The sequence below is a fragment of the Labrus mixtus genome, chromosome 13 (genome assembly GCF_963584025.1).
Source record: "Labrus mixtus chromosome 13, fLabMix1.1, whole genome shotgun sequence".
NCBI lineage: Eukaryota > Metazoa > Chordata > Actinopteri > Labriformes > Labridae > Labrus > Labrus mixtus.
This window is the reverse complement of record NC_083624.1, coordinates 13,795,382-14,083,739: the sequence shown is the minus strand read 5'-3', so window position 1 is coordinate 14,083,739 and position 288,358 is coordinate 13,795,382. Positions and strand designations below refer to the sequence as shown.

General features: G+C 39.6%; 13 protein-coding genes and 2 long non-coding RNA genes across 21 annotated transcripts; 5 read left to right on the top strand and 10 right to left on the bottom strand.

The window, feature by feature from the left end:
* Positions 1 to 16,789: 16,789 nt before the first annotated feature.
* asb1 (ankyrin repeat and SOCS box containing 1) lies at positions 16,790 to 23,368 on the bottom strand. The gene is made up of 5 exons (XM_061053811.1): positions 23,116 to 23,368; positions 22,238 to 22,376; positions 20,196 to 20,498; positions 18,706 to 19,088; positions 16,790 to 17,988 (listed from the first exon to the last, which is right to left on the bottom strand). Exons 1-5 carry the CDS (start codon positions 23,210 to 23,212, stop codon positions 17,858 to 17,860), a joined length of 1,053 nt encoding a protein of 350 aa, XP_060909794.1. The 5' UTR covers positions 23,213 to 23,368; the 3' UTR covers positions 16,790 to 17,857.
* Positions 23,369 to 25,250: 1,882 nt separating this feature from the next.
* On the bottom strand, positions 25,251 to 45,372 carry traf3ip1 (TNF receptor-associated factor 3 interacting protein 1). 3 transcript variants are annotated; one of them, XM_061053806.1, is made up of 19 exons: positions 45,115 to 45,372; positions 42,963 to 43,031; positions 40,352 to 40,513; positions 39,539 to 39,667; positions 38,924 to 39,370; positions 38,766 to 38,837; positions 38,528 to 38,548; positions 38,291 to 38,314; positions 37,239 to 37,314; positions 36,843 to 36,863; positions 35,916 to 35,997; positions 34,753 to 34,839; positions 34,405 to 34,540; positions 34,284 to 34,320; positions 34,075 to 34,151; positions 28,216 to 28,433; positions 27,777 to 27,943; positions 25,753 to 26,922; positions 25,251 to 25,713 (listed from the first exon to the last, which is right to left on the bottom strand). In XM_061053806.1, the coding sequence occupies exons 1-17, from the start codon at positions 45,235 to 45,237 to the stop codon at positions 27,778 to 27,780; spliced, it is 1,947 nt and encodes a 648-aa protein (XP_060909789.1). In that variant the 5' UTR covers positions 45,238 to 45,372; the 3' UTR covers positions 25,251 to 25,713; positions 25,753 to 26,922; position 27,777. The 3 variants fall into 3 exon arrangements, with proteins under 3 accessions (XP_060909789.1, XP_060909790.1, XP_060909791.1); XM_061053807.1 differs by lacking the exon at positions 38,528 to 38,548 and having other exon boundaries at positions 25,753 to 27,943; XM_061053808.1 differs by lacking the exons at positions 38,291 to 38,314; positions 38,528 to 38,548 and having other exon boundaries at positions 25,753 to 27,943.
* Positions 45,373 to 45,974: 602 nt separating this feature from the next.
* On the top strand, positions 45,975 to 51,076 carry agr1 (anterior gradient 1). Its single transcript, XM_061053805.1, has 8 exons — positions 45,975 to 46,073; positions 46,696 to 46,814; positions 46,970 to 47,033; positions 47,383 to 47,435; positions 48,105 to 48,181; positions 48,470 to 48,533; positions 49,114 to 49,197; positions 50,899 to 51,076. Exons 1-8 carry the CDS (start codon positions 46,063 to 46,065, stop codon positions 50,946 to 50,948), a joined length of 522 nt encoding a protein of 173 aa, XP_060909788.1. The 5' UTR covers positions 45,975 to 46,062; the 3' UTR covers positions 50,949 to 51,076.
* A 9,212-nt stretch (positions 51,077 to 60,288) lies between these two features.
* On the bottom strand, positions 60,289 to 186,742 carry adarb1b (adenosine deaminase RNA specific B1b). 5 transcript variants are annotated; one of them, XM_061053803.1, is made up of 13 exons: positions 157,547 to 157,673; positions 144,434 to 144,499; positions 135,871 to 135,953; positions 104,871 to 104,906; positions 81,023 to 81,097; positions 76,037 to 77,765; positions 73,314 to 73,428; positions 71,956 to 72,124; positions 71,648 to 71,799; positions 70,740 to 70,908; positions 66,281 to 66,462; positions 63,861 to 64,039; positions 60,289 to 63,679 (listed from the first exon to the last, which is right to left on the bottom strand). In XM_061053803.1, the coding sequence occupies exons 6-13, from the start codon at positions 76,898 to 76,900 to the stop codon at positions 63,503 to 63,505; spliced, it is 2,007 nt and encodes a 668-aa protein (XP_060909786.1). In that variant the 5' UTR covers positions 76,901 to 77,765; positions 81,023 to 81,097; positions 104,871 to 104,906; positions 135,871 to 135,953; positions 144,434 to 144,499; positions 157,547 to 157,673; the 3' UTR covers positions 60,289 to 63,502. The 5 variants fall into 5 exon arrangements, with proteins under 5 accessions (XP_060909786.1, XP_060909783.1, XP_060909785.1 ...); XM_061053800.1 differs by having other exon boundaries at positions 76,037 to 76,962; XM_061053802.1 differs by lacking the exons at positions 144,434 to 144,499; positions 157,547 to 157,673 and adding an exon at positions 186,610 to 186,742 and having other exon boundaries at positions 76,037 to 76,962; positions 135,871 to 135,947.
* On the top strand, positions 75,336 to 76,063 carry LOC132987034 (uncharacterized). The gene is made up of 3 exons (XR_009675574.1): positions 75,336 to 75,424; positions 75,459 to 75,572; positions 75,933 to 76,063. It is a non-coding gene; the product is annotated as an uncharacterized LOC132987034 (long non-coding RNA).
* Positions 181,363 to 193,821, bottom strand: LOC132987033 (olfactory receptor 52D1-like). The gene is made up of 3 exons (XM_061053804.1): positions 192,930 to 193,821; positions 184,301 to 184,322; positions 181,363 to 183,676 (listed from the first exon to the last, which is right to left on the bottom strand). Exons 1-3 carry the CDS (start codon positions 193,819 to 193,821, stop codon positions 183,613 to 183,615), a joined length of 978 nt encoding a protein of 325 aa, XP_060909787.1. The 3' UTR covers positions 181,363 to 183,612.
* Positions 193,822 to 194,755: 934 nt separating this feature from the next.
* LOC132986528 (olfactory receptor 52D1-like) lies at positions 194,756 to 196,599 on the bottom strand. Its single transcript, XM_061052984.1, has one exon. It carries the CDS (start codon positions 196,597 to 196,599, stop codon positions 195,676 to 195,678), a length of 924 nt encoding a protein of 307 aa, XP_060908967.1. The 3' UTR covers positions 194,756 to 195,675.
* Positions 196,600 to 198,418: 1,819 nt separating this feature from the next.
* LOC132986527 (olfactory receptor 52D1-like) lies at positions 198,419 to 199,417 on the bottom strand. The gene has a single exon (XM_061052983.1). The coding sequence runs from the start codon at positions 199,374 to 199,376 to the stop codon at positions 198,453 to 198,455; it is 924 nt and encodes a 307-aa protein (XP_060908966.1). The 5' UTR covers positions 199,377 to 199,417; the 3' UTR covers positions 198,419 to 198,452.
* Positions 199,418 to 204,452: 5,035 nt separating this feature from the next.
* Positions 204,453 to 205,428, bottom strand: LOC132986526 (olfactory receptor 52D1-like). Its single transcript, XM_061052982.1, has one exon. It carries the CDS (start codon positions 205,402 to 205,404, stop codon positions 204,481 to 204,483), a length of 924 nt encoding a protein of 307 aa, XP_060908965.1. The 5' UTR covers positions 205,405 to 205,428; the 3' UTR covers positions 204,453 to 204,480.
* Positions 205,429 to 207,038: 1,610 nt separating this feature from the next.
* LOC132986525 (olfactory receptor 52D1-like) lies at positions 207,039 to 208,180 on the bottom strand. Its single transcript, XM_061052981.1, has one exon. The coding sequence runs from the start codon at positions 208,178 to 208,180 to the stop codon at positions 207,257 to 207,259; it is 924 nt and encodes a 307-aa protein (XP_060908964.1). The 3' UTR covers positions 207,039 to 207,256.
* A 3,292-nt stretch (positions 208,181 to 211,472) lies between these two features.
* Positions 211,473 to 212,598, bottom strand: LOC132986524 (olfactory receptor 6N2-like). The gene has a single exon (XM_061052980.1). The coding sequence runs from the start codon at positions 212,534 to 212,536 to the stop codon at positions 211,613 to 211,615; it is 924 nt and encodes a 307-aa protein (XP_060908963.1). The 5' UTR covers positions 212,537 to 212,598; the 3' UTR covers positions 211,473 to 211,612.
* Positions 212,599 to 217,345: 4,747 nt separating this feature from the next.
* Positions 217,346 to 222,903, top strand: zgc:162396 (uncharacterized protein LOC555292 homolog). Its single transcript, XM_061053798.1, is given in 7 exon segments — positions 217,346 to 217,921; positions 218,052 to 218,212; positions 218,313 to 218,529; positions 220,158 to 220,258; positions 221,399 to 221,536; positions 221,643 to 221,686; positions 221,689 to 222,903. Coding segments are annotated over 7 exon segments (810 nt in total). The 5' UTR covers positions 217,346 to 217,810; the 3' UTR covers positions 221,727 to 222,903.
* Positions 219,473 to 220,162, bottom strand: LOC132987031 (uncharacterized). The gene is made up of 2 exons (XR_009675573.1): positions 219,619 to 220,162; positions 219,473 to 219,538 (listed from the first exon to the last, which is right to left on the bottom strand). It is a non-coding gene; the product is annotated as an uncharacterized LOC132987031 (long non-coding RNA).
* An 841-nt stretch (positions 222,904 to 223,744) lies between the features above and the next one.
* On the top strand, positions 223,745 to 229,490 carry LOC132987029 (putative methyltransferase DDB_G0268948). The gene is made up of 6 exons (XM_061053797.1): positions 223,745 to 223,962; positions 224,089 to 224,249; positions 225,542 to 225,758; positions 227,879 to 227,982; positions 228,099 to 228,236; positions 229,135 to 229,490. Exons 1-6 carry the CDS (start codon positions 223,852 to 223,854, stop codon positions 229,229 to 229,231), a joined length of 828 nt encoding a protein of 275 aa, XP_060909780.1. The 5' UTR covers positions 223,745 to 223,851; the 3' UTR covers positions 229,232 to 229,490.
* A 7,666-nt stretch (positions 229,491 to 237,156) lies between these two features.
* On the top strand, positions 237,157 to 285,021 carry ube2f (ubiquitin-conjugating enzyme E2F (putative)). Its single transcript, XM_061053796.1, has 10 exons — positions 237,157 to 237,370; positions 240,386 to 240,567; positions 241,517 to 241,546; positions 244,704 to 244,769; positions 256,724 to 256,791; positions 260,151 to 260,221; positions 260,455 to 260,512; positions 267,620 to 267,652; positions 269,089 to 269,151; positions 280,806 to 285,021. The coding sequence occupies exons 2-10, from the start codon at positions 240,453 to 240,455 to the stop codon at positions 280,854 to 280,856; spliced, it is 555 nt and encodes a 184-aa protein (XP_060909779.1). The 5' UTR covers positions 237,157 to 237,370; positions 240,386 to 240,452; the 3' UTR covers positions 280,857 to 285,021.
* Positions 285,022 to 288,358: the final 3,337 nt, after the last annotated feature.

The following is a 288,358-nucleotide window of genomic DNA, read 5'->3' as shown; positions in this document are numbered from 1 at the left end:
TCCTTCTCTCTCACTGAAGTCAGCTCACAAGATGCTTTGAATTAAACTGGAGGACGGGATGGTAAGAGAGGAGAGGGAGGAAGTAGGGGGGTAAGGGGTAAGTGATGCTCACATTTAATCCTAGGGATGAGACCTGATGGTCCTTGTATGACCTGGAATGGAGATGAGGTGAGTTGACCTTAAGCAGTCCAAATAATGTTCTGCCTCTTCTTGTTAGCCGTCATTGTTTCATCAAGTTTAACCACATTTTCTATTCAGTTCATATCAATTTAATTTCCCTAAAACTCAAGGCAGTACTTTAAGTAAGTTCTGATCCATAAGATTACATTTAATGATGTTTCTTGTACAACTCCTTTGAGGAATTTAATTGGTTCAACAGCATGAAATGAACACTGATCAAACCACACCATAAACAAGAAGAGTGACTATTTCTTCATCATAACTTCTTCAGTATTTCCTGTTGCAGCTGCTACCGGGTGGATGTCAGACAAAGTGGTTTATATTTAGTCAGGAAATTTCATCGTCCAGATGATTCACAGTAAGTGATATGTTTGACTCTTTGGGTACAAAAAATAATTTAAGCGTGAATAAGATATGATCAGCAAAAGATGGGCACCAGCACTTTGTCCACAGGAGTCGCCAAGACTGACAGAAAAATAGAAACTTCATCACAGTAGCTTCAACTTCATAAAAAAAAATTGTTAATTCAGTGATACAGTCGTATTACTGTTGAACTGAATTAAATGTAAATAATATTTAAACTCAAAGATAAATAAAATGGCTTCTGACAAGAACAACATTTGGGATAACAATAAGCGTTTCCAGACAGAGGGAACTTTTTCATAGTTGTTGTTGAGCACAAATGGGACTTTACCTGCATGGTGACTGGTCCATAAGTCAGTGTAAGATGATTGGTCAAGCACAAGAGCCAATCCAGTACCACCAACAGCCATTTTTAAATCCCAATGCAAACATTAACAAATAACAGTAAAAATAAGTCGGTAAAAGCTCTTAGAATCTTTTTTTTTTTTTAAACATGGCGGTGCGAACGCAGACAGAAAAAAAGTCCCTATAATGTGTACTTCTCAGGGAACTGTGGATAGTTCCTCTTCAAAATATCCCCAGAACTGTTTGGTCCGAAAACAATATTGTGTTGGGGTGGGGGTGGGGGGATTGGGATGCAGGTTTGGACCCAGGGGTGTCTCAAAGCTATCCCAAAAGGATAACCACAAAATGGAAAGTGATAGATTGGACAGATAGAATAAAATAGCAAAACTGTATAGAGCCACAACAAGCTTCCTAAACTAAATAATGCACCGAAAATGATTAACTAAACCTCGAAGACTCAAAACCAAAACTGTACAGGAGACCCAGAAAACACAAAACAGAAGGCAAAGGCTGCCAGGGAGACCTATGATAACACAAAAGGCTGAAGTCGCAACAAAAATATCCAGCACCCCAAGTTATACTCTGGGAGACTGGCAATGGAAAACTAATACACACAAAGTTCTGAGTTAGTGTTTATATTTACACACAGAGAACTCGAGAAACCACAGGGAGAACCTCTCACTACCTCTGACGGTGAGATAATGAGTCAGTACAGAGCTTTGCAGACCCAGAGTTTATATAAACTCCACACACCTGACTGCAGTGAGTTGATTCTGTCACCACTCTCACCGAGCAGAAAGAGTGAGTGCCTTCACACTTTCATCAGGATAACATAGAAACCTGATAATTACTCATCTTTAGGATGATGAAGAAAAAGTAGGTCACCCAGTATACACCTTATAACCTTGAATCCATCATAGAGGAATGATAGGGGGGGGGGGGGGGTCTGTTGAAAGAGAAGATACATTAGTCATGAAGAATTTAAGAAGGCTTAGAAATCAACAGTAACAGCACAATAAAAAGACATTTGTTTTAACTTCAAACAACAGAGTATAACATTGAGATATCATCCATTAGTATCGTTATTTTCAATACTAAATGTTTGAATATGCTCTCACAAGCCTTCCTATGCAATCAAGATAAAAAAAATGCATAAAAAAGAACAAATTTAATTGTCTAATTAGCATATCAATTCCATGGAACTTCTTTTTATTTTATATTAGGTTTTTGAAATAAGAAGTCAAACCAAAAGAGTGTATCAACAGTACATCCAGAAATGTTTTGCAAATGACCCTGCTGTGGGACAAATAAAGGATCATGTTTTGTACCATGTCGTATCTTGTTGTATCATATTTATTGTATCATATCTAATCCAATCGTTTTTTTTGTCTTATCTTGTCCTGTCTTGTAATTTTTAACCTATTGTGTTGAGTTTTGTCGTATTATCATATGGTATTTAATTATATCTTGTTTTATACACATATGAAAAAAATAATATAAAAAAGTAATTACTGCAAACACACTTTCACTTGGGTGTGGTTGTCACATTATATGGAAAAAAAAAAGAATATTGTGACGTATCGTATCGCGTGCACCTGTGAATTCCAAAAATCTGAAAATGAATATGGGAAACATTAGTTCACACAAGTGATGTTGTTGCAGGGATTATTGCAGGAAAAGAGAAGTGTATATGGATTTAAACCTGCAACCACATGTGGGACATATTAAACAGATTAAACACACCCAAGTACACATAAACACACATACACACACACACATGCTTGGCAGGGCTACTGTCCATCAAACACTGTCAGGGAAAGAAGTCACTGCATTGCATCCCACACACAGACAAAGACACACATTACACTACTGATGTAGGCGTACTGCACTCACACTCCAACTGAACCACTTCAAATTTACGTTTGTATATATGGGCTACATACACATATTCAGCCTATCAGCAACTTCCTGGCACATGCAAACACATCATACCCTTTCATCCCAGAAATGTGGCGACCATTACCATAGGATGTGGAAGTGAGCTGTGATAAATAAAACAGGATCACAATCTGAAATGTTTATGTGGGGTGTTATAAAGAGAAACCAGAGCAGGCCTGTTTCCTACCTCCCTCTTCCAACAAAGACCAAATTAAATACACAAAAATAAGCAGCAACTTGTGAGGCTGATTATTGGACATGCACGCACTCAGACCCACACACATAAACAGACATCTGAACACCTGCAGCAGACCCATAAATGAGAAAAAAATCTCAATGTTCTGAGCAAATAAATCCCTTAAAAAAGTGTTTCATACATTCGTCTAAACTAAATCAGTTAAGCTGTAAACTAGGTATTGTTCTTGTTTTCTACACTTCCTTCTAGTAAAGATGAAGAGCACCTTTTAAAAAAATCATAGGTTGGAGAGTTGGAATTGAACCGTGCCCGACGACCACTGCGATTTAAACGCATCCCCTGTAGTTAGCAGGTCACCTCACTTTGTTTTCTTTTTGACATAGCTTAGTTGTGGACTATTTTTGGACAACTTAATTTCCATTTGTAGGTCTATTGCCTGTACTGCAATCTTTTTAACTCAGCTTTGTTTTTAAAAAGGCATCACTGTTGTCTTTCAGTGGAACTTAAGTTAATCATGGTTTCAAACATTTTTTAAGTATCAAGTCTAGTAATGGAACCAAGCGTCAACATCCACTGTTGAAAAATGAAGCCATCACTGATGTGTTAAAACCTTCAGTACCTTGAATTTGAGGGTGGCGCCAAGAGCCCCAGAAGTCACTTGCACATCCATTCAAAAATGCCCAATTTTACAGCAGACATAAACAAGTTTATAGCCTGGATCAAGAAATACATTTGGCCCGAAAAGCTAATGTCTTTATCGTAACACACTGAAGGGAATTGTCCGTTTTCACCTTATGAATTATACACATTTTTTCCTTTAAAAGGCTCGTAGATGACCTGAGTGATGGCCAGGCATGGTGGACCTGTTTGTCAGGAGGCTTAAAACCCACCTCAGCTCCAACTTTATGCCTGGAGGTGTAAGGTTGACTTAAAGTTAGACTGGGACAGCAAATTCCAAAGGAGAACCGCCAACGACAGGCTTCCAAGACCCTGTCACGGGTGTGGGAAAACAAGGAGGTGGACCCAGATGCAGCTCTAACAAAAAAATATTTATTTAAACAAAAAGGCAAAAACTAAAACGCTCTATCAAAATGTCCAAACTGAGAAAACCCCAAAATTGACAAGCACTGAGAAGCACTAGGAAACACTGACACGCCAACATACAACAAACAACACTGGCAACTTACAACAAACTGACACAGAAGGGAAGAAACACAGAGACTAAATAGACACAGGGGTAATCAAACACAGGTGAGACTAAGGACACAGGTGAAGACAATGAGGGCAATCACACTGGAGGGAAACACACAGAGGAAGGAATAAACACAAGACAAGAAACACTGAGGACAACTACAAAACTAAATCATGAAACACTAAAGACACACAGAACTCAAAATGAAACAAAACACACTAGAACATAAAGAAACACTAGGATATGAAGTTACACAAATAACACATGAAACACTAACCTAGAAAACACACAAGGGAAACAACACCATCAGGGAAGAATGAGAACTAAAAACAACAAGAAAACCTAAACTCTGAAAATAAGAAACCAAATCATGACAGACCCGTTCAATAACTAATGGGTGACATCACAGAGACCAGGGCCTGTATATGAATACGGCCCCATGAGTCCATGTTCATGTAAAGACAATGTATGGAACTCAAGCTTTGTCTTTGCTGACATGCTGCAGTCAGGATGGATTTCACGTCCTTCGGTTCTAGCTAAACATATTCTCAGATGAGATGAAATTGCCCGTTGAGACCAGGTACATGACATTTACTTGAATTTATTCCAAAAGTGTCAAATTGACAAAACAGTCTATACCAAAAAAAAAAACACCAATCAGACTAGAATAGTAATCTCCATGTACATCATGTCTCCTACTAAAACATCAAGTTAATGCAGTGACATGTTGGAGTATATGTTGGTGCATTAAATGTCTTATCAAAGGGTCGTCATTATAACCTCAGTGTTCTCCTGTTTTTGTTTGTCCAAGAAAAGAGCTACAACAGAGGAAAGTCTGTTTTGTTTTTTACTACTTTGCAAATACTTTTCCTCATCTAAACATGTGCTAACATATGATTAGAAGAAGTATCTTCTGAGACAGACCTTTGTCTCTAATTTAAGGCTGCAGGGTAGTTTGGAGAAACAATGAAAACATCTCCAACATTATGTGGGGACACAGGGTAATTATGGAAAGGTTGTGATGCTGTGCATTTTTCTTTCTTGTGTTTTTGTCAGATTTGTTGTTGTTTCCGTAGAGCATCATATTTTAGTCTGTAACAAGAGTAAATAATCTGAAAAAGAAATAGACACCAGGAATATGAAAAAAGAAAGAGTAAATACTGTTGAAAGAAAATGGTTGCACGGTTTGGATCATGTTTGCAAGTGTTGTTTAGTCCCATGGTTGCAGCACGTTTACATTTCTATCCTTGGAGTGTTAGCTTTAATACATGCTTTTTAGTTTGCTGTATGGGGGTGGCTCCTCATATTTTTAGTTGCACAGCCCCCATGAGGCCCAGAGGCTCTGTCTTGTGCTCTTGAACGGCCACCTGTCCACCTGTCACTGACTCACTGAGGCTTCAACTAACCTCAGGACTCACCCACAGAGCGGGCGTGCCGGTGGGTGAGAAAATAAGAGAGGAGGCATACTGCGGTCAACAGAGCGTCCTTCGGTGCCTCCTACAGTGGCCTGATTAAAGAGATGGATTGTGCTAATCACTGCCTGGCTTCAGACCGCAGGAGAGGACACAGAACAGATAAGACAGCCCGCAGCGGAGCAGAGCGGGAGACGTATTTTAAGTCTACTGAGACCAGATATGGATTCCTGTTCAGTCAATAAAAAACAAAAAAATATTCTATTAAACATTAAGCCTTAATTACAATGTGCATTTAATTATAAATGCAACCATGAGAAAACCCCTTCTTCCACTGAAGAAGTAAGATCAGCTCAGCTTCCACATGATCACTTAATGACCCACTGGCCACTGCTATCCACTCTCCTGCTTTGTGTGCTGAGGCCCTTTGATTGCAAGTTGGTATATTTTTACAGTCTATGGTTGGTATCAGGGGAGCTCAATCGTCAACTGTAGTAGGGAGAGCACCAACCTGCAGAACAACAGGAGTGATAGAGAGAGAAAACACACACACACACACTAGGGCACATAACAACAATTGTAATAAAATAAGGAATATATTTCTTGTCTAAATAATTATGAACTAGTAAAATAGTAGTCCCAAAACAGAGGCAAACACTGAAAAAACGTGCCAAGCTAAATTCATCCTAGTCACGGTGTAATTTCCTTTCTGATTATTTTGGATCAATAAAAACTAACAAAAGCAAAAGTAGTCTGAGTGCACATAAGCCTGCCGTTGACAGTGGTATTTAGGACAAAGATGTCCCCTCCTTCTGCCATCTGTGCTCCCCTCAGAGCTAAAAACCTAAAAACCGACTGAATCAAAACTTTACACAAGGCGGGCATGCTTGGTTCTTTCGGATTAATGACTATAAAGTATGCAATGAATCAGACTTTTTAATTTCAGGGCAGGCCTCCCAACCTGCGAATGCATCCATATATTTTCTATACCACCATACCCGTTCAGGGTTGTGGGGCCTGGAGCCGATCCCAGCTGTCATTGGGCACGAAGCAGGGTACACCCTGAACTGCACGTCAATCCCAGGACTAACATAAGCCGTTTTCACATACGCACTCCGGATAATATCTAGATAATTACAGGAGGACCGCTCCGGAGATTCTCCCGACCTAGCCGTTCACATATGCTCCTCACAGCGGGGGACTATCCCTGTCAGAGGGGAGGGGGGCGCGGGGGATTTCCTGAGGTCAGACGTGACGTAAATAAACAACGTGGAAGAAGCGGCCAAAGCAACAGAGTCCTCTACACGACGTTATAATGAGAATATTCACCTTTATATCAATGCTATGTGAAATCCAGTGGAATGAAAACATCCACAAAAGAGTGGAGAACAACATACTGACGAACAGAAAACACAATGCAGCCGTTTAACTTTAGGCAGTCACTGTATATAAACATCATTCTCTTTCTATTGGCTCGAGTTGAAATCTCCGGAGTATATGCGACCGCGTTCAGACATCAGCTCACTCGGACTTTCTGTGGAGAAAAGGGGTCTGGCCGGATAAACTCCGGGTAAAGTCTGCGCGAAAAATGCGGCTGTTTGCGTACACACAAGTCCCTCTGGGTAACCAAATCTTTTTTCAGGAGATTTCTGTATGTGTGAAAAGGGTTATATAGAGACAAAAAAAAAAAACATACCGTCACACTCACATTCACATCTTGCGCGAAACAGCGGGTTCACTGCGCTGGCATAACACTCTTCATTTCCCGGCTCGCTGTCTCTTCGCTGCACCGGGGAATGGACACTTTAACCCCGTCTGAGTCCGTTTGTTCGTGATCCGTGGCTCCGGAAGCCTGAGTTGATTTCTCCGCTCCCTGGCTCAGGGTCTCCACGCTGGTCCGTCGGGAAAGGGGCGCACCTCGTCTACACAGATCGGGCTGCTCAATCACACACACAAGCGTTTGTTTATATCCGAAGTCACTGTTCGTAGCTCCTCACTGATATTTGTCTGTGCACACATGGCCTGTTTCATGGCAGATATCTCGGTGCTTAGCCGCTCGATTTCAATGCTGTTAAAAGTAACCCTTATGTCTTTCTGTTGACCTTTATGTGCTACGAATCGTTGAGTGGAGCTGGGGCAGAGTTCAAACAGCACTTTTTTGGAACTCTCAATCCACTTGGATCCAAAGTGGTTCACAGCCAGTAAAACAATATCATCCTGGCTTAGAGTCTTAAGTTTAACAACGAGGAAGTTTAAGAGTTCATCTTCCACTATAAGTTTACCATCAGTAGCCGTGTATATCTCTGGTTTAATCCGAGATTTACTTAGTGCTGCTGCACCTCCACCGTCACCCGCCGCCATTTTCCTTCCTGATTAATGTTTATGGTTGGCAGTATTGTACTTTTCATGTGATGGTAAGTTGAATGTTTCTGTGAAAATAACCCTGAAACTGCAGCAGGTAAATGGAAGTGAGCCTTTCATACTTTGTTACTTACACCTGCACTTTTTCACTAGGGAAACATTTAGAAATATCTGATGTGATACAGGTTTTTTTTTCCTCTGGCAGATTTCAACACTGCTATATGTTAACAATCAGACATCAATGGAGACAAATCCTGGTTGAAATGCAGCGAGGAGTCTTTTATCTGTTTATCAATAAAAAAAAGCTGCCTATGCCTTCTCTTTAACATATCCTCTCACTTTAGTCTCAGTGGAATGTCACAGTGCAAAAGATGACTTTTAGAAACGTAAATCAAGTCACTCTCCTCTCTACACACACACACACACACACACACACACACACACACACACACACACACACACACATTCCCCCCGTTTACTGGGACTCTAGAAAAAAGCATCGGAAACCAAAGGAGCTGCACACTCCTCCATGGAATTCAGTGAGGACAGGATGTTGGCTTCACGGTCACGCAATGCTGCTGCTCTCACCCCAGCCTATACACGCTTTATTCCCACTACACATTATATCAGCATGTAGATGTATCAAGTGCCACAAAGGATCAAGACCTTATTACTGCACTCTGCATCATAAGAAAGGACGAGATCGGTAGATTTGCAGAATTGTAGTCCGGTCGAAACAATTTCACATCTTATTGTATTTTGTAAATGCAATGAGATGTCCTATATTATTCTGCAATATTAAGAGAGAGATTTGGGGAAAATGTTAGTAAAAATATGCAAAATACACCCGTTAATGAATGTTTCTAGAGGGTTGTATGATGCTGAATAAATGTCTGTGTGTTTGGACCTGTGTTCTACTCTTTGTTTTGCAGATTGCAATTTACACACACACACACACACACACACACACACACACACACACACACACACACACACACACACACACACAAAGCAGATATACACCATACGGCTCTTTCAGTTAATTCACAAAGAAACAAACCCCCTTAAAGTCATTTACATTGTTGTTGAAGGTGCTCTGAGATGTCAGTTCTATTTCTTGACAGTCTTTCAGTTGCCTGAGGACAGTTTGCAAAACACTGATGCATGTGCTGGAAACAAGTCAGTATGTCTCACACCATATGAAGAATGTTTCACTCGTTTGAGTAAAACCAGATTTCATGTTTCAGCAACAGAACAAAGTTTTTTTTTTTTTCTGCAGTGTGTAGAGCACAGCTTTTCTGTTGCCAAAACCATTTCCCTGAATGTCTTTTTTAACTCCTCTTGCTCGCTCTGGCAGATCTGGGAAGCTGCTTATCTGTGGAGGAAATGGTCGATTTGATTTGGTGTTCCACCGCGGCCTAGCAGCTGAACCTGTGCAGAACAGTCAACAAGCATGAACATATTTTGATTTAAGAAGGCTTCTCTCCAGGCATCAACATGTCAAATATTATTTTCAGATCATAAAAATTGAACTCTTCCTTTTTTTAAATGGGGTTTAACAATTCATTTCCAGACCTACATACAGCTCCTGTGAGTACTAATTGATTCCACCAGGGGCAGTGAAATTCATTGAATCAAATAAAGTGACAGGAGTTCATCTAAAGGGTGAGTTGTGTTTAACAAAACTGTGGTTTCTCGCTTCATGTCAGCTAATTATTTGGCTTAATCAGTAGAAAATTATTTTGAGTTTGTGGTTGAAGAAAAACTGGTGACAGCAGATCTTAAAGACGTGAGAGATAGAGAGAGAGAGAGAGAGAGAAGAGAGATGTGACAGCATGTGTGCTAAGAAGGTTCTCGCTGGGATTTGATCCTGTCGATGTTTCAAAGTAAAAGCCAGATTCGTAGGCTATTATAACAGTATCTGGAACCTGACTGACTCAAACACAACAAGTAATGAAAATTTATGAAAAAATATACAGAAACTGACCAGGCCTGAAGGTGTAACAGCCTCTCTTATAGATACTGTCTTGTTCCTGTCAGAGACCAAAGAAAGAGAGAAAAGCTGTCCAACAGCCCTAAATCCCACAGGGACCCCTCACAGTCAATTTGGAGTATTTATGAGCAAAGACATAACTGTGAATGTGTCCAAAATTAAGGACTGAAATCTCTCTAACAAAATCATACTATCCAGTGAAACATTTTGTGTATATATCTTTGAATAATAATAATAATGCATATTTTGCAGTTTATTAAACTTTGGCCACTGTTGTTCCATGACCTATAGGGGCCTTTAGGCTTCACACAACTACTTTTGTCTCTTTTAACGTGCACAACCACATGAAACATGAATACTTTTGAGGAAAGACTGCCTGAGAGTGCTTGCCATTATCATCAGTGTATGATTCATCACCTTGAGATCACAAAGATCCACTGAGAACAAACCGTTCTAGGAAGGAGGTTGAGTAGGCGGTGGGAATGAGCCACAAAGTGGCTGTGAAACAAGGCTTTCCAATTTTTTTAATTTGGGGTGAAAACACAAAACTTTGTATGACTAGTAAGAATTTAATTTCATGTTCAATGCCAACATTACAACTATATTAAAACCTCTGAAAAACCCAGTAGGCCTACATGCAGTTAGAAAAAGTCTATTTAATATATTTGTCCGACTAAAACTGGACTTTTAAAATGCACATAAACATGTAAGTGGCTGAAACGGTACCAATTTGAACTTCTTGAAGTTGAATTGACATTGAATGCAGATTTACTCTTGAATGTATTCACCTTAATCAGACCCAAACTGTACTAAGAGTTCTGCGAACGCTCCACAGTCCACACACCAGGTGTTGAAATGAAGTCGCGTCATCTTCTTTCAGTTATCAACCTCTAAGCTAGAGTGATAGTCTATCGCATTTGAACCAAGAGTACAAAGAGTATGTTGCAATGAACAGGGCTGTAAAGTTGTTTCACCATTCAGTACACAACCACCACTTTGCTGTTTGTTAGCTTGCTAACTCGATAGCAAGGTCAAGAAGAAGGTCCAGTAGTAACTAGCTGAGAGGAGGCATATCACCATCTACTGTAGCTGAGTTGGACATTTTTCTGTCAATAAAATGATTCTCCTTTTATTCTTTGAAAAGGACAGTATTCCAATGAAATGGTTTATCGAGATTTAACTGATTTAAAAAACGACATCCTCTGTTCCAGGTGTAAAGTGCAGCAGTATTTCACCTCTGTAGCTCATGCAACAAACCTCTGCTGTGTAATATGTGGATATTTTTCAAACTACTGGCCCCCTGTTGCAAAGAAGAGAAAGTGCGTCACTGCCAGCTCCCCCCACACCAAGTGATCAAGTGATGTTGTTCTGCATCTGACATCTCGTCTCTTGGGGGCGGCAGGCCAGGCCCGTTTTCCATGCCCGCAGGTTCCAGCTCTGGTGTGGGATTCCCAAGGCCTCAAGAAAGCACAGTTTACAACATTCCCACAGTGGTGGCCACTGAATGGCTCTTTTCCTCTTCTCCCCTCTTCTCTTTGACTGGGGTTTCTTTTCTACCCATGTTGTTTGTCAGGCAGCGGTTTGGGAAGCTGCCCGATGGTTCCTGGTCCGTTCTGTGAGGGGTATGAGAAGGAGAAAGAGAAGGGGGGGGGGGGGGGGGGACCCGCAATCCCTCCAACCCCAACGTCCACGACAGCTCCACAGCTTTGTTCCCCATCCAAGACACCCCCTCCCTCTCCTAACCACGGGATCCTCTCTGTGGCGGAAAATCCTTCCCATGAGCAGTTCAGCTCTAAGGAAGTAATTAAACATGGGTAGTTTGGTGTAATGGACATTGTCATGCTGCCATTTACTGATCCCCAGGCTCACAAACTCAGATACACAACAAAAAGTCAGTACTGATGAGGAAAAGGAGACTGCTTGTTAATAAATGTCTGTTTTTGACCAGCAGTTGAGCAAAAAACAGTCAGACTAATGTGTTAATTTAACCCAATCACAGAGCTTGTTTAACAGTTTAACTACATCTGTGTATTTTTCTTGTGGAGGATCACGGTGTTCTTGTTGTCAGTTTTAAGACTGTAGGTTAAATAGTAAAGACTAGCATACACTAACGTACTGCCTGTTTTATTTTGACAATCTAGGCCCAAATATGTGGTGCAAAGTGATTTGGGGCGTGTCCAACCACATTTTGTTGTAGCTAAGCAGCACACAATCTGGGCGTTAAGCTAGGTGCAGGTGCAGAGAGGTTGGATCAAGTCCCTTTTTCATACATAGGTGTGCTTTGGGTGTAATAATCAAACCACTTCCTGTGTCACATCTTATTCCAGGTCATTCAAGAACCAGGTGCATCCCGCACAGGGAGAGAATTCAGAGTCCTGATTGCTTTACACGTTTACACCAGGTGAAGATGACAACTGGGTCAGGTGGGATAAAGAAAAGACACCTGCACTGACACTTTGCACAAGGTGTATGACAGGGCCCTTTAGCAGGTCTGTGAGGCTGTACCTAACATTTTGATGGTAATTAGCAAATGTCTAACAGGTGAAGGTTTTTTTAAACGTTGACCCTTTTAGTTTGATCTCTTGTTACTAATTAGCATTAAATCCAGTATTGCAGTATTGATGATAAGAATGTAATTACTTTTGCAGGTTTTTTTTATGTCAAAGCAAAGTTTTAAAAAGAGGGATATTTTTAAGAAAGCTTCATGAAAAGTCAGGGATCACTTAAATGATATGTTATTCCAAGGTAACAAGGATAGCTGCTTATATTTTCATGGCACTCAAGCCAACAGCTGTCAGTCTGCACCTTCATCGTAGCAGATGACTGATTACCAGACCAACTTTGCCTTCCCCTGAGCCATACAGCTATATGCTTAACTATAGAAGCGCAGAGTCTTTTCAAACAGCAAATATTTTAGCGTCATGTTACAAATATACAAGTGTCATGATAAGGTGCTGAACAACTACATTTTTCATCCATTTCTTATTACAGGGAATATTTCTCAGCTGATGATGCTTCAGAACGCCTAGTTAGCACCTTCAGTCAATCATTGGAACAGGGCAGAGAGAAAATCATAGTAGGGCTGATCTCTATTTGCCATCATCATGCTTATGGGTGAAGTGTTTTTTCTGACTACAAATTCTCCTCCTGGTTTCAACAGGCCTCTTTGTTCTGGAAAGTCAGACCTTGCAGCAAAAGTTGAGCACACGCAATAGCAAAACATATCTCAAATGAGAGGGAACTAATTAAGCGTGATGTGGGAGCCAAGTTACAGACTGTGACAGTAATTACAGAAGCAATCACTTCACATCCTTCCTGCTCCTTGGCCACATTTCACAACTACCGGCTCTTTTGGAAAACAGCCAAATTAAGACTCATTAAGCCCATCTGAGGTTTTTAATTAAGACACACGTTTATAAGTGGAATTCTTCAAATATTTCCAACCGTATACCACCTAAGTATATCAATAAAGCTGAAGGAAGTCCCTTCATGGGTGTTGCACTGAATTCAGTGGTTTATAGAGAAAGACGACCTTAAAGGAGGCAAAGTGCTTCCGGACGTGCAGTTGTGATCCACATGTGCGGCTAAGAGTGTGACACAAAGATAAAAAATGATCAGTATTCTTTAAACACCTTCTTCTACACCCATGGATTTCCTGTTCAACTGATCTGACATGAGCTCCAATGGGAAAGGCTGCTTTTCTTGGGAACTCAAAGTTTCATGTAATTTCTGTGAGTCATATAAAACTTAATTCTGTTTAAAAAGAATCCTTTGCTCGTGCTGTGTGGTAGAAAAAAAAGGAGTTTAGGCGTGATTAATGTGGAGTTGCACTTGGTTAGAATACCTGATTCTGTGTGTGTGTGTGTGTGTGTGTGTGTGTGTGTGTGTGTGTGTGTGTGTGTGTGTGTGTGTGTGTGTGTGTGTGTGGCGGCAGTAAACACACTGTGATGTGGTCATTGGAGAAAACGAAGAGTTCCGGAACGCCTGAGGAGTGAGATCATTCAAATTAAAGTGCGTGGCAATTACCAAATGGTGCAAGTGCAGGAGAGCAGGCCGCCTGATAAAGAGTCAGACACAAAGTGAACTACTTAACAACTTACAGGTGACTCTTCACATAAACAAACATAAATTTGACTCTCTTTTACACAAACAGGGTCTACTAACGTATTCGTAAGCACGCACACTCCCCGCAGTGTTTTATAGAAGAAGAAAAAAAAAACACCAAATCCATGGAAACAACCTTTAAATCCTCGCCTGAAAGCTGCGGTTGCCTCATGAAGAGAGCTGCACTGCATTTTACATCCCTTTGCACGCTTGTCCCCGATTGAAGCGGAACACTGCGGTAATATTAGCAAAGGCTGCTGAGATTTGATTGCAGTTTGTGGTGCAAATAAAACTCTGGAATGAACAACACCATTCAGCTTTTCCAGACTCTCAGTGAAGAAATAAACCTTTAACCATCTCTGTTTCTCTTTTGTTGCGGAGGAAAAAACACATTTAAATTCTGCTAATGCTGATCATGACTTGAAGTTTAATGGACAAAGCTTTGACCATTAAAATAGAATTTCCTGTTGAGCATTCAAAAGAGGAGTGCGTGTATGTGTGTCCTCATTATCATGATTCCTCTCAGCAGTGGTATCTCATTGATGAATAAAACTTGTTCAATGCGATATTTATTATAACCCTTTAATGGATCTGCCCATGGAGAACATAGTGGGGTTACTTCTTGAATAAATTGTCAAATAAAATAAGTTTGACTTGAAAGAGCAAGGAAATGGAAACTCCCCACAGGAAGATAGTGGTTTACCGAGCTGTCCAAGCCCTGCTTCACTCTGCACTGATGCAAACGGGCCCGTTCGGCGACTGTGTGTGAGTTCTGTTAATGAAAGACTCTTTAATGAGTTCTGAAAGGATGAGGCTCCCGAGGACACATGCTGAGGCCTACAGCTGAAACCTCGGTGGTAAACTTAGAAGAGGCCGACCGAGGAGAAATGTAGCGACATGGAGAGAGGAAAAAAAAAGGAAATGTAAAGGAAAAGGATGAATGAGAGACAAAGGCAGAGATTGTGGAGAAGAAGAGAAAAAGAGAGGAAGGAAAGGAGAGATATTGGAAGACATTGAGGTGTCTGCTATGCTTGAAAGGAAGACAGTGCCATCTAGGGACCTGGTGTGACAGCTGTGCATTGCTGTACTCAAGCATGCACACAAACTAGTCACTGTCATGCACAGGTTGCTATTAAGTGGTAACACATTTTAAATAAACGAATAATAAGGTTTCAGTAAATTAGAATAAAACTGCCCCATGAGAGCCTAAATCATGTTCAAAGGCTTTTCTATTCCTAAAAGAGAATTCTTTGAAATACAGTATGTTTGCATTAAATCTGGAAACACACCCAATACTTTTACCATGAACAACATAGTCCATTTTATGGAGTTTTTGCACAGACCTTCTTGGAGTCAGAGCCCTCCTCCTCCCTGCTGCTTCCACTCGGGTTCCCATGCCCTCCTTTATCCACGGGGGCCAGTTGGGTTTTTACCAAATTGTGGCTTTTCTTCAATCTCATGACATCTTGGCTCATTTATCAACATCCTAACATTATTAAATGACCCTATAGAAAGGCTATATCCCTATTGTATTAAACAGTAATGTTTTCTCTTCTAGGATATCACGTTTACAAGACAACAAGGAGAGCTAGAAATCAAGAAAAGTAATAAAGTGAAGCATCAAGAGAGAGAGAAATGAGTAAATTCAGAGATCAGTTATTATGACTGTGCACAAGCTGTGTATCAACTGGTTTTAAAAAAACATACTGGACAATCATGCCTCTTCAGTTTACACATTATTATTTTTTTCTGTCATTGAGCAGACAGTAGTCCTCTTTAAACAATGTTCTGATCAGCTGATTATTCTAAGTAATAATCCAACCAGATTCTGCCACAACCTCGCTCAACCAATTATCCTGCTGAAGTCAAATTTTAAAATCTGTTCTCTCTCTTCCGCAGTCAGTTTGTCATTTCAGTGGGATCGCTGCGACCTCCCTCCGCCCCAGTTACCTCCACTCCAGCTCAGCAGAGTTCAGATCCAGCCTCAGAAACCCACTCCTCATCACATCCTCCATACCTCCATCACCACCACCACCAGGGTCTAGACTCCAGAGGGGGGGTATCCTATCCTATCCTACCCCTCGTCATGACGGAGTCTAATCGCCAAAGACATTTCATATTTATTTTTTTTCTAAACTGTCAAATAAATCCTGGTAAACTCTTACTTAAGTCCCTCCTGATTGAAGCCTGCTCCTCTTCACTGTTTAATTAAGATATTTAAAAACCCATTTTGGAAACAGAAAAGAAGCTATGGTGGGATTTAATCCATAACCCAGTGCTCCATAACCTGTAGGGGAAGAAAATCCGTTAACTGTCCCAGACTTGGAACTTGTACGATGGATACATATTAAACTAGAATGTCCCTCGAGGTTTTCTAGAAATAATGAGCTGACACTTTGTATGATCAACATCCCCACATCTTATGTAGGTCCCATGGCCTGGATATTGAAGTGTGTTGATTTTCTTTCATGAAATTGAACCAAACCTAAACTACAGAGACTCTGTCAGATATTGGCTCAGATGATCTGGACTAGAATCTTGGAAGAGGATGCAAGCAGAGGAAAATATATCATCCTCTTGTGGTCACTCACAGAACAGGAAGTGTGGACAGGGATCTCACTTTTGAAGAGTCACTGCGCTTTCTGGTGGTGTGGAAGCTTTCCCGCGTAGTGTGAGAAGATTTTTAAAAAAGGCAGCAGAGTATGTAGAGTTATTGCACATTTACTGTTTGCAAAGGAAGAGGAGATATATAAGGCCAAACACACTGACATGTCATGTTGACCTATAAAATGTAGGCACAGTAGCAAAGCTCTGCAACAGACATGCACAGAAGACTTTGGTGCAATATACTCTAAATAGATCATAAATACATCATGTAGCATTATCATTTTAAATATGTTTCAATAACAGGAAGTTGTCTTAAATACAAGTAGGCGGTACATGTTTTCTACAAAGTCTCTTTCATAGGTCGACGTGCATTAGTACAACCATGTAAACTTCTCTCAAACTGGAAGCGTTTCAGTTTGTATCGATGACATGAAAACTTTTCCATTTTTTCTGCTTCAATACATTCAGACCTTTAGCAATAATTTCAGGTTTGACCAATCTATGAGGCCATTTTCCTAATCTCACTGTTAAGGCATACGGCTAAAAAAAAAGATCTACAACCACCTTGGACAACTGTGAACACAGACCGCCAGTGTTTGCTAACCCACGTTTCAGCATTTTTTCTTCCTGTTAATTGAAAGTGCTTGATGCATCAGAAGAAGCAAAATTACATTACAGATTAAATTAAATCTATAGGAGACTCTTTTTTTTCTGGGAACTTGAGAACATTTGGCAAAAAGGTGGAAATGAGTTTCCCCGTTGGGGATGAATAAAGTTTTCTTCTAATCTAACATGCTGCACATTTAGTCCCATTAACTTGGGAGATGGTAAAAGGCCTAAAATCAGATTTGAGTCAGATTTGACTTGTTGTTTCTCTGCTTTCGAAGAGGATATTTTATACATGACCTGTTTAAGTTTTGCTTCAAAATGAATGTTGTTCACGATATGGCTTTTTAGCTGAAAAGTGCTACGAGCAGAACACATCTTGGCGATTTAGGAAGTTACAAGGCAAACATTTAGAAGACTTTCTAAGGCTTCTCCTATTGGTTCAAACTTCAAACTCTTCAAAATAATCATCAACTTGCAGAAAATAATAAAAATGCTCTAGCCTCGGGTGTTTTCGAAGGTTTGGGTTGGAGAGCTTTGTAGAAGGAGGCGGATGGTTTTCAGTTCTGGTGAAGAAGGAAGTTCTTGATGGGCTGTGGTAGTGGTAATGAGGTTATCTGGTTAAAACGACTTTTGCCCAGCGTTCTGCGGATCCTGATGCGACACAGGTGTGTGAGCCTACGCGGGCTTTCTGAGAAGGGAAAAAGCAAAAGTTGATCCTATTAGAAGAAGAAGTTTATTAGAGTGTCAGGTTTCCCATGATAATAACATGGTACAGTCCAAGCACCTTTGTTCCCTGAGAGTTTTTAATTAGTTGTGTTGGTCCCTCACTTTTATGGTCTAAACAAAGAAATGATGTAGAAGCATGAACAGACCTTTAACATGTATATTATTGTAATGATGTAAATTCAGGTATGTTTCAACCTAAGAAAAAATAATTCAGTATGAAGTGTTCTGAGGGGAAATCCAAGATGGCAGAAGAAGACGAATTGAGATGTTACTTTTTGGAAGAAAACAGGAATTAGTCTGTTGCAATCATGAGAAAATAACAACAAACCAAAACTATATGAAGCCAGTGAAGTAAATAAATACATTGATCTAATATCCCTGTTAAAAATATTATTTTTAAAGATTTATTTTGGGGCTTTTTATGCCTTTGTTTAAGGGACAGGAAAGTGGGTAGAGTCAGATTACGGGGGAGAGAGAGTCGGAAAGGAGCCACAGATTGGATTTAAACCTGGGCCGTCCGTTTTGAGGACTATAGCCTCCGACATGAAGTGTGCGCTAACCACTAGGCTACCGGTGTCCACCTACTTAAATTTCTACTTTAAACATACTTTTTACTCTAGAGACCCTTTTTTAAAAGATGATTTTCATCAATGCCTCTATATTCAAAGATTGTACTCACTCCTTGCCTCCAAGAAGACCTTAAGTGCCTCTTGATCCACCTTCCTCCGATTAGGAGCCTCCAGTTCCACCTCGTCCCAGGGCACGAAGGCCGGGTTGGCCCCGTGGTCCAGCAGCAGGTGGATGAAGGCCTCCTCACATCCGTGTCTCAGCACAGCATCGAGCAGGCAGGAAGCCAGGCCGCGAGTCAGAGCCTCATGGCAGACGGGCCCTGTGTAGTTGAAATCAGGCTGAGCTCCAGCCTGCAACAGCAGCCGGAAACAGGAGAGGTGGTGGTAGGCAGCACTGATGTAAAGTGGACACACCACCAGGGTGTTGAGTGTGCGGGCGCTTAAGAGGAGTCGGGGTCCCAGCTGGTGGTCCATGTCTACATCAGCACGGAACCTGGACAGAAGGAAACATAGGTACAGCTGAGTTTTTATTAAACCTTAAAAATACATAAATTGTTGTTTTAATTTCACAGAAAAAGAAGTATACAAACATGATATGTGTCTCGGTCAGAAACTTTGACTTTCCTGTTTTTTTTGACTGTTTTTTTTTTTCTTGCAAAATCCTCATGATCATCATGTGTTGCTGATATAATGGAATCATTTGTTCTTGTGTTTTCTGTGAGCAACTTAGGAGAGACTAATGCTGTTACACTGTATCACACAGCTATCAGTAGTTTAAAATGCTAACCTGGAGACAACACACTGTATAAACAAACAATACAACAAAAATTGTAAAAACCAAAAAAACAAGGTGTAGACTGGTTTAAACGACAGACGACATGACCCAAAAGCAAAGCCACAACCTTTGGAGCTCCCCCTACTGACTGACTGCAGTATATGACATAAAACCCGGCTCCTTGATGTTTACAGATGCAACATGAGTCAGACTATAAAATGAAAATACAGGTCAAACACGGTTGCTGTTATTATAATTTGTTCTCATGATGCTGATGTATGTCTGAGTGTTCATTTTATTGAGATGTCTACTTGTAACTATTTATTTGATGCTATTAAAAGGGGTGTAATGCATTGATTGACAGCTCTGTTGACGAATGCGGTTCCTTTGGTTCAGTGTCTACTGGATCAGCAGAGTAGAGGAGGAACAGCCAGAGGAAAGGAAGGAAGGAAGGAAGGAAGGAAATAGTCATTAAACTTTCCTTAACTGTGAGTGTCTGCTTCAAACCAACACAGGAATCTGTTCTGCTATGGACTGTGCTGACCTGAGGCATATGGGCCATTTTACGGTAGGTTAAATGTGTGATAAGTGGAAGGAGCAGCTCCAACAACCAATCCCTACTATGCAAACTCTGGGTCTAAATGTTGCCTTCTGTTGTGGGGGTATTTTGGCTTCACTTTTGCATAACAGAGAGCACTGGTGACTTTAAACATTCACCTTGAAATAATGAAAACCCATATACAAGACATTCTGTTTCTGTGCTCCTATCACAGATGAACATTCCAGTACCACAGGGTTTGAGAGTGACCCTCTCCTGACCCTAACCTGATGAGCTCCTGCAGTATGTCCAGCCGTCCCACCCGTGCTGCATGATACAGTGGGGTGCTGCGGTGGTGGCGACTTCCATTTGGATCAGCTCCAGCTTCGAGGAGGATCCTGACACAGTCCAGGTGACCATTAACCACAGCTACATAGAGGGCCGTTTGACCTTTCACATCAACCAGGTCCACTTCGGCTCCCTGTGCGATCAGATAGGCCACAGAGGCGGCGTGTCCCGCTGTGGCGGCGATCCGCAGAGGGGTACAGGGCAGACAGCCACAACACCACACAGACTTCTCATTGATACGCCTGGAAGGGAGAGAAGGGAGTGGTTGTTAGTTGTTACCTAAAATACAAGATGTGGGATTGTCTTGGTTGAATTTTATAACGTTTTTTTAAGAAGTGTTGTTGTATAAAAGCAGGTAAATGACCACAAATACACATGGACAGCATTACAATTAGCTTTAAGTGTTAAAGATATCACATAACTGTGCGGTCATTGCAAATGAAATATTTACACAGATACCTGCTAAAATATATTGCTCTAAACACAAGTGACCAAGCCCAGTTGGAATACACAGGGCAGGGCAAACTCATTGAAGTAGTAGTTTATATGAATAACTATAATAACAGTAATAATGGTTTGGCTGGATGTAGAGATTGTGAGGTGCATACTGAACAACCACTGAGGGATGGGAGTTACAGAGTGCTGACTTCTCTTCCATGCTCCTGTCAGGCTCTGACACATGGGTTCATTATCAGTAGGGCTGGGAATCTTTCTTTGGGATTCGATTCTGATTCTTGGGGTCACGATTCGATTCAGAATCTATTTTCGATTCAAAGCGATTCTGGATTCATTGATTCATGGATTCAAAGTCTATTTTTGAATTAGTACATCCTTCAGGATCTACTCCAGTCATCCGTGAGGCTGGCTGAATTTCTTGTTGCTCTATTTGGCATTCTACTGAGTTAAAGAGCTAGCATTAGCACTTAGCAGGGAGTGACTGATGAAAAAAAAAATTGGAAGTTATGAATCTACTTCAAATCTCAGAAGATAAGAATCTCGATTTTCACATAAAACTATTTTCCCCACCTCTAATGATCAGTACCTGTATTGACAGTATGCAAACAACCAGATGTCAGTGCACATCGGTCTCAATTAACAATGAACCAGGGCCCCCAGCGGCATAGGAGTATGGTGGTTATAGCACTGTACGTTCATGAGGATAAAGTACCCAGCATGTGGAGTGTGTTACGTTGTACAACACTGTTAAGTGGTAGAGAAGTGGAAGGACACATTCTCTACAGCATGTCTCTCTCTCAGGCTGTCACTCAGCAAACCCACCACACAAACCCACTCGACACTGAAACCACAGACCACTTACTGCCACACAAGAGCACTGTGGACACAAGCCTCTGGTTCTGCAGTAAGATGATGTATGAAGTGACCAACAAAGTACAAAGAATATGCTATAATTCTACAACAACAAAACAAATAGTTGCATGAAATGCATTACAATACCTCATTTTATAACCCCCTATTGTCTGACACACACTCTTTGTTAATATACCAGACTGAATTGGGATTTTTGACACCAATACAGAAGTCAGTGAACTGCCGATTACAGATATGAAAGCTAGTGAATTGTTGCACTGGAATGAAAATAGACCTTTTTGACTTGGTGCAGATTTACAACCATATAACTATGCAGAGATACTCAAAAGGCTGTTTTAAACAAATAACTTAAATTAAGAATATTTCAATCTGCTCAGCTGTAATGCTGTTAATGTAAGGGGTTCAGACAGTATAAGGATATTGAAAACCATGCTGCTCCTTTCATATTGGGGCATAACAACGCCACAATTTCCCAGTTTGGGATCAATAAAGTAACTCTATTCTATTCTAACAAACCGAAACAGATCCATAAAGGCAGATAATGTGGGCCAGGCTATATATACATATATATATATCTGGAAGGCTTCATTTATTATAAAAGTGTGACACAAATAAAACCTTATCATAAAGATCATCATTTACTCCCTCCCACCGTCTGAAGCTGTCTTCCTGCAGCAGGTTCCTCAGGGTGTCCAGATCTCCGACGTAGGCTGCGTTGTGGAGCCGCATGTCGTCCTGCTCCAGAGGTTTGTCGCAAAACTGCTCCTGGAGCCATTCTTTCAGATTACGACCTAATAAGGACACACAGATACTTAACTGTCAGACCACGGCTTGCTGCGCTACTGAGAGATGATTATTACAGTTTATCTGTAAAGAGCTGATGCGTACTATAAACTAGTTTATGCATATTTGTTTTTTTCAGCTCCCCCAGCACTGATGCCAGAGTGTTTTCATAATCTAATATGAAATATGAGAATCCTGCACTCGAGAGATGCTTCACTCACTTCATATCCTCACATTAGGCTACAGGTCTACAAGGGTGACTGATTGTGGAAGGAAACTGTATATATAATATATAACAACTTCTTCTGTTTCTGGTGAGCTTATGAAACCCACAAATGAGTTATCTGAGACCCTCTGACATAGGCATTTAACACACCAAACCAAAATGTAATGAATGCCAGGCTGTGGTGTCGTTGAATGTTATTGATCAGGAGTTGATGTTATTTAGAAGCTCTAATTATCAATCTATTATACCTACATCATTAATAGGCTATAATAATATTACAGATGCAGTGTGGGCCACTGCTTCGTATGCATACCTCTGTAAGTCCAGACATATTTTAACACACTCACATTAACCATAATGAGCCACACCTTATTACATGAATCAGCCTCAATAACACAACATCTATTATTGTTGCCATGCTCATGAACTCAGCGTGTTTTTGTACCCACTGTCCTCTGATCTGACACTCTCCACATGGAGGCTACATGCTCCCCTTTACAGCTTTGATGAATCATTGTTACCTGCAGCAGTGGCATTTGGCAGATCAGACACAGTGATGAGCGGTGGGAAATTGATACTGGGCGGGTCGTCGACATCAGCCTCTTGACCGTCCGCCATAGTCTTGAAATGTCACGACGTCCAACTGAAAACAGTGCTTTCAAATTAGATTGACACTGGTTTCTTCGTACAACCTAACTCAGGGCAGAGACATAAACATCAACAAACGTGACTGTGTTGATGACGGCCACCGCACAGTCCTCTGCGTTACTTCCTGTCTGCGCTCAGCTGGACGGATTTAAAGGGGAAATGTCCCTTTAAACAAAGCACCGTGTATTGTGACTAATAATAAATGACCTTACAGATATTTTAAATAAAATGAAAACATGACCAAATTTAAAAAAACAACAACTGTTCTCTTATATTAAAACAGACATTTTCATAATATAGACAAAGTCCTACTGAAGTCAGAGTCAAAATAAAGTTCTGGAGAAACTTTAACTAAAACTGTTAGATTCGATATTATTTGTTTTGCAGCTTTGCAATAAATTACTTTTTTTTCCCAATTTGTCGATTTTTAACTTCCTTATAAGTATTTGTATGTTTTTAATGATTTTTAAATAGTATACTTATGTGGTATTTGATTAGTAAAGATAAAGATACAGGAGGATGGAGGCCAATAAAATGTCAAAACTGATCAGAAACAGAAAGGAACATGTACTCAAGATAAGTCAGTTATATCTAAATCTGAGGTTTATCATGATGTCTGATGTGCATTCTTGCTCATAATCTAAGTGAGAGACTGAACTTCAGAAATGATAAGCTCCAACAGACTGTTAGGCTATCTCCATGTAATCTATACAAGTAGGCCTATTATGGATTCTGTTCAGCTGCTGGTTGCATGTGTGTTGTACTGAATATATCTATATATATGTTACTGAAGTTGATCTTTGTACTAAAAGTGTTGCTGGATCTTTTTGACCTCTTCAAGCCTTTCACTCTTCATGCACATTGGTAGTTGGCAAAGTTGTTCCAGATAATCCTCTGCTTCTTCAGTACTGAATATATCTCTCATATTTTGTGAACCCTCTTTCTGACTTTTAAATCATGGTGAGTCATTTTTGTTTCAGTAACGAAGACCAGAGAGGCTTGCAGCCAATGGTCTGTACTGTCTAATGACAGATAAACCTTTGACACTGAAGCCCTGGTGGTGATCGAAAAAAATATCAGCTGGTCCACACTGCCTTAAGGAGACTGTTCTGAAAAGATATGATTGTACCAGGTTATCTAGCAGTAGTTTTGAGTTATACAGTGTCTCTTGTAGCCTAATAATGTAACCAGGTTCAAATTCAATTTTTTAAATCGACCTGGAAACATGGTAGGAAGCTCATCCAACTAATGACAACACTCAGTAACCATTACAAAGGTTCTCTATTAGAGCTGATTGTAAACGAGTGAGATTATAGAGGGATTTTTGACCAATCAAAAGTCAGCCCATGTGTAGTTAATGCTCAATATTAAAGTCATTGGCCCTCTCATTTGGCCTAACATGAGGAAAAGTTGAGTCTCTCATTAGCAGCATGATCAATTGTTAAAATCAAAAGGAAAAAATCAACATAGGCTTTTTTAAAGAGGCAATCATGGCTTAAGTCACTTTCACTTTGAAGTACCTCTGAGTTTGAAGAGAAAAGAGGGGTCAATGGAGCCGTCCTTTCCATGGACCATGCTGATTTTTAATCCACCTGTTGAGTCTGGGGCCAGTTCTTTGCTGAAGCAGGTGTCCGTGCCGTCTGCAAGGAGCCCTCGGCTAAATCTCTAACCTGCATGACAAATGTTGATGCTGCTTCCTAATACACTTTGTGTGGCTTTCAGCTGCTTGCCAGAGAAAAGGTTTCTGCTAATATGACTTGAGGGTCTAAAGAATACAGTTAAATGTTTCACTTCTGTCATGTCACATTGGCTTCAAAAGAAGTGAAACTCTTTGGGAGTGTGACTTCACCATGCCAGATGTCACAGGGAGTTTGAATAAAAACCTAAAAAAAAAAAAGAATCTCAAAAGGAACAATCGTCATCCTGCAAATATTGTGAAGGCAGCAACACAGACCTCTTGTTAAGTTTTCATTATGAGGCTTTAGACTGTAGGAAGAAAAGAGACAGATGATTATTGAAATGTAACCATTTATTTCACTCCACTACAAAATTATAGAATCATTTAGCTATGATACAGTCTTCACATATACATTATGTACACTTTAAAGACAAACAGAGGATATGATACAAATTGTTTACAGTGTAAATAGTGCTTTTATATCAGACACATTAAACATACAAGTTCTCACCTTTCCAGGAGTTTTCTTTTAAGATTCTCAAAATTGAACATATAGGGTTGGAAACTGTTCACGTTTATATTTGATGGACTAAATATAATACTGACGTGAAAATGGAGTAAAGTCAGACTAAAGAAGAGTACAGTTTGACTGTTGAACTGAGATAGTAAATATCTAACAAAACTGAGAGCATTTTATTTAACAAGTCTATAACAGAGTTCCTCTTAATAAAAAGTCAGACCCTACAAAAGTCTGCCTACTGGTAACCACTGGTTGTCTTTGATTACATTAACTCTTTCTAAATATATTCATGCCAATGTGGTTTTTCATAACCAGTTGTTCTTAAAATGTAGTGTAAGTGTTTACACTTAGTGTCATTTTGGGGTGCAGAACTTTTCCTCGTTCTACATTTTGTTCATGAAATTCACCAGCCATGCAGCTTCCTCACATATTGTAACCTGTGTTATCTAACGCTCCTGCCTATGGTTTTAAATAAATCATCCAATAAATGTATCAAAAGGAGAAAAACACAGTGCCATGTAAGTGGAAAACCATATTTGTGTACAAAATGTGTGACTTTGAATATCACATTCAGAGAATTTTAACTACTTTAGTCACAACTTTCCATTACATTTAAAAATAAAAACATTTTGGAAAGTCCTGGATTACATTCATCAATCCAACCTGGATGTCATGGCAAGTGTTTGTGAATAATTCCCTGTAAACAACGGCAGTCATCATCTCATGGGACACAAATCTGCAGAGGAACTGAAAGAGGTAGCAACTGCAGTTTTAAAGTACTCACAGACTTTAAAGTAGATTTTAGACTAACAACTAAACAACGGGGACTGCATTTTCAAGAAGGTGAGAAGGGCCTCAATGACACTGACAAGTTTCGCTTGTGTTCTTTAGAATTCATTCACAACAGTATGATGGAGTTATTGGGATTGTGAAGAAAACTGTGACTTTCAGACTCACTTTTCCATCTCCAATCATTCACTGAAGTTATCCGTCAAGTATTGCTTCAAATTTTCATACAAGCTACATCTGTTAAGCAAATTCTTATAATCCAAAAATAAGCTAATATAATAATGTTCTTTTTTGTCTAAATCTATAAAGAGTTGGGGTTACTCACAAAGAGTCATCTTCCGACAGAAAGTTTCCTTAATCCCCCCCAACCCAAATGAACAAACAAAAACAAAAACAAAAACAGAGTGGCATATCCTGCAGAACAAACATTGTGTGGAGATCGTCATAATGGTGGCTGTTCTGTAAGTGAGGGGACATACACTTACTTCTCCTTAAAAGTACCATACCATATGATATATGTGTGTTTTATTTAATAAGATAGGAGGTTTAAGACAAAAACATATAATCTGTTACTATCACTAGTGCTTTACCACATCAAGCACAACCATCTACCTGGGTGTCACTAGTATCCCCAAAGGAAAATTACTCAACAGCAAGCACCGAGCTGTTTGACTGCTGATCATGTGTAAGCGCCTTTGGAAGAAAAAGAAAAGATGACATGAAAAAGGTTTCAGGAAGAATGCAAGCCCCAATTATAAAGTTTACATTTCCATCCATGAAGCCACTTTCCTGCTCTAATCAACCAGCTAAATGTCACATTGTTAGCATGTGCGAGAGTTGAATAATGGTGTTGTAGCTAGTCCAATAGCATTAAAGCACATGCATTGATCACCACAACAGTAAAGCCTGCTTTGTACCCTTTTGTTCAGTAACGACTTATTCCATAGTCTTTACTACCTGGCAACATAAGAAGTGAGGCAATTAAAAGAAGTGCCACACATTAGATAACCTTTTCCCACAATGGTCATTAATAAAACAAACATTTAGGTTTAAAATTGTGTCCAGTGATCGCTGTGTGTACAGCAAAACAGACTGTCATGTTATTACTGTATATATTTGGATGATATGAACTTTATGAAGTGACCCAGTATTAAATAGTTCTATCTAGTCTAGTCTAACATTCAAGTCGCAGGCTGTGCACCAGCTCCTTCCACAAAGGCACTGTTACAGTAAGAGGGAGAAAGACGGGGTAAGGTAAGTGTGCGGAGAAGGAAGGTTTTTTTTTTTTTTAACCTTCAGTCATGGCAGACGTTAGATTGGGAAAAGCAAAAGCTTTTACTTACTCACTTTACCTGACTGATTATGTTTGATATGCATTTGGGTCCATCTTTTACAAAACCCCTAAAAGTGCAGTGTTTTGGTCCCACTAGCTCCAAGAAGAAAATGGAAAGTCTTTCCATCCTTATGAACAAGAAATTGTTCACCCCTAAACCTCCAGTGCATTTAAACCAAAACAAAAATCTAATATCAGAGACCTTGTTCCTCACTTCAGGATTTGGAGGCGAAGTTGATTCCAGTCACCATTTTCTGAATCTTGTCTTCATTCTTTAGTATGTTGGATCTTAAAGCACAAATCTTGTCCTGCTGGTCCTTGATCAACTGCTCCAGCTCTGTTAGTTCTACCTTAAGAGGCTCCACTGCCCTGTCTGTGGCTCTGCAGCAGAAACACACGTACAAAGCACACACTTACAAAACCACAGAAGGGATGATCAATTCCATACAACAGCATAATAAAAGAAAACATGAGAAAATGTCCACAGGGACCTGCAATACAAATACCTTTATAGATATTTAAATGAAACATTCACATAGTCACATCGCAGTTGAACAGGAATATCAAACGTATATGGATATGAACTAGTGCCTTCAATAAAAAATATTAAACAACATATAACTTAAAACATTTTGTTTATGTTCCAAACCCACCTCTGCTCCTGCAGCAAGGCCTGTGCGTGTTCTTTGTTCTCCTTCCGCCAGGTGTTCAGCTCAGCCTGCATGGCGTCCATGTCCTCCTGTATGTAGTCCATGATCTTACCTAAAGGCAGGGTGCTGCGACACACCGTCTGGATGGATGAGCGGAGCCGCTCTATCTCTCGCGTCACCATGTCCCGCTCCTTCTTCTGTGCTGCTTCGGACACCACGTTCTGAAGAAAACAATAGGGGAGATTTGGGGGTTAAAAAAGCTCTAGCCATCACTTTATAAAGAATACAAATAAATATTTAGAAATATATTTGGAGAATTTGGCACAGAAATAGACTTGCATCTTTTCATATAATTTGCTTGATTCAAACTACACATGGTGTCAAACAGCTGTATGAACACACACAACAATCACTTGTGTGTCCCAAGATCAAACCATAATAAACCCTCCTTAGGAATTCTACCTTTGCCAGCAAAGTCTCAAATGGCCAGAACCAGAGCAAGGCTGCATTTAGTGGTTTAGGATTTCAAGGCTAAAAATGTTAGGCAGGAATTCTACCGACCTAGCTGTATATATAAAGATCAAACATGCGGCTGAATTGTGTTGGCCAAAGTAGGGGGACTGGTTGATGAAGGCTCCAGTGTGTGGTTAGAGGGGGGTTAGCATATCCACATTACACTCAGACCCGTGATGGTGAAAAGGAGGGGAAGGTATCAGGGAAGGACCTCCCTTGGCAGGGAGCAAACCCAAGGATGTTTGCTCAGCTGGGCCACGCAAGGCCCCTGAGTGTGTGTAATGCAAAGCACCACACACACACACACACACACACACACACACACAGACACACACACACACACACACACACACACACACACACACACACACACACACACACACACACACACACACACACAGGCACAAGAGCTAAGCAGAGGTTCAGAGAAGCATACAGTTGACACACACAACCCCCACCCGCCTTCTTGCTCTTGTTTATTTTAGTAACAGGCTGTGGCAGTGGGGTTATTTTACTACAGTATTGAGTAACAACTACTACACTTATTCCTCCTTTCAAGTTCAACTCTTAGCCCAATTTATTCTGTTTGGCTGCACAGATGGGAGCACCTGCCTTCACGAGGCAGCGGGGATCATATTTGTGACGGTGTGTAAACCAAATGACAGCTTCCTCTTCAAAACACACAATCTGTCAGAAAGCCTGCTTGTGTAGCCGGCCACATATGCTTGGCACAGCTGGTGCATATAACATTTGCCTTATCGAGACATCTCTGAAAACAAACCAAACAGTGAAGTAATTAGAATTTGAAAAAAGGAAGCTTGACAAGACAAGACCCCACAGCAGAAATGACAACACACATCATTATCCGCCATCATTTCTTTACAGGAAGCAAGTACACATTTTTGACAACTTCCCTTTTTGTTACTTATTTGTGGTGATTTAGGAGTGTGAGGGCAGGAGATGCCTTGGAGCAGCGGTCCCCTGACAAGGTGGGTGGCTTTCCACTGGGCGCTGTGAACCCTGCAGCTAGACAAACACTCTACGGCTCATTCGGCCTGCCTGGCTGTGGTTTGGTCTGCACAGCCCAGACAGGACCCATGGCTTCAGTCTATTTGCCGTCTACTTTGCTACCTCAGCACCCCCCCCCCCCCCCCCCCCTCCTTCTCTGTTGGAAAATAAAAAACCTTGGCGTGAAAACATGACCCTTGGTTCGTGTGCACTCTGTCCGGGAGGATATAAATCACAGCTTTATGGAGGTCTCTGTCGTGGTCTACGAGACCCGTGTGCTCCTAGTTTTCCTTTTTCTCACCCAGATCACAGAGCAATATTTAGACGTGGTGACCAAAGAGGAGGAGGAGGGGAGAGGGGAGAAAGAAAGGGAGGTTTTCCTATTATCTCAAACAATAATGAAAGACTGGGGCGATGGGGAAGACACAGCCTCAGGCTAGTGATCGAAGGGCAGGTGGACTAAAAGACCTACAGTTCCCTGCTGTACTGAGAAGTCTTGATCTGGTAGAATTACATTAATAAAGACCATAATCTTATTTGCACCAGCTTTTTATTTTTGTTGGATAGCAACTACAGTAGAGTTGAAATCTTTCATTTTGACTACAAATTTTCTGCCAGTTCCTTCAATGGGGAGACAACAGGATGAAGTTCTCATTTACTTTTTTCAGACACTGCAGGGCACACCACAATGTTTTATTCATCCAGTCATCTCCTGCCTAATCAACTTAATTAGGAAATGTGTGCAAAATGTGATTTATGGACTGTTTATTAGGATTTTCTGAGGCAAGAGGAAAACATTCTTCAAAGTATCCTCTGACATGAAAAATGGGGTGCATGCAGAGAACCTGTCAGCTGCAGACAAACCTCCAGAGTATCATTAGCTGGGAAAATATTAATTTAGAAACTAGTTCACTAGTTGATGGCAAGAAATTTGCTTCAGCTTCATTCATTACTGTGCAATAATTAGATTTCCTTTGGTCAAAATAGAAGGATTAGAGACAAATACACAAAACTTTGTTAAAACTGCTTCACCCAGAATCAAGATGAATCCAAGTTTAAGCTAAAGTGGTTACCGCAGGTTGTTGCACAGCAAGCCAAACCTTCCGCAACTACAGACCTTTAGTCTGTATGAGCTTCAGTGGTTTCATCATAAAAATGCAAAAACAAAGAAATAGGATTTGGTAGAGGCTGTGTAGATCACTGAAGAACTGTTATAAGATTTCTGACAAGCCTTTCTACTGGCTACTGGTGTCCATTTGAGAACACTGGTGCACTTCCTGATGGTTTTAACAATGTGTCCCTTTCAGAAGATCTGAGAGGTGAGCCAGGAAGTGGAGCATAGGATGAGAATTGGCTCTGAACTTCTATTGCCATTTTTCATAAAAGGCCATTTTAAAGTAAAGTTAGATCATAAAAATAACTCGGAGTCAGTGAGGTGGAGAGAAAAGCCTACGGCCGATGAGGTTACAGGATGTTGTTGTAAGGTCTCTGTTGCCCCTTTGGGAGACAAGTGAGATCACGACCTTGTACTACAGGGGGAACTGGGAGGAAACTTCATAAAAGACCACTGGCTTTGCTTTAGTAGCTGAAAGGAAAAAGCATCTAAAAAATTGGTATTATCCAAAAGTTCTCATAGAGAGGCAAATCTGAAGGGTTTGTTGATATGACTTAAAGTCAAACTGTTGAAAAAAAAGGTTGGGGTGGGGTTTGATAACACATTGTGGGTGCTTTGGGTGGGCACTCTTTGTAAACCTGACCAAATTCCTCCAACAAGTCAATATGACCTCCACAAAAGTGATATGACTAATGGAATGCCACAGGGCCACTTCCTTGTGTTTCTACAAAAAGCGCTGGATGTTTATGAAGACACAGAGGTCTGCAGAGAGGAGTATTTATTTTCTTGACAATTCTGCAGAGAGTATTCTGGCCCTTCTCCTCCGTGACTCTCACTCAACAGCCATCCATTTGTATGCCACGGGGTTTATTTATACATTACAAGCCTTCATCAAGGCTAATTTGATGGGGGTAAAGAAAAGGGGGGAAAAGAGTACACAAAAAATCTTATGAAAACGCAGCTGCTGCAAGGGGCAGATCCTGTCTAAATAAAAAGAGAAGTATCTTGGAATAATATACAATACAGCCGAGGGGTCATGAGGAAGGTCATCCCCATAAATATACGGCAAATTCTTCAGACACACACACTGTGGAGGGACATGGCAAAATACAATCATTGAACAGTTTGAGAATTGCTCTTATTTATATCAGTGCAGCAGAGGGGAAGCTGAGCACTGGTATTAACAATAGCTCAAATGTATTTAGAAATGCTAAAGAACATAAATTAAAATCATGGATAACAGTATTTTAATAAAAACAAACAAAGTTGTACAAAGGCCAGTGTTTTAGAACTGAACATGATTTTGTGTCTTATATCAGGGACGTGTGTGACGCATTCAGACACAATGTTTTGATAAACTTTAGTGTTTTAGAAAATTAATCGCGGCAGCTGAAATTTCAAACCTGTCATACCACATAGAATAAGGAAGCTCAATATTTACATTTTTGACCCTGCGTGTTTTGCCGTGATTACAAGGAGAAAAAAACGAGTCCATTAAGCTGACCTCTCCACCCTTTCATGTCTGGAAGGAAGTCATTATAGTTCTTTATACAGCTGACGAGGCAAGGCCAATAATGATGGGGGGCTGGACTGAACAGGTCCTATGTGCAGGCATACCTGCATTTGAGTTTCCTGTGAAGACCATACAGGATACCCTGAAATGAAGGTTTGAACCCCTTGATAACTGAGAAGGCTGGGTTAAGATAATTACCATTAACTCCACAAGGCTGTGCTCACATTACTGAAAGAGCTCAACTCTTTTGGATGTTTTGCCTGGTGTGTATTTCTATGGAAGGGTTAATGAGTAGACTTTAGGGTTGTTACTATACTAGATTAAACTTTGTTAAGATTCTAGTAAAATTCACATGATATTGATACCCTTTTCGATAACATTAAAAAAAAAACACACAAGTCCTAGGCACCCACTATTTGGTCATTCTTGTTTTAAATTACAAACCGAAAAGTTGCCAATGAGACATTTACACAGTACTCTCTCTCTCTCTCTCTTTCATTCACGGTATCAATCAGTTATTAAGCAACTGAAGTTTATTATAAAGCTTTGGTGCTTTAAATACTATCTATCAGAAAAATAATCGTTTGAAAACATGTTGTATTGAATAGGATCTAAGTTTGTTAAGTTTTGACAACATAAGTAGAGGTAAGTAAAAATGACTTTATACACACACTTCGTTGAATCCCTGTCAAGCAAAATCCTTTTTTTTTTGGTGGCTACACTGACTGAACTTCAGGTGTGAGTTACGAGGGATGATGTCTGAGGCTGCAGTATAGGAGGGGATGGATCAGGGGCCTTTCTGCACGAGTGACAGCCCAAAACAGTTCATCCATCAGAGTCAGGGTGGTCAGCGAGGAAGGGATGCTGGGAGAGCATGCTTCAGTGCAGAGGACCACCCAAAGCAGACAGTGTGCTACCTCACACCATGGAGTACAGACCAAACTGTAAGTTTCACACTGATTCACACTGCAACAAATGATGAAAGACGGCTCTCTCGCTCTCTGTCTGGCCGATAAATAAGCTGACCAAAGGGAATAGATGAGCAATGAGTCACCTTGAAAAAGAAGCCTTATTGTGGCTTAAATAAAGCTTAAATCTTGAAAAAATGTACGCCTGCGTATGTTGTAGTGCTAATAAGGGATTGTTATCAACAAAATAAAACAAGGTTTAAAACCCCTATGAATGACAAGTGGTTTTGCATTTTCTCTTCTCTGTAAGTCCACACAATGAGAAGGAGCAACTAGAACACAACTGAGAAGAGCTAGTACCCGAGATGGCTGAGAACCTTGCACAACTGGTTACAAAAACTGTACACAAAACAGAGACGTGTGTTTTAAAGATAATATAAGCATATCTGAGATAATTGAGTAACCCCAGAAAAACAAGCTCATTTGCTCCAGACATCTTGATGTGCATATCAGTAGTGTGTGGTCTGGTAGAGGCCATACTTTCTTGTCTGGTTATTAGCCTTTTGGCTTCACTGAAGGGGAACATTTTTGTGGTCACAAGGCGGTGCAATTACACCTTTTCCCTCCATTTGTTTATATCTTTCTGTTGATAAGAACCAGCATTGCATTTGGCATTTCACTGTGGTTAACACACTTGAGTTGGGGAGCAGATTTGAAAAAGATATCTGATAGTGGAAGGACTATGGAGAGAAATATGCTGATACTGCCCTCTAGTGGAGATGGAGGAGAACTACTAATATACATACCTGTTCTTTAGATTTTGGGGAGGATGGGGATGATTCATAGTCTTTTTTGGTCTCCAGGATCTTTTTCACAAGGCCACCTACAGGGAGGGAAACAATGAACGGAAATGTGAGGGATTGTTTACTCAAAAATTTAAGGATTAGAAGTATGTGGCTCATCTAAAGGTAAAAAAAAAAAAAAAAAACTGTCACAAATAAATTTGTCATTGTACCGTGTTTGTCTTCACCGTTGATTTCTTGTGCAGGCTCCTGTCACCAAAAAACAGAATATTACAAAACAAGGCTTGTGTTTTCCCAATGGTAATCCTGTAACGGACTGTTACAGCCACTTACCACCTCCATCTCAGGAGCATCTGAAAGTAAAGGAGCTGCCTCCTCCACGACAAATTGCTCATCTTCATCCTCATCATCATCAGACAGCCTCTTTCCGTCTATGATGACTGGTGCGGAGGGCTTGGCACTTGACAGCCTGAAATAAAAGACAATTATCACACAGTTAGCCCAGTGTGTCAGTTATACCTGGTTGAAAAATCTCAGAAGTGATGCATCTCTCCTGCTGGAAGGGGAAATGCTTGTTTTCAGAAAAAAAGAAAACTGTATTCACAAATAAGAAGCTCTCATTCTTTTCAGTGTTAATAACATCAGACTTGTGACGCCAGAAAATATGTGTGATGGAGTCACCTCTCAGCTGGGGTAACATCAGTGGAACTTTCTTGTCTCTTCACTCGAGGAGGGGCTGGGCGAGCACTGCTAGGCCGTGGTATTCTCCTGTTGCAATAGAATTAGGGGATAATGAATATGACTGAAGCAGGCTTGTAAACTAAAATTTTTTTAAAAGCTACATTTTGCATGCATTTTCACATGCTAAGTATTTATTTCTAAACATCTTTCACAAGTCATATGCTTACTCTAAAGCTTTCTGGTTTGGAAATATTTTCTACAGCATAAATAACACTAAAACTGCTGCATAGCCTATCAATTGAACAGAACACTCACGATATTTAAAATGACTTTGACTAAATTGTATGTTCTACATTTACCCAACCGGCTCAGGCCCAGAAGTGAACAATCTTTTCAGAAGCAAAACTAGAATACATGTTAAGTTGTTGAAGTAATGAATGGGAGCTGTGCTTTTCATAGGTTAAAGGAGCAATATGAAACCTCAACACGTAGCATTTAAAATTTGTACTGCAGTCCAAATTCAGAGTCAATGCACACAAGGGTTGCCAAGTCACAGGTACGGAAAGCTTCAGTGTTTAGCCAGGTCTGCATCGGTCTTGAAACCTTTCTGCATTCTGCCAAGGCATTTTAGGTCGGGTAGACTCAAGTATCTGAACCAGTTCAGGGATATCCAATATGGCAATGTGGGGGTTCCTTAAAACCGCTTACCTTCTCTGGTCAAAACAAACACAGACCATACCAAACCGGAATCTAAACTTAGAAGGACATACTGTCTGCGGCATTGTTGTCACAGAATCCAGCCCTTCAATTTAGCATGTTTCCTTAATGCGTGATGATATAGTAAGGTCACTTTATAACCCTTTTCACACATACAGAAATCTCCTGAAAAACTCCGGAGATTTGGCTACCCGGAGGTTCTTTAGGCTATGTGTGAACGCAAACAGCCGCATTTTTCGCGCGGTCTTTACCCGGAGTTTCTCCGGCAAGACCCCTAGTATTTTTTCCGCAGAACATCTGAGTGAGCTGATGTCTGAACGCGCCAGCATATACTCCGGAGATTTCAACTTGAGCCAATAGAAAGAGAATAAAATTGGATTAGTATCCTGTACAGCACCTCAAGCAAGGTGCTTCACAAGTGAAGGTTAAATGTAGCTTGTACAGACCTGGAGGAGATTTCAGAAGAGGGGACTGCGGTGTCTCCATTTTCCAGTGGAACAGGTCTCTGAGCTAACTGGGCATCTCCTTCTGTAAAAGGAAAATAATGGCTTGTTCATAGCTTTGCATATAATTGCAAACAATTATACCAGCCCTTTTTATTGTGGACACTGACAGACTGTTTTAACGAGAACATACCAAAGTATCTTTTTTCATGTTTTCACATCTGTAACAAAGCTACGGCTAGTTCACGACAGTGTTGGGCATATTTGAACAAGGGCACATAAAGTGAGCTATTACCCTGGCCTCCTTTTGATAGCCAATCAATCCAATTTTTGACTTGAGTTTTAAACTGCTGAACTATTAGAACGAACAATCTCTGCTCCTTTCATGTTACACACCTGACCTGATGGGCGGAGTCAGGAGCAGTTGCCATTGTAGGCCTGTAAAGCCCATCACGCCCTGTATGTGATGTAATTCTTGATGAATAAACTTGACAGACTTGCTTTGATGCTCCAACAAAGAATACATTTCCCCTATACATTCCCATATTCATACAGTCGGTTACCCAATTACTCAAAGCTTAACATGTAAAGCTTGAACCAAAAGGAACTCTGACAGTTTGCTGAAGACAAATGTTAATGACAGCATGGACGACGATGATTTGTTTTCTGCATTTCTTTTCAATATTAAGATAGTACTGTGCTTTCTCAGATATCACAACTAAATATGATTTAATTGGTTTATTTGGTTGAGTGCTCAATTTCAACACTTTGCTTATATATTATAGAAGAGAATCAAAACTTTTGTAATTGTATTTTAGAATAAGAAAAATAACTAACTCTCCACATGAAAACTTCTTGTGTGTAAGTTGCAATTCTTTTTAATCGTTTACCCATGTTCTGTAAAAGAAAGATAAGGTAGAGACCACTTGCCTCCTTCACTGTCAGATTCATCTGTTCAGGGCAGACAAAGACAAAGGCATTGTTAGGTTCCCTTCTAAGTGAAATGTGAGTAAGCTAAATGTAACAGATGAACAATTAAACTTGAAGCTTTAAAATAATCAAATATCGGACACATGTCTCCATGTCAGTTCTAGTTATATTTACTTTTTTTGCAATAGTCATTGTGCTGAGTCACAACCCCTAAATTCAACAGTTAGTAATTTTGTTAAACAAGTGAGTGTAAATAGAAAGCCTAAATCTGGACATACTTAAAATCCATTCTGGCTTTAATAAAAGCTCAGCTAGGAACTCAGTAAGTAACGCTTCATATATACTGATGTTTAAAACAGGGTATGAAAGGGAAATCAAGTTGAAGGAAGGATTTACCTTGACTTCCTATTTTGGGTCTCCTTCGCTGCCCTTTGGCTGATGATGGCCGAGGTATTCTAGCTGGACTATCAGACTGTGAGAGGAAGAAAAGACAACAAGATAAGAGATACAAGGTATACTCATTTCCAAACACCAGTGTGCAACCATTCATCCTCATCTATTATATGTATTTGGTAAGCTACAGGCACACTGAGGTATTCTATAGTTCTATTAAGTACTAATAAACAGAGAAAAGTTGAAACACATTGAGGGAAAAATGTAGGTTTACAGTAGGTTAAATAAACTACTACTACTTTTTAATATGTGTGTGAGTGCAATGACTAACTGCATGATGCTATCTTAATTAGCAACAAACATTTGGATTTGGTAACTCAGTCATTTCCAAGGTTAAAAATAGAGTACATCACTTTTTGACATCTGAACACCAAAATTGGTGAACTTCGTTGTTTCACAGCTGACTTAGGGGTCTAATACGTATACTGTTTGCACTCTGTCATCAGTAATTCTTGATACCCGTTGATGTTCAGTATGTATGGGGGCCATTAGGGGCCATTCAGTAGGATAGGTAGAATTGATGTTGTCTATACCAGGAAGTAAGCCTGGGTCTGTGAAAGGTGGCAATGCTATTTAGGTTGGCCACTAAGGGGCCTGGGGTGGGTTACGTAACTTATCAATAAGGTCTTAATAGTGTGAGAAGGGTATAGTGAGATGGGTTTCCTCACTGAGCACTTATCCTTATCAATAGGGCACAAATAACTTGTCTTTTTGTTGTTTTTTTAAAACACAGATTTAGGTCTGCAAAAGTGATGCACACTAAACAGTGAAGCTCCTCATACATACAGGGAAATAAACCATTTCAGCAGTAGTGAACTTATAGAATATATGACCAGTAACCTTCAAGTTACAAATTAATGGCAACATCTTTGAAGAATTTCAAAACAAAGCATTGTTTGCATTGTCCTTTCATTGATAAAGAATCAATGCGGGTGTGTCTTATTTTGAAAAGAAGAGGTGTTAAAGACCAGATCTTTAGACACTGGGTAACTTACCTGGTTCTCAGCTGATTCTACTGGCTGCAGAGGCAAAGAGCACAACATACACACCAGACTTAATGGTCACATCCAAAAGAGATAATCAAAACAAACAAGGCCTCACATGTCTGTTGCACGCTACAGCCCAAATAAGCACTATACTAAGCAGGCAACTATCACTAAGCTGTGGCAGTAGATGCTAAATTCTAACACTAACATGTCTGTCGTAAACATGTAAAATTCTTGACTGAATACCTCTTCAGCTGGTTTAGGTTCCTTTTCAAGAGACGTACAAAATCAGAAGATAAATTACAATTACCGGTACATTCAAAAAATCTTTATTCTTGTTAAATCTTTGTCAAACTTCATGCTCTTTTTTTTTTGGCTGACTTGTAGTTCATGAAACTCTGCCACAATGACTGCAGATAAGATCAAATGGTCCCAATGATACTTAGTATAATGTGAAAATATTCTGCTTAAAGATCACACTCACTGCAGGCACAGGTTTGGCTGTTTTGCTCGGTTCTTCATGGTTGCCTTGATGAGGCTCCTCTGACACTCTCACCTAACCACAAAGACAAAAAACAAAGACGTGTAAATAATGACATCCGTTGCTAACATTGATGATTTGAGTGGGATTAAGTGACAAACCTTGCTATTGCCACTGTCTCCATTTTTGTTTCTCTCTTCCCCATGTTTGTGTTGCTCTCTGTCCTTGCCCTGGTCCTTGTCTCTGTCTCTTCGTTTTTCCTTGTCTCTTTCCCGGTCTCTGTGAGAATCTCTGTCTCTCGTCTTTTCTCTGTCTCTGTCCCTCTCCTTGTCTTTTTCTCTGTCTCGATCCCTCTCTCTGTCTTTCTCCTTTTCCCTGTCTTTGACTCGCCCTTTGTCTTTCTCCTTGTCTCGATCCCTGTCACGGCTCTTCTCTTTGTGCCGATCTTTGGCATGGTGGTCCTGTTCACTGCGGTGGTGCTTGTCAGAGCGTTCTCTGTCTCGATGGCGTTCTTTCTCTCCATCTCTGCGATGGCCCTCCTGTTCTTTGGGCGGGTCTGGGTCCTTTTGGTCCCGACTCCCACTGCGCTCTGTTATCCTTTTTTTATCCTGGAATAGAAAAAAAAACAAAACTTAATTATTCATATTTTTTAACCCAAGCCTGTATCATGTTAGGCTAAATGCCAACACAAACAGAACATTTCACATACTATGAAGGATAATGTGGTCAGTGACACATTTTAAAATCCACATTTCGAGCAGGCTAAGGTCTCTCACCTCTCTATCAAGATGCTGTTCACTTCCCTCTCTATTTTCTTTGTCCTGGGACCTGGAGGTGCTGGCCTTGGTCTTGATGTCCACTTTTTCTCCTGAAAGCACTCGCTTTACTGCATCGTCACTGGATAACTGCAGATCAGATACAGTGGAATCATTCTTCCGACAACTATATCATTATATCATGATGAGATATTTACCCTTGTAGGTGTATTCAACAAGGAGGGTAACACATTGTGCAGAGGCGTTTCCTTTTAACGGATGTCTAAGTTTAAATATGAAGGAAAGCATCTGCTCTTATACATTTTTCTCCAGAATTTCAGCTGCTTAATTGTAGCTGAAATTCCTTTCTTGTGGAGGGGACAACAATTAAAAAAGTCATATTTGCCACTGCTGATAGTTTAGTTTTCTACTGTAGAGACATTATCAGATATATTAAAAGCAGACAGCAAATCATGCATAAAATCTGAGGTTAATTAATTTAAATCCTACATCTTCATAACATGAAATCAAAATACAGTTTAAAGAACAACTATCCCCCAAGCAAAAGCTCATCTGTTTACATTCCTCCTCCAGGGCTCAATTCAAGTATTGCAAAGATCTCCCTGAGGTGATGAGAGTATTTCCTCAAGAGTACAGTATTTGATGTGGAAAAATAACACACTCTTTACTAAAACACTGACAACATGAGGAATAAATTGTCTAGAGACCACTAGAGAACTGCAGTCTTGTTTTTTTTCCAGCTAACCATTACGCCCTTCTTTGTGTTTGTGTGTGTGTGTGTGTGTGCATCATGACATGTTCTAGAGTACAGACCTTGTTGAGACAGCACTTGGCCATGGCCTGCAGCAGCTCGTTGGTTTTCTCAGGCTCATGGCCGGCTACAATGCGGGCTGGCTTTGCTGCTAGAGGCTCGCCACTCACCAGCATCACCACATCTATTGCTTTCTGGAGGAAGACTATCTTTGAATCCTTATCCTAGACCAAAAAAAGAAAATGCTGTTATGACCAGGAGAATTCAGTGGAGAAATAGAACACAGAAGGAAAGGAACCTCAATGGAAGGAAGTTTCTTAAACAATTTAGAATGATTCATTAATAATTCATAATAATTTCAATGAAGAAATCTTTGAAGAAAGCACGTATTACGCAATGCTCTACCAGGCATATTTCTCTCCAACGTGCACTCACTGTGCAACAAACTGGATGAACTTCAACTACTGATGGGAAGAAATCTAGACTTTTCTACACCTGTGTTTTGTGTTTTACAGAGATGTGGCTGTGTGGACTGATGCCGGACTCTGTGCTTCAGCTGACAGGATTCCAACTCTACAGAGCGGATCGAGGCGGACAACTTTACGATAAAGCAAAGGGTGGAAGAATTTGTTTTTATGTCAACAGTGACTGATGTACAGATGTAAACGTGATCCAAAAGCATTGTTCCCCTGAGCTGGAATTTTTTACATCCATCGCAAACCATTTTATTCCCCCCGTGAGTTCGCTTCATTCATTCTGGTCGGTGTTTACATTCCACCGCAGGCCAACGTGCAGGAGGCACAACCTGAGTGACCTGCGCTTAGCCAACAACCTGAATGAGTTCTACTGTCACTTTGAAAGACAATGTGACAGCCCAGAAACATCCTTTATAACGACTCGACTCAACTCCACAACTCACCAACCCCACCACAGCAGGGGCTCAGGACTCTCAACGACTGTCCATCCCAACAGCCCTCTCCCCCCACATCCCAGCGACACCTCTTTCTGTCACTGAAAGAGATGTTAATAAGATCTTCAAGAGACAGAACCCAGCAAAGCTGTCTGAGACATGCTTCCCCAGCTTCACCTGCTGTCTCCTGTCAGCCACAGCAAAGGAAAAAGGCATGCTGCAGCATATCATCCACTCTGCAGAGAGGTTGATTGGCTGCCAACCTGCCATCTCTCCACGACCTGTACACCTCCAGGACCCTGAGGCGTGCAGGTAAGACTATGGCCGACCCCTTTCATCCCGGACACGGACTTTCTGAGACCAGGACAAAAACCTCACGCCACAAAAACAGATTCTTCCCCTCCAAAACACCAAGTCAAATTCCTTGTATGTGCAAATGTACTTGGCAATAAAACCGATTCTGATTGAAAAGAATTTGCTTCAAATAATAAACATGATACAAATCGACCTGATGTTGGCTTTCTGAACATGAAATCTTACAAAACAAGGTTATCTCCTGAACATATAAGGGCCAATAAGTAACATGTTGACTTTACTCGAGTATGAGTGAAGATACAGAAAACCTGGAATTATAACAATGGTTGCCTTTCAAAAATAAATACTAGTTGTTCTTAGATTTTATTTCAGCATGCATGTAAATAAAACAGGCCCTGTTCCAGACACATGATCTGGATAAGGAGTGCTTTTAGTCTATCAGCCAGCTACATCTGAAAAGTCTGCCAACTGTGTTACATAAGCACTTCAAGCTTGTGCAACCAACTGGCCCTTCTGTATAACATCTGATAACAGACTGGCCTTTCTATCGAGTAACATGCCCTTGCACAGGTAGACAATAAAGTACAATAATGAAATACAAAGGGTTTAGCAATATTAAACACAATTATGATTTGGTCACATAAGTATGACAGGGATTGTAGTTTCCATCAGGAGCTTTCATTTGATTGGTTATAGTATTGTTTTTCTTGCTTTCGTTCTGTCTGCCTGTGTCAGTTTAACATAATAAATACATCTTTACTTTAAAGGCGGGACATTCAATTTAAAATACCTCACATTAAAGAATCAAGAAAACTCATTCACAGAATAAAATGTCAGCTTTTCAAAGTAAGTCCATATCATCTAAACGATAGTGTTTGTGTGTTTTAAAAAGCATAGCATTTAATGTAAACAATACACACAATTATTTGGGGGTTGTCCTTTCTACCCAATATGTACCTGCCATTATCAATCAACTTGTCAACCACTCTTACAAGGCCTAGGGCACATGAAGAGACAATATCAATTTCTAAATACAACAAAAATAAATGTCATCTTACGACAGCTTTCATTGTACGGCCTTTATCAGAAGCCTTCCATTTTCTTAACCAGCATTAAATTAGGCTAAGCTCTAAAACAGCAGACTTGAGTTCTGACACCTTGGCAGCCTCTCTGAATCGTGTCCTGCCAGATCCTCTCGCTCAGTGTGTCACACACAGTGTGCGATTACCTCCCCATATATAGACATCCTCAGACCGACCCATGTAACACACAGAGGACCTCACACATAACAAAGGACATAAATTCATATTCTGTAATTAAACAAGCAAGCATATTAGCAAAAGATCCCCACTAATCTAAGGATGGTCTTATCAGTTGTATAGTTGATTTCTGAAGTAACTATATAACAACCTAGCAGTTTAACCTGGTTCACAGTGATGTAGTCTTACCTTAACGTTATCAGACTTCATTTCATTTTCTCCATACAGGCCTTTCATAAAACCAGTGGTCCTGATAACCTGAAAGTGGTAGAAATAAAGGTGTCACACTCATTTGTCTGATTCATTTGCTGTTATATTATATACTGTAAACCACATGTAGGGTGGCTGACCCCAACATTGGCTTTAAATTTGATAACATCCATATCTTAAATCTATCCATGTGGTTTTCTAGAATGCAGCACTGGTGTCTTTTATAATGTACGCTTTAGCAATTGTGTTGATATTTTGGAATCAATTACAGCTGTTGCAGAGCGGCTTTTGAGTCCACATGGAAATCACTGTAATACAGTAATTCACAGTTTAGGTTTGAAACCACTATTGCAGGAAAACAGAAAAAGAAACAGAAAAAAACAGTATTTTAAAAAGATGACTTATAATATAGATGCATAGTTTACGTCTAAGGAAAATGCAGTTTTCTTCTTACTTGTGCAGACAAACACATTGCTATCAAGATAAAAGAGGGAGCGACATGCCAACACGCTTTATCAAATATACATGAACATACAGTGAAATACTAGACTCCTCAACGGGTGGGGAGTGAGAATGAGATCTCACCTCAGTTCAGATAAGTGAAACAGATTTTAATCGTGCTTGACACCTCATGTAAAGGGTTCTGTTGTGTGTAAAAGTTACATGACAAAGAAAGACAATGTAGCTAACAAAAATCTACATGAAGTAGGTTTGAAATGGGTGTAAGTAAGTGTTGTATATTCCCCAATCAATTGGAGATCAACACATTCTATCACACTGTCTAAATCAGGGGTCTCCAACAGGTAACTTGGGAGCTACCGGTAGCTCGCGGGCAGGTTTTCAGTTGCTCGCCTATAGGTTGACTGTCTGTGTTAAAAATAAAAATAAATCTGACTGCAGTAAATGCACCTCTTCCCACTACTCATGTATTTGGCCCAAAAAAATAAGTGTAAAGTACTAATGTTTTATTGGACATTGATGTGAATTTTCAGTAACATAGCTTACTATGTGGCCACAATAAGAAGCGTAAAATATTCACTTTTTTTTTTATTGGACCTTGATGTGAATTTAAGTTATTGATAAGCACTGGCTTATTGCAATTTCACACATGAACAAACAGTAGCTTAATTCAGCTGATGTGTAATATGTAAATAAATGCAAGCGATTTGATGCAAGTAGCCCTTGGCCACTTCCATTTTTTCAAAGTAGCTCTCAGATGAAGAAAGGTTGGAGACCCCTGGTCTAAATAATACTGTGACCAAATGGTACAGATTATCCCTTCTTTTTTTTGTAAAAGAATAAGAAGGAAAACAAAAGTGCTTATAATTAAGAGTAGTTGAAGACATGACCTATAAGAGAGACAGCTGCTTTGGCTAAGCTGTAAAACAACAGACTTGAGTTCTGATACCATTTCACTAGTTTCCCCAAAGATCAACCCTGGACATACCCATTCAAGCAGCTTTGAACATTACAAACAGAATCAACTGGAAGGATGATTTACATGCTACTGATAGAGATTAAGTATGACGCAACGTGATCCTTATTATGATTATCAAACAGACATGCTGTGATTAACTGGTTTAATCCTTTTTGACTGCTCATTTGGCCCGCACAGGACTCAAAGTCAACTCATCATGGTTAATGTTATCTAAAACTTGACAACATCGGTTTGTTGATTCCGGTGTGGGCTCAGCTCGTGCCTAGCAACCAGACGACGCCGTAGATACGGCTTGTTAACTGGCGGTGATTAGGTTAGCCCAGCTTGTTAATTTAAGGTTTATTTAACTTTTAATTACCAAGCACCGTCAGCAACTTAGTCTATATCTGACAGTTGATATTTACTGGTTTGCTGCTTGACCAACCCTGTAAATATTCACACCAACGAAAGATAATTTTAGTGGTTCGTGAAAATCTAAATTACTGCGAAGTTAACGTGAGCTAGCTAATTTAGCGTAACTTCCTTAGTCCGTGCTAACGCCTGGCTGTTAGCCTGCTAACTAGCTCCCGTGGCTATTTGTCAAGTAACATCGGTCCAGTTGACGTCAACCTTTCATGTATAAGAACCAAAGATGCTCGTAGTGATAAAGGTCAGTTTGCAAACGGTATCCTAACATTAGCACAGCAGTCTCACCTCACTGAAGATGTCGTGTAGGTATCGAAACGGTGGCTTGGTTAGCAGTTTCTCTGTGAGAGGCGGTTTCTTTATCACCTTGCCCAATGTGTCATGGGTCTTTTTTACAACTGCCCCATTCATGGCAGCACTCGACACAGTGCGGTTAACGAGTTCAAACGCAGAAGAGACTGCAAAATCTAACACAGGCAGAGAAAACTCCGCGGCTATGTCGCCTGGTTGCTATGTCAATATTCTGCAATCCCACAGTGCATCATGACTAACGACTGCGCCTGCGCCGAGGGCTTACGGTTGCCAAGCGCTGCTTATGACCATAGCAACAACTAACAATGTGCAAAAAAAAAAGTTGGAGGTCGACAGACAGAGAGACAGACAGACAGACAGACAGGCAGGCAGACATACAGACAGAGAGACAGGCAGGCAGGCAGGCAGACAGACAGACAGGCAGGCAGACAGACATACAGACAGAGAGAGACAGACAGACAGACACAGAGAGAGACAGACAGACAGACAGACAGAGAGACAGACAGACAGACAGAGAGACAGACATACAGACAGAGAGAGACAGACAGACAGACAGACAGACATACAGAGAGAGAGAGACAGACAGACAGACAGACTCAACACAAAGACTACTCTTTCTACACAAATGAATTTGTGTCTGTGAACTTTTCACATTACCCCCCATAGGTGGATTAAATTATTTTTAAAGCCACGCTCTTCTTTAGACCATGTGTGAAACATTGGAGTTCAATAATAACCAGTTTTGCATCAACCAACTAAAAACTAAACAATCTGGATCTCAGTTTTGCTGTGTGTGTCTGTGAGTTATTAGTCTTCTTTATTTATAGCACACCATTTGATATACCTGTTTAGTGAGCTCAGGTGAAGGTAAACCCAAGAGCCAGTAGCCTATAAAAAGGAGTGAGCACATGTGCTTGTAGCTTAATGCTTCCAAGGTAAGACATCTAGCCGTCTCTTCAGTAGGTAGAAATATCCAACCTTAGTTGTTTTTAAAAACATGTAGGCCTAGATGATTAATATGAACATCATGGCTTGATTGAATGGAAATTTTGCATCTAAAGTAACATTTAAGATTACATGTGATCATTTAATCTTCATTATTCACACTTTTGTTTTTTGAAGTTGGATTGAAGGTAAGGCAATGCTTAGTAGTTTATAGGCTATATTTGTGTTCAAATAATATAACTCTGACACATTGCAGCCTTTAGGCTAGTCTACTGTATTTTCATAACAATAATAGGCCTATACTACAGAAGTAGCCTATAGCTTACAAACACATATTTAATATGAATGAAGCCAAATATATGTTAAGATTTGATCTGAGGATGACATTTAAGAATTCTTTCTTAAGTCCTTATTTGACATTTATGTACAGTCATTTCAACCGGCCTTGTCGAGCTTGTGTGGTGAGTCAGACTTGCAGAAAGTAGAAAACGGCAGACATCTGTGATGTGGGCTGTAAGAATACTCTGTGATTGCAGAAGGTTGAAAACATAATTGTTGTTCAAATTAACCTCTCAATGAATTTCCCTCCAACTCCCAACACTGTCATTGCAGGTCTCCCACAGGACAGGACATGATGCTTCGCTGGGTCTTGTTCGCTCTGTTCTTTGGTATCTGTGCCAGTGCCGGAGAACAGAAGAGAAAGACACCAACGCCTCAGTCCTTGTCGAGAGGTGGGTGATCCTGCTTTTGTCAGACATGCATAGCTGAGTTTATACGTCCCAAGAATTCAAAGTCAATTGAATTCACGACTGAGAGATTGAATCTGTGTTACAAAACAAAAAATAAGTCAAGAAAGTTCAGTATTCTTATCTGTCTTGTTCTGCAGGCTGGGGGGATGGTATTACTTGGATAAAAAGTTATGAAGATGGACTGGCAAAGATGGCCAAAAGGTAAGACTGTACACCTTGATAACAGAGTCTTTTATGGCATACCTTATTATTATTTGCAGTCAGTCTGAGAGAGGGATGTATTTCATAATGAAAAGACTTTAAGGATGATGAGGGGAGCTGGAGTGAAAATCAAGAGCCACATCTGTTCTGTTACTTATGGAATACAGCACCATAAATGTCCTATAAAAGCCAAAACATGTATTTTGTCCTTCATTCATCATTTAAAAGCATGCATATCAACCTCAATTTCTCTTGGATAATATTGCACAAGACTCCATTCACACCCATCATTGTGCTTATTGTGTTGAGGAATGTGTTGACTTGTTTCTCTGTGGTTTTACTCTCACAGTCAGAAGCCCCTGATGGTCATCCATCATAAGAAAGGCTGCCCGCACAGTGAAGGTACAGCAGTAACTTCATTTTTCACAGCTGAATAATATTAAATGTAAAACCATAGGCGAGCAAAAACGGCATTGTCCTTTTCACCCAGACTTGGGCTTGGCTTCATAAGGAACACAATGGGTGCATTCCTTGATACCTGCCAAACAGGCTCTGACAAAAAGGTTGGAATTATATTCATAAATCACACAGCTGGTGTCCTGACAGTAAGCTCTATAGAGGTCTCTACTGTGGTTTTCTTAATACATAAACCTTACAGACCACCTACAGGGCAAAATCTGCCTCTCATGTTTGACATTTGTTGTTTTTGAGGAAAACAAACTGAGTATTTTAGAGCTTACCTTGAATGCCAACAAGTGGATCCTGTGATTGTCAAGACAATTCTTGACTCTGATCAAATTCTAATATTTAAGGACAACTTCAATAAGTTTAGTTTTATTGATTTATAACTGATTACTACACTGCGTAATCGCAGCTAAGAACACAACACATGGATTTTCTGTTGGTCCAACCTACAAAACTTGTTCCTAACCTGTACATCAAGTCAAATGCATGGGCCATCATTTTGGATACAACCTTACTACTTGTTTAGGGTTATCTGGAGTAATACTTCATTATTACTTTAACGTTTTCTTTTCCTCTAATTTAAACTAAACATACACATTTCCACAGCTCTGAGGAAGTCTTTTAGCAGCGATAAGTCCATCCAGAAAATGGCCAAACAGGATTTCCTTATGCTCAACGTGGTGGTAAGTACATCCATGTCTACTCAATGTAGAAATGAAGAAGTGCAGAAATGACATATGCTTCAAGGAGGACTTATGTAAACATGTAACCCACTGCATTGAGAAGTTACTGGCTAAAGAGTTCTCACAGTGCAATTAAAATAAACCAAAAATCATTTGGTCAATTAATCCCAATAATGTGACAATTACCAAAGAGGATTGGCATGAAAAAGAAACCATCTGAAAAATACTTTATACATACTCTCATTGTACTAATAATTGAACAATTTCCTCGGTTTTCCTCTTTTACAGGAAGAGACTACGGACACAAATATGGCCCCTGATGGCTATTATGTCCCCAGAATCCTCTTTGTTGGTAAGTTAGATGAAAGTGTTGGAAAAAAAGGACAGAAGACTGTCTATTAGGATTCAACTAAATTTCTCAAAGGGGGACATTTCATGTCTCTGACTTTCTTTTAGCCTTCAGCATCATTCATAAGGAAGACTCCTTATGATCCCAACACTCAGTACGAGCCGGCTGAATATACTCTTTGATCCAGGGACTGATTTTTGCATTCATTCAGAAATACTGTAGTAGCTCTTATTCCTTTTTAGCAGAATATGTTTTCCAGAATCGATCGATTTAATGCTGGTACATACAGTAACATGATCTTAATGAATGTGTAGGAGGTGTTAGTAAGAAAAAGAAACGGTGACTTTGTTTTTCACTCAGTCCTAAATAAGGTCCTAGCTATGTGATTTCTCCCTCACACCTGTTATCTGTTGACAGATCTTCACTTTCTCTCTTTTATTTAGACGTTGAGTTCTTTCTATTCCTGTTTTCTAATTGAATTATACCAATGAGTTGATAATTGCAACAAACTTAATTAAATGCACAAATAATCAGATGCTAATGATCCCTCTCCTCAGCTGATCATGTAACATGTTCTCTGCAGATCCATCAAAAGCTGTGCGTAACGACATTACTGGAAAGTACAGCGAACGCCTCTTCACCTATGACCCAAAAGACATGGGACTTTGTAAGTGACTTTCCTCCCTCTCTTATGACAGTTTGGGGGAGCTAGGAAGTTGGTAGCACCCGTCAGCAGTGTATGGACTGCGTGAATCTTCACTGTTTAACTACTAACTTCCTTGCTCACTATTTTGACAGAGATAGCGAACTGTTTTGTGAAAGTAGTCTGCCAGAGAGTCTAATGGGATTTATGTGGATGTTAGTGGACTTGCGCTGAGGAGGAGGAGGAGGAGGAGGAGGAGGAGGGAGAACTGTGGAGGTGTACACAATGTTTTATTCTCCCCACATCCTTTTGTCTAATTTTGAGACTTAAGTTTTTGTTGTTGGGGCACTTTAAGGAACTGAGGAAAACAATGTTATAACATCTTTGGAAATGATTTGAGCCAAGTGGTAAAAAATTAATCCAATGTGCAAGTGCCAAAAACTAGACATTCCTTGAGTGTCCACTTAAGGCAAGCTCCAAAAGGGGATGTCTTGTACACACCCAATCTTGAAATGTCAATTTTGACAGCATAAATGTACATGTTAACAGACTGGTATAGGACACCATCTGTTCAGGGAGTGATTTCCTTTAGTCACTAATCTGTTTTAATTATATTAGGGACAAGAGTTAATAATAAGGGGTAGGACTGACAGACAGCTTGTTGTACCCGTTCGTCAGGAGGCTTAAAGCCCATCTCAGCTCCAGCTCTGTACCTGTCACTAGGTTGACTGAAAGTTAGTTTGAGACAGCATTTCCAATATGACACCCACCACTGATGGGCTTCAAAAGTTTGCTTCAGAAACCAATGCGTGTGACATCACTGAGACTATGTCCATGTATAAACAGTCTATGATTGTAGAATAACAGATAATATGTCTACATACTAGTGTGGCTGTTTGGCACTGCTAGTGAGTAAAAAAATGTCAGCTTCGACAATTTTTCTTGAGGCCAAAATCTTTGCAAAAATAAACTGGTGGATTTCTCAAAGTTCCCATGAAACGGACCTTCAAAAGCATTTTAATTGGTTGAAAAATTAGTAAACGTCCCTGAGTGCAGGATGAGTCATTAGACATTTGAAAAACACAACAAGAAGAGAAAATATGATTATTTTGATGTACAAATACTCAGATAATTTATTGGAATATAATACACAGATAATGGCAGATATATAAACATTTAACTCAGGAACGCTGGATTAACACCAGGAAAATTTATCTTTCATTCAAGGGAACTTTAACAAAAAAATGCACAAAAGAGAAACATACAAGGCTCCCAGCCAGGTAAATAAGTATAAAGCAAATAAACTCAAAATTAACTTTAAAGAAATACAGCCTCAGCGGAAGCTGCTGCAAGCAAGACGAGGTCTTATCAAACTTGTCAAACGAGGATGTGATTTCAATAAAGAAAACTCTCCTAAAAGGAAAGGAGAGGTGAAGCAACTTCACAACCTTTATCTAAGTTCAGTTGTCTTTTATATCAAGCCCTGAATCTCTTAAAAAGTAGCAGAAGAGGAGCAGGGTTTAGCCAGCATATATAGACTTATCAAGCAGTGTTTGCTTACTGCTCCTTCAGATACTTTTCGCTAGATTTAAGCAGAAGAATACTAAATTGATTTCACATAAGTTTGAAAGGGCATTTTTGCATTTCACAGTGAACCTTTTTGTTGGTAAAGAAAACAGAAAACAGTTCTTCTGATTATCTTATTTTTCTTCCCTCTTTCCACAGTGGCCAAAAACATGAAAAAAGCCAAACTCCTGATGCACAATGAACTCTAAACGGGCTCCACCTGGCAACTGGATTCTATCTATCCTTCAGCAATGCTGGGCTCCATGCTCATTGATCAGCACAGGAATGGAAACATCTTGTTGAGAGCTCAATAAAATAGTTATTAATTAAAAAAAAAGATTAGTGTCCAATTTTTTTTTTACACCATAAAAATCCTGCTGATGGAAACCTTGGGGTATTGGAGATTTTGTGAGCAGGGTGCTAAACTTCATGATTTGTCGTTTTTCAGTGACATTAAGAATACAATACTTTTATGATTTATATATTTAAGAAGCTGACACTGAATTCATTCCTACATTTTTGTTCATAATAAAGGCAATTGGTACCAATATAGTATTAAGAGCTTTTTCTAAATATTTAGCAACCTTTTATAAATAACAGATTTATTTTGAGATGAGAAAAGCTGTTTTTTTCTGCTGTCAGTTTTATTTTTATTATATTTAAGACTGGACTTTTAAAAATGAATAATAATTGATAAAAGTTCAAATTGATGGAGTTGTACTTTGAGAACATTTCTCAGAGTAAATGGTAAATTGACTCACACACTGATGGCAGAGGCTGCTATGTAAAGTTTCCACCAGTATTAACTAATCCATTCATACACATTTCCAAGTTGCTGATGCAGCAGCGAGAGCAACTCGGGGTTCAGTGTCTTGCACAAAGACATTTCAAACATGTGACTGCAGGAGCTGTGGTCCTTGGTCGAGAGACTCTGCGACTGAGCCTCGGCTGCCCTTCATTTCTTCCTCAGAGAATCTGGATGAAGGGGTTCAAAAACAAATAATTGATCCTCACTGACGATGGCTTTGTAGAAGCAAAGTTCTGTTTTGTACATGTCGTAGCAGGAAAGTGAAGTCTTAAAACTTATGAACAAGAAAATGAAACAAAACCATCCCAAAATGATATGTTTCAACCACTAGAGGGCAGCATAGTATTGATGTCTTAAGATGCTCTGGCTCTTTCCACTAATCATTTTGATAATAATCATGTCGATTAGGATATACTTTTGGTTTAATTACTTACATTGTATGAAGATGGTTAAGTTTGAAGCATAAGCAATTGTACTCATGTCCCATAGAAACGACACTGTAATCTTGCATTGTATGGATTTTTGAAAAACTGTTTAGTGAAAAATTGAACGGTTTGTTTATAATTATTTGTAGCACGATGAGATTCTCTCTTGAAGCCTGACAGTCTTTATGTTCTTGCATTTGATCTAAAGTCCCTGAACAGTTGTCCAAAGACGTACATTTGTCCTCAGGTTGAATCTAGGTTTCTCTTGCTGTTCTTCAGTTCATCCGTGATTACTGTGAAACATAAACATCTCTAAATAACTCAGTCCTCCACAGAATGGGCCAACGCTGAACTGCCACAAATAGCCCTCATGCAGTTTACTGCTGTCATAGCTACGATTAATGAGCTCCTTTTAATTGTTGTTATCCCACTGTGGTGAGCATGTTGTGCCTTCACCTCTTGAAGTAAAAAGTCCGCTGACTGGGCGCTGGTACACACATAATATATCAGAACGATTCTGCAAACTTGCAACTGCAGTCTTAGCTCTCAACCAAAAGCCTTATTAGAGCTAATCAGATGCATCCTCCAACCTAATTATTTTACATTTCTTTGAAACAAAAACATTTGAAATAGGTCAGTAATCTAAATTTCCTTGGTGTTATATCTCTTAACATCTACTGAGAAATGATTGAATTATTCAAACATCTCCTGCATTTGCTTCTTTTTCCCTGTCAGTGCAGATATCTGAAGCTATTGTGTTCCTGCTCTCCTCTCATGTTTTTCAGATTTCTTTCTTTCAGATGGACCCAAGATGATTCTGCAGAAACTTCTGCAGAGATTTTCCCAACTTTTTCCCAAACTACTTTTCTCCAGAAATAGGTTTCATGGGCTTACACTCCTGGGTTATTTCAGATGTGTGTGTTTTTTTTTTTTATACACAGACTTTCCTGAATCCTTGGTCTAATAATTCCCTGTCCAACTCACCGCAGAGCTGTTTTAGAGCTCTGTGAAAGGAATTTGCAGCAAGACGCATTTCATAAACTCATTCCTCCACAAGTTGTCAGATCACTTGGCAATTTTAAAGCACAGTATGCCTACCATTAAAAGCAAACAAATTATAGCTTTATTCAATCATGACATAACTGTCAGGTTTCTCTTGAATGTGAGGTTGTTGTTCCACCTGCTGCAAATCTGAAGGTGTCTTTTTTTAAATCAAACCGGATCCCAGAATGCCAATCTCCTGTTTCCGGTCCTAACCTTGAACAGAAGTCTGGAGGGGACTGTTTGGGACTTCAGTATCACATTTCGGAGGTGTTTCGTTTGAGTCACACACCCACTGAAGGGCAGAATGATGGTGTACTATCTCACAAAGTCAGATAAATATGCAGATAAAGCCATCACAGTGTAAAGGAGGTGATGCTGTCTTATAAACTGCATGGTCATTTAAAACAGAAAAACACACAACAAAGGTTCATCTTGCAAGTTGTTGTTTTTTAATCTTATTTACTATACTTTTTCTTTAAAAAGGTAGGTATAGTTCAATGAGAATATCTTCAGTGTCACAGTGTCTGGGTCTGACCTCTAAATATAAAGCTACAGGCAGGAGACTGTTAGCATAGGTTAGCATAAAAAGTGTAAGTAATGGGAAACAGTTAGCCTCTGTCCAAAGGTAACATTATCCACCTGTCAGAAACTCTTTAGGTTACTAATAAATACACATCATTTTGTATATTCTACTCAACAAAAACTTAAAAGAAAAAAATGCTGTCATAGTTTTTTAAAGTGTGCTGGACTATTTCCTGTCTGGAAGAAGTGACTTCCTGGAATATAACTTATTAGAGGTAGAGACAATCTTCATAATAATCTCATCAAACTCTCCTATTCCTTTTGAAGAAGAAAAAAAAAGAAAAGGATATACTTTAATATTCCCAAGAGAAATTACTTTTTTTTTTTTTAAACTTTGTTCAGGAACATGACACACACACACACACACACACACACACACACACACACACACACGCACACACACACACACACACACACAGGCCACATACATTCACGCACATACAGGATCCAATGGACATTCACTAATGGATGGATGTGAGGAGGCTGCACAGGGATCGGCGCCTCGGGCAATTGAGGGTCCGATGCCTTAATCAAAGGCACCTCATGCAGGGTGCTCAGAAAGACACCTCTCCAGCAACCACTTGTAAATTCCATCGTCTGATGGTGACTGTAGGAAAGTGATGTATTTGTCTCTGTTTTTCCTTTATGTTCATCACACAGTCCTCTGATCAAATTCAACTTTGCCTGACTGGGAGTGGGGGCTGCCTGAACCCTTGGGGCAGATGTTAGTGCTGTTGCCATGCAAAAAAAAAGGTTCCTAGTTTGAATCCTTGGCCGGGCAGGGACCTCCCAGCATAGATGATCTAACTGCTCCAGAGACACGCTCTCTAGGTTGATTGGTGACTCAAACTTCCCCCAGAGTGTGAATGTGACTGGTTGTTCACTCTCCATATGTCAGCCCTGTGATCAACTAGCGACCTGTCCAGGTTGTACCTCGCCTCTCTCCCAATGTCAGCTGGAATTGGCTCCATCCCCTGTGACCCTGATCTGGATAAGTAGTATGGTTAATGGATGGATGGACGGATTGGTATTGTATTGAAAATAGCTCAATTTGTCTTTTAGACACCTGACACTTGAGTTAATGCTAAACTAGTTTCTCACAAATCAACCTGTCCCTAGATATAAGAATACCAAATCATTTCATTTCTCTTATTAAAGGCAGGAAAAGTTGGGTTTCCGTGTCATTTACTTCTCCGAAAACAAGTACAAAGAGTAAAGATGCCTTTTACATACCGCTGACTCTCACTGAAGGAAAATGGAAGTAACACTGAAAAATTCACAAGCTATCACTGGGCAAGGATAAGCGTGGACGGCTGTTACGTTCAAAAATTGTCCTCTGACAACTTTCCAAGAAAAAATTAACGGCAAATTGGACATTGCATTTCAAATACAAATGAGGAACACAGACATTTAGGACAACACTATTATGGAGCATGCTATCAGACACACACACACACACACACACACACACACACACACACACACACACACACACACACACACACACACACACACACACACACACACAATCTCAGGTCCAAGATTCTTCAGTTTGACTTTGGCGGTGGAGCCGTCTGTGACAAGGGCACTGAGCTATTAGTCGTCGTTTGCACACGGCTCGGACAATTTAGCTATTCAAATAGAGGCGCTTACAGGAAAACAGCTCCTTAATGAAGAGGTGGCTGGGTAATATGGCATAAATCTATTCTTTTATTCTTCCCACACATTTATAAATACACACTGCCTGTATGCTTATAGAACCATTATGTACCTACGCATATGAAATCTTAAGCACATAGTTTTACACACACACACACACACACACACACACACACACACACACACACACACACACACACACACACACACCCACAACACACATATATATAAAAGGGCAGGCTTATATTATAATGTGCTCTGGAGGAAACTAGTGGCAATTTTCGCCAGGTAAATCAAAAAAAGGTCAAAATGCAAATGTCAGCTTTTCCCTGTCATGCCTTTTTAATTATTCTGTCAGGTTCAAAGAGTCTTCATCAGGAAGGAGCGTCTGTGACAAAGGAAGGCCTGAGCTCACAGATAAGCTCAATCTGCGTCTCCTCTTGACACTTTTCTTCTCTATACTTAGCCTATCTGCACTCCTCTCACACACACAGCCGCACTTAGCATTACCTCAAAGTGAATTACAATGTATCAGTGTGAACACGGCGCCCAAGACATGCTTTAGTAATTACCAGCTGACTGTGGATATAAAGTCAATTCATGAACACCTTAGGGTGTCTTCTTGGTAGCTCGTTTTGAACACTCAGGTGATGTGAGATTAAAGTCTAGTAGAATTGGATTAGATTATAAAAAATAAAGTCAATTTACAGATCAGTTTTACGTCTGTAAAGACCGATTCCTACATGACAAACTGTGAGACATTTTCAGTACATTTCTTTTTTTTGCAGGCATTTCAATTCAATAGCTCCAAATGAAGGCCACAGCACAGCCAAAATGCACTGCACTCTTTTGAACTACACCTTTGTGAACTCAACAGCTTTGCAGATCAACTACCTTAGATTTCCTTTTTTTAAAATTCTTTCTCTGACTTTCTTCATTCCCTGAGTCTTTTCCAACAGAATCAAAAATGAAATCCAAGGCAAAACCCGGTTCTCAAAGCAAAAAGCAACACTCAACAAACCATAACACAATGTAGGAAGAAGCAACAGCATAATCAAAAACATCCATGGAGAAAAAATGTCATTAACACAAAAGGTAAGAAGAAGAGAAAAAAAAGATTTACATCTTTGAAAATGATAATAACATTTTGCAATACAACTTGTGTCAAAGCTCCTGGGGCCCGAGTGTACTGGTTGTCTTTTCCTCCATGAATGACCTTAGCTTGTATCCTAAAAAAAAAAAAAAGAAGAAATCTCAGGCCTTAAAGTGTAACTGCCTGTGGACTAAATGAATTAAAGAGCCATGCTTTTCACAGTGGAAATGCTGTTTCATGGTGTTGTGATCAGCGGGACCTCAGGCCTGCTGCTGACTGTCCCACTGCAGCTCATTACTGCATGTTCCTCCTCTGTTGCTTCATCTGTGTTTCAACTATTTTGGCACTCACTGCACTTCCATTTTTTAATATACTTTTGAACTTTTTTTTTTTGTTCTCCTTGTGGTTTCTAGTTGCAGCTTTAACCTTTTCTACAAGGTTCTCCATCACTGTACCTTTCATCACAGGTTTGTTAAAAGACCTGTATTTACATTAAATGGACATCAGGGGTCACTTTGTTGATTTAAAATGATTTATTATTCACTCCTGCAATATAACTTATTTTTCCAGAAGACAGCTTCCTCTTTACTTTCTGTCTAACTAACATGTTTCCTCACAATGGAATCAATTTAAATTTTACATTTTGATAAACACACTTCTGCCCAGAGACTCCCTTCACACTCGTTTGTTTACATTGCGCTCAGGGACAATGGCCTGGATGCTACCACTGTCACAAACACACACACACACACACACACACACACACACACACACACACACACACACACACGCACGCACACAAGGTCATAGAGGTACTCTAGCCAGTGAATAAGAGGACACTGCGGTGGGCCGAGCTGAAGAGTGGTCCCGCCATGTGATTCGCCACATACATCAACTCTGCTGAGCAGAAAATTGAAATGGAAATGTGGGCCTTGAAAGAGTGTGGCTCCCATTTAGCCCTGGACCAGAGCTAATGATATGTCATTTCTCTCAGGGGCACGAGCTGCTGCCTTCGCTCTAACACTCTCATCCTGCACTGGAGGGGGGGGGGGGCAGCTGCACCGTCCTCCACTGTAAACTCTGTCCATTTACATGTGTGAGCTGACGTCCTGCACAAGGTTTCTGTTTCACTTTAAGTCTAGCAGGAGGTTTTTGTTAACAAGGAAGCGTATGTGGAGCTGCAGAAATCTGTCAGGAGGCTTCTCGTGAAGATGTGTGAATGCTTTAAATATTTATTGGTAGATGCTCATTAAAAGATGTTTCACAGCTTTCAACATGACAGATTGTCAACATGACGGCATAGCTGACTGCATTCATCCTCAAGCCTTCAAAACAGGGCTTATATGATTGTTTAAAGTATGTTTACTGTATGTCAAGAATCATTCAGATTCAAGGGAAACGTTTGACGTGTCTAAAAAAAAAGGTGCTCAAATTGCTGTCAAATTCCACCAGCGCAGAGTTACAAGCCAATTGAATTTGTAACTCTTAAACTCCCCCCCATGAGTATTTGATGTGCATGGCTGCAGTCCACTGTAAACAGCACATGGTGTTAAACGCAGGACTTGCACCCTGACAGATATGGTGATATGAATGTTTATGTAAACAGCAGGGCGGCGGTTAACACTCAGCAGATGGATCCTGAATTATTGAAGAGCAGAGAGTTTCTAACATGTTTTGGTCTTCTCCTTTTATTACAGTTCCAATCTGCCTTTTTCATGAGCTTTCATCATGTCTATAGAGTTTGGTAGCGCAGGGGGGCTGAGTGTTTCAAGCAAAGTGTGATGTGTGATTTATTATTGATCTGATGGCAGGATCAGCTGGTATACTTACACAGACACAAACACACATGTTACACTTGGGGAAATATTCTCTATCTGCAGAATGCCCTCTGCTGTTCAGTTTGCTGTATGATGATAGAGGGCTACAATTCACTTAGCAGACGCTTTTATCCAAAGCGACTTACATCAGAGAGTAAGAACAACACAAGCAAGGATAGAAAGGAGGAAACAACAAGAGCAAACGAACAGCTTTAAGTCCGATTAGACCCAGGTGCTGCCAGGCAGTGAGCAGAGGCGAAGCACAACATCCACAGCTGTTCCTGAGAGTTCTAATCAGCATCAAAACCATCCTGAAATCACCGTTATCAAGTAAATGTTATTATTCAGCAAAGTCTTCGTTCAAAAGACCAATTTTCTCTCAGATAAGAATTGAATATAACAAATTCCCGTTTCTCAAGTGTTTGCAGCCAGTTCTAATAGTAAAGCAAACACACACAGACGCACGCACACACACTGAGAGAAAACTTGATGACCTGACTCGACTCCCCGTGCGAGGTTCAAGATTAAAACCAGCAGAAAAATGCATGAGACGCTCCCGTCTGACTAATCCAACCTCACCTTGAGTCTGATTGACACTAAACACATTTGCAATTTGAGTCTGCATAAATGTTCCTCTCAGAGAGCAAAAGTAACTACTCTGCTGAATATGGAGTATGACAGCTACAAGGAACACATTCACAGGATGTATTTTGAACTCTCTTATGGAGTTACTGAATCATAAACAAATATTTTACTCAAAATATGCAGGATCCTGAGTGATTTTCAAGATGTGAAATACGCAGGGGTGAATCGATAAAGATGAAGATCACTGATAAAACATACAGCTCTCCAGACGTTACTTTGCTGTTTTGATATCCTTTAATAGTGTTTGTTAAAATACTGCTGAACATGGCTTCTACAGTATCTGTGTGAAATGCTCTGCTAGGAGCAGCAGTCAAGGATTACTCTTGTTTCTCCAAGGCTGCTTTATTCACTGCCTCTTACCTTTTTTTCCGTTTTGTCTTTTTCTCTGTCCTTTTAATGCCTTGCTGCATAACCAATCGCCCTTCTGGGACAAATAGGGTTGAAGTAGAGTTGAAATCTTTAGAGTATGTACACTGTAGAAGATATGCTCAGTTATAGTTAGTATGAGGTTTAGTTTAAAAGCCATGCTGCTTTTCTTACCTCACCATCAGCTGGGTTGCTGACAAGTGTGTTCTGGTTCATCTGTTTTAAAAGGACATTTAGTGGTCGAAAGTCAGGTACAGTTTATCTTTACACTACAGTACATCTACCTTTTTGTACTTTGACACTAAATGTGCCTTACTGTCTAGTTCTTAGTAGATTTGAGAATCAGATTATTTAAACAAAATATTGAAACTGTAGGAAACAGAACAGCTTTTGTCTCCCTTCGTTAACAATGTATTGTCATATATGACCTGTCTATGGAGGGCTAGCAGCAGTACCACTAATTAAATGTCCACTCTTCCACTCAAGTTCAAAAGGGAAGACTAAATAGTTAGTCAGAGAAAGGGTTGATTATATAAATACAAAGTTGGTTTGAGTTTGGACATTTTGTTTTGAAATGGTTGGATGAAGCCGCTCAACTATAAACGAACCAGTTCAAACGAGCTCCACAAGCTACAAGAGTAAAATGCTGCTCATCCGCTATAGCATAAGTATTTAAAATTGAATGACATGGGGTGTCGGTAGCCTGGTGTTTAATACGTGAATAACGTTTTCATAGTTGAAGTATTTTTAACCTGAGTTAAGGATCTTTGTCCTTTTTCCACCACTGAGGAATCTGACACTGATAACATCACTCTCCCTGCTATAATCGAAGCAGCAGCTACTTCAGCAAAGCAGAGAAAGACATCAATCCATGATTCTCATTGACTTGTCTTCCTGTAAAAAAAAAAAAACACAGGCTAACAGCATCAAGATGATGATGCAATTAATCTCACTGTCGTTCATTGAGGACACATCAAATACAGTTTATCTATGTAGACAGATGCTATCCAGAAATGTGATTTTAAGTATTGATATGATCCACTCAGTGATCAAATTCTTATTCAGACACACAAAGACATCCACACAAAGAATCCAAACGGTGTGCGAAAGTAAACTAAGAACTCTTTTATTCTTTTTTGTTCATTTTATATATCTATCTTTAGATGTTTATTTTCTTTTTTTTTATCTACTCGAGTCCTTTAAAAGTTTTGTCATCATGCGAGGTGCAGCTTCAGTGTTGGTAGTACATGCAAGGTTGTGGATTTTTGTCGGTGGTTTTTTCACACATCGGACAGCTGGAGAGAGAGAGAGAGAGAGAGAGAGAGAGAGAGAGAGAGAGAGAGAGAGAACGGGCATCTGAAACCCTGAGCGGACACACATCGACCACTCTGGAGTCACCATAAAAAAAAAAAAAAAGGAAAGAAAAGAAAGATCCACTACAGACGCAGCTGCATGAAGGGATACTGACCATCATCGAGGATTCACAAAGGGTTAAGCAGAAGCAATTCAGTTCTTGCTGTGATAGTTGCCATCCAATCCAGAGACAGGGACGGTTTTATATCATGACATCATCAGTTGACATCGTTAGTGCAGTCAAAGGAGAAAGAAAAAAAATCTACAAGCAGACAGTCTTAAGGGGCGAAATATACAAAATAAAACCTCAGACAGCTTTGTAGAGAGAGAAAAACACAGAGGAAGAACAGCGAGTGGAGGAGCGGGGGGGGGGGGGGGGGGAACTTCATTCAGACTCCTGTTTGTGACAGCTGACATTAAAGGAGACATCAGGAGTATTGCTTGTGACTTTGGTCTGGGTCTATTTGTCAGGGGTGGGGGGGGCTTTGGATCCTGACATTTTCTGTGATTATTTTTGGAACCAAATTTCAAAGTTTCCACCTTCAAGTCGACACCGGTAGATTCCACTTCCTGCTGTTCTAATGCTGACTTATAAAACAACCAAATATATACGTAAAAAATAAAAACAATGTACATTTATGACATCACACGTGCCAGCTGGTGGATGCCACTTTTAGCTGAGACACCATACAGTGCATATTTTTCTTTTTGTATAACATAGGTGGCTACAATGGGGACGAAGCCTGTTAACCCCGGCAGTGTTAGTGCCATGCTTTACGGTGCCTGGCGTGTCACAGAGAACCACAAATTAACATCTTCACAATCCCAGCAAACAGTTTCCAGATGGGATGAACTGATTGTACAGGTAACAGATTTTGTCATTTTTTTTTTTAGTTGTTGTTGTTGTTGTTCCTTATATACACAGAAATACTTCACGGCAGCAGTAATGATTGCAGGTCACAATATACACGTTGGCCACCGACGGCTACAGATGCACTAAAGAAGCCTGACAATTCATTTACCCCCCCCTCCCCTCTCCCTCCCTACCACCCCACATACTGGTAGAATATACAGATTTTGTACAAATCAAAATACAGTGTTTAGAGGATATACAAAAAGCAAACAGTAAAGGGTTGATTTTTTTTAACAGGAAAAAGGGCGAGATATTAATAAAAGAGAGAGGGGAAACACAGATGGACATCATCATCTTTGGTGAAGATTCCACAGAGTACGCTTTGACACACACACACACGCGCACTAGCATACGTGTTTCATACAGCTGGGAATATGGATTCACTCAAGTCATTTTGGAAAAACACGTCCTCGTTTACAGATTTCAAAGAAGAGGACATTCAGCATGTAAAGATGGCAGGTTGGAGTCACAAAGGTGTTCTTTAAACTAACATGTCTGCAGATGGAGGAGAGAGGAGAAAGGAAGTGACATCACACTGAAACATTTGGTTATAACCTACTGGTTTATCAGATATTTGCATAAAGGGAATGCATGTTATTGTATTGGACCTCTGTTGTTGTTGTTTTTTTTTTTTAAATCATATGGAGGGATTACAACATGTTAGCATTCCAGGCTATCACTACAGACTGTGTTGCATCTAGTGAATGTAACGTCATATACTGTGTGAGTCTCTACAGCACATAGACCATGCTTTCTATTAATAGTTCAACTGACAGCTACCATGAATCCCTGCCACAAAGTTTACGTAGTTACAAGATCTGAGAGAGAGGTCTGTTTATGTGGTATTCACTGCAGTATTATCCCCGATTCTTCAAATGCCCCCAAAAACAAGAAAACAACAACAATGAAACAAACAAACAAACAAACAAAAAAAAGACGGCCCATTCCCTCCCTCCCCCCTGAAACAAACAATCCCGAGAAATCTAGAAAATAGAGACAAAGATTCAAAGCTGCCTGTGGAGGAAGATGCTGGCATTCATTCAAAAAAAATCATTCACTGATGGACGCTCTCCACCACGTGTTTTTCTTCGACTCTGTACGCCTCCCAGTTCAGTTCCCATGCAAAGCCATGGCTTGGATTGAGGAAAAAAAAATACAACGTGCAGCCACTCCAAAAAAGCTTGTCCCAAGACCCAGGCGAGGAGGAGGAGGAGGAGGAGGAGGAGGAGGAGGAGGAGGAGTCCCCTCCCACGGTTCAAGTATGGAATGAGAGTGACATGAAAACGTATGAAGAAATGGAAAAACATAAAGAACAACAAAGTACTAATCTGCTCTTTCCAGTCAGTGAATCACACAGGACCACGATCTTTTGTCACATTTTTGTCTTTAATAAGAGGGGCTAAGAACAGTCTCACCTAAGGACCGGACCAAATACCACATATTAACTGTTCTCTTTCTTTTTAATGCTAGATTTACATCCTGAAGATTTAGTCATATTTAAATTAAATGTCATGGTTCATTTTAGCTAGTAGATATATATATATATAATTTAGGTCCATACACATGATTCTAGTGAACAAAGATCCCGTGTTTCTAGGCTACATTTAACCCTCATCGATCAAGAAAAATAGACACAACTCAATCATTTCAATTTTTACATCTACGGCATAAAAACAGAATTGCTCTGGGAAACATAAACAACTCAGCCATGTAAAAACCATGGTTCCAGTTTTAAAACAGAAAACAAGCAGATGAAAAAGCATCATGGGTCGAACTCATAATAAAAGGAAAAAAAATCAACATGATGGTTAAAGACAACGTGAGGCAGACGTCCTCTGAGGAATGACAACGATGAGCTATGGATGGTTTGTGAAACGACGCACTTATTTCCACAAGTACAAAGTGCACGTGCGTGTCGACACACGGGACGGAGGTAAGTCTCTCTGTGGGCTGGTTGTTAATAAGGGGGAGGGAGGTGGGGGCTTCTTGCTTTCAGGCCTGGGTCAGGAGAGGAGGAGTGGAGAGAGGGTTTAGGGTTCCCTTGGTCCCTGGACTCCCTCAGGAGCTGTTGGAGAACTGGTCTTGCTCGATGGGCTTTTTGACCCAGGCCCCCAGGCCGGCCTTGTGGAAGGCTTTGATGAGCGCCTGCTTGGCAGAGTGGTACTCTGTGGCGGCCTGCTTGGCTTCATGGTAGGAGCTGGGCTTCAGCATCTTGATCCACAAGATGGACGACAACTAACAGGGTCAGAAAAAAAGACAAAAAGTGAGTCATATGATGAAAAAATGAATGAGTAATCATCTAAAAGTAAAGGGTGGTTGTATATGGTGATACTATAACACTGAGTGGATTTTGAATGAGTGAAACATCAAGAGGAAACATAGCAACACAGGCCAAAACTAATATTTATTAAACTACCTTGGAGTGTAGGCGCACCCAGCGGCTGTAGAGGGCGTGCTTGCAGAGACGAGAGGCGCGGCCCATGTCGTCCTTGCCTGTAGTTGCATTAATTACCTCCAGCGCCTGGTCACCCACCGTCCAGTTCACGCTGAAGTTGGGGGCCTTCCCCGGCTGCCTGGCTTCTGCGTTACTTATACCTGGAATTAAAAAAAAAAACCCAATGTGTTACAGACTTAACAGCACAACACAGAAAACGTTCCATTCCAATACCCCTACCTGTTTCCATGGCAACAAAGAAAAAATAGTTGAAGGTACAGAATATTGGGGAATTTCTTCTTATGAATGAATAAATACAGCAAGCCAACTCATCCACACTGACGTGACGGCACAAATACGTTGGCAACATTTCAGTATTGAAAAGTACTCAGTCAACCGAGTCTGAAATCTCTTTTAAATCCTTCTCAAGACATACTTTTATCTGCAAGCCTTTCATGATTTTTTTTTTCCTGATTATAACTGAATTGAAATGGAGAAAAAAAATCATTTAAAGCTTAACGCAGCAACACAAGCCATTCTACTCCAAGGCCTTGATAAAACAATGGAAAACAAAAAGAACCAAGCAACTTTTTCCCGTTCATTTTCTAGTTGTCATGCTGGGTAGAAACAAAATATCATCCACCGAGGGGGAATCTGAGGTCAAAGCCTGCTCTCTCCCAGCAAACCACAGGGCACAGGCCTCCACAGTACCTGAAGCATAACTGTGAGATATATGGACGCCATAAATTCAGGTTTCTTGCACTGTGTGTATATCAGTGTGTGTGTGTGTGTGTGTGTGTGTGTGTGTGTGTGTGTGTGTGTGTATTAAGCTTCTTGGTTCCATTTGGCAGCACTTGTGGCAGCAGATGATTTAAAGGGGATGAAATCCTTAGTGCTCTAACACCACAGTGCTTCACCGCTAAAAACTCTCTAAAGCGGAAAAGGTTAATAACCTCCTACCATTATCTCCCTTACCCGCCATTTAGAGAGCAACCAGAGGGGAGGAGCAGGGGGAGCTGATAGCTGCTTGTCATCCATAAGATATAAACCAATGACCACAATGTCCCTTCACCAGGTTAATGCAGAGTGTTGGAGTAGCCATTGCTGTAATCAGCTGTCAAGCTTTAGACTTCTGCATTTAAAGACTGAGAACTTTGTGACTTTTAGCCTTTCATAAACCAGTACCAAAGCTAACCATTAGCTTAACTACCTACACCAGTCATAAGTTATTACATCATTAACAGCTGAAACTACCACAAATCATTTCCCCGCAGTGTTGAAGTTGATCTTGGAAGATTTCAGAGTTTAGGCTAAAATTAGCCATTAGCTATCGATTTGGCTTGAGTATATTTAGACTTAATAAAACCAAGTAAAAATTACATATCATAGTTAGCATCATGCTAAAAGCCCTCTCTTTGGTTAAAATCATTCTAATTACAAACAGTATTAATATATATATTATCTGATTCTGTTTTTGAAAGGAGGTTGTAACACTGTAAAGTCAGTTAGCTAATCATAGCCAATTGCAGCTGACAGTTCGCCATTCAGTCAGAGAAAATAACACTCCTGAAATTATGATTTAATTTACTGCTGGTTAACCTGTTGTTTAATAAATAACCAGGACTTTCAGTTTCATTGGTAAATCTGCGGCTTTGTGTGTGTTTCATTCGAGAGACGGGATTAGCAAAAGCTAGCTATAGGTAGAAAGGTCTAGGCATTCAAAAGTCATACTTGCCCTGTAGGTTGTAGGCTTAGAAAAAGGTTTGAGAAATCTAAAACTTCTTAGAGTCACATATTAATCCATTTATCTAAATGTATAAATTAAAAATGTGGAATTCCCACGTGTTTTTCTGATGTATTCGTATTTCTTCATATATATTGTGTTGAATATTTAACTGTATTTAAAATGTGACTTCTATTTATTTCCTATTTTCTCCATATTTCTATTCTGTAGAGGAACAACTAGAACGCCTCCATTTCCTCCTGGGATTAATGAAGTGTTTCTGATTCTGATACTGATACATGCTAATGTTTAACAAATAGAGCAACCAGAGGACAAAGACTGAGTGCGACGTAAATATGGCCTTTATACAAAAAGGTCAAAACATTTACAAAGAAAATGATAAAGCTATTCAAATTCCACACGAAGAAGGTAAATGTCAGCTCAGACCAAACAGAGGAGAGAAGCAATAACTGTCTCCCTGCTGTGGACTGACTAGTGAGGATGGATAGATGTGTTTACTGATCAGCATAAGCATCTTCCTCTTTGATATTTACACAGCTTGAGTTTGACTGGCAGAGATAAACATGGAGATTCCCTCAAAATAGAATCATGCAATTACATCTGAGAGCTCTTAGCCGAAATTGTACCAGAGGGAGCAGTTATTTATTTATTTGCTCACCGCTGAGTAGAGGCCTGTTGAGAGTGAACTGCTGTGGCAGGTCCTCGATATCTGCGATGCGCTGGTACATGGCCCTTGAGAGGTGGTCAGCGTGGTAGAGACTGCCGAGGATGATGCTGGAGAAGTAGATTGGTTCTGAGAAGTAACTCATCAAAGAGCCCTGAATGCCCACCACATTCCACCTGTGAAAAATGAAAAACACACTGGTTAGATAAACTGCAGTTAGGGGAGGGGGAGGGGGGGGGGGGGGGGACTGTTGCCAATATGCTTTTATATCTATGTGACAGTTAAATGAAAAACACCTGCTGCATTAACTGCCAATCATTAGTCAAGAAATCTTGGGAACAACAGTCAAACAATTCACATTCCTGAGCTCCTGAGAATTTCTGACACTATAATGACAGGTTTGCTTTCATTTCAATGTTTACTGTTATCTGACGTATCCACAGTATCAACAAAAGAGTGGAAAAGAACTCAACTTAACACTGAAATCATTATAAAAACAGTTTAATTGTATGGAAGAAGATTGCACCTGTCATGTACCTGTTGCATGATATAAACATCAATACCCCTGCAGGCTCGCTTTGCGGTTCATTTTCCTGCTGTTTTCTCATAGCTGCTGTCCCCAACTTAACACTGAAATCATACTAGGGGGCTAACAGGAAAAAGTCAAGGTAAAGTGGGGTGAAAAATGTGACCCTTAGCGTTGAAAGAGCAACAGGAAACACCATCTTTCTTCCATCATTTTCTCCTTTACTTTGTAGTTGTTACAACAAACTGTGATCTCCTGGTTGTTCTAACCATGAAGGTATACTTCCAAAAAACTGGATAACTTTCAACAGTTGCCACTTCAGCTCCCGCTTCCACCAAGCGGTCCAGTTTGGTTCAGTAGAGATTGGTACCCTGATCTTGCCTGCGTTTCCACAGCCAAACCGTACCCTTACTTTGTAAGCAGAGTGTAAGCCAGAAAGCGACAGCAGCGTCCGCTACTAAGAGCGAGACATCTTTGCAGTGTAACACAGTGGAGGTGGAGGACGTCCAGCAGAGACCTCTAGGGTCGTCCACCGGGCAGTGCCAGGTGCTGATATTAGTCGTGATAAACAAACACAACCATGGAAAGAATCTCTCGAAATCCACAGGATATTTAAACATGCTGTGTTTTGTGTTTGTCCTTTATTACCGCTGTTGCATGGGAAGTGATGATCATTTGGACAAATCAACGAACTGCAATGTGTCTTGATCCAGTCTTTAGGGTCAGATCGGTACGCTAGGCACCCCAATAAAAGGGTATAAAAAATGAGGACGGTATGGATCGGTTATTTTGGTACCATTCCCAACATTTGACAGTGGAAACGCCAATAAATGCTACCATACTGAAATGAACTGAACAGGACCGCTTGGTAGAAACAGAGCTTTATAATTCAATATAACTGAACTGAAAAGGGCTGAGAGTCTGAGCTTTGAGTTGAGGAATTGTGTTGTGAAAGATAAAAAGGGGGGAAAGTTTTTTAAGCATTGAAAAGTTAAGAAGCAGAATATACAAAGATATAAAAAAATGTTGTATGCGCATGAGTTGAAACAAACATACAAGCGCACAAGCAGAATATATCAGTACATCAGCAGTCAATGCAACCCACTACACACAATCGCACACAACCCTACAGCTGTGTTCACTCCGAGGTATCCAATTTCATTTTCTACAAACTTCTGTGTATTTCTACGTTGTGTTATTAACCATCTCTCCCCAGTCATTTTCCCATTGACATGCTCTGTGAAGCCTGCCCACCACCAGCGAGGGGGAGAGAGAGAGAGAGAGAGAGAGAGAGAGAGAGAGAGAGAGAGAGAGAGAGAGAGAGAGAGAGAGAGAGAGAGAGAGAGAGAGAGAGGGGGAAGGAAGCAAAACAGAAAGCAGGGAGGGAGATGAAGACAGTGTGGGGGAGCATGAGGAGTGAGAAAAAGGAGAAACAGTATGTCTGTAAGGGACTATTTTCAGATGAGAGTACAAGTTAAATTAAGTTAACAGAAACTACAGTACCTATGTGTAAGAAAGTAGAAAAGGATCAATTCATCCAATGTAAAAGAAAGGCTCGATCACATGTTGAGCCACAGAGCTCAACTGGGCAAGCTTAATAATGATTTTATAAAGACTGAATGATTGAACAACTTTAGCTTGAAGGACTAGCCAAATTAATAATGACACAAAGTGACACTGAGCTTTTCTCGTTCCTTCGTTCCCTTTAGGCAGACTGTTAAGAGACCGTGTGAAATTACCAACATGGAACAAGAACTATATGCAATATTCTCTCTCTCTCTGTATGTGTGTGTGTTTGTGTGTAAGAGAGGGAGAGAGTGCGTGATATTGTGTGCAAAACTGAGGCAAGGCGAAATTAAATGTGTGATTTCATAGCTTAGAGCAGTGGAGGACAAGTTCAATACAGTCGAATAGCTACAATATATTCTGTGCCGTCCACAAAGTGTAGAAGCAAAACAACATCAGGATTAAAAAAAAAAAACACTCAAAGTATATACAAAGAACCACAAATATGCAAGGGCACACATATTGAGTTCTGTTTTCTAAGGCAGTCGATTTCCTTCTCGTCAAACTTGACTGTAACACTTTGTGGTTATCTTATTCAGCATCGTTGTGCACAATGAGTCTGAGAGCAGGTGAACAAGTCTGATTGCCAATGCAATCAAAAGAACATAAAGACGGGAGGAAACAGGACAAACAGAGAGAAATAACCCATGAGTGCTTTGCCTGTCTGCTAATGAGCTCAATCAAATATAAGGGAAACGATGAACGCCGAGGCAGAGCACTGCTCGTTCTGTCGAGGCCTCGGGGGCCGGGCATGTAATCAAAGCAAAATGAGAGGGGGGAAAACAATGTGTAAGGAGGGGACATTACAGGCACGGTCAAAGTATGCCAGTCAGTTTGCTGCTGTGTTAAATAGCAGCCCTGCAGCGTACAATCACTCACATGCGGACTGGAGCAGGTGGACAGCAGATCACTCACCTGGCAAAATGACTCTTTGGCAAACTGGGAAGCCTTAAATAGTTTTTCCTTACAACGGAATGGATGCAGTTACAATACTAATCACCTAAAGTACCTGTAAAGGTGTAATTTTGTGATGCTCTGATTCTGAATTGCAACTATAGCTGAAATCCATGTTTCATTTTCTTTTGTAATCTACAACTTGGCATGAACAAACCCTCATGACAAACTTATGTTGCCCTCTGCTGACTTGGATCGCTCCACTTTTGGACATCAACACAAAGTCTGAATCGGTAGTATCAGTGCTGTCTGCCTGAAAGTGCAACATCTCTTTTTTTTTACACAACAAACAACATTTGCTACACAGTCTACATCACCCTCATCAAATAAACGCTTAGTAGTCAATCACTCAGTTCATTTGGTGGAAGGTGTTATGATCCTGAACGAAGAAGGAAAGAGAGGAGGAGGAGGGGGGGGCTGCTTCTGTGAAGAGTTATGGAGAAGCGTCATGGTTCATCAAAAGAGAAGCACAGAGTTGCCTTGAACATGGACAGAGACTAAAGATGCTTTGATCTGTCTGCAAAAAAAAAATGATCTAAGGACAAGAGGATCCATCAATTCAGCTGTCCCTGACACACCCAAAACAAAATGATAGACTGGAAATGACTCATTGCAGCGTGGGTAAATAAAACACACACACACACACACACACAGAAAAAAAGAAGAGTATCATGAAACATGAAATATGGATTTATTGCAGATTTCTAAGCACGAAAGGAAAGTGAAATTAACATACTTGTAGTTTATTCAGCTACAGCAGTGTATTAACAAACAGTGGAGTAAGGATTGGGATTAAAAGTGAAGTGAAGCCAATGTAGAAGTACCATTAACCTGCATTCTTTCTCATAACTAAGAAACTCAGCTGCTTATATTCAGCCAATCAGAACAAAGCAACAGCATATGCTTAAGCTTAAAGCTCCTCTCACTTCACTTTTAAATGTCAGTAATAATAATACACCTCAGTTTCTAGAATTCCCAGAATTCTTTTTTCTCTTGGGTCCCAGACCTCAGAGAAACACACGGCTACTAAGGGTTTAGGATTCCCAGAATTCAATGGGTGATCTCTCAGTAAAATGTACTTTGTAAAAAGGAATTGTTTAACATTTAAATTAATTGTAATTGTGGCTGAGAGTTACTGCTTTTTGTACATTTCAAGCAAACAACATGCCTGTTAATGAATGTGTCAGAACTAGAGAAATGGACCGACTTAGGCTGTACAGTAACTTCATATTAAGCATAAAGACAGCAAAGTGGTACCAATATTCTTATCTGGCTCTTGGCATGAACATCATTATGCACATATTAGAAAGAAAACAAAGCTGAAAGTCATTAATGAACATTAAAACACAGCCTACATCTGTAGTAAAACTTTCTTTGAATTAGTGAACTCAATTTGTACCAACTTACCTTGCGATCTTGTCACTACAAGACATGGTGAGTAACCTCTCCCCCTGCAGCACCCCGTCCCAGGTCTGGATGGTGTTGCTGGACCTTACAGGGATGGTGCCCTCCCCCGACTCAATTTTGGTCCTTAACTGGCCCCGTGCTTTCCGGTTGGGATGTCTGTCACCCTGGTCTGAATCATACATGACAACAACAAAGGTATTAATGCAGAAAACAGTAGAAGGAATCACAAACTGACTCCCTGTGTCATTGCTTATATGTCTATTTTAGTACTATAATATAGATATATATCATTTCAGTATGTAAATAAACTACACAGGATACCTGTGCAAGAAATGTAGGTCCCTATTATGATGCAAATATATACATACATCTTTACGACATAAAAAAAAAGATTCAGAGAAAAGAAAGAAAAATCTTAGCTTCAACAAAGCATGACCCGTTATTTATGATTATGTTATCAATGTTTTCTGCTGTTCCACCAGCAGGCGCCATCTATTCAGTGACTAATTGAATGTGGCTGTTTTCTATTCAGTCTGCCATGTGCAACCGAAAACACTTTGACAAGAGTAAGAGGGAGGTTAATCAGACAGACAGTGTGGGTGTGCTGGGCGGGAGGAGGACTGATAGAGACAGACAGCGAATGACAAAAAGCTCTAATTACTCGAGCCTTGTTTAAATGTGTCTGTAATGCGTGTTTGCACGTCGCAGTCAAATTCTAATTAAATGAAACCAAGCATGAGGACGAGGAAAACCTAGCGATGTAATTCAATAACAAACACACACACTGTTGTTTAGCCTGGATTGTGAGCAAAGATGAGACCAAATTTAAAACATGTTGTCAGAGCTACACAGCACAGACATGGCTGCTCTGAGGCAGGAAGTGGACGCTCCACTCTGTCACTCTGTACCTTCAACGCCGGCCTCGTGAGGGGAGAAGATCCGGGCGTCTCCGCAGGGCGAGGTGCTGATGTAGAGGTGGAACTGAACGTTGTCCTTTAACCTGTAGCCTCCCTTTTCACACGGCACGAATATCGATCTCTGATGGTCTTCCTTGTTGTTGCTATGACAACCAGACAAATGACACCGTAAATATGTGGCTAAGAAACTGGACTTGAAAGAACGTTATTAGATACGGCAAAGATTACGACATGAGATTACCTACGCTAACAAATAATAAACTTCACTTCAAGAAAACACATTCACACCGTCCACTGACCTGAGGAAGAACTCCAGCTGGGAGTAGAGGTACCTGATGAGCGAGCGTCGGGCGATTATCTCAGCGTGACAGTCGTTGAGAGCCAGGCCGCGGTCGCTCATGTACTCACCGTTGATGCATTTGGTTCCTGTGGAGACACAAATGACCTGTGCCTCCTTTACATCTGTACCTGTGGGAGGTAAAGGGAACAAAGACATATCAGTGAATGGACACGCCCCCTAAAATATAATTTTACATCAGCTGTTGCTTTTTAGTGTGTTTCAATGGTAACTTCTTGATAAGACAGAGTGCAATATTTAGCACATTTTAAAAAATCTAAGTTTCAGCTCTTGTCCTTGAGTTACCCTGCAGAAAGCCATATTAACTGGTCAGCTGTCACCAAACACAGTTTATAAAAGGTACTTCTGTAGCTTATGGAGGCAGCAGCAGACACATACTATTATTCATGTAAAGTGACAGCTTAAAGGAGTCATTGCTTTTTTAAATAGTAGTGAGGAAAGAACCATGCTGTCAAAATAAAAACTGCACTTTAAGTTTTAAAAGTAATAATGATAGTTTAATACTTATGTATTGATGTTTTAGTATTATTATCCTTTGGGGTTGCCTGTGTGGAACTAATTGTTTAGTCTGCCTTCAACTCAAACTACGTTCTACACACTGTTAATTGACGTACGTCTGACCTTCAGTGAGCAGAATTTGAGACTAGAAGGCGGATCTCACTTGAATCTGCTGACGGGGGATCTTTTCTTATGTCTCAGTTTGAGTTTGTATGTATGAAGGAAGATGTTTTACATCAGATGCCAGGATGTAACAAACACAGGTGGGATTTGGAAACTTCGAAAACCTTAGAGCAACCCCACTGGAAAAAAATGTATTCTTAATATAAAAAAAGCAGAATGAAACATCTCCTGGGGTTTATAAACTGTCTTTTATGTTGCTGAATTGTTTGATTCTTTAGAATGTGTTTTTGTTTTATAAACTCAACATATTTATTAACATGTATATGTTAAGGTATTGATTGAAGTCAAGTTAAAAAAGGTAAAAAAGCTCAGTGAAATAAATGACCAGATTCAAGAACAGTGCTAAAGTTATTTTTTTTATTGCTTATCAGGACTGAACATAAAACTGTGTTTAACTCATTAGTGTTATGCATAAGCTGCTAAATAGATCATTGATTTCTCAGGAGACATTTAAAGAAGAGACCTGAGCATGTTGCTACTTAACTGTGAATAATAGTATTAACTTGTTTCTGTGAACCATGCAACCTTAATTGTCCTACGGTTAATATTGAAAAGTGGCAATCAGTGCCATGTTTGGTGAGGATAAAAAGAACCAACCATCTCTCCTTCCAAATGTACCTGTTGTCATGACAACCCCTGCTAGGACTTTCCGACGTGCATGGGGGGAGGTGAAGTTGTCTGTCAGCTCACTGAACTTATCCACCACCAGACGAGAGACGGCGTCAGCCAGAACCTAGAATCACACACATGCGCACACACACACACACACGCACACACACGCACACACACGCACACGCACGCACACACACAGATACAGAAGAAAAACACATCCACACAAACATGAGCTTGTGTCAGATGTGTCAGCTTACAAAGCGCGTCTGATGTTATCCTCCCCTGGAGCACCATGTACCTGTCACAGCGTTCACATTCAGCTCCAAAACAAGAGTCAGAGCGTTGAAACGGCAACAAGTGAAACTGGGTTGACCCCCTGAGGGATACCTAACAGTCTTTCAAGCAGCGCTGTCTGAGTTTGGCGTGACAGTTCTAATTTATCATCTCCCATCTGACGGTGAATCACAAAAAGCAACAACCAAAGAAGGGTAGCTGAGCAGCACATGTAAGCAAAGTGTTCATGTTCATTGCACAAGGTTTCAAACTCCCACCTAAACTCTGTAAGAGCCTCGAGTGAACTTCACACATCTTTTGTTCTTGGACAGCCTCATCCTCTTGCTGGCTCTTTATCCACTGCTAATGTGATGGAAAACGACGAGAACCAAGAGAGAGAAGACGGCTGGATGACCACAAATTAAAGAGATTAGTCCAATATTACTTCCCTGCCACTTCGAAGTCACCCACTCGTAGCCAGATCATTTGACTTTCGCAATTCAAGGTCGCATATGGTATAAAAATGACTTTGAATCCATAGTGGTTGAAAAAAGTTAAAGTCCTAATCCCTCTAGAAAAAAAGGGAGATCTTGAAAGTAACATTTCCCTTCAAGCAAGAATAAAAGGTCTGTTATTTTCCCCACTGCGTGATTCAATATTTCTAAGCTTTAATGGTTGAAGTGTCAACAAAAACAAGTTAAACAAAAAAATACAAACGCAAAGTTCAAATATTCTTTTGAAAAAGTGGATTCTAACCATTTCCCCCCCATTAGCTCCTTGCCAGATGGAAACAGGCAGCAGGAATTAAATACCAAGCGACAGAGAATTAATCGAGCAATTAGTGGGGTCGTTGTCGTTAAAATGGGGGTGCTTGTTGAATAAATCAGTTGTGAGAAAGTGGAAAGAGGGAGTTAAGGAGGAAAAAGAAGGCTCTGGGGAGTGGACTGTTGACAGTGTGTGGTGCTGATTAGCTTAGTTGACTGTTTTATTCCTCTTCACACACTGGCATGGCTCTTGTAGTGACTTCTTCAGAGGCGTATAAAGCAACAACCAGCCTCAGCGTACCTGATGTGAATGAGGTTTAGGAGATAACCTACCCGGACAGCAGAGTATAACCGGTCGGGATGTCAAAACAAGTGAAAAAAACTTGGGAATCCAAAAGTTTAACGCAGGAAACAACCAAAAAGACCTCACTCAACATTTAAAAATAATGCTTTCAATTTTTGTAGTCTGGTCACCTCTCTGAGGAGTGGTTGATCAATTTTATTATGGTGATATAAACAGCATTTCATTCTGAAATACACTCAACAGAGAGGGGGGGCTATACTTTATCTGAAAATTTCAACCAAGATAAAAAAATGACATAACTCAGGGAGAAAAATGTAACAACCAGCATAAGATTCCTGACTACCTCTTTGACAGTGTATTAAAAATATACTGTATAATGTTTTAAAAAACATATTAAAAAAAATTATACAGTCCCTTGCCTTTCATTAACCATCACTTGGTTATTTCCAACCCTTCTTAAATTCTCATGATGGTTTTAAGCCAACTGATGACTGATGATTGGCCAGGTCAGATTAAGAAAGCTCTACTTGAAACATAATACTACCGTCACTGAAATGCCATTACTTTTTTAATACAAAAAAAGAATATAAATAAAAATGATATCTGAGATCCAGAGTAACTTCCCCAAACTATCCCTGAGAGTTCTTCTCTATTAATATTTTCTGTAAACACGTCTTAAAAAAAATAAAGGAGTATTATATTGTGTCCGATGTTGACTATTGATGAGTTTATTCAAATCAACAGCCTCTCACAGTATCATTGTCCAACAGTTCTCTGTGTATGTACCATATAACAGTCTGTCTTTCTAAGTACCTTGCGTTAAGGGCCTAAAATATGGATGAGCCAAGACAGGATTTAAGTATGATTATATGTTTTTTTATTTCAATCAAAGCGGTGTTGGGGCTAAACCTTTTTCTATATGCAGTTTGCAGTTGTCCACAGTTGAACTGTATTATGAAAATCTTATGGTGCTTTCACACATTCACAAAACTCCTGAAATTTTCAGGTTGAGCTGTATGTGTGTAAGCGAACAGCCACACGCAGCGCTGATATAATGCAATATATAGTGTCAGACTCTGTTGCTTCATCTGCCCCTTTTAGTTCTTTATATGTCATGCACTGCCTCCTGAGAGCCCCCTCCCCCTCATCTCTTCCCGATGTGAGGTGCACGTGTAAAAATGCCAAGAAGAAAAGATTTCAGGAGCAGCCTGTCTAAAACTTTCTAGAAATTTGAACGCGTAAAAACAACTTTACATGCATGAGGTGTTCCAGACACCAACTCAGTGACTTGCATTTTGATGATGCCCAATTTAGTCCCCAAAAGTTTCTGATCTGATCTGGTAAGTATCTGTACCAATTTCCAATTAAAAAGAAAATACATTTCTTACCTGGGGTAGATGAAGCTGTAATCCCTCTCTTGGAATGGGTTGTCGGGATGGTGTCTGGTCTAGCTGCATGTTGAAGAGAGCTGAGAGGGCTGCCTGCGCTGCCCGGGCTTTAGCCAGCTTCTTGTTGCGCCCTGAACCTTCAAACGTCTGTGAATCCACTGTTACTGACATCACAAAATTCTTGGCGTGACTTTCCCCACTCTCTGACACAAAGTCATATTTGAGGCCTGGCCTGAGCTCATTGAGGATCATGACTGGGTTTTTGCCACTGGAAGGTGAGCTGAATGCTGATGGAGGGGGCAAGGGGGCCTGAACAAGGTTGCTGCCAGGTGGCGTGGGCAGTGGGTACTCCCCTATTGAGTTTAAGGAGCTGCTACCATTGGAGCCTACATAGAAGGATTCTTCAGGTGCGGCTGGTGTCTCAAAGCCATTGAAGAGCATGTCTGGGAAGTCAGCCTGGTCAGAAGTAAAGTCTGTGTTCACTGTCAGTGTTCGACCCATGGCCAGGTGTGCCTCAGATGCATTGGGGAACTGGACAAAGGAACGCAGCGCTTTCTCAGCTGCATTCAGTTTAGCTTTCTTCTTAGTTGGGCCCATGCCCTCAAACATCTGTCCATTGACCTCAACAGTCATGACAAACACTGGTGCATGGACTGGTCCTGTCTGAGACAGCAGTTTGTACTGTAGACCAGGTTTGATTTCATTCAACTGCATCAGAGCGTTTTTGGGCAGGACTGGCCCCGGTGTTTTCTTGCGCTTTTTGGCACGAAACTTTGAGTGTGTATGTCCATTGTTCCCCTCTTCTAGGGGCCGCTTTCGACTGCCCAGGCCGCTGCCATTTGGGAGCTGCTCAGCCACTCCCATCCCGTCTTTGCAGGACACGTTGTCCAGGTTGCGGTTTTCCTTAACATCGGTGCTGCTCGAACCTGCGGTGCCCAGAAAGAGTAACTTACAACGCCTTCGTTGCAGGATCTTGTAAATGCAAAATTTATAGATTCCTTTATCACTCTTTGGAACTGAACCAATGATTTGTGTTCCATCATAGAATCAAGTGAAGCTGACATTTATTTTAATTGAACATATTAGCCTTTAGTCTATCGATATCACTACAACTGAAGAACACCAACAGTATATGTACTTCTCTAAGTGGCATGCAGATTTCTTAGAGGTGAACCTTGGCCAATAAGTAAAATCATGTAGAAAATTTCAGAATTTACTTTGTTATATGGAATTTCATTAGTTCAATGGATATTAATTAACTTCATACCTAAAGTTGAACTTATGACAGTTTGTTATTTTAAAGGTTAGGGTAAAGTGGGAGAAGAATATTAAACTTCAGGTTGCAAAGTGTTATGATTCTACAACAAAAATGCACACAAATACAAGCACAAATTTCATAACTAAACAGAGACACACACACACAGAGCTGCTTCTCATCCACTCTATCAATTTTTAATGGCTTGAGTGCCTACACAGAAATTGGGTACATTTTAAGAGTTCAGTTTTTAACTGCAGGCTCTGAAATACACCATACTGGGGAACACATATCACTGAATCCAGTTAGCAAAGTGGATGGAATATTGGCAAAAATTTTCATTTATAACATCCTTCAGCAAAGGCTTGATAGGTTACTCCTTGCGGTACTCAGGAGAAAGAGAGGCCGCAGTGTGCATGAGTGGGATTGTAGGTCGGGTTGAGGGAGTGCAAGGGAGAAGTGCAGGGAGAGGAGCTGAGGACCAGGCAAAGAGGAGAATACATCAAAGAGGCAGAAGGAGAAGTCTCCACCTACTGCAGGATCCTAAAGGCTTGACTGGTGACACGCTGGGATGTTAAAATGTTGTTTACCCGTTTCACAAAATATTTGGAAAAGAATGACTGTCATATTTGAAATGAGGGAAATCTGAATTTGAAAGCGGTTTCTAATGAGGTGCCATTCATAAGACCCTTCGCCTCTGAGATCCCCCCCCCCCCCCCCCCCCATGGAGTTTGTCAAAGAACAGTGTTTCAGGTTGCAAAATGTACTGACATGCTGGTACCATCTGCATACAACAATATACTAAAGGCAAGGAAAGAAAGACATTTAATTCTAGGAGCAAGAAAACAAATTGCATATCTTTCAATTTAAGAGACAATGCATCCAAAACATGCAATATATATATTTTTTGGTGTGTGCATGTATTCTACATATTGTTAGCATAATGTAAATTAATAGGGGAAAGGAGGAATGCTGTGGACAGTAGAAAAGTCACCTAAGAAATTGGTGCTCAATCTCGCCAAAGTTACAAATTACATAAAGACTTGGATTATAAATCTCAAATAAATATTTCCACATGTACAGTATTAAGTATAGCTACAAAAACCACCAGCAATGAGTCAAATACATAGAAAAAGACTTCAGTATTTAACCAGTTCCTTGAATTCTGGATGACAGCCAGAGGTAGATTTGAACTGTCCCGCACATATGCAGGTCAAGTATCTGAGTGCTTGACTGCCGCCATAGTTAGTTTCGAATTCTCGTCCTTATTATTCTTCCTGACAGCCAAAGGCGGTGCTTCAGCACTGGATGACTATCACCAGCATAGTTAAGAGGAAGCCCATCTCATTGGTAATGGCTGAAAGGTTAATAAAGGACTATTAAAATTGACCTGTACGTTTGCTCAATTACCTTACCATTTCAATAGGCTATTGGGACCTTTGTCTTGGCCATTGTTGGTGTGCCAATGAAAGTATGGCACGAGTGTAAACCCAACACACCATAAAAAAAGTTTTCAAAACTTGAATCCCAAATAAACTCCTCCAGTACCAAGCACAATTAAAAACTTAGAACCTCAAACTCACATAATAACACTTTACCAAGTGAAAGCACTCGCCAGGGTGTGCAATGATACAAAGAAACTAAGAAGCTGGTAACCGAAATTAGGTGGGCATGCCAAATAAGCTTAGTTAAAAAAAAAAAAAAAAAAAAATTCAAATCACTCAATTTACAAGCTAGAGCACTTCCCAGGAAGCAGCCTCTTCCATTTAACAGGGATCTTCTGTTGCATGCTTTAAAAAGCAAAAACACTCACCAGGGAGCAATTACATTACTGAGGAGCTTTTGGCTGCTGTAGAGCAAGCTTCCTGGTTGCAGCAGTCAAAAACCCTTTGAATCACGGACTTTGAAAGAGGACTCCAAAACAAGCTCCATTTACGTACTTTTTACATTCTTCTTCAAACCTTATCTGAGGAACTCAAGTTGCATGACTTTGTTGATGAAGATACTCGACCTGCACACCCTTGAGATAATCAAATCCAATATTAAGGCACAGTCTCTAGCAGTCAAGAAGAATATACTTTCATTTGATTGAGGATAATCAGTGATTTCTCATGGAACGAGATTAAACACTTTTTCTGATTTAAAAAATATACTCCAATTGTTGAACAGAATTCATAAACCTGAAAACATTCAAACAGAATTCATAGGGCCCTTTAAATAAACATATTTGATTGCCCATTAGTAATTCTATTCAGACTGTTATATATGTGGGAATAGGGACCCATCAAAAATGTAATCACATTCTGAAAAACTCTAGCATGCTGCACAGACAGATACATTGAATATCATGGCACACAGAAAAAAAACTACTGGAGTTCTCTTTCATTATTCTAACATTTATCATTCAACAAATTTCAAACTAATAATGGTCATTTTGAAGTATAAACACTTCTTGCAGGATGATAGATATCCAGTAATAGTCCACAGCCTAAGACCAGATCAGATGACGAAAGCCATACAGAAACAGCCATCACATCATGCATTGAATTATGACACACACATGCAGTTGGGGTAATTTTCATGCCAGTATCTGTGTAATCAGCACCAATTAGTTATAAAATGACAAAAGATCCCATATGCTTGGATCTTTCAGATCTTGAAATCCCTGTGGGGGTTGCATGAACCAACCAAACAGACAAAAAGTATTTCATCAGAATTCCATTTCAAGTGTTTGTTGGGTGTTTCACTTGGGAAAATTCATGTGATTAAAGAATTTCAAGAAGCGCTAAGGTTGTCACATAAAAGTTAGAAATGATTTCATGTTTTCCTCTGGTGTTCCCTCGGTATATTCTAAAACGGGGGTTGTGTGAGCTTGGACTGCGTTTTATCTTCAAATATATCCTTTGACTGGAAATGAAAGAAAAAGGCTTCAGAGCCTTGAATAAGATTGCTTTAAAACTCTGCATATCTGACTTAATACTAAACAACATGCATCTCCTCAGAACAAAAACACTGAGTATGACACTAGAAGAGGAACTTTTCATTTGTCTTGAAGGTTGAGGAACTGCTGGGGCGACAGCTCTCTTTGAATGTGAGTTAAAAATTGTTAAGGTGATGGGAAACACATTTAATTATGTCTTTCCGTGTCGCCTGAGCGTCAGATATCAAGTTCACACCCAAAAGTCTCATTGAAGTTCAATGAGATGGAGTGGAGAGGAATTTCTGAAGAGAGGAATGATGTAAAAGGAATCTGTAATATGACCTGAAGCCTCTTGGATGTGATGATTAGCTCTTCCCCCAAAAAGGTTTAATGAAATCAGTGGTACATGTGTGTGTATTCACTGGTCTGCCTGGTGGTTCCGGTTAGGACAAATGCTAATCCAGTGTGTGCTTATGGAGCGGTTACTCAATGCGAATGGAAATTGAGTAGATGTAAAAAGTAATATTGTTTAACAAAACATGTTTGGTTGTTTTGTTCAGCATTGTATTGCATGTTACAGGATTCCAGAAAAATTAAGGCTAGGGACAATGCTAATTCTTGTGATGGCAAGTCAAATTGTTTACACTGATTACACATTAGATAAGGACAGAAGAACATACAAGGGAAGACATGCAGGCAGACAAAAAGAAGGAGAATAAAATACAGGCAGACATTTAAAAGTAGAGACCAGCTATCGCTTAGACAGGAGGACAGACAGACTGAAAAATGACGAAAATCAGAGTCGACTCACTCATATTCTCCTCCTCATCCACATCCATGGTGACGGGTTTGCTCTGACCTGAGAGCAGCCTTGCCCCCACTGCACCTGGGGATCAGAGGACATAAAGGTTGATTGCATAAGCACGGTCAAAGGGATCCAAAATGCATATAAACACATTCAAAGACCTCGAGAGGCTGAGGTGATTGATACATTTCTGGATACTCAAGCACGCACACACAATAAAATAATGCACATAGGGTACTGTGTGAGTAGCCGTTGATGTGGGCGTATAAATATTCAGAGACTGAGAGATACCAAGGTGAGAGAGGAGGCCGGGGCTGACAGGCCTTAATAGCAGGAGCAGTCTATTGTGACTTTAATATCCCTCCGATTAGACCTCATTTCCCACTGCCTGCTGAGAGATATACAGCTGTGACATGGCCAAGTTACTGCATCGCCACACACACACACACAACTTATCCCAAGGTGGAGAGTGCGATTAAAGCTCCATTAAGCAATATTTTCACACTAACACAGAATCAAATTATTTCATGGAATCTGAAATGTTCGCTCACACTGCCAATTACACTGAAAATGAACACCACCTCTGATTTCCTTTTTTCTGTCACTGGCTCTGTTTACTTCTTTATATATTTCAGTTAAATGACTTTATATAGTTTGGTTAATGAGCATATTACGAAAGCCAAACACTCAATAACAAGCCTTTTATTCCATCCTTTTTATAGCTGTTGGTCATTGTTGGTCATTGTATACAACAACAATGAATCGGGAATGAGAAAGTCAACTTGGAATGTGAAATGCCAAGGGGTCAGAAACAACTGTGTCAAGGCTGAACTTTAAAACAGTCATTTCACTGAGGCCCTTTGGGGCAAGAGAACAATCTATGCAACACTGACATACTGTCACTTTATAAAGTGCTTTTGGAAACATTTGCACATGTCCACATTCTGCAGGTGTGGAGCAACAGAAGCATTCACTCTGACTCTTATTTCAGACCACCTGATACATTTAAGACCGATACTCGTTCTACTTTAAGCTCTGATTCTCGTCTCCACCGAATTCTGATGAAAATACTTCCTCTTTGACAAATTAAGTATTTTTTATGTGTATAAGACCGTACGTCTGTCTAACCTTCAGAAAGCGTTTAGTTGGAGCATTTTTTTTTTTAAACCATAAAAGTAAAGTTGTTCAACTGTAGAAAATCAATCAAGATTTAGGTGATAATTCTGGTAGGGACCCCATTTCCCATAACACCTAGTCATTTGATTTATTGTTTATATAGAAATGTTGGTCAGTCAAGCTTTAATAACTTTTTTTCCATAAAAAGCTTTATACTTACTTTCTGTATTTCAAAAGTGCTAAAAAACTGCTTCAAAGAGTAAAGCTTACATTCAGTTTGAATCATACATTTTCTTGATGTTTTGTCAATGTCAAAGGTCACACCTATACATTAACACCCTGATGGTAGATGTAATGTACCTACCAACCTAAATGGACCATCAGAAGTAATTGATCCCATTCATACACACTCATAAGGCGCTGACGAGCAACTTGGGGTTAAGTGTCTTCACCAAGGACACATCGGACATGTTGCTGCAGGAGCTGGGGATCGATCCCCCGGTTAAGAGACCACCGACTCTACCAACTGAGCCACAGCCGCCCCTGGCAAGTGTCAAACATAAGGTTAGCTTTTTAAAATCAGTGAGGTTGTTGATCAAATTAATGATTTCCAAAATGACTCCAACAGAAAAGGGGATACATATGAAGAGTTGCATCGTGGGTTCCCACTATTCTGCTAATTGAAGAAGTGATAGTTGTAGGAAAGTTTCTTGAAACTCCCTACTCAAGCCACAGCGCGACTAAAAAAAAAAAAGATTGCTGAGAGCAGGGGCGGAAGAGTGCAGAGTGATGAAACAGACTAACAGAGTAAGTAAGATGAGAGAAAGAGAAAAGTTAAGGGAAAAGGCAGAGAGGCGAACGACACGAAGAGACAGAGAGAAGCAGGAGAAAGATGGCATTATGATACAGAACAGATTGTGCTGATTCTACTCTCTCTCCACCCGTCTTCCATCAGTGCCCCCATTCCTCAGCCAGACACTTTCTTAAGCTAAAGTAAATGGGCTAATTAATCTGGGCTAATGGTGGGTGACAGCAAATATGCTAGCACAATTATCACCCTATTAAAGATTCATATTCTAACCCATAATTGAAAATGAAAAGGTGGGGTGAAGGGAGGATGGGTGGGAGTAGGTCCAATGGAGTGGGAGATGAGAGTCGTTTTTCTCAGGTAGCAGGGTCCGGGTGCCCGTGGCCCCTACACAACCATCCAAAAACTCACAACCACATCACACTGCAGCGTTTTTGACTTCTAGATTTTAAATTATTGAGTCTAACTTGTAGAGGTTAGAAAAGTTTTAACATCTTTCATTGGTGGTTCACTTTCATAAGAAGAGTATCGACCCTTCATGTTGATGGTGTGGTCAGATCTTAAATTGAGCAAATAGAGATAAAAGTACAAAAGTCAATATATCTAGGTTTAAAACTAAATATTTTACAAGGCTGTGGTGTTATTCAAGCTTCCTCCAACACACTCTGCTGTGCAGTTTAATCAGCACGCAATGCAAATTTGCCTGTCAGTTTTGATTTTCAAATGAAATCAGGTGCAATCAGCGGGGAGCTTTCATAAAACGAATGTGTGAGTGTGCCTATTTGTGTCTTCAGCAGTTACCTGTAATGTGGAGGTATATGGCTGTGCAGTCTATAAATGGAACAACATCTCAGAAAAAAACCTGGTCACAGCGTTCTGTAACCTCGAGTGAAATCTGCTGTTTATGTGTTGAGTGAGATTAATGATCCCTCTTGAAATTCTATTATTATTAAAATTACAGCAGTGACAATTAAGAAACCTGCGTAGTCTCAGTTTCAGAAAATGGAAGCTGATGGTTAGTTGAGAAAAAAAAACAGTGCTGCGTTACATGTATAGTGTGCTGTGTGAGTATCTGTGCATGTATCTATATCTTCTCTTTGAAAAGATCATACACCTCAAGCTCAACCGCAAAGCAATGGTCAATGGGCCTGCTCTCCCCACTCTACTTCCTGGATGTAAACAAGCACAGTTACATCTAAAGGATAGCATCATGTAGGAGTACTTTGATCTAGGAAACTGAGATAAAAATGTATGTAGGTTGGCATATGGACTGGAGCAATGTATAACAACATAGCACAGGCCTTATGGATGTTAACCTGCAGGGAGGATTGAAGGCTGGGGATGCTAGCACTGCTAAGGTAAACCACACTCAGCAAACTTTTTTACATCTATTACCTGCAGATAATTATTTAAATAAATTCATTGGCCTCAGTTTGGACTGTTTTCTTTCTTTAGACTAGTCTGTTAGTCAGAATTTAAAATTTCCATTTAAGCGACAAGGCAATTGGTCGCCAAGGAACATCAATGATAATCATTTTCTGAAACACTTCAACATTTTGCTTTAAAGATTAACCATGTTTTGACATTAAAGCCAGCAAAACTAATTTGGAGACTGTTAAAATCAGGGAGGAATACTTGATAGATTTGGGTACTTATCATTTTTGAACACACAACTAAAAAAAGTGGATTTAAAGTGAGTCCAAAGAATCAACAGTGAGGGCTGCCGACTATCTCCCTCCATATGCATAAATGATACTGCGTCATGGAGTTGTGAGATGGCTTAGATCCAGGTAATTCGCAGTGGACGCCAAGGGAGGCAGGGAAAAAAGAAAGATGAAAAAGAAGATGAAAAACCTCAAATTCAATCTGGCATGGTGAGGGGGACTGAGGGGAAATAAGGTGGTTTTGATTTGTCTCTCATCCCTCGCTCGCTCTGTGACAGAGCGATAGAGCATTGCCGCCATGGAGCAGCAGTGGCCAACTGTCGGGAGGGGGATAGGGTAAAGGGGGGTGGAGCGGGAGAGACGGAAAGGTAAAGGTGAGGAGGGAAGAAAGAGAGAAAATGCAATCCTATTCCAAATAAAAGAGAATCATTATCTGCTCTAAAACAGAAGGCGATGGAAAGGTCTGCCCTTGGCAGGTTAAAAAAAATAAACCTATGAGGAGGCTCGTGGAAGCTGTCAGATCTTTCATCAAAATAGTGTTGGACCAAATTCAAAGCTTGAAATAACTCCATTCATACGGACTAATTATTAAATTAATATTCTAACTTACAAGATTTACCGAAATATTCCTTAATGCACCACATTAAAATCGTCTGCATGGTTAGATTTGAGTTCTAAGCAAGAACTTAATGGTAATGTATCACATCGGATACACAAAATCAAAAAATACATTCAAACAATGAAAGGTGCAAAGACACAAAATAGCAATGCATCATCAAAGAGGGTAGAATTGTCTCTTAGCCCAAAACACTGGATCTATGGTTGTGCTGAATTCACACAGTTAATATTATTTTTGCAACTTTGAGTGCATGGTCAAGCTCAACACCATGAACATCACAAGAAAGTTATGACTTCAGCTGATGCCAAAACAAAGTTGTGACCATCTTGTCTTCATTATATATATTTTAATTTAAGTGTTTGTTAAGTGCATTTGAGGTATCAATGAAATGAATGTGTACATCTATATATATCACTGCAGATCACATAGATCCAAGAAAGATATCTGCTGATATGTCGATATCTTATTCTCTTTTCTCTCCAATATTGATATCGCTATCGGCTCAAAAAATCCCATATCGGTTGGTCCCTGGCCCATATTATGCCCTTTTTGGGGTTTGTATATTTAATCTATGTACCTACTTTTGTATGTTCACAATATCTAAAGTCTGAAAAAGTGTCTGTTTTCATGTACTGCTCCTCCTTGCTCCCGCTACACTCTGAGTCCGTCAGCTGCACTCTGCTGAGCCCCCACTGTTAGACCCCAACTGCAACTCTCCTACCACCAATATGTGTTTTATATCGATGTCTTCATAAAGAATTAAGCCCATATTTTAACTTCCTTTATGTGCAAACCCACTGTTCAACAGTCAACTTTCTGCATACACAAAAGCAGTGTTTCATGTTAACCTTCAGCACACATGTATAACATACCACACAGTTAAAACCAAGGCACAAGGGACACAAAGTGACACGGTTGTAATTTGTACCAATGGCAACATGGCAATTGGGCCACTGATCGAATGATGGCCCCTAATTGGTCCCTTGACAAGATGATGGCTTCTGATTGGTTGGACTTTTTATCGTGTCACCTCATGTAAAAGGTTTGCTATTTGGTGTCATTAAGAAAGTGACATCAAATAGCCAACAGAGATTTGAAAACACTTATTTTCTTTCCTTTACTCTTTCACCGTTCTCAAACTACAGAGTCCGCTCTGATAGAAGACAAAGTTGTTTTACAAAAAGACCACAAATACACTGAAAATTCCTACCACTAATATGCAAACAGACCTATTTATTTGAACTTTAATGAAAATTAATCACTTCATCATTTTCTGCCGGAGTCTTTTTGTAAAAAAATGACTGGTGTGCAATGCATTCAGCACTTCTTTCCTCTTGTTAATTTATCTATATGTAGTGTTAGCAGAGTCAAGTATCAGTGACATTTCCTAATTTACTGTCAACACTCAACAGACTACATTAACAGCTTATTAGAATACAAAAGCTTTCTTCAAAATTTCAGAAGCCTGTCATGCTGCTTTGCTGAGGGGTCATAAGAACAGCCGGTGCTCATCTCCTGTCAACACACCAAGAGAAGCAGCAGCAGAGAATCCCCCAATTCCCAGGAATCACATTGTAGTGTGAAGACGTGTTTGACTTCATGGTATGATAATTGGTTTCTTTGAGGTTTATTTTCTGTTGCTCTATGTCAACTTTCATATTTGTCGAAGTATTTTTAAGATGATTATCTAATATTCATTCTGTTTTTATTACATGGTCTATTGCTATCTGATAAGTTGGTCCTTTGTCACTGTAATATATTTGGATAAAAAACTACATGACTAAATAAAATATCTTTACAGCATTTATTTCCTAGTTTTTTCCCCCCATTAATAATAGTTTGTCCTTTAATTTTATACCGCTGAATGTTTTGTCTCAAGGACTTGCAGCAATACATACGTTCATTCTTTAATTTGTAAGACAAGTTTGTCATAATATCGTGTGCAACACTTAAAAAAATAATATATATATATTTTTAAATTACTTCAAATTCAAAACAATAAACCCAAAAATATCAAAATGTTCCAGCGCAGAATGGTTGGTTTTTGTTTTGACCAGAAAAGGAGGCAGCACCCCCACATAGACATTTTGCCCATTGGTTTGCCTGGTAAACAGCAAACCAACAGGTGTTGCAGCGATGGAACCAACTGGTTCAGATATAACTGATTCTAACCAACCTTAAAAGCCTCGGCATTTTTCTAATAAGCTCCACGAGCAGAAATGTGGTGAAATTAGGACAAATATTCAAGATGCTTTTGAAAAATGGAGAGAGGTTAAAACGCAGAAAGGTTTCAAGATGCAGAGCTGGCTAAACACTGAAGCTTCAGTGGCAACCTGCAACTCTAGGGAGGCTTGGGAAGGGGGAGACAGCTCTCTCAAATATTTTGAATTTGGACTGCAGTACCAATTTAAAACGCTAGGTTTCAGATTTACATACTGGTCCTTTAAAAAAACTGTTAACTAGGATCAATTAATACTTTTCACAGTCCTCCAGCTGGAAACTTAATTGTGCTCCCCTGTTCAACATTAGAAGCACATAAGCATGTTATACATTCATTTAAACAAACTATACAGCAACTATAAGACAACTAAGTTACTTCAAATGTCATAATATTCAAGGTGAAGACACATTACTGACAGATACAGAGTGTCATTCATTATGAGATCCACAGCACAAAGTCCTTGGACTTCTGCATCAGACGACCTGCTTGCCTAACTGACCGGCTCTCTGACAGGCTCTACGGGCCGGTGCTGTGGCTCGCGGTAGAACACCAGGGCTTGCTGGGTAATGGAGCAGTACAGAGGCTCAGCTGGGAGTTAAGAGGGAGAAATGGGCAATGCCATTTTACACACATCATGATTTGAGCTCCTGCAGCACAGCTAATTCAGAGGTAAGACACTCAAGTTTACTTTTTGTGTTTGATATTACAAACAAAAAATACATACAACGATGATACATGACTCCAACATGGAACAACTTCTATTTCCATGAATATAATAAAAATGTTAAGTTGGGTAGAACACACTCTGTGGGGTCTCATCATCTATGTGGGGCTTAACGTTTAGACAAGTGTTTTTTCCTTCTCACCAGGCTACATGATAAATATAAAGTAATGAACATCCAGCGTTTCCCACACAAAGACTTTGCCTGGGTTTCACACCCTATCGACGCTCGCGTCAGCATATGTGACAAGCCATTTGAGTGTTAAAGGTCCTGTGAGGAACTTTTACTTTGTGTTAATTTTGGCGCCCCCTTAGACAAAGTTGTATAACTTATCTCTTTGCTGATACATGTGTCAGTAGTGATTTTTCTTTCTTAACAAAAAGTCTCATTTTGCACTTCTGTTAAGAATCAAATGTATCACTCATCAAGAGTCCTTGCAGTAAAGAATGTAAATAATGGCTGTTTCTGCAGCACACTGTTATCAATTTATCCGACACCTACCCCCTGGCAGCGGTTTCAAACAATAGAAAAAAAACAACAAAAAAAAACAATCTTGTCTCTGGTGGTCTCATTTGCTTTTGTAGGTCATAAAGAGACATCAATATTAATTTCAGTCCATTTCATAACCAATTAAAAAATTCTTCACAGGAGCTTCACAAATATCTATTTATTTTCTGAGAGATGATGCGGTGTGCAATCAACTGTTCCCTCCTCTGAATGCACTGATGGTGTAGAGACCTCCTCTGTTAAACTTAAGTTGATCAGTAAGTGAAGCTGTTTGTACACCATGTAATGTTATCCTGATGTTGGGTTGATATGGGGCAGAAAAAAACAGAAGAAGAAGAAACAGATTGGGTGTGAATAGGAATTCAAACTCAGGTTTGTTTTGAAGGTGATTTTAAGTCGATTTAAGGGGGGAAGGGCCTAAAAAAAATCTGTTTTGGACCTCAGATTGGCAAGGGGCAGCCCTCTTAATGCACTGAAAAAACACATCGGCTGGAGTAATGTGTTAAAACAATTAGCACAGACACGTGGGTGTGAACCTGCAGGGGGATTGATGGATGGCGGTGCTAGCACTGCTAATTTTAGCCACACATGGTAAACCAAGTTACATTGTTGACTCCACTGACAGTTTGTATAAATTGTCGTCAATTTTGGTTGTTTTCTTACCTTAAGACTAGTCATTTAGTCTGAATTTAAATTTCCGTGTAACTGACATCGGCAAAGAAAATTCTTATTATATCATTTATTTATGTAAAAAGATGAAAAAGAATGTGTAAAAAGCAATATCAGAGATGTTTTTGAATCGAGTTTAATTGAATCAACTGATTAAGTTTTCATCTCTCATCAAGAACTACATAATGACTTAAACATGAAAGCTGTTGGTTTACCTGATTATTAATCGTTTGACTGCTTCCATCCTACCAACAGAGCAACATACTTCAAAAAAGTAATGGAAGTTACCATCTTCGCTCGCAGGATTTACACCTTCTAACCGTCCCTAAAGCCCGTACCGAATTAGGAAAAAGGGCGTTCAAGTATGCTGCTCCCTCTTCTTGGAATCGGTTGCAAGATACTTTAAATCTTCGGGAACTGGTTTCCTTGAATGTTTTTAAAGGTCGTCTTTATGATCTGGAGGCAGAAATATCTGACTGTAGATGTTTTAGCTAACTCATATTGTCCTTTTTGATCGCTTTGTTGCTCATGACTTATGACAGATTCTGATGAACTGGTTCTTTTTGTGATTCCTGTATTTATGTTCATTGTTGTTAAGTGTTTTATGTCTGAAACCCTGTAATTGTGCTGCTGCCTGTCTTGGCCAGGACGCTCTTGTAAAAGAGATTTTTAATCTCAACGAGACTTTTTCCTGGTTAAATAAAGGTTAAATAAAAATAAAAAAACCCTCACTGTTGATACAAAGCTCAGCTGAATGCCAGAAGTATTGGACGACCCAAAGCATGAAAATGTGTCAAAAGCAACAAGCAGACAGCACTGCAGGGCCAAGAGATGTTGAAAAGAGGAGAGAATCAGCCTATTATTGTGTTCCAGACTTTAATATGTGACAGTCGGTCATTTATCATCATGGAGTGCTGATGGTGAGAGAAGGTGGAGAAAGCAGAGGCACAGAGTATCAATATGAATTTTTTATTTGATGTGTTTTATGAGGGATTGCATTTCAGTAAGGCTGGCGGTGTCAAGGTTCATGGAGGAAGGAGAGAAGCGAGAGAGAGAGTGAGGGGCCGAGTCATAAAGGCCAGGAGAGTTATAATGGGATCCTTGCACATGAAGCACACACACAGATGCTTGTGTTTGCAACATACGATATACAATATTCCTCACTATGTATGCATCAAAAGACCAAAACACAGCACTGCACAACTGGATCATTCTGCTTGATGCTAAAAAAAACCTCCCTCATGCATTTTCTATATGGTTTCTTTAAACCACCACACACCTTTTTAGCAACACACATATTTTACTCTCACACACACACACACACACACACACACACACACACACACACACACACACACACACACACACACACACACACACACACACACACACACACACACACACACACACACACACACACACACACACACACACACACACACACACACACACACACACACACACACACACACACACACACACACACACACACACACACACACACACACACACACACACACACACACTATACACTATTTTGTTACTTGTGTTTTGTTTTTTTTCTCGTCGCAAGCAAACTTCTAATGCTGGCTTTAGGTGTGGCCATAAATCATCAGAGTGAGTGGCTATGATTCTCCCAGCACCAGCAGAGCCAGGATGAGGGCGGGGGTAGACGGATGGAGGATATGGTGTGGGGCAGAAAAGGAGACTGCAGCTAAATGGCCGCGCTCGCTTCCCTTGTCCATCAATGCCAGAGCGACTGACTGCTCAGCCTCTGGGTGCGACACAACGTGGACGGCTGACACCAGTGAACGAAAAACACAAAACGGTGTGAATACACACCTAAACATGGACACAAAAACCATCAAGAATTGCATACACAGTTACAAAGTTTGAAATATTTGATGCTGCAGGAGCAACAGGTCTGTCAAAGAAGAAATGTGCAACCATCTCTTTTTCTCTCAGTGTTTGATATAGTTTTATTGTAGTTTATTTTTATTTTTTTGGTAGTTTTTGTTACCCTTTGTTGTGTAGGACCTGGGGGGGGGAGGGGACTGTTTCTAGAGCTTTAGTTTGCACACTCTTTAATATGGACTGTATAAAACAGGTATGTATCTAAAATGGTAAATGGTAAATGGACTTGAGCTTGTATAGCGCTTTTCTAGTCTTCTGACTACTCAAAGCCTTTAGGTCACACCCAAAGTACCCATTCACACACTGATGGTAGAGGCTGCTGTGCTAAGTGACCATCAGTATTAGCTAATCCCATTCAATACAAGTTTGACTATTGTAAAGTTCTGGGATCATCATGTTCATACTTTACTTTTGCTCGAGGTTAGTGGCAGAAGGCTTTAGAAATACTTGCAGCAGACACCTACAGTATGTATTACTGAGGCAGATAAGGGCAAATGATTAGCAACGACCTAAATGGTTTAAATTAAGAAAAATGTGCAGCAACTTTAGAAACAATGCAAATTGAAAATACATGAAGAAGTCCTAAACTAATGACAATAACAACTAATAATAACAGAAAGGCCCTGCCAATGAAAAAATGTGTGCTGCAAAAAGCCTAAACAACTGCATTAAGAGCAAACACTGGAAATTCATACACAATGCATATTTAATGATACACTCTTCCTCAGAGCGCCCCTACAGGCGTGGAGCACCCCTGCTGAAAACTGGATTTGCAGCATTTTACTTTTGCAGCGTGTTCTGAATGTCTGTGTTTTTCACTTTTTATTAGTCATAAATTTGAAGTGTGTTTTTCATTTGAATTGCATTTACAAAGTTGCATTAACTTTGAACTTCAGAATCAGAATCGGGTTTTTATTGCCAAGTACATTTACACATACAAGGAATTTGACTTGGTGCTAAACAAGTGTTTTCAAGTTTACAATTTTTTTTATATTTTTAATGTAAATGTTTTTTTCGGTTGCTAATATTGCCTCTGTTTGCCACCAAACCTGTAAAATAAAAAAGTGATCGTATCTGTACTGCTAAGATCTCCTTCTTTTTAACTGTCCATTGTGGATCTGAAAATGTTACACAGTAGGAGTGCAATTCTTAATCTTTGGGGAACTTCCTAAACAGATAGCCGACATGCTATATCTCAGATAAATGGTGACAGAGACATTGCAAATGAAAATGCACAGTTTAGACTGACTCAGCTATACAGGTTTGCTGTAAGACAAATTACAAAAAAATATCAACTCTTGCATCAACATTCTTCTTGGACTGTTGTGAAAAATGTTTAGCTAACTGTTCCCATCTAGTGCTTTTGCTTACTGCAGGTATTTTAATCTTTTTTTCTGTGATTATTTACGACTAAACAAATGACAGCGATAAAAAATGACTTCCCCCAGCTTTGTGGCGCTCCACAATGCACCAAAAAAGTTAAGAATCGTTATAAAGAGACTTTCCCTTGCAATGGAAATCCTAAAAATCATTAAGAATTTACTTAAAAAGCTTAACAGACATTAATAGATGTTATTTTCCCCGTGAAAGAAATCCTTGTTTTCCAGGAGGAATAACTGGAAAAGGCAGAAAATGGGGGCGGTATGATGTTGATCATAAAGCACAAGAAAAGAGAGGAGAAACAGATCGAAGAAGAATGAGAGTCCAAGATGAGGAATCGAAGATGAGGGGGAGGAGGAGATGGAAGGAAGAAAGAGGAAAGGGAAAGAAAGTGGACAAAGACAAATGGCCAGGGGAAATGGCCAGTGCATGAGAGGCCGCCTTTGAGACAGCCCTCTCAGCAGCCCTAACACAGACTGATAGGCCCACCGGGCTGCGCTACCACTCCAATCCATCCCATTCCTGTCTGATTCTTCACATAAAATCACATTTCAAGCCATATCAGAACCACCTAAATCACCACAATGTCGTATTTTCATGTTTGTTTCAGGTTGGGATTCTTTTTTTACATAACCATTATCGAGGAAGATTTATTTGAAAGATTTAAAGACTCATTTCAAAATCTGTCTTGCCCTTGTGTTCATGTATTATGATATCAGTGTGAAACAGAACAGTAAGAATCTGTCACTGTTGAAATAATCAAGCAAAAAAAAACCCAGGTTTTATTCCATTCTGAATGTGCAGTTTTATGACTTAGACCAGGGGCCACATGCGGCTCCCATCAACCCTCAACGTGGCCCTCAGGTCAATTTTTACATGAATTGGAAACAAGAAGAAAAACATGACAAAATCTGCTATGAAATCATGAAAACCAGAAATATGTCCATAATAATATTTGATCACTGGTATAGGTTGAGTTAAATTTGAGACATAATTGACTGTAATTATTTTTGTATCCTACAATTTGGCCCCCTGGCAGTGAGAAATAAATGAATGTGGCTCCTTGCTGTGACCAAAGTACACAGAAAAACATTTCTCTGTTCGTCTTCTGCAACTTGTCATTTAACACTATCGACTCTTATCACTGTTTTTATTTATCAAGACATATTCGGACCTTATTTTTTTATCAAACATGGAAGCTGTCTGTATTGGCAGTAAGGGATAAGATCTTCAAAACATCCAAAGCTCTTAAACGTTTACATTTTCATCTGCTTCAAATGCGGAACTAGTCCTTTTCAGACTGCTATTTCCCCCCCTGAAAAAGTGCAGGAACTAAGCTCAGCCGTCATCATGTATTTGTACATTCAAATTGATCCCGCTATGGTGTAATATTGGTGTCCCACTGTGTGAATTCACGATGCGTTTCAGCATTGCAAAAGCAAGGCACAGCGGAAGCTCCACATTAACACACAGTAAAATGCACACACACAGCGCTGTATATTCATCCTTTAAGCCTCCGCAACATTCAGATCGAAGGCGAAACTTCACAGGGGCGTAAATATCGCAGCTTGAAGCGCCAGTCTGAATTGGGCTACTAACTCACTAACTGTAAAAGTTGAACAACAGAGAGATGATACAGCAAATGCAACATTAAGACTTAAAATTTGAGGAGGACAAAGTGGAATAGAAGGAGGAACTGTAAGAGGGAATACTTGGATCATTGTTAACTGTCCATGTATGTGCTGAGATAAGTGAGTGTTTCCGTCGCTGTCCCAAAATCCCATTACTTTCCCCAATAAAGCTCCGACAGTCCACTGATTACCTCAAGGAAGAGAGGAAGAGTGGACGAATCTTAATAGAAATGGGATCAGGGCTTTTTGTGTGTAGTCAGAGTCAGAACTTTCCCCATTCCTCTCAGGTGATGTCTCCAGGCACTGACCAGGTAATGCACCGTAATGGAGAACACGTGCGGCTGCCGGTGGCCTAATGGAGAGGGGTCGTGGCTGAAAGGGGGAGTGCCTGTCGTGCTGCTTGATTGAAACTGATGGGCCAAGGTAAGGGTGCCACAGAGTACAGCCACCCAACATGGCCCACCCTGTCACACTGAACAGACACACACACATGGAAACACACACACGCCTAACTCGGAGTCCATTATTCAATTTGGCTCTTCTAATGACCAGTGAATTAGGCTGCCAGGAGCGATTTGGCTTCTGAGCCCTGCTGCTGGACGTACATGATTTTCCCATTTTGCATATTAAGAGGCAGCAATTCAGTCTCTGACATCCAATAAGTTTGTCCAATCAGTGGATTTAACTGGACGAGCTTGGACGAGGAGGGTATCTGAGAAAATGAGCACTTGAGATGAGTAAGAAACGCACACATGTATCAAGATTGAGAAGAACGGGGGGGGGGGGGGGGGGGGGGGGGGTAGCCTGTAGGATTGTAGAATTCTACACGAAAGAGGGAGGCAACAAAAGCCCTCAGAGACAATTAGAAGGATTTTTCAGGGAGGTATGATTTCTATCTGATTCATACTTTCTTTTCTATTTTTATGACATTGGTTGGAACAGGTTGGTAAAAAGAAGTTCTGCTTGCATAATTCTAACATTTAGTTAACATTTAATTCTAACATTTAGTTAACATTTAATAACTGTTAAATAAATGTTAAATGTTAACATTTAGTTAACATTTAAGTCTAACATTTATTTTTTTCATCTGTGAAACAAGAGGAGGAAAAACATTTTGACAGGGGAGAAATAAGTTCTGCCTGTATTGGCCAAGTAGACTCTTAGAACCACAAACATGAATTTCTGCCACAACATTCTTAACAACAACTTTTTTTATATATATGTTTTTCCCTTACAATATTTTTTAGCCCCTCTTCACAGACCAAAATAAAAAGGTCTGCCATTTTTGTATGAGCAAAAAATAACAGCCACTACTGTTCAGGTCAGCAATAAAGCCAATCAAGAGACCTGCTAATTATCTATTTTTAATTTAGACAGTCAAATTACATTGTGTCTCTGACTGAGCAAACAGACCCATTAAAACCCAAATATTTAACCCACTACACCCAGATCTTCAGACTAGTTGATTCCGGCTGTCCCGTGTGTGAGCTGAAGCTCATGTTCGACATGTTTGCCACATACTTCTATATGCACTTTATTCCTTGGCTTTTGGCTCAGCATGAGAGTTGCCTTCATATTTCTGAATCCCTTTTTCCTCTCAGGGTTGTTAGATCTCCTTTAGGATTCGTAATTTTACTTCATCAATGATAAAAATGTTTCAAATTATTACTGATTCAGAGATACCCCCTCAAAAAACACATTTCCTCTACAGCCACAGTAGTAAATATGGGTAGTCAAATATTACACATTTCAAAGCCACATGCAACTCTTTGATAATGCTTCCATACGACATTCAATCCAGCATAAAGTCTGACAACAACAAAGCTACATTTACATTCATACAGAACTGTGTACAGCCTCCACAGTCTAGATCTAACAAGACCACTGTAGTTCTTAATCATGATAAATATGTGCATTTAAAAATCTAGATTAATTTAGAAATCTGATTCCCCAAAACTGAAGCTCGTCTTTCTCATTTCTTGCATTCAGCCAAAGAATGATACAGAAGATGGTTAAACAAACAGGTCGTGTAAATCAAACTTTGTTGTTCTGAATAAAACTACAAAAAAAGGCATCAAAGCATCATTCTTATCTAACCTGCTTATTGTAAATCATGTACTGGTGAGTGTGGTTACAAATGATGCTAACCTAACAGAGCAGCTGTCAGCTTGTCCCTCATGAACACTTCTGTCCCCTCACTCTTTATAGATTCCTTTGGTCCAGGTATCACGTTTAATAATACTGAAACTCCTCTACTTTTGCTTTCTTCCATCTTTTCAAGGTTGTTGGGTGGCTGCCTCTCCTTCTTTCACTGTGAGCTGTAAAATCTATTTGACAGCTCTGATTTATGACACAGCATAGGCACCGAGCGCCTGTGGGGGGGGAAAGAGAGCATGTTTGGAAGTGTGTGAATGTGTGTGTGTGGGTAGAGAGGGCCCGTCTCCGTGTGGACCACCACTGCTGTGCTCAATGCTGAAGCACCTAACAGGGCTGCACAGGTAGGAACTCCACCTGTGATAGCAAGCGGAAACTTCAGCCAGAACGAGTACACAGAGCAGGTTACATAAAACCAAAACAAAGAAGAAGAAGACGCTAACTCTGATGCAAAAATAGGCTAAAAACAATTCATTTGCTATTATGTGATGGTTTTATAACAGCCTTCCTGACTATTTACAAAAGGCTTAAGAATTTTGTGGCAGAAAGTCATCATATAATGTGGTTAATGTCTTAAAATTTTGATAGCCTTTGGTCTGCATGTATGAGCTATTTAAAAAAAAAAAGTTGTTTAGTTCTAAACTCTAACGATGCAACTTATGTCTGTCTTAGTTATTCATTAATTTACCAATTTTTTCTCCCTTAAAAGATCATGTGAGCAGTTTTAAGAGGTTGGAATGGAGCGGACTGAAACAATAACGATGTCTCTTTAAGAACTACAAAAGCAAACAAGACCATCGGCAACAAAATGATAATTCTGATCTAGATACTTTTAAGAATGTCATTAATCTCCACCAATGGCATTTTTTTTGGCACTGACAGCCCTCACCACCTCAATTTTAGAGCACTTCACATCAGCGCTTACTGTTGCTAGGTAACAATAGTTGGCTTACAACACTTCCGCTTCCCTCAGAAGTGACCGTAAGGTTTGTTTTAAATTGGAAAGTGGACAAAGGCCCTCAGAGGAGAAGCTGTTCACACATTTGGGGGGCAAAAATGGATGGAACCCAAAGGTTTCTCACAGGAGCTTTAAACCGGTTCATAGTTTAGAACTGTCATAAAGTTGGAGAAATGCTCATTGCAAAATTCTGTGAACCCAATGTGACCGATTTAAAAAGCTTCTTTGGTCAGACCAGCCATCAACAACCCAAAGACTTGTCATTAAAAAAGCATTAAGCAACAGATCCTAACATTTAAAGCTCCTGTGAGGAACTGTTGGTACGTATGTCTGGATTATGGGGACAATTGTTAAAACATGTGCATCAAGTTTTGGTTAATTTTGTTCTGCACTTATGTAAGTAGTTTTCCCACTAAGATCTCTTTCTTCCCCATTTTCTATAGGTTAACATTAGGGGTGTAACGGTACACAGAAATTTCGGTTCGGTCAATTCTCAGTTTTGAAGCTTCGGATCGGTACATTTTCGGTACAGTAAAGGGACCTGATGCAACACTTTTTTTTCTTTATTTAGAACATTTAGAATTTCCCTTTTACACGTTGGGCTAAGTGCAGCATCGACAGTTCAGACTTGTACACCTGCTCAGGTTACTTTTTAATAACATTTAAAATTAAACATTGTAAAAAAAAATTACGCGCGTACTCTGATAGGTCCAAAAGCCCTGTACCGAAACGGTCCGGTCCGAGTATGTGTACCTTTACACCCCTAGTTAACATTGCACGCTGTGAATCCCTTTGTTTGACACCAATCCGATCAGTTTTGATAAGAGTTTCTTTCATAGCCAGTTAAAAACTCCCTGCAGTAAACTTCAGACGGTGGAACAAGCAAATGTTTGACATTACCAAAACCATTCATCAATTGTCAAAAAGAAGGTGTTTTATCAGTCAAGTGATCGCAGCAGTAGACAGGTTTTTCCCTCTGCTTTCCTCTGTCCATCCAACACCCCTCCACACACACTCGCCTCCCCTGCCGTCCTGTTCTCCTCGCCTGGGCGCCCAGAGTGCTCACAGCTAACACTGTTTGTCACAACCAAGGCCAGGTTAGACGCACTGGGATCCTGCTCTGAAAGGAGAGAGAGGGGGGGGGGGGGGGGGGGGAGTGTGCTTAACTCCAATGTGTTTGTGTGTACATACAAGGGAGCGGAGGTCTGAAAATAAATGTGCAGAGACATGATTGCATCCATGTAGATTTGTGCAGGCCTGCGTCGGTGACAGTGTCATCTGGGAGCTGAATTTCACACATGGTGCTTTTGCTATTGTCAGGCGGAGGGGTGCGGTTGATGGACAGCAGGTAGAGAGAGGCAAGGGTTGTGAACCTCCACCTGAATAAGAAGGTGGTGACAGCTGACAGAGGGAGCGAGAAAGTGTTCATATACCTTAAGAAACGGATGTGGAAGGCGGGAGGGGAGCAGACAGATGTAAAGTCCAAGACTGAGAAGAATGAAAATAAATCTGTTCCCTCTACTGTTTGTGAAGGTTTTCCACATATTACAGATTATATTGGAATATGTAATATTAATCACTTTGCTTATTGTCCTGTTTCATTGCCTTTAGGATATTACTCTCCACTTTTGACAGAAATAACCATGTGAAACAGCAAAACATCACACATTGGATATTCTTTTAAATCTGCATTTTAAAGAATCTATGCTAATGAAGTTTTATCTCCGTGGTGCTGAAGGGAGCCGACACAAATCCTTGCACACTTCTCCAGCACCGTAAAGTGTCTCCTCTGCAAGCTAAACATATCTCTGCTTTCAGGCATTCTCGCTACAATGGTTTTTTTCCCCCTCTGTCAGTTTGTTACAGTCATTAGCAGCATGTTAATCAAGGCTAATTACATTGAGACAGGCAGGCACAACTCATTTCTTATCGTGACAGAGTGCCGCCGCTGCGTTTGTAGTGCCTGGAATAAATGTTGCTGCTCATAATCAACAGCTATTTGGTTGTTAGGTAAATTAATGTCACTGTGTTTTCTATTTGATTTCAATTGTGCCTCTTATCAAATGCTAATTGTTTTGTTTTTTAACATTTTTCAGAGGCTGTAAATCATTTATTTGTATATTTATATGAAACAGCTTCGATTATTTTAAAGGGCAGTGACACAACAAAATGCATTAACTGTGTATGATAGTAAATATTATAGATTATTCCACATGGCTCTTTCTAGGTGGTGTAAGTGAATCAATCAATTCATAAATTTATAAGTGGATAATGAAAGGAGAAAATAAAGGGAGGAAAGTGGGAATGGAAGAGGACTGTAAGGAAGGAAGGGAAACAGGGAGGACAGAAGGATGATGTGAGAGGGAGGAAGGATCTAAGGTTATCCATGAGGAGAAAATGTGAAAAAAGTCTTATTGCAGGCGAAGCCTCTTCCTGGGCGATGGATTGTAAACGTATGGCAGTGCAGACTCGCCCCCACCCCCCTTTCTCCACCCTCAAGTTACAAAAGCTCATTTTGGAGATTTTGCTGGCATGGCAGAAAAGGGCCTCTGTTCCCCATTTTCCATATTTCATATACGGCCCATTGAAAGCCTCGTCTGCGAGTGTCATGGGTTGGCACATTTATGAGGGATGCATCGGAGAACTTATCACTCGGAAGATATGCTTAAGTTGAGCATTTTGAGAGTCACAGTGTGCCGTATGGAAATTCACTTCTACATTCTGTTCATCTACATAGTTATGCCATCAATAAATACAAAGCCCTACAGTTTACACAGATAAAAGTTTGAATCACAGACTGGAATACAACCTTATAATAATACAGTAATTTACATAGAGCCATGTATTATTATAAGGAGGAGTTAACCAGCAAGTGAGGAGTGAATCAAAAAGCAATTACACAAAATATCAGCATAAAAAAGGAAAGCCAACAGCAATCAAAAGGCAGCTGTTTTCACGTATTAAGAGAATGAGTATCACAGATGATACTACTGTAATATCATTAATGATGGTTCCGTTCTATCCAAGCCAAGACGGTAGCTGTGTCCAAATTCAGGGGATGCATCCTTTGAAGGAGCCGGTCTACGAGGGACCAAGGACGCATCCGATCCATACTGCAAAAAACCCGGAAGTTAGTATCCATACTGAAATGTTCAGTCTACTGAGGTGGACCCAAAAAAAATGCCCACTGAATGACCACGAGGGTTCAGTCTTTGATGATCTAGCCCTTACCCTGTCACATAGCAACACTGGCAGGTGCACCAGAACTAGCGAACATAACCAAAGTCCCGTAACTTAACCTATTATCATAAAACATTGTTATAAGTTTCAGTATAGTTTCCTTTTTATTTTTTATTACTGCTAGCTTTGGAACTAAGCTGAAACCAATTACTTCGATTTTAAAGTGTATTACTCGACCTCTTCAGAGTCTCAAAACGAGATGTTTGAACTGGCACAAAAATAAATCTCTGGGTATGTTGGGCCACATCGAATGCACCAGATGGGTCCTTCATTGCCTCTTGGGAAAAAGGGCGCTTTTGTTGGCCTAATGAGAATGAGCCTTCAAAATGAGCCAGCCTTCAACAAGTCTTGAAATGCGCTCTTCGAAGGATGCAGCCCCTGAATTGGGACACATCAGCTGGTATGTACAGAAAATTCCAAAATGCCAAAAAATCTGAATTTATCTTGGCTAAAGAGAGTTACACTTCTGTGTTATACCACAGAACAACTTCCATCATCCCATGATTTCAACCTTGACTTCATTAACTATAGAGGATCTAGTCATTTCACCCTGAAACTGACATCATGGAGCTCGGGGTCCTGTCAAACCTTAATTGAATTTTAAAAGGAATAGCCAACCTGGTTTGAGAAAAGATTATAGAGGACATCTGCAGACATGCCACAACGGTGGAGTCGGCTTATTGTGGTATAGGTTATCAACACAGATTTATGATCTGAACCTCTGTGTTTCTAAAGAACTCTCAGCGTGTAAACACTTTGTTTGATTGACATCAACTTGACTCCAGAAGAGCTTTGCTTTGCAGTGAAAATGAAGCTCTTATGAGTCTCATTAGTTTACTGAGTCTGTTCACATTCAAACTCCCAACACAGCTCCAATCATCTCCAACCTAGTCTGATTACTCCAAATAATGGAAAACACCTGCACTGATGGAAAGGGTCCCTATCGTCCCAATTTGGGGAAGAAATAACTAAAGTCATATTTCATGCATGTTGTTGGTTAAAATTATATTTCAATCTTAAACAGAAGACATGCTGAGACAAATAATAATGTGTTTTGCTCCTTCAGGAATATTCATTGAAATATTTGTGAAACTGAGTTTGCAGTAAGGATTAGTGGTTCTCAAACAGCTGACTCTGGCTGACCCCTGTACGGATGTGTTAAAGTGTCCTTGTGGAGGACTAATTTACACTTAACGGACTTCACAGTCCAGTGGCGTTTTGCTGACTCTGCCCTCACACACAGACACACAGAGAAAAGAGATTTCCTTGAGTCAGTGTCACATTATTCTACTGATGATTGTCTAAAGTATGTGACCTCATCCTCACAGCTAGCCTTCACTGCTAACCCACTGGGCACTGAAGTACTAAGCAACTTATCAGGAGGCTTCCAGTGCACGGCATTAAAGCTGACTGCGAGAGCGAGCAGAGCAACATCAGCCCAAAGTCCCTCTTAGTCATCGCTTCTCTCAGTATGGTTAAAAAAAAGAAAGAAAAAAGTGCCACTTTCATTCCCGTGGTGATAAGGGAGAGTGAAAAGGCCGGAAACAGACCTGTGTAATGCTGATGGACGTAGTCAGTCTGCGCGTGAGCCCGGCTCAAAATGCAGCGTCAGCACTGCTGGATTTACTTGGATGAATGGACTCGGCTGGAAGAGGAAGGCGGGGGGAGGTGGGGGGCAGTGGGTGGTGGGTGTCAAAGCAAGTGGCTGAGACATGGCTAATACTGCCAGTGAGCTGAGGCCACCTAAGTAATTACTACCTTTGCTGTTAGGCTAATCCCCAGAGCAGAGAAGCAAACTCAGGGGAGAAAAGCTTAGAGCCTCTGTGGGGCTCCCGTCACCCGACTTCAATTACACCGAGACACGGACCTGCCCCGCTCAGAGAGGGTGAGGGGGAGAGGGTAGGAGGGGGGGCAAATAAGAGGTGTTCTTTTTTAAATGTGTATGCTAAATAGAAAAATCATTCTGTCTCTGAAAACAAAAAAAAAGAACCCTTCCTAGACGAGGTTAAAAGACAGTAAGTGGAAATGAAAAGTATGTGTACATATAGTAGTAAAGTATTTATATAGTACAGTATCTGTGATGCTTCAGATTTTTCGTTTACACTTTTATCGAGCATATAAAGGAATGGAAATCCATGGCTGAATTATTTGCAGGAGGAATCACATATTTGGAAGAACTTTGTCTCATGATCCCAGAGGATAAGAATACACACCTATAGTAACAACAGTGTACCCAGCTGGACTCTGGTCAGAGACCTTTGTTAAAGCTGTCTACCTGTCACAGTTTTTTCTTTACCGATGGTTTATTATTATTCCTATTTTGGTTTTATTTACCTCCTTTTAACTGATCGCTTATTTTCATCTTCGACCCTGCTGTCACTTTGTCTATCATGTCTTATTCTGTGCTGTTTGTCTGTGTAAAAGGAGGCCGACACTTACTTAAAAAAGAAAAGAAAATCAACATATGGGTACAAATAAAGTAACCTTACCTAACATATATGTTAAGAACTACAGACATGTACAGGTATGGTTTGATATATTAGACATGATATTTATACTGTAAATATTGTAGTTATGTTTAGATGTCTGTCGATTAGCTTAATATCTTTACAATACATTCAATAATTTCTTGAGGATGTCTCTTTATATGATGCAATTTATAACAAAAGAAATATTCAACATTTATACGACAAATCACAAAGTTCAAGGACCATTTGTTACAAAAAATCAAGCATAATGTCCACACCTACTGCATGATTCTAAAGTGCAAATGGTAGACATGTATTTAAAAAATAAATACAACAGCTTAAAATGCAAATCAATTCTTACTTTTTTATATGTAAACCTAAAAAACAAAAACCTTAACTTCACAATTTGACTTGCCAGAATTAGATTTATACCACACTTCAGAGTTTTCCAACAAGCAAAGTGAAATATTTAAAGTTTCTTTAACTACCGTACCCTAAATTTTTTTTTTTTTAATTTAAAAAAAGAACAGACTTTACAGTCTGTTGATGCTGTTTACAACTTCCAACTTGATGGACTAGTCAAACTAAAAGGTTCACTACAGCAAGTGCACATCCCTCCTCTCTGACAGGCAGGTAACATTATCAGCATTCGAAAGTCTGAGAAGAAGCCGGCTCAGCATCACTCTGAGTCTGAGCTGCTGCTTGCCGTGAGGGGTTACCTTTGCGCTCGGAGCGTTTCTTGCGCCTCCTCTTGAACCTGCGTCGGATCAGGCAGAAGTAGGAGCCCAGGTTCTGTGCGCCGTTGGTAAGAAGGGCCATGGCTCGGTCAGCACTTCTACTGCTTTAAAATCACCTACAAAGCTCTCTATCAGCACAAACTAACCGCCAGCTGCTGGGAACTAACTGTGGAATTGCATGCACGTGGTCCACCTGTCCTTAACCTCCAACCACTTGCTGCCAAACTAATGATACAGAGAGTGCCCCACACCAAACACCTGCAGCGTTTCCTTGTTTCTACTTTAGTCTTTGCCTTGTATCCGAACTCTCTCTCCCTCCCTCCCTGCCTTCCCTCCTCCTCCTCCTATTGCCGTTTCCCTCCTCTGTTAACTCCATCTCTGCCCTATCAGTAGTCAGGGAGGAGCGGGCGATGGGGTAGAGTGTGAAAAAGAAGGCGGGGACTCGCAGAGGGGGGGGGGGACTTCTGTTTTCATTTGGTTATGAATTAACGGAATGAGAAGAATCAAACACAGTACCTGTCTAATCACTTCTTGAAGTTAAGAGGTCTTTGGAAAACACCACACTGCTACCATCACAAAGGTAAACACATTTATTCACAGGTAAATATGTTCACACACACACACACACACACACATTCAGGTACATACAAACATAACATTCAACACTGCTTTGATTTCAAGAAACTCATACCTGTGCAGAGCTTTAATCTAATTTGACACTACACCTTTTACTTAAAGATTTTTATTTGCTGTGCTTTTAGTTCTTCTTGAGTCTCTGAGAGCAAAATGATGAGAGGCTATTTTAAAAGAAACACCCTGCCCCCCTCTAGTGGTCATACTTTGTAATTACAACCATGATGGTCTCAACCCAGATCTCACAGGCAGCACATTTAAAGCCACAGAGGGCTAACTATGGCTTCAACCGATGTTGATTATTGCTGATTAGTGATTTTTTAATTTTTTTTTAATAACTAATCTACACTAGGCAGCAACGATGAAGAGAAAAGGAAGTTGAACAGTATAAGAAGATAATAAAAAGCACTCACCTTTGGCTCTGCTGTGTTGTCTGAGTTTGGAAACACCTGTTGAAGACAGAAAAACAAAGATGCTGGAAGTTAGAAAACAGCAGAGATATTTTGAATACTGATCTGTTTCCATCAATGACCTGGATTACTGACAGTTAAAGTGTTGTGCAGCAAACTCTGAGGTAGCTACAGAGGGCAAGTCAAGGTAAAAAAAACAAAAAAAAAACAGATTTACGCTCCATTAGGAGTGATTGCAGCTTTCCACATCAGCCTCACACACACACTGAAGTGTTTCTCTTCAGAGACATGGTTTGAAGAAGTGGAATTCAGGTCTTTCCACTTAGTGCGACAGCATCTACTAATTTCTATGGTTATCAGTTCATTTGTAGAATTTATTCATTGTGAAATGAGCTAAAAGCTTCAGTGCTACTCTTCAAGCCCTGGATTTTGGCAAATGTGAGGCCCTTGTTCAGGAATTTGACAGAAAATTGATCTTAAGTAGACCAACTTATGAAAATATACTCATTATATTACAAACATGTGCTCTGTTTGGTGGGAAAAAACTGGCTAAAAGCAAATACGAATTGTTGACATAAGCAAAAATATAAAGATAAATCCTCCCCTACTTTATATATAATAATAGATATAACACTTTTCATTCATCAATTTAATGCCCAGCTCAAGCACCGTGGGACCCCGAATGGGAAAAAAGCGGTAAAGAAGATGGATGGATGGATGGAATTAAATGCCCAAGTATGTGTACACAAACATGTAGTTTGAGTACAGCTGTTTCAAGAGAAACCTACATGAGGACAGAACGAGAAAAAACTGCTAAAACAAGGACGCCAAACAGAAAAAAACTAACAGTTAAGATAAACTGTTGTTTATATTCATGGTGGGAAAAGCTGTATATTAAATGTTACTATAAATAATCATGAATACAAATAGTGTAAAGGAATGAGTCATGAATGGATGTACATTAGGTGGGTGGTTCTGTCAAGAGTCTGATCAATTACTCAATCAATGATAGAGCTCCAAGTTACAACTAAAGTTTTCTCATGGCACTATAAATGGTAAATGGACTTGAGCTTGTAAAGCGCTTTTCTAGTCTTCTGACTACTCAAAGTGCTTTTACACCGCAGGTCACACCTACACGTTCACTCACTGATGGCAGAGGTTTCTATGTAAAGTGTCCATCAGAAGTAACTAATCCCATTCATACACATTCATACACCGGCAACGAAGCTGATGGAGCAACTTGGGGTTAAGTGTCTTACCCAAGGACACATCGGACATGTGACCAAGGCAGGAAGAGACCTAAACAAGACTAAGACCATAAATGTCACAAAAAAAATCAACATCTTGAGTGCAGCCGGAATGTCAATCATTATGACTGTAACACCGGGAAGGTCGTGGTAGAAACTGGGGGAGAAAAATCTAATTGTGATTGAATTAAAGTTATTTGTTCTTTTGCAAAAGGGGCATTTTCCTTCAAATCAAAGTGATGACGTGGAAAAAAAGCGTTTCAGTGGTGTTCTTTATCTGTATTGATTTAAAATCTGCAGTCCGCCCAGTCCGAGACCGAGACAACATCAAGTAAAAATGCTTTCGATTCCGAGACGAGACCTTCAAAAAGTGGTCTCGAGACTGGTCTTGAGACAAAGACCGATTTTGAGTACTACAACACCAAGTGCATGGACCTAAAACATTAGTGACCAATGTGGACTCCTACTGCTCCGGTGAGTAGCTGAGCTAAATTTAAATAAAAGCTATAGATTAGTGTCAGTAACAGTTACTGTAACTTGTTTTGGTCTTCATTGTATCTATCTGTTTTTACATTTGTCATCCATTTCTCATACTGCCCGTCTGGTTTGGTGATATTGTTTAAAAAAGACAGCAAAGGAAAGTTTTCATAAACAAAGTTAAGTTGTCAGAAAATATTATTAACTATAGTTTGTGTTTTAATGTTGTCGTAGCCAAAGCACTATGAGCTCACCATGCATTCCCAGAGTATCCTCTACCCGTTTCTGTGTTCTGATTGATTTTTATGCTCTCCTGTTCACTGAGAATTTTTTGGGAGATAAAATGTTTTCTTTAATACTCATAAAAGTCCAACATGGCCTTTAGTCACTTTTTAATATATTTTATGAACTTGTTATTGTTTTCTATTTATGATTGACTGAAGTCCTCGAATGGATCCTGACTTTGCGACATGAACTTTCCAGAACACATGAAATGGCTCGGAAAAGACGTCCAAAAGGCTCACAGATTGGCCCCAAAAAGTACAGAAACACAGCAAATCAAACGACAAGAAAGAACATCCTTAAAGCTTCACAGCCCCTCTGTCCTCTCCAGTAAATCCAGCCACTGAGGATACGGATGATGGTGAAGAAATAAGAGACACGAAGGCAGAGACAAACAGAGAAAAACCTAAATGAAGGCATTTAAGAAAGAGAACGCAAGGCAGGCTGGAGGCTGGAAAAAGGAAGTCTGGGAGATGAAGTGGGATAAAGAGAGGAAAGGTAAGATGAGGTGAGGAGTTAAGTAAAAATACAAAAATGTCCCTGTTTAAAACTGAAGTGCTGTCGATGTTGAATCTCTAACCCACGGGGTCGTTTAAGGTCAATGAGGCTGGCTTCACTGCTGCCCAACTCCTCTCACTGCACGGCATGCGAGGTTCTTAAAAAGAAAGCTGAGGGGTTTTTTTTGGGTAGAGGTCGGCCAATTAGACGCATGAAGTTAAACTGAGCAGAAAGAAAGGAAGAGACTAAAACGAACGAGAGGAACGGTTGACCACAGAGAAGAAAAATGAAGGAGGAAGGCATCATTGGAGCAAGAAAGAGCTGGCAAAAATATGAGGGATAAGATCTGCGGGGCAGAGAAGTCAGCCCCGGAGAGGAGATGATGAATGTAAATAGACCCCAGACGCAGATTCATTCATGCTTCTGTGTACAAGCCAATGATAACTGAGGCCGGCCAAGTCTGCTCCACAACTGCCTTGGCTGTCTGACTGTGTTTTTGTTTTGCTTTGTTTCCCTGAAAGGGAGACAAGTCAGTCCACTTCCTTTGGTATTATAATTTATAGGGACTAGCTGCAGACATGGGAGCGCAGCCTCACAGAGGAACATGTTGTTCCACAGGGAGATATTTCACCCACTGTTCCCACTCTTTGTCTTGGCATTTTCATCACATGCTGAATGGACAAGAGGAAAGAAGCTGTTTCCAGACTCCAAATAACAACTCAACTCGTGGTGGCCTTTGCAGCGCTCTGACAACCATTGACAAAAACAACCTCTTAAACGCTCTCACAGGCGTGCGATCCAGGCTACTGTGGCGAGAACCCATCTGTTGGTTCATACGGTGAAAGTACTCACGATACACCAAAAGCACATAGATCTAAAAATAGAACGAGTGGGAAGAGATTTCTTTTTCTTTTTCTTTTCAGCGTTCATCTGAAGTCGTTCATCTGAATATAAAAGCCTGATGCAGAATTTTTAGGAGCTCAGTATTAGCAGATGAGCTATGATTAAATCATGACTCACCAAAGTGGCTTTCGAGATTTTACTGAAAACAAATATTGAAAAATAAAATAGATGACTCTGTAATAATGTCGTAAAAGCAAACACAAGTGAGTGGAGTCACTTTAAATGGAGGTCACACGTCAAAATCTGCAGCATCATTAGAGTGAAATGTTGACATTCTTACTAAAACAAAGAGGTAACAAGAGATTTCAACTGCACCAAAATACGCTCATTAGTATTCATACGGATTCCTCATTAAAATTGAGAACCATGAACCAAAAAAAAAAGGATCCATCTAAGAAGCTCTTTTGATGAGGAAAAACAAAATAACAAGCCGACAGAGTGATGAACATCTGGGGGGGAAAAAAGGGGTCCAAAATCCCGCCTCCCTGAGTTTTTTTTTTCTTCTTCTGCGACACGTTGAAGTAGTTACCTCCGCTTACTTCAGAGAGCCAGCTAAAAACTTGACAGAAGTTTGTCCTGAATACCTGAATATGACGGCGGATGAAATATGTCCAGGCAAGGACATTGCCTTGTGAGGAAGCAACACTCGCTGAACCTTAATTTGTGCACAGAGTCTGACAAGAGCGAGAGAGAGAGAGAGAGAGAGAGAGAGAGAGAGAGAGAGAGAGAGAGAGAGAGAGAGAGAGAGAGAGAGAGAGAGATTTTGTGTGAGACATCAGTACAGCGGGAATGGGAGAGCCTTTGGGAGTAACTGTAGTATGTGTGAGGTGCTCCTGAAAGGGTGTAAAAGCTCGAGATCTCCGCTAAGATCTTTGAAAGCTAGAGTAGCGGACAGAGGGTGGATGGAGAGCGATACAGAGGCTTCAGTTAACTTGACATGTTACAGTGAGAGAGAAGAGCACAAAAAGTAAAAAATGGACAAAAATAAGTCCAAGAGAGGTCTATTATAAAAGAGAAGGATTATAAAAGAGAGTGATAGAAAGCCAGTCAAGTGCGCGTTATGAGTGAGGTGCGTGACTGTAAACCTTCCACTCCTGGTCTTCAGCCAAAAACTAGGCCAATGGCCTGGTAACCACTAGCCAGACACACACACATATACACAAAAAGAAAGCGTAGACGGGGTCCTGATAGCCATTTAACACTTCCCCCCTCCCTTTGACCTAGCTTTTTTCCTCTCACAGAGTTACAACAGGGACACAGGGAATTTAATTAACACATTATTTAATTACATCGGAGTGTGATTGTACTGTGATTGATTATGTGTGTGTGTGTGTGTGTGTGTGTGTTTAAAATAAAATGATGTGAGCAAGAAGCAGTATCAGCATGTATGTTTTATTTCTCCATGGATCACAGAGAATGTCTGGCTGTGTTTTTGTTTTATCGTGATTTGTCCAGCAGAGGGCAGCACTGCTACAATATAGTGGAACATTATGCAGCATGTTTACATGCAGAGGTGAATGGTTTGAATCTGCTTGCATGAGTGAGACCAATTTTCAAGTATACTGCTGTAACTGCTTACATATGTTTTGCTGCTACAACCTTAACCCCAAGAGAAGGTCAAATATGTGAATGTAAGGACAATGTCAGTGTCGTCTTTGTGAAGCTTTTGCAATTAATGGCAAATATGAGGATGCACTGAAGTCGTTGACATGTAATATGGGTGAAAATTTGAAAAGCAAAAGCTGCACAATATGTTTTAAAATGCTGCTAGTGACAGTTTTGCATTAAAAGGTCAATACAAAAAATGCTTGATCTTGCCGGTCTGTCCTGAAAAGATGTCTAACAACAGGGTTTCAGTACGAGTTTTGAAGAAATGCTGTACCTCGTAGGGTTTCTCTGAGGCATGTGTCTTTATTCCCGGTGGGGTTTTCTGTATTTCCCCTCTTGTGCTCCTCTGTATTCAGATCCATGTTTGGTGCACCGTTTCAAAGGAAGGAATCTGTCATGCTGAACTGAAATATCCTGAGCTGCCCATGTCAGACTGCATATTTCAGTGCAGTAGGCATTTAGGCGATGGGTAGAATTCCCAATGCAAGGGATTGGAAGTGGATATAAATTCAGAGTCTTATTTGCGATAGTGCAGGGCTTTAAGGATTTTCTGTTGTCCATACCGTTTTGGTTGCTTAAAGGGTTTAGGATGGGAACATGGGTCTAGAAAATGCACTGCTTTGTTAAAGCTGCAAATGATCAAATTGGAAAGTTTGATGTAACCTTGACAGAGATGCTTTACAGCACACAGTAAACCAGAGAACTCAGACCAAGTTTTTAATAGTTGTTAAGTCGCACCATGACTGAGCGATGTATCTAGATTTTAAGTGGCCTTGGGGGTAAAGCATACATGTTGTCATGGAGCCTACAGTCTCCTTTACCAAATTGTTAACCACCTTGAATGGATGTTGATATCAAGGCTGACAGGAAGATGCATACCCCCCTCCCTCGTAATCAACCGTCCATGTGATGTGGTATGTTAAGGTACATTTGTCCTAAAAGGTTAATGTGTTCTTTTTAAACTGTAGTCTGTTGTGTAACTTCCAACACAATGGAATCATTTCTTTATGTACCGTACTTCTTTTATTAACATGTATATTTTGATAATGTATTTATTCATATATTTACGTATTTTACAAATTTTGATTAGGTTTCGTTCAAATCCAGGTGAGAGGACAAGATACTGTCCTCTCACCTGGATTTAAGGTGGCACCAATGATAGAACTCCTCACTAATTGGCCCAAAGGCAACAGGGAAAAGGGTACGAGAGGTGTGTGAAAACAGCAAACCAGTTGGTCTTTGGATGTCGCTGTGAGCGGAGGCTGTTTTTTTCTCCGTGTAGTACATTAGGTTTATACTTTGGAATTCTTTCTGTTTTTTTCTTTTGTCGACAGCCTGATGTGCTCTTTTCATCTGAGAAATAAAAATTCTGCACGCTTGTTCATCCTTTCCACTCACACTGCTTGCCGTCCATGAGTACAACACGTGTTTATTCATGATTTCTCTGTTACACTGCAGTGTTATACAATGATTTACCATGGAAAACCTTTAGTCTGCGGTGGCTAGAAATCAAACACATTGGGTTTAATGGGAAGCCAGTGAGGGTCTGCATCTTTGGCAAAGCAATAAAAAACATCTATGAATGATACCTGGCAATACAAAAAGGGGGTTGAATCTGCAGGAGGCAGTGTGAACCATCATGTTTACTATGCCCTGCTGATAAAGCTTGTCACTGGCAGGTAAAAAAAAAAAAGCATCTTGATGCTCCATGTGTTTAGAACAGCCACATGGCTTCTAATCTACACCCCGACCAACCGTGAGGGTCGCAGCAACAAAAACTGCAGGAAATGGCAATTCCAATATTGGAAGAAAACAGTTAAAAATGACACAAATAAAAAGACAACGACTTGAAATATGCAAGAGTCATCAGCAAAATTTTGACGGATGATCCATAGGATATTTGCAGAAAAGCACTAACTTTCAGTTTATTCTATTTGGTGTCACTAAGGAGCATAAATATTGTGTTGATGCAGCGACAGAAGAAAGTTGCCTTCTTGACGATTCCAGTCTACAGTGTTGGAAAATAAACATATTTCAAGTTCCACAACACCATCCAAGAATTATCCATAAACAAACCAGACCACCAAAGTCTGATCATCATCATCCAGATTATTTACATCATTTAGCAGCTGTCACATTTTCCCTGCTGGTCGCTCCAAAAACAGGAGCCTGCTTCTGTTCTAAATAAAAGTGTCTGTAAATAGGAATGACTTAACTCTTCCTATGGGAGTTTCCTTTAGTTCCCAAGCCTACCATCAGCTCCCACAGCTGGGTGTGGTCCACTACTCAACCAGCCGCCTGCTCTCCGCCTGGAACTGATCCGCTCTGCTGCTTGTGGCTTTAGGTTTCTGGCTGTGGCTTGACCACCAATGTGTGTGTGGTTGTGTGTGTGTGTGTACGTATGTACTTTTGAGGAGCATGAGTGGAACAATGACTGGCTCTGTTTTAGCTCCTCTGGCAATATATACACCTGAAGGGCAAAGCCAACAAGACATAAAAAAGCAGAGAGGTACGAGGGCAGCAAACATAGTTTCGTCTAGGCTTCGTCTGCAGGTTTGAACGTTTTTTTATTGAGGGATTTAATAAGGTTTAACCCACATTTCATAGCAATCAAAACCAACTGGCATGTCATTACGCACATGTCCACAGTTCCCCGTAGCGGAAAAAAAGTTTGAAAAATCACCACTTTCTCCTGCGCGTCTCCTGTTTCCTCTGAGATTTGACTAACAACCTTAAGTGCTCCCCTGAATACCAATCAAGCTGAGCTATTTTGATTTTGTTCCACAGTTGTCACGTCGCTCCCCATGTCAACCTGTCCTCGGCTGAGCTGCTGCGAGCAACATTTTGACAACAATCTCAAGAAAATCCTGTAAGATTTGCATGTTGTCATGGCAACACTGACAAAAACCCAAGTTAGGAATTCACGCTCAGAGTCGCAGGTGGCCTCCGTGTCTCTGGATGTGATTTTGTCACCGTGTCATCAATTTTGTGAAAAATAAACCATCATGTTGATTTTTTGAAGGTCAAGGGTTCAGTGAAAAAACATAATTGTGTTACTCTCAGTCACTGTGAGCATTGCAAACACTTGTGCCAGGGGTCGTCAACACATATTACCAGACAGTGTAATTCAAAACAACTGGCAACATGCAGGGTTTTCTTCCAAGGATGCTTGAGGACGTTTTAATAGTAAACCGATGCAATGATAAACACAGTGGGGCTGGCAGCGCGCCTGCAAAGTGCCAGCCCCACACACAAAGACACACACACTGTAACGCACAAGTTATGTTCTCATAATCTACAACCGCATTGCTTTTCTGCTTCCTGTTGTGCTAAAGCACGGTACATTTCTCCTCACCTTTAATAGTCCTCCCTCTCTTTATTATATGTTACAACGCTGATGTCAGCATATTTTGTCCTATGACGAATGAGACTACCTTCTCAGCCAATTTATCATTCTGTCCTGTCGGTGTGCCCTTGTGACGGCACAACCTTCCTCTCCCGTGTTACAGAGAGGAAGAAACACCGCAGGTCACGGGGAAAGAAATGGATCTGGTCCCACAGGGGAAAAGTAGGGACAAAAAGGTATTTAATTAACAATGTGAGGACAGATTTACTGAGGTGGAGTGAGATAGAAGGACAAGAAAGGTTTAAAGAGACAGATAGGGCAGTATGATATGTTAAAGAAATAAAATAAGATGCTAAACCATCTGTACGATATAATCTGATTACTTTTCATGTCATCATGAGATGTTAAAATAGAAGCCTCTGCAAGCCAGCCCCCAAACTGTTGGAATGATTTTATAACCCCCACACACATACACACACAGACACACTAGCTCAAAATGTTTTACTGCACTGCAATGCAGTGTGACATTGAGGATAATGACTGCACTCTCACACACACACACACATGACTGCAGAAAAACACCACTGAATACTCGCGGGGACATCAAGGTGAGCAGCCGTGGTCATACGCAGCCTTTAAAGGGACATTTTTTGTCCCCACACAGATGCTGGGCTTTGTGGAAACTTTCTGAAGGAATTTGTAAGCTTTAATTTGCTGCTCAGGCCAACAGTATTCTCAGGTACCAATCTTTCTGACCTTTTTTTTTGACATTTCAGAACACAATGATCATCTTAAAAATGGAACCAGCAAGGAAACAAACAAGAAAAGAAGATTTTAAAGAAACCTTTGGGTATACAAATGGAATCACTCTCTTTCTATTAACCCTCTGAATGAAGTGGTAGTTAATCCAGTTTTCAACCTTCGTCATTGTCTTACTACTGTTGTTAACATTATTTTACAAGAGCAATGTCTCGGTTCTAAGTGTTTCTTCTAATAAAACTACATGTCTAGTTTTTGTAATTTTATCCGCCACATTCACTCACCACACTGCATTTTATTGAACTTGATACTTGAAATCCCTACATGGACTCATGCGATGCTCGAAAGAGGTTTTTTAATTTGTTGTTTTAATGATTTTGGTTTTATGTGCTGTCCTGTATGGATGTCGACATCCTTTATCACTTCTGTGTGTTTTTATGCTCTCGGTTCAGGGCAAATTTCCAGAGGGGCAATAAAGGTTTGATGCATTCATTCATTCCATGAGTTTAAAGTAGGGATGTGTGCCATTTGCAACTAAATGATAAAACGCCAACCATGCTAATCGTCACCAAAATCACAAGTCAGTTAAACGTAATTCATATTTATTAATCATATTTGTTTAAATTCAAGCCCAGGATGCTGGTCAAATGTTGTGTGTTCGCTGCAATATTGCTCTACTACCTGGATGTAAGCCAGCACAGTGGACGGATGGCATTCTGATCTCAAAATCAGAGCTGATCGAGCTTAATTTTAACTGTTTTCCGACCGTCTTCTCAATTGACTGACACTTATAAGTGCTTCTGTTTTATTTTATTGTATATATACCCCTATAATAGCTCGGTACTGGCCAGGCAATGTGACTGTGAGTCTTAAATATGCCAATTTAAAAGTTGCTATTTTCACACATCCCTGTGAATCTAAACTCACCAGGCTTTAAAAAAAAAAAATGATTGTGAAAGTAATTTATGATTTGTTTCAACTGCTTCTGTTTTCTTCTCAGATCAATTTGGAGAATGTAAAGAGCTTTGTCCTCGCATTTAATATTAACATGAAACATTTTAAGTTTGGATATTTACAATGAAGACAAAAATCAATGGTGTGACAGCTACAGAAAGGCAAAGGGAATACAGTCACATTTTCACATCATGACTTTTACTTTACAACGAAAATGAATAAAAAAAAAACTGAAAAGAATTAAACTAACATGTGAGTCAAATGCATGAAGCAGAGCATGAAATGATGGGCAGATGGTTAAAAGGGAACATGTTCACCCAATAGGAAGCATGACTTAAAAGTTGCAGAGAAAATCTTTGCATATTCCAAATATTGCTGCGCAGAAAGAGCCACATTGTGCGGACACTTTGCTGCATCAGGAAAGTTTTAGGTCATCCCAAAAATAAGACATAAAAACCTCTTGTTTTCCTCCCTCACCTGCTCTGATGGGAGTGCACCAGCATATCTGTGTGCAGGGTGCCTACGCAGGTGTACATCACAGGGAACATTAGTGAGCAGAGTGCAATGAGGGGGTGCCTATGTGCATTACTTTCCTCTCTGGCTCTCTCTATCTGGGTCAACCATCTGGGGAGTTGCCAAGGCTTTGGTAAAATGGGCAGCTGGCCATCACAGCTGGCCCGCCAACACACACCAACACAGGAAATCGTACAGCCACCAGGTAACATCTGCATCGCCACCGCCCAAAGCGAGCACCCATCACTGCCACCTGAGTCCTTGTTATGTTCTTTGGCGCTCAGGAGTGAAAGGGAAGACAGAGTGAGTGTGTGTGCGTGTCTGTCTAAGGGCAAAATGCTTGAGATAAGTCTGCCTGTAATTATGGGGGAATGTGTGAATGCATGTTTGTGTGTTTATGTATGTTTGCATAAAAGGGCATGTTCCTCCGACACTGGGTTCATTCTCATCGAGCAGGAATGTGGAGTTCAGGCTAATCTGCCACTTTCAAGATGGAGAGCGCATAAACCCAGCCTGCTCAGCCTCCAACCTCCTTCCCTTTGAGCCTTTTTGTCGCACAATGCTGGTTCAGGCTTCCCCACAGCCTTTCTATTCAGTGGTCCCAGATAGGATTACAGGAGTGGTACTGGAAAAGTAGGCCAACAACATGTTTTTTGTGTGTGTGTGTGTGTGGTGTACATTGTGAGTGGATGGGATGACGCAACAATAAATCTTAGCACAAAGTAAAGTAGGTCTTCATCAGCAGGATCTATTGCTGGAGGAGCAGAAAATGCTCCTGTGACACAAAAACTTTGATATACTGTATTGGTCCGAAGACGACCCTGATGACGACCCCCTCCCTTCACACCCCCTCTTATGAAAACTGGAATCTGATTAATTTAACATATATAAGAATATGAACTGTCCTGAATGAGAAAGAATAAACATGTGTTTTGTGAAAATGTGTGCTCAAACAGGCCGTTTGGAGATTTGACATCACAAAGGGCAGTAGCCCCTCCCCCAGGTGGGTGACACTCCCACAGCTAGGTGTTTGTACTGCCTTCTCACTGTAAACAATAGGGCATGGTGCAAGAAAGACCAAGCTACCCCAACACTTCCAGTAGGGCGTGGTCAAGCACAGCTCATTTGAATGTAAAGCTACAGACACAGAAACAGTCTGTTCTGAGCAGGCCTGAAATAGAGAGGTTTATAGGTAGGATCAAATACAGGATCAGAGTGGATTTAGAACAAGAAACTTCACAGACATGTTTCAGGGATGTCTGAGACTTATTTAAACTGGTTGAAAAGGAGTACAATATGTGACCTTTAAATTTAGATCAATACAGTAAGTGTTTCTTTCATGACCAAAACTTCTAATAGACCTTGGGACATTTCATAGCCTCTTTCATGAGCCTCACCGTGTTCTCTGACGTCTCAGTTTATCTGTTAAATCAATTAAAAGGAGGATTTCCAGGTGAATCTGGTAAAATAAACTGGAAAGAGCTGCCTAATATTCCAGTTGAAGGCCAGGTGCAGGATAAACCAGTGGAAAAATGTGATTCAAACACTTGCAGGATAATCTTTTAAGCAATCGTTGCCTTTATATGGTTATCTCTGACAAATTTCCCGAGAGAAAATAGTTCCAAAGAACGGGGAAGTGAGGTCCAGTTCAAGGATGAATATTTGTCACAAGTGTTGTATTGAACTGCCAGCAGGTTTTCCTTGAAAAGGACACGGTTGCATGTGTGATCCATCGTTTATATTAAGAAAGCCTGCAGAGTTTTCCATCTTATAGTCTGGAGAATAAATGAAGAGAGAGCTGTGGCAGTACGGCAAAAATACCAGGCGATTATAGAAGTGTGGTTCATTCACAACCTCGCTCAGGACTACAACCACTGAGTAGGAGGCTTGTTTAACCCCCATCTGCTTCAGTAAGCATGCCTAATACTGCTCATTTAGGCGCTGGATAGTTCCTTTAAGATCATATGGAGCAAAGCAGACTGACAAAAAACAAAAATGGCAGGGATTCAGGCTGGAGTACCTCTTTTATATTAGAGGTACTCAATAATCACACAACCGAAAAAATAGTCCTAGAAAGCAACTATAAGAAGTGCACACACTGTTGATGTTGGTGTTAATGTGCCTGGCCAGACAACCACAGAGGGGCAAGTGAGGCATGGGCAGATGTGCCTGTGGCGCTCACAATCTCTGTGTCCCTCTGCCAGGACCCCCCCCCCCCCCTCCCCCTTACTCATTCATTTTCAGCATTTTGTTTTCTCCTCTCTGTCTTCAAGTCTTCTCCTGTCTGCCTGCTACACGCCCACACAAACATGTGAGTGCTGCGTGTGTATGTCTTAAATTATTGAAGTGATGATGATAGGTTTTCGATGTAGTGAGTCAAAGGTAGTAACTTGAGTGGGTGCCAGATCAAATTTGTGTTTTTTGGACAAGTTGTGCTGTCAAACTCTTGTAATGGTCAAGAGTGGGCACAACACAAGGGACTATTTCTCTATGACTATGACACTGAAATCGAAACTTTTTTTTCTTTTTAGAACATGACCCCCCCTTACCTTCTTCTATCTGCATTTGCAATATTATACTTCAGTTAGTGCTGAGTTGAAAAATGAAGTGCGGAAGTTCAAAACCCTGAAGTTTGTCGAAGGTCTGCTTGAGGCTGGCACCAAGAGTCACATTCACACCCCATTCAGAAAATCCTGTTTTTACATGTTTAGAGTGATTCAACGCGTAAAAAAAATAAATAAGCTACTAAAACTTATGTATTGGTTCAATATTTAAGACATATGTTGTTGTCTTTTTTTAGACATTTATTCTGTGATTTAAAAGAAACTAACAAAACAGGGTTACTAAAAGACAGAAAAAAAACTAACTTTGGGCATTAGGCACTCCATGGACAGGAAAGTATCAAATGATGGTTTACATGAATGTTGTCAATCAGACAGTGATAGTGGATGTTACGAATGTTTGGACAAAGTTGACTGGTCAGTGGATTGTTTTGTAGTGTATGTGTTTATTATTAACAAGCCAAGTCAAATTAATGTATAAAGCACGTTCAAAAACACCAGAAGCTAGCTAACTAAAGTGCTGCACAATGCACGTTGTGGACAAATGAGCAATAAATTAGAACCAAAGCAATTTGAATGAATAAGGGACAAGAACAACCACCATATTACAGAAAACAGAAGAAATATTTGTACAAATATCTGTTGATCACTTTGCAGCATAATCTGAGAAAAAAATAGGGAATGAGATGCAGGATGTGTAACTATAGCAACATTGTGTTTATTGAATATTTGCTATCCTGTAGCCAACAGCAGAAGACTGATGTAGCACTTGGTGAGAGTCCATATAAGTGAGTATATCAATGTTGGAGTGTTTGCATTCTAAGTGAAGTCCTTTATGTATAATTGGACACATGAGAGATACGCCTGTATGCAAAGGATGAAGTATGCAACCTTATTCAAATCCAACATGAAGTGTATGTGTGAGTCAGTATAAATCAGAGGGGTTGGTTTTTGGGATTACCATGTGGTCACAGCTGCCTCAGGCCTGTTCTCCTATAATGGACCAGTGACTTAAGCTGGTCTGACTTGCTCACTGACTGTTTGCTATCTGTCTACATGTCTGCTGAATCTTCTTTTTTTTCTATGCTTTGTTTTTTTTTTGCAGACAATGTGACTGCATGCAGCCTTGGCCAAAAACACAAGAGGCAGCAGGAATTCTTTGAGGGAAGAAACGGCCTTCAAACAAGAATTTCTGCAGAATCACTAATGCTTTCTTAATAGATCACTGTCAGGACTTTCATGGGGAAATTATTACAGTTTTTTTTTTATGTCAGCACTGTGCCATCCTTTTCATCTAATGAGACAAATTATTCAAACTAAGAAGGCCTTCCAATCAAACACAATCCAACACCACTTCAACCTGTCACACTTTGTCTCTCTTCATCTCCTGCTCCGATGATAGTCATTTATTAATCATATTTAAAAAAAAAGACCAAAAGGGTTTCTCTGCCCTCATGTTTTGTTGTTGCATTTGTACTCTGAGAACAATTTGAAGCCTTTACACTGCAGAACTGCAGCTGACATCTCCTTTCAGCAGGCACAAGCTAAGTTACATAAGGGTTACTATTTTAGCTTTGTAACCAACAGGCCTCTGATGAGAAGGACCAAAGACTTTTCTCCCAGTGCTGCATCCCTTATGGCCAGAGCATTGTACACATTAACAAATACTGAGAGGCAATTAGCAAGCTTTGTATCCAAGCAGGCTTTTACTTAGTATATCCATATTAATCATAACGGTGATGTGCTGTTTTTATTCTTTATTTTGTTATTCTGCTCTCTTGACAAGAGAGAAGTGCAAACATTATTCTGCCTGACTCTTTAATGAACAACTCTAAAGCATTGTTGTGTTTGTCCTGATGGACACATGATTCATTGTGATACAAACATGCTGACTGAGGAGAGTTTCAATGTCACCAGCTCAGTGGGTCATCCAAGGTAAAGCAGAGACAGAAATAGAGAGGATGAGGGGGCAGAAGAACAGTGACGAGAACAGAAATAGCTCTATAGGAGTAAATGGAACTGTGGAAATGACTGCTTTGTTGTGAAGCTTAAAAAAGGAAAGAGAAAACATTTTAGAATATTTTCATCTAATTCCATTTCCGAGGTAAAATGTTGTGATTGCTCGACCATAATAATGCCAGATTTAAATGAGTCTGAATGGAAGCGGGACCAGACGGATCTGCCAGAGCAAATTAAACAAGAGCTCGCTGGTTCGTCTGGTTTCCAGGCTGGGGGGCTTTTCTGTTTTTTTTGGTGTATTTAATTTAGTATCAGTTCCAGAGAATATTGCAAATTATACAATAAGAGATTCATATGGGATGTGTGTGTGGGTCATAATTAGGAACAGAAAGAATAATTTGGTTACTGATGTTGTGAAAATGAACTGCTATAATATTTAGATTTTACTGTTTACTTTCAATTTTCAAGAAATCTACCAAGAACCAGATTCATCTTCTTCTGTTGGATCTAAGCAGCAAAGAAATGCTTTGAAACCTGCAAATGGCACCTTTAAGCTACATTAGAGCTGCAACAGAGGAGTTGTCTTTTCTGAACAGTGTCTCTTGAGATTTGCCTCATTTGCTCTAAATTCTTTCGTCAGGCATGGACGCTTCACTTACTGACAGGAAACAGCACATTTGAACTTCACAGCAAAATGCAAACTGTCTCATTAGCACCAAGAAAAAGTTTCAGGAGTCACCTATAGTCTGCCTTTAGCCTGCTTTTCTCCCAGTCTGCTTGAACACAAAGTAACCCGACACCTCAGATCAATGCCTGACTTGTCCTTATTGACACTTAAAGTATCAATAACAGGAAGGTTAGGTCTTTCTCAGTTTCTATTGCAGACTTTATAAAAAAAATGGACAGCACAAGAGCCACCTAAAAGTGAAGCCAAAAGATTTAGAGCTCCCCCTGCTGACTGGCTGCAGTATAGGTCATAAAACCTGCCTCCTACATGTTAACAGATCAAACATGGGCAAACTCTAAAATAAAAATATATTTACCAGATTAGCAGAGTACAGGAGGAACAACAACACACGAGTCTAAACTTTCCATTAACGTGAGCATCTTGTTCAAACAAACACAAGCAACTGGTCCGCTGTGGATGGTACCGACTTGAGGGATCTTGACATTTTATCAGTAGTTAAATGTGTGCTTTGGATAGAGGAATAGGCGTGTCTACAATTCAATAGCACCAGTAGATCATTTTGGCTTCAGTTATGTAAAACAGGAGAGGATGAGACGTGTTGTCCATTTTTATTCACAGTCTATGTTTTCTTTACAGTAAAAGGCATCTGTATAGTTTTCCAAATTCTTCTTGCCGTTACCTCTTTCAGTTTTCAATGTGCTCTTGCTACTTTTTTTTTTACACTATCTCCATGTATTCTAATTTACAATCTACAAATTTCAGCTCTATTTGCATGCAAGTCACTGCCTGACAGACAATCAGTTAAAGCAACTTCGTCCATCATCTCTGTTCAAGCACATAATCACTTCACTTATGACGCTCTAATCAATTCAAACAGACAGTCTCTTGGCTTCGGTGCTTGTGGGTGTTTTTGGAGTACAACTGTGTGTGTGCGTGTGTGTGTGTGTGTGTGTGTGTGTGTGCGTGTGTTTGATGACGAGTTGTTCGTGGCACATACCGGCAGCAGATGTTAGAGGTAATTTGGAGCCCAGAGAGAGACACTCTCTGGTGGGTTACAAAGCATTATGGGTAAAATTTGCTATCATTGAACTTGAGTGGACTTCAATGACACAACGTTCTGTTATTTGCATAAAAACACACAGTAATCTACCTCCAAGCCTCACACTCTGGGTCACATTTTGGTGATTAATTTTAAACTGAGGGAAAAGAAAAACATTGAAGGTACTTGTTCAAACAATCTTTAAAAAACAAACATACTTTTAAATGATTATTTTCGGTTGCATGTGCTATTATTAACCTATTCATTTACTTTCTCTGAAAATCTCACATTTATTAAAACTAAAACACGGATCACTCTGGGGTGTTTGTGGAGCAGTGGTTTGTGCGCACGCCCCATGAATGGAGGCTGCGGCCCAGGTTCAAATCCGACCTGTAGCTCCTTTCCCGCATGACATTCCCCACTCTCGGTCTCCCTGATTTCTAACTCTATCCACTGTTCTATCTCTCCAATAAAGGCACATATATTGTGTAGTGCCAGTCAGGCCTAATGAGGAGGTTGGCTTGTGTGTACAACACTATCTACGGCTTTTGACCCTCTGGCACCGGTGTGGTTAAATGCTAAATACCATATTTATGTAACTAGTTTTCTAAAAGAAGATTGGGTCATCATGATCATGCTGCAAATACGACCCACAAAAAAGAACCACTGAGGTAAAGAGGATAAAAAATAATGTGTACTGAAAAATGCTGAACACTTGAACAAGGTGTGAATTTCTGCTTAAATGTCCTCAGGCCAGAAGAGTGGGCATGATACCCTGTTGTTATCTCCACACGCAAATGGCGCTTGCGATTTGAAAAGGTTCACGGAGAGGTGTGCACAGCGGAGTTAAAATGAAATGACATAATGGGAGAAACTAACTGTTAAAAGGTGGGCAGGGGCAGAAACAGGCGCAGGCAAACAGACTGTTGGCAGCAGCGTTTTTGACATGAATAGACAATGAGGTCATGAGCTGCCAAGGCTGTTTTTTTGTTGTTGTGGTTCCCGTTACAGCTCACCCAGGGCCTGTGACGACACCCAACGGTAGAAGAGCTTAGCCCGACTGATTCATTCCTCATTCACCCAAGACGACACCACGGTATACTGTTCAGTCTACCCATACACAACGGGGCAATGCTCGGTCAAAGTCACACCGGCACTGGTTAGGGAAAAACGCAGAAGAAACCAAGGACCACTTCCATGTCAGGGGTTAGCAGAGTCAAAGAGTGAGGATCAGCTCTGCCACTTGATGTATTACGATCATGTTTACGTCAACAGCCAACCAACGGTGAATAATGCTATCTGACTGCTTAGACGTGCACTTAAATATGCCAGCAAATGTCTGTCATTTCCTGCATGCAACATTCAAGACGAGGCAATTTGTCATTCCATCACATACATTTTTTATGTATTGACTGAGCAGTCACAAATGGCATTCAGCAACATCACGACATGTAGGAATGTACATATGCTTTGAAATAAGAGAAAAAGGTAAGTGGAAAAGGAAAGCAGCAGGCCCTGGGGAACGGTTTCTTCATAGAGACAGACATGTGTTTGACAACTCTTGCAGAAGAACTGGAGTTGGTTAAGAAAATGAATTGTTCTTGAATAATTCCTAAGGTCGATCTTCTATTGGTGTTGAAAACTGGGGGGAAAAAGTGTTTTCATAGGAGCCTCTTTAGCCATCTGCAACATCAATATCAGAGCAGATCAAGGCATTTTCTAATGAAACTGTGAGAGCTACATCAATCCTGACTCATCTGGTCCTCTTGTTTATTGTAACCCACTTGGCTCGGGTTAAAGCTGCTTGTCAAATCTGCCCAATAGTGCTTTGTTTAAAGCCCCTGAACATATTTGTAATGCGCCCAAACAATGAACAAATAAACTCCAAAGTAAACTGCAAAGTGAGGAGATCTCCTGTGAGTAACACAGTGGGTTGTTCTTTGACACTTAGTAGATGCAGCAGGCCCTCTAAAGTGCTGCTGCTGTTTGAAATGCTGTCCAAAACTTTACGCACCGACACCTCCTGACTGACAGTCCTCTCCCCAATGGACACTACAGGAAACCACTGCTGCGAAACTTGGCTGTATTTTGGAAATTCAGAGCCTCTCTGCTGCGGTATAGCTTGTGTGAATTGGAGCTTCATTAATTTGGCTTAACCAAACATAAAAACTTCAAGAAGAGACACACAAAATTTGGCATCAGTAAAAAAGTTATATTTCTGCAATGATCAGCAAGATTTTTATCCTGTATCCTGATATTGACAAATGCAAAGTCGATGTCGAAAGCTGTGAAAAATATTCATGACCACACACCTTCTGTTCATCATGAAAACAAACTGAAATTTCACACATCATTATTTGGGGTTTGCAGCATTTGCTTTCCTGTAAATAGAAAAACCTGAACAAGCAACGCAGCCCACAAAAGCCAGCTCCTGCCAACATACACAAAGCTGATAATGAGTGATTCATCAGTGCTAATTTGCTGTGCTAATTTTGTCAGTGAACTTCACAGGCTCGAAGAAACCTCGCTATGGCAGAATGGGTAAACAGCATGAGGCTTAGCACCATCATGGTCACACTGTTAGGAAGCCGCTGTGGTGTGTGTGTGCACTGAAATGTTGACGCCCAAGAACACTCTTATTGTTAGCACTGCCCCAATGATCATTGGAAGAAAAGGCAAAAAAATTACATGTTTAATGTTGTTAGCTTATTTGGGTGTAGAAAACACTGGCTTTGTCTAAAGATTAGCAAAAAAATTAAAAGCAAATAATGAACTTTGTTCCTAAAAACTTAACACATACCCATCTATAGTCCAAGTATGATTCTGACTTTATCTTTTTGAAAAAGCTTTAGCTGTTGGCAAATATGTGTGTGCATGTGTGTGTCAATTTGGCACAGCATTACCATCTGTTTTGGATGTTATATAACAGATAATTTCTCTGATAAGTGTGACAACAAACTCCTGCCATGACAAACCCATGTTCAAAGTGCCCACTGCTGCAGGGAGTAAACAACATTACTATAAATATAATTCACAGAAAGATCTTATAAAACACAAACAAACCCTGCTCACACTCACTACACCGACTACTGGAACAATCAATTCTTATTTTAAAAAGGACTTCAGGTGGATTTGTAGGACTTTGGACAGGATAATTATCTGTAGTGAATGTGTGCTTTAAAATAAAGTCAAATTAGAAACATGATTAATTGAACACCATAAACTAAATATTTCATTACAAGCCTTAATGTTTTATATATAACACTCCCATATAAATATTCACCCCATGTTTCTGTGTTTTAAGTATTTCAATCAAAATCACTGGAGACACATTGATATTCAGCGAATCTTAGTTTGGTACAGCAAATATATTTATATAGTTTCAATGCCTTTTTTAAACTAGAGACTATTTTTTTTACAGAGTATTGCCTATTTTGGGCAATGCACATATTTAACTTTCCTGAGAGGAACATTGACATACAATGTCAAATGTATGTTTCCACACTGGCAGTATTGCATTTGTCACTGTGTGAGAGACAGCAGTGGATCATGTTGTTTGTGGCACTGTGGTGTGGTATACCTGTGGAGAACAATCTGTCATGGTGATAGTCGGGGGGGTTTCCCCTGCCAATAAAGTGTTTTCATTTTTTTTTAAATATCTTAAAATTACAATCTTAATTGGAAATAAAATTCATTAATACTGAGCACGAGAAAAATCAGAATGGAAATGGAATCCGACCAAATGTTAAATTTACACACAAGAAACACGAACACGCACACAGGGGTTTGAGCAGCGACAGTGTTGCTTGTTTAAATGTTAACAGTCGAGCTTACTGATGGAAATATTAGCTGCTGTGAGCAAATTTAAGATTTTGCTGTGAAAGTGGCATTATGGAAAGCTTTTTGTAATGGCCAAGGCATATTCTTTAAGTTAGCGCTAACACTGCTGGATTGACACATAACTGACATGGAGCAGCAAAATTCAGAACAGAACAGGTTAGGGTAAAACATCTTCTAAAGCATTGCTGCAACAAATCACACTGTGTTGAACAAAGAGACTGTATGAAGTGCCCTGATATGAGTTTTGTATTAGTTTATTGAAACTCTTAAATGTTTTTGTTGTTAAATAATAAAGTTAGCTTTAATGCTAACTCCAGAGCTTCTGCAGCCAACAAAGTCATCCCGGTTGTTATGGATACTATTCAAGTACAACTTCAAGCACTGTTGGTTTTTTGAAAGTTGCTTCACTCTTCTTTTTTTTTAAAAGTACGAGTCGAAGCAACTTGTACAATTAACAACACCGTGACGAGCTTTATCAAGTCACCCTTCAAGCTATAGAGTAGTGTTAAGTACATTACAAATATAGACTCATAGTTTGGTTTCGAGACAATAATCAGAATTGTATTTTTGGTAACACATCATTTTAAAAGGTAGGAATTGTATTTTTTGTATTTTGAATTGTTTTCGATTGTGTTATATTTGGGACTTTATTGAGATAGTGCAAAGAGATCAATACACAGATCTGTGAAGCGTCTCAGTCACTGGGGTAATTGTAAAACCTGCGTCATCTGTTTTGGCCATCCTGTCCATCTCCCTGTTGTTCCATTCTGCTTGGCTACCCTCGCTTACTGACTGAGGGGTTTGCTGCGGGGCAGAAGGGGGTGCTAAGCTTGTTGAAAACCTGGAGTGCACATGAGTAGCTCATGCATGCACAATGTCTGATATACACTCCATCACTATTAATATTTGAAAACCTGCAGTTCAATCTCTTATCGCTGCCTTTTTATCCCTCCTCTGCGTCTCTAAGAGCTGCTCCATACTATCCATCTTGTTTTATTGACTGCTCCGGCAGTGAGGCAGGGGGGGAAACCCACTGATTCATTTAAGTGCAAAGCAGAAATCTCAGAATCGGTCACCAGCCATGCTTGCAAAATGCTTTCTAAGCCAAATTAGAACAGATTTATATTCTATGGCTGGTGGTAAACTATTAGCAACACTGCACTGCTCTCTACATGACTTGGGTCAGGGTTTAATCGTGAAATATGGGATATTTGGGGATAAGAAAAATGTCCATTTTCATCACCGGCCCATGACCTCCTCTCTCCAGATTACAGGCGGATAAAAAGATACAAACAAGTTGGCCGCTGGAGAGAATGAAACTGCTGCTGTTTGGCAGCAAAGGCGGGTTTGTAGCAAATGGAAAGTGACAGCCAGCAAATCTTGATGACACTGTGTGTTAGATTTGCACGCAGATGGTGGCACATTGCGATGGAAATACTCATTCTCATCTCAAAACCGATCATCCACAAACTGCTACAAGGATGAGCATGTCATCAAACTTCAGTGGCAATCGCAAATCCATCACATCACCAAATAAAAGCAGACATTTGGTAAAACAGTGGGAAAAAAACCAAAAAAAAAAACAGTGTCAACTCACACATGCAGTCTGCCAACAAATCAATTTGTATGCCTAGAACATAAAAGGTTTTTTATGTAAATTTAACTCACATTTCATATGTATATCTGTTAAACTACAGCACAACCTATTAATCTGGAGAATTGTAATGTCTACTTTACACAGTCTAAATCTGGATTTTAAATTATGCTTATGTATATCCAATAAGATTGCTACTTTGGGTTTGTTGAGAAAAATGCTATTTGTTGAAAGAAATGCTATTATGCAGACGACACACAAATTTACTTTCATCACCGACTTAACAAATATCCCAAAGCAGCTTTTCAAAAAATAAACAAGTTTGTAGACATCTTAAAAACATGGCAGCAATCACAAGAGTCACGTCAGTCAGGGACATAAATAAAAACCTTGAAGATGATCAGACTGTTTCTACAGTCTCTACAGTACAAAGACATATTGGAAAAAAGAAGACAAAAAACCTCAGTGTGTTGTGTGCAGTGAAGTGCTGGCATGAAAGTAAGAAGCCATCAAAAATGAGACATCTTATAGAAACTAAACCCTCTGCTTATAAAGGAGAGCATGTGTTATGAGTGTTTAAGTTGAATTCATGCATGTGATGCCGATTTTGTCAAATCAATGAGTAATCATGTTTAACAATCGAGATCACAATATCAAATGAATTCATTTGTTTGTTTTTTTTGCCATAATCGAGCAGCCCAACCTGTCGACTACTTTCAAAGGTGAAAGTGTTATTTCCATGTGGATGGACCCCATTGTCTTTTTTTCAAGGAGTGAAAAGTCAACTTCAAATCTTGATCACTCTGCATGATGGGTGATACTGTGAATTTTTGCAATTAATAAAAATATAAACACAGCGGATTCAGTGTGCAAGGTGTCTATGAGTAACCTTTTTTTGACGGATCCAAAAACACATCCGAAAAGCCCCCGACTCAGCGTGCAAAGGCCTTAAATGCGGTAGAACGTGTATACCAGTTACAGCCATCTCCATGTGTAGAGCTGATTGTAATGAACCGTGACTTATTGAGTAGGTAGGCAGGAAAGGTTAATAAGATGAACAAATGCAAATCAAAGACAGATCAGGCCAAACTGTCTGTGAGGAACTGTCCTCTATAGTTTAAGTTAAAATAAAATAAAAAATACAATCTATCTTCATGAAGATGGGTTTCCCAGCTGTCTCACTCTGATGTGTTTCAGCACCCTGTCTTTTCTGACGTTCACACTGATTCTCTGAGGATCTGAGTGATAATGAGTGGAGTATAATTATGTTGTAAGTCTGAGCCGATTCCACATTAACAACCATTTCATCTGCATCTTCTCGTGTGTTTTAACACTACTGTTAACACGCACTACAAGCAAGAACATGAGAATGCATATGCCTAAACTTCTTCACGCTTGTACAAAAATAAATCCAGATCCATTCAGTCTTTATCACACACACACACACTCACAGACGCCGTATATCTAGCGTGCTAATTATAGCTTCCCCATTAATCAGTGACAGCTGTAATTATACTAATTCCAGAGTGTAATCTGATCAAGGTGAGGAAGATCAAATCACAGTCTCTCTGTCCTGCTAGGCTTTGGGGGGGGGGGGGGGGGGGGGTTGTAAGGAAAATTAGTTTGGACCAAAACAATCCGATTTGTCTCGGTAAGGTGGCTGATTAGTGGGTCAGAGTACACACAAGTGTTTAAATAAAGCTATCTCTGATGACTGCAGGCCATTGTGGCTGCTGCATTACCTTTATTAATTTAGCAATGTTTGTAATTTTAGAATCTAATGAAACCAAAAAAGAATGTTAAAACACCACAGGGATGAAATAGTAATTAACATTTATTTTAGAATTTAAATCTTTCCAACATGATATAACTCTAAAAGATGGAGGCTTACAGGCTACATATCTCAGGGGAAAATTCAGCATTTTAACTAGTCGATGATTCATATTAAAGCAAGACGTTTTATGTCAAACTGTATGTTTCACCTTAAGAGGGGGACAAAGGCTTAGTGTAGTCATTTGCAGTTGAAGGGCTATCTCGGGTAACAAGCTCGGCTGAGGGTGCTGGAGAGTTAACTAACCCAAATCAGAACTGTGATCCTGCATTCAGGACAACCATGCACCATGTAAAGTAATAACGCAAACAGAATTCAAGTAATGAACTGAACTTTCCTATCATATCTATTCACCCCCCTGAAAAAAAAAAGTTAAGTAGTCAGGTCCATCACTAGTCAGAGCCGGTCTCTTCTCTTTCTTGGTAGAGCCACCTGCACGCCACTTCTGGGAAATCCAAAGCTCATCAGGCCTGCTGTGCCAGGTTACAGTTGTTCAGCTATGAGTGGACAGTTGCTGTTTGGAGGAGAGGTTTACTGTAGCAAAAGGTCATTAATTTAATAATACATTTTAAAAAGGTTGGTTTTAATGGGGGATACGTTGAATAAATGAATGTTGGCCATTGTATACCAACAACCTTTGGTGTGAAAGCAAATGAAGCCAATAAGAAAACTGCAAAGAACTGCAGTTCTTTGAGTGTCCACTAGAGGCTGTCTTCAAAAGCCAGGGAATCCCCATTAAATCCTGTATCAAAAAGCCAATTTGTACAGCAGAAATAAATGCTGGCATGCCTAAAAACTGGTTTTAAAAAAAAACATGTTTCAATCTTAAAAGTTAATTTATTTTTTGTACCAACTATTTTTGTATAAGTCATCTGTGGGGCATAGGTCATAAATAGGGGTGTGGCTGAGTAGACTAACAGCTCAGTACCAAGCGGCAACCGCTGGTCTTGAATGCAGAAGTGCAAAATCCTGCAGTTCGTTGAGAGTCTGCTTGAGGCTGGCTCCAGGAACTCAAACATACACACAACAGGCAAAAAAGCAGTTTTCACAGCATAAATACAAAAAAAATAGGTCTGATTAGTTATTCTCCTCATTTGCACACCGTATTGTTTTTTTTCTTCTTCTTTTTGAACGGCTCCATTTGGATTTTATGACAATATGTGTTATCCACAGTTAGGCTCTTATCTGACATGACTGACAGGTGGGCGCAATGTATCGGTTTGTCAGGAGGCTTAAAACCTGCCTCATCTCTAGCTCTCAGTCTGTCATTAGGTTTAATGAAAGTGAGATTGAGACAGCATTCCCAACATGGTGACTACTGCCGATGAGCCTCCAGAGCCCCCTGCCTTAACAGACGGCTGACGTCACTCAGGCTTCATCCATTAATATTTACAGTGTATGATCAGCACGCTTTGTTGCTGGTTTCCAGGAGGCTTAAGGCCATCTCAGTACCAGCTCTTTGCCGGTTTTTAGTTTGAAAATCAGATGTTAAGTTGAGATAGCATTCCGACTATTGCGACCAAGACCGTCAGGCTTCAAAACAACTCTGCAGAAACCAACGGGTGACGTCATTATGTCCATGTTTAATAAAGGCTACAGTACATCTTACACAACTGTATAATCATATCATTCAAATAATGTACACAACATGCCAGTGCCGAATAATAACACTTCATCATTTACTGAAGAAGTACACAGCTCTGGTGTTTCTGTCAAGATACGTAAACACAAACCTACCATAGTAGTCAAATAAAGTTTAATCACTGTTCCAGATGCACCACCACCCATCTGTACTTTGTTCAGTGTAAAACAGATGTCACTGAGACAGTAAGCAGGCCGACTGTGCTGTGTTGAATCTACACTATCTGTGATAGCAGCCTCTGCTGCGGCTTCGCCTCGGTGACTACATTGTTTTCACATCTGGTCACCGCTTCCACTTCGAGGTTCCAAAACAAATGTGGGCTTTGATACCAGATCCATCCATCTCCTGACTGGTCACAGGCAGGGATGGAAAGCAGCGTACGTGTCTGTTTTTGTTTGTATGACAGCAAGTGAGGGTTGAAAAGGAACGGAGAGATTAAGTGAGAAACAGGTCACCAGAGTGTGGGTGCGGAGTGTGAAAGAACACAGGTACCCTCCAGATGGATTCTCCACATATAAATAAATGCTAATCAGTGTGATACAGTGTGCTGTGAAGCACTGTGGCTACTGGACTGCAAAGAACATATGCTGCTGCAGCATCTGAAGAGAGAGAGAAGCCAAGTACATCAACATAATTCAGCTAAATCATAATGCATGATTTATTTTAAGATATTTTAGAATGCTGGTGTGTATTTTCAAATTAGACTGCATGACTGTGCTTGACAGAAAATAGGCCAAATCCACCGCTTTCCAAAAGAAACACACGAGGGAAATGATTGATGAGAATCAGAATCTGCTGAAAAAACAAAACAATTGATGTTTGAAGGAACTTTTGAGCAGTAGCCAGTTTAAGGCAATCAAGTCTCTTTGCCTTATAACCCACCTTTTCCTCTACACCGACCATTTAAACTCTGTTTTGTTTTCCTAGATCATATCAACTCAATTTATGTATGAACATCTTACAAACTGCACATAATAAGGGAATCAGCCTCAGCAGTTTAAAAAATCTTAGTGCTTACACTCCTAGGGACAATGTTGCAGAGATCATATATTTTATATGCAAGGTGAATAAAGGTCACCATACCAGCATTTTGTTTGTAATGTGGGAGCCTTGAAAATATGTCAACCATCTGTTACATCTAGCTAGTTCCAGGAAGGACAGGCCCCTTTAAACTGGTGCAGATGGAGGTTTTGAAATCCATAAGAGGGGAGGAAGAGACATGAATCAAAAATACTACTGCGTAAATAACAGGATGCAAGTTATTGTAGTAGATATAACTGCTTAGGTTACAGGAAAAAACAAAGCTCTTTACTTCTAAATTTGCCTAAAGTAACATTGTGTTTTGATGTTTTTCTGAATTCAAATAATCAAATTCTTACGCAGATGTATTTTTTTCAATTATTTACAAAGAGAGTGTGTTATTTTGGTGCTTCAAACTCTTAACATCTTAACAAGGTGCTGTGCTTTAAATATGCACTGAGCACTGAATGCTTTTTGTGAATGCTCCTGGTTGCTAAAAACGATGGATGTTCATCTGTGGGCAAAAACCCATTGGTCATTGTCACTTTTTACCAAGCTGTCCAATAGAAGTGACGGAAGGGCGGGCCAAATATAGGAGCTGCTACATCTTGCATGTACAAGTTTGGGACTACAACTCCGCAGTTGAAATCATGATTGCTGGTCACGCATGACTATGTACTCTTATATTCTTTAAAGCTCCTGTAAGGAGGTTTGAGCTGGTAAATAATTAATACTGATGCCTCTTGATGACCTCCAAAAGCAAGCAAGACCATGGGCGTCAAGATAGACCATTTTGATATAGTTATTCTTAATGCCTAAGACTGCTGCCGTGGGGTAGGTGTCACACGAGAAGTTATCAGCACACTGCAGAAATAAACTTTATTTATATTTTCCATTGCAAAAAAAATAGCAGTCATTGGACTGACTGTTAACAGGCAGCAAGTGGAGATTTTATGTAAAAAAAAAAAAACCACTATGATACATTTAATGTACAAGATTAGAAGGCAATGAGAGGTACTGATTTGTCCAGAGGGGGCGCCAAAATCAAGAAAAAGTGACAAGACGAACTAAAAACATCTCTACTCACACTTAAAAAAGAATACTGCGCATCCAAAGGCGCCTTCAAGGGCTCATAACGTGTGTTTCTAGAGAAGTGCATGAGTTTACATCTGGTTGTACTAATGTAGGTCTTCATTAGCACAGTTTTAACGGTGGCAGTTTGACAAAATATTAACAAATACATGATCACTTTAACTAAAGCAGGGGTCAAAAGTGTCATGCCCCTTTGCATTAGACATTACCTCCAAAAATCATTGACAGAAACTTGTCAAAAAGATGATTTAGTAGAGAGCAATATCATCTCCTATTCAATTATTTTGATTCCTCTGATCATTTCCGGAGGCTAGAACCCAATAAATGATTCAGAAATGTTGCTTTTTTTTAAATGGTCCTTCACTAATGTGGGGCAGAGCCCAAAAGCTTTGCTATCAAAATTTCAACTGCACCACCATATTAATGTCCAGAGGGGTAGCCGCTGCATGAAATATATAAGCTGAGGATATCTTTGGTGCTGTATTTTAAAATGCCCTGATCTGAAAGGCTTGAACTGAAGTGAGAGAATAAGATGAGCTTCTTCTTTTTGTTTTATCATCACCCCTGGCTGCTTGGGAATAAGCTTAAACCCCCTGGCATACATTTATAAATATGTTTCTATGACTCAAAGGCATGTTTCTGACTTGTCCAGCCACATAGCAGACTTCGCCTCAGTCTAATACACACAGGCCTTTTGGAGACACCGTTACACACAACCCTGAATTCAGTCCCATCTGTGGGACCAAAGGTCATCCTTCCAGCAGTTCCCATTTCACTTTTGCACTTCTTATGCAGAAAAACAACCGTGTGTTCATGACAGTGAAGAAATATCGCTGGCCTAGTTTCTAGCGGTATAAAGATTGAATCATGGGAGGCAGCACCCTTTGTAGCAGCAACAGGAGAAAAATGATTAAACAAGGTGTGTTATTATTGCTCACAGTCTCATCCTCCATCACTCAGTGTGGACCTGACACTGTATCAGGTATCACTGTATCACTGTATGCTGTAACAATGACAACAGACAAATTGTACTTAGTGCTTTCACAATGGATTTATGCGGCAGTTGCTCTTGCAGCTGACACAAACTATCTCAGGGATCAGAGAGCCCTTTAGCAATTTTTGGTCTAAATGTAAAAACGTCTGCCCTTTTCTTTAAACATGCGGCGCCCTCGTGTTCCAATAAAGGCTACAAAAACAAATTAAAACACTACAAGCATTAGGAAGTCACTGAATTGTAAACAAGAATCTGCAACTGCGGTGCCACAGGCAGCAACGCAGTCACTGTGGCTCGATGAGTCTCGCCAACACTGCGCTAAATATTCATTAAATTAATGGAGGTGAGGTGGAAGCAGGAGGGCAGAATGCCACGGGTTGTGTTTGGAACCGCAGAGGCTACAGGAATGTTGTTGCTATGAACACACAAATGTCAGCTCATACTGAATTTTTCTGCATTACAACTAATGGAGATTAGCAGCTGCAGGTTTGTTTGGTGCAACTGCAGGCATATATAGGCCTGGTTTTGCAGTTTTAAATGTAAGCAAACAAACATGTGGTTATAGCTGAATGTGAAATATTTGTTTGCCGTGCATGTCTGAGGCTGAGCTTGTCATGCTGTATGCGATTTAAAGAATGTCTACTTTATTAGAGGATGAAAGAACCAGGACAAGCTGACAAGATTTTAAGTACCATTCTCTACTTTTACACGAGGAAGAATAAAGAAAGTCCTTAAAAGACAGCATGGTGCTGTCACCTGAGCGCCAACGAGCACAGCCCCCGTGTTGCAACCTGCGGTGATCAGAATCTTCTCAAGGCTGCCCTCCTTATTTACCTGACAGCTCCTTCCCTCTAGCAGCCAGCAGGAAAGTGGAGACTATTTAAGAGAAGTCCAAGCAGGGCGCTAAACGTCGCCTCTTGTCAGTAACAACACCAGTGTCTGAGCTTTCCCTGGCTCTCTACCAACAATAACTGCTCCGTGCCACTTAAAATACAGAAGAAGAAAAAGAATGTGAGGGATTTAGAGTTGAACATGCAGAAAATTGTTGTTCATATTGGGGAAAAAATTGAAAAAAAAAGAGACAGAACTGGTAAAAAAGAAGAAAAAAAGGCCAACTTCTTTCCTTAAAAGCTTAAAGAAAACCCCAACTAGAAACTACACTTCCCACAATGCAGCATCAAATATTAACCTACAATCATAGTTTTGTAACAACGATACAATTTTCATCACTATGACATCATTACAGTCATTGTTTTCAAAGCTCTTCTAGGGCCAGAGAGGATATTATACAACCATTTTCTCAGGCCGAGTAGTACTCTCAGTGATGAATAAAGTGATATTCATCTTGAGTGAGTGAGTCACCACAACAGGGATGGGACAAAGGGACACGGGTACATACTGCAAATCCTGAACGCAATGTATCTTCAGGCTCTGCAATTAAGCATTCTTACACAACAGTGCACAGGTTTTGAGATTCAATCTAAAAAGGGGTAAGTGGAGGAGACAGGCACGGGGGGGAGAGACAAAAAAAGAGATGGATGGAAGAAGAGTCCAGGATCCCCTGATATTTGAGACAGGCTAAAAATAGCCACACTGGAGCAGAGATGTGAATCAACTGTACTCCTCGAAGTCTCCAGATAGGAAAGAGAAAAAAAGAAACCCTGCATATGTTCACCTCTATGCAAAAGGTGAACACTAAGTGTGATGGGAGTTGGCACAGGGTGCCACGTATAGGTTACAACGCTGTGTTTGAAGTGTGTCTCGTACTGAATCTGAACCCTCCTCATTCCTGAATGATCCGTAATGTTACTCCTCGTTAGGCTATCAGTCACTGGAGCAACTTGATGGTTGAATCGAGTCGTGGAGCTAGAACACTGAAACTTAAAGACATATTACTGAATTTGTTTTTCATGAGATATCAATGGCTGTCTGTCTTCATGAACATGTTCTGTTGAAGTTGGAAAAAAAAAAACAGGGAAATGGGTTGTCCTGCTGTCAAGTGGGCACAGTATGTCCACCAAGCATGCTGCCTTTTAGGGATTTTGTCACTGTTTGCATTTCTCTCTGCAAGAAAGCAAGGCAATGTTTGCAACTCAAAGTTGCATTGTGGATGTGTTCATACTAAACGAGTCATACATCAAGAGTTCTGAACTTACCGTACAGTAGATCTCTGAGTAGTCAAGGGCAAAGATGTGTTATTTTCTGATCCTCTGCAGTCCACAAAAGCCAAACACTGCACCTGCAGAAACAAAATAAAATACATAATTAATGTATATACGATGTGGCACAAATACTTCAGTATTCAGGACTTAATCATACATCAGTATAAGCTGACAGTTTTTTATGTCAAGTATGAATACAAAGGCCTTGGTAAGTAAGTTAAACATGTACAATGTGAAACCTTCCCACTCTCTCCTTCTATCGCCTCGTATCACTTTGCTCTGTCGCTAAGCAGCGCTTCTCACTCCTTCGAGAAAAAAAAAAAAGCACAGCTGATAGAAGTTAGCCTTCAGGGCTTCCTGACAGCGGCTCTAACTCGTTCTCTCAGTCGGTGTGTTTTGTGCTAGAGGGCTGAACAAGAGACTGTCGCTCGGTGAGCAGATAAGACATGCAGCACCCAGATGACCCTCGTTCGTACGGGCATTGTGACTGGCCGCTTAGGTTCAAGCTAAACCGGTTTTAAACAGAATGGATCCAATTTCTTAACAGTTGAAATACATGAACTCATCAGTTAAATATTGATAGTCACATGCAGTCAAAGAAGTTATTTCAACCACTTCATTGTGGAATAATATTTCCTTAGCCGCTTTAAATATATACTACATGTACAAAAAAATAAAATACATATGATGTTGTTGGATTTCATAAAAAAATAAAGCCATCACACATTTTAAAGCAATGATAGAAGTCTGGTTTAAGTGAGTGAACCTGCATAAATCTGTAATGCTGAAACTGCAACCTCAGTCACGCACAGGGTGTATGACTTCTTAAAAGGAGCTGGCATGACTTTTTGAGGGGATGCCGCACACGCAACACGGAGCGGAAATGAAGAAAAACCAGGCCAATATCTCCACAGGCAGTTAGGATGTCTCATATGACCACAACATAAGAAGAAACCTCAGGCTAGCTGATCCCTTCTCTTGGCAACATGACTCTCACCAGCACCACGCACATCAATACTACAACAGCAGAACTAACAACAGAGCTAACAACAGAGCTAACAACACAGCGGCAGTAAATGGCCAAGGCACCCAGAGAGGTGCCCGAAAAAGGAGCAGATGCTGCCCCTTTGTCCAATCCCATTAGTGACAGTGATCCCACTGTTACAGGCACAGGGACAGGGGGCCTTCTTGACAACAAAAACGGAGGTGACACTTGTAAGGTTTGGTATGATCTCAACCTGAGTCAGAGGCTTCCAGATAAATAAAATCAAGTCACTTGTCTCTCACTGCACAATCTTTGAAACACAGAGACATGTGGAGAAAAGATCTAAAGAGGCAGGTTCAGGCAAGAGTAGTATACGGTAAGTAGCGCATTTAAATATGATACAAACTCACACACATAGACAACAGAAGAACACGTAGCTGTTTAACTTCACATATTCTGAAAATTAAAGGTCATGTGAGTAGTTTTAAGCTGGTTAGGAAATACCCTAAAATAATTATAATTGCTGCCTCTTAAGATCTGCAAATGAAACCATCAGCGTAAAGATTATTTCTATATAATTATTTGACTGCCTGAAACCGCTGTGCTGGGGGTAGGTGTAATATCAGTTGATTAACAGCATGCTGCAGAAACAGCCTTTACATTATCCACAGGAAAGATTTTCCGTGACCGATACACATGGCATTGAAAAAAATTAGATTTTTTTTTTGTTGCAAACCCATATTTATACATGTACAAAGCAAAACAGCGAAGAGAAAAAGGATACCACTTTGTCCACAGGGGGGGCGCCAAAATCAACATAAACCCAAACGTACTCACTGGAGTTTTAACATGGTGATTTCAGCTTACACTAAATACACTATTTAAAAGAACAGGCACAGTCAGTGTGATGTCACCCATTGGTTTGTGCCCTACTGTTGGAGACTCAAGTTTAGAATTGAAGTTGTTGTAATATTGGCTTTATGGAGTCAACGCTGCATATCTTTGGGGGTTTTGTAAATATTAGTACAATTATTTAGTGGTTATTGGTAGCAACTAGTCAATCATGCCACAACCTATAGTATTCACTACTTTATCATCAGTTTGCTCTAAATGGGAATATACTTTACAAATGAAACATAATGCTGGACTGAAGATACCGTCAAGTAACTTGTTTTTGGAGAGAGGTTTGTATTTAGTTGATTTGTGTATCAATATTAATTTGTTTCTAATGAATTAACTTTATTTCTCATAAATTGCAGGTCTCTTATTCCTTGTTTTCATTTTTTTAGTTGTTGTTAACCTCATCCCCTAGTAATCGAGGAACTTAACACCCCTTGTTTTATACTCTAACAGAACAAACTCTTTCTCAAAAGACTAAGCTTGTCCTTTTTAAAACAGGCTAGTGGGGTGAGTGTACCACACCATATGGTATCTGCATTGACATATGGGCAACGTGGACACAGTCGACCACACTCGCCAATGTCCTGTGGATATGAATATGTGTGTGTGTGTGTGTGTGTGTGTGTGTGTGTGTGTGTGTGTCTGCATTATCTGTATTCAACACATCCACCAAGGTGTTTTGTTGCCTTTCAAAACTACAAGGATATCTTACTCAGGAGTCACCTTCCACAAAGTTAGCCCCGATTTACATATTTTTCCATGCAACATGTGCATGTTCATATTACTTAACATGCATATATCGCTGTCTGTGTCAAAAACAAAGTGCAGAAAAGGTGACCGGAGGAATTTTAGACTTACACATTTTAGTACCAATGCACGCAGCTCAGGTGATATCAGGCAAGAGCTCAATGTCTGAACAGTGTGGGTCAGTTGTGCAGTTTCATCACTCTTTAAATTCTTCATATACATAAATCATATATTTAAACACCTCCCCTTCACTTTTCTGCAAGCAGAAACATGTCCAGACCTATTTGACTGGGGTGGCCCAACAGAGGCACTGACTTATGCAGGTGTGGCCTGAAGTGTGACATGCGTACTAACACACAAATTACAAATCACCGTAAAATTCGGTATATAAGTCGCACCCTGTTTTGAAGGTCTCTTAGAGAGAAAAAAAAGATTGAACTGTGTCGCTCTTTAGTTCCGTCTGTTTTCACTTTTGGGAGTTTGCACTCCTACTAGCTACAGTACGGTAGTTGAGCTCTCAGCCTGCTGCAGGGAAAGTTGTGAGGCTAGCTTGCGGCGCTGTTAGTCCCGCTGCCCGACTCATATTTAAGACATACATAAGACATATTTGAATAAAACACAAGTCCCGCCTCTGACAGGGTAAATAGCCACAGTTTAGGATTTTTGGGGTGGCTAATCAGACTTCTAGGGGGGCCCATGCCACCCCTGGAAACCCCTCTGGACACGCCCCTGGCTGCATGGTACGCCCACTGAATCAAACGTCACCATCCCTTCTGCTCTTCATATTCACCATTATATACCCAAACTGTATCTGGCTCACAAGTATCAGGGCTGATGTAATGTTGATATAACAGATTTTTTTGTGCTGCACTGGAAAGATTGTGAATCCAATAAACAGGGAACTTACTTTGAGATGGTCTTGCTGCATTAACTTACCATACACAGTATTTGTTATTATAAACACTTTTCAGCTCTATGTCATGATGTAAGATGCATGCAGGAATGTTTTCCAGACAAAGAATAACAAGGTAATGAACATAGAGCAGAATATGAAAGAGCTTTGGTTGTTTATGCTTATAAAGAGTTAGATTTGTTACATAAGTCAGCCGTGAGTTTCCATGACTCACCTTGCGTTTTTCTCTCTCTTGTATCGTGTGATAAAAGTAATGCAACAAAAGAACGGGGACAGGCTAAGCTAACACTTGTGCAGCCTTTCTCTCAGGGCGCTACAGCTAATTTAGCTGTAGCAGGAGTGAATAGATCAGTGTGACTTGAAGAACATTCACAGCCACGGCTTCTCTCCGCTGTGGGGGAATCTGTCTTGCCTCCTCCGCTAACTATCAAGAGCAGTAGAAAAGGAGTGTGAGGGCTAGCAGTGACAGCGGAGGTTGAAGGTTGCTCACTTTGGAGCTATGAGAATGTCTGGAGTGAAGCACAACTATGTAACAAAATTAAATCTCATTACAACGCTGAATTGAGAGGGACGCATTATTTTGCTGAAATGATGGGGTGTATCTTGTACCATAGAGTTGACCCCTATACCCCCCCCCCCCCCAGCAGAAGGATGAATCTGCATCATGTGCTTCATCCTGACAGTTGTTTGCAGCCTGATGCTAAGTCTGCTGCAAAATTCTCAGCAGCTGCAAATCTTGTTCAATCCAGCCCCTGATTCAGTGGTGTTTTTGCACAGACTCCGCATTCTCCTCAACTACCTCTGCAGATCCACGAGAGCAGTCAAACACCGTGGCAGATGTCAATCGTGATGCTTCAAAGACAACGACTTGTAAGCAATTTGAGGTTAATGAAGCAGGAGCCGAATGCTTAGGTTTGCTGATCCTTAAATGAGCCTCGCACATCATGTTGCGTCTGCATTTGTGAAACGTGAAGACTAAACTGTTTTCAAGCGCAGACTGTTGTTAATGGAGCCTGCCTCGAGCTAATCCAAACTTTAAACAGTGCAATTAACCCCGCTTACAGGGAGGGAGAAAAAGTTCACTCACATTTCTGACATGCATTATTTCCCAGAGGCAAAAAAAACTCAAACTGTGTTCAATGATATGCCTTTCTCTATCTTTCAGTTAGTTAATTGGAGATGCTTTTGCCACAAATAGGAAAAAAAGACTGCAATTTGAGCTCACTAATAGGTTCATTAGGCCAAACATCCTTAAATCAACTGCATCCTTGTTTCAGGCTCGTGTAGAGCCGCTCTCCTCTCTATGTGTCTCTCTCATTTAAAGTTGCGTATTTGCAGAAAAGTTTGCAGACCAAACTGATCAAAATGCAGTCAATGTTGAACAATTCTCTTGTGAATGTCTTTTTGACAGTACTGTTGAGTGAAAGAAGACTTGGAGCATCTCAGCTTTCCCTGAAGTATTATTTTTTTTAACTCATTTATATGCATACAGCAACGCTTTTTTAAAGGCATGTTGTTCCTTTTTCACAAACTTGCAGATTATTGGAGAAATGTAGACATCAAGAGTATATGTGGGAACTTGAAAAAATGTTAAAATGAATTGAGACACCCCCCCCCTTTTATTTTATATTATATTGTGAGTTACTTGCACTGATCAGAATCTATTCTAGATTAAATTCTTAATAAATTATGTTACCGACTGTAGCTTTACCCAGAACTTCCACCAGATACGGGTGCATTGCAGTACGGCTTCGTGCTCAATCGTTCGTCAACACCCACAGGCTGCGTTCTCAGAGTGCAGCACGGAGCAGCATGGCCGGACAGCTGGACTACCGAGACCAAGGAGTTCCCGCGGTAATTACTGAATCACGTGCGATAACGGGAGATAATACGATGCATGTGGTATAAACCATATACAACCCTTATAAACACAACAACAAACACATGTATTATTGTTTCCATCCATCAAAACATTGTTTTATTCTGAAAATATTTTCTGAAGATATTTTAATGTTGTTACGGTGTCACTTCCTGTCTAGTTTGATCTACTCTAAATTGATGCGCCGTGATACGTCATCCGGCAAAAAAATTTTTTTTTATTTCACCAGGTAGTCTCATTCAGATTTTTTAATCTCTTTTTCAAGAGAGACCTGGGTACATCAGTGGCAAATAAAATAATAAAAAACATCGAAGTAACAGACATCAAAAACACAAAGTAGATGTATGGCCAATACCGGCTAAAACATCATACAAACACAGTCAAGTCAAAAATAGAAGCCTTGCGTATCTGCAGCAGAGATCTCCAGACTGACGGAGCTGGGATGGAGCTGAGGCGCAGTGATTATTTTATTCACACACATTGAGTAAAATAATCAGCCCTGCTGCTGTGGCGGAGCAAAGACAAACCGAACACGCATCTGGTGGAATTTAGCAGTAAAGATGTTGCAGTTGCTCTCCTTTCAAATCTTATTTAAAAGGTACCGCTAAATTTGACATCCCCAGAAAATCAATAAACCGCAAACTACATCAAGACTGTATCTGAGTTAGTGACCTTATTTTGAGCTTCTCTTCGCAGTCATATTTCTACAGGTGGAGCTGACAGGCCAGATGACGCTGTGATAGTTATAGATGACTGCAATAAACTTCAGAACGCTCAAGCATCATTATGCAGATGGTGCAACAGCTGATGGCTTTTGGAGCTGCCAAAAAAAGCTTAACTTCTAAAAACTGAAGTCAAGGATTAGGATGGAAGTCACATACTGGGGGAATGACTCATTCACACTTACTCAAAAAGCTGCTGCCAAGGTATCTTTTGGGGAATTAGGAACTAGTCAATCCGATGCAGCTCAGAGGCTAATAACAAAAAGCCATAAAGTCGCTGTGTGAATGTGAGTTGTACGGGCAGCGTTAAAAATAGGCACGCTCCGTCTGAAAAGCTTTCCTGGTAAATAAAGTTTTTGAGAGAAATGTATGCAACCTTTGTAATAAATGTGTGTGATCAAAGCTTCCTCGGTAACATCAAAATATAATATAAGCCAATGCTGATGCAACACTTGTTTGTATCTGTCGAGTAAGTCATCAAGAATTACTCAGAAACAAAAAAAGCACTAAACCATTGTTTTCTCTTGCTATTGTAAGAATGATCTTCCTGAGAATAAAGTAAATAAGGGATAAAAAACTCTAACACTGTTTCTGTTTGTGCATTATTAGAAATGCAGATATCGGTCCAGTATTCTACGTCTTTGTCCTCTGCCCACATCTGTTCTTTTTCCCAACACATGTACTTTTCTTGGCTGCTAAAAAAACATGTTTGACTCTTTTGACACCTCCGTTGACAGCTTTGTGAATCTTGCCAGAGCACAAGGCAGCAATAGAAACATTTCAGCCCAACCCCCACGCAGAGCCACGGCAGGTTCAGTGTCAGCTGATCCTTGACTTAATGCACAAAGAAGCAACAACTGTATTTTTGGAAAAGTGGCAAAGATCAACCATTAAAGCATCACACATATTGAACCGAGTCATCATCCTCTTAACAAATGGTTCCTAACCACCTAATGTCCTGGGCCCCCTAGGGGAGGGGTGGGGGGGGGGGGGGACTTCTGCTCTGAGGTTGTCAAAATTCGATTTGCACATTTTAACTAAAACAACAATGACACACTTACTGGAGAGGTTATACAAAGGTCAACAAGTGTCAACAAAAATAAGAGAAAGCACAAAAATGGTTTGTTGACGGTGGACATAAAAATGTAATCTGTCAAAACATCATCACCAATGACATCAGTTGTTAAAGGTCTATTATTGTCACAACTATAAAGACACCAGACGCTCATTAAAGTATAACTACACCTCTCGATTAGAGCGACCTTTGACATTACTTCAAAAGGCTAAATGTTAGTTGTAGAGGAAAACAAAAGACTCTTCATAATTAACTGTTACCCCATCAAGAGTAATTACGTCTGCGAGCCACTTTGCATGACTCGGTCTGACACGAGCTACACGTACTTAACACGCACACACTCGCAGACACACATCAGGCCGATCAACCCTTTGGCTCTGGTACACGGTATAGATTATGAGTCACAACCACTCATTAGCAGGGGACCAAACAGAGCAGCTGAATTAAAAGAGGTCATTCTTGGTTGACTGACTCCATCACATACATCGTGATCCCGAGGTGTCACCCCAGGCAGCAGAGTGTCTGTATCTGTGCGTGTGTGCACACGTTTGTAACTGTTTACTACTAATGGCATTGACAAAAGCCGTTTGTTTTGCTTACAGCCAAGGTCGTAAAAGTGCAAAAATATGTTGGGATCAGTTGTTGGATATGTGCCGTGTTTTTATCCCCGTGTTCATTCAGAGTCTGCAGACGCAGGGCTTTTTATTTATGACAACTGTGACTGTGTGCTACACTGTAGGCAAGTAAGAGCTGATAGCAAGGCATGAACACACATGCACACAGTCATATAAATACTGAGATCTGCACTCGGGCATCGTCTTATATAAGCCAGTTATTTGGAAGTCAAAGTAATGTAAATTTAAAAGTGCTAATTTATGGCATACTGTTATTCATTATTACATATTTTTTTAAGGTTATTTTCTGCTTTTTATCTTACTAGAGTAAACACAACTGGGACCTATCTTACTTAAGAGTATACAGCCATGCTGGCAGGTCTGTGAGTCCTTACTGAGACAAAGCTATGCTGTTAAAATGTTAAAGTCTTCAGTCTTACAGATGAGTAAAGGTATGTTCATTGCAATTTGTAAACACAACGTTTAAACTGGGTTCCTCCTCCTGGGCTCATCGCAAACAAGAAGCACACACTCACTGCAGGACGTAATTAGGTTAGCATCAGAAAGCTAACCTAAGGTTCACCCTCATTTTGGATCGAGCTTTATCAGCTTGGTGTTTAGCCTTACTATGATTAGCCTTTATTTTCTCTGCTTTTCAGCTACGTCTGCAAAGGTTATATTTGTGTGCAATCGTTAAATTGTATATCCACTCCCAAATTCACCTGCACGCTGTCATTGGCTGGGGGGAACGCATCATCAGCTCCCCACCCAGAAACGTGCCGTGTCAACTAAAACTAAAAAAAACGTGACAATCCAGGTAGAGGAAAGGGTCTCTGTCACCACCACATGAATCTAAGAGGCCCATAAGTGAAGACTGAGCTGCTTTACTTTTGTATATAAGCTGTGGCTCAGTTGTTAGAGTCGATCGTCTCTCACACGGAAGGTCGGGGGTTCCTGCAGTCACATGTCTGATGTGCCCTTGGGCAAGACACATAACCCCAAATTGCTCCGGCTGCTTTGGCTGTATGAATGTTAACTTTCACATAGCAACCATTGCTATCAGTGTGTGAAAGGGTGTGAATGTGTAGGTGTGACATGTGGTGTAAAAGCGCTTTGAGTAATGACAAGACTAGAAAAGTACAAGCTCAATTTAATTTACTATTTTATTTTTAAGCAAAAAGCTATACTGACTCTCTTCATGTGTGGACCAAGGATGGACCTAGCATGTCTTTAAACAAAACCAACAGTTAAATGACCTTCCATCACTGTAAAACTTAAGTAATTAAATTTGTTCTAAGTCAAAATGAACAAGTTTCTGATCAGCACGGTTTACACCTGGTGAATACAACAGATGGGTTCAGTTAGTCAACATCCTCTATGGCCTGCAGGGTTTAACATTCACTCTTCCTGCAACAGTACCTCATGTAAACACAGACAAATGAGGTCCTGACCCAAAATCAAATATATAACAGACCAACCAGTTCAAATCTGGGATCAGTCTATTAGAATGTCTCAGCTTTACCCTTAACCTTACAATCAACCAAATAAAGGAAACAAAAAGAATGAGCTAGAGGCAAAGTAAAGGGGAAGAATGTAATCACTTCATCAGTTTGTTAGTCTCAACTTCAGAATCTGTAATATTTAAAATGACTTCATGCATCTTAAAGTTGTTCAAAGTCTGGCCATGCCTCCATCACAAAACAAACGCTTCAAATGTTGAAGGGCTCAAATCTCTTTAGAATTGGATTTTCCTTTGGACATTTTATTCACAGTCATCACTCTTTCCAGACGGCAAAATACTCCAGAGTGAACATTACTTATGTCACTTTGACAACCCATCAAACTTTACAGTGTGACAGAAGTGAACAGAGTGTCTAGATATTTTAAAGTGAGAGAGTCCTTTGTGCTGAACAGGTTAACTGTGCTCAGAAGAAAAGTGACAAAGATGTCACTCAGTGGGTAAAGAAAGGATCCCTTCTCAATGTGACAGTCAGAGCAGAATGTTGCGTAGAGGTTTATCTTTGTCGTTTTCGATGGGTCCACCAGAAGTAAGGATGATGAGATGTGCATTTTTTTTTCAATTTTCTAAATTATTTAAAGAAAATATATTTTTTTTTTTAATCTGACAACTGCAGTAAATTCCAAATTTAAGACAAACATTTTAAAAAATGAACATCTGAATCTGATTTATGAGCTCATCTTGTATGATCTGTGTACATCCGGGTGGGATCATACTGTATTCTTACCCCTCTCCAAACAAAGTGCACTTAAATGACATGAGTTGCCTTTAAGACATTAAACTACATCTCTTCTGGAGTTATGGTTAATGTCAATAGTGTTTCGAAGTTTGACGTGAAGTTGCTGTCAAATATAAAAAACATCAGTTGGGATTTAAATGTTTCTAAAGTTATAGGCCAGCAAAAAAATGTCAGAGTTGAGGTCACATGTTTTCTTTCTTTAAAAACAGAAAAACTGAGACAATGCCAAGTCTTTTCATACAGACCAAAAAACAAATTACTCTTTACATTTTTTACCAGAGCTTCACCGTACTGAAGATATAGATACAGCCTAGTTTTAAAGCAAGATCTAGAGTCTACAGTCATTCTATAATCACACGACAGCTAAGGGACAGTAGTGCTTTAAGCTAAATGCTAACATCTTGCTCACAATGACAGCACTCTAATAGTATAATGAGTATCATGGTCTCCATGTTGTTAAAAACAGTTTTCAAGTATCTTCACACAGAAGTATTGTACATACTGAAATTCTGACCTTAGTTCATCCTGAAGTGGACATGAATGTATCACATTTCATTGCTAAGATTGAGCGACAACCTCCTTAGTTGACAAATGAAGCCAAAAGTGCAACAGATTGCAGTTCCTCAAATGTTCGCTTGAGGTTTTCTGCAACAAAGATTCATTAACACAGATATTAAAATTCCCATTTTTACTGCAATGAAAAAAAAAGCCAGTTTACCAAAAAAAAGTTTTGGTGAGACTATCAAATTTCTCTATTGCTATACACTGAAGGGGGGATGATTTATATATATATATATATATATATATATATAACTAATCTGTTTTGATGATATCAAGGCTATGAGTTATTCATAATTAGGGGCGTGGCTGATCAGAGTGACTGATGCACATTGTAGCTGTTAGCCAGGAGGCTAGAGGCCCTCCTTAGCTCTTTTTCTTTGCTGCTCTGCTATGGTTGACCAAAAGTTAGTTTGAGGCAGCATTTCCACTATGGGGACGATTCCATTGTTAGGCATCGTAACTCCACTGCAGAAAACAATGGGTGATATCACTGACACTACGTCCATGTTTTATACAGTCTATTGCTACCACACTATAAATGCTCTATGAATGGTTTGATACTGGATTTAAAAATGATCTCTGCATGCTGAGTAAAACTGATCCGTGCTAACTATGTGACTGATTATTCTGCTTATAAAACATTTGAGGTATTCATTGACTGACTGACGGGAATTGTTTGTCATCCATGTGAAAAACTGGGGGCTGTGTGACGAACACGGTGCCAAATGAACATATGGAACCATTAAGCGAGAAGAAGCAGGGAGCTGTGTTGTGGCATTGCTTTGGTGACGCATGTCTGGGAGAGTGACTATTTTAAAACAGCTTGCATTTACAACCCAACCACACCCTTTTTTTTCCTTTGCCAATTACACTGGCCACCAGTTAGTGACACTAGCTCTCTTTAATAGGGTACCTACACTCCATAAACAACAGCCCCTTTGTTATGATTGTTAAATAAATGCTTCAATATGATTTTAAAAGACAGAAACGAACGGCTAAAAATATATGTGGACTGTTATTTCTGCAGGTGAGATTATAACCTGTGCGTGAAGGCCACCGATGAGGCATGCCCCAGGCGCGCTAAGGGCTAGTTATGAATAATGCAAAAGATTTACAAAAATAAACATGAATGTGCTCTGTAGGGGTAGAAGAGGGGTTGAACAGGAGGGGTGGTGAAGCTGAAAAAAAAAACCAAAAGGGTGGAGCTGATTGGTTTGATGTAGATTTAATGAGAGATTTAAGCCTGCAGATATTTTCTGCGTGTGTCCACTCTCAGACTCTGCAGAACTCTCACCGAGATAATTCCCTTAAAGCGAGTGTAATGCAGCGGGTTTCCCTGAGCCATCAGTTTTTTTTACCCCCTCTCCTCTTTCTTCCTTTCTCATTCATTTCATCGGCTTCCTCCTAATCTTCCCTGGGCTGTCGACCTCGCAGAGACAGAGGACACACTCAACCATTCAGCCGTAGCTGCTCATTCACATGGGAGAGAAAGCTTTCCTTGTTCAACGTGCTTAAGTGTTAGCCACTATGTGTGTGGGTGTGTGTGTGTGTGTGTGCTTACATTTTTAATAGTGTTATTTGCTGCATGTTATTGGAGTTGCAAGCTGTTGTGAGAAGATTTCCTACATCTAATCCATAGTGCTACCATATTATAATTCTGTTAGCGAGTGTGGTACTCCACTATGCTTTATTTTGATACACATGAATGGGAAGTCAAGTGATTCAGAGTATTGATGATTCAAACGCTTAAAGGGGAATGTCACCCACTTTCAAAGTAAGACGTGTTTGCGACTAGGCCTCCAGCGACTGGCAGGCCCGACTGGAGCAGGTCACATGACATCTTACCTCGGACGGTTATGCGTCATGCTCCATTTTCAATGTACAGTACGAGACCAAAGGAAGACATGAGGACAGAAGGCAAAACGACTTCTCTTTCAACCCTATGAAAGCTGACCTTCCTCAGATTATAGTTTGCGTAATCCTGTTTGAATAATTTAAAAACACAGCTGAGTCTTCATTTTTGTGCTATGGAAAGCTTAGACTTGGATTTTTGTCACCATGTTGTGCATATATCGATGACATCATTGTATATTTTCCATGTGTTGGAAAACAGGTTTCCAGCTGCTTGAGAATTTTGCTTGCATAGTAAAGTTTGAAATGAATACTTAATAATAAGTTTTATAATGTAATATAATAATAACTAAAACCCATTATAGCTTGAGAATAACTGAAAAACTTATAGAAACCTGGAGGCTGCACTGATTTTTGGAATATGAGGTATTTAAAGGTACCCCAAAAGCTTTCATCATAAGAAGTAGGGATGTTCTTTGGAGACGTATTTGCCAAGTCTGTTAAATGGAAATTTAAATTCAGAAGGTAAAACATTCAGAAAACAATCAAAATTTTAGCACAATTTATTTGGAATAAATGAAACTATGTAATTTGGCTTACTAAGTGTGGCTAAAATAAGGTAGCGCCACCGGCCTTCAGTCCCCGTTGCAGGTTGACCTCCACTTGCCTGTGTTAAATGTGGCTCTCCATTTTCTAGATCAAAATATTGTTAAACAACGCTGCTCTTACGAGATGATATCTGTTAACTGTGCTAGTTTACATCCAGGTAGCAGAGCAGGGCCATGAACCGGAACGGCCAGTCTATGGCTAATTTGTCTTGTGTGCTTAATTGAAAAAAAAAGCAGGGACAAAATTATTTTATTTTATTCATCCTATAAACATGTTTTTTTTTACAAAGATAACCTTTGACTAAAGTGGTTAAGTAAAAGGGCCATTGTGGCAGTTTTCTTTAGGGAGGTTTGACAGTTTTTAAATGGACTTTTAAAAAAAAGGTATTTTGTCTCAAGAGATCAGCTTTCATTTCTGCTTAGCAAGTATTTCACTGCTGTGCTGTTTGTGCACAGACAATCGGGCATTTCTGCCATCAACAAGACAGTGTATTTTTAGATTGTTTACCCCAAATTTTGCCTCTTTTAGTGTCTGAACTCTAAAATCTGTTAAACGGAGCCCCTTCTGTCTGAGTCCTGAGCTTTTAGTCTCTCCCTCACAGCCACAGTTTTTGTTTGTTGTCCTCGTTATATTTGAGGCACCATATGTGCACTCATTTTCATCTCTTGCCATAAAGTGGAGCGAAAAGCAGAGTCAATTTGGTGGCTGTTTGTGAAGCTAAAAAAAAAGTCAAAGCCAGTGCTTTAAGTTATCCAGATGGAGATACTCTGATTCTGTTTGTTGGTCTGTTTATGAAATATGAATATAACAAAAGGGGGAAATGTGGATTAGAAAAAGAATGAAGGTGAGCTGCATTTGATCTGGCATGAGTACATGCAGTTCTCAAAATGTTGCCTCTAAAATGTAACCTTTTGTCCCTGCAGGTAAAACAACCCCGCCTCAGCTCCAGTTCTCAGCCTGTTGTTAGGTTGACTGAAAGTTAGAGTGGGACAGCATTTCCAGTATGGCGATGGCCGCCAAAGGGACTCCAAACAAAGGCCCCTGTAGTAACAGATAGGTCACGACGCTAAGGCTTTGGTCATTAATATTTGCCGTCCATGGACAAAACTAGATTTTCGAGAAAAATCCAGATTAGTATTGTCAATCAACAATGCTTCAGTGCCATTGGATGAATCTGTTTTCACTTAGGTTGTCAATCATTTGATACTTCCATACTTTTTGATATCACGTTTTAAAACGATACAACTTTGTTACTTTAGTTATCAATAGTAACAAAAAGTACCTGAGATTTAAAAAAAACAGATCTTAAGTTATTTATTGATTTTCAGAAAAAGCTGCTGCCAGTGAGGGAGAGATCACTGCCTATTGCACAAATATGTTGGCCATGTTCACGAGTCTGCCTTCATTTTCAGCCCATTTAAAAACAAGAAATTACCACATAGTGGGTGCCTAAGACTTCTATTTTTGTTCTTGTGGTGTCGAAACAAGTATCAATATCATTACATTTTTACTAGAATTGTAACAAAGTTTAAAAAATCTGCTATTGTGACAACCCTACTTACACTTACAGAGAAGCATTTAAAGGTAGAAATAAACAGTTTCCTTTACTAAGTGGCAGTGAATTTACACTAGTGCATATTAGGAGTTGCTGAAAAAGAGCATTCACATGCTGTAAGTATGTTTATAACCCTTCTTCTATTATGGCCACAGGCTTTTGTAGATCCCAACATGCGATGATAAAATGCATCATTCCTCTAAGTGCTTTCAAAGTCCAGTCACCCGTGTCTGAGATATCACTTGTGACACATGAACAAACAATGGAGAACACCCTTTGGCGAGTTGCTGTAATTGTAAAAAAAGAAAAGAAAATAGGATGGCGTGGTGGCCGATAGCAATCAATTAATTAGTTTAATTAGAACATGATCAATATGATAACATACCAAACTAAATAAAAATAATTGAACACTGTTGTTCCATTTCTTAAAATACGATGACAGAAAGTTGCGTCATGGAAAAATGCTGCAACGTGACAACAAACTTCAACTGAAGAGGGAAAAAGATAAAAGTTGGAGAACAAAAAAGAGAGGCAAGTGAAACCTCGAGTGACCGAGCCCCCTCGGAGGAAGAACTCACCACTGCAGCATCGAGCGTTTCTTTATTTACATCCAGCAACCACACTGAAGGCAAGCTCTCCAGCTGTGGGCTTGTGACACAGGAACAACCCCTCAATACGAATTACCATCAACAGCATTCAGTGCCTTGAGTGTAAACACAAACATGATGATCAAATCAATTAATATCAGTTAGTGAAACGCTCAGTACAGCCAGGAGCCTATCACGTATAGAACTTTTGTACCTTGAAGCAACATTTGGGCTCGCAGCTACAGGAGAGGATGTTTAACATGCCCATTTGGAGTATCAATACTCTGTAGCTATTTGCATTAGGGCTGCGGGGAATCATGAGCCAAGTCTATAGGCTGTGTCTGGGTAAATGAGACTCTCAGAGGACTATTTAAATGAAGCTGCACTTGACTGCCAATTGTTTCTTGCTGAGCCATTACAAAGTAGTAAAGTGAAAGAGGTATTCCAGAGACAGAATACCAAATTGAGCTCTATAAATGCACGCCTGAAAAACAAATGAATGGATTTATATTCAAGTTATTAAAAGGATAATACTTACAGAGTTCAATTGCAGTATTTATATCCCAATATAAGAGCATTGAAGAACTTATTTCATCCCCCCCCCCCCCTCTTGATCTGTTTCATTTTTAGGAAATGCAATCCAATGACTATCTATATTGAGACATTTCTTTAGGGAATCCCTCACCTTTAATGTGCTCTGGGGGTCAATCCATAAACCAAAACGTATGCCAAAGCAGTGGACATACATGAACTTCTTCAACTGAATTGTTTGCTCTCTCCACATTTTTTAGAACAGCCATCATCTGAGACTTTTGTTTTGCAATATCGAGACACTTTTGTGGTTTTTGGTCTTTCTAAACTGGAAGGGGTCGGACTTTCCGTCCAGGCATTCAAACCCTGAAATGAACCCTGTTCCTTCTTTTTCCACATAAAAATTAAATATATTCTGGCTGCTGTACTTGGTATTCTGTCTGTTTGATGTATCCAGTGGCCAGTGTGCTGCTCTTCATGCACTCCTGCAGCAGTTATTGTACAAAGTGTTTCATTCTAAACAAACTGTTTACATGATGAATATTTAAAAGTACTGAAGCGTCATATTTTAACCAAAAGATGCCAAAACATTGCCAAAGCATTGGTTCAATTAAGGTAGTGTGCAGGAATGGTTATCAGAAGCAAGAAATGACCCAATATTGGGCGCCTAGATCTTATATTTTTGTTGCTTTGGTATTGATATCAATTGATTTTACTAGAATAATAATAATAAATAAAGAATAATAAGAATAATAATAATAATAATAATAATAATAATAATAATAATAATAATAATAATAATAAGAATAATAAATAAAAATCAAGTTTAGAAGTCAAGAACTATATTCCCGGAGGTCAGACCCTCCCGTTTTGCATAAGGCATAGCATCTGATGGTCAAAGCCTGAACACAGCAGTTACCAACAGCTGCTTTACTTCTGAGGTCAATGAATGGGTTAATTTAACTTGAAGTTAAATAATAATAATAATAATAATATTGAAGTTCATAAAACTGATATAAATGACCAACAGGGTACCCAATATGAACGGGTACATTTGCAAATAGAGGGAATGAAAACTTGAACAAACTGCCGCTAAATGTGATTTATAATTTTAGATTGACTCTGCAGTGATGTAGCATCTGTGATATAACATCTGGGAGTAGCAGGTGTGACTTTTTCCGCTTTGTTGCTTCATCAGGCCCACACAGAGGGACAGAGGAACGGAGGGAACGGCCTCCTCATCTTTAATATTTGAGCAAAACCTTTGTGACAAATAGAACTACTGCAAACAGAAAAATCTGAACTGTGTGAGAAGTTCATGATACACATCATCGATACACCAAAGCACAACACTACTGATTCTCCAAAGGACTTTACACTTTCAAAGAGTCAAAGCTGCCTTACACTGAACTGTTTTGACGTTTTGCTGCATAAGGCAGGTGTGAAATTACTACAGGTCTGAAGTTACTGAAATTCTAAATATATGCAGCTTCTTCTGAGATATTTTTCAAATTCTGTGACAGAAATAATTCCTCCTTTTGGGAACACAAACTAATTCAGTCCTTCATTAGCTCTTAATTAGCAGCACTGCATACAAATTAACTGTGCCGCAGCTCTGCCTATTTACATCTTCAGTCTTATAAACATTCAAATGAGACGTAAAAATTATGAAATAATGTGGCCATGTCTCAATTGCAGAATCAAGTGTCCCTGTTTTTTTTTTTTGTCCTTGCTTGACAGGCTCCTTATTTCACTGCAGAGGGCAGAGATGCTCCATGAGGTCAAAGAGACAGATGGCATGTCAGTTTGTAATACAAGAGGACGTTTATTGTAGTTTGGCCTATTTAAAAAACGGGTTAGCAGTTGTTGCTGCTGCATCAGACACCAAAATAAAGAATCACAAATCAGTCTGAATCTGAACAAACCAACATTGAACACAAAATAAGAGTCAGTTTATGAATCTGCTCATGTGCATAGAGAACCCTTGCCTCAAAATCATCGTGTTTCCGAGTTTTCTTTAGGGAATAGAGTGCCACCAGACGCTTCATGGGTTCATTGTTAACAGCATTGCTAAAAGCTAATTCTGGAGCCATGAAGCAGATCGCAGCCAATACAATCAGTCATGTTAGAGTCTATTAGAGGTGAGGAGAATTATCACGATATTTTGCGAGGCAATGTATCGATTAATGGCTGCCAAGTATCGAAATGTTTATTATATTGATAACAAAATCTGCTTTTATTTTTTATTGCTGAAGGAGTTGCACAGATCATTTTGAATAAGTTGCATTGTTAAAAATAACTGCAGTTGTACAGTCGTCCATCCTTGTTTGTGTTCAGTTGCGTTTGATTAGACTGAAATACCAACAGTTCAGCTTGTGAGGTGCATGCAGCCCTTTAATGGGGTTTTACTTTCATCACAGTGTTGGTCAGTCTGGGGGCTTGACTCACATTGTGTAGAAATAAAAAGACTGAAGTGAGATGAATAGACTGAGAATATGTTTCTTATTTGACAAAACAGTTCTTGGTTTAGTTTATTTTGTGGACAAAATGTGCAGTTAAAAGAAAAGTCAAATTGCAATATATTGTATTGCAATTCTCAGCATATCGCAAAATGTTTAAAATCGATATCATATCGTAACAAAGGTATTGTGATAACATCGTATCATTGGGCCTCTGGTGATTCCCACCCCTAGTTTCTATGCAAAAAAAGCCACTACATTTTTGAAACTTTTGCATGCAAGGATACAAGTCAGTGACATTAACCATCGCTTGCACTTACTGTAGCTGGTGACTGAATGAAGGTCTGACCTGGACTAGTAAAACAGACCTTCAGGACCTTATTCTCAGAGTTTCTTATCTCACTACAGCCTCCAGACACAGCTAAAGAATAAGTGTGAAAAAGACTCCAAACCAACTGAAAAATGCAGGAATGGTGAGAACACATCCACTGACACAGACAAGAGGGAAGAACAATATATTTGAGGGTCTGGTTGTATAAAAGAGAGAAAAAGCATAAAGTTTTCTCAAGGCCACATATTTCATTCACTTCTCATGACCACAGATGCACAGCCCCACCTCTCTGTTTCATTGTTTGGCATACAAATAATCAATCACCAGGCAGTAACCAGCTCTCTGATGACATGGGGACATAACTGTCACTAAATAATCAATCAAAAGCTTTTGTCTTGGAGTTTATGATGGCTCCGCTGAAAGGGTCATGTGTGACTGTGAGAGTGGGGGTGCAATCGTACAGAAATGCAGACACACTTGGGCGCACACACACACACTTACACACAGAGGGCTAGTTCCTTGGCTGACTAACCACAATCCCATTTGTCTCTGCCACAGAGCGATCAGACGTTGGCCTCATAAATCATAAAAGCTGTCATCGTTGTCTGAGCTCAAGTTAGCTGCCCACAGATTATAAACGAGTGCAAGGAAAATTGATATTATAAGAGTCATTGAGCTGTGGGCACGCGTCAGAGCTCAGGAGGCATCACTGAGATAAATATTTCATCTTCTGTGGTCTTTACACCAAAATGGCAGAGCTGCGGAGAACATGCCAGAGGTCTAAAGTGGAAATGAAAAACTCTGTATTGACTGCTTGGAAAAATCAAGTATTATGGATCTGTAACTTCCAGCATTGCTTAAAATATCCAGGCAAGTGCATTGCAATGTGCCTCATTAATGCAAACAGACCAGAGGCCACATGTGACACACTTTCTCTGTCAGGTTCAATGTTTCCACAGTTTTAACAAAATAAAAGTCCTATTGAAGGTTTGCAGCCTTGGTTTTACATCGCCATTGTGGCACAATAGCAGGAATGATAGCTTAACCTTTTGCTTTAGAAACTTTCTAAGCTTGTCCCTGGAGACGTCTGTGACCCGAGTGAATTTCCTGTCTACATTCTGTTGAATACGTTCTAAAAGTAGAGGATTTGCACATGGATTAAGGATAGGGATTACAGGATTATTTGGGTGTTTTCTTATGAAAGACTGCATGGTGTGTGCATCCAGAAAAGAAGAAAACAAATCCGTGGACTGCACAAGCATAAATCAGATGTGGGTTTCCTTAATTCACACCCTTTGATTTTCCCGCATTTCACTGAAAAGAAACACATTTGAGAGAGAAGATCCTTTGAAGTGAAGACCCCTCTGCAGTCTTAACATGTTTGTTTGTGTGTTCTCCCTGAATGTGGTAATGATACTTTAAAACTTGTACGGTGAATTCTCACACTCCTGACAATTTACCAATATTTTTGGGATGAGCTGCACAAAAGAACACTGTCAACATTTTAACCCTGACTTTTCCTCAACGGCAGCCTCCATTGTTGAACAATGAAGCCAGTGTGAAGTGCAAAAAAGAAAAATGCATTTTCTTGAGTGTCCACTTGAGGCTGGCTCCAACAGACCCGGACGTCACATACACACTCGTTCTAAAATGCCAATTTTTTATGTTTACGGCCTGGTACAAAAACTCTTTTAATCTTAATGGTTCATGTCTTTATCGGTACACACTATATGGGGGGTGAATTTTATGACTCTTACATTTAGATTTTATAGAATAAGAGTTATTAATGATAAGGGGCATAGCTGATCTGACTGATGGCTTGACCCATTGTCAGGAGGCTTAAGGACGACAGTGCCTGTCACTACATTGACTGAAAGGTAGTTTAAGAAAGTATTTTCAATAAGGCAACTGCCGAAACCAATGGGTGATGTCGGCGAGTCCATGTCCATGTATTATTCAGTCTATGCTTAACCTCTATTTTCCAAGTACATTTTCACATGAATTCGGGTTGAGCTGAAGTGTGAACACAGCAGATAATATTCAAGTAAATTCAGCATGGGCAGGCAAGAGCTGGTGATGACGTTTATCATGCGACTAATAAAGCAGCTTCATACTCTTTTCTGCTCACCAGCATGTTCTTTTTTCATTTTGTCCTTCATACTGTGGCGAGCCCAATAACAGGCAGCACTGATATTAAGGCAGAAGCTGTCGTCAGCCTCAGCTTCACCTGCCATCTTGGATTTCTTGTTAACATTACAACCGCAGTGTCCTTTTCATATGAAGTCCTGCCCCCTGAGACCCCGCCTACAGGGAAAACTTCACGCTGTGAAGGGCATATGTGAGTAACAATTTTGGAAAATTTCAGGGTCCGGCTACCCTACATCGTTCTGGAAAATCAGGAGTGTATGTGTGGAAACAGCTTAAGGGAGCTTTTGTGATGTACCTGCATAACAGACTGGCTTTGACATCCATCTTCTCCAAGTGATGGTCACAAATCTGTTCTGAGCTTCACTCTTGCATCAAAAGAGCCAGATGAATAGAACCCCCCGTTTATTTCTCAGTGAAGGTAGTGACAGCAGCTTTTGTCTGTCAGAAATGTCGCCTCAAATTGAAGGGTCAGAAATAAGAGCAAAATTCAAATTGGCCATCTATGCATCTTAGAAGGAATTTTAAGGAATCGTTTTTGACACTGAATCTTTATATCCAATCATCTGACAAAAATGCCCATGAGGAATCTGTGGGCGGGGTATCGTTAAACACAATCTGTCCTTCAGAATTGCATCAAGTCACGATGTTGAACTATTAAAGCACATGAAGGAGATGGGAAGAGAAAGATGAGTAAGGCCTGCTGGAGGCACGGGCTACAACGCCATGCCCTTGACATGTATAGTAGGAGTCATCCTCCATGTTAAAAAGGTCACTGTGACTCCTCGGCTGGTTCAAGTTGAGCGATGGAGACAAGGTCAAATAGACGACACACAGCTTCGGTTTAACGGTAGCTTAAACTACAACATAAACTTCTAGATCAAGTGTTTCAATTACAGCGTGCGGTTCTCAAACAGACAGCGAAGCCCTGCAGGGTGATAAACCCACCTCCGAGTTCTTGTAGAATGAGTCAACACCAAATCTGTTGAATGCCAAGGAATTCTCCAATAAACTCTAATTCAGTGGGTGGTGGAAGCGTGCGTTTAGGCTTGCCAGGCAGTTCCAATGATTCCCTCTAAAGAAAGACACAGAAATTTGAAAAAGGATTAACATTCAGAAAGAGAATGAGTGATACAATATTTGTAATACTGTGCCAAAACACAATAAATGTTTGGTGACAGATGAGGCACTTTCAAGGTTGCAAATAGAATTTGTAACAGACTTTTACCTCACATGATCCCCCTTGCTATCATAGGAAGCCTTTGAAATAAGCTTAAATCTGAGCTCCTATAACGGCTCTTCTATACTTGTTCATATTCACTCTCTCTTATTTACTGTAGGACTGTAAGATTATATCAAGTGCTTCAAATCAAAGTGTTCTTTAAGGGACAGAACTTCATTGGGAGTCCAACTCAAATTCAGCAAAAGGATAATGGAAATGTAACAAAGAGAGGGTCTTTACATGTTGACACAAACAAGATGTCTTAGACAGGACTCTAAATATCCAAAGACCTTTATGTAATAGATTGGTTCCCAAAAATTAGATATGCACATATGAACTAAAATCATGATAGGACACTTACTGGATAGTTTATACAAAGGTCTTTTGGTAAGAACAAGTGTGTGTAGACAAATTCTGTTGGGATTTTATCAATAAAAACTTTTAAGATTGATGTTCATCTCTGTCGGCCACGTATCGTTTTTTTTCCCCGATTGGGTCCTTGGGGGAGCCCATTAATGTTTTTCACAGATCTGATATTCGGTTCTTCTAAAGAACTGAACTCAGCCATTTACTTATTAAACTCTGTCACATCGGTCCTTCTTGAAGGGCAAGTCTGGCATTAAGCAGTGAAGACAAATGATAGGCTTAGTTGTGTTTTGGATAAAGTGACAGAAAAATGGCCGCAAACTTCTGTTAAATGAAGGTGACTTTTCTGATCTCTTCATCAGGATACAGCGGGATGAATCCTTAATTACATTCAATAATTTAACAAGAACTCCAAATTCTTTGACAATCACATATCTTTCTACTTTCAACTCAAAATCATTTTTTAGTATATCCTTACTAAGGCTGCAGCTAACGACTTTTTTTAAGAGTCGACTAGTCATTGATTGTTTAAAAGATGAATGGGTAATGTATTGCACAATTACTTAATGGCTCTTATTTAGCTGTCAGCTTTTAATCTAACATTATTTTTTTAAAGAGGACATATTATACCCCATCTCTACCTTTTAAAACAGTAACTGTGCTGTGGTCAAAATATAACATGAACCAGAAGAGGTTTGTGACCCTGTATAAACCAGCTCTGTCAGAGCGCTCCGTTTTGGTGTGTGTGTCTCTTTAAATTCAGTGAGTCCCATTGAAATTCAATGCAAAGTTTTGTTCTAGGCTGGGGGTGGAGTCCATGGGTGGAGATACCAGGGGAGGGGAGGGTATTTTTTTTACCAGAATCCCACTGTGATGTCACAATGAGAGCACATTTGAAACAAAGCATTTTTCTCGGTTTTGTTAGACTTATGCAGACTACAAACAAAGAACTGGATGGGTTTATTTCACATTTTGTGGGTTAGTAGACACTCAGGTTACACAATTATATGTTAAAAAAACACTGTCAAAGTGGATTTTTCACAAGACATATTTTGGCCTTGACTGTAATCATGACCGAGTAGTATTGTTACTGTGGTAATATTGGAAGTTTAGAGATAGGAGAAAAAGTGTTCTAGGAGAAAGGTTTGAAGGTAAGGGACTGTAAATGAGAGAAAAATCACTGTGTGGCTGTGACTTCAGACAGTTACTTTGAATGTCACTGTTGATGTTAAAAAGAGAAAAGTCCATCCAACATGCCTTCTATAATTACATACTTGCTCACATGATTAGCAATGTCCACTTTACAAATCAAGCAAGCAATCCTTTTCTTTGAAGCATTGAGAATGAAATGTTCCCAAACATAATTTTTAGGACAATAATCGTTTTGCCCCAAATTCTTAAATAGTCCAGTGTTGATAAACCAAAATTATGAGATGTATATCAAAATAATTTAAAATGAACATAATTTGTAACATGAAATATAAGCAGTGTGCAGTAAGAGACTCTCTGTTAGGAACTTGACTTTCAATATGAGCAGCGAATGAGCTGCATATCAGCCACAGATTAATTCCTAAATTCTGGAGGGATTACCTCAGCCCAGCAAACTCCAGACTTCTGAGCATGCAGGGAACTATAGGAGCTGAACAGGACAGTATCCTCCTCATGTTTCTTACTCTTAAAGCTCACTACAGCAAGGAACACAGTAGTGTGCGCATCAGAAATACAAACCCTCTGAAAAGAAATGAGAAACAAGCCAAATCTTCTCAAGTGAATGTTTTCTTCCTCGGCTGTATTTGACAACACTGCCCACGGCTAGCGTCTCTAATTATCAGTATATATGATGATATGAAATGCTGTTTGAAATTGAGTGACATTCACACCAGATTTTTCACCAAGTACTTCCAGTTAATAAAACTCTGAGGGATGACGCTGCAGCATCACGACTCTATAATCAAATTAAAAGTCCCTTGGAAATGTCATTTCCTTTTTTTAGACTTCAAAAGGCGAGTGGCCTTGGATCATTAAAAGGCTGGTACTCATTGGTATAGTTTAATTAAATCAGAGGGTTTCAAGGAGCTTAGTCATAAACATATTTGAAAAGACCTTGTAAGTTAGTAAGAAATATAGTTGATGTTGAGGAGGCTGCTGTGGTCAGAGGCGTATGAAATTCTACCTGTTTGTAACCGTGTTGTGTCCGTCTTCTCCCCAACCTGCTGCTGAGTTTAATCTATTTCTCATCAATTTGCAGAATTATAATGAGAACAAAATTAAGTTTTGTTCAAGTTTGACACTCTAACACCGTTTTGGAAGTTCAATTAACACCCGAAGTTTAGACATGGAAGCCAATGGCTAAAGAGAACCAGATCATTTTTAAACCAATATGTGTAACCAGCAATTTCCACATAGTCCTTGCACGCCATGTTCAGTCAGCAGGCACTACGGCCCAATGCGATCCTACTCTAGTCAATGACTGTGTTTCCACAGCAAGCGCCGCAGCCCATCTCCAGAATGTACAAGAAGCACTCCATTTCAAATATAGTCTATTCTTGATGGAGACCACTGCAAGCACGCGTCAAGGTGAACAGATAGACCCGGACAGGAAGTCAGACAAAGAAACGCACATAGCATTTTTTGAGTTGCACGACTGATGTTGAAGTTGGGTCAAATTTCAGCTAAATTGCCCTTTGATTGTCGTGCAGTCAACAAGGGGTAACGATGGCCCATCATAGCCTGATCAGTGGCTATTGACTGGGCGAATTAACTTCTGGCATGTTGAAAATGTTTGTCTTAAGACTGCACACACTCGTGCAGTAAGAGCACTGCCACTAGCGGATTCCTAAACTTGGGAGCTTTTAATCCTGATTGTGCTTGTGCAAAATTGGCAGACAGCATCTTAAAGCACCATGGCAACAACAGGCATGCCTGTTTGATGTGTCATTCCCATCATATAACCAAAAATAATTAACCAGACGAACATTGTCAGGAAATAGCTGTGGACCTCCAGCTGCAAGGGAATATGTGTTGTTATTTTCTTAACATTTGGTAATGATGCTTTCAGAAGGTTATTTAATAGCATGTGTTTGGTGTTGAGGATTGAATTGACAGGATGAAGCTGTAATAAATAACTTTGACACAAAGTGGCTTAATGCCTCCTGCGATGTGTTATCAAAAAGCACAACATGGTGTTTGTGTTGGCGCAAAAATACATCCTCTGCTCCTCTTGAAGAGAGACATCAGTGAAGTCACACATTTTGTTTTCGAGTAGAAAATGTGATCCACTGATCGTCTGTCTTCATCTACAATCAGTATAAAAAATAATAATTTAAAAAAGTATGAAACAGGTTGTCAAAGCAAAGAAAGACAGAGAACATCATGTTAAATAGTGAAGATGATTTTTGCACACTCTCCTCCTTTTACAAGAGGAATCTTTATCAAAAGCTTCTTTTGACAATGAAAGGGGATTTCCCTCCGCTATGGTTGTCACAAAAGTGACACTATCAGTGTTTCCCCTACCATTATATTGGTCCCGCCCCCGGTTAGTGTGAAACAGTATCACATTCTTCAATTACATCGCTGAAGGCCACTTTTAATGCTGAAATGTGTGCAGTTTCTGATGTAAATTACTTTGTAGGTAAACATTACCAAATACATTTTATGTGGCCAACATTAGCAGTGCTAGCAACGCCAGCCTTCTGTTCATCTTGCACGTTAACGTCCACATGGCCTGGCCTGGTTATGCGTCACTGCAGTTGAGTGGTATAAACCGCTAAAACCTGACACATCACTTGTACAACTTGAACTCAATTTAACAGCAACTTCCTTTTTTCTGTGGTTAAGTTAATGTCGTAACCCCTCGTTGTCCTGGAAGTTCTTTATTTCATTCAAAATCAAAGCAGGTTGGTATCCACATTTAATAAAAGATGCCCTAGCTTCAGACAGTCCAAAAATACAAAATCAAAGCATAACAAAACTGTTGTAAGATGCAAAATAATGGAATTTGAAACATGCAATTAAAAATGTGATTAAATGGGATAAATAATTGAAATTAAGCAAGCCGAGTAATCATGATTTTGACAGCCTGGTAGTTCCTTTTTTTCAGGAGTAAAATCATTCTCATTTAGCTTTTGCGATGAAATTGATATCAAACTTTTTTCTATGAAAGATATATTGGTTGTTTGCTTTTATGTTCTACCATTGTAAAGACGTTTAAGATGATTATACTGTGCCAACCTTGTCTTTCACTGACATTTCCGAACAGATAAAAAAAATCCAAACAGATTGCTCCAGCCATAAACATTTGGGAAGTTCTGCAGGTACACTGTGCCAAGACAGAAAAACAGAGGCTTTGAGCAACAAACTCAACAACAAAGTGGTAAAAGGTTATAGCTGGTCTTTATTCTACAGATGGTGGTCTAGTTTCCTGAGTCTGTTTTCACAAAGCAAGGCCAGAAGCTTCCCTAAATGTAACAAAGGCACTACCGTAACCCACTTCAGTTTACTACATGAATGCTCCCATTAAGTAAGTTGCCTTTGGTAGTGTAGACTGCTTCCATTCGTCTGGAGCCCTCAGGAATGCACCACATCTGACCTCAGAAAAAGCTTGTTTTGTAGCTTCTTTTTAACACTCCGATTAAAAAGCATCCAAGCCTAATTCAAAGCTATAAAGACTGCAGGTTGAACATGTGCCTTTCACGATCCACAGTCATTAAAGGATGACGTATGTAGCTTCAATAAAAGCATTTTATTCCATGTCTGCATTTTACACCAGTGTAAAATCACAGTGGCATCAAATGTTTTCTTGCACAGCCATCAGACAAACTGTGTCCAACTCAGAGTTTTGTAAGTCCCATTTGATTCAGTGATTCATTATTATTTAGGGTTATTTTCTATGAAGAGCAGCAACAAACTCCTATTCTTCAGTGTTGTGTTTTAAAAAAGGAAAACACATATTTAGCCACCCAACCAACTACTCTTCAAGCGTTTCAAATTAAATCACTGCACTTTGTTTAATTTGAAGTCTTCTATGTTTCAACTAAAGTCTCACAGCTCTACTGCATAAACTACACTTTCAAATGTTGGACTTGAGACATTTAAATATAATGTTTTTAATGAGCCACAGGGTAATAATATTACATCATTAGGAGCACAAGGGTAGTCTGTTGGGCTACTCCGATGTAATTGTTGCCATGGAAAGGAGAGTGGGTGGTACTTAATGTGGCCCAGGACACGTATGCATACATACTACCAAACCAATGTGGATGAATGTATCCCAGACCACCTCCTTATGCTGCCTGAGTGATCTGATCTCAATTCTTACTCAATGTTCCTCGAGAGCGTTTATACTAGGGATCTTCATAATCGACTAAACACAGAAATGTAAATTCAGTGTCTACTATAAGGTAAGAAAACACTTAATAGACAGTCACACAAATTACCTGAAGGTAAACAATGTTATTTGGTTTACACAGATTGGCTAGCACAACCAGCCTTCGGTTCCCTGCATGTTAACATCCACATATCTGTGTAAATTGTGGTTACCCATTGCTCAAGTTGAAATGAAAAGGTTTCAGGATCCCCTACTCTCTGCTTCTATGAGATGCTATCCATTCATTGAACTTGTTTAGATCCAGGTACTAGAGCAGACCGTGGCGGGCCCAATTGCCCAAAGCTACAGCCTGTCTATGGTTACAGCCCCAACTAGTGGCGGTTGGCCGAATTAGCTGACTTGTAATTCTGCTGCTGACTAACTGGAACTGCTCTATTAAAGCTTTTTACCAGCTTTATGTCATTTTGTTTTTGAGTGGGAAAATATCTTTAAGGACAGTTAAGCTCCTGGAAAAACCTTGAGAACAATAAACACTGAAGGAAGCCCAACCTCTAGACGAGCTCAGTACCTACAAAAAAACTAACGTAAATGGTTGCATTGCTTGAGGCCCTCAAAGCAACAGGGAAGAGACTCATTTTTAACATGAAACTGCTTTATTTAGTGTTTGTACTGGTGTTAATCACCAGTTCTTCTTGTTTTGCTTTTAATTACACCCTGAGGTGTCAAAGCATTAGGTATAGTTCTTCATTAAAAATAAGAAAAGGTGTGCAGATATTTAATAGCTTTCAAGCTGACTCCACACACTGAAAACAAAAACTTCCTCTGTATTATTCTAGTGATAGAAATGCTGTGGTACCCCTTTTACTATTGTAACTAATCCATGTGGCACACTGTATGTTCCCTTCACCTTATAGCTTGTGGGGAAGATTACACAATGCACAGAGTTCAAACTCTGGAGACACATACACGCTCTGGCACCGGGCATATGCATCAGCTGACCAGACTACATGACAGGGAAGAGGAGTCTACATTGGAAAGGTCGAGCTAGAGGACGAGGAGACAGATCGGGGAGCATCACAAATAAAGGCAGCACAAGGGCAACAAGAACAGAGACTGACGGCAAAAGACAGGGGAACAAGTTGAAGGAAGGAGGGGGGGGGGGTGAATCAACAAAAATTGTGCTGTCAGCATCCCCGGGGCCAGCAGGGAGCTTTAAGTGAGTTGATGCCGGCCGCTGAGTCTCTCCTTCCTCCCTTCCATTTCTCCCTTTGTCTTCCTCACTCATCCATATGGCAGATTCCACCTCATACCCCTCCCCCCTTTGCCCTGCTACGCACTCTTTTGAAATGGCCTCTCTCTATCTCCCACACACACACACAAACCCACGCTTGCTTGCACAAGCTTCCCACATCTCCCGAGCCATGTCTTATTTACGGTTCGATTACATCCGACCGCCCTCCAGGACGGACACGCTCCTACGCCTCCTCTCTGCCTCGTGCGCAGATGTTTTTCGAATAATTAGGGGAAAACCTGTTTTTTGTCCGCTGGGGTCACAGAAACATCTGTGGTGGATGCAGAAAAAACTGCGGCATCACCACAGGACTGGTATTGGAAAAGGTGAAGGGGGGGGATGAAGTCTGATATTCATATATGACCGGTTGCAAACACAAATGTAGAGGTTGATACACAGAAATGCACTGTAAAAAAAGTACAAATGCAACAACAAAATACAGAAAAATGAATCCCTGTGCAAAAAAATAGGTTAAGAGCAGAGAACTCTGCAGCACACACACACACACTTCCTCAGAACAATGTAATAAAGTGTGCGCCAATGATTGAACAGATCCCCTGGGAGGCACAACATAGCACTATCCCTGCTATAGAGGTGAGTAATAGGACTTACATCTTCTTCCCAAAAAGCACGAGCGCTGCCTGCTGATGCATTCCAGCCAAGTATGCAACACACCACTTTGCAGCCCGCAGCAGACTGTAAGGATGCAAAACTCCTCTGTGGGATACAAACACCTCCTTCATACGGGCCGGGGGAACATAGCAGCGAGCCTGAATGTGACTGGCTTTGATGAATATTAACAGGCCATTTTACTACACAGACTGTGTGTGTACTGGAATGTGTGGTGTTCAACAACCTCACCATTTAAAACTATGTTTCATATAAACACATGAAATAAGAAATTAGGTTGAGAATCTGTAATTGATGGTATGGGCGATGGTTAGGAACAAGACGCCTTTTGAGTCACCAAAATTTCAAGAGACTTTTGTGAAAGTAAAAATCCAAATTTCTTGGAAAACTATCTGAATCATTTATTAATCATATTGGTTTATAGAATGAGGAGTAACATTGGAAAGTATCTGAAATATGTCCCAGGAGCCACAAGCTGTGTCCTCAAATGGCTTCTTTTCTCTTTCCAGTTCCAAAACCTGCATTTGTCAAATGACCAGGAAAAACAAGGCAACATTAAAAGTTGGCGGTTCAATCCCCAGCTCTTGTAGCATATGTCTAAGTGTCCTTGGGCAAAAAACTGAACCCCAAGTTGCTCCTGAAAGCATAGCCAAACACTCTAGTGGTAGTAATAATTAATAGTGGGGCTGCAACTTCTCTATTTTAGTCTTTTCTGATGCACACTAAACTTTTAGCTAACCCCTGAGTCAATATTGGACAGAGCACAGAAAAACTTAATGGCCCTTGCTAGTCAGCACCACAGTTATTAGTTGGTTGAGAAGAGTTAAATTTGTATAACTCCGCCCTCCATGCCAGTTTGAGCACATAACTCAAATTCAGCCACCAACCACTAACTGGAGGTTTAGCCATCGACTGGCTGTAGCTCTGGTCAATGAGCCTGCTCTACTACCCAGATATAAACAAGCAGAGTGAATGGATAGCATCTTGTAGGAGCAGCAGGGTTTTTAAGTTTTTTTTATTCTTTAAACTCTGACATTCTTTAACTGCTAACGTTAGCCACACTCAGCAAACCAAATTACATTGTTTACCCACAGACAATTTTAAATAAACTGTGCTCCATTTTGAAACGCTGTAAACAATAATATGTAGCATTTATGGCATCATCCAAGTAGTTGCATTTTTCTACCTTGACTGAGCTATAAATGGACAACCATTGCACACCAAAATGACTCTACAAATAAGTTTGAATAACAGAACTGTTATCTCTCTATCTCTTTTTACTTTCTCTCCCTTTGCATCCTAGAAACGTACTGACTGAAAAATGTGTTATTATCAAGGACATAATGACCCTTTGTATACGAGAGGTGATCAGACGGGGTCACATTGCTGTTAATGAGAAGTGGCTGGCCGTCAAATCAAACAAAAAGCTTTGTGTTCGACAGGGGAAGGGAACAAGTCGCAACAAAAGCTGCTCACAGCGCAGCAAAAAAAAAAAAAAACTGCCCAAAAACAAGTCGCAAACATTCCTTTACTTCAACTAGACATTCTGGTCAGGAGTGATGATGTACAATCCCGCAGTATTTAAAGCCTCAAACTCTTTTATTGTCCTTTTCGTTTGTTACCAATCCACTTCTCCAACAGAGAGATATTTCTAACATTAACGCTCTGGCGCTGACCCCTCTTCTTTTAAAGCCTGTTTATTTTACTGTAGACACACTCTCAGTCTCTTCAGACAATTGGATCTCAAAACTACCAAAAATGTCAGCCATCTGTCCTGCTAATCCCAAACAAACTGTTACTGAAAGTGTTGCTCCCAGACTCTCAAATGCCCTCGCGGTTACACTACCATTTAAAGGCAGCAAAACACTTCTTGTGCATGTGTGTGAGTGTCATTGTTCAGACCCTGCCTGCGAGACAGAACTCATTCTTCACTGAGGGTCTATGTAGGTCAGAGGGGTGGGTTACCACTCAGCTTCATCATTTCACATTGAAAGACAATCAACTTGGTAATGAAATCCGGTAAATTTGGCTGCGTCTGCGTTCTTTCAAGCCACTTTAAGAAGCTTTCATTTTGTGTTGATTTCAGCGACCCCTCTGGTCAAAGCGGTACATCTCATCTCTTTGTTGACCGTGTCCTGTACATGATTAAGTAGTGTTTCTTTGCGAGAGAAAAATAGTTTCCTATCTTTTAACTAACCAAATGATCACTCCTTGTAAATCTTTGCCATGGCAAATGTATGCAAATGAACTTTTGGGTAGCAGACTGTCAATTATTCGTTGTGTGATACCCACCCGATGGCAGCAGTACCAAGTGTTAAAAGCAACTATAGAGAACAGTCAATCTTGTCCCATGGAGCTTGTTTGCTTTTGTAGCTCATATCAAGGCATCAGTATTTATTTCAGTCTGTTTACCAATACCGTAAAAACACCTCACAGGAGCTTTAAAATGTAAAGGCAGAGTCTCAAATAATAGCCAGGTGAAATGTTATCTCAATAGAATTGAGGAGTTGACAATAAATAAAGTGATAATGTCCGATGTTTACAGACAAGTCTGTGCTAAAAGCTGACTTGGAGACTTGAAAAATATGAATATGTGATGTGTTCTCATTATTAATAATTCATTACACAACAGGGTGCCTGGCAGTACCAAGGACAAGGCTCTATGTTGAACCTCACTCTACACACAATGCAGGTACAGCATACTGATATCATACTGCTATTCCATTATAGTACTTTCAAGCTCTCATGCTAGGTCATCACTTACTGATGCAATGTCACAGCCCTCTGACAACTCCTTCACTCACACACGTTATCTCTGTTGGTGACAAAGAGGAGCACACGTTTGGGTCTAGTGAGGGTTTACCTGTCATACTACACTGACCCTTTAACACATGAACTAGACAACACTAATGAAAAATTCCCAACATTGTCAAGGAGGGGTAAAATGTGAGTGCAAAAGGCCAAATGTTCAAACCTACATTGCAACCTACATACATGCAGAAAAAGTTGAAGCCATCGGTGACAGTAGGCTGACCCGTGGAGCTGATCCTCCAGGCTGATCTACACAACTCAGTTCTATGCTTTTCTGAGTTTCCAGCACCATGTGTGTATGTCACTTTCATCAGTGTGTTAGTAGGCCTGTGCATTTTGCTAGGCAGAGCAGAGGCTAAGCAGTTTGGATGCATACATGCTTATTACGCTTACAACTTCTAGGACTACAAAAAATATCTGCATAGCTCATGTTTCAAGGGGTGGTGGTATAACGACGAGTTAAAACAACCAAAGGAAGGAAGACAAAACAAAACGAAGCAGTTAACTTTGTATGCAGCAAGATGAGAGAAGCTTCCCAGTGACGGTTTGAAAGCAACTAAACACTTGAAACCTCAGAATAGTTTACCATACAGTAAATTACTTGTAAAGGCATTCTGCCTGGTTTCTTCAAGAACGTATGAGAAAGTTTATCAACAGAGTGAATGGATGTTTAAGCTGTAAGCTTCAGATACCATGAGATATGACATTACGCTGGAGCGATAACGTAATAGAAATACTATAACAGTTTACTAAATCACATGACATTTTGAGAGACAACGCAAGCCACAAACAGAGAAGCTCAACTGGCAGTAATCAAGTCAGTTTGTAGGGATGCAACATGATGATGGATTTTGACATCCTGATTTAAGTCTGAAAAATAATCCAGATTTCATGATTACCTCGATAGTTTTGCATTCATGTCACAACATTATTAATGTTTAAAATCACATGAACTCTCTTTGGAAAATTAAATGTCGTATTGTTTTGTACTGGATTATTTGATTACTTTGTTATTTTTGTTTTGAAAAAGGAGCAATAAATAACGGTAAAAAAAAGTCTATCTCCTCCTTTTGAATTGGAAGCATTGTGGAAAATTTACAAATAATTCCCAGTCTCATCGCCAGAGTGAGGAATACCGGTTATTAATTTAACACTGGTCTCAGATGGGATCTGTATCTCTAGCAGCAGAAACCCACAGCCCAGCAAACAAATATTCTTAATCATTAGTCCAAACTTCCACTTCATGACATCATTAAAAAAGTCTGCTGACTCCATGCTTCTAGCCTTTTGGCTACAAGTTTAATTTAATATTCACTAATCCTCTCCAGGATACTAATATTTTCATTTAAGAAAAACAACAGCTTTGTGGAAAGGCACACAAAGGGCACACTTGCAGGTTTAATTACACAGGCTTTTGCAACTTAAGGTGTGGATGGAAATGTACCGGTAAGCCTCTTACAGGAAAAAAAAGCCACTAATGAAAAGTTCCACACCACGCAGTGCACATTTGAGTGCAAGTGTAAGATTTGTGAGATGGTGCTAAAATCTCACACCTGCCTCTAGTGGAGCTGAACATCCTAATTTAGGCACATCTTTCATCACCACCCGGTCTGTGGAGAGAGAGAGAGAGAAAGAGAGAGTGTGCTGCCTGTAGAGAAAAATTCACAACCCTGGGAATAAAACAGAGAATGTGTGTCTGAGGGTGGGTGTGTGTGTGTGTGTGTGTGTGTGTGTGTGTGTGTGTGTGTGTGTGTGTGTGTGTGTGTGTGTGTGTGTGTGTGCGTGCTTTTGTCCACGGAAAGATGTCTCTCAGGCATACTAACAGCTAAAAAACTGACGGGAGGAAATACCCAAAGTGACACTACAGAAGCCTCCTGACAACGATGAAACACAGAGGATTCATGTGACTCACAAATAAAACCAAGATTTGATTTCACCTCCGATGGAGAAGCACTGACACGAGGAGAAGAAGACATGAAGAGGACTATCAGTGGAAAAGAGGCTCATTTGACCGTGAGTGGTGAACTTCGATGTGATCCTGCTTGTGACACACTTGTCAGAGGAACAGTCCAAAGCTGAGAGCCAGAGCTGAAGTGACAACAAAGCGAGCGTTCAACCAAAACTACTCAACAGAAAGGCATCACTGGGAGACATCAGTGTAATTAAAACTTTACAAAAACTTTACTTTTATTTTTGAGGGAATATTACGCAAGGGGAATCACACGTTTTGCAAACATGCAATGATGGAGCTATAAATATACTGAGATAGACATTGTGAACACTTGGGGTATACTGTATATTTATGGCTTTGGTTTCGAATGCTGCTTTTACAAACCTCTACACAGAACTAAGCAAATGTACAAGCACTGCTCTTTCAAACACAACACATGTGAAAAGGACGCAGAGGCAGAAGAAGAAGACAACCAGCTCTTGCTGACAGACAGTCAAAGCAAAAGGGACAGAATTTATCCTGAAATTACAATTAGATTTCATTTCAAGGGGCCGTGTCATTGCAAAGATGAGTAAAGAGAATCTGGTTTGTCTTGGTTTCTCTGATTGTCAATGCAAAATCAAAGACACCTAAAATGACAAATTTCTGTAATCCTTTTAGGGGAATTGTGTTTTACTGTTCTTGATTGATGTGGGGTGTCAGCTGTTCAACAGTTCAGGGTGTCATATCAATGCTTTTGTCTTCTCATTAAGGGGGAGCTCCCTCACTGTCACTGACAAGTAAAAGAAAGGAAAAAATAGATATAATAAAGCATTGCTATAAGCTTAATGTCAAAAGCCATGTAAACAATATTGCATACAGTGATTCAAAGGCAAACCGTCTGAGGTTGTTTTTCAATGTAAAATGGAGATAGAACTGTAGTATGAGACCATTTCATTGGCTGTGACCTTCAGCTTGAGGGACAGAAAACAGGGAACATTCCACTGTGCCGCACATGGATTTTCCACTACTGAAAAAACAATACAGTCGTTATCTGTTGCAAATGCAGGCTGCATCCAGGACGTCAACTCTGAAAGTTGTCAAAATAATTCCCCGAATAAATGAATCCACGTCACAACATCACGCAGGATTTTTTTTTTTGTGTACAACAGGGTGTTCTTTTCTGAGTGTTCAGGGTAGGACAGATCCCACTAATGACTGCTCTTGACTGGTAGTGTGTGATTTAATGCTCGTAAAGCCGGAATGAAAACTTGAAAGCCTCCTTGGTGACCAATTATACACAGCACTCTATCAAAAGATTCCCATAAAGCGAGTGTGTTTTGATGACTGGTTCTGAAAAACACATGGAGCTGCACCGCTCCTGCATCTCTCCTGCATCTGTACAGCAGATTCTGTACAGCAGGTTCTGTACAAACACTGACACAAATTGCCCAGGGGTAAAACAAATCCTGACCTGTTTTATAGAAATAAAAGGTTCAAATTAAAATGTTCCCACTGAGTGAGCAAAGTACACAAATATGCCCCCATGGGCCAGCAGCACCTGCTACGCTCTGCTCCCCAGCAAACACCCCCCACCCAACCCCACCCCACCCCCATCCACACCACACCACACCAAATCACTGAAGCATGCGTAGATCCAAAGTAGCATCTCTATCACTTCTCAGAACACCTGATCAGAGAAAAAACAAACAAACCCACAACAAATCCACTGATCAGCGTGGCTGGAAGCTTATTTACGCTTACCTGAGGTGAATTCGTTAGCATGTCCCGCTTCACAGCTTACTGTCTACGTCAGTAACAATGACTGCTTCAAATACAGCACGTTGTTCAATTACCTTTAGGCGTTAATATAAAGTGTCGTTCTCATCTACCTCATCCACTGTGCAGTAATTCCTCACTGTGTGGAGAGATTTGGATATGCTAACTACGAGCTGTCCTTAATTGGATTTACACCCTGCAGTAGCCACAACCATAAACTGAAATGTAGTTAAATTTGCTGCAGTTACATTTGTCAGTCGTCATCCATTTCAGGCTTTTCTCTTTGTTGCAGAGTGCTTGCACTTTTGTTGGTTAATGCTAGGGCTCTTAAAATAATTTTACAAAGAGTATTGTCTACACTAGCCCTACATGTAAAGTGACCATAGACTGTAAATATTAATGGACCAAACCTTAGTGATGTCACACACCTGTTACTGGAGGAGGCTTCGGAAGCCCGTTGATGGCTGTAGCCGTGCTGGAAATGCTGTCTCAACCTAACTTTTCGTCAACCTAACAACAGACTACGAGCTGAGGCGGGTTTTAAGCCTCTTGACAAACCGTTACATCGCGCCTGTCTGTCAGGTCAGCTACTTGTATTATTGGGAATAACTCTTATCCTTCATAAAATCAAAAGGGATGAGTTATTCAAAAAAGTTCACAACCAATCCAGTGTGTACCGACTGAGACATGAACTAATCAGACACTTGCGTTTGCCGCTTGAAAGTGACCTGAGCAACTGTTGTTGTGATTCAGAGCGAAAGATATAAGGTGATCGGTTGACTGATCTTGTAAAAAAAAATAATAATAATTTATTGACTGACAGTTGTCTTATTCCCTGACAAAATTGGTGGTCACAATTAGGTGTGGGTGAAAATATCAACACAAAACATCATGACACACATGTCAGATTTGAGCTTTAACCTGAACGGAAGTTGATTGGCACACAGCAGGATAATGTCAGACAGTGGTGAAAAGAAGTTAAGAGATAAATCATATTAAGGAGTGAAACCAAACTACCAAACAAGAGTGAATAAATTAATTACTCTTACACTTTAAATCAGATATCATGATTCATCAGAATGATGGAAAAATGTTCATCATTGCAGAATCACTTTATCTTGATATTATCACGTATTGTGAGTTACTCTGTGATTTTCCAACCCTATTGCTATGCTAAGAGTGGGAGTAAGACAATGCTGCATCTTACAATCTAACACAAGTGTGAAAATACTGGACTTCCACCTAACCCCTGGATGGTGTGTCAGAGTGACATCTATTGGCATAGATTTTCTACTAGGTGAACTTTTGTGTTGCCCAAAAGGCAAACAAATATATATTTTATTGTAGCTAATAAAACTCCAAGATCCTTTTTTGTGGTGCTCAATGGCCTTGAGAAAGATTTTCCAGCAGAAAAAGGAAAAGGAGAAAAAAACACATTAATCCTGAGCTCATGTACATCAAAAATGGGCTCCATGACAAAACAGGTTTACCTGTAGCTCTATTCTGAAACTTCATAGCTCTTATAATAAAAGAAACTCTAGGTAATAGAAAGGCTGTCCTTTCTCGAAGGGCATTAAGCAAGAAAGTTCTGTGGTTAATTGAGGACATCTATCTCGGACTGCTGAGGCTTGACTTCTCCCCACCTCTTGTCGCTCCTGCACAGATCAAAACAATCTATCGGCTAAATCTGTGCGTCATTAACCCTTTCATAGAGGCGCGTCGGAGCAAGCGTCCCAGGACAGCACACTAAAAGGCACTCTATTTTTCCTAATCTTGCTCCTTCGTTCCCTTCTATATATAGCCATATCACCAAGGGCTCAATGCACTGCTCCAAAGAATATGAAGGAATAGAAGGAAACAGAGAAGCTTGATGAATAAGACAAAAGACGGGCAAGCGGAGGAGAGGAGCAGCACTTCATTCAGAAGTTTAAAGAACAACCGCTTGTTCATGTGAAGAGGATTTACTGTCTGACGTTACCTCCTGCAAAAGCATCAGGCCAAGGAGCAGAGAAGAGCTTACAAAAACAAGAGAAGAGTGTTTTCACAGATACTCCATGTGGCCTGCATTATTGATGGTCTTAGCTTAATCCCCTGTGAATACATGTTCAGCCACATCATGACACAATCCATGTTTTTTGCGGTGATACACACACAGTGAACTGCTACGACGGGAACCTTTATGTGGATGTCTGTGCTGTGCATACGTTCACAAAGGCGGCCTGAGACCCTGTTCAAAGGCCCATAGAAGCTATACTGAGTGACATGGCAGCCCACTATAGACATACCCAAGGGCAATGTGTTTTTTTCTTCAGTAAGCTAGAGATCCACTGAAAGTGCATGTAAAGGCTATGACAGGTGCACTTCTGTCATAAGTAAAAAAGTACATCTGGGAGAGACGGGGAGCAGGGATAGAGCAGGGATGTCCTCCCACTGCTTCAAAGGGGATGTGTGCGTGCATAGCTGTCCAAGCTTTATAGTAAATCAATTATGAGATTGCAAAATGAAATACTTCAGGAATGCTAACAAGTTAGGCCTTGTATTCATAGCGTTCAGTGACGTCACCAGCGCGGAGGGCACAAAACGCTCAGGAAAGTAACGGCCACCGTTGAAAACCCTATGGAACTGCAGCACGGGCTTTTAATTGAATATCTACTATAAACGACACACGTTTACATCACCTGACAACCATAGCAAAACTAAGATATTAAGATAAACTTTGAGTTTGGGCCACTTGCGATACTTTAACAGCACACGGGACACTATTTATATCGCTAGAAACGGCAAAGTCCGTGCCGGGGTTACGGTTAAAAGAGTTACCATGTAAACTGGTGACTGTCAGCCGAGTGAGTCTGGTTGTCGTACGTTACGTGTCCTAACCAAAGCCTATTTGTTTAGCTTTCATTAAAACATATCTCATAAGTAATTTTGACATTATGATAATACAAAACCGGAACAAATAGGCATTTGTTAGGGCACTTTCAGTCGCGTTTGTCACAATCATGGTTGCTTATATGATTTTATTTAGCCTACTTCTTAAAATAAAATAACAATACCAGGGTGACTGACTCTGTTTTGTTTATTTTTCCTAAATTCTGTTTTCTCCATTTTTATTTGTCTGAATTCTGTGTTTTACGGTGTTCCATTGGATCAGATCACTAATTTTGGGTCATTTTATTAGATCATGTCAGGAAATTGAGACATTTTTAAATATAAATTAGCTCGCCTTTATTTATTTTTTAAAGGTAGTATGCCTAGTGCCGTTCCCAGACTACAGCAGGCTGTGAGATAACAGCCTACCAATTTTAAGGTGCTGATTGTTGATAAATACAGTATGCAGACACGGTGAGAGAGAACTGGGAAAAGTCAAAACGGCCGTTTGACCGGATTACGTACCTTCCCGAGCATAAAGTCTCGGCCCATATTGACCGGAGATATAAGGTCCATACAGATAACGGACTGTGTTGCGCTAAAAGTAAATAGGTGCGCGCGATGGCTGGCGTTCCTGTGTGTGTGTGTGTGTTTGTATGTGTCAGCTCGCGCCTGTAATATGCAAACAGATCCCACGATATTCTGTACACAGTTGATTATATTTTCATTGTAAAACTCTGTGATTCCGTCCCTGTTTTGCGCATCGTGGAAATTAGGCTATATATGGGACCTAAAATAACACGTTAAAAAGTATTTTCGAGTCATTAGGCTCAAGTCCAAGTGAAGTCACGAGTCATTGGTGTTGAAGTCCAAGTCGAGTTGCAAGTCTTTCATGATTTTGTCAAGTTGAGTCCAAAGTCATCAAATCGAGTCCAAGTCATGTTACTTGAGTCCACGCCTCTGCTCGTACCGATCCCTAGTTTGAACAGGTGTGAATGATTAGGTGTGTCATGCAGCGTAAAAGCACTTTGAGTAGTCAGAAGACTAGAAAAATACTATACAAGCTCAAGTCCATGTGTTTGTAATCTTCAGATAACATTTGTAGTAAATTTGGCGCAATACAAATAAATTGATTGACTGATTTCGGATTGGAACAGATTGCATATTTTTATAGTCCAGATCACAGATTTTTGTCTCCGATTGGATAAACCCGGTAAAGTGGTTAGTGCTGTTGCCTCACAGCGAGAAGGTTATTGGTTCTAATCCCTGTCAGACAGTAGCCTCTCTGTGTGGAATTTGCATGTACTCCCCTGGCATGTGTGTGTTCCCTCCGGGTACTCCAGCTTCCTCCCACAGTCCAATGGTGACCCTTGATTTCCTATTGGTGTGAATGTTAGGGCGGATGGCTACTGGCGACCAGTCCAGGGTGTACCCCGCCTCTCACCCAATGACAGCTGGGATCGGCTCCAGCCCCCCGTGACCCAAACGTGAAAACCAGTATAAATAATTGGATGGATGGACTTATTGGTAGGGGTGGAACGGATCACACATTTTTGTCACTTATTAAAACCTAAACTTCTTTCTGTTATTAAGTGCTTTTAATAATCTCAGTAACACCGTCTTTAAAGGTGCACTATGTAGATTTAGTAGTGAAATTTGAAAGTTGGAGAAGTGAAACAATACTATGCTATATTTTCTGAAGTGAATACACAAAATGTATTCAAAGGAAAAAATGGGTCCCTGGAACACTGTTTGGAGCTAAAAGGCTACCGGGAGAGTTATGGTTTCACTGTTGGGGGGGGGCCCCACCACAACTTCTTGAGTAGCATTTTATCTTCAAACAGTGCTCCAGGGACCATATTTTCCTCTGAGGAAGTTTGTGTATAGAGTTATGAACATACAGCACAGAATCTGTACATTTCTCCAACTTTCACATTTCTCTACCAACTCCATAGTGCACCTTTAATATATAAAGCTGCATAATTGCAATAACAGCAGTTACCCCTAAACTAAATACATAAAAATTACAAACAGGACAGTGGATAGAGTCAGAAATCAAGGGGAGAGAGAGAAGGGGGAATGATATGCGGCAAATGAGCCACAGGTCGAATTTAAACGTGGACTACATGGTGGAGGACTGCAGCCTCTGTACATGGGACGCAAAAATGAACCACTAGGCCAGCTGCGCCCTTTGGCCTCAGTTATTTATTAGTGGATGTATTCACAGTTAGCTAAACTTACCTAGCTTTAGGCACTACTGAACACAAAACTAATAAGAGATGATGTGGAGGTTAAAAATATCAACTTGGGAAAATAAGTGCAGCAGTAATCAGAGACCTCGGTAGAACTAATTATGTTTTCATAAGTTTTGTGTGCCCCATGTGTGTTACACTTTTAACCACAAATGTTGTATAACATGTACTCATTGGTCTTTGCAACACTGTAAGGTTTTTAGTCCCGCTACTAAAACTCAACATATCACAGCAGAAAGTAAGGCTTTTCCAGTTTTTTGGTTTTTATTTAGATGAGAGAGATAGGGAGAGGGAGAGAGAGAGATTTCTGCTGACTGTACGTCCCTTCTGTAAATGCACCAACTGAGTTTCTACATCTCATTTTAAATATGAAGCTTCTTATGATCGTTGTGATATGTGTCATACGCACTATCATCAATAAGCGCAGATCCCCTGATGTGATAATGTAACTCTGAGTGAAACATTTCAAACACGAGTGTTTCAAATGTTATTTGAGCATCTCTAACATACTGCTGATTATCCACACACTCACACACACACACACACATTCTGTGAGAAACGCTGCAGTGATATTGAAATATTGTCATTGATCATCTTATGATTCACGTTAACTTCAACGGAGTCCCACGTAGGAGGATTTGAAAGCATGAAAATGGAAAGCAGAGGCTTTTGTTTGATAGTAAATAAGTGTTCAACAGCAACATTTTATTAAAGCTAGCATTTACGGCATATTTTACCTCATCTCACACAGACCCAATTCATCCCTTGACCAGTGATTCCCAACCAGCTTCCCTTGAAGCCCTCCCTTCTGGTATACTTCTGGTCTAAGAAAAGCAAAGGACCCCAGGACTAACATGAAATAAAGTGATACATTGCTTTCATAGGGAATCCTATCAGAATTTGCCAACACACTTGTTCTTACCAAAAGACCTTTCTATACATTTCCCGGTAATGTTTTAACATGATTTTATTTAATATGCAATTCTTATTGCAGATGTTATGCACATATTGTATTGTAACAACCTGAGAGCAGTCAAAGCCTTGAGCACAAATGCCCTACACCGATGCAATTAACCCCCCCTACTCGAGAGGCCATTTGGCCAAATGGTTGTGGTTGGTGTGGCGAGCCAGCAGTTATGAGTGCAACCATAATGCAGTATGAATATTCAGCCAGACGTACCTCTAACCAATAAGGTTATGAAACATTTTGACCCTTCTACAGTCCAAATACTTTGTAATTTGAAAGACCATTAAACAACATGGAACACTGAACATGACGATGGATTTAATTGATTCAGCATTCATCCATACAATTTCATTTGCATCATCTAAACGCTGTGCCTCCTTCAAACTGCTCTGCATTAGCATTCATTGTGAGGCCGCAAAAATGAACAACATGGTAATGGAAAATCCAAAACATACCAAAACAACAAATGCTCTCCCAAAAAGTACAGACAGTGTTCAATGCAGCAGGAGCAGCATTCTCAAATTAAATCAACTGAAGCATCTGTAGACTCGCCTGAGTCGCAATTATGCAGATGAGTGGCCAAGGACCAAACGTAGTCCTGGTGATGGCATGGAGGTCGTGTCCTGCCCTTTGTGGTGCTAACTCGTGAGTGTTGGTGTGTGCGGCATTGACTGTTATGTCACATTCACGCTTGGTTGCTAACCTTGTCTGGCATGTGCATTAGCCCTTTCTTTTGCTTTCACTGACAACTCATCTCTACTAAAATTCAAGAGAGGTTTCATAATGCCTTAAAAAGTTATTACCAAATATCTGGTTATGTATTCTCACAGCAGAGTCAGACAGACAATACGTTTTCATGTTTCTTACTTTGTATTTCAAACAGAGTTAGAATATTATTGTATACATGAATAATGGCAACATTTTGTGACAGGGCAGTAAAATGGCATTGATGTAGACCTCCTTTGGAAGGTACAGATGTCTCACGAAAGTTTTAGTCATGCTGCTTTTTTTTCCAAAATCTTTATTATCAAAAGCGTAATCATCTTCCACTTCAATGCAGTATTTATAACACAAGGCTACACAATCTGATACAGAAAAATCAACTATATCCAGAGTTTTGATTCCGTCTCTTGAAATGTGGAGCCCATTTCTACTAGCTTAGTAGCTTTGTGTTGCCCCACAGTGGAGTGACATATGAAGAAAGAGATCCCCGAATGCTGAGCGTGCAAAAGACCGCAAGGTGGAATGGATAATGCATCTGTGAATAAAGTGGGTTTTTTTTCTGTTGTTGGTCAGAAATGCAAAGTGCACTTAAAATGGCTTGCCTTGCAGGTATGCAACTCAGGGGAGGAAATACTTTAGCACACTTCGTACTTACAAATGGCACTACAGATATAAAATGCTGCAAAATGCAACGGTTTCAGTTGATATTCGCTGGTTTTCCCTTTTTTTTATTTTAACTGTCTATCAAAAATAAAACAGCTTTGTCATCGACTTGGTGCATTTACTCTTAAAAATATGTTCAACCTTCCTCTTCTAAAAGGTCTAATTTGACCTGACAATATATGGCAACTTAAGTAAGTTGACAGAAAATCATAAAAAAAAAATGTTTTGGTCAATGCAAAACAACATTGAGTCCTATATAAAGCTAAGGCTTCTACAGTGTGAATGGAGTACAAAGCCTTGTAGAAAGCCCTGTTCAAACCATCATTAAATCTGTGCAATACACCATGGATAAATTTATACCCTTGACCCTTTAGTTTCTATCGGTTCAGCAAACCAGTTGGCAAATTCATATAAATAAGAGGCAGCCTGACGGCCTCACTGTCCATCATTTATGTAAAAACATCTTAATATACATTCTCCATACATTTTTTAAACAAATGTCACTCCATGTAAAATCCTCCAGTTAATGCCTCTCCATCGGCCTTGTCGACATCAAACTGGAGCTCGTTGTTAGCAGCAGTAGCCTTGAGCTAACATCATCCATTACAGCATGTACACAATTAATTGATTGAAACCGCCACTCATGTAAAACCAAGTCCAAAATCAATTGTTCTAATCTGAAATTGGGAGGAAACAGCAGCATTGCAGGATGATGTTTGACAGTCGCAGTGAGACGTGAAACAGCAAGGTCGTCGGGAAGCCTCATTATTTTGTGGCAAACATGTCAAATTAACACATGAGCTGCTTGTTACACAGACTGTTTTAATATTGTGGCTTTCAAGGCTAGTAAGGAAAACAGAGCTTTACAAAGCCTCTCCATCACCCACACATCAACACGCATCACTGTCACTTCAGAAGTCACATCAAAGAACAATAACACATCAAAGTGTGATCAAAGAACATGTGTAAATATAGAAAAATCATGGCTCAATGGCTCATTTATCGCTTTAAGCACAATCAACAAGTGCACAAGACCTCACAACAACACATTTTATTAGTTCAATTTTCCAATCTTCAAATCTCAGTCGACCACATTATGATTAGTTCCAGAGTAATTTCACTCTGCCCTCACTTTCATGCACATTTATGACTAAAGAAGTGATATCAATGTAGGGGGAGAGAAACTGGGGTTTCTTTACTAAGAATTTAAAATTCACAACTAATTTAAATCCACATTGGGCATGTGGATTTAACATTTGCTTAAACCTGTTGAGTGCAAAGATACGTGATATATGACACAAAAAAATGCTCATTTCATACTGACCTGTTCTATTAGCAGTTTCCCAAACAGATTGAGATGTACAGCTGTGGTTACCAGTTTTGTGCTGGTTTACACCCAAGTAGTAGGGCATAATTCCAGTATGGCAGTAGCTATAAACCAGAGATACAGCCCTCGGTATTGGCAGGTGGCTACTTAGACAGATCTTTTGACCAGCATAAAATGATGGTTAAACTAACCAGTAGTTCAACTTTTCATCTTTAGTCAGGTAATTACTCACATATCTAGTATCATTATATGATTGTCTTGATATTTATCAATTGTGATGTAGACTTCATGTATCATGAATCATGATATTATTGCTAAACTACACCATGTGTCACATATTGTATCATGAGTTACCCTGTTATTTCCACCCAGTGTTGCCAGACGGAAAATACAGCAATATCGTACTGTAGCTTTCAAATTATCGGATTTTACTCAAAACTACCATACAAATGAAAAGAAAAAAAGAGGAATGTCCGAAGTACCACACTGAATGGCAAAACTATGCCATGCACACGACATTAAAGAAACAAACAAACAACGGAATAAACATCTTTTTTAAAACAGCTTAAAATATGCTGCTCACTGGGACTTTTATGCCCATCATGGAGCATTTTCTAATCCTTCATCTGTATACAGGGTACTAGCAACGCTTTCCTTCCTTGGTATCTAAATCTATAAAGGAAATAAACACAACATAATTGGCATTGTCAAATCCCCCCAAAAAGAAGACACATGAAGTTGCGGAGACTGCATGAACTAACAAGTGGATGCTAAAATACAATTGTAGCTGATGTTCAAACTAACAACTGAGCGAGACGAAAACAGGATGTCTGGTGTGTTACAGGAAAAGTACACAGGACAAAGATGAAGAGTATGCAAGTGGTTATACTGATAAGGAGCTCAGGGAAGTCACAGAGGCCCCTCTATGACCAAATGTGCACATTTCAAAAGGGCGGATAGACAAAAAACGTTCAGAGGCACTATAGAGGGACTCGTGCTGTAATTACAAGAGAACTGTTAATTGGAGAGTTATAAACCCTGCAGACAGGCAGCTTGTTTTCATCAACATTACTCATTATGGATTTGCTCTTGATACTTCATGAAATCACTCGTCCGCTGAAAGAAGTTAAATTTAACCAACTCTGTACTACTTTGACTGGACTGACGTTGTTTCAACAGCACTAACATCCCCCTATTATAGCAAAGAAATACACTCGGGCAGGCATCCAGAGCAGAGGCAGCCAGAGGAATTTCTCTTGATCCAACCTTTGCATTCAGATGTTTTGCTAGCTAGCAATTACTGGTAGATCTAGCAGGTGCTCTTCCCGCCACATATTGCAGAAGCCAAGCATGTTTGTAAAGTTCAATGTAAAACCTAGTCTCCGAAATGAGAAGAAAACCAAGATTAGGCTGAAAACACAGATACCAGTGAGAATATTGACCCAGTGCCCTTTCTCTCAAGGTCAGTTTTGGGGTCATCAATCATATTATTCATGCAGGCCTTTATTTTCTGGAGGTGAGTAAGAATGCTCTGTGTTACTCATTATATTAAACAGTTATTAATAGCTTGATCCAGCAGCGTCTCACTGTAACAGCTGACTCTGAGCCCATGTGGTCTTTTTCAAATATGTATCCTGATCCGCACCCATCAGACCGCAAATCCTGAGGAAATGTATTGTCTTTTTTTAGAGCCCTATCCCCATGATGGAGCAATGGTGTATCCATCAGGGCTCAAACAACAATGCCCTGGGGTCAGGACACATATGGATCAATGACGAAAGCTGCCATGTCCACATGGGGCTGTGCGAGGGCGATGGCTACGCTGATGGCTGCCTCCGTTTATGTGTTATGTGATCAGTAAAGCAGTATAGGTTTCTCTTTTGTCTGACAGCCAACAAAAATATGTATAAGCCTGAGTGGTAGCAGTTAGCAGCCTCTCTGCTTCTGCTGCTGCGCGGTCCTCTCAAACAGAGCCAGCGCAGCATCTCGGCTGCATGCAGCTTTCCTGAGGTGGCACAATGCTGCAGAGCTGAGTGAACTTTCTGGCCAGAGCAGTTTTCTCCTCTTTAAGCTTGTCGCCTCAGCAAGTGGAGCAGCACTGCAGCACATTAAGGGAATACAGACTTAAGCCTAGCATAACTGGCCTTTGTACTTATTAATCCATATTTGTTTGACATGTGTTGTTTAGTGGGCTCTGACATTTTTAAATCTTTAATTACTTCCTTTAACACAGCAAAACAGGAAAAAATTAATTTTTCCGGACCACAGGAATAAGTTTAATCATTACACCTAATCTATCCATGTGGCAACAAGTGTTTGTCAGCAAAGAAACTTCACCTGTATCACTTTCCTGCAAAGTTATCTTACTATTCCTTCAGAGGAAAATGTCTTTGTCCCTTCTTTAGGCCAAATCTCACACCCCAAAAATAATCTGGAAGGGAAGTTCCCTGTGGGATTAGAGAACATTCAAGGGAAACACCTTCAGCTAAAAGCAAATGATGAAACTGTCACTCAACACTGATCTTTTATTTTAGACCGTGCTCCTTGAGGCGGGTAGCAACTCATCAAAAAATCAAACGCACTGGTCAGTCCCATCTCAGTTATCTGGCTAATTTGACTCTGTAGAAAATCACTGAAACATCAACATTTTGGATGGAAGAGGCCAAATGTTAGCCCCAATGAGATGCTTTCAACCATTCCCATTTAAAAACTCCCTCAGGCTTCAACTGTCCACAGATCAAGCGTCCCATCGTTAAAAATACAGACTTTCCCCTTTGTGTATCCCGTACCACAGACGACAAAAAGTAAAACTAGACTTCTGAAAAAAAACTATCTTGCCAAAAGTTTTCAGAACAACCATCAAGACAAACACACCAATAACAAACGCTTACAGCCCCGTCTTTGCTGCTGTAGTTTTGGTTTCCTGACAGTTTGTACACCAGCAGGTTATTGCCCTTACGCTATCTATTGTTCTCGACCTTGATGAGATAAAAGTATGATGTAACGAGTATTATTCCTGTTTTTACGAAAGAACACAGATCGTCGCAGTGCCAAAACTGAGAGCATTAACACATTTTATTACAAAATAATTAGAGGTTGGTGTAGGTTTTTAAAGAGAATAACTCACATGAATGATTTCTCCGCAGGTAGAATTTGCTATCAAGAATCTGTAAAGTATTGGTATAGGGACAATTCAGTGGTAGCTGGATATTGGTGGGGGGGGGGCATTTCCTCAAGTCCCTTACTAATTCTAAGCCTTAAGCCTTTGGATGTAAGGAAAAAACTTCTTCTACTTTCCCTTTCTGTCTCCTTTGGCAGCTCGTATTATAGTCCACTGGACTGAAAAAGATACAGCACCGCCACAAAATCGTCATAATGCCGGGATAGCAGTAGCAAATGAAATTTGAAGGAGGTGGTCGCATCAGGAAAAACCCTTTATTATTCTTGACCTTAATAAGCTGAAATTGTTTATGTGATAAGTATTTTTGCTCTTTTTTTCCCCAGGTAAAGCATACTCAATGTCAAAGTGCTAAAATTGATGACAAACCAAACTTTGTCTGTAAACAATAACATCATAAAAAGGTTCAAACGAGATGTGTAATGTGATATATTGTTACTTTATGCATTGAGCTATCAGGTCTACTGTTTCAGTGTAACACTAGAGGTACAGTTGCTTTTACTACACTACCACTGAGATCAACCTTATACCAACTCTTTCTGTCAGTGTTGTGGCTTATTTTGAGATTATTTTTGAAATTTATATTTTTTTGAGATTAGGTTTTTGCAGATATTGTGTCGGCCAGAAAAGTTTGATATCATTTCAGCACAGGAAGAGGACTCTTATCTGTGAGCGAAAACTAGAGAGTGACAAAGTGAATTATTAATGACAACGCACCTGTGAGAAAGACTCGGAAACTTGACTGTTACCATCATCTGAACTGGAACCCGCTCTAAATCATTAAAGAAGCCAGGGGTAATTTTTTGGGATTAGTTCTTCAAATGGTACTCAAAGAAACGTGGAATGAGAGAAGCAGAGAGGAAAATACAGTTTTGGGGTGATTTATGGTCCTGCATGGAGCCTCTCTTCTGTGTGCCTTTCCTTTGCTCTCTGTGTTGGTGTTTTCCGAGGACAAGGCTGATCTCCTTCACTACACACACACACACACACACACACACACACACACACACACACACACACACAAACACAAACACAGAAACATGCAGCGGACAGCGGAGCAGAGCGTCTGCACAGGAGAGAGTTAAAGACTGTACATGCAGTCAAACTATGAAAGTTGAAAATGCCACTTCAAGAGATCTAAACCTCACAAAACAAAGAGATAGTCAAACTCTTATTGTTCTAAAGATAAAGATTAAAACGAATCTTCTGAGTTAAGTGATTTATTATTTGAGTAATACGAGTTAAGTCTTGTATGACTTATTCACATCCCCCCCCCCCCTTACCTGCTCACTTCATGGCCAATGCTGTTTTTTTACACAACCCTACAGAAGGATTTCCAAAAGGCACGACTTCTGACAGAAAGGCTTTGCGCCAAAAAGCCCTGAAGACAAACCTCCCCCATAACCTCCATGGTAACAGTACACAATGCCAAACAGCCCACACAATGTAAAAATAATGTGTAAAAAAAAAACTTTTGGAAAAAGGTAGCGCTACCATACAGATACGACTCCAGCATCGGCACATTAAGATTAAGTCAATGTATTAGTTAAATAACTGATAGTTACAAAGAATATTGGAAACACTTTGAGAATGAAAAAGGAGACCAATACATTCTCATACTGTATGGATTTTACTGAAGGTGTTTGATCATAGTAAGAGCTTTTCAAATTGATTATTGTTGGATTATGCGTTTGGCTTTATTACAAGTGGAGTAAGTAATAAGAGGAGTGCATCCTTGACACACAACTATGACTAGTTTGGAGAATTTCTGCAGGAAAAGCGCCACTTAGAGAGACGCTGGTTGGCTTTATCTGAGCAATGTGTGGGGGAAAAATTCAAAGCTTAATCACATTTTTTTTTTTTTTTTTTTTAAAGAGAGAGAAATGAGCACATAGTGTGTTATCATATGAACTGACTTTCCTTCATTGCAGAGTATTCACAGGTTGGGATGCGATGTAGGATTCTCCCACTGTTTTTTTTTTTTTTTATCAAATGCAGAAATGGTTACAGCAATATGATATTTCATCTTTGATTTAATTGGTTGTTTCCCTTGAGGTAAGCTCAGGAGTTGACTGACTTTCTGTGTATTCAGTGGCTTCATTTTTTAAGGCAGGCATTACCAGAATAGCTGTCACAATGCTGCAGCCTAAAACACCCCTCTCCTAGAAACCTTGTGCTCTGTGGTAAAAACGTAGCCTACTTTTATCCAGCCTCTCTGCTCGCAGTCCGATAGAGCTACTGCGACCCAATGTCTACAACACATGATCTGCAGGCTGCAACATACACACCTGCATAGATAACCTCACACTTTCATAATGCTGCAGCAGTTAGCATAGCCCCAAAAAAATATTACTGCATGTCTGTGAACTGTACATGATGCTGTCTCCCGGGAAGACCTTCACAAGCACCACTGACAGGGCAAAGCTGAGGTAAGATGACAGCCATAAATCCCACCGCCGTGCTGCATAACGTTACACACAGCGTCATCTCACACAGCTAGAAGTGCATATTATGCTGAACAACAGATGACATTTTGACTGCTGAATACAAAGGTCTGATCTGTCCTAGAGGATTACGAGCCCAATATTACATAAACACAACCGGAATCATATTAGCAACCTCGTTTGTTTCATCCTCCGCAGCCCCCCAAAAATATAACAAGCTAACAGCCTACTCACGGGGTCGTGTTGTGACGGAAAGTTTGACTGTCCGGGTAGGTTGTAGTCTTCTCCGGCACTTCACTTCAAAACAGAGACGCCTGTTTTCCTCCGTGTCGTCGCTTGCGGTGGAGAAAAAAAAAACGAGCACAGGGCTGTGAAGCGGTTGTATGGGTCGCATGTACTGCAGTGCTCCTCGCAGTCTGCTGTGTCGGCCTTCTTCTTCTGCTGGATATTCTCACGCGACGCGGTCGAGGTGCGCGTCTGCGCCGCCCTGTGGTGCGGAGCTGCCACTGCTCCGTCGGCCCCTCGCAGGACCCAGTGTCACGCAGAGGGAACGTCATTAACGCTGACTTTGTAATATAGCAATAAGTAATATAGCAATAAGTAATATAACAATAAGTAATATAGCAATAAGTAATATAGCAATAAGTAATATAACAATAAGTAATATAGCAATAAGTAATATAACAATAAGTAATATAACAATAAGTAATATAGCAATAAGTAATATAACAATAAGTAATATAGCAATAAGTAATATAACAATAAGTAATATAACAATAAGTAATATAGCAATAAGTAATATAACAATAAGTAATATAACAATAAGTAATATAGCAATAAGTAATATAACAATAAGTAATATAACAATAAGTAATATAACAATAAGTAATATAACAATAAGTAATATAGCAATAAGTAATATAACAATGAGTAAGGTCTTTTTACCTGTTTTTTGTAACATAACAATGAGTAAGGTCTTTTACCTGTTTTTTTAAACATAACAATGAGTACGGTCTTTTTGTAACATAACAATGAGTAAGGTCTTTTACCTGTTTTTTTTAACATAACAATGGGTACGGTCTTTTTGTAACATAACAATGAGTAAGGTCTTTTACCTGTTTTTTTTAACATAACAATGAGTACGGTCTTTTTGTAACATAACAATGAGTAAGGTCTTTTACCTGTTTTTTGTAACATAACAATGAGTAAGGTCTTTTTACCTACTTTTTGTAACATAACAATGAGTACGGTCTTTTTTTAACATAACAATGAGTAAGGTCTTTTTACCTGTTTTTTTAAACATAACAATGAGTACGGTCTTTTTGTAACATAACAATGAGTAAGGTCTTTTACCTGTTTTTTTAAACATAACAATGAGTACGGTCTTTTTGTAACATAACAATGAGTAAGGTCTTTTACCTGTTTTTTTTAACATAACAATGGGTACGGTCTTTTTGTAACATAACAATGAGTAAGGTCTTTTACCTGTTTTTTGTAACATAACAATGAGTAAGGTCTTTTTACCTACTTTTTGTAACATAACAATGAGTACGGTCTTTTTTTAACATAACAATGAGTAAGGTCTTTTTACCTGTTTTTTTAAACATAACAATGAGTACGGTCTTTTTGTAACATAACAATGAGTAAGGTCTTTTTACCTGTTTTTTTAAACATAACAATGAGTACGGTCTTTTTGTAACATAACAATGAGTAAGGTCTTTTACCTGTTTTTTTTAACATAACAATGAGTACGGTCTTTTTGTAACATAACAATGAGTAAGGTCTTTTACCTGTTTTTTGTAACATAACAATGAGTAAGGTCTTTTTACCTACTTTTTGTAACATAACAATGAGTACGGTCTTTTTTTAACATAACAATGAGTAAGGTCTTTTTACCTGTTTTTTGTAACATAACAATGAGTACGGTCTTTTACCTGTTTTTTTTAACATAACAATGAGTAAGGTCTTTTTACCTGTTTTTTGTAACATAACAATGAGTACGGTCTTTTTTTAACATAACAATGAGTAAGGTCTTTTTACCTGCTTTTTGTAACATAACAATGAGTAAGGTATTTTTACCTGCTTTTTGTAAAGTGTCTCGAGATAACACTTTTTAAGACTTTAAGACTAAGACTTTAAGACTTTAGACTTTATTGTCCCTGAGGGGAAATTCTTTTTCACAGCACCGTTACTGTCCAACAGACAGGTCCCACCAAAGAACATTTATACACAAAAAAAACAGAGAATAACACAAACAAACAGAGTTAGACAACAGTCAAGAGTTCCCATTTCTGGCCTGTTCAGCGAGGCCTTTTGTTCAGGACCGTTATTACAGCGGGGATCAGGCTCCTCCCGAGGCGAGCCTTTCTGCACCTCAGTGCTCTATACCTCCGTCCTGAGGGAAGTGGGGCGAGGTGAGTGTTCAGTGGGTGTGTCATGTCCTGTTCTATTGAGGTTGCAATGCGTGTGATGGCCCTGTTATTGAGTTCTGTTAGGTTGGGTGTGGGGAGACCGATTATTCTGGCAGCTGTGGTTGTGATGCGTGTGAGTTTGGCCTTGTTTTTTACAGATGACATGTTGTAGAAGCAGGTGGAACAGTACAGTAAGATGGGCTGGATCATGCTCTGATAGAGCAACAGGAGGAGATGGGGGGCAAAATAGAGTCCTTTCAGTTTGCGTATGGCTGACAGTCTTTGATGGCTCTTTTTATGAGTTGACGCTATAAAAATAAAAATTGAAATTGATTGATTGACTTCCACAATGGAAACTTAGATAAAAACTCAACCCCGAGGATGTCGGAATTGGCTTTAAGGCTTTACCGTTGGATTTAATCATATAAATCCCTCATACTCAGTGGTGGCTGGTATAAACAGGAAAGCAATGCTAAGACCTCCCTTTCTTTTACAATTAAGATGAGAAAAATATTCTCCTAAGATCTAACAAGAGATTGTTTTAAAATGTTGGTTAAACCTTAAGGAGCAACCGAGGCTAATAGTCACAAGAACAACAAACAATAGCTCTAAATGGGCTTATTTTACAGCACAAGAAATGTACTCAAGCGGCAGCCTCTGGTGCTGAAATATGAAGCCAATGTGGAAGTGCAAAAGATAGCAGTTCCTCCAGTGTCACCTTGAGGCTGGCTGCAAATGCCCTAGAAGTAACATATACACCTTCATTAAAATGTCCATATTTACAGTTGGCATACACATGTTTACATGTTTATCCCTTAATAGACTTCCAGGTAGGCCTATATGTCTCTACATGTTTTTCTTTCTGTCACACTGCTTGGGGGCTGAACAGCATTTTGTCTTTTTTATGTGTGCAGATGCATGAGAAAAATGACAAAAAAATGGAATATTGAATCTTGGTAACAGTTCATGTGTTTTTTGTACACAGTGTATGGAGGGTGATTTTGTTTTACTCATCTAGTTTGATTTTATGAAGAATAAGAGTTATTCATAATTACATGCGTCACTGATATGTCTGCAAGGGAGTGAGTAGTAGCTATTAACCTGGAGGCTGAGAAGGCCCGCCTGCTACTCTATAGGCTGACTAAGGTTAGGTTGAGACAGACCTATGACCAATAGCATTACAAATTGTAGCGATGCGGAGAAACTATCCTAAACTGTCTTAACTGAATACCTGATCTGTGTTTGGTGCCCTTACTGTTAAAGGCAATTTGTAATATTTTTCAACAAGACATCGGGAATACTGTTCACTATCTGCCTTAATGGTCTACATTTATGCAGGTTATCTGCTGTTAAAATGTTTGGCTATTTTTGCAGAGTTTTTTTTTTTCTTCTTCAAAATCATAGAGATGTTAGAAATATTTTAAAGAACTAAAAAATCTTAAATAGCTTTAAAATACATTTATTTTATTCTTGCACTCATACCAAACAAATGAGGAGTAAATCTCCACAATATTTTGCTCATGTATATCACTCTGTATATGGAGACATATGCACATGCCAAGAATTTCAGTTTGCACTTCTCTCTGATTTCATTGATTTTGATTTGTACAAAATTTAACATTCAAACAAAATCCACTATTTTAAGCATGAAAAAAAAAAATTCAGAGCTGACGGTCCACACTAAACTTCAGAGCATGTCAGCTTTGCATTTAATTCCTTTAATTTTTTAACTCATATCCTTCTATTTTTCAAAACTATTAGTCCAGAAAGTAAGTCAGAAAACATGCTCACCATCAGTAACTTATATGGGTGCTGAATCCTCAACGAAAACATTTTGGATAGTATTTGTGGGATAGCACACCAAAATCTTAAATGTGTATGTCTTTTTTGTGTATGTAGATATATCAGACAAAGCCTGTCTTCAGTGGCTTAAGGCAAACAAACTCAGGCTCAAAGTATTAACCCCAATGGTCTGTTTGTTATTACAGACGGTGTACTGAATGCAAAACATTTGCTTTTAAATATACAGTCTTTAAAAATACAACTACACAACGGCTATGTGTTTGAAAGCAGACATATGAAAATAAACTTAACAGCATTTGATTTCAGCCTCTGCTGCATTTATGCTTTTTCAATCAATGATTATGATTTAAGCCACAATAATTCTTGCAATATCCTCTTCTTAAAAACACTATATCTTACATACAACGTTTTGAATGTTTTTCGGAACAATATCTTTCATGTAAAAACACGATCTAGTATGTGTGCCACATCAAGCGTCTGTGGCATCATTATTTGATTTTAACGTTAAGAAAACGCAGAATTCTGTGTTGAATCTTTTTCAGTTTCAAACCATAGATTAAAGGATTCATAATTGGCGGTATGATAAGAAACTCTATAGCGATATAGTTTTGGACAGTTTGAGGTAAATCCCTTGAACCGTATCGCATGTACATATTATCCAACAGTACAGTCACAAGGAAAGTGAGCAGGGAGGCAGGGAAATTGTACCTTACAGTACAGATAAGAACAACATTTTGATGCAGTGTGCTTGTTATAGTGCAGGATAAAAAAAAAAAAACAGCAGCAAGTATTTACATAAGAATAAGGTGCAGACATAAATAGGTATAATAATGAAACTATGTATAAAATTACTATAAAGATATCAAATATATTTCACAAAATGTGTACTGTTAAATTTTATTGCACAGTCCAGTGAGGTAGTCCTGTGTGCGGGTTTGAGGGGGGATGGATGTTTATTATTTGGGGGTCAATAGTCCTGCTATACAGTCAAGGGCCTTCATTTTGTTAAGACACCTCTATAATCAGACATTGTCCAGCCAAGATACTGTGCAACAAACAAAAAACACAAATGTATTCTTAACCCTTTTAAGATATTAGTTTATTTAGAGCCTTTAAAATTAGGCATGCTTCAAATAACTTGTAAACTTGTTGCTGTGCGGTGTCGTCGAAAGGTCAGCTTGGGTCGTCAAGATATGAAATCAAATCAAAGTACACGATCTGTTTTGTCTTATAAATGTCCAAATTTCATTATGGCAATGACATCAATAGAGGGACATAAACATTATTAAAAAAACATAAATAGATGAAGAATAAAAAAAATACACTAAAATTTAAATGATTAAGTATTGCAGGGTAATGCTTGTCATTCATGTGTTGCAAGTTTCCAAAAGCCTCAGTGAAGCATGTTTTCATTAAATAATATACAATATAAGATTACATTCTGTCTGCATTTTGCATTTTCTATTGCAGCATGGTTCAGAAAGGTAGGGGTTAAGAAATGAATGTGCAAAGTTGAACACTGTTCATCTCTGGCTAATTGTTCTAGTGATGAAGAATAATGATCAAATAAAAGCCTACAAGCAGCATAATGTGAATACATGAAATTGGACTCTTCTATGCTTCATTTGAAAATATCTTTGTAAGTTGACTTTAAATGAGAAACAGACACTTGTCTAATGTTTACTAACTATATTAATAAAAAATGTAAGGGCATACTGTTGCTAGATGCTATCACTGCCTTATATTCTTCCCTCATACTTAAGTTCACGTACAGTAGTAATATATTGACTTTGACAAAACCCACATGATGTACATATATCTTGACTAGTAACATTTTTCAAATTAAGTGAGCTACATACACCAGAAAGAAATGAAGTGTAGATCTTTATATCTGTAGTCAAGACAGCAAGTCCAGATTATTTGAATGAAATGTAAGCATTCTGTCACAATCTTCTAACATCTCTTTATAGAATTTAAATATATACAGTCTTTATAAATACAGCGACACAACGACTACATGTATGAAAGCAGACATATGATAAGAAACTTTATCAGCATTTGAGTTCAGCCTCTGCTAAATTTGTGCATTTTCTTCTTCCCTTAAATAACAAACACTGATTTAAAAAAGACAATGAATATGATAATGCTTGGCATATGCTCTTCTTACATACAACTTTTTGAATTATGTTTTTCAGAACAATATCTTTTATGTAAAAAAGATTTTCTGCAACCTCGAGCATAAAAAAGACACTTTAAAAAAAATGCAGTCATCAACCCAAGTGTGCCAAATCAAACGTCTGTGGCATCATTATTTGATTTTAATGTTAAGAAAACGCAGAATTCTGTGTTGAATCTTTTTCAGTTTCAAACCATAGATTGAAGGATTCATAATTGGAGGTATGATAAGAAACCCTATAGCGATAAAGTTTTGGATGGTTTGAGGTAAATCCCTTGAACCGTATCGAATATACATAATATCCAACAGTATAGTCACAAGGAAAGTGAGCAGGGAGGCTAAATGTGGCACACATGTCTGCATGAACTTTGCCCTGTTTTCTGCAGAATTCACACATGTTTTGATGAGATACATGTAGGACCACACTATAAACGCACCGTGAAGTACATAAAATATTATTGTTACATAACCCACAATGTTGTTAAGAGTAGTGTCAGCTGGGTAACATGCAAGCAAGACAATAATCCAATTCACACAAAACAGCCTGGCAATATGACGACTGCACAGCTTTAATCTAGAAGTTAGAAAGATGTTCGCTGACATCATGCAAAAAGGTGTAATCACAGAGAAACACACTAACTTGACCAGTCTCTGCTTGGACATGAGGGAGTGATACTCCAGCGGTCGACATATAGCCAAGTATCTATCGTACGCCATCACTGCTAGAATAGAGAGATCAATGCAGGCAAAGGAGTACATCACTAGAGCCTGGATGAGACATCCAGAGTATGAGATAACATGAACTGGAGACAGCAGATCCCAGAGAAACTTAGGATAGAAACCAGATGACCCATAAAGGCCGTTTATACAGAATGTGCACAACAGAATATACATTGGTTCATGCAGAGTTTTATCAATGATGATGGTCACAATGAGAATAGAATTGACCACCAATATCACACAGTAACAAAGTAAAGTGAGAAAGAAAATAGTAAAGCGGTAGTTCCTTGTCTCACTTAAACCTGAAAGAAAAAACATTGACGATACATTATCCATCCTGGCAGGTGAATTATGTTCTCTTTTTCCCCCTTTGAGGGATAACTCCGTCTCTTACGGTCTCAATGCACTCTTTTCTTCACGCTGGTATTGATATTTTGTCCGCCCACATTAACACACAGGCTGAAAAATTGACCAATCATAAGAGGTTTCATGGTTATCACCTAGAAACAAAATGTAAACACGAAACAAAATGAACAACAGCATATCTAACTTAGACTTAAACTTTCTTTATTGTCATTGAAATTGTACCTTACAGTACAGATAAGAACAACATTTTGATGCAGTGTGCTTGTTATAGTGCAGGATAAAAATAAAAAAACAGCAGCAAGTATTTACATAAGAATAAGGTGCAGACATAAATAGGTATAATAATGAAACTATGTATAAAATTACTATAAAGATATCAAATATATTTCACAAAATGTGTACTGTTAAATTTTATTGCACAGTCCAGTGAGGTAGTCCTGTGTGCGGGTTTGAGGGGGGATGGATGCTTATTATTTTGGGGTCAATAGTCCTGCTATACAGTCAAGGGCCTTCATTTTGTTAAGACACCTCTATAATCAGACATTGTCCAGCCAAGATACTGTGCAACAAACAAAAAACACAAATGTATTCTTAACCCTTTTAAGATATTAGTTTATTTAGAGCCTTTAAAATTAGGCATGCTTCAAATAACTTGTAAACCTTGTTGCTGTGCGGTGTCGTTGAAAGGTCAGCTTGGGTCGTCAAGATATGAAATCAAATCAAAGCACACGATCTGTTTTGTCTTATAAATGTCCAAATTTCATTATAGCAATGACATCAATAGAGGGACATAAACATTATTAAAAAAAACATAAATAGATGAAGAATAAAGAAAATACAATAAAATTGAAATGATTAAGTATTGCAGGGTAATGCTTGTCATTCATGTGTTGCAAGTTTCCAAAAGCCTCAGTGAAGCATGTTTTCATTAAATAATATACAATATAAGATTACATTCTGTCTGCATTTTGCATTTTCTATTGCAGCATGGTTCAGAAAGGTAAGGGTTAAGAAATGAATGTGCAAAGTTGAACACTGTTCATCTCTGGCTAATTGTTCTAGTGATGAAGAATAATGATCAAATAAAAGCCTACAAGCAGCATAATGTGAATACATGAAATTGGACTCTTCTATGCTTCATTTGAAAATATCTTTGTAAGTTGACTTTAAATGAGAAACAGACACTTGTCTAATGTTTACTAACTATATTAATAAAAAATGTAAGGGCATACTGTTGCTAGATGCTATCACTGCCTTATATTCTTCCCTCATACTTAAGTTCACGTACAGTAGTAATATATTGACTTTGACAAAACCCACATGATGTACATATATCTTGACTAGTAACATTTTTCAAATTAAGTGAGCTACATACACCAGAAAGAAATGAAGTGTAGATCTTTATATCTGTAGTCAAGACAGCAAGTCCAGATTATTTGAATGAAATGTAAGCATTCTGTCACAATCTTCTAACATCTCTTTATAGAATTTAAATATATACAGTCTTTATAAATACAGCGACACAACGACTACATGTATGAAAGCAGACATATGATAAGAAACTTTATCAGCATTTGAGTTCAGCCTCTGCTAAATTTGTGCATTTTCTTCTTCCCTTAAATAACAAACACTGATTTAAAAAAGACAATGAATATGATAATGCTTGGCATATGCTCTTCTTACATACAACTTTTTGAATTATGTTTTTCAGAACAATATCTTTTATGTAAAAAAGATTTTCTGCAACCTCGAGCATAAAAAAGACACTTTAAAAAAAATGCAGTCATCAACCCAAGTGTGCCAAATCAAACGTCTGTGGCATCATTATTTGATTTTAATGTTAAGAAAACGCAGAATTCTGTGTTGAATCTTTTTCAGTTTCAAACCATAGATTGAAGGATTCATAATTGGAGGTATGATAAGAAACCCTATAGCGATAAAGTTTTGGATGGTTTGAGGTAAATCCCTTGAACCGTATCGAATATACATAATATCCAACAGTATAGTCACAAGGAAAGTGAGCAGGGAGGCTAAATGTGGCACACATGTCTGCATGAACTTTGCCCTGTTTTCTGCAGAATTCACACATGTTTTGATGAGATACATGTAGGACCACACTATAAACGCACCGTGAAGTACATAAAATATTATTGTTACATAACCCACAATGTTGTTAAGAGTAGTGTCAGCTGGGTAACATGCAAGCAAGACAATAATCCAATTCACACAAAACAGCCTGGCAATATGACGACTGCACAGCTTTAATCTAGAAGTTAGAAAGATGTTCGCTGACATCATGCAAAAAGGTGTAATCACAGAGAAACACACTAACTTGACCAGTCTCTGCTTGGACATGAGGGAGTGATACTCCAGCGGTCGACATATAGCCAAGTATCTATCGTACGCCATCACTGCTAGAATAGAGAGATCAATGCAGGCAAAGGAGTACATCACTAGAGCCTGGATGAGACATCCAGAGTATGAGATAACATGAACTGGAGACAGCAGATCCCAGAGAAACTTAGGATAGAAACCAGATGACCCATAAAGGCCGTTTATACAGAATGTGCACAACAGAATATACATTGGTTCATGCAGAGTTTTATCAATGATGATGGTCACAATGAGAATAGAATTGACCACCAATATCACACAGTAACAAAGTAAAGTGAGAAAGAAAATAGTAAAGCGGTAGTTCCTTGTCTCACTTAAACCTGAAAGAAAAAACATTGACGATACATTATCCATCCTGGCAGGTGAATTATGTTCTCTTTTTCCCCCTTTGAGGGATAACTCCGTCTCTTACGGTCTCAATGCACTCTTTTCTTCACGCTGGTATTGATATTTTGTCCGCCCACATTAACACACAGGCTGAAAAATTGACCAATCATAAGAGGTTTCATGGTTATCACCTAGAAACAAAATGTAAACACGAAACAAAATGAACAACAGCATATCTAACTTAGACTTAAACTTTCTTTATTGTCATTGAAATTGTACCTTACAGTACAGATAAGAACAACATTTTGATGCAGTGTGCTTGTTATAGTGCAGGATAAAAATAAAAAAACAGCAGCAAGTATTTACATAAGAATAAGGTGCAGACATAAATAGGTATAATAATGAAACTATGTATAAAATTACTATAAAGATATCAAATATATTTCACAAAATGTGTACTGTTAAATTTTATTGCACAGTCCAGTGAGGTAGTCCTGTGTGCGGGTTTGAGGGGGGATGGATGCTTATTATTTTGGGGTCAATAGTCCTGCTATACAGTCAAGGGCCTTCATTTTGTTAAGACACCTCTATAATCAGACATTGTCCAGCCAAGATACTGTGCAACAAACAAAAAACACAAATGTATTCTTAACCCTTTTAAGATATTAGTTTATTTAGAGCCTTTAAAATTAGGCATGCTTCAAATAACTTGTAAACCTTGTTGCTGTGCGGTGTCGTTGAAAGGTCAGCTTGGGTCGTCAAGATATGAAATCAAATCAAAGCACACGATCTGTTTTGTCTTATAAATGTCCAAATTTCATTATAGCAATGACATCAATAGAGGGACATAAACATTATTAAAAAAAACATAAATAGATGAAGAATAAAGAAAATACAATAAAATTGAAATGATTAAGTATTGCAGGGTAATGCTTGTCATTCATGTGTTGCAAGTTTCCAAAAGCCTCAGTGAAGCATGTTTTCATTAAATAATATACAATATAAGATTACATTCTGTCTGCATTTTGCATTTTCTATTGCAGCATGGTTCAGAAAGGTAAGGGTTAAGAAATGAATGTGCAAAGTTGAACACTGTTCATCTCTGGCTAATTGTTCTAGTGATGAAGAATAATGATCAAATAAAAGCCTACAAGCAGCATAATGTGAATACATGAAATTGGACTCTTCTATGCTTCATTTGAAAATATCTTTGTAAGTTGACTTTAAATGAGAAACAGACACTTGTCTAATGTTTACTAACTATATTAATAAAAAATGTAAGGGCATACTGTTGCTAGATGCTATCACTGCCTTATATTCTTCCCTCATACTTAAGTTCACGTACAGTAGTAATATATTGACTTTGACAAAACCCACATGATGTACATATATCTTGACTAGTAACATTTTTCAAATTAAGTGAGCTACATACACCAGAAAGAAATGAAGTGTAGATCTTTATATCTGTAGTCAAGACAGCAAGTCCAGATTATTTGAATGAAATGTAAGCATTCTGTCACAATCTTCTAACATCTCTTTATAGAATTTAAATATATACAGTCTTTATAAATACAGCGACACAACGACTACATGTATGAAAGCAGACATATGATAAGAAACTTTATCAGCATTTGAGTTCAGCCTCTGCTAAATTTGTGCGTTTTCTTCTTCCCTTAAATAACAAACACTGATTTAAAAAAGACAATGAATATGATAACGCTTGGCATATGCTCTTCTTACATACAACTTTTTGAATTATGTTTTTCAGAACAATATCTTTTATGTAAAAAAGATTTTCTGCAACCTAAACATAACAAAGACACTTTTAAAAAAATGCTGTCATCAACCCAAGTGTGCCAAATCAAGCGTCTGTGGCATCATTATTTGATTTTAATGTTAAGAAAACGCAGAATTCTGTGTTGAATCTTTTTCAGTTTCAAACCATAGATTAAAGGATTCATAATTGGAGGTATGATAAGAAACTCTATAGCGATAAAGTTTTGGATGGTTTGAGGTAAATCCCTTGAACCGTATCGAATATACATAATATCCAACAGTATAGTCACAAGGAAAGTGAGCAGGGAGGCTAAATGTGGCACACATGTCTGCATGAACTTTGCCCTGTTTTCTGCAGAATTCACACATGTTTTGATGAGATACATGTAGGACCACACTATAAACGCACCGTGAAGTACATAAAATATTATCGTTATATAAGCCACAATGTTGTTAAGAGTAGTGTCAGCTGGGTAACATGCAAGGGATACAATAATCCAATTCACACAAAACAGCCTGGCAATATGACGACTACACAGTTTTAATCTAGAAGTTAGAAAGATGTTCGTTGATATGATGCAAAAAGGTGTAATCACAGAGAAACACACTAACTTGACCAGTCTCTGCTTGGACATGATGGAGTGATATTCCAGCGGTCGACATATCGCCAAGTATCTATCGTATGCCATCACTGCTAGAATAGAGAGATCACTGCAGGCAAAGGAGTACATCACTAGAGCCTGGATGAGACATCCAGAGTATGAGATAACATGAACTGGAGACAGCAGATCCCGGAGAAACTTAGGATAGAAACCAGATGACCCATAAAGGCCGTTTATACAGAATATGCACAACAGAATATACATTGGTTCATGCAGAGTTTTATCAATGATGATGGTCACAATGAGAATAGAATTGATCACCAATATCATACAGTAACAAAGTAAAGTGAGGAAGAAAATAGTAAAGCGGTAGTTCCTTGTCTCACTTAAACCTGAAAGAAAAAACATTGACGATACATTATCCATCCTGGCAGGTGAATTATGTTCTCTTTTTCCCCCTTTGAGGGATAACTCCATCCCTTACGGTCTCAGTGCACTCTTCTCTTCACGCTGGTATTAATATTTTGTCTGCCCACATTAACACACAGGCTGAAAAATTGACCAATCATAAGAGGTTTCATGGTTATCACCTAGTAACAAACTGTAAACACTAAACAAAATGAACAACAACACATCTTACTTAGACTTAGACTATTCTTTATGCTCTCTATAGTGCCTCTGTAGAAGGTGGTGAGAATTGGAGAGGGGCGGTGTGCTCTTTACAGAGAAAGTGCATGCGCTGCTGAGCTCTTTTTACAAGAGCTCCGGTGTGGACCAGGTCAGAGTGTCGGTTATCTGCACCCCCAGGAACTTTGTGCTAGAGGTGGGCGATATGGGAAAAATATCCGCTGTAATATTTCGCTGTACCTGAGAATAGAGTATAGCCAGTCTTCCTGGGGTCCACATTGAAAAAACAAAAAATTTATAGGTGCATAAAAATAATTAAACACTGCTGTCCACACAAACTAACATAGAGGTGGGCGATATGGGAAAAATATCATATCACGATTTTTTTTTCTCCAAAATCCTGATCACGATTTTATCATGATTTTTTTCATACTGATCTTTAGACAAATTTGTAAGTTACTGACCAGTTCAACCAAACTTATTTCCCTATATAACCCAGAACATCTTTAGCAACAGAAATGTCTTTCCCTCAATTTGATCAATATTTATGCACAATTTGAAGGTTTTCCTCACCACTTTGAAATTATGATTTAGTTATGTGTCCTCTTTTTATGTTCATCAGGAACATTTTCACGCAGCGATGCATCCATTTAAAAACATGTAGACTTCAAGTTCTTGTGTTTCTGTTCTATTTAGCCCTGCATAGTTCCTACAGCTGTAGCTTCATACAGGCTCTGCAGACTTTGTTGTTTTTTATGACATCATTGGACTAACTTTAGTTTTGTTTATATATAATCAAACATAATACAGAATGTGTTCATTCTGTGACACATGATCAAAGTAAGTTTTACTAACAGAAGAGTTTAATTCATAGAGGGGGCAGGAAAAATATCAGAACAGTTGCATATAACCGGGATCGAGTTTCGTTTTCGTTTTCGTTTTTGTTTTCTAAGATCGTTATATCGCCCACCACTACTTTGTGCTGCTTACTCTCTCTACTGCTGTGTCGTTGATGAGGAATGGTATGTTACTGAGCTCGGTCCTCCTGAAGTCGACGATGATCTCCTTGGTTTTGTCAACATTCAGGGCCAGGTTGTTGGTTTTGCACGAGTCAACCAGATGTTTCACTTCCTCTTTGTAGTCCATGTCATTGTTATCACGGATGAGGCCCACTGCCGTCATGTCATCCGAGAACTTCACGATGGGGTTAGTAGTGGTCCTGGCGCAGCAGTTGTGGGTCATCAGGGTGAACAGCAGCGGACTCAGGACGCAGCCATCAGGGGACCAGGTGCTCAGGGAGATGATATTGGAGACTTGTATCCCACCCGCACAGACTGGTGTCTGTTGGTGCGGAAGTCAAGCAGCCAGTTGCGTAGGGGGGTGCTCAAACCAAGAGGGGCCACTTTGCTCACCAGATGCTGCGGGATGATCGTATTGAACACCGAGCTGAAGTCCAAAACCAACAATCGCACATCAGTGTTCTTCCCTTCCAGATGTTCTAAGCTCAGATGGAGTGCAGAGGAGATGGCGTCCTCTGTGGAGCGGTTAGGGCGGTAAGCAAAATGATACGGGTCGAATGTGGGGGGAAGTCTGGAGAAAATGTAGTCCTTTACCAGCCTCTCTAAGCACTTGATCATGATAAGGGTTAGTGCTATGGGGCGATAATCATTGAGGGAGGAGATTTTGGGTTTTTTAAGCACCGGTATAATTGTAGCAGTCACATGATTTAATGATTGTGATCAAATGCAAAGAAAAAGACAGAAGTAGTAACATGTAGAAAGTTTGCCACCACATTCTCTGGCCCCGGCAGGTACATGGCCATGAGGCTGGCAAGGCGAGGCAAAGCCCATACAAGGAGACGGTGCAGCAGCCGCAGCAGCCAGGTCGACCTGGTGCCCCCTTGATGATAGATATGGTAGACTGTCCCTCAAATAGGGCAGGAACTTGATGAGTGCCAAATGCATTGCACGGAGCTCGAGCACATTATGTGCTACATAGCCTCCTGCAATGTCCTAAGTCCTCTCACTGCCCTGCGCAGCCACACTGCCCCCCAACCTGATGTTGATGCATCGGTCATTACCACCTCACAACGTGAGGGTACAAAACCCTACAAGACACCTCTAGACAGAAACTCCCTGCTTCTCCATGGCCACAGAGCAAGGGGACATCGGCTGGACACCATGACTTCTTGGATCTGTGCACCCTTGGATCTAAATGGAGGCCATTTGTCCAAACCTGGAGGGGCTGTAGGTACAAAAGGCCCAGGCACCACTGGTGTTACCAACGTCAGCATACCCAACAGCCTGAGGAAAAGGCTGTACTGTAACCTCCTGCCCCTCCGAATTTAGGAATCCAGGGACAATCCAATAAACACCGCCCTCTGGCTGGGTATGAGACAGCTCATGGCATAATTGATTGTGAGGCCCAACTGTGACACATGGTATAGAAGGGCCGAAGTGTCCTGATCTGCCTGCACCCCGGTTGAGGCACAGATCAGCCAGTCGTCCAGATATGGGTGGATATGCATACAACTCGCCTGCAATGGGGCCAATGCTGCCCACATGCACTGTGTAAAGACCTGCGAGGCCAGGGAAAGCCCAAAAGGGAGCACCTTCAACTGATAGCCCTGCCTTCAACGCAAAGCCCAGGAACTGTGCACATGAAAGTATGCGTTGTTTAAATCGATGGATGTGAACCAACTCTGCCATGTCATGGCCTGTAGCACATCTGCCATCCTAAGCATGTGGAAGGGCAACACCTTCAGAAATGTGTACAGCCCTCTTAGATCTAGTTTAGGATGAAAACCATCCTCTTTTTTGGGGATCAGAAAATAAACTGAGTAGAACCCACTTTGCTTTGGGCCGGCAGCCAAGGAAGACCAATGCCATTATCCCCCTGATGTAGTCGTCTCAGCACGAACGCAGGGCCCTGAAGGCTAGCAAACTGCAACCGAGTTTGGTTCGCATGGACTCAATGCTCTAAGGCTTGTTGAGCTGCTGGCCCAAACAACGCAATGCACTACTGGGAGAATCCGAAGAGCACTCCAGCCTCGCTCTGGAACTCAGGTTTCATTGTCCACGATATGGCAGCCTGCTTGTGCATCGACTCTAAGGAGAAAGGGGTGGGGGGAGACAGCTCTCTCCAATTGAATTTGAACTGCAGTACCCATTTTAAACACTAGACGTCAGAGTTAGACAATGCTCCTGGAATGGTATGTTTGAAGTTACACTTGGTGCAGGAGTTTACCTTTATGTTTCTAGAGTTTAAGGTTTAGTTTTTGGCTTTTTATACCCTTATAAAGAGATAGGACCGTGGATGGAGTCAAAATTGAGGAGAGAGAGAATGTGGAATGAACAGATTTCAACCTGGGCTGCCCGTTTGGATGACTATAGCCTCCGAACATGGAGTGTATGCACTAACCACTATGGTACAGGCACCCCTACCTGTACGTTTTTGACGGCAGTACCACGGCTCCAACAGCCCATCTCTATCGTGCAGACTCTCGCTCCAGATGAACAAATGTCTGTTTCGACAGGGGGGTATTTTGGCCTCACTTTTGTACAACAGGAGCAGGTGGAGAGATGTTGTCCTACTATACAGTTAAGGGCCTTTATTTCATTATCAAGACACCCCTATAATCAGACATTGTCCAGCCAAGATACTGTGCAACAAACAAAAACAACAAATGTATTCTTAACCCTTTTAAGATATTAGTTTATTTTGTGCCTTTAAAATTAGGCATACTTCAAATAACTTGTAAACCTTGTTGCTGTGCGTTGTCGTCGAAAGATCAGCTTGGGTCGTCAAGATATGAAATCAAATCAGAGCACAAGATAGGATGATCTGTTTTGTCTTTTAAATGTCAAAATTTCATTATGGCAATGACATCAAGAGAGGGACATAAACATTATTTAAAAAACATAAATAGATGTAGAATAAAAAAACACACTCAAATTTAAATGATTAAGAGTTGCAAGTTTCCAAAAGCCTCAGTGAAGCATGTTTTCATTAAATAATATACAATATAAGATTACATTCTGTCTGCATTTTGCATTTTCTATTGCAGCATGGTTCAGAAAGGTAGGGGTTAAGAAATGAATGTGTAAAGTTGAACACTGTTCATCTCTGGCTAATTGTTCTAGTGATGAAGAATAATGATCAAATAAAAGCCTACAAGCAGCATAATGTGAATACATGAAATTGGACTCTTCTATGCTTCATTTGAAAATATCTTTGTAAGTTGACTTTAAATGAGAAACAGACACTTGTCTAATGTTTACTAACTATATTAATAAAAAATGTAAGGGCATACTGTTGCTAGATGCTATCACTGCCTTATATTCTTCCCTCATACTTAAGTTCACGTACAGTAGTAATATATTGACTTTGACAAAACCCACATGATGTACATATATCTTGACTAGTAACATTTTTCAAATTAAGTGAGCTACATACACCAGAAAGAAATGAAGTGTAGATCTTTATATCTGTAGTCAAGACAGCAAGTCCAGATTATTTGAATGAAATGTAAGCATTCTGTCACAATCTTCTAACATCTCTTTATAGAATTTAAATATATACAGTCTTTATAAATACAGCGACACAACGACTACATGTATGAAAGCAGACATATGATAAGAAACTTTATCAGCATTTGAGTTCAGCCTCTGCTAAATTTGTGCGTTTTCTTCTTCCCTTAAATAACAAACACTGATTTAAAAAAGACAATGAATATGATAACGCTTGGCATATGCTCTTCTTACATACAACTGTTTGAATTATGTTTTTCAGAACAATATCTTTTATGTAAAAAAGATTTTCTGCAACCTAAACATAACAAAGACACTTTTAAAAAAATGCTGTCATCAACCCAAGTGTGCCAAATCAAGCGTCTGTGGCATCATTATTTGATTTTAATGTTAAGAAAACGCAGAATTCTGTGTTGAATCTTTTTCAGTTTCAAACCATAGATTAAAGGATTCATAATTTGAGGTATGATAAGAAACTCTATAGCGATAAAGTTTTGGATGGTTTGAGGTAAATCTCTTGAACCGTATCGAATATACATAATATCCAACAGTATAGTCACAAGGAAAGTGAGCAGGGAGGCTAAATGTGGCACACATGTCTGCACGAACTTTGTCCTGTTTTCTGCAGAATTCACACATGTTTTGATGAGATACATGTAGGACCACACTATAAACGCACCGTGAAGTACATAAAATATTATCGTTATATAAGCCACAATGTTGTTAAGAGTAGTGTCAACTGGGTAACATGCAAGGGATACAATAATCCAATTCACACAAAACAGCCTGGCAATATGACGACCGCACAGTTTTAATCTAGAAGTTAGAAAGATGTTCGTTGATATGATGCAAAAAGGTGTAATCACAGAGAAACACACTAACTTGATCAGTCTCTGCTTGGACATGATGGAGTGATACTCCAGCGGTCGACATATCGCCAAGTATCTATCGTACGCCATCACTGCTAGAATAGAGAGATCACTGCAGGCAAAGGAGTACATCACTAGAGCCTGGATGAGACATCCAGAGTATGAGATAACATGAACTGGAGACAGCAGATCCCAGAGAAACTTAGGATAGAAACCAAATGACCCATAAAGGCCGTTTATACAGAATGTGCACAACAGAATATACATTGGTTCATGCAGAGTTTTATCAATGATGATGGTCACAATGAGAATAGAATTGATCACCAATATCATACAGTAACAAAGTAAAGTGAGAAAGAAAATAGTAAAGCGGTAGTTCCTTGTCTCACTTAAACCTGAAAGAAAAAACATTGACGATACATTATCCATCCTGGCAGGTGAATTATGTTCTCTTTTTCCCCCTTTGAGGGATAACTCCGTCTCTTACGGTCTCAATGCACTCTTTTCTTCACGCTGGTATTGATATTTTGTCCGCCCACATTAACACACAGGCTGAAAAATTGACCAATCATAAGAGGTTTCATGGTTATCACCTAGTAACAAACTGTAAACACTAAACAAAATGAACAACAGCATATCTAACTTAGACTTAAACTTTCTTTATTGTCATTGAAATTGTACCTTACAGTGCAGATCAGAACAACATTTTGATGCAGTGTGCTTGTTATAGTGCAGGATAAAAATAAAAAAACAGCAGCAAGTATTTACATAAGAATAAGGTGCAGACATAAATAGGTATAATAATGAAACTATGTATAAAATTACTATAAAGATATCAAATATATTTCACAAAATGTGTACTGTTAAATTTTATTGCACAGTCCAGTGAGGTAGTCCTGTGTGCGGGTTTGAGGGGGGATGGATGTTTATTATTTTGGGGTCAATAGTCCTGCTATACAGTCAAGGGCCTTCATTTTGTTAAGACACCTCAATAATCAGACATTGTCCAGCCAAGATACTGTGCAACAAACAAAAAACACAAATGTATTCTTAACCCTTTTAAGATATTAGTTTATTTAGAGCCTTTAAAATTAGGCATGCTTCAAATAACTTGTAAACCTTGTTGCTGTGCGGTGTCGTCGAAAGGTCAGCTTGGGTCGTCAAGATATGAAATCAAATCAAAGCACACGATCTGTTTTGTCTTATAAATGTCCAAATTTCATTATAGCAATGACATCAATAGAGGGACATAAACATTATTAAAAAAACCTAAATAGATGAAGAATAAAAAAAATACACTAAAATTGAAATGATTAAGTATTGCAGGGTAATGCTTGTCATTCATGTGTTGCAAGTTTCCAAAAGCCTCAGTGAAGCATGTTTTCATTAAATAATATACAATATAAGATTACATTCTGTCTGCATTTTGCATTTTCTATTGCAGCATGGTTCAGAAAGGTAAGGGTTAAGAAATGAATGTGCAAAGTTGAACACTGTTCATCTCTGGCTAATTGTTCTAGTGATGAAGAATAATGATCAAATAAAAGCCTACAAGCAGCATAATGTGAATACATGAAATTGGACTCTTCTATGCTTCATTTGAAAATATCTTTGTAAGTTGACTTTAAATGAGAAACAGACACTTGTCTAATGTTTACTAACTATATTAATAAAAAATGTAAGGGCATACTGTTGCTAGATGCTATCACTGCCTTATATTCTTCCCTCATACTTAAGTTCACGTACAGTAGTAATATATTGACTTTGACAAAACCCACATGATGTACATATATCTTGACTAGTAACATTTTTCAAATTAAGTGAGCTACATACACCAGAAAGAAATGAAGTGTAGATCTTTATATCTGTAGTCAAGACAGCAAGTCCAGATTATTTGAATGAAATGTAAGCATTCTGTCACAGTCTTCTAACATCTCTTTATAGAATTTAAATATATACAGTCTTTATAAATACAGCGACACAACGACTACGTGTATGAAAGCAGACATATGATAAGAAACTTTATCAGCATTTGAGTTCAGCCTCTGCTAAATTTGTGCGTTTTCTTCTTCCCTTAAATAACAAACACTGATTTAAAAAAGACAATGAATATGATAACGCTTGGCATATGCTCTTCTTACATACAACTTTTTGAATTATGTTTTTCAGAACAATATCTTTTATGTAAAAAAGATTTTCTGCAACCTCGAGCATAACAAAGACACTTAAAAAAAATGCTGTCATCAACCCAAGTGTGCCAAATCAAGCGTCTGTGGCATCATTATTTGATTTTAATGTTAAGAAAACGCAGAATTCTGTGTTGAATCTTTTTCAGTTTCAAACCATAGATTAAAGGATTCATAATTGGAGGTATGATAAGAAACTCTATAGCGATAAAGTTTTGGATGGTTTGAGGTAAATCCCTTGAACCGTATCGCATGTACATATTATCCAACAGTATAGTCACAAGGAAAGTGAGCAGGGAGGCTAAATGTGGCACACATGTCTGCATGAACTTTGTCCTGTTTTCTGCAGAATTCACACATGTTTTGATGAGATACATGTAGGACCACACTATAAACGCACCGTGAAGTACATAAAATATTATCGTTATATAAGCCACAATGTTGTTAAGAGTAGTGTCAGCTGGGTAACATGTAAGCAAGACAATAATCCAATTCACACAAAACAGCCTGGCAATATGACGACCGCACAGTTTTAATCTAGAAGTTAGAAAGATGTTCGTTGATATGATGCAAAAAGGTGTAATCACAGAGAAACACACTAACTTGACCAGTCTCTGCTTGGACATGAGGGAGTGATACTCCAGCGGTCGACATATCGCCAAGTATCTATCGTACGCCATCACTGCTAGAATAGAGAGATCACTGCAGGCAAAGGAGTACATCACTAGAGCCTGGATGAGACATCCAGAGTATGAGATAACATGAACTGGAGACAGCAGATCCCAGAGAAACTTAGGATAGAAACCAAATGACCCATAAAGGCCGTTTATACAGAATGTGCACAACAGAATATACATTGGTTCATGCAGAGTTTTATCAATGATGATGGTCACAATGAGAATAGAATTGATCACCAATATCACACAGTAACAAAGTAAAGTGAGGAAGAAAATAGTAAAGCGGTAGTTCCTTGTCTCACTTAAACCTGAAAGAAAAAACATTGACGATACATTATCCATCCTGGCAGGTGAATTATGTTCTCTTTTTCCCCCTTTGAGGGATAACTCCGTCTCTTACGGTCTCAGAGCACTCTTCTCTTGTATCTGGTATTAATATTTTGTGCGACCACATTAACACACAGGCTGAAAAATTGACCAATCATTAGAGGTTTCACGGTTATCACCTAGTAACAAACTGTAAACACTAAACAAAATGAACAACAATACATCTTACTTAGACATAGACTATTCTTTATGCTCTCTAAAAAAATCATCCTGCAATCACAATGGTTTTTGGTTTAAATTCAAGCCAATTCATACAATTTTCATACTTCTTGTTGATAATAAGGGTAATATTCTATAAGAATTTCTAACTATAGATAATTAACCCATTTAATGTGAATTTATTTTCCTGCTGTGTCCCTTTTCATCATCATCAGAATCATCATCTTTATTGCCAGACTCAGGAGTCCATTAGAAAACATATAAAAAAACAATACAACAACAACAACAACAACAACAATGTACACATAGTCTTAAAAGCTAAATCAATGCAAGTAAGAGTTGAGAGTCAGTGTCTGTATTAAAATAAATGTTGTTCTCAAATGCCAAAAGGAAACCAGACAATCCAAAATGCATTTACTGCAAAACGCAAATGCACGTATAGGATGTGTGGACATCTCTTTGCAATGGACCACTGACAAATTGTGTAATTTAGCACTATCATGAAGTTAGTTTGAAGTTGGAGTGTACAGCAAACGAATAAACAAGATAGCACCAGGAAGCAGGCCTTGGAGCAGATGTGATGTAGCCAATTTTAAACCTCATGGGCCAGACTGTTACCAGTTGTCCTTTTCTTTTACGCAGTCACTTTAGCAATAAGGAAGATGCATTTTTCTTTCTCGCATTTTAGCCGAAGATAAGAAATGACTAAGGCAGATATCCAATGTTAAAAAAAGGTCTACAGATTCATCGCTATGGCATTTTCTGGTCACGCTGTATATGTCTCAACCATAGCGTGTTTAACTCTGCCAAGGTGAAGTCAAAATATTTAGAGCTCCCCCTACTGACTGGCTGCAGTATAGGTCATAAACCCTCATAAACCCAACGTCAACAATGCAGCAGCCAATATGTCCTCCTCCTAAGTATTGATTCTGGTCTAGAATGGTTTGTTTTCTCTCTTGTGCAGACTCTTGTTCCAGATGAGAACATTTTTGCACTTATCAGTGGGGTATTTTGGCCTCACTTTTGTACAACAGGAGCAGGGGGAGAGGTGTTGTCCTACTATATAGTCAAGGGCCTTAGTTTTTATTAAGACACCCCGATATTAAGACACTGTCCTGCAAGATGCTGTGCTTAAAAAAAAGTCCAGAACTTTATTCTTAACTTTTTTAGAATTTCAATTCATTCAGCTTTAAAAATGTGGCGCTTCAGAAAACTCAAGATAACCTTTAGACCTTTGTCAGTGTTGCTGTATGGTGTGGTCGAAAGATCATCTTGGGTTGTGAAATATATAAATAAATAAATGTCACAATTTCCTTATGTCAATGACATCAATTGAGGGGACATCAAAATTTGTCCAAAATATAGTGTCAGCTTATTGTAGATCCGGTTTGCCAGCAGGGGGTGCTATTCATCAGTCTATGAACAAAATCAAGTGAAGAAGTGAGGTTGAAAATGTTAGTTCACCCTCTATAAAGTTCCATTTATTATTTCAGTCCTAGTCTTATGCCTGCAATTTTTTGCCTCACATACACCGACAAGTCCAAGTGTGTAAGTTTTGGAGGGTCTCTCTGTTTGTCTCTCTGTATACACAGAGAGATGAAATAATGGGCTAAGCTATTTCTTAATAAACATTTTCTGAGTCAGTCTGTCTTGTAAACTAAACACGCTCCACAATAATGTGTAACCATTCATGTGTTTGCCTAACTTTGCCTATAGTGTGAGTGTTCCCTTATACACCATTTTGACTGCAGTGCTCAATGCATCGATGGATTGATGGATATTTATATATTTGGGGGGATATATTTGGGGCGGCAGTAGCTCAGTCTGTAGGGACTTGGGTTGGGAACCGGAGGGTCCCGGTGCGGACCAAATATGGAAGTTGGTCTGGTAGCTGGAGAGGTACCAGATCGCTTCCTGAGCACTGCCGAGGTGCCCTTGAGCAAGGCACCAAACCCCTTACCCACCACCAGCTCAGGAGCGCCTGCCGGGGGCGGCTCCGTCACTCTGACATCTCTCCATTAGTGCATGTTCATAGGATCCTGTTTGTGCATGTGTGTGTTCATGACTTACAGAGTGTAAAAACAGAATTTCCCCTTGCGGGATCAATAAAGTAAATCTTAATCTTAATCTTAATCTTAATACATACCCATTAGCGCTTCAGTGGCTTTATAATGCCATATGACTTTAACATTAACAAAAATGTATCACAAATAAATGTTTTTATGAATTATAAAACACAGGCATGTTCAAAAAAATCTGTCATTGATTTTCAACTGGCAGAGAAATGAACTAACACGTTTTTAACTTGTACTTCCAGGAGGAACGTGTCACCTCTTAGGATGGAGTTTTATGCTGTTTCATATTTTCAGACATATAGTATATATACTGTTACAATGTTGGATATTTAAACGGAAAAAGGGAAATGTTTCAAGTGTCTGAGTAAGCCCCATTTTGATCAGTTAAAATCCACATCTAAAAATCAAATTCTTCTATGGAAACAATTTTCAAATGCTTTTGGAATAAAAATATGGACAACAAGACACATGTTTCTTTATACTTTATTTACAACTGTTCACCGTCTCTCCCAAGCCTATAACTGGCATATAAAGTCCAACCATACAGAATGAAGGAGGGGAAAATAGGACCACCCAGACCGATTGATGTTTAGATATAAAATTACACTTTGTTAAATAAATCATCCACTGAAAGCATAGAAAGGAAATATGAACATATTAATGATTATGTAAGATAATGTAATAATAAAGATAATGTAAGAATACTTTAAAACATCTCGATCACATTATTTTTAAATTGTTTTTTTTTTCTTTTTCTTTGAATTAAAGGGTTTATTATAGTAAAGTGTTTTCATAAAAGTAGTTTTACTCAAATGTTCTTTATTCAAATTGACAAAGCAGTTTTTTCTGAGCGACTTTCTTTCTTAATACATAAACATTTGATGTTGGGAATAGTAAGACGCTGAATACAGTGTGATTATATATATTGTTAAATTAATAATCAGAAATCACTCTAACATGTAGAAAATGATACAAATCTAATTCCATTAAAAAATGAAACAAAATCTTAATGCAACTGTGAGCCCATTTTCTTTTAAAGTCATTGCTGCAGCCAGGTGTTGCAAGTTCAGAATTATGATGAAAAATCTCAAACAGTTCACGTGTATCATGTTGCTCTCATGTCTCAGGTTTAGTTTTGTTTCCTTGAGTCAGGTTATGAGCATGATAACATTCTTAAAATAACTTTCCTTATATCTGGAAGCTTCAGGCCGTAGACGAGAGGATTCACAAGGGGAGGAATGAAAACGAACTCGAGTGATAAAAAAACCACCAGAAACGGATTCAGCTCCTCCAGATTGGTTCTACTGAGGGCGATATCACAAAACACAGTGATGGAATAGTTGACAAACGTGACAATGTGTGGCAGACAGCTTTGTATGACTTTGCTCTTGAACTCTGAGGAGCGTTTCCGACAGAGGAGGAAAATCCGCACATATGTGTACAAGACAAAAGCCAGAGGCAGAAAGACAGTGCTGGTCGTCACAAGCATACCAACAAGGTTATTGAGCGCCGTCGAGACACATGACAGTTTCACAACTGACCAGTTTGCACAGAACACCTTTTGTATCTTATTTCCACACAATGGAAGTCTGGAAGCCAAATAAACACAGGCAAAAACAGCCAAGGCAGGATAGAGCCATGCCAAGAAAATCAGTATGGAAACCACCTTTGAGGTCATTTTGGTGTGGTAATGTAAAGGTTGACAAACAGCAACATAGCGATCATATGCCATAACGCCTAAAAGGGTGAGCTCATAGGAAGCATAGGTGTAAATGACATATACCTGAGTTAAACAAGCTGGTCGTGAGATCAAATGACTGTCAGACAAAAGGTCACTCAGAAATCGGAAGAAGAAGCCTGTGGTGCCGTACAGAGAGTTGAGAGACAGGCACATGATGAAAACATACATGGGCTCATGTAGAGTCTTCTCAAAGGTGATTACGACAACGATGACAAGATTTGCCGAGATGATGAAAGCGCACAACAGGAAACACAAGACAAATGTTGGGTAGCGGTAGTTGCCTATGTTCACAAACATGGTGAGGTTAAAGTAAGGGGGATTAGTGCCGTTTTCCATCTAACATGTACACAGTAACACAGACAGTTTGATGAATGACAAGCTTTAAAGCTGGATGCCGTAAATCAATCAGACAGAACATGTGTTTATAATAAGACACAATAAATAAGTAAAAACCATCCAATTAAATCAGAATCTCAGTTACAGTTATAATCGGTGTAAAAATAAATAAAAAAGTCTTTCACCCGTCCTACATGGTGTCATGCTGTCTGTGTGTGCTCTGTGGCGTGGCAGGTGACCTCTCTTTAAGGTGTCATACCTTATTATGTCACCGCCGTGTTCATTATGTATCCATGGGGGACGTGGCAGGGATTTCTGTGTGTGCAAAACACATATAGCCATAACAAAATAATAACATATATACATAACAGAAACAAACACATTTGGTCGATAAGAGAAAAAAAATCGTTTTGGAAGATAAAAACTCTTGACGCTTTATACATTTCCAACAAACAGTTTGATGGCAATTTTAATTCAATTGCGTTTTATTTATATAGCACATTTCAGACAAATGAAGCGCAATGTGCTTTACGGTAGACAAAAATAAACAAAAATGATACAAAAATAATACAAACAATCATTAAAATAAATGAACAAATAGGATCAAAAGCACAATAAAATCCCCAAAAACATTTTTAAAAGGACCCTGCACCATTCCATACAACACATACACATGTTCCTACTAGATTGCAGGATGAAGAAGATGAGGATGGTTTTGATTTTGATAATGACGATGATGATGGTTTTGATGCTGACATTTCAATTCTTTATTTTTGAAAGTTGCAGTGATTTATAAGAGGACTTCAATCGGTAGAGTTACTGCCAGAATGAGATACATTGGGAGGAACTGGAGAACCTGACTATGATCTCATTGTCATTATGGCCTGGACTACATTTCAGTTTTACAGCCCTACTTTCTCTGATCCCTTGATGTGAGATGGCTAAGCAGATTGGGCTTATTAGTTTCTACTGAAATGACACATGCTGTCATTTTTTCTGAGGTGTCATTCTCATTTTTCCAGGCAGTGACTGAAAGGTTTACTGCTATAGCCAGATGTGACATGTCAATTATTGGTACAATACCGCGTAACAACCCTCTGCCCTCTTTGAACGCATCCATTGAGTGACAAATGGTTGTCATGTAAAGGCCGAAGCTTCATGGTCAATTTCCAACCATGATTATTTTCACTGTCCTGCACTATCGGTGTAAAGTGTGAGTGGGGGGGGACCTTTCCAAATGTTAAAAAAATTACATCTTAAGCCCCTTACGTCCTGCAGTCAATGTTTTACGGGCAGAATAGATGGCCGAAGTTACTTCACCACTGAGCCGTCATATGTAGCTCTAGAGAAAGTTCAGACAGGAAGACTATATTTTGCATGCTCGTTTTATTGTTTATTCTTATCCCATGTCAAATCACTGCTCCATGCATGCTCATTCATTTTCTCGTAATCAACAGTCAGACTCACAGTCTTCCTTATTGCCCTCTAGCTCTGCCAGGGCATTCCTTGTGTATCTTTAGTAGGTGTTGAAAAATACAGAACTTGGGTTGAAAGAGTCACTACATACTGACTTGAAATACGTTTTATTTTGTGAAATAAGAAAATATAAAAAGACATTTGATGTGAAAGATAAGGGTTTAGCTCAGTGCCTCTGATGCAATATTTGATGATGTTCAGACTAATGAGAGCCCATGGGACATTAAACTGTACACTGTACTTTCTGAAGGATAATAATGTTGTATCATTAAGTTGGATATGGTCAACAGGTCATTATCTCTACTATCCCTGGAGTGCAATTAGACACAGTTTGCCACCCTGGAGAGGCACCATGGGTACCAAACCAAAACAAAGATGTTTTTCAGTCTAGCAAATGGTCAAGAGAATGAAATGTTTTTGGCAAACACCCAGCAGTAGGTGCAGTTGGTGTTTAACAAAGACAGAGGGAAGAGTGACCCGCTGACCCTGCACATACAGACTTTTATTACTGAGCCCTATAGGTTTAGTTCCATTACAAGTGACCTTTACTTCTAGGACATTGCTGTGACCGAATTCATCTTAATCAAGCGGGATCATATCCCATATTTGAAACAAACCATGGCACCATATATGGGCATTATTATCTGTTTGAAAGAGCAATCCCATTTCAGGTTTCCTCTAGTGTTTTGTAAGCCAAGTGTGTTAGATCCTGTTCCAGGCAATCAATGATTTTGCCCTCCTGTGCTGAATGGCGTTCAAGACTTAGACACTTAAAGCTCCTGTGAGGAATTTTGAGCTGGTTATGAAACAGACTGAAATTAATATTGATGCCTCTTTATGACTTGCAAAAGCAAACAAGACAATCAGCAACATGATTTTCTATTTCTGTGATGTCAAATTTACTGTCTGAAGCTGCTGCCACAAGGTAGGTGGTAAATAAGATGTTTTACAGCACCCTGAAAAATCAGCCTTTTAGTTTACACTTTCTACAAGAAATCCTAACAATGAGTGATGAATATGAGTGTTGAAGACAGAAGGATGAGATTTGATGTCATAAATCTCTGCCCAACCAAGGACTGGTCAAGATTAGCAAAAGCCACTCCCCAGTGGCTTTTGCTAATCTTGACCAAAACCTTGACCAAAATCGACACAAAGGTTACATTTTTGAATATCACAGGCCAACATTACCTGGCTGTCTTTATTAGACAGTCAGTAGTTAGAGAGATACTTCCTCTGTTAAATAAGGGATAATATCAAGGAAAATAGGAAAAAGGTTAAAGGCCCTAAACAGTTTTTTCAGACAGCCTATAACTCGCCTGTCCTCATATACGTCAGTTCTAGTGCTTTGTGACATTCATTTTGGTAGTCTGTCTGGTTTTTCTCATCAATACAACACTCATATCCTCACCGGCTACAAAAACAAGCCTCACCAAAGAACGTTATACTTGGAGGCACAACCAGGTCCTCCGGCAACTGGCTCTAATCCTAGAAGGAAGGAGGGCTACCACCAATGCACTCTCTCCCCCAACCTCTGGCTTCAATTACACTACTGCCTTCGTACCAGCAGGACAAGTCCAAAGGAATCCAACCGTGAGAAGGGAAGCCTGCCTACTGGATGCAGCCAGAGATTGGAAGATGCAAGTTGATCTTGACCAGAAGCTTGTATTTCCACCAGTAATTATCGCAACCAATCTCAGGCCGGATTTGATTATGTGGTCAGCCTCAAAAAAGTCACTATATATTGTGGAACAAACTGTGCCATGAGGCTGCAGTTGGGGAAGCATATGAACCCAAGAGGCTGAAATATTCAGACCTGGCAGGCGAGCCAGTACAACGTGGCTGAAGAACGCAAGTACTCCATGTGGTGATTGGCTGCAGAGGCTTTGTTGCAACATCTTCCACCAGGCTACTGAAAGGGATGGGAGTCCGTGGACAGGCCCTCCGACGAGCCATCAGGTTTCTGTCAGAGGCTGCAGAACGAAGCAGCAATTGGATCTGGCTGAAAAGAAAGGATCCCAACTGGGCTGCAAGATGACAATAAGCATACAGGAGGGGTAAAAGCAGAGGGGGGTTCACCTGGGATGCCAGGTGTTGCCGTTGAGCCCTCTGGAGATGTTGTGGGCCTATCAATGAAACATCAAGGAAGGAGGGTGCCCACCTGAGGACCCCAATGAAGCGATTACCCCTTCTCCCCATTCAAGACATCAAGACTCAATAAAGTGCAGATTACTGTAAGAGGGATTGTAGCATCAAGTCCTATGAGCTCAACTAGTTTAATGTCAAATGGTCAGGTTTGATGGTTTTAAGCTAACAAAGACAAGAAGGTTCGGAAAACACCTTGGGATAGTTTGGTGTTTGTTTGTTTGTTTACTTTTGGTTTCCTCACAGGAGTAAAACCGGTCATTCTGCTAAAACACTCTTGGCTCTGAGCATCAAACATTGATGTTTGTAAGTTTAGATCACATTCAGTTGTGACCTCAGTGTGTCTCATGCAGCCCCCCACCCTATCCTACAGCTTTTTAGAGTAAACGTTGGCCAACTGACACTTGATAGAAGTAGACTGAAGGCAGGACAATGAGATTTCAGTGCAGATTATTTTCAAAAAACTGAACCCAGAGGTAAAACAAGATTATTATCTGTATTAATCATCTTTACCTAGCCCCTGACCCCCTATGCCCCCAATCCCCTGGCTGATTAAATATAATCAAAAGTCTGATAAGCCAGTGTCAACTTTTTTTTTTTTATAGTTCATGCATGACCATTATTTACAACCACATATCAGTATGAGTTTTTTTTTTCAATAATTTTAAGCAATATAGACAATTCAAACAAAGTCACTAAGTAGTGACCGAAAAGGCATAGGCTGAAGCAAACTGCTTATAAAAGCGTATCCTACAAACCTATTAAAAAAATTAAATATTAATCATGCAGACAGCACCTTATAACAAGACAAAAACTGATATTAAGAACAAAATCAAATACAGAAATGCTGGAAGAAGCAGCTGAATCCGTTTGCGGGGAACATGATAAAGTGATAGAGGGAGTATCCTCTTGTATCTGAAATGCTACAACATGTGACTCATGAAGTTATTAATGTCTATTCAGTGTCATGATGGACTAAGAAATTAAATATTATGTATTTTTTTCTGGTCAGACAACATTTCCCCTCAGCAATTTATTGGTGTACCTGCAGATTTAAAGTTTTCTAAGTTTCACATCATTCTTCCAAACGTTAAGCCATTGCTTTGCTTATAGGGTAAAATACACTCAGCTGAAGTCTCCGGCTATGAAAGGGTTAAGCTAGAAGCCCTGCCTCTGTTACATATTGTTGACTAATCTGCAGCTGAGTTGTAAAGACTCCTCGCATGAGAGACAGCTTTCAACCAGAAAGAAACATTTTTAATTAGCAAATAGTCTGTCTTGATTTCATTTTTGTTTCTTTTTTTTAAAGTTGTATGTTTGTAAGGTGATTTTAAGCTGCTGCATGATTTACCCGTTTTCTCTTAAACTGAAAAACGAAGCTTGTGGAAGTAGGTCCAGGGTCAAATGCAGGCAGGAGTGCAGAGCTCGAGAGTGTCCGGGCTGAAATCCTACAAACTGGTTTAACAATGGAAAGAGCAAGAAGATAAGAACATGGAATATAACTAAAGGTAAAAGAGGCTAAAAAAACAAGAAAAGAAAACAAGACTGAGCAAAAGAGGAGGAGAAAGGAGACTGTTTTTATCTCCAAAACAGAGTTCATGGAAGTTCAATTCAGAGAGACAGAAGAGAATTAAGGAATAACGGATCAACATCACCATGACGTACCGACTGTTCGAGGGGAAGGAGCATGCTTCCATCTACCAACAGTATCGCTTTACTCCTCCAGAAGAGATCAAGAACATTATTCTTCAGTACCTAGATAGAAAGGTAAGCCATGGCCAAATACAGCATGTACATGTATACTGCTTTTACATTCTCCCTGTTTGGTGAACTTAAGTTGACGATGCAAAACATCAACAACATTTAACATTTTGAGTATGTGTGCTGACATCCTCAGAAGGGACAGCCACATGTGCTGGCCGTGGATCTTGGATGTGGGACAGGTCAGAATTCCCGGCTGCTGGCACCCCATTTCCAGGAAGTGGTGGGCATTGACATCAGTGAGTGTCAGCTGGAGGAGGCCAGAGGTGTACCAGGACACTCAAACATTACATACAGGTAGGAGTGTACTGTAAGAGTTTTTCTGCACGTCAAAGCAATGCTTTAAAATTATGATGAAATGATCAACTGACCTGTGACTTGTTTGCTGAACCTGCAGGGAGGGGACGGCAGAGGACCTTCCTTTTCCCGATGGCTCTGTTGACCTTCTGACAGCAGCGTCAGCAGCTCATTGGTTTGATCGGTCAAGGTTTCTGGCTGAAGCGAGTCGAGTTTTAAAACCCAAGGGTTGCATGGCTCTGCTGGGCTTCAGTGACACCATCACCAGACTTCACTTCCAGGACTGTGGAGACAGACTCAGCCACATCTACGAGGAGGTGGGTGCAGACATTCAAGTTTATGGGAGTGATGTTAAACCCTGACACAGAGTCAGTACACACTAATCTTTCTAATTACTGGAAGTTGACAAGAGGCCATTCATGGGGTGGAGTCCCCTACAACATCTGTGGATTTGAATGCAAGTTGTCCTGAGATGTTTACAATTTTCTTTCCCTAGAGCTGTCTATGTACCTTTACGATGTAAACGACATCAGGAAGGACCTGTGGTGCTCTCACCTACTCTAACAGTCTACTCTAAAAACTTTACATAAGATAAAAAACAGAGTGCAGGTTACACAAGCATTTACTTAATGAGGAATCCCCCAGTCTGAGACCAAATACTTTAGATTCACAGGCTGTGCTGAGGACAAAGATAGTCTGAATAATGTTAAAATCGCTCTATTAAGGTACCTTCAACAGCAGCCATGACCTCTGCAGTGTAGAGTTTGTTTTTCTGTTAAAAGGAACAAACGTCCAACTTAAAGTCTGTGTGATAAAGGGTCAGTTTATGGGTTATTTGTTGGTATGCATATTTGTCAAAAGCAATAGTAACACAGTGGAGGTGATTTGAAAAAAGTGGAAAAAAGCATTACTCTGCAGTGACGGCAGCTGCTTCATCACAGTATAACTATTGACTAAGCATTGGTACCCAGGACATGAAAATATTTGTTTTTCCAAATCTCTTTATCTATTAGTTTGCACAGATGATAAGAAAACTTACAGTTGGCATAAGAGTTGACATTGTACTGTGGTCATCTTTTGTAAACCCCATTCCTGCCTTCTCCCGCCCATCCCAGTTAACCTCATACCCACCCACCGAGTCAGGAATCCTATACCCACTCCGAAGGTAGCCTGTTTTCACAGTAGCCTACCCAGGAGTCTCATTCACACTCATGCTAGGACAAGGAGCATTTTTCAACATGTTTGGGATTTTTTTTTAAAATTTCTTTCAATTTGGATCATGTAGAGCAGGAGTCAGGACAAGATTAGCTTAGCCTAGCATAAAGACTGGAGGCAGGAGCAAAATGCTGCATTCATTTGCTCCTCTGACGGCCCCAGTGTCCGAGTTTGGAAGTGATTCTTCCGACTTCAGTGTGTTAACGTGATTTTTGTTCGTAAAGTCTGAATGTTGTAACAACGACAAAAAAACAGGGTGGATGCTTCGAAGAAAATGTGAGGAATGTCGATGTTTCAAGTTATATTTGAGCCTAAAGTTGATGTGCAATATGTGAATTAATAAAAAAAATTCTTAACATTAATAAAACATATTTCCTTCCCAAATGTTATGCCGTTTATGAGGTCAAGTTGACAAATCAAGCACCTTATTCTTTCCCAAGAAATTATTTTTTCTCGATGTGTCTGACACCACATGAATGCATGGTTAGTTTGGCCCTGTTGAAATTTAAAAGACTCACCTGAACACCTGTCATACATTAACAGAAATAGAAAACCTTTTTTCCCCCCTTGGGGAATTCCAGGCTCTTGTTGTCATAAAGTTCGAAGATTAACTACTAACATTTCTGTATTGAGAACTGTGTACCAAATATTTGCCCTCTAACCTATGCAAACAAATACATGCAATACAAGCACAATAACTAGTATTACATTACTCTACATGAACTCTTAGGTGAAGCAGGCTCTGATGCCATACACTACTAATCCAGTGGCTGCATGTGAGGGAAAGCTGGAAGAGCTCTACTCAGACATCTGTTTTCCTGACAAAGAGAGGTAAGAATACTCTACTGCCACAGACCGTTCTTATTAAGCAGCTTGGACAGACAAAATATGAAGCTGCAGGTACCCTTGTACTGTCTTTACTGTCTGTTTAAGCGAAATTCAGGTTTCAAAGATTCAATGAGTCTTTATTGTCATTGTACAAAACAACAAAAGAGTGAAGCATCTCCCTCAGCTGTGTATACTGCAGAATAGATAAAAACTGATTTAAGCAACGTGATAAATAAGAAAAAGAACAAAAAAGCACTACAATGGAGTAAAAACAGAAGAATTAATGGATATAAAAATAACAGACAGATGTTAAAACACAGTGTAAATTGAAGTGATTGTAATAATTCTATCTGTAGCTTTATTACCAGAGATCTGTAGCTGATGTAGTTTATGGTCCTGTAGTGCAAAAGTCTGCTTTTCCGTGCACCAGCATATCATTTTTAATGCGTTGTCAAAGTTAGCTATTTTTGTACGAGAGTGCAAAGGTCTGCTTTGGTTTGTATAACTTGGTGGCGTGAGGTAACATGAGGTAGCGCAATCTGTTGTAAGTAACATAATTCATCTTAATATGTATGTGTTGCAGTTGTATAAATACATATTTCAGTAAAGTAACGAAGGTACTTAAATACTTACTAAAACCCAAACTATGACCATCTTTATAAAACTGACTCAGTTTTAATTCCTTGACATTATAAATAGAACCATTTCAGAAATTAATCACATTTATTACATATTATTGTTGCACATCCAAAAAAATATGTTGAGCTTTATTTTAAAAACCTAATTGGTCATATATTTATATATATATATATATATATAAATAATCACTTAGTTAACTGCTTGATTTTGCAAATCTAAGATGGAGATGTATTACTGTCAACGTCTGTTAAGTCCTGCATGTGCAACACTGACCTTGACTTTGGAGCTAAGTTGCCATATTAGATGGAGTGAGAAAGTTTTTCTGCAATAGTTCAGAGAAAGACAATTTTAATATTTTGCTACCAGTTAGCCCTTATCAGTGAAAGTCAGACAATAAGGGGCTTAAATCTGGATCTCACCTTGTTCAAAAATACATTATTCTACTGTGTCACTGTATTATTTTCTTACTTTTATCTTCTAACTTGTTTTATCATGAATCAACAGGATTGAGTGTATTCGAGTGAAAATGTCCCTCTCAGTGAGGAACCTGCTGGGTTTCATTGAGTCCTTCTCCATGTTCCAAGCTTACGAGAAGAAAGATCCACAGAGGGCTCGAGACCTCCTGCTCAACACTCAGAAGAGGTCATCTAACCACACATAAACACAACGTTTTATTTTTCTCCAGTTCTTTAATTTCACAAATTCACTTTAGTCACTCTGAGTAACCAATCACTGCACTGCATTACAGGTTTCTGGAGGAGATGGGAGTCACGTCTCCTGACACTGAAATAGGGCTGGGTATTTCTGTGTCTTGGCATCAAAACCCCAATAATAAAATAAAGTGACAATGGAGGTGTGTATTGATAGTGACACTGATATGTTTGATCTCAGAGACATTGTAATTTACAGTTTGATGTCTTGTGTAATGCAAGGAGAGTCAGTCAACTTTTAATTAGTTGCAATTAAAATTCTTCATACACTTATTTTTGTCACAAGAAATCATTTTTGGACCACTCCAACTCCAGATGTTGTATTATGTTGTTTTCTGTCAATAGAACCTCTACTCATAACATTTTATTATGGCCCGACCGAAATGAAATTTTCGGGGCCGATATGGATATAAGGAAGGGAAAAAATGATACCGTCGTTAAAATGATACCGATGTATTGGCCAATTATCTTTCTTTGATCTATGTTCGATCTGTAGAAATAGATTGATAGAAACATTTATTGTGTTAATCTCTTAAATGCAGTTATCAAAGAAGGAAGACAAGATGGTCACTCAAATGGAAATTAACTGCATATACGTGCATCACCGCTTGACATTCAGAGGGTGATAATGCTTGTTCTAATCAATATAGCACACTCTACAGAAAGAGAACTGCTAAAGTAAAAAAAATGCTATTTGAGTGTTGATTAAATCTAGTAATATTGGTGCATATCTGCAATAAAACTACTGAATGTACATTGCTGATATACAGATAGTCACAGATATGTTAATATCGGTTGGGCTCTTCTTTTTATTGGACTCATTCTACTCTATTTTCTTTGTCCTAAAGAATGTTTTATTTTTCACTGATTCTACCTCTCAAATCTCCAGCTGATACCCTGCAGACTTTAATGCACACTGTGAGGTTACATAACTGGAAAAATAAATTTGACCAGGCCTGAGACTGTGTTTTCACAGAAGGGGAGCTCAGATGCTTTGATTTATAGTGTCAAGTGTTGTCAAGAGAAAGATCTGCGTGGCACAGCTGGAGGCCCATTTCCTTGTTTTAACTGCTTCAGTGCCCCTCCTTTTATTCTCTGCTCGTTCTCAGAAGGTCAAACCAAGCGTTGACCTGCTGACAGTTCATATTAAACCTGTTAGATGCATTTTAAACAGAGCTGAAGTAACTTGTGATCAGAGTACAGCTTTTCATCAAGAAGTTAAAGGGGCACAAATATGTTGTTTTTTACTTAATTATTTCACAAACTACATTTTTAATCTTTATAATAAAGTAATGAGAATGAGATGCCTCTCCTATGTGGAGTTTCCCGCTCTTCTGTCCATTTTGTCTTTTTATACTATGTTTGTTGTCGTGATGATATACATCTTGCGTGCATAATTTGCCCTGATGGATATACCAATGAATTATCTTCTTTGTCCTATTTTAAAACGAGTCTATGTTTTAAAGACAACCAGTGATGCAAAGACAAAAACAATATATTTTGTTGAATATATATATTAAAATCAATTTAGCCAAAGTAGTGAGTCTGTTTCTGTAATGAAGTTAGGATAGAAAGAAGACATTTGTGTGGAAATGAAGAAGAAAAAATAAAGACACAGGCTGTCAGAAAAATAAACTCTGAAGTAAAACCAACTCCAAAATGTGCAACAAAGTGTTTATTTACTCCCCCCTGGGCTTGTACCATACTCAAATCACCTCCATGGTGTTACTATTGCTTTTGACAAACATACATACCAACAAATGACCTATAAACTGACCCTTTATCACACAGACTTTAAGCTGGACCTTTGTTCCTTTTAACACAAGCATAAGGATTACTTCAAAACTCACTATGTTTTTCTATAATGTGCAGAAAAGAAGGTCAGAACATTTTCTGGATCGTACATGTATAGAAAAATGGGGTTGTCCCTTTAAAGGCCCTCATTGGCCCTACATACCACGTAGCAGTGGAAGTAGTGGGGCCTCCTGTTTCCCAGGCACCCCTTTGTCTCTCTCTCTCTCCCCCCTTTGTGAGGGGATGTGTGTGTGTGTGTGTGTGTGTGTGTGTGTGTGTGTGTGTGTGTGTGTGTGTGTGTGTGTGTGTGTGTGTGTGTTGATGCAGAAGGCAGGCAGAAAAGAAACCAGTCCAGCTGACGTGGAAGGTTGCTCATTTTATCCAGAAAAAAAGGACATAACTTTAAAGCTTATTTTATGTTAGATTAGCTACTCAGAGAGGAATTAAGTAGCTATGACTTACCGCCTGTTTGAAGGCAAAGAGCATACTTCTTCCTACTGGAAATACAGGATCTCTCCATCCCATCATCTCATACAGCAGGTGCTTGACTTCCTGGAAAAACAGGTAGGTACAGTTTGAATACTAATACCGGTTTCTACATATTTAATTTAAAAAAATGAACCATTTATGAGGCTCACTGTGAATGACTACTCACTGTAAAGCACTGTCATCTGTGAAATATTTTGTCAGAAAGGGGGTCCCTATGAGTTGGCTGTGGATGTGGGTTGCGGCTCAGGACAGGGCACAGTGCTGCTGTCCAAACACTTTGCCTCCGTGGTGGGGACTGACGTTAGTCCTGCCCAGATAGAAATGGCATTGCAGCATGCCAAGGAACCAAATGTTACATATCGGTAAGCCAACCAATATTTTTTCTTTAACTCTGACTCCATGAGCTTCACTGGTTAAAGGGAGGCTTCGTGAAATGCATGACAATTAACATCACATCATCTGTTCAGTCCTTAAAGTCTAGTGAGCTACTTAGTTAAATCTGGGCCAGTGTAGGAACAATGTGACCTTTGTCTAGTGAAAGTCGGTCATGCAGTTAGGCCCATACAATGGAGCAAATGTGCTGTACCGCAACCACAGATAGGCCTACATCCAGTTTACTATTACAATAGCCTATATCATCTTTTTTAAATGTAGTTAGATGCTGATCCTCCAGTGTTCAATTTAAGTCATTGTCTAGAATATTAACAATTAAAACAGTAACTTGTAAAAAAAAACAAAAAAAAAACAATTAAGACCTTTTCATGTTTTAGTTTGTTCAACAAGGAGTAAAGAGGCTAGTAATGACAGCCGCTAACATTTGGTAGTTTATTCAAGGTAACTGTGAAATCATTTTGATACCTTAGATGGTCCGGAGAGATATAAACGGGTTTTCCTTGAAAGAAACAAAATTGGAGAGAGTATTTGTTACCAGAAGCTTGCTAACACTGCAAACATTTGGTAGTAGTTATTGGACTTGCTAACATGGGAAGGGGCAAAGGGTTATGTAATTAGCTTAAAAGTGAGGAGACGGAGACTGTTGTCAACTCTGCTGTCAAAAATAAATTGTGAAATATTAAAATAGCTTTGCAAAATATGTAAAAAGGGATTTGGAAAACAAGTTATATTACAAAAAGACTAAAATAGAAATGGTATCCAATTAAAATGTTGATTTTAAAGAATTATGAAATATAATTTTATATCCATGAATTTTAATGTGTTCAATTGTTTTCCTAATTGTTGATTTATTTTGAACATTTTCCAATATTTCACAAAATGTTCATATGAAAATGTATTTTCTACTTTAATTTGAGAGTAGTTGTAAAACCGCCACTAATCGTATCCACCCATGAACGAAAAAGCAAATATAACTTGGTAAAGTAAGGGATGAGCACAAGCAAAGCTTTACTGTTCAGACTTACCTCCGTTGTAGAACACTTAACTGATATGTTCACGGATCTTTATTTTTTAATGCACGCTGAATAATACAATACATACCAGAACGTTTCCTGAACTTAATGCTGTCTACAGCTGGGTCCTTGATAAACATCATGCAGATTGTATGCTCATGTTTGTGTTGAAAAAAAGGCTTGATGCTCAAACTTCTGCTTCACTGTTCCTCTGAATCACCAAGATTTTGACTTGACTTTTGACTTAGACATTGTGTGGCGGAGGAGCTGCCATTTGCTGACGGCTCAGTGGATTTGATGACAGCCATGTCTGCCTTCCACTGGTTTGACCGACCACGCTTTCTCAAGGAGGCCCACAGAGTCCTGAAGCCCCGTGGCTGCTTGGCGCTGCTTAACTACACCATTGACATGGAGCTCAGCCACCCTGACTGCTGCTCACAGACACTCAACGATGTCTGCAAAGAGGTGATGACATAAAATGTTCACCTGACAGAGGTTATAGTGAATGTGCACTGGTACTCTCAGCCACAGGTTCAAAAATAGATGGTTAGGCTATACTGTCAACAGGGGCAATTTAAGGTTTACAAATGTAGGGGTGCTCAGCTCCTGAAGAGATGGTGACATGTAGTTCTTGTGTTTAAATCTCCCACTAAAGCACTAAATTCACTGAACAGCAAGATTATTCACCACAATAATACTGAGTAACATTCCTTTTACATGAAAATGAAATATATAACGTATGCTGATTTGGATTGCATTTTGCACATCATCACCATTGTCCATTGATTTTCACTCATGTTAACCTGCCTTCCACACATCAGTGGTACCAGTGAGTACCAAGACACAACTTTGAGATACACATTTTATTTATTTTATTGTATATCATTTTTTTGTATCCCTGAGGAGAAATGCTGGTTAACACTGGTTATTGAGAGACATGCTGCTCACACACATGTGCAAACACGACCTGTGGACATGCGTTAAAGGAGAGATGTCAGGGTGGGGCTGCTTCATAGGGAGCGCTCCTTTTTAGATGGTGGGGGCAGACCAACTTCTATACTTTGGTACGTACCAGGACTTCAACCAGCGACCCTCCCGATCCAACCCAAGTCCCAAGACTGAGCTACTGCTGCCACATTCAATACTTTAGTACTAAAAAACTTAAAAAACTTAAATACATATTCATTATTATTACAACACTTTATTCAAAGTGAACAATAAAAGAAATAGTATATTTACAAAACACTTTCTAAAATCTTTTCGGGAACTTGCCCTTGAAATTTAAGGGGTGCTGAGATTAAAACTAAAGGTGCTTCAGCACGCCTTAAAAAAAGATTGCTTATGACTGTCAATATGGTTTCCTATACTTAGGAGCTGCAGGATTTTCAGAGGGTGAAAGGTCTTGGATTTAGTTTTGGATTTGGCAGCCAACAACATAATCACAAGTTCATCTATCAAAAGTAATTGCATATACTGTAAAACCAGTACATGATTACTTCCCATTTTGGCTTAATGTGTTAGAGGATCATTTAGGAGGCCAGTGTTCAGGAAAGCAGATCAAGACATTGAGAATTTATGTATGCCAGATTTCCTTCTATTTTAAACATTAGATTTGACTGATTCTCATCGTCTAAAGTTGTGGTAGAAAGACCTGATTTAAATACATAAAGTAAAATATGTTTGATGATGGGTTACTGTTTTTTATACAAAAGCATTTTTTCAAAATGTGTTGGTGCACCATTGATCTACTTTTCCATTGCAAGTTAGAAGTAAGGTTCTAGTTATATTGTTCCCACATTATTGGGAAATTGTTAAAAAAAATCATGCAAATATATATTTTTAAAGTTTTTATTCAAAAATAAATGAAAAATTTATTTTACACTACTGAAAAGCATTCCTGAAGACATGTGTATTTTATTTTTCCCCTACTTGGGCTTTATACTAGAGTAACAGCATCAATGAAGTTGCTATTTCCCTGCTTCAAAGTGCTATTTGTTTAGTTCTGCTAGTGTATGGGGATATACTGTTTGGCAACGTTTAAGCATCATACTACAGTGGGCTTTAGCAAAAGCAATCAGTGGATAAGAAATTTAAATGATGTTCAACAGCACCCTCTAGTGAATAATTAGTGTTAAAGCAGGTGTTAATGGAGGGATTGTTATCTAAATGGAACTCACTGAGGCTGAAAATGGAAACTAAAATGTAAATATAGATGACAAGATCATGTCAGTGACTTCAAATTGTTAAAGAATGCATTTTAAGGTAAACTCCTGCACACTGTCTATCCTGAAAACAAACATTTATAGGCAAACAGTCAACAACAGTTTACCTTTAAGTTTTTGTTTGACACTTTGCTCTCCGACACACCAGTCTTATGAAATGGATGTGTGAAGGTTTGTTCTATTTTGAAAGGATGCATTTAAAACATATTAACTTACTCTGGAGAGATTATACTTCAAGATGTTTCATGTTAATTGTCTGAAGCAAACACATCTGATAGTGAAATGCCTGCTTCAGGCTCTGTGTCATGCAAATCAAAATAGCTAAATAATAAACACTTCCTGTTTCTTGTTTTTTTTTATCAGTTTTATGAAGCCTTGAAACCTTACCGCAGTCCTCACCTTGGAGTCAGCTCTATTGAGTTATACAGAGAGGCCTACAACTCAATCCCTTACCCTGACAAGGAGTGGTGAGTGACAGCTTGTGTTCTTAATGACTTGATGAGAGACATTATTTGTGTGTGTAGACAAAACAGACTGTGTGTGTACTGTGTACTCTGTGTGTCTTCTTATTAATGTATAACAGGCAGGAGTGTGTGTGGGTGAAAAGGCCCATGCCTCTCTCCAGCTACATGGGGCTGGTAGAGTCGTTCTCCAGCTATCAGCGTCTGCTGAGAGAAGACCCACAGAAAGCCACCGAGCTCTCCAGGGACATCTGTCAAAAGTAAAACCCTACACACATACTGTATATAGCATACACACACAATCCACCTATAATACATTATATCTACAATAATATCTCACACTCTTTGCAAAACTTCATAAAAATGATGATCAGCAATGCAAACCTACAAACCTACATTAACGTTTTAACGTGTGTTTTGGGCAACATGCACTTCAACTTGATACGTTTAAAAATAACATAATCTGCCAACTTTTAAAATAACGGAGCAAAACATAAACATGCCAGCAATATATTAGTAACATTTTGTGAAAGTATTGATGCTTATGATAAAATGAATATATTTGTCATGACATTTTCTGTGGTTCAGGGACACTGATGGCCCAGCGGTTAGGTCGAGGCCCACGAACGAGGCTAAAGTCCTCCAATTGGAGGACGCGGGTTCAAGTCCGACCTGCGGCTCCATTCCCCAATTTCTCTCCCGATTTTCCTACTCTATTCACTGTCCTATCTAAATAACTGAATAATTCTTAATTAAAAAAAAAGGAGTTTCCGTGGATCCTTCAACTGATCTATTAGACATGTCTGAAGCAGAGTTGGGTTTTCTTTGGCATTACTTCACCAACTACCAAGGTGCATGAAGAGTGAAAGGCTTAAAGAGGTCAAAAAGCTCCAGCAACACTTTTAGTACAAAGATCAACTTTATGAACTTTATTAGACCGACGCGATTCAGCTTGTGGCCTTCATCAGGGTCATCAAGAAACCCGTTAAAATCATCATTTAAATAGGGTAGTGACAAAAACGCATAAATAAAACCAATATCTACATCCCATTAAACATGTGTCAAAGATATCTACCGGTGATCATTTGCAGTCAAAAACGACCCCCACTGACTGACCGAGTGACCGTATGAACCTCTTTTTTCTGTGCCTCTCCTCAGGTTGATGTCGGTGATGAGGGTGACCTCTGAGGACACAGAGGTGGTGTTGGCAGTGAAGTATTTCTACCTTCTGGCCAGCAAACCACAGGAAGCCTGACTCATTGTTTGTTTGTATTTAAACTAAAAAACAAGACAAAGTAGTGCTGTGGATGTCTGTTACTGTACTGATGTAGAAACTTGAACTCTGTTTTGCCACTAAATACCAGTTTTGAAAAAAAGAAAAGACAAACTCTGACATTTTGGAAAGTACTGTTATTTACTTTTTTATTGAGAGAGAGAGGGGGGGGGGGGGGGGGGGGGGGAGAGATCTGAGAATATGGAAGGTACCATGTCTGTATGGAGCTGCTCGTGCCAGATATCAACTCCTGCTCAAACTGTCTGCCTGACATTTAGTTTTTTATATAAATAAATCATACCAGTTTAAAAACTGACCATGCTGTTTTAAGCCAAGCCAGAGTATCTGTATGAGTTCTGCTATCTGGCCTCTGAGCCCAGCTAGCAATACAAACATTCAAGTGACATCATGATTTTCTAACGATTGGCAAAAACGCTGTCCATAAATATCAAACTATTTTTCAATAGTTTTCACCAAAAGGTGGTTGGTGTTGGAAAGTTGTCATAATGATAGACTGATACTATGATAATAAAATGTTTACCATGAATATCTACCATTCCTCTGCCTCTCTTCTTTATGTGCTGACACTGTGCAGATTTATGATTGCCTCCTGTCAATCATTTTAATAAGCCATTGTTGTGAAAGAATGACTTAACACCTGTGGATTGTGAAGTGTAGTATTTAGAGAACCACTAGAGGGAGACATTTAATGGAAAGTGAATATTTGTGACTTTCTTCATAAGACTGGTACATTGCATGGCACCACTAAGGGGCAGCTGCAGGTCACTCGACAAAGATCCCCAGCTGTAGAAACACAGGGAAACTTCTGGCCTAGGCTCAGGCCTTGACATAGTGTTTTTCAATTTCTATGTAAATGCTTGCTGCAAGATCTTTGACAACAACCTCACTTTTCAACCACTTTTCCACAGCAACAATATGTGAGTCTCAGTCTGCATTGAAGACATTTGTTTCTAACACATTTAGTGTTGGCAATGCTGAATGGTAGAGCCTTCAGCACTGGTTACCACTGTCACTGACTTGAGGCCTCTGAGTAACACAGGAGGGCTTTATGTTGAAATGTTTGTAATATGTTCACCTGTAGCACAGAGCCAGAGAGTCAGTCTATCTTTGAGCCCTGAGCTCAGATTTCAGTTTGACCTGCTGCTGTAAGGCCATCGTAGCCATTTAACAAATCTACCTACCGTCTGTGTGAAGTGTTGTCCTCTGGGAAACAGAGAGTATCACTGATGATCAGCTACCAGTCCCCGTTACAGTGATACCTTTTCCACTAATCCCTCGTGATTTGTTACATTTTTACTACTCCAATTATAACTGGTCTGTTGTGAAAAAACAAATATAAATGAATTTAATGCCAATACAATTGACTTACCCTCTCTTATACATCATTATGCATCGTACTTGACTTTATTTCATTTCACATCAGAAAGTAAGAGGTATAACTGTTGCGTTAAAACAACAACAAAAAAAATGTTATCGTGATTGGCTGAAAGCAAAACGCATAGGTTGCCTTTTTTTCTACGTCTTGGCAAGAAAACGATCAAATGCATTTATCGCTGACGGGAGCTGTTTAAATGTTAAGAGATAAGATCAGATACGATATACTTTATTGTTTTCCTTGGACTCTGTCCAGCTGCAATTTACAAGCAATACAGAATACAAAATAATTCAACAGAATAAAAACAAATCAGCAACTGCAGTCAGTTTTGCTGCAGACAAGGGAAAATGAGCAATTACACAAATGTATTTCAATGCTTTCTCTTGTCCACACATACATATTTACACATGCACACATTATGGCAGTATTTACAGATGAGCATTTCAGGAACATTGAACCGGTGAGCCCACAGGTTTCACATGTTGAATGGTCCTTCTGTAATCTTGGTAATCAATCATTCCCTAGTACCTTAAATTGGCTATTTCTACTATTATGTTTCTAACAGCTTGATCATTTGTATACCTGGGCAGAATTTGACCAAATGTTGGGTAAAACGGGTTAAAATGAATGTTTACTGACAAGAAACATCTTTTAACAAGTGTTTTGGGCGGCTCTTGAATTCAATAGAAACTGTTTTATTTTTGTAATCAATCTCACAGTGATGGACTAAGATGTGACTATTATCATTTCTAGAATCATACAATCCTCTGTTCAAGTTTCTTTTTAGGCATGCTATTCAAAAAGAGGATAAAATCTTCATGGTACATAACAAGTTAGCTGTGTGGTTGTTGTTCCAACATCTCATGTAAACACAGAACCATCTGGCAAATTGGAGTCTTTCTATCCATCTGTTGTTGCAGCTGTATGAGCTCAAAGCTCCATTCAGATCTCTTAAGGATGTTCTGCTATTGCTTGAAGGCTATTGCTAGAAAAGATTCCCTCTTTACATGAAACTCTCTTTTCAAGACATGTTATTGGTATTCCTCTTTAGTAAGAAATCTATTTATTTATGTGAAAAAGATGCTCCAAACTATCATGCAGAGGATCAATGTCTGATAAGCTGTAATATAAAAGGTTCAAAGGGGAATCATTCAGGAGTTAAACAAACCTGCAGTCTGCACCAAATATAAAACTATTAACAGCAGTTCATTTTGAATAATCAAAAAAGTTTTGCATACTCATTTGTTTGAGTCAGGAGAAGCTCTTTCCTCCTCCTCCCATATTCAAATGAAGGAGAGTTTTAATGCCCAAACAAAGATTAAGATTTACTTTATTGATCCCCACAAGGGGAAATTTCAGTTTTTACACTCTGTTAACCATGCAACACACACATAGGCTGGGGTATGCCGGGAATATCGCCGGGACTTGAGCCGGCGACCCTCTGGTTCCCAACCCAGGTCCCTACAGACTGAGCTACTGCCGCCCCCAAAGGCTGTAGTGCTGAAGACAATGTTCAAGTGCTAAGTGTGTGTGACAGAAGAATGACAGAAGAATGTAGATAGTAACTCTCTCACTCTTCATGGCGTTGAAACACTGCAGAGTGAGTTGGAATGACTTCAGACCATGTTGGCTGTTCTGAGAAGCAGTGAGCATGCCTGATGTGTCTGCTGTACAGATGTTTTCCTCTTTGAAAAGTGCTGTAACACAGTTAAAGGACTTACTGTATATTAACCAAAAGTGTACTGTAGGAGATATTTAATAAAGCAGTATACTACATTTCTACGTAACATTTCATCCCCACCAGTGTACTGCACCACCGTTCTTCTTCTTCATCTGTATACTGTAAATGGCCACTTATTCTATAAAGACATCAGTTTGAAGTTATCGTAGTTAGCATGCTTTCCTGCACATGTTATGAGTCCCAACTAGGAAATTTCCACCAAAGTAAAAGACACTTTAATATTCAAATTATTTTATGATTCTGCTTCTGATAATAGATCAAGTCACTCATCTGACTGCTGCCCTATTAATAAAGTTCTGATTGGCTGCCTCTTTATGACATCAAAAGTGTGTGTGAAAGATGTTTACCTGAAGCATACAAATGAAAGACTTATCACACCCAGTTAACTTGAGTTTGGTTTAAATTTTAGTCTCTACATAATTTAACGTAGTTCAAAACATCACAAAGACATGATTTATTCTTTAGCACACACACACACACAAACACACACATACACACACACATTGTCTGTAAGTATTTTGTTTCCCCATATTTATTTCATAAGCAGTAGACATCTCTTGTCATTTTCTAAACAGCCCGTGGTTACAGCTACACTGCCACAGACTGGGCGAACGTGAAGTACAAGACAGGATTTGTATCATCATGACATGTGCATTAGTCACGTTGTTGCAGAGGAGCGTTTTCTCTTAAACTGAGCAGACTCTACACTCACATCTGGGTTATGTAGCCAGGCGAATGGCCCTCTGGTGTAACATTTTGTTTTTTACGTGACTCAGATCAGAGCCACTGGGGCTACAGTCACTGCTGCTGCAGTTACAGTGTTAATCTGATGTGAAGTGACAGCCAGATGTCAGTCTGATGTACAAAGTAACTGGTGGTATGACAATAATCAGTGAAACTTGAGCTAACGTGGCAAATATTTTGGTCAAGACTTTAATGTCTCAAAAGAAAGACAGAATAAAGATATACATGGTCAGTGGATGAATTAGGCTATACTGACCTCTTTTTTTTTTCAAATACATTTTTGGGCCTTTTTGCCTTTATTAGCTAGGACAGCTAAGGAGAGACGGGGAATGTTGGAGGGATGACATGCAGCGAGGGGCCAAAGTCAGATTCAAACCCATAGCCGCTGCTGTGGGGACTGCGGCCTCTAGTGCAAAGGGCGCACGACATAGCTGCTAGGCTATCTGGCGCCCCATGGTAAAGTGACTTTTGTGATCCCCCTAAAATTCTAAACTTGTCCAACCCTTTTCCGACTAAATACCTAATTCAATCATTTGCATCTGTTTGGATGGTAACATACTATCCTTCTAAATTGACTCAAAGTTGGCTTGCAAATGTTAGCAATTTAAGCACTGCAAAGCACAGCTAAGTGTGATCGAACAGAACAGTTACTTTAGCTGGAGTTAGACATGTTTACAGCTTGGTACAAAAACTAATATGTCTAGATTATGCTAAGAATTATGAATACATTTCCATAAATAGGGGTGTGTTTTAACTCTTTGTCAGGATGTTTAAGGTCTCAGAGTCTTAAGCAAAGTCTTGTATTTTAAATGATTCTAAAGATAACCTTGCCAGATTTTCCTATGGTGATCTGCTTGGAGGTATGTTGGGTCCGCCCCTACTGTATGTCAAATTGTAAATACTTAAACGTCAATATTAATATGAGTTTTTCGGACTGCAGGAACTTCTTCATAGTTCTAGAAACTTTTGGAATCCTACTAATGTTTTATGTATTTCGCACCACAGGAACTATGAACTATTTTAGTTCCTAGAACCCCGTTAAGAGGAACATTTTTAGCTCCTGCTTCAGAGTACCATGGCGGTGCGAAAGCAGACCGAACAAAAGTTCCCATGATTTGTAGATCTCAGGGAACTCCCTAGTGGATAGTTTCTCTTCAAAAATTCCCCAGAACTATCCGAAAACACCTAAAGCTGTTTAATATTCATGATCCGACCTCTTGGAATCACTGATAAGACAAAAACACATGACCTGTTCTGTGTAATTAACTGAGAGACTGAATCTGAGTCATGCACAATAAGCAAAGATGAAAGTGAGGGGATCAGTAAATTGGCCCAGAGACTTCTTATAAACTGGATTGTATGCAACAGGCACAGCAGCAGGAGACACATGCTAATGTATTTTATCAGGCATGCAGACAGCAGATGTATTTGACTCAAGGTCAATATTCTCTAAATCACGGTTGGGCTTCAGACATCAAAGATGAACAAAGCCTTCTCTTTTTTTAAATATTTGATTTGTCAAGAGCTTTCCAAAAAGATAAACACATGTCTGACATCCCCAAGGTGCATCCTCTGTCATTTAATTGCCCCCCCCCCCCCCCTTTGGAAAGAAACGCATGACAAACTTTAATAACCCCCTTAAAGCTGCAAGACCCAGAAGTGACAGAAGTATTTTATATCAAAGTGGAAGCCTTCATCTTCAGCTGTGGATTTTCTCTTTTATGTGTCATTTGAGGAGAGAGTGGGAACTTTTATATGCTCGTATCTTCAGAATTCTATTTTCAGAGAATTCTCCTTTCTCTCTGGAATTCTTGATCCCATCTGGATTTCTATATTAAAGTTACCACTCCTTTCCTATCAATAAATTCCGAGGTATGTTTTGTGCACGGATCACATCTTAAAAAAAGAAAAAAAATCCCTGTGTTCAGAACTCCATGTGAAGAGGAGTGAGTTAGCATCACATTGTCATGATGGGGTAAAATCAACAGCAGAAAGCCTGATGGCCAGCACCTGTCTAAACAGATGTAGATAAAATGAAATACAAACAACTGCTCCAAGATTAATAAACGGATTTATTTTTTAAACCAGGCAGGTCAGACAAGAACATGCTCTTGTTTACAGAGACAGACCACATGCCTCATGGGTCCTCAACCGGCTAAGTGAATCACAGTTTTTTGTCCTATACTTTGTCCTAATACATTAGGGTGAATTTGGTTTGCTCCAGGAAGATAATGAGCTGTCCTGTCAAGCAGTCAGCATCAGATTCCCCTAGTTTGTAATAGAGGCAGATAGTAGGTTTCATTATGTGAATGCATCTACCTGAGGATTGTGTCAGAGATCAGAGATTTAATATTTTATTCTTTTTTTTTATGTATTTATTTTTTAATTACAAGGACCAAAAAATTAACACAATACACAACAAACCACAACAACAACATACAGACACATTACAACTACAACAACAACAAAAAACGAAGAAAGATTAACAACAGCAGTTTTCACAATCAGTAGAGCTAAATAAAATCATTCATATTCTATTCAATTGTATTTGATGTTCCTACACACATTACACTGAACCATTCCTCTTTTAGAAATATTGCCAATGGGGACCATTCCCTTACAAAAACCTCAAGAGTACCTCTGAGTACATGAGATAATCTCTCCAAAGGCAAGATGGACATCAGTTTTTCATACCACATTGAGATATCAGGAGGATCTTCATCTAACCATTTCTGTAATACTGTGAGGCGTGCAGCATACAAAGTAACGCTAAGAATGTACCGGTGCCTACAGTCACAGAAGTCCAGTCCAAGAACAAAATGATGAGGATTTAAAGGAATATAACGCCCAAATATTTTCTTTATCTCATTTTGGACCGAGAGCCAGAATTAGGTGATTTTAGGACCACATAAGACCACAAAATATTTTATTATTGATGGCTGTGACTCAGCGGTAGAGTCTGTCATCTCTCAACCAATAGGCTGGGGGTTCAATCCCGAGTTCCTGCAGCCACATGTCGATGTGTTCTTGGGCAAGACACTTAACCCCAAATTGCCTTGTATCAATAATTTTGGACTTTCTACCTCTAAAATTACTTTACTAGCTAACTATGCAATCTCTCTTTTATAAACACAGTCAAATTGTGATGGCAGAGGCTTTGATGCAAGTGGTAACCTGCTCTTCAGGCTCAGTATCTGCAGTATGTTATTAATGTGTCTGGGGTTTAGTTGTGATTTTACAAAGATGTTATCTAAGCCCCTTTCAGTATTAAAACAGCTGGTCAGAGCTTTAGGGATACTTCTAATTAATTATGAAATATTTTTCTCTTTTCAAAACCGAATAGCTAATAGACCTATAAAGGATTTATTTATTTTGAATCTGTGAGTTACTAAAATATTTGGAAATGTTTTGTCTTTCAGCATGAACTAGTTAATCGTAATTAATTAACGTCTGAAATTAGTGCATTCATTTTATTTAATCGTGATTTATCCCATGCTATTTTGTCCCAGAGCACCATGCAACGCTTTCATAGTGTCTCCCTGTTGTCATGGTGATGAAAAAGATCGACACGACTTCCATCTTTCGGCTTCATCTTTGAATGTCTCAAAAACTCCTATAGGCAGCTCAGTTGACGCATCAAGCAATACCAGCATCCAACATTTCACATCACCTTTTTCATTTGATTTTTTTCGAATTGTAACGAGTTTATTTTTTTTCTTGGTTAAGTTAATGTCGTAATCTTCAATCTCTCAGTCTAAGACAGTACAAAAATTAAAATTAAAAGCCTTTATATCTAAATGTGTAACAATGGAATTTCAAACATGCGATTAAAAATTAAATTAATTGCGATTAATCGAAATTACAAATTGTAACCGTTTGACAGCCCTAGCTCTTGGTATAGTTATATCATGTTAATATGTATTATAATGACTCAAAATTGCCAATGACATTTTTAAATGTTTTCTCGGAACACCACGGTGGAACTGTTTATTCGTAGCAGTGTCGACACGGACAACAATAACGACCGGCACTCACTGCGCTTCCGTTGCCCATGACACCGGAACGAAGTTCTGACAGCTGATTCTTCAATCAGTTTTATATCCACTCTGAGACCCAAAATAATCAGTTTAGAGGTTATTAACAGTCGGACCTACCTCGAATAAGCTCCGGCTGGAGTTGCAGACATCACGTTGAGACAGAGGAGGACAGCTGATTATGGTGTAGCACGGAGCGCTAGCAGGTAAAAACACCGTCCACATAACACACAGGCTAACACTGGCTAGCACGGACACTTTCCTAACAACTTTATCTTTAATTAACGAAACATTTTACATCTCTCTGTATACTCATGCACGATATATAGTCCTGAGCTCAGACAGAATTGAAGCTTGGACATAGTCTGTGTCTAGCTGTGTGTTATTACGGTGAGTTAAGAGGTTTCTGCATTGACAAAGAGACTTACTGAACTTTTGAATTCTTGTGCATTGACTTTAATACCTCGTCTTGTTCTGCTTGCTTTCAGTCCCACAAAAAGTCCCGGTTTGTAGGAAACTGTGTTGGTAATAACAGACTTTTCTTGACCTGTCATTTCCAGGGATCATTTCAAAACAAAACACATATTTGCTGACCACCTACCCCCCAACATGAAGGCTGTGTCACTCCCTGTTCACTATACAGTGAGAAGGGAGTGAGTTAGGGATTTCAGTGTATGTGTTTGCTTGTGTATGACCTGTGCCTGTGTGGTACACTCAAGTCTTTTCTGGCGTGATACACCAACAACCGAAGCAAATCAAACATTCCATCACTGTTATGCTGCGTAACACTGTGTTCACCCCCACTTTTTGACTAACATCCAGGTAATCTGTGTCAGGGTGCAGTGACTGACAGCTGAGGCAGGTGGGCGAGCAGCAGCCTCAGTGACACACATTTTAAGGGATCACTGATACCTGACACCCCTCACTCCCTGCTACTGCTGCCCCCCCCAAAATGGGCTCCCCGAGTGCTCAGACTGCACACCAAGTTCAGTGAACTGATCCCTTAGTGAGCTTTAGAGACCTCTGCTCTGTCTGCACCGTCGCTGAAAGTGTACAGCAGTAAAGGTGTGATATTGGGCTCTTACAGAGAACGAGGGGGAATAGAGCATTCTGAGAATAGCAGGGGGGTATTTGTGAGACCAGCAAGACTGAACTGTATAACATAAAGTAAATAATGCAAGCAATGTATCAAGATGGTTGATATTTGATAAGCTTTATGAACGTCGCTATAACAGCAAGGTTATTGTAGGTGAATTTCAAAGTTCTTTTAGTTGTAATTTATTGAACTGGAAGGGTTTTACATGCTTTTCCCTATAACTGCATGTATTTTAATCCAAAGAGCACCTTAAACACCTACTACTTTTGGGACCTCGAAGTGCTCCTTTCTACATTAATATAACATATTAATACACATTCATTGTTACACATTCACACTTAAATGCTTGAATGTGTCTGATCTAATGCCAAATTGTCAACAGTTGAAGCAGCAACATGAACAAGACAAATGTAGGAAGTAAATAAGCAACAGCAGAAAGGCAGAAACAACCGAGAGTGGGTCGCTCTTGCATGACACAAATAACTACCTGATGATGTGTTTATGAAGAGTGAATGCTTTTATCTCTGAGTTCAATAGAGTCACGCCATAGCACTTCCCGCAGCAACATCATTAGTAAGAAAGCTGGCAGGAGCATTGATGTTGAGTGCTCTTTTGTCTTCCTGTTACCTTGCTCTGTCTGTTGAACATGATTTAGCTCTGCCAAAATGTGCCTTACCGTAAGGATAGTTGCTCGTCTTCTGTCTGGTACACTCCTGGTATCAAAATTCAAAGAGAGTGAGTGTCCTCCTGTTGCACAAAACCATAATCATCAACACATTGTGTATGATTTCGGCAGCTTCCCACTAGTAATTAATGAACTCATTAACTCTAATTTGTAGGAAATCAAGCCTTAATTGTTCATGAATTTTAATGGAATAAAGCTTTAAGTTTAGTCATTTTGGTTTGACTTGGCTTTAAAGGAGGGATATGTAACTCTGATGGCTAGCATTTAAAATGGGTGCTGCAGTCCAAATTCAAATCATTGGAGAGAGCAGTCTCCCCCAGACCCCTCTTCCCTATAGTCGATGTGCATGCAAGTTACCAAGTCGCGAAAAAAGGAGCTTCAGTGTTTAGCCATCTCTGCGTCTGTCTTGAAACCTTTCTGCATTCTAACCTCTCTCGCACCTCCAATGCTGAGGCTTTTAAGGTCGGGTAGAATCAGTTTTATCTGAAGCAGTTCGCTTGCACGCTCCCATCGCTGCAACACCTGTTGGTTTGCTGGGATAACTGGTATTATATCTGGAAAACTCCAGGAGCGTCCAAAACGGCCGTGTGAGGTGCCTTATACCGCCTACCTTCTGTTGTCAAGACAAAAACAAAACCTTCCTCACAGGAACCGAGACTTAGAAGGAGGAGATAATCAGTGTCACTTACATATTGGTCTTTAAAGCAACAATATGTAGACATTTGGTTTGGTGCACTTTGGCAGGAACTGAAGGTCTCTGCACTGCACTGTCGTAAAACACACACAGTGCTGTTACGCCTCCCGCTTAATGACAGTGTGCATTTGTGGAGTGTGGCAAGGTCGGCAAAAACCTGGTAAGAAGCCAAAAAAACAACAATGCCGCCTGACAAGATACAGAAATATTACTGGATTCTTCTGACTAGAAATATGACTCTGCAAGCATCTACAGCACGTTGTTTTCAAACTGTTTGCATGTTGATTATGCGTTAGTGTATTCAACTGTTCCCATGATGTCAGTAGGTCGTAGGTGGCTAAATGGCTACATTGAATAGGGTAATTAATTGCATGTTAGTTGATATAGGTATGAAATGTTTCAAACTTATAAAGCTACCATCAAGACAAGGAAAGAGACAACTTTTGGCATAAGATGGATTCATTAATTAAAAAATGTTTGCTTTAGGCTCCCCTCAATCCGGCCACCTTTTTAGTACCTTAATATAATTAATCTGTGCAGCACGTTGGGGGGCTGGAGCCTAATCAAGTGCACCAGGCTGTGCTTGTGCCTGTTAAACAGACTTTCCCATTCTCTGCCGCAAGAAATGTAGAATTGCGAGTTAGGGTTTGAATTGTCAGATGTGTTCAGTTTCATGTGCATTTTCCCTTTATGCTCTAATATGATGACATTGGGTTAACATTCCTTACGGCCTGTGTGATTGACAGGCATTTAAGCAGCAGTGCAGTGCAGTGCAGCGTGGGGCAGACCGAGGCAGACCACAGCAGCGGAGCCATGCTTACGTTGGCCAGTAAGCTGAAGAGGGATGATGGAGGAAAGACGGGCCGTGCCTCAGGAGCCTCAGACTCCACCCACAGGGTCTCTATCAGGGACCGCCTCCTTACCAAAGGTAACTGCGTTATCGTACACTTCATCGTTCCTGTATTTCACCAGCTCAGACCAGACAGAGTAGGTAGAGGCAGTTGTGTCTTGATACATTTTTTCCCTCTAATCTATTCATCTCCTATTTACCCATGGATGATTTACTTGTGTGTGAATGTGAATGGGTGAATGTGACATGTAGTGTAAAAAACACTTTAAGTAGATAGAAGACTAGAAAAGCTAAACAAGCTCAAGTCCCTGTACCAATAACCAAACATGGATAAGTACCTGTTGTTTCATGTTGGATTTGGAGAAGAGTACAGTACATGTTCTTATCACAAGCAGTTGTTGGTTCAACAGTAACACCGTGCTATAGCTCAGAGGGATCTGTTAAGTAGCTGACTTCATGCTCTGACCTCCATGTGGAGTTGGAGAAGTTCTACCTAATAATTACACCCTGCACGTCTCAAAGGATACAAGCAAAAAAGATTTGAACATGACTCATCGTAACAACAATGTAAACTGCCCAGAGAGACCCCCACTCCCCCTTCTGGCTTATTTGTGTAACGTGTTAAAAAGCTGGCACAAACAAGTACTGAAAAGTGTGTCAGTATGAGTAAACAAAACAGAGAGGTGCTTTAAAAAAGCAGACCACACTTCACCCAGAAGCATTGCAAGCCAAACAACTTTTTGTGCCATCTTAGTGGTTCTCTTCTATCCTCTCTCTCTCTCTTTTTGTTTCTCACCTTTTAACTCCATGATTGAACATTTCAGCTTCATTGCATTAGACAATTTCTTTTACAGCTAGCATTTTAGAAATTGTGTTTCTATGCAGAGCAATTGTCCTTATTGATCAGGTGGCATTTCATTATAGGAGGCATATAATGAGTGAGACAGTGTCAGCGGTTTGTGTTACATATTTCTGTCTTTACAATTGTCTTTGTTTCTTTATTCATTTTTCTTTCTCCTCTCAACAGAAGTTGCAGAACTTGAAGCCAACCTCCCTAGTAAGTATTCTGTACCCTCCCTTACACCCTGTTCTTATTCAGTTAGTGAACTCTCTGAGTTCAAGACTCTTTTGCATTGCTCCCAATATTTGCATTAGTTCAGCACCACAACATTTTCCATTCAATGCATCGTGAGTTTGACAGCTGAATAATTGACTTCATATGCCATACCTTCTTGTACTGTCCTTCTGGATGATACATTTTCTCCATTTAGGATGCAGAAAAGGTTTTATTTGTAGAAGTTCTTAATGTATTTTCTGGCTTTGCAGAATGATCGTCAACACATCTAGTTTTGGTAACAAAAGACGTATTAGAGCAAAAGGTCAGATAGTGGGCTGAGGCAGGAGGCATAAAGGCTACAGTATATGTATCAATACTTTAAAGGAAAAATGTGCAAATTTTTGATCCAGTAGATGTCGCCCTTGAGCTAGGAACTACGTGGTGCCAGACCCCGCCCCCCGCCCCCACCTGTACATCAACAGCAAACAGCTTTATACACAAGGCCGTCCCGTCCACGGCTCTGACAACAATACAGCTGGCGGGACTCACACTTCTCACTCATTGTAGACAGTCATGATTCAGAGTGACATTTACAGAGGATATATTTGATTTCTGCTTTATTTATGTGTAAAATGTTGCACATTCTTCCTTTAACCTACAAATATTGCAGTGTAATTTGTAAGTCTTTAGCTAGAGCTCATTATAATCTTTATAAAATGTTTGGAAACCTTTTTATAGTAAAACAGGCTTTATATTGTTTGCTGTCTCCCCCAGCTCCACCATATAAATGTTGCTTTGTTAAGCAGGGAATGAACCATAATCCTGATCCTGACTCCAATCAAATGCTCTGTGAGCCTGGGATTAGTGTCATGCTTGTTTTACTTCTCGCAGTGGGATTTATTTTGTTCAAACAGACTGTACTCCCAACTTAAACTTGATTTCTGGTTTCATACTAAGAATTTACACAGCGGTGTATCAAAACTTCATTAGGCAGTAATCTGATAATTGTTATGCAGTGAGGGCTGAGGTAAATTATGTTTGCTTTGGCATAAAATCAACAGGTTTTTTTTCAGTCTGATGAGATTGTCCTCACAGCTGAGAACCATGAAACACAGAAAAGGAACCAAACATGTAGTGCCCTGTGTCCAGCCAGGCAGAAAAACACTGACTGTGCGCTCAGGACTGCTTGCATGAAGCGCTTGTGCGCTGAGAATAAAAACGCTGCACGTCCTTCCTGTCTCTATGACAACAGTCTGTTGACAACAGCCGCTGTATTACAGACACTGCTCCATTGCTTTTTACTGTATGTTTTATAGTTGAGATCGTTTTTTTTCCTGATCAGAAGAGGATGTGGGTACAAGACACGATCTGTGGGAGACGTTAAAAGATTTTCAACTTGATGCTCGGACCGGCGGCACAAAAAAGACAGAGCGCTTTTTTGCTATTGCAAACGCTCTCTCCTCATTGAAAACAATTGGAAAAAGACGCTAGTGCTCAGAAAAAAAAACGCTAGGTGGACACGGGGCCTAGCTCTCAGTGTTGACTGGAATGTCAGCTAAATATATTTGAATCATGCATATAAATACACAATAACACATCTCAAAAATGATATTATCATGGTAAGAAACCTTTGGTGACTTTATCACAAGCTCAATGGAAGATTGGCTCCAGATTTGTTGGCACATTCTGATATAACGTAATACAATTACCTAGTCGAAGCTGTAGGTGATGGATAAGGGCAGAATAAGGACGCTGCACCTTTAAAGAAACCATCGAGTTCTTTCGCTCTGTGCCTCATTACCAGCTTCAAAGATGGAATATGGTCTTGTGTAAAGTGTCGATTTTCATGAGGCTTCGGCCCTATTCTTTATGGAAAGCTGGCTCTTTGCCGTGCGTCTGGACTCACTGAATGACACTGATGGATTTCTACCATTAAGAGCAGGCAGGAACTCAGGAAAAAAGGAGGAAGGGATCTGTTCCTATATAATCAGACTGAGCAGTGGTGCTCTAGGGACACTTTGAAGAAAAAAGGAAGGAAAGGAAAAAGGAACCCAATGGACGGGCCACTTCAACAGAAGGGGCTTTCACAAGTCGCTTGAGCAGATATCTGGCATTCATCAATTGTCTCTTACAATTTCCCTTCTAATGACACAGCATCACCTTAGTGTGTATGAGTGCCAATTTTTGACTTTAACTACCAAAGTATGTTCTTCTTAATCTGAGGTGTATGTGATAAAAGGCAGAACAACATGCCTCATTGAGCATGTCAGACTTTATCTTGCAATCACATTGCAAATGAAGAAAACCTCTCTAACATTCCCACTCTCATGAACAGGTGGTGAAACAGATGATTTAGTGCAAGTACAATAAAAAAGAAGTATAAGTAAAGATAAGGCATGTTGTGACAAAAATCAAATTAGTAAATTGATGAATCTGTTGAGGATTTGTTCCTTCAAGCATTACCAAACTGAGGTTATCAACTAATATTTTCTTATTAATATAAGGAGGTATTGTATATGTCTGATGGTTCTTTGGGTATTTAATGCTCCACAGATCTTGTAAATGCTCTCAACATTGTTGCATTTGAGTCAAACCTTTCCCTGCATATTTCTACAGTAATGCAGGCATAAATGATCAGTGAGTGTGGTGAAGACAGTTTGAAGGGGACAAATCTATTTTCAAATGTTATAAACAAACCATCTGCTACTTGTGGAGTGCCGCTTTGCTGGCAGATTGGTTTTTTTTTTCAACACGGTTTGAACTGCTGCAATTGAATCAGTGTCATTGTAGTCTTCACAAAATAATACTGTACATAAAGTCTGATTTCATACAAAATCAAAATAAGATTAAAGAGTTATTCAGTGAAAAGTTTTGATGTTATTTTAAATTAGATTTCAAAGTTTTTACACTTGAATAGTCGACTGCTGTGTCAGGGTGATGTTGATTGTTTGAAGTGCAGTACGTGTCCTTGAACACTAGGGGGAAACGTGGGGCCACAAGGAGTCCTGAGGCCTCAGAAGTGGTTGTTGAAAATGAAATAGTCATTTGATTTGAACGCCATTTGGCATAGAGGCAAGTTTAAAAAAGTGACAGTAGACTTTCAAACATCTTTTGACTATAATTACTAATAATTGTCCCTCAATTTGTTCTTGTTCAGGTACATGCAAAGCCAATTTCCCAGATGAGGACAAGCTGCATCATTTTCATCTGGCAGTGTCTCCTGGTAAGAGAGGACTAACCTTCTTTATTTTCTGTTCTTACATTAATATCTGCTCTAATAATGAAACTCATAAAAAATGTCTCAACTCATGTCATTTTGGCTTCACAGTTTCAGTGTTAGCAACACTTTCTTTTGATTGCAACTGAACAAAGAGCAAAGGGTCTGTTACCTGCTCTAAAAAGAGTCTTCAGATAAATACTTTTATGAATTGGTGCTATACAGATACATATTGATTGATTGATCAATAAAAAAAAAGTGGAGGAAAACTTAAGACCAAAAAAACCTTTGTATAAGTGATCGAGGTGCCTGGTCCTTGATCATAATATCAATTTTTTTAAACTTAGTTTTTCCTCCTTTTCTTTTTTAAGTATTCCCTCCCATGAGCACTGGAGGTTTGATGGATACTAGAAGCGCTCATGTTGTCTCGCTTTATCACATCATTGATTGTTTGATTGAACTTATTTGAAACTACCGTAATTTAAATCTCTCAATTATAGATTGAAGTTGAAACAGTTTAAATGAGCTGGTTTAGTTTAAGAGATTCAGTTATGGTTGTGATTTATGGGTTTCAAATAGCCTTTCATCTTATCATATTAAGGCTTTACTAATGAAACAAACAGAAACCCCCCTTACAGTCCATAAATCAGTAAGCTCAAAGACCATGAGCCACCTTCATTTGGCTAATTTTAGAATCTCTATAACTGTTCGAGCCGAGTCATTTTACCCGGGCTGATTCAGAAGCTACAGTATGGCGGGCTTTTAGCTTTACAACAGATGATGACGGAATTCTATGCAGCAATTTAAACTCTGTACATCTTTGAATACTAAAAGTCAGCTAAATGTCATCATTTAATTTCCCTAAATATAAAGTGAGAGCAGATCCATTTTTTCATTATTGTTATTTAATTTGAATTTTACAGGGACAGTGCATATTACTCAATTTAAGCCTCCTGATAGGATTGTCTCGTTCTGTTCTATCAGACTTACGGTATGCGGTGTGTGTATGAGTGGATGTTTCTGTTGAGGAGGATGCTGTGTGTGATGGAGTGGGGGATTGCAGTTTAAAGTGATTCTTGTATGTGTGTCTTAAAGTGTTCCTTTAAAATGACACTCCAGTCTTCACTGCATTTCACATTCATTATTCCAAACTTCCTATCTGCCTGCTCAGCAGTGTTTCCACCTAAGTAGGCTACCTATCGATTACTGTGCAAACGGAATACACTGGCGTGTGGAATTAGCAGAGTCTCTGGGGGCTGTTTTACCTCTCATTTCCTTTTCTGTCAGTCACACACATACACACACTTTCACTCTGTCAACAAGCCCAAAGCGTACTGCTCAATCCTGTGTTTTATAGAATGTGGAAATCTACCGAGTTTGAAGATACAAGAGATGGAGAACAAAAGCTAGAGACCGAAAGAAAGTGGGACAAAAAGTAGCTTTGTGTTTTAGTTTGGGTGTATTGGTAGAAAGAGGGGGACAAAGAAACACACTGGTAATTGAGAAAAGGGAAAAAGAAGCAATGTGTTTGTGTGAGGGACATAAAATCACACTGGTGCCTGCTGACAGTGAAACATGGACAGATTATTTTCAATCACTACTTAGATTCATCACATTCAAATTCAGCCAACAAAAAAAGCTACATCTACATAAAATATTTTCCTAAAGATGATTTCAGTGAAGTATTTCTGTCTCTGTGTGTCAGCCCTAGAAGTGGGAATCTGGGGTTTACCCCTTCTGGTCCAATAACAGCTGGGATTGACTTCAGCCCCCCTGCAACTATAGGGATGTAAGAATATATCAATACACTGCAGTATTATTATGTTAGTGGTATTTATAGATTATCAGAAGCACTGTACCATTTTGGATGCTAGAGAAACCATCAAATGCAAATGTAGGTCCAACTCTTCTGATTGCATGAAAAAGGAAAGACGTTTGTGTACTTGGAAGTAGAGCCCGTTTATTAATCGGCCAGCCGACGATATCGGCCGATACGAGCATATCAAGTGACTATCGGCTACTTTGTCGCAGAAATGTGCCGATCTTGCTAGATTCATTCACCAGTCAAACAGCATTTCATTTGAGTTTCATTTTATTACAACAGTTCTCTTTCACCAGCAGAGTGTCAAGCAGTGATGCACGTATGCAGTTACTTTCCAGTTGAATACCCGTACTTTCTACAAGTGTTTGATCACTGCATTTGAGGGATCAACGCAGTAAATTATTACATTATTTGCTGATGTGCTGACGTCTGTCAACAGCGCCAACATCTGCTGATACCGATGTTAAACCGATGCATCAGTGCATCCCTAACTTTCAGTTAATTCCATGTGGGATGGGTCATGTAAATTATCAGGCACGGCAGCAAAATATTAATTCATTCATTCAACAGTAAAGTTTGCTACCACTGTATTGTTAAGAATTCAATTATTATAATTTTATTTCCTTGTAGTTCTAATATGAAACACTGAGAGTTTGCAATACTTTTTAAATTCTTACTTTTCTTTGTTGGAATAGCAGGTTGAATTTACTGTTTTTTTATCTTCAATTTATTTTGGGACATTCCTTTGAGTTTGGGTGGAAGTAAAAGCTGCGTTTTAGAGCCATCTCTTGTGAATTTATCACCACAGAGTCTTTAGAAGTTGCTGAATGTCAACTATAATTATGATTTATTCATGCCCTACAAGTGATGAGTTTTTATTGAGTTTATTTCCAGTTGTTCCGGGCATTGTGGTTGAGAGTGTATAAGAGTGATCTACTACAATTAAATGTGAGTGTATGTGTGTAAGTCTGTGATTCATCCATCTCCCTGCCACCCAAGAAGGCAGTGTAACTCCAGCTTAGTTTCCACAAAGGCCTTCGTAAGCAAAATCTGCAGTGAAAAAGCAAAGATCAGCAATTAGAGACAAGCTTTGGTGTCGTGTTCTCTAAGAGGTGTTGAAAAGGAGATTGAATTTTCAGGTAAAGACTCGCTCAATTATTAAAAACCCTCCGTCTCTCCTGTCGAACACACACACACACAACCACGCACCAGACACAACTCCTTCTCCCCTTTTCACTTCCTCCTACTTGTTCATTTCTCTTTCTTTAATCACTCTCACTCTGTTCTGTTTCTTTTACCTGCTGCTGGTAGATAAGGATTTATTTGCACCATTTCTCACAACTTGTTTATTTCTTTAGCTCATTTCCCTAACATGGCATTGCAAAGTGCTTCACACAAGACTTCATCCAAGAATTACGACAAAGGGGAAAAAGAGACATTAAAAGAAGACGTTTAAAAATCATGAGAACAACCTTTAACAAACACAGATTTAAAATAAGTCAAACGATAAGATCCAAAAGCAACAAAGACATATGACATTAAGCAAAATTAAGAAATGAAATTTCAAATTTGTCTCACATCTGAAATCTTTTATCTTCAATCTCAAATCTAGAATACGATGATGTTATCTGCTCTGCACGCCCTTCCAGTGTCAGTGCTCTGAAGTCTCTGACCACAGAGTCCTATCTTCCAGACGGGCACAGATTCACCTGCTGGTCTTGCCTAATCCAAATGGATTCTGTTTAACAATCCACCCCAGAACGTCCTCTCAAGTATTTAGGCTCGCAGTTTGTTCTGTGTGAGTCGAGTCACAGCTCACAGGCGGGCTCAGGCTTCTAGATACCCTCCCCCACAGGGGCACCTTACACAGCCCAACTCTCACCAATGCAAATTACAATGCCTAGAATTTGTTTAAATAATTCATTAAAGTAAAAATAATTCAAACAAGTCATTGAAATAAGCAAAATCTGTTGATATATGACATGAAGAAAAATAAATATGGGACATGTTGCTACAGGAGCTGGGGATCGAACCCCTGATCTTCCGTTTGAGAGACAACCGATTCTACCAACTGAGCCAACAGCCGCCTCAATATAATTATCATATTATTAATATCTTATGTAGTGAAATAAGAACAGATCAAGAATAAGAAGAGACTGAACTGCATCAGTTTCTTCACCTGAACTGGTCTTTACAACAGGAGAATGTGCAGTTGGATTAAAGATGTAATGCAGGGAGCCAGTGTAGAATTTCTTTGCAGTCTGTCAATCAAATTCACAGTCACAGATCGACTTCACTTGAGACCACATTTGATATATTGTGGGGGTGAAGTGATACATTTGATCAGCTCTTTTATTGCATGTGAGATATTATGCCACTGGGAAAGTTCATCCTGAATGGTGAATATGAGTTTTATCCATCAATCATTAATCCAATAACATATAATGGAGATATCACTGCTGATGATGTTAAAATGTACATGTAATGTTCAGTTAATAGCTACCCTGTGTGTAACGGCTGCATGATTTTGTAACTGCTCTTCTTGAACTTTTAGTCAGAAACTTTGCTTTTGTCTCAAGAGGATGAGGCCATGACAGAGGATACAGAACTCCAAATGCATGATTGTGTGTGTATTTGCCTTTGTGTGTGTGTGTGTGTGTGTGTGTGTGTGTGTGTGTGTGTGTGTGTTAGGAAAGATCGAATGTTGACATGTAGTGTAAATCTCTTTGAGTGGTTGGAAGACTACACCTGTGAAACATGGTCAAGTACAGCATGTATCCATTTGCAAAACACGTGTTTAAAGTCGCTCTTTGCATTCATTCAGGGAAATGAGGCTCATGCACATAAAACACAATCTGTTGCACTCTGCTTTATTAATCTTACAACATGAATTGTGTGTTAACTCGGGGTTTAATTATGCATTTTGCTGCGGGCGTTCTAACACAGTGACCAAAACACGATGTTACTCTGAAGCACAACTAACTTTAAGTTGTTTAAATACAGCATCAGATCGAAAATACTGATGGGCCTGTAAGTAAAATGTGTACAATCTTATCTTATACAAAGCAAGCGGACAGTGTGACTATCTGTGAACTTATTTTAAAGTTGTGCACCTCCCTTCCTCCCGGCCTTCTACCTGGAGGAAGTAAACAAAAAAAACAACAATTATTTCTCTGTATCATTTTCAGGGAATAAATATTAACGTATTGAAGGTGAGACAACAGTACCACAATGATTTGGTTGTGATGGAGGATGCTAATTAGCAGGTATGCTATGGTCCCTCTGTCCTCAAATCTGCACCTTTAAGTTATTATTCATGATTTTCTTTAGAGACTTGGTGTGAATCTCTTACAAACAGCAAACACCAAAGCTTTAGTTTGTACGCAGGAAAAAGAAAAACTTGCAAACAGAGCATGCCTCAGGAAGTAGCTTGTCATAGTTCTCTCATATCCTGACCATTTTAAGGTAAAATCATCTGGACTTGTTTTGAGGAGAATTTAGAGCTCAAGGCTTACACCTTCCTTTTTCTTCTTTTGAGTTTTTTTCTTCTGGTGGTTTTTGTTATTTTATTAGTGATCAGCAGTTACTGCTTTGTTCCAGATTCGACTTTTACTTGACGCAGTTGAGATCTTTACGGGTGCAGCTTCAAAACACACTGCTTCACATATTAAGTCAAAAATAGAACAAAATGAAATCTGTCCAACGTTTTATATCACAGAAAAACATTTATATCCTTTTTATGCCGAGACTTTTATGAAATTCTTCATTCATGCTCAGTGGTTTCATTAAGACGTTTGCTATTGAAACATTTTGTACCCACTGATGAAGATTTAAGGAGCAACGATGATAATAAAAAAATCTGAAATTTTCATTAGGAGTTTCTTTTTACTCATCTTAAAGATACAATATAGAAAATGTTAAGGTTTATTTTTGTGCCTTTATTTATAGACAGGACAGTGGATAGAGCCAGAAATCAGGGAGAGAGAGAGAGAGTGGGAATGACATGCGGGAAAGGAGCCACAGGTCGGATTCGAAACCCGGAGGAACTCGGCCTCCGTGTATGGGGTGCGCACTAACCACTGGGCTACCAGCAGTGCAATATGTATACATTTTACACTTAAATGTTTCAATTAATGAAAATTCGACTAAACTTATGTTATATATATTTTTGAATATTTCCAACAGTTATCAAAGCCAGAAAAGTCCCTAATGTTATACTTTAACGGGACGTGTCTGGTCGCAGCGTCCGCCATGACAGACACGACATGTTCATCGTTGCCGTGGAAGCAATAGATGATACGTCAAAGACTGCTACTGAAAGCTGCATGTGCTGCTGTGATAAAAACATCATGTAAATTATACTAAGTTACATCATCAGTAAAAATATTCTCGGTTTCAGCGGGTGGGGGTGGTTCGCCGTCAGCCTCGACGTCCTTTTTTGTTTTTGTTTTGATTGAGAGCCCCCTGGTGGTGGGTTAAATGCTGTGTCTTTATAATCCAGGGCTACTGGTGGTTCTCGTGGTCATTTTGACTGAAGTGCATTTTTCAATCGCTTTATTGGAGAGCTTAAGTGGTGCAATTCTCATCTCAGAGAAGATGGCAGCTTGGCTTATTTTTTTGTAATTCTATGTTTTAAAGTGATTCTGGTACTCGAACCACCAAAGAAACACAAAGGCTATGAATATACACACACACACACACACACACACACACACACAATGTTGCAGAAAGGCATGTGGTAGAAAGCACATTTTCTTTTTGTGAAAGCAGATTATCATTGTTCACATTATCACACTATGTAGTAAATATTTGATCAGAACAATGGTCTAACATTTACTTTGCTGTGTAACAAAACAAACAGAAGACTTTGTCCATGTCCGTCTGTTTCCAGTTCAGATCAGATGGTTTTTATGATTTTCCCATGCAGCAGCTCTGGGCTGTGACCCCATAGCCCAGGACCCCTGTGTCTCTGAGGAATGGGGACAACAGCAACACCCTGGGGTGAACACATTCTCGCAAGTTAGTGTTGGATCGGATTATAAAAAAAAACATTAACAATGAGGAAAAATTAGACACAAATAACACTGCTTGATTTGCATAATGTACTGATGTGAATATTCCGCTGCAGAAAACATTCTTGGAGCATGCAAGAAGAACTCTTTTAGTGCCCATAGTTTAGGGTCACTAATGGGTCATAGTCTGAATTCTCCATACTACCTGTAAGACTCACTGTTTATGTCACTGTCACTGTATATGAAAGTTCTATTGATATATAACTGTAGCACCCTGGATGACTTTGTGTTTTAAACACAAGCTCAGAGGAAGTGAAGTTCAGCATTTCTAGAATATATTCTCAGTGTTGAACGTGTGCTGTGTCTGATACTTTTCTGAAATTTCACTCGTCTTTGCTGTTCGTTTATTCACTTCTCTGGAGCCAAGCCAACAGAGTTGAAATTTTGGCTGGCTGAATTTCAGTCTAATCCATTTTTGTGTTTTCCTTATTGAGCCAGTTAACAGTTTGTGTATTTCATACGATGTTATCTTGTGTGCTATTAATAGTATTGGTTGAGCTGCAATGATCCTGGTGACTGATCAAACCCTTTATCATATGAACAATACTGACTTTATGAAAGTGATATTATCAAATATAGTTTTTTCTCACAATCCCTTCGAAACATTATATGTTCATGTTCATGATGACACAACACAGCAAATTGAGAGTTTTGAGTATTTAAACTCCTACCAGAAACTCTGCCTCTGTCTAATGATTACATTAGTTTAAACAGAGCACTAATTATTATCTTTGAAAATATGCCAGGGACAAGACTGTGGTAAGAATCTAAATCATACCAGTGGCTGTGTTCCCATGGTATAAAAAACACACTTCACCCAAGCTCCCCCCCCCCCCCCCCGTCTCCAAAATATGTTACTAAGGGGACGAATCTGGGTTAAAGACAAGAAGAAAAGAAAAGAAAAGGCAATATAGCAGCTTCTCAGCTTCTAGCAGATGTACTCTTTCTGGTACATCTCACCATATTCTTCTTGAATGTAAGCCTTTCAGAGCTCATTCCGGGCTCATGAATACCCGTCTCACTCTACCTACTCTGCCTCACTTTTCCATCCTACAGGAGAAATCACACATTGAAATTCACAGCAGCCACATGAATGTGAGATGTAGATATGTGATTTTAGCACACATTGTTGACATTATTGTGATTATTTTCTCTGATTCATTTGCTGAAAATGAAAACAGTCCAGGAAGCAATTTAAATACGGTATGTGATCATGTTGTCTAGGAATATGATTTTCAGTGATTTTTCTGTTAGGTGTGCTCTGCTTTTGAGCTCCACATGTGTATTCAAGCAGAAAATCAATTATTTCCTCACAGTTAACAAAACACTGATTCAGACTGAACTACATTTTAATATCGCTTATACATTTTTAGTCCCAATTGTGGTTTACCTTAAATTGTTTAATGTCTTTCTGGCATTTGAAATCATTTACCCTGAAAGTTTGGAGTTTAGGTGTTACAGTAGGTTGTGTGTGTGTGTGTTTGCGCCCAGTATCTAGTGACATTACAGACTGATCGTTCCAGTGCACTGTAGACTCTCATGAATAATTCATGACCTCTTTATGCTGCTGTTAGTCAGTAGATTTATTTCCATTTGTTTTTTTTTCTCCGTTTGTATTTTAACATATCGTAGTCTGGACATATTTGGTTTTTTTTCATTTTTCTCTACTCACACTCGGTCAAGCTGTTGCCCTCTATCCCTGTCTCTTCTCATATATTTTACATGGGAGACTGTTTGTGTGTGGTCTCATTAAATTGAACCTCTGTCTGTGTCTCTGTCAAAGGGAATGGGATCAGTGCGGTTTAGAAGGGCCTTTTGTGAGACGCTTATCTCGGATTGCTCAGTTACTCAATGTGAGCACACAAAGATGAGACAGAGATACTTGTCTATGTAATTTTTGAATGTGCGGGTAGAAACATCGTTGTCTTTGAAACGTAAAGTGTTTGTATTTCTTTTATTTAATCAGGAAAGACAATCTCGTTGAGATTTAAAATCTCTTTTTCAAGAGTAACCTGGCCAATACAAGCAGCAGCACAATTTACAGAGTTTCAAACAAACACCAAGCAGTCAAACATATAAATACATTAAAAAAAACAAAAACATTATTAGACATTAAAAAACACATCACAAATCAAGATCATCCGCAAACACATCAGGAAGAACATCTACAGCCAGATGTGTCCGTCTCCAGTCATTTAACATCTTCTTAAAAGCATCCACCAATAATATAGCATCATGTTTTCATTGATAAAACTCTGATCATTTTCATAAAGCTGTCACTTACACATTTGACCCTCCATATACGTATGTAAATGAGATCCTACAAACTATTCTGCAGAGTTGATTTTGATATTGGTCCATGCAAGACTGCTGAGCAATGAAATTTCAGACAAAATATGCAAATCTGGATTCTGGGTGCTCAGTCAATACAGCACAGAGAGTTAAATGATGACTTTGCTTTTTACAAAGTTATTTCTTTTCCTCTTTATGTCTTGCTCTCACTTTCTTGAGGTCAGTCATACTGTGAGTTTCAAAAAGTGTCAGTCCACCTGAGTGAGCTGTAACACGAGCTCAATGGGGATGACAATCTGGAGGCTGGAACCATTCATCCATCCATTATGTATGTAGCTTGTCCAGTTCGGGTTTGCGCTGGTGCTGGACCTGATCCCAGCTGTCATTTGGCGAGAGGCGGGGTTACACCCTGGACTGGTCTCCAGTCAGTCACTGGGCCGACATGCAAACAACCACACTCACATCCACACCTACGGACGATTTAGAGTCACCAATTAACCTAATGAGCATGTCCTTAGACCGTGGGAGAAAGCCTGAGTAGGGAACCCAGTCCACGCATGCAAGGGGAGAACATGCAAACTCCTCACAGAAGGCTCCTGTCTGACTGGGGATTTGAACCATGCAGGAACGCATGGTCGTGCCAACCACTGCACCACCATGCAGCTTGAGGCCATGATCATCAAGATAAAAAGCATTTTCTGAAAAGTGTGGACCCAAAACTGTGTTTATTTGAAATTGTATTGATTGCATTCATTTTAGGGAACATAATTTCCCAGGGACCCAATGAAATGAGCACCTGTGGGTCCCGGGAATCAATTCATTGAAAACCTTTCACATCACTGAATGTTAAACCAACTAATTAATGACAGATTCCATATCCTAAACAAGCCTTTTAATAGGCTTTAAAATGCTACAGAGCTGAAGGGAGAAGGACTGTGTACGTTTGGCATCTTATTTAAAGACCTAACAGATGCCACTGCAATTGACTTCAAGTATTTCAATGCTGATTTGTATTTTCTGCTCACATATGTGTGGAACCCTTTCTTTCTTCTTTCTTTGAGTTTTAAAGCTTGTGTTATTTCTGACCTTATGTCTGAATGTATGGTTTCACTTTGAGGAGTCAATCCCTCTAAACAAGCTCCAAGCTACAGCTTCAGTTCTTTCAAAAGGTGCGTCCATTTAGTCTCCTGTCTTGGCTGAGGTGGTTTAGGGATGGCGAGGGATGTAACATTCTACTCAACACAATACAATTATTTTCATATTTCAGCTTCCTCCTGGATTTCAATGTTGAGTGCCACCAATAAAAAAGAACCCCATATCGACTCCCAGGGAGCTTTAGCAACTCACCATTGAGCTTCATCTATTTTTTAACAGCAATTGCATTTTATATGACCCTAGCTCCTTTAAGTCTTAAAGCAACACCTGGGGCTTAGTTTGGTTTTAATTTTTCATTGAAGAAGAAATGACCATTGCCCGTTTGCCCATAAAGGATGCACCTTCTGACCTGTTTTCATTGCAGGCAGCACTTGAGGACTCTTTGGTATTTATGGATGTGTGTGGGGACATAACATTCAAGTGAAAATCTACGGCTCTACTGCTTTGGGTAGTTTTCTGTTGAAGTTGGGTTAAGCAGGATACACACTACAGGATAACAGGGCCATGGACCTTCTCTCCTTCCATAGATCTTAAATAAAGTATTTTATGGTTGTAAAGGCTTAAACACATTTTCTGTTTATGTCAGATGGTGAGGGTGAAAGGACGTCTGAGGAGCCCTGATTTAAAATGATTCATTTCAAACATGTTCAATGCAACCCTTAATACCTTCTGATATTTGTCACATGAGAATGTGTCTATTATTCGTATTGGTTTAGAACAAACTGACTCCAAGATGTATTTCACTGTTGCATGATTCTTTAGTAAACAAAGGATAAAACATAAAGGAAAGTCGGCTCTAAAGAGCAACATCTGTGCCTGAGCTGAACTAACAACACCAAAGTATTAAACCTAACTGTGCTGTAATTATGTGGAAAAAGTCAAGTACACGTAAAGTTGTTCTTTATCATCTTATTTTAATTTTTAGATTGAAATAGAGTCATTCAATCATTCATTCAATTTTTTAAAACTTCTGTGTGGAGTCTGCTCAAGTGGTTGCGTAGGTTTGATTATCTTGTTTTTATATTTAAATACTGACTGACACAGCTCACACACCACGTGACTTCTTCTGTTCCACTTTTACATCGCAATCTAAAATGTGTCCAAACATCAGCTTCAATTGCTTGAGGCCCTTACTTCAAATGACTACCCATCGCTGTGGCCATTTTGTTGAATAAACAACAGACGTTGTTTAGTTGAGTGGGGCCTCTGTAGAACGCAAATCACAGTACTGCGACACCCACAGCGCCCCCCACAGGAGAGGGACTTCATTACATAGGAAATAATCCATTTCAGGATTTTCTGAATCGATATTGAATTGGGGCAAATTATAAATTGCAGTGCATTGATGAATTGATATTTTTACACAGCCCTGGTCACATGTGGGGTCTCTCACATTTCAAAATCTATACAGAGGTTAAAAATCATGGGCCAGGCATTAGTGGTGTCTTTTTAGTTTTAAGTCTTCATGTTTAAGTTGATGGCTGCCCTAACCTGTACATGTTTCTTAACCATTAACAGCAGTGGTGACTTTGGAGGCCTTCTTTACAGGAAGTACAAATTGATGATTGTCATTAAACATTTCTTCTTCTTCTTCTTCATCTTCCTGAATCTGCTTCCAGATGAGGGTTACTACCAAAGTGGAAGGTTTCAGTTTGAAATCGACGTCCCCGAAGCCTATAACATGGTGGTAAGTGGTCCAGTTTTCTATCAATTGTTTATGTGTATGTTTATGTATTTGACCACCTGCCTGTCAGCTTTAGGTGGGAGCTTCCTGTTCTGGTCTGTCAAACTAACCTCCCTTCCTGTTTGCTATCAGAATTTGGTTTATTCTGTCTGGCCTGTTTTTTCTTTGTGTATGAATCAGGCTAGGACAAAGACGTGGTGCCTTCAGATTATTATCTGCTGGTTCCAACGAAAACGGTGACATTTTCATCAATTCAAATTCAGAAATGAAAGTCAAGGTGCTCTGTTTGAATCTTGCAAATGTTTTTTTTTTTGTCTCCTGAGTAAAAAATGCACTGCATCATTCTTTCACCTCTGTCTGTTCCTCCATCCATTCTCGCTCCGCAGGCTTTATCTCACCGTGCCAGCATGTGTTTGCCTGTGTGAATGTGCGTCTTTTGTCTGTGCCTGTATTTACCTTTGCACATGTATTTATGCTTTGCGTTGTTGTCTATCGTCTGAGTCTTTTATTACACATTTAAGCAAACAAACACTGTTCCCTCTACATGCAGCAATCTGTTGCCGTTTATGGTGCCTGCTTGAGAATGGTAAATAATGGAATGGAAAAGCAGTGTGACGTTTCGGAAGGGTTTCTCTTATCTCCATTTTACCTCAGATAAAGTCCAGTTAAACGCATAATGGGGTTAAATTGCACAAGCGAGCCAGGGGAATGGTACTCCTGACTCCAATTGCAATTATGGAATGTAATTATCAAAGGAGGTAGTTCTTATTTTCATGCCTTTTAGCCTGCACATCCAATTAATTGACAAAAAGCTGTCAACAACCTGGTAGCATCTTGTAGTTGTTCACATTGCAACAGTCCATCCTGAACAGCCTCTCATTGATTTCTCTTCATACACACAGGCTTCAGGGTAGGACTGAGGTGTAAATGGGTTTCTGTCTGTGAGGTTCACCGCCCCAAAAATACATTATGATTGTGCACTTACACATTACACCCAATACAAAGAGCTGACAGCCTCCCTCAAAAGCATAAGGTGTCCAACATAATGGACCTCTATTGATAAAAGACCAACGTGCAGTGGTGAGCAACTGACGGCCCCGGGGGCCACATGCAGCCCCCATCAACCCTCAACGTGGCCCTCAGGTCAATTTTTACATATGAATTAATTGGAAACATGAAGAAAACATGACAAAATCTGCCGGTAATAATATTTGATCACTGGTAAATTTGAGACAGAAGTGACTGTAATTGTTTTTGTGTCCTACAATTTGGTCCCCTGGCAGTGAGAATTAAATGAATGTGGCCCTTAACGTGACCAGAGTTGCCCATCCCTAGCACGGGCTAGAACTGACCCCCTGGGAGAGATTCGAAATGTTGGGCTCCAGGACAAAAAATGGCTGTAAACAAAAGTATGCTAACTTCCATCGATAAATCCCTTCTTTCTACTGAACTATATACAATGTTTTACAATATCTAAAGACAGTGTAATATTCAACTGTAAAAGGCAGAAGCACACTCAGATGTGCCGCTGTTAAATCTCCCTAAAGAGAAGATGAACAATCCACTGCTAAACTGCCGTCTGCACGTTCCTTGTTGTTGTGTCTGGCTGACAAAAACAAAATAAATTCACGTTGGATTATTTCCTCCAGACAGCCTGATGGACACGTAATCACAAAATATCAGCTAAGTCTATTTACGTGTCTGTCAGGTCAACGGAAGCTGACGTCCTTCGCTTCAAAGATCGGCTTTATCAGCTTATCAGGAACCTCAAATAGGCCTATTTGCATTTTAATGTATTGCAATTGACTGGCATTTGGTTCATTTGATAGCTATTATTAGTCATTAACTGACCGTGCCTGTGTAACCCAAGCTTTATATTTCCGATTCTATTAACAGAAAGAACAGCAGTAGCAACACAGCTTGTAAGACCTTGTTGTGGGTCTAGGAAACCTCAAATGTGATAGTTAGGATTCTCCAGGTACAGTCATCATCGACCTGCCATGTGGGCTGTTACATGATAATCTGATTTACCCGTCAAAACTTTATTAATCCCTTGGGAAGGTTCACTCAGGAAATTGAGATTTCAGCAGCAGGTAACACCAAAGGATAGAACAGCACACAGATACAAAAACTAAAATAAAAAAAGTTATACATGTATACAAATAATATACTGTACACAGTAGCAGCAATAGACATGTCTAAATAAAATATTTAGATAGGGATGAATATTTATACTAAAATAGCAGCAGCAATAAAAAATGGTAACAGCAGTTGTGTTGTTTTGTATTTGTCCTTTGTGTTTATAAATAGATAATTAACAATGAATAATGCAAGCTAGGATTGTGTTGTGGTCAGTTCAGGCCTATTTCTCCCCCCCCCCATCCACTGTCCTCTGTCCTCAGACACAGACGGCACAGTCCATGTTGACCAAACACAGCAAATAAACCATCTGTCAGCGATGGAGTTTTGAGGACTGTTTAATTATGACTGAAGAATCACAACATAAACACAAGAGATGGCAAAACACACTAGAGTTAAATGATGTATATTTATCTGTTTATTTATATAGAGGTCCAGCAGTGACACTGCTGTTATGGTTGCAAATTCCACTCTCTTCTCATGCTTCTTTCTGCTTACAAAATGTATTTTTTTATCCTCAAAATCCTTATCTGAGGCCATGTCTAATCAGAAAAAGCATATAACTTAAAACATGTTAAAGGTAGAGTCAGTTAGCATTGTTGGTTGCAGCTTGTAAACGCAACAATCAAACTGGTCCCCTCCTACTGGGCTCATCGCCCCCAGAATTGCACACCCACTGCAGGACGTAGTGTGCACATTTATTGCATGTACCTACACTGCAAGCTACCGCACGCTAGCACAAGCTAACCACCTGTGTTTGGCACCTGCCTGTCCAACAGAAAGTATCTGCATCCACAGGTAGAAGTCAACACAAGGTTCACCCTTGTTTTGGAACAAGCTTCTTGGCGTTTTGCCTCACTGTGATAATATTTTCCCTTCCTTGCCACCATTTCCACATCCTTCATATTTACCGGTTTGAAATGCGTCCAATCGCTGAATTGTATAGACTCCTAAATTCACTTGCTGAGGGAAACACTGGATCATTGGCTGGGGGAAACACAAGAGACCCCCGCCCAGAAAAGTCCAGGGTCAACCAAAGCAACACAAAACATCAAAATCCAGACATAGGACAGGGTCTCTGCAGACACCACCACACACTCTACTAAAGAAACCCATGTTTTGGATTGAGTTTTTTTTTCAAGTTTGTTGACAGCTTAAAGTTATCATAGAATATGTGTTTCTCTGTCCACACTCTGACTTCTCCCCCTCCTGTGACCTTGCAGCCTCCTAAAGTGAGATGTCTGACCAGAATATGGCATCCTAACATCACAGAGAATGGAGAGATCTGTTTGAGGTAATGTGGTCCACACCTTCTTCATTGTGTCACTGATGAAAAACCTTCCGTCGTTAGCTCATCTGTTCTATTCATTCATAGTGCAGTATTGTTCTAACTGCTTACAAAGTAAATAGAATAAATGACTCCCATACACTAGAAATCTGTTATTTTACACAAATATGTATTTTTTTCATCAGTTCATTGGGAAATAACACGTATTGACAATTTTTGGCCTTTTTTTTTTCATACAGCTTATTGCGGGAACACTCTATTGACGGCACAGGCTGGGCCCCCACCAGAACATTAAAGGTATATTAATTGCTTTTTAATTTTTTTTTAAACAGAATTTGCTTCTAAAGCTTACAGTATGTTGCAGCTTTTTTAAAAAAAATATATAAATCAGTTCTTTTAGAGCTTTTTATTGTGGATTTTCTTTAGAGCAAGTTTTTCTTTATCTGTTTTTAAGTGTGGATGATGGCTTCACTCTAATGGGACAGTTTTACACCACTCTGCATGGCAGCAACCTTTTGTTTCTCTTCGAGGGTCCAACTTGTTCTTACAGCATCTTCAACCATTCTGCAGAAGAATTGACATTTGCAGCTTTTCATATATTTAAATCTTACAAAATAGAGTAGCAGATTTAAACATTATTTCACAGTTCTACCACATGAAGTTTTTCTATTTCATATAAAACAACATCACACAAAAACCCTTCATGGAATAATAAAAAAAGCATATAATTCCCTCAGACACGTAGAAGCTTTATTTATGGTAATCAGAAGTCGTCCAGGGAGATATATGGATTGTTTTGTATCACTTCTCACTACCCCCTATGTTTACTGTCTTTGTAGTGTGACATAAAATACATTGTAAACACGTTTTTTAATAAACCCATGTCTCTATAGAACTTTTCAATCAATCATCAATCTGTATTTGCACCAATTCATAATAAATGTTATCTCGGGGCGCTTTACAAAGAGCATGTAAAAGAACTTACTCTTTGTTATTTAATATTAAAAAAGAGCAGGTAGAAGACAGTACTCTTTGTTACGTTACAGAAGAAAAGGGGAGATGGGATAATATGCAGGAAGTATTTCTCCTTTGTATTCCTCACGTCCCTGTTGTTCACACTTCCTGGCCGCTGAGGTGGAGGTCGGAGCAAGTCGTGCATGAATGAGGATGCGCGGTGGTTGTGGGGACGACGCAGTCTGACAGGGTGGCTGGGCGTCAGGGACATCGGCTGGTAGTAGTGCCAGATGACCTCGCTGTTTTAAAGTTACTTCTGCAGTGACAGAAACTTGGATATCTGTGATCTTGTAACAATGCATTATTCTCAAATCTTTAAGAAGATGTATGAAATGAATACAGCAAAGCCTTAGTCTTCACAGACTGGGTAATCTAGAGCACAAAAGACCTGAGGATGACACTCATTGACAAAACACCTTCTTAATATTCCACCTGTTTCTTTACCCTCTTAAACTGACTCAATGAGGGTTCAAGCAGGACTGCGGAGTGCTGTTGAAAACACAGTGAAATCCTCTCAGTACACAATGAATAATCCTTCGCAGGGCTATGTTAGATAAACTTTACAACAAAGGCCTTTTCAGCAGCTCATAAAAGAGCGCCTTGACTACTTAAGCTTTACTCTTCACTCAGCAGAGCACCATTTGAGAGTGGTTAAGAATAAGTCTGTAAGGAATAAAAGCAAGGCCGCCCTCTACTATTCATATTGAAGATTTGACTAAAATGATGCTCTAAAGAAACTCGAGTGTGGAACTAAATATATTTGAATGGTGAATCTCTGCTTCTGGAAAGTTTCTCTTAAACTCTAAGGGCACACTATATAGGCTCAGTTGTCCCGTACTGTGCTGAAGCACAATTGCCGCCCAACATGTTTAAAGGGCCATCCACTAAATTCTGCTGCTCTTGAGGTTATTGTCAGGATGTGTCTCATTCTTAAGAGTTCTACTACTTGTGTAAGTTTGTTTGAAGCAGGACCCCCCCCCCCCCCCCCCTCGTTTGTCTCATTCTGCTGTGGTTTTGCACACATGAGCCTACTTGTTCGTCTTCTTCCTCGGTTTTCAGACAAACCATATCCTGCTGTTCGTAGTACACATACTGCATAATGGAAAACTGTCAAACCAGATAATGTTTGTTATATTGGAATGTCATCGTAACCCATATCACTGAACACATTAGGGTTTCACTCTGCATGATATAATTTTCTTCATTCTGTCTGTTTTGATCCAAAATGCTTCCATTCAGCAGCCCATCTGAAATAACATTTGAACCAACTGAGCCAATGATTGAGCCGACAAAAATATTGTGATTCCCTCCTCTCTTATGTTGACACACAAACCAAAATAATTACAGGGGGTACAGATTTTAAAGTTATAATATGCAACTTTCAGAGTAGATTTACTGGAGATGTAGCACTTCAAAACCACTCTCTTAAACCAAAACAAAGCTGTCCCTAGTGCACCACTTCCCCTCCTCCCCCACCCCTAACTTAGTCTTCCGACCAAATTTCTACGTCTGATCTCCATTCAGATATGCAGTCTAAAGTTGATTTGGTACTTATTTCTGTGAAGTATTTTCTCTGGTTTTTAAAGTCTGTTGGTTCTCCTTTAATTGTAGTCTTGCAGTCAAACTCTGCCATGATGCTTCTACTAACAGCAACACTGAGTGGGCGTGGCAGTCTGTTTTTCCCCCGTGTGGTGGCAGGGCTAAGGGTTGAACAGGGAGGGGGTTCACGTACATGAAACATGTTTGAGCCTCTGAGTGAAACATAAACAAGCTGAAGGAATTGCCGTCCTGTCCCGTATGAACACAGAGCAAAAAACAACAAGCCCAGAGGGAGTTGTTGGTCAGCTAGGTGTCCCTGAATGCTCATATTCACCTCACAATTTGTTTAAGTTTGCCAACAGAATATTTGTGATTTGTGCATGACACACCTAACTAGAGCCAACAGATAATATTGGCCAATATTAGACTATCCAGTCACTATTGGTATCGGCTAATTTTATGGCAGATATGCAGCAGATTTATTCACCTGTCAAATAGCATATCATTGTATTACACTATCAGTTCTCTTTTTGGCTGTCACCTGCAGAGGGCACTATATGGATTACAACAAGCATTATCACTCTCCAGAGTGTCAAGTGGTGATGCACGTACATGCTCAGTTACTTCTAACTTGAGTGACCATCTTTTCCACAAGTGTTTGATAACTGCATGTGAGCGATATATGCAATAAATGTGTGTATCTATCTCTACAGATGGAACATAGATCTAAAAAAAATTATTGGCCGATATATATCGGTATCAGATTTCTTTCTCCCCAAAAATGCCATATTGGTCAGACCTGGTTACATCAGAAAACAAACACTGTCATGTTATACCAACCAAAGACCAAACTAGCTCACTTAAATATTACCCCCTTCTACGGGAACTATGTCTGAATAACTGCTGTGATTTTCACTTTTTTGCAAAAAATGAGAGAAAAAACAGAAGGTTTATGCAGTTGTTTATTTGAAATGTATTTGTATGCAAAGAATCACCTACTTTGTATCATAGCAAAACACTTCAAGGTATGGATCTCCACTCTTCAGGATGTGGCAGTGGGTTGTTGTGCATAAAGATGCCTTATTATCACCTGTTTCATGAGATGTCAAGATGTTATTTGATTCCCTTTTTCCTCATTCATTTATTTAGAGACTTTGTTTATGCATACAAATTCTATAAGAATCATTTCCCTTCCCTACATCCTGCCTTCCTTTTCTGGTGAATAGATTTTTCTTACTCTGACCCACCAGACTATCAAGTACAGTTGTCAACGTGAGCCAGTGGTAAACATAAAACCACCTCAAATATTTTAATGTTTTTAAATTTAACAGCATTTCAAAGCTTTCTTGTGAAATTTGTGAACTTTATGTTTGTAATTACATTTTTCAATCAATATCTTGCTCTTAAAAAACAAGCCCCCCCCCCCCTCGTGTTTTAGAATGCAGTAAGTCTCAGTTGTTGTTTTAAATCCCTTGAATACTTTCCCCTGAGCCTTGATTCTAAGAAGGCTTGGTGCAGAAAGCAGCTTTGCATACTGATTAGGTGCTTATCTTTATGTATTTTTTTGCATTTTTGAAGCAATAATAACCAATGAGCACATAAGTCAGGCTTACGGAGGACTCCGGTTGGTATTGTAGATTTCATGTAATTGGTATGAATTTATTTATTCTACATTTTGCTGTACAGATACATGTATTTAGGCTTCTGTATCAGTTTACTGCAAAGTTGAGATGAAAGCACAGCTAGCATTGGGAGGCTTACAGCTTAGGGATTGGAAAGGAGCCTGCTGCGTTGCGATACTCTGCCGGAAACTATGTTTTTATGTGTGTCAGTGAGTGTCACGGTGAGTGCACAAAATATATGTGAGAAAAGGTAAGTGCAAAAAGCTGTGAGTCAGAAAGGATTGTGTTAGTGTTGGAGTGGGTGATGATGTCCCTCTTTGCTGGTCACCACTTGTCTCCTCTTCAGCCCACACACACACATGCCCACACACCCTGTGTCACGTAAAATACCGTCGCAACAATTACTTTTATTCAACACACATTTCATGTGCAAAGCTTTGAAAAACAGGTTACAAAAGAACAGTTCTGACTGGTTATGACTTCCTCTTTATTATTGTTGAATTGATGTTATATATACACATGCAAACTGCATTCAGACTCTATGATGGCTAAACTTTTTTGACTTCTGGCTGTTGCTAGGTGTGTGACCATAGTAACGACAGTTACTAAGGAAAGGGAAATCAGAATCAGATATACTTTAAGCCTAGGGGGAAATTCGGTCATCACAGTTGCACAACATAGCAGTAGGAAACATAGAATATATATAGAATACAAATATACGTTGGAAATGATAGAATAATCAACAAGAGGATCTGAAGATGAATTAGCTGTACATGCTCATGGAATTGAATATATGAACAATATCTACAAATATAAGTATACAAAACATGCTTTGTTAAACAGGGTAGATATTGTATGGTGCATGTTTAAGGCTCAGTGAAGAAAATGTGTTCCAGATTTGCATCAGTATTGCGAACGTTTTCACACAAACTGTTGACCGGTTTACGAACAGATTGCAAAGTTAACGGACCAATATTTAATTCTGACACCTAGCATTTAAAAAAGGCTTTGCAGTCCAAATTCAAAACATTGGGATAGAGCTGTCTCCCCCCCCCCCCCCCCCACCCTCTCCTCCCTAAAGTCAATCTTCATACAGGTGGCTATGTCGCTTTCTAACCTCTCTCCATTTTTAAAAGCATCTCCTGTATTTATCCTAGTTTTACCACATTAATGTTTGTGGAGCTTATTAGAAAATGCAGAGGCTTTTTTGGTCGGTTAGAATCAGGTATATCTCAACCAGTTTGCTTGTCCGCTTCCATTGCTGCAGCACCTGTCGGTTTGGTGTTTGCCAGGCAAAAAGAGCGGCAAAGGGCAAAACGGCCGTGTGGGGTGCTGCCTACTTCTCTGGTCAAAACAAATACAGACCATTCTGCGCCGGAATCGAAAACTTGGGAGGACATACTGGCTGCTGCAAAGTTGTTAGAGAAGCAGCACTTCAATCTTTGATGATATTGTAAGATTATAGATATCTTACATATTTGGACCTTTAAACAGATTGCATAGTTAAAGTCAAAATAGTAAGAGATCATTCAAATGTTTCCAGCTGAGGACGGTCCAATATGTTGAGTTCTTTCATAATGACATCAGCTATAAAGCCAGTTTTATCCTGTATGGAATGGTGAAGAAACTTTTCAAAGAAGTGTTGAAAATGTCTCATTGTTCTCAACCCTAAAAGACCAAAATGAGTATATAACAACCACACATAACTACAAACTAAATGCAGTGGTGCAATGTTTCTGTTTTCTGCTCATGCACACCTTCCTCCCACGATGCAATGCACAAAGGAAAGAGTGGTGCAGGTCACAGCTGTTTTTTTTTTTTGTTTGAATAAATTTGTTGTTGGCTGTGAAACAGTTCCAGAACATCTTTCAAACTAAAAAAGAAAAACACATTTAGATTACTTTTTGATGCAGTGACTTTCTAGAGTTCTAACATGCACTGTGGTATCATGTAGTTATGATTATATGGAAACTGTTCGTTGTTTTGAAACATTTAAACATGTGTAAAACATTATAGATCAAACTCAATATAGCACTTTGGTCCGAACCTGGACTTGAACTGGTGAGCCCTCCGGTCAATCTTTTTTTTCTTGGATTAGTACACAGGCCTGAAAGACATTCAGGAGTTCAGCCTGGAATTCTGTCTAAGATTATTTCCATTTAATTTCTTACAGGCACAGTTGATAGAACAGACATTTTGCCAATTGCTGCTTATCTTAAATACTCAAGGTTCAAAGCTTCCCTCCATTATGTAAATGATTTCTGCACAAGTGTTTGGAATGAGTGAAATATAATTGAATAGAAGCCAAGAAAGCATTACCTTGAAATTGTCAATCAATGAACAAGCAGTGGTTGTTCACAGCAGCTCCCAGTGAATTACAGCTCCTGTTCTGCATTATCTGTTCTATTACTTAATCATGTTGCTGCTGGCATTTTCCTGTAAGTATAATGTGAGGGATAATGAAGGTCGTTAGCTGCGATGATAAAAGGCAATTAGGATATTGTTTTTCCATTCACATACTGTAGCTTCCAGGCTACAGTACAGTTGTGTTGTAGTACTCATAACCACTGAAGACCACTTTTTGAAGGTCTCGTTTTCGTCTTGGAATCGAAAGCATTTTTACTCTGCCTTGTCTCGGTCTCGGACTACGCAGACTCGGGATCTTAAATCAAGACCACCATTGATGGGCTATTTTTTCACGTCATTTCTGTGGTTAGAAAGAAAACACCTCTTTCTGAAACAACAAATAACTTCAATTCATTTACAATTAGATTTTTATCCCCTGGTTACAGACACAACCTTCCAGGTGTTACAGTCTAAGTGAGTGACCCTGACTGCATTCTCTCTGAGAAATAGGGTCCCCTCTGATATGGGATTTTTGGGGCAGATACCAAAATATACATTTATTGTGTTGATCCCTTAAATGCGGTTATCAAATATTTGTGGAAAAGATATATATAATAGCCAGCTAATATAAACATTTTCATCATCTACAAATACAAAGGAGTCAAATATTGGGTATGAAATAATTATTGGAGCCTCCCTCGAGTGTTTAATCTCTGCATCATAACAGTGTGTTTCTTTTCTTGCTTTTTGATCCTGACAGGCTGGTATAAGTCTCGGCTCTTCTCGTGCACAATGTCTGAATGCTTTCATTCTGTATTTAAACTGTTTTTACAATTTGACATGCTGATGTATATATATTTTTTTCTCCATTTGTTCTCTCCAGGATGTTGTCTGGGGATTGAACTCCTTGTTTACCGTAAGTTTGGCTTGTTTTAACTTTGCGTACAGGGGATTTGTTTTTTCACTAAACTGATTGATCTAAAATGCACAATGCTCTCTGATTTGATCATGGCAGTAAACAACACGTACATGAATATTTTATAGTTTCTGATTATTTAAAGATGTTGTGTAAAACTTGGATCTGTGCGCACATTTTTCCTCACATCTGTCAAAATCAGACATGTATCTTCCTTAATAGAAATAAGTGATCTGAATCACATTTAACTGTAATGTGATCATTACGGTTACACTAATATGATTAGTTCAACCTGAAAAAGAAGAAAACCAGATCCACACACCAAGAAGCTCCCGTTTAAATGTTCATCATAATCTTTGGAACCATCAGATAATCGGGCCTTGTGCTGACTTTGGGTGGATTGGGGGGGGGGGGGGGAAATCGAGCCCAAAATTGGTCTGGTTATCTTGTAGCATGTACCTCGCTTTAAAGTGTGCTGGATCCAAAATAAATACAAAAAAAAAGGCAAAAGAAGCAAATAAGATCGGCACACCATTTTTGATTAATTCAACTTTGACCATTACTACTTTTTATCTTTAATTAAAGCTGCCTCAAGACTGCAACTACTGACTGAGGGGAATTAATCATTCACAAAGAACAAATTGAGATGATAAGGCAGAAGAACAAGAAAAAAAATAATTACATGAAGCTCAAATTAAGCTAATTTAAAAAGAATTATACATTCAGAAGAATATGACAATCTATAGACTGTTTAAAGGAGTTTATTCTAAAAACTTTAAATATCAGATGAAAAAAAGTCATTATTTTATTTGATGTTTATACAGTTACATATGGAGGTTAGTATGGACATATTTTCTAATCATTTTGATGCTAGCCTGTTCAGCTATCTTTAGCTTAGCCCAAAATACGCACAATTAGCTAATCCAAGCTTGCATAAATGCATCATCGATTTCATTTTTAGAAACTTCCCCGGGTCAGAACTGTGCGATGGTGATAATGGAGATGGTAATCCGCACTGATGTATGCTCCTGCCCTGAATCTTACCTCTTAATCAGGAAACAACCTCTCAGGCCATCCTCCTTTTTTTTTTTTTTTTTTATCTCTCTAATAACACTTTTCTTCTTGTTGTGCACGGCATCTCGAAGGCAGCGGCATAATTAGGGCTTTGTGTTTGCTTTGTTTGCAGAATCTGGGTTGACATTGCAGACAGCAAATTGTGCTGAACAGGGCAATATCTCTCTCAGCAGTTTTTTTTATTTTATTTTTTTTTATTGGATAACAAAATTTGAGCCACAGAAAAAAGAATTATTGAACCCTGAAAAGTTCTCTAATGCAATAAACAAGCATTTGAGATCCGGCCAAAATCAATCACATTGTCTCACTTTTCTCTCTGTACCTTGAGCTTCTTCAATGTTCTCTCTTTGTCTATTCTCCAGGACCTTTTGAACTTTGATGACCCGTTGAATATCGATGCAGCAGAACATCATCTGAGAGACAAGGTGAGACTTCACTGAGTGAAAGAGAACCAGTGACACATTCACTGGGATTGTAACTCCAGCTTGACCTCCTTGAACTTCAGATATAGTTTAAAGCAACAATATGACACCTTTAAAAGGCTTGATGTAATAGTATAATAAGTTTCAACAGTGAAAATGGCATCTCTCTCAAGTCCACAGCGGGGCCCGATTGCCTGTTTAGCGTACTATCTAGCTTTGTCATCCGGCTGAGGTCATCTCACGAGAAGTGTGTACGACTTTGCTATTTCACAATAGTTCACATAGCAGCCTCCAGCCTAAAAGCAGCAAAGCTCGTCTAGGGCTGTGATACTAAACATTTTAACACATTGGAATGGTCATGAAAGGTCATGTTACACTGAGAGCGCCCTCTGCTGGATGGCCTGATGCGCTGATAGACTATACATTTTGAATTTGAAATGCTCATTACAGTTCAAATGCGAGTTTTCTCCCCCAGGAATCAAAAAATGACAACCCTAATACTGTTTGATACAATAGCTAACATTGGCTAAGAGGAAGAGGGCGGTGACAGATGAAGCTAAGAAGAGAAAAGAGAGAGTGACCGATTAAGAGTGTACAGTACATCCCTGCGGATATTATTCAGAACTGATTTTGATGTGGCGTTAGACTGTCGTTGTGTGGGGTGTCAGTGTTGTCTCATGTTTAGCAGCTTCACAGGGTACAGAAAGTCATCAAACACAAGAACAAAACAGTAACTTTCTTCATTGACATTCAAATGATTCACTTGTGAAGTCCCCCACAGTGTCTGAGATTTGTTTTGAGACTCCATAATCAAATTCATACCCTGGCTCCTGTTGATGCATAGAAAATGTATTTGGTGAAGATTTCCTGCAGCAGCAGAAACTATATATATATATATTTTTTTTTTTTCCTACTGCAGCTTTCAGTGACTACTTGCTTCTGTAGGTGGGATTACGTGATAATCAGTCAAGAGTGCTTTAATCTGGTATGGTGGGCTGAAGACAAAGAGCACACAGCTGCCTTTCTGAGCAGAGAACAGCTATTACGCTATGTTCAAGGGCTGCATATGGAACAGGTGCATATAGTGTTTCTAAAATAAAGAGCACTTCAACTATTTAATTCTCTGCAGTAGACAGCAGGCTACCCAATTTGTAAGTCAAATCAGCAGCCAAAACTAGAACTATGAATTCCCTCAAACCTCATTTACAAGGTGTGTGTGTATTGATGTCTACACATCTACATTCAGGGATGAGTTTGTGAATGTTTTTTTTGCAAACTTGAACTGCATTTTCTTATATACCAAGGCCTTTCCATTCAGCCTTTTTTGCATACACAATGACACAGGGTTGAGCTGTTTAATGTCAGCCTTCCTCTGAGCAAAACAAATATTCAGGCTGTTTCTGAAAGATTTGCACCCTTGCTAATTTACTACCAATGTGTTATTCCTTCTCTCTCCACATTTTCTATCTCATGTCTCATCTCTCTTTCATTCCATTTGTTTTACCAGTGACTCAGATGGTGTCAAAAACAGTTTAAAAAACAGACATTCTCAGTGTGCTGCTTTTTGTAATTTCTTTCCCGGACTGTCAATGAGCTAATGTAACTCTGCAGGGAGGCTGCTGACCAGCGATGTAGCTGTTAGTTTGGCATGAATTGAGATGAGCTGAAAGCATTTTAAAGTACAATATTTGACCTTTGGCATTTTGCAAGTACCCATTCCCACGATGCATTGGGGTGTGCCCAGCGGTGTGTGATAATAGCTGCCATGTGACCCCATTAGATGTGAACAATTTTTTTCTGTTTTTTTTTTTTGTGAGAGGGGAGAAAATGAAAAAGAGTGTGTGAGAAAAGATTGCTGGTTTGTGGCTGAGGTTATGATTGTTTAGATGAGTTGACATTCCCCCGGTGTAGGATGAGGTCGTCAGTTGGGAGCCTGTGGTGAAGTAAACACAAAGATGTCCTTGTCTCGTGGTGTCGGAAATGCACATTCATTTGTGAGCAAGGAAAAGAGTCTCAAGAGTTTCTCTGAAGCCATAAGGAACAGCATTCATTGCATAAGATACCCCGAAGCAAATGTCACACATCCTCTCCCTGAAATCTTCCAGAGTTGCTTGTTCACATATGTCCCTCACAGCCGTAGACTTTCCCTGGTGGACGGCTGAGGGGGTGTGGTCTCAGGAGGCAAGCCATGATGTTAAAAGGAAGGCTGACAAAGAACAAAGCCAGACGCTATGATGACAGTTTTTGCCTTTATATCAATGCTAGATGTAATTAAACATTTTCTGAGTAAAAACAAAAAGGAGCGCAGAAGAACACTCTGGAAAGTAGATATAAACTTCATCACTTCACTCACACGTGGTAATATCCCTTTTCTATTTCCAGCACATTGGCTCGCTCTGAAATGTTACAATCGGAGCTTGCAGGAAAAGTCAGGGTGAAAAACCAGCTCTGTGTGTTCACACATGCAGCCCCCCTCTAAAATTTTGGAAATTGTCAGATGTTTTGTACATGTGTGAAAAAGGTCTTAAGTGATTTACCTTTGTGTACACTCACACATCGACACAAACTCGCACAAAGCACAAAAAACCACACACATACACAAACATGCATGTAATGACTTTGCAGCTGATACTTCCTGCATGCACATATTCTGTTTGTTGCAACTAAATTGTCGTGCAGAATTGATGATGTCACTTGTTGATTTCCTGCAAGTAATATTTCTCGAGGAGGCTAAATTAAACATCTTCGTTTTTCATTGAATGCACTATTCAGATTTACAAAAGTCAAAAATGTTAAGGAAGGAGGCATTGCAATCTTAGTCCACATACATTATACGATTGGCATGTGCCGTGAAAACACATTTTCTTTATTATCTTATTCATGATATCTCACTGATCTGTTGTGGGTCTCTTGGGCTAAAAACAAAAGAAAACACAGAGCCATCCATCCATGACCCACTCCCACTGAGTCCCAGCCTGCTGCAATCAACTTCCGTAGTGTGTGGGTGGAGATGTGGGAGTGTGTCTCAGCACGTGTGTGTGTGTGTGTGTGTGTGTGTGTGTGTGTGTGTGTGTGTGTGTGTGTGTGTGTGTGTGTGTGTGTGTGTGTGTGTGTGTGTGTGTGTGTGTGTGTGTGTGTGTGTGTGTGTGTGTGTGTGTGTGTGTGTGTGTGTGTTGAGGTTTGTGAAGTGGAACTCCTCGTGGCTGCTCTCTGAATACATTTACACTGTTTAAAGTGGTTGAAAGGGAGCATCCTCACGGGAAATTTCTTGTGTGTGTAGGTGAGTGGTGACTGTTGAATTGTACGTGTGTGTGTGTGTGTGTGTGTGCACACAGACACCTGTGTAACAAAAGCTTAAAAAGGAATAAACTAGTCAAGTTAACAAATGTGCAGATTGAGTATTACCTGTGCGATGCATGAACTGTGGTGTAGTACAGAGTTTGGATACTTCCTATTCATCTTACTTTACATGGTAGCAGCCATTGCAGACAGTCAGGTGTAAGTGGGAGTGCATCCTCTGGCTTATATCCAGACATTTTTTCAAAGCACCCTATTTTTTCTGTGTGACTCCTTCAATTCTTCTTAGTCTGAAGTTTTCTGAAGACTACAAACAAATACTGAGCTTTGACATTTTCACTCCCTGTGCCATGTCTCAAATTCATAGAAGAGCCTTTTTTTATGTGAAACAACTTGGGATGTGCACATTTACTTGACAAAATGATTTAATGTCTTCACTCTTCTAGTCAGCCCCAGGATTGCTAGACGGTTAGACTAATTAATATTTTATTAGTAAAGGCCCTCAATGTCAGTCAAATGTTGTGTGTAGGCTGAAACTCAGCAGTTAACCTCCCACAAGCTACCTCTTTAAAGACCTGAGATCATATTAAATATGTCAGATTTTTATTGTAACGGCAATACATGCCTTAATACATTTCAGATTGAGTTCTAAACTTGGATCACAGGAGCGCACCCCAACTCCAGCAAAACTCTCATGATTTTACTTCAACTATGAAATGTTGAAATCGCTTGAAAAGTCTTAAGGTGTAAGGACAGCAAGCGATTCCCCAAAGCTTAGGACGAGAGTAAATGAGTTAAGATAATTAGAGTATATTAATGAAACTCAAGAAATCCCATTTTAACAAGATGAGTAGTAAAAGATTCACTTGTAAATATTTCTATTCACGGTTTCCTTATTTGAAATTGCACTCAAATTCTACGTAGGCTTTTTGCGGACCCAGGGGTGTCTGAAATCTCAAACGACAGATTGGAGAGGGGGAAAAACAAATAAATTGTATAGAGCCATATCAAGCTTTCCTAAACTAAATAATTCAACGAAAATGATGAACTAAACCACAGCTGACACCAAACAAGTGACCCAGGAGGCTTTAACAGTTAACACAAAAGCCTGGAGTAGCATCAAAACTATCCAGCACCGCAAGTTGTATTCTGAGAGACTAGCAATGGAAAACAAATACACATGGAGTTCTTCGTTTGTGTTTATTTACACACACAGACAACGAGAGAACACACAAGGAGAACCTCTCACTACCTCTGACAGTGAGATAATGAGTCAGTGCAGACCACTGCAGACCCAGAGTTTATATAAACTCCACACACCTGAGCTTAATCAAAGCCAATCAGTCACACACACACCTGACTGCAGTGAGTTGATTCTCTCACCACGAGCAGAAAGAGTAAGTGCCCTCACACTAAACTACAAATAATAGGATTATTTTAAACAGTGTTATGAAAGGAAGTATTGTTGTAGATTAGAAACATGATGTAGTGAAATCAAAAGCGACCTTATTACCAATTCTGGAATCAGTATCATTACATTCTCTTGGTGTTATAATTAAAAAAAATATCAGTTGTTTTCAAAACTGGATTAGTTAAATTTTTTTTAAATAAGCTTTTAGGGTGTAGCCTGATATTATTCTGCATAGAAGCATCAAAATACACATGTTTCTGAAGAGGAAAAAGGGAAGATATGTCCCTTGAATGTTACAGAAACCATTAAATAAATCCTTATTTACAGTCCCTAAGATACATCTTTTATTTCAAAATGTAATATATTTAGTCTTACAAAAAGTAAAGGGAAATGGTGTGATCCAAAGTGCAAAGGCTCTTACCCTTGCACACTCCACCCAGAAGCAAGTATCATTATTTAAATGTCAGTTTTTGAAATGGCAAAAATAAAACTGAACTAGCAGGAAGCAAAATGGTTAAAAAAAAAAAAAAAAAACCTGCAGTGCGAAAAAAGTGCATCAGCATTTTGATATCAAATTTAAAAAATGGTGCTAGTGTATCTCCAACAAACTGGTAGATTTTCTGCAGTGTACTGTACTGTGATATTGACTACTACTAAAGCACACAGAGTGACAAGATGTGACCTTGGAGGGTCTGTGAGTGGTAAACCTCCAAAGTTTATGCGTCAAGTGGCCCCACTTTGCATTCTCAATCCTCTACTTCTACATTAATTGCTTCTCATCAATCCGAGAGACAACTTCTCTTCCATTCTTGGTCAGGTACCTCAAGTGGCTTAGCCCCTTTGATCAATACCCTATCAAGTCAAGGAGACACACACACACCGTCTGCAACCTGACCCGGCCTCTGTCCTTGTTATTAGCTGTCTGCCCTGACTATTGATCGCAGTGGCCCTGTAGGTCTCATTACAGCACTGAAGGAGGAAAAGAAGAGACATGGTTAATCTTGAGTAATAAAATATCTGCTTTAAAAAGATAAATTAGCAGTGTTTACTGCACCCATATTGCTTTATTTGTCTTCAACTTTAGATTTTAATTTGTTACAGTTTGAACCCTGAAAAATGTTTCCATATTATCGTGCATTTTTGAAGCACATTTTAAGTCTGGATTAAATGATACCTTCCGATACAAATAACAAATGGGTATGAATAAGGGACAATTCAAATTGATGACACAAAATAATATATTGTGATACCATTTTAAACCAGCAGAGGCCAGTGTTTGCTTTTGGCTTCTCTTGCCAGTGTTAGTAGCTAAAAGAAGAGAGGCATACAGACATGGCAGAAGGGAATGAAAACTTAGAGGCTGAGAATGCGTCTTTTTTCAGAGCGGGGTTGTAGAAGCAAGATGAGCAGACAAGAGGACAACAGTGTTCAAATAATGGAAGAGACTGATGAACCACAGAAATAGCACAAACAACATGATGCAGCATGTTGAAAACTGGAGACAGCAAAATCACATTAGATAAATGTCATAGTTTTGTTGTGGCAGTGTACGCCAAGTTTGTACTGAGGACAGTGTGTCACTTTTGGAGTGTGTAAACAGCAGCTCAACATTGCACATGGTGTTGATGGCATTGATGTAACCGCCAGGTGAATTTAAGTGCTCTGTTGCAAGATATTCTTTTCCGTCTTCATTGAGTTATTGCACTTTATGCAGTCGTGTCTTGCTTGTTGATGAGCCTGGACTCTGCACATACAAAGATTTCAATCATCTCTTTAGGAGGTTGAAGGCAATTCAAACAAATTAATTTGCTAGAAGAAACAGGCCTTATGGTATTGTTTTTGCAAATTGTGAACGAGAGCAATTCAAATTAAGGAGGAAGGCGAGGCACATCTGAACTTGTTGTCATCACAGCCTTCTCTCATTCCGTCTTTAGCCTGGTGCTAGAAGTTTCAGTCTAAGTCATTTCTATTAACACCCCTGAAGAGAGATATTTGTGCCTCATGTTGCAGACCAGCTCTGGTATCACTTTGATGTGACCACTCTACGCTTAATAATGGTCCTAATAAGGACTTTAAGCTGTTATAGCTACACAGGTTGTCAAGGAGTGCTGTATTGTTTATATATAGTTCTATGAATGCACTTTTTCAAGTAGACACTAACATCACTTTTGCATCTTAATGAGACGCTTAAAGGACTTCACAAACATCAGTTTTTGCCTAACTGTGGATTTAAACAGTCAGTCTGTGTCGTGGCTGTGTAGCTGCTTCATGCGAGCTGCATAAAGAGCCCTGCTGTACTGTACAAACAAAACCATCCCTTTAGCACATTTTCGCTGAGCTGTAGACGTGTTTTTTTTAGTTTGGTAGAGTGTAGCCGCTGTGAAACAATCGTATAACGTCTTATTTCTTTCTTTAACCGTTTTACTAACACAAGTCGTCTCTCGCTACGTCACCCGTGCTGCGCCACTCGATGCCCGCTGCTCTCTCTTACTTGCTCGTTGCTGTTTTAGGATCAAGGAGCGAGCCAGTAAGCCGAACATCGGTAACTACAAGCTCACAGGTAGTCGTGATTGCAGGGATTTAAGGGAAATAAGCAGACTTGTCGTTTAAAATCCATTTTATGTATCGGTGTTGGGGTCAGGAAAATCAATATAGTATCATGAAAACAAGTATTTGCTGTATTGATTTTTTTTTGCACAGCCCTAGTCCTGGAAAGCGATGAAGCCTTATTGGAGGTCACTTAGATGAGCAGTTTGAATAGCATTTTACTGGACCACATCCAGACATGAAAGGGCTTTGACATTTTCTCTTAACTTAACAAAATTCTCAAAGAAATTCTGTCAGCCCATGTGTGAAAACACCTGGGACTGTTCTCACTGTGTTCTTCAGGCCGCCCCACCTCTGAATCCCCCATCATCTCTCTCTTCTCTATTCCCCTATTGTCCTCTCCTTTTTTCACACACTCTCCTCCTCTCCTTCATCTTTTCCTTACTTCTATATATCCTTGGGCTTTTCCAGTTCTTTGTTATCAACTTTTAGAAGATTTTAAAGTAACTGTTTGTACCCACAGGGTTTAATTTGCATCCCCATCCCTCTGGTACGTATTTTGTATAACTGTACAGATCGCTGGAGGAGAGGAGATTTAATTGCCTTCCACCGTTGAAATAAAGCCAAGAACTGTAAGCAGCAACCTCACAGTGTTTTTAATCGACTGCAGAGTTAACTTTCAGTCTTGGAACTAATGAATTATAGAGTAATTTGCAGTCTCAGCCGGTTTTCTGCTTTAAGAGAGGAAGGGGGAAGTAAGACAGGAAAAAGTACAACGTCAATTAAAGTCAGTCTTTTCAAAAATGGTATTAATAAGGCTGCTACATCCATTGTTCCAAGCTTTGAGTGATGCCTTAAATAGATTTTGAATTCAAAGACATTTGGCGTTTTCCTTTCACCCAGAAAGAAATGTGTTTGACCTGAGATGTATTTGACAACTTAATTGGGTCCATTTTAAATACAAATATTTAAATCAATATTCTGTGCTCTCTGACAGTCCTGTTTGCACTTTATTCTTCAAGTCAATGTCACGTGGAGGGTGCTCATTACATGGACCATCTTTCTCCATCATTATTCTATCTTTTCTTTCAAGTATAATAATGTAAAGTAGTGATGACCATATGGGGACAATCTACCTCTCAACACATTTACAGTCCATGTTGTGTAAGTCGATACTTCATTTGAGTCTATTGCGTCCCATTCCACTGGGACATGGATCGTATTTTAAAAGTCATCCAGTTCAATATTAATAGAGGCTAGTGATGTGATTATCCACTGCAAACCATTTCAAGTTATGCGTTTGTTGCCTTTGAGGGTTTCAATATCAACATTCTTTGACAATATTTGAATTGAACTCCGCTGTCTTGCACATTGCTTATTGCTTAGATTTCACGCCTGGCCTCTGAGCTGCAAGTTTAAAAAAGATTATTGAATTATTTGAACCACTGACCTTTCAAATTGAATCAAATCAGATTATTAGAAGCTCAAACATGAAGGGAATATCTGTGAGCCCCCAGTGGTTATTTAAAGTGCTGTTTGGCCATTTTCTTGTCTCTTGATTTGTGGAGCTTTGCCTTTTCACTCATACCGCCGCAGCACTGACATGAGCCAGAATAACCCGAGGGCTCGGAGATACCCACACAGTCCATGTAGGCGAAACCCACCTCATTGCACTAAGCGTAAGACCACTTACGCCATTAAAATTGGTCCAGGAGGGAGACATCCCTCAGCAGCAATTGGCCAATCCATCATCTCTCTTTGGACAGATATTCACACTGCTGTCATCACTGCTCAAGTTTTTGGCGCTGGCAGCTTTTCAGCATTCCTGTCTGTCATCTGTGTTTCCACACACACACACACACACACACACACACACACACACACACAATCACCATGTCCCTGTTTCCCATCTCTCTCCATACCCTCTAACTCGTGTTTTTTCTCACGTCCTCCGTCTCTGGCACACAAGTTCCAGAAATGTGCGCATGACTTACACATTGGGGCTGTGACATGAGTCAGTTTGCTGATGTCAGTGGGGGACACTTGATGGGAAATTACTGTGCAGCACGGGGGCAGGACGGCATTTAATGGCCTAGACCCTGCGTGTTGATGGATGGATGATAGGATAAACAAGTTAAGTTCAGGACCACAGAGGGGAGCAAATAGGATGTGGTCAGCTTTGGAAGAACTGGTTGAAACTGGGTTTATTCTCGTGAAAGCCCAGTGAAGTGGGCTGCGATGTGGAGAGCAAGTAAACAATTAAATATTAATGAGTGAAGCCAACCAGCTAAGGCACATTTTGTCTAGAGTGACTTTACTGTAACCTCTGAAAAACACTTTTTCAGATCAAGTTTGAACAAGTTAAAATTGCCAAAAAGCCAAAACACATTCCACATTTAGGAGCTAATTTAACTGCTTTTTGCTTGGCTGCTGCAGCTCAGATAAACAGTCTGTAGCCTTTAACCACATCCGTGTTATTCTGTTTGCTGTAGGCAAGCTGCCTGATGTTTCAAAAAAGGATTTAGACACAACAAAGTAGGTTATTTAAAATCATGTTTTTTTAAGAGGGACATTACAGGATTCAATTGATGTAAACCACCTAAAAAAAGAGGAGGTAGAGTTCAAGCAGAGCATGACACGGCAAGAGGCAGCCAGATGGGTTGGGACGAGGGAGCGACCAAGAGGAGGTTATAGGCTGGCTGGCTGTATGGATGGATGGATGGTGGGTGAGGATGGAAAGATGCCAAACACAGCCAGGAGGGTATGATCGAGAAGACATGCAACATGGAAAATGGAGCAGAGGGTACTTGTGCCTAATAGGGATCTGATAAAGTAAAGCCTGCTGTTATAATGGACATGAAACTAAGCTAACATGGTTCTACACTTAATCACTTTATCACTGGAAGATATATATTTACATATAAAAAGGGCTAAAAACAAAGGAACACAAGGGTATTTGAGAAGTTACATTTAAAGCGGAAAGAAAAATATCGGGGCTTCTTTTTTTTTTTGTAAGTCTGGAATAAGCACATTTTTTATATTCTTACACTTTGACCAAAATCCCTTTTCAAACACAACATTAAACACTCCACATCCAGTCCAGATCCAATTAAAGATACACTGATTCAGTTGACTGGAGCGATGTCAGTCCCATACTGACCTTACATTACAAAGCACATAACTTTTCTGTTTTTCATATCAGTTACATTGACTTAATCATGGAAGCACTGCCGAAAATGTTCTTTTAATTGCTACAGTGATATTGGATGATTAGAAAATTAACAAATATATGTTGATGCCATTTATGGCCTGTGTCCATTGACAGTGCGTTTTGCTTTGGCAGGGCTTCTCACGGGCACTTGTTGTTGCTATGTTACGATAGTTGACTTCCACTTCCCTCAGTTGTGACCATTAGGTCTGTTTTAACTTGCCCAGTTTGCTGGATCTTTGCTTTTATTCAAGGAGATGTATTTTCTCCTCCGCCCCTTGTTGTTGTTGACAAAGCTGACATCAGAAGTCTCTCCCCTTCTTGATTCCCCTCCAAATCACACAACAAACATGCACGCCAAGCTGTCACTGCCAATTGTTTGTTCCATTCAGCTCTTCATGTCGGACTTAGAATACAGAAAAATTGACAGCCAACAATATACAGTACATCTATAAACATGTAGAAAGCAGCAACAGGTTAGATTAGGAGTGAATGAGTTTGAAAAGATCCATATAAATGGTGTTTGCATAGACTGATCAATCACACATTTATTTGTGTTTTAATAAGATAATTTTAGTGATATGCAAAAGTCATAATCTGTTATTTTAACCAAATCTCTACTGAAATAATGTAGTCTACTTAAACTTTAAGTTTGCTTTTTAGTGTTGCTAGGAAGTGAAACTATCTTTGATCTCTTCAAAAGGCTTCTTTTGGCATGGTTTGGATCCATCGACTGTATATATTATTTGAAAGAATGATGTTCATCTCTCCAGTAGTAGTTTCATTCTCCTTTATAACCCATGCCGAGAAGCATTGATGCTGTTCTGGTGGCAAGTGATAGGCCAACACCTCACTAACACACTTTATGCCTGGGTTTTATTTTGTTTGCCGTTTATTTGTCATCCATTTGTATAAAAACATTCATTTTAAGCCAGTCAAGCTCATAGTTTTAGTACTTTAATGTTAGTGTAACTGTTATAGGGTCATTCTACTGAGCGGTAACATATAAGCTGAACAGTTTTATATATTTGGGTTAAACTGTAAATGTTGCTTTTAATTTGTTGTGATTTTACATGGTGGATTGTCAGTCTATTATTTGTTTACATTCGACTATTTGCCTTCTTTAAATAAAATGTTTATCTTCTCCAACCTCCTAACACTGATACTCTCTTTATCTTTCTGTTTCCAATCCAGGAGGATTTTCGGACTAAGGTTCAAGATTACATCAAGCACTACGCCAGATGATAGAAGCATTGGCTTCCTACTTCAGCCTGCACCAACCAACCAACCAAACTGCTCTACCTTGCCTCTGCTTAACCTTGGCCAACTCCCTCACGTGTGTGAATCAACAGCTGACTCTGACTCTTACCACTCCCCTCCTCTTGACACAGCTCTGTCCATGACCTGCTGTCCACCCGATTGCAATAAACTCCACATTGCAGGAACAAAAGAAAAAAAAGAAAAGAGAAAAAAAATAGGATGCATTCGAGGAAGGGCTTGCATATAAAAGAAAAAAATGTGCTTTAATTATACTAATCAATGAGTGTTACAATGACCACAATGTCTGTCCATTGTGGAGAGATCACTGAATGACGCCGCCTCGCTGGGATGTCCCTGACATGGAACGGAAACGAGCCATGGCAACGAACGGCGAGGAAAGAGATGTGATGATTCAGGGTGGGGGCGGAGATAAAGGAAATGACATTCAACTGTGTGAAAAATTAGATGAATCAAGAGAAGGAATATCTATTGCTATCAGTTCTCTGTTCCAGTGCCTGCCATGTTTGTGTCGCAAAAGAGAAAATGCATGCGAGTTCACAAAGAAAAACACACATGCACACACACACACACACACACACACACACACACACACACGATGTCACACCCTGTAGTAAAAGGTGAATACACCTACTGTACACAGGTTGCTGAGCACTTGCCTATCAGTCAAACACACACACACTGACAACAGAGAGCCTACAGCCCCACAAGACAGCATGTGAATGACCACATTGTCCTGTTCTGTGTTCATTCTCTTTGCATGTTGAAACGCACACCGTACAACTCTCAAACAAACTTCCTGTGTGTTTTCATCTCCAGTGGGATAACGTACGACTACTAAAACCACAGCCAAAAGTATTGTAGTGTGTTCAGTTTCACCTCTGAGCCCATGTCCCTCCTCTGCTGCCATCTGTCTCTCTGTTACACACACACACACACACACACACACACACACTAACCCACAGATGTCTCTATTATTTCAATGAGAATGGAGGTTTATTTTTTTTTTTACTTATGGTGCGTTCATAAAGTACTTTGCCAATGGCACATTCTCACTCTGCATGAAGCAATGACTATGACTTTAAATGACTCATTAAGGATTTAATTTTACAACCAAACAAAACAGTGCTTTTCTTTTTTGTGCGTGCTCCCCCAGATTTAATGTGCAAACCGTTACAGAACATGTGAAATTGAATCCGCTGCAATAACGGCCGTTACAATAAAGATGCCGACAACGGTAACCCACAGAGAGCGATCACCTGCATCTGCAATGCATCCCCCCCACTCCTCCCTGGCTTCATGGTGCTTGTCATGCGTTTTATCTCTTTGTTAAAATGTCCCACCTGCAACTTTTATGTTGTGGTTCAGTGTTGTTTCCAGCCGCTCCAGGCAGGAAAAAGCTCCAAAAACCCCCAATGTTTGATATCTGCCGAGCGCTTAACAGCAGGCAGACCGTGAGAGATGAACTGGTAAACATGATGCTTATTTTTTGCAGTTTTAGAGCCAGATATTTTCTTTGCGAGTAGGAGGTAGACCAAAAACAGAGCAAGTAGAAAAGGGAAGACAGACTGTCACAACTCAAAAAATTAATTATAATTGTTCTTTTGACTTGAATTTATGGACATGCTTATAATAAACAGCTTACAAAGAAGATCGTCATATCAACTTTGCCCCATTTTGGCTGAAGAATTTTTTTAAAAAAGCTATAAAAGACAAATCCACCCATCGATTTGTGGACGCTGCCATCTCAGTGTCTCCTGCAGAAAGTCAAAAAGAAATTAGACAGCTGCTGATGAAGGAACCTTGATCAGACAATCTCAAAATGATTTAGACGTAACATCATAGATATCAGTTTAACAACAACCTGATCACACAATGAAGAAATGTAAATTAACTTGTGATGCAGTGCTGTTTAATATAAACCTGTTCTATGATACTAAATGAGTTAATCAGTTAACAGCTGCATTTAATTATCAGACTATTTTCATTGTGAAATATGTTTTTATAGATATCAATTAAACATTTTCTTTTCTTTTTTTTGCTGATGCAGCTGGTCTGCACTGATTACAAGCAGCTCTGACCTGACCATGCTCGCTAGTAGAGGGACATCATATAACAGATCATTTTATTTACTGCATGTTTAAAAACAACTAAATACCATCCTCCATCAGATCACTCTGAGGAGGTGTGTGTCCGCTTTCACACCGCGTGCGTTTTGTACACTCCCCATTTGTTCCAATGTGTAGGTTTGTTTTGACATTTAAAGCAGATCAGAACTCCACGGGTTCTTCCTGTTGTCTTTTACACTGTTCTAAAACGTAAAGTAATGTTAAAAACAAAAAGATAGGAAACTGTTCTCTTCCCGGGACAGCTCACATTCAAACCTGCAGATGTTTTAGGGAGACATAACTGCAGAAATGGTCAAGGATTTGTCTATAGTGTGATTAGTATCATCATGTGGCCAGTTAACATCAGCAATGGTCTGTTAACAAACATCATTCTCAATTTATGATGAGGAATAGAAAGTCCTACACTCTTCACACAACATGGATTTAAGTCTACCCTAATAGTCATTGTTTCATTGCAATTCATTTTTAATTCTGTAATGAAGAACATTTTACTGTCTTCAGACTTTAGGAGCACATTATACGCTCCTCTCATTCTAGTTGTTTCTACAACTAAGCTAACATGCTTTTATTTATTTCTAATAGACAGTACTCCATTCTCTCTTTGTGTGTCATGACTCTGTTTTCTCTGTTTGGATGTGCTCTAAAATGTCAAAAGCAGAGGTTTCTAAAGACACTTAGATATCAAGGTAACTTGCTGGCAAGCTAGCCAGCAAGTGGGTTAACACGCTAGCAAGTGAGTTAGCAAGCTAACACGTGCATTGTTTTCTGTCATTTAACGGAACTCTTTCTTTTCATCAGGTTGTAAAGTTTTATGGTGTCAAGCAGGCTGGCCTGCTATAGGCTAACCAAGGCTAGATCTATTTGGCATGCGTGCCAGTGGGTTAGCTTGTTGGCTAGCCAGAGAACAGAGGTGCTGCTATTCTCATATTATGCTATTCATATTCTAACATGACTTGAGTAGGGGTTGAGGAGCACTTGACCCTGTCTAACCAATTTAGCCAAGCAGATAACATCAAACTGTCTTTGTGAACCTCTGCTGTTAGCGAACATTTGCCATAAAATGTACATTCATTTTGTCTCTGAGTGTTAGAGAGGATAAGAGAGTGTGTCCATCCGTTAGCCTCTGAGGGCGTGGTAAGTGTGTGTATGTTTCGCTCGGCCCTGGGTAGCATTGTGCCTCCAGTTTGAGTCGTGTCTCTGAACATCATGACTGGTCTCACTCCATTCAGCTTTATGTTCACAAGTCTGCATGAGGCAAAGTCTTTGTGATCTGCCAGTGGTGCATTTTACTAAGGATGTCAGAAATGTAGTTTTACGTTGGAGGTGTGTGTGCGTGTAAAAGTTGAAATTTTGTGCTTGTTGAGTGTGTGTATGCGTGAGCGCAGTTACAGTATGACTTGTTGAAATGATGTGACTTGTTAGCATGCTCTGGTTCCGTTTTTACCCCTATTTTTTTGTTATTCTGGCCCAGGGGTAAACAGCTCAAATTATTATTGTTTTCAAAGAGAAAGTAAGCAGAACAACAGAAGATACTCACTTCTGCCAGAATAAAGGACCTGACAATATTTCAGATACCAGGACTATTGAAAGAATATGTGAATATTGGTGTTCCATGGCAATGCAAACATGGTTTATTCCAATAAAGCTTGAAGGCTAAAGGAACTGCCTTCTAATATGAAGCCATCCTGTGTGTTTGCTCTGACAGCTGACTGCTATGGTAGCAGTTGTGTCCTGAATATGGTAGCCCAATACTTTGTACTGAATCTTAGCCTTACTTACACTCAGACATAGCTTCCCGTTGGACACGTTGCCATACGTCCTTTGTTTTGGCAGTTAGCAGTGTTTTTTCCCAGGATGGGATTGGGAAATGTCTCTGCTTGGGCTAACTCCATCTTTGGGCCAGAGGAGAAGATTAACAGCCTGTTCTTCAAATCCTCAACCTTTTCTTTCTCAGATTGTATATTCATTTTTTTAAGATATATTAAAGAGAATATAAATTAAAAGTATGAGTCTTGTTCATTAATTGTATACTTGTTTCACCAACGTATAGTTGTAATAACTGATAGGGAGAAGGCGTGTTACAGTAATTATAGTTGTCCTTGACCGTCATGATTCTGCAGTCGCATGCCATATATGTCTTAGTGGAGAAAAAAGGAAGTTACACATGGTAGTGTCCACTCCCCAGTCCAGGAGGCTGTAATGCTTGTAACTGTTTTCTAACTAAACAAACAGAAGAAGAAGCAGATGCAACAAAACACAGAATGGAAGGGAAATGCACGCCATGCAAGATGACACAGCTGAGCTACAAGACTATGGAGCCGTCTGCTTTAAATCAATTGTGTGGGGAAACTTTGGGTTCACTGTGCAGTCAAAAAGTATATGAAGCGCTTTTTAAACAAGTTTGTTTCGTTCAGTTTCTTTGTTCTATCGCGTTTTTACAATCAGATTTATTGTAAAACATCACGGATTTCAGGTCGCAATTTTTCATGAAAGAGTTGAGTCCAGTTGAGAACCACTGGTCTAAATAACACAAGATTGAACAAACTCTAACTTGCCCTATCAGTTCTAAATGGTAAATGGATTTGAGCTTGCAGATCGCTTTTCTAGTCTTCTCACTACCCAAAGCGCTTACACATTCACACCCATTCAGAGGTTGCTATGTAAAGTGACAATCAGAAGTAACTAATCCCATTCATACACATTCAAGCCTACGGAAGCCTGAACTATTTATAAACCATCAGAATGAAAATGATAAATGCAGAAATGACACAAAGATGGCGGCACAAGGGGGTTTCTTTTTTAACTGAGCAGAAAAGATGCTGACGTAGTTATAATTATGGTCCTAACACAGGGGTCACACTATGGGAACATTTTTTCCACAGGGGTGAACTTTATGCTGCCATGGGTTTGTAGCAGCTGGCTCAGAGACAGTCTTCACTACCTCTGCTTGCAAACAAAGCAGGCCCCGAGCTCCCTGGGGTCTGAAGCTAAATTCTGCCATTTGTCGCTGCAGCACATTCCCACCTGACACCCAAGTGCTCCCACTACATCCTCCTCCTTCCGAACATTTTGCTCCATCTGACAGCCTAAGAGGAAGTGGACCCTAAGTTAGGTTTAGACAAACAGAATCCTACTTTTAGCAGCCTAAATATTAACACAGACATAATGATGTAATATAGAAAAAAATGTTCCTATATTTAATACTTTTGATAACATGGCTCTGCTAGGGGCATTCTTAGGCATGATGTCGAGCATAGAGCTTGAATAGTCTCTTAGCAGTTCCAGTCACCATGTAACCATGGTCTTGTTTAAATGCAACTATAACTGCAAAACCTATGAAATCTACATCAGCCTCAGCTCTATGTCGGGTTTAGTGCTAATAAGTAAATGTTAGCATGTTTAAATACTAACCTGCATGGGAAACATAATTTCTCTAACATCAGGATTTTATTTAAGCATGTTAGCATATTTTCAATTGTCACACTTTCTTGATGAGTAATCCTTCACCTTTTTATATATTCATTTTACATTTAGATAAAGCGAGTTCTCACAGTTGACAAGGCAGCTTAATGTAATGTTTGACATTACCACTTAAAAGCAGTTGAAATGAAAAGTAGATTTTAAAATTGCTTTATTCATTTTTATGTGAATCTGAACAACAAAATAGCAAAAGAATCTGCACTGATTTATATGAAAATAACATTATTTACAACATGTCAGAGCTTAAATCGACACGCCTTTTGAGGAAATCGTTTCCTCGTTACTAGATTTTCTGCTTTTTCTGGTTGAAATTTTCTTTTAATGAGATTTGGTGATCATTCTGAGTTCCAAAATGTAGTTTCACAAAACAATTTAACTGAAATACATGTATCATCTCCACACCCTCGTGTGTTAAGTCAAATATTTAGCCCTTTAATCTGGTAAAGTTGCACTCAGCACTTAAACAAAGCTCCATGTTTCAACAATCTTGATGACATCTGAACTCTATAGAGAAACAGGATGTCACTATAGTTACTAAATTTAGAGTTGATCATTTTAATTATTGGCTCATTATTATTATTTGTATATGCATTTTTTCTATGGTATGTCTTTCTAAACATTTGTTGCAGACATGTAAAGCTATTATTGGAGTTTTCTAAATGCTTTTTGCAGTCTGCACAGTGACAGACCTGTAGACCTGCAGTCTGCACAGTGACAGACCTACAGACCTGCAGCCTGCACAGTGACAGACCTACAGACCTGCAGTCTGTACAGTGACAGACCTCCAGCCTGCACAGTGATAGACCTACAGACCTGCAGCCTGCACAGTGATAGACCTACAGACCTGCAGCCTGCACAGTGACAGACCTGCAGCCTGCACAGTGATAGACCTACAGACCTGCAGCCTGCACAGTGACAGACCTACAGACCTGCAGCCTGCACAGTGATAGACCTACAGACCTGCAGCCTGCACAGTGATAGACCTACAGACCTCCAGCCTGCACAGTGATAGACCTACAGACCTGCAGCCTGCACAGTGACAGACCTACAGACCTGCAGTCTGCACAGTGACAGACCTACAGACCTGCAGCCTGCACAGTGACAGACCTACAGACCTGCAGTCTGTACAGTGACAGACCTCCAGCCTGCACAGTGATAGACCTACAGACCTGCAGCCTGCACAGTGACAGACCTGCAGCCTGCACAGTGATAGACCTACAGACCTGCAGCCTGCACAGTGACAGACCTACAGACCTGCAGCCTGCACAGTGATAGACCTACAGACCTGCAGCCTGCACAGTGATAGACCTACAGACCTGCAGCCTGCACAGTGACAGACCTACAGACCTGCAGCCTGCACAGTGATAGACCTACAGACCTCCAGCCTGCACAGTGATAGACCTACAGACCTGCAGCCTGCACAGTGACAGACCTACAGACCTGCAGCCTGCACAGTGATAGACCTACAGACCTGCAGCCTGCACAGTGATAGACCTACAGACCTGCAGTCTGCACAGTGACAGACCTCCAGCCTGCACAGTGATAGACCTACAGACCCGCAGCCTGCACAGTGACAGACCTACAGACCTGCAGCCTGCACAGTGACAGACCTACAGACCTGCAGTCTGCACAGTGACAGACCTACAGACCTGCAGCCTGCACAGTGACAGACCTACAGACCTGCAGCCTGCACAGTGATAGACCTACAGACCTGCAGCCTGCACAGTGATAGACCTACAGACCTCCAGCCTGCACAGTGATAGACCTACAGACCTGCAGCCTGCACAGTGACAGACCTACAGACCTGCAGCCTGCACAGTGATAGACCTACAGACCTGCAGCCTGCACAGTGACAGACCT

Coding starts and splice junctions, on each gene's coding strand:
- asb1 (XM_061053811.1), bottom strand. CDS start 23,212: ATGGCGGACGGTCAAGAGGCTGATGTCGACGACCCGCCCAGTATCAAT. Junction 20,499..22,237: donor CAGGAAGACAGCTTCAGACG/GTGGGAGGGAGT, acceptor TCTCCCTTCCAG/GCGTATCAATGAGAAGTCTG. Junction 17,989..18,705: donor GGTCTTCTTGGAGGCAAGGA/GTGAGTACAATC, acceptor TTCCCTTCTCAG/AAAGCCCGCGTAGGCTCACA.
- traf3ip1 (XM_061053806.1), bottom strand. CDS start 45,237: ATGAATGGGGCAGTTGTAAAAAAGACCCATGACACATTGGGCAAGGTG. Junction 38,315..38,527: donor AACCTAAACCAGCTGAAGAG/GTATTCAGTCAA, acceptor TTGCCTCTGCAG/CCAGTAGAATCAGCTGAGAA. Junction 37,315..38,290: donor TAGAATCAGCTGAGAACCAG/GTAAGTTACCCA, acceptor TTCCTCTCACAG/TCTGATAGTCCAGCTAGAAT.
- agr1 (XM_061053805.1), top strand. Junction 47,034..47,382: donor CTGGCAAAGATGGCCAAAAG/GTAAGACTGTAC, acceptor TTACTCTCACAG/TCAGAAGCCCCTGATGGTCA. Junction 48,182..48,469: donor TCCTTATGCTCAACGTGGTG/GTAAGTACATCC, acceptor CCTCTTTTACAG/GAAGAGACTACGGACACAAA.
- adarb1b (XM_061053799.1), bottom strand. CDS start 103,906: ATGGCCCTTCTTACCAACGGCGCACAGAACCTGGGCTCCTACTTCTGC. Junction 72,125..73,313: donor AGGGGTTGTCATGACAACAG/GTACATTTGGAA, acceptor TACCTCCCACAG/GTACAGATGTAAAGGAGGCA. Junction 64,040..66,280: donor CAACAGGCCTCTACTCAGCG/GTGAGCAAATAA, acceptor TTTTAATTCCAG/GTATAAGTAACGCAGAAGCC.
- LOC132987033 (XM_061053804.1), bottom strand. CDS start 193,821: ATGGATAATGTATCGTCAATGTTTTTTCTTTCAGGTTTAAGTGAGACA. Junction 184,323..192,929: donor GAAAAAGATTCAACACAGAA/TTCTGCGTTTTC, acceptor TTTTTATGATGT/TATTGTTTACAGACAAAGTT. Junction 183,677..184,300: donor TTGTTTACAGACAAAGTTTG/GTTTGTCATCAA, acceptor ACAAACTGTCAG/GAAACCAAAACTACAGCAGC.
- LOC132986528 (XM_061052984.1), bottom strand. CDS start 196,599: ATGGATAATGTATCGTCAATGTTTTTTCTTTCAGGTTTAAGTGAGACA.
- LOC132986527 (XM_061052983.1), bottom strand. CDS start 199,376: ATGGATAATGTATCGTCAATGTTTTTTCTTTCAGGTTTAAGTGAGACA.
- LOC132986526 (XM_061052982.1), bottom strand. CDS start 205,404: ATGGATAATGTATCGTCAATGTTTTTTCTTTCAGGTTTAAGTGAGACA.
- LOC132986525 (XM_061052981.1), bottom strand. CDS start 208,180: ATGGATAATGTATCGTCAATGTTTTTTCTTTCAGGTTTAAGTGAGACA.
- LOC132986524 (XM_061052980.1), bottom strand. CDS start 212,536: ATGGAAAACGGCACTAATCCCCCTTACTTTAACCTCACCATGTTTGTG.
- LOC132987029 (XM_061053797.1), top strand. CDS start 223,852: ATGACTTACCGCCTGTTTGAAGGCAAAGAGCATACTTCTTCCTACTGG. Junction 224,250..225,541: donor GAACCAAATGTTACATATCG/GTAAGCCAACCA, acceptor CTTTTGACTTAG/ACATTGTGTGGCGGAGGAGC. Junction 227,983..228,098: donor CCTTACCCTGACAAGGAGTG/GTGAGTGACAGC, acceptor AATGTATAACAG/GCAGGAGTGTGTGTGGGTGA.
- ube2f (XM_061053796.1), top strand. CDS start 240,453: ATGCTTACGTTGGCCAGTAAGCTGAAGAGGGATGATGGAGGAAAGACG. Junction 244,770..256,723: donor TCATCTGGCAGTGTCTCCTG/GTAAGAGAGGAC, acceptor ATCTGCTTCCAG/ATGAGGGTTACTACCAAAGT. Junction 269,152..280,805: donor AACATCATCTGAGAGACAAG/GTGAGACTTCAC, acceptor TTTCCAATCCAG/GAGGATTTTCGGACTAAGGT.